The sequence below is a fragment of the Buteo buteo genome, chromosome 25 (assembly GCF_964188355.1).
Source record: "Buteo buteo chromosome 25, bButBut1.hap1.1, whole genome shotgun sequence".
In the NCBI taxonomy this organism is placed as follows: Eukaryota; Metazoa; Chordata; class Aves; order Accipitriformes; family Accipitridae; genus Buteo; species Buteo buteo.
Genome location: NC_134195.1, coordinates 20,161,724 through 20,450,081, shown reverse-complemented (window position 1 = coordinate 20,450,081; position 288,358 = coordinate 20,161,724). Strand labels below are relative to the sequence as shown.

General features: G+C 40.5%; 3 protein-coding genes across 6 annotated transcripts; 1 reads left to right on the top strand and 2 right to left on the bottom strand.

Annotated features, from left to right (window-relative positions):
* Positions 1-10,301: 10,301 nt before the first annotated feature.
* MOSPD2 (motile sperm domain containing 2) lies at positions 10,302-47,920 on the bottom strand. 2 transcript variants are annotated; one of them, XM_075057641.1, is made up of 15 exons: positions 47,788-47,920; positions 47,552-47,618; positions 38,883-39,038; positions 38,237-38,323; positions 35,655-35,809; positions 31,784-31,844; positions 30,544-30,582; positions 29,413-29,537; positions 24,105-24,275; positions 21,304-21,416; positions 17,870-17,966; positions 16,956-17,052; positions 16,239-16,368; positions 14,524-14,626; positions 10,302-13,997 (listed from the first exon to the last, which is right to left on the bottom strand). In XM_075057641.1, exons 1-15 carry the CDS (start codon positions 47,794-47,796, stop codon positions 13,851-13,853), a joined length of 1,557 nt encoding a protein of 518 aa, XP_074913742.1. In that variant the 5' UTR covers positions 47,797-47,920; the 3' UTR covers positions 10,302-13,850. The 2 variants fall into 2 exon arrangements, with proteins under 2 accessions (XP_074913742.1, XP_074913744.1); XM_075057643.1 differs by having other exon boundaries at positions 47,552-47,615; positions 47,788-47,881.
* Positions 47,921-48,112: 192 nt separating this feature from the next.
* Positions 48,113-65,978, top strand: FANCB (FA complementation group B). 2 transcript variants are annotated; one of them, XM_075057415.1, is made up of 9 exons: positions 48,113-48,142; positions 49,028-50,070; positions 51,045-51,197; positions 51,709-51,801; positions 56,596-56,724; positions 57,606-57,772; positions 59,904-60,358; positions 61,209-61,446; positions 63,454-65,978. In XM_075057415.1, the coding sequence occupies exons 2-9, from the start codon at positions 49,135-49,137 to the stop codon at positions 63,872-63,874; spliced, it is 2,592 nt and encodes an 863-aa protein (XP_074913516.1). In that variant the 5' UTR covers positions 48,113-48,142; positions 49,028-49,134; the 3' UTR covers positions 63,875-65,978. The 2 variants fall into 2 exon arrangements, with proteins under 2 accessions (XP_074913516.1, XP_074913517.1); XM_075057416.1 differs by lacking the exon at positions 48,113-48,142 and having other exon boundaries at positions 49,008-50,070.
* A 37,493-nt stretch (positions 65,979-103,471) lies between these two features.
* On the bottom strand, positions 103,472-235,769 carry GLRA2 (glycine receptor alpha 2). Of its 2 annotated transcripts, none has more exons than XM_075057249.1 (9): positions 235,702-235,769; positions 233,403-233,536; positions 211,750-211,817; positions 204,409-204,632; positions 189,910-189,992; positions 188,542-188,679; positions 185,624-185,838; positions 134,031-134,180; positions 103,472-103,750 (listed from the first exon to the last, which is right to left on the bottom strand). In XM_075057249.1, the coding sequence occupies exons 1-9, from the start codon at positions 235,767-235,769 to the stop codon at positions 103,472-103,474; spliced, it is 1,359 nt and encodes a 452-aa protein (XP_074913350.1). The 2 variants fall into 2 exon arrangements, with proteins under 2 accessions (XP_074913350.1, XP_074913351.1); XM_075057250.1 differs by lacking the exon at positions 211,750-211,817 and adding an exon at positions 211,586-211,653.
* Positions 235,770-288,358: the final 52,589 nt, after the last annotated feature.

Here is a 288,358-nt window from a genome sequence, read left to right as displayed (position 1 = left end):
ACCCTGTCGACCATCTTGTCCTTTGAAGACAAACTGTTTTCACTTAACAGTCCCCCCCCCAATGCCTTTGAACTGGTCTCATTGCTAAAGCCATCCCGCTAACGGTATTTCTCTCCCTTGTGCTCAGACGGTCCTTGCTGCCTCTTGAAACAGCAGGTCATGCAATATAGGGCTTCAACTGCAGGTGCAAGCGTGTTACGAGTGGAGAATCGCGACTGTCTCCAGAGGCCCCGGCGTTGCTCGATCCCCCATCGTCGCTGCAGCCCTGTTACCGTCAAAATGCTGCGGGGACCCATTCCCACCAGCCTCAGCATGGGCTCCCAGGGGAAACACGGATCACAGACACAGCGGAAACCTGCTAAAGCTGGTGCACACCTTTCTGAGCTGGGCTACAGAGCTCTCCAGCTGCTTGGGGAGAGGCTGGTTTACAGCTGACAAGAGTGAGAAAAGGTCATGTTTTGTGTCTGATGCACTTTGCATATTTCTGCACCTCTTAGACAGCAGCAAGCCAGTGTGAGTCTCAATTATGAGTCTGTTGAAAGGGGATTTGAATGCTTTTCTCATATAATAACAACAGAGAGTGGTGTCATGGCAAAAGCATACACAGAGAGACTGCCATTTCCCAACTTTTCTTTGCTGAAAGAAAGTGCCAGAAATCACTGACATTTATGCTGCAGAGTCTGGTGAAATGGATAAAGTACTTATGCAAATAGAAGCGTATAGATAAAGATAGATAGACAGACAGATGTGTATGCATATGTGCATGTATAATCATGAACAGCATGTATCTAACAGCTCAGTGCTACTCTTGATTTCTGGAAAACTATGAGATGGTATGAGAATGGCAGGGGGGGGTTGAGGGTCGAGGAGACAGGGGAAGAGGTGCAGCAACCTCCCGTGACTTTGGGGGTGGGATGCGCAGAGGGTACCTGGCCGTCAGGGACATCTCCAACAGCATGTCCAGGCACGACGGGAACAACGCTGCCGGGCAGTGTCGGTCTCTGAGCAAGGGCAGCCTCACCCGAGAGCTGCATCCCGCTGTTGCTGATGCCCCCCCTCCCTGGTGAGCCCCCGCCGGAGCCGCTGGCAGAGCCCAAGGCTGCTCCTGCCATTCGAAGGCACCGCGAGAGGAGCACGGCCTTGGGCTTGTGCGAAGTGCGGGTTGTACAACGTGGCGACAGCCTAATGCCGCAGCTGCTGCAGCCATACCATGGTGCACCCTGCCCGTGTCTATACGGATCTCCTAAAGACAAAGAAAACCAGGTGCTTTCTTACCATAATCCAATTTTAATTTCTAATCAACTGCAGTTTGTTGATGATACGCAGCTTCGTGCGCTTGAGTAAACCCAAATTCTGCAGCAGTGAAACTCCAGTTAATACCGTTATGGGCCTTGTCACAGTCTGCAGAGATGCAACATTATGACCAAGAGTGGTGCAAGTAAATATGGTAAAGAAAATAAATCATGCTATTTCTACCCCTGTTTAAACATGGAAATTAACCAACTGTGCAAAGCTATCATCTTGCATAGGCTACATTTTGCCCTCAGCTTCTCCTCTCTGCATCTTACAGGTCTGTGCTCTCTAGCACCTCCTAAAATAAGGGTGATTGATAGTCTCAAATACTTACACAGGCAAACGGTACCTGAGTCTAAGCTTATCCTAAGGGGAGATATATACCTACAGATACCAACTGCATTGCTTGCAAGGGTTTGCTTTTGTGGATGTTTAAGTAAGTCAGGTATAAAACCTATGTGAGCGTGTACGCCATGGAAAGAGAAAACAAGAAGTTTAGCTGAGCAGTTACTTCTGAAATCCTAAAAATTTTCTGCCGGGAAGAAAAAAAGAAGCCCATGGGCAAGGGCATGTTGCATCCCAGAAAGCTGAAAGAGCACAAAACTACCCAGAAGATGCCTTCCCTGGGGCAGACTCCATGGCACAGAGGATAAAAGCTGTCGCACAACACGCGGCTCCAGGAGGGGAGGGCGATCTCCAGTGTCCCCGCGCTCCCACTCCGGGGCGGACGGGAGGGGATGGCCGCCCTCCTGCCACCTGGGACACGCTCTGCCCGTCCGCAGCCCCCACGTAGGGGCATTTAGTCTTTCTTGCTTATTTGCAGCCAGATTTCTGCACCTCAGCATCCCCACGTAGGGACATTTAGTCTTTCTTGCTTATTTGCACCAGATTTCTGCACCTCAGCATCCCCGCGTAGGGACATTTAGTCTTTCTTGCTTGTTTGCAGCCAGATTTCTGCACCTCAGCATCCCCACGTAGGGACATTTAGTCTTTCTTGCTTATTTGCAGCCAGATTTCTGCACCTCAGCATCCCCACGTAGGGACATTTAGTCTTTCTTGCTTATTTACACCAGTTTTCTGCACCTCAGCATCCCCACGTAAGGACATTTAGTCTTTCTTGCTTGTTTGCAGCCAGATTTCTGCACCTCAGCATCCCCACGTAGGGACACTTAGTCTTTCTTGCTTGTTTGCAGCCAGATTTCTGCACCTCAGCATCCCCGCAGAGGTATGTGTAAGCCCGTTACAGCAGCCCATGAGTGGCTCCGTCCTTGGGTATTGATCCCCCCAGCTCCTGCAGCAGGGAATTACTAGTCTCCCCTCCGACTCCCCCTTCCAGGGGAGCCGCAGGCCCTTTGGAGCAGAGCGTGGACTTCCATCTGGTCTCCATAGACCAAAGACCAGTGCCTTTGCTGGTGGGCCAGTTTTCCATGCAGTAAAACGTGCACATACTCACTCCCGACAGCGTAAGCCAAGCTCTCAGGAGTGGCCATGCTGGGTCAGACGGGTGGTCCCTCCATCCTGGCACCCTGCGTTTCTCAGCATCCGCATCCAAGGCAGTGAACAGAAACTGCTCTTTTCTGCCTCAAAGTCTTCAGGCTTGGATCTACTTGAATTTAAGAGAGAAGTTTAATTTCCTACAGTTTATGCCTCCTGTCATTACCTCATATAAAAAAAAAAAAGTGGTTTATATTGCTGTGTGGAAGTCTACATGTTTTTCATGGGAGTACCTTATGCAGCGTGGCAAAAGGCAATCTTTCCTCTGGAAACTCATACTGAGCTCACAAAGGAAAAAAACCAAATATCTGTGAGGAAGGCCAGTTTGCTTATCCACTCTTCGTCTTCAAGCAGCTTGCAGCCTTCAGTGCATTCACTCTCCATCAGAAACTTTAGCACCGGTTTTCTTAGTTTGTAGGCTTTCCAAGGGCTTTTTTCTTTGGCAGTCAAGAAGTGTTGCAAAGGAGCACTCTCTTCCCCAGCTTGTCATTTTTACAAATCTCTCTGAAATGAAATGCCTTCACACAGACTTTGTTGATACAGCAGAGAGCAGTATTTAAAACATCCATGAAACTCATTTGCTTGGCACAAAGAGTCTCCTGGTGGATATTGCAAGAGTACTACTCGGGTTTTGGGTTTAAAACATATCCAGTAAAGCAACTGAGTCATTTTTGCTAATTATGCTGGGTATCCCATCTGTGCAATTCCCATCTGTCTAATTTAGATCAATCAACTTAAATAATATTACTGGCTGTTATGGCTTTGAGAGATTTTCTCCATTCTTCAAACATGTCAGAGCCTGTGGTCAGAGTGCTGAGCAATGGGAGACACAACAGTTCTCCCATCGTACCAGAGTTTTCAGTCTCACACTGAAGAATAAGCAGGTCTGCACCGAGTAGCATCACAATTGTTATGAATAGTGCTTATGCACAGCCAAGAAATCTCTGATTTGTGCTGACAGAGCACTCGACATCATTGTATTAGTAGTGTACGTGCAAGTGTAGTACCAGTCACTTACCAGGCTTGTGGGAAGGGCAGCTGAGGAGCACTAAAACTGAGACGTTCTACTTCACTGCTTGAAAACTTCATCACCTGCAAAAATATTTTTGTTTTTGTGGTAGTAAAATGACTATTATATGCAATATCCACACATAATGTTTCCAGATATGGTATCAGTAGAGCTCGATCCTGTCTTTTTTGGTTTATTTCTCAAGACTTAAGGCTTTTGGTTGCTCATTTTTCCTACACTGTCAGGTTGCAAAGCAGATCTGATAGGACAGTGTGCTGGTTTTGGCTGGGATAGAGTTAATTTTCTTCATAGTAGCCTGTATGGGGCTGTGTTTTGGATTTGTGCTGAAGACAGCATTGACAACACAGGGATGTTTTGGTCACTGCTGAGCAGGGCTTACCCAGAGCCAAGGGCTGTTCTGCTCCCCACCCCACCAGCGAGGAGACTGGGGGGCACAAGGAGTTGGGAGGGGACACAGCCAGGACAGCTGACCCCGACTGGCCAGAGGGATATTCCAGACCATGGGACGTCATGATCAGCATATAAAAGTCAGGGAAGAAGGAGGAAGGGGGGGATGTTTGGAGTGATGGCGTTTGTCTTCCCAAGTCCCCGTTAGGCGTGCTGGAGCCCTGCTGTCCTGGAGATGGCTGAACACCTGCCTGCCCGTGGGAAGAAGTGAATGAATTCCTTGGTTTGCTTTGCTTGTGTGCGTGGCTTTTGCTTTCCCTATTAAACTGTCTTTATCTCAATCCATGAGTTTTCTCACTTTTTACCCTTCCAATTCTGCCCCCCCATCCCACTGTGGGGGGGAGTGAGTCAGCGGCTGTGAGGGGCTGAGTTACTGACTAGAGTTAAACCACAACAGTTCAGACACACGTCAGCATGGATTTGGGAAAATTGCTGCTTTTCACTACAGCAGTAATATTAGGTGCAATGTAATGGTCTGGAACTGCTCCCTTCTTCCAACAGGCACCAGCTTACTGAGGCAGGGTGAATCACTTCCTTGTCACATCAGCCGTGTATTTTTAAGCTGATCCCCCTCAGTTTTTGAAGATTATCATAACTAGCAATTACAGTACCATTTACATAAGTCTGATGCAGGGCTATTAGCAAAAAAAGATCACAGGCAAACCCCTGCCTTGTTTCTGCTGGGCTCTTTGCTCCACACTGCTTTCTGCCTCCCGAGTTCAAGACGTGGCCAGCAAAGACGCAGCCGGTGCCATTCGCCCCGTCCTCCTGGGCAGCCTGCAGCACGCGTGCCAGCCCTTCGCTTCAGCATCACCAACCGTCCCTTGACTGAGCGCCATGTGATAGAGGTGCTTACTATTTTCCTTTCAGCTGCTAGACAACTCCTTTACATTCAATAACGTAAAATTGCTTTCCATGCCTCCAAAACTCCTGGAGCACCACCTTTACTCAGGGCCCTTCAGGTCTAAATCCTAGCAACATACTGACTGACACCAACCAAGTATGTTCTCCAGCTCAACAATATTTTGACTCCATTATCCTCCAGGACTACGTAACAAACTATATTGGGAATTGTCTATCAGTTTCTCCCACAGCTTCTGGCAGAGTGTGCTATGAGATTTCAGCTATGTTCTGGAAGGAAACCCTGTCATAAGTAACAGCACAACATATCCCTAGCCTCGAAGAAGATATAGATCCCTACCCCGAAGAGGTATGTCTCTAGATAGAGAGTTTGCAACTCATTTTCAAGTTGTAGAACTCTGTACGTTGCCTGGAGGAGAAATACACCCATTTAGAAATGTTACTCAACAAATTTTAATTTAAAAAAAAATTAATCTAATATTTTAATATAGAATAAAAACTTGAAATATCGTATGCTTACAGTTTTGGTCATCAGTTCAAAGATGATGGTTGAGATTGCATTTTGGTACCAAGTTCTTTACTTAAGGGGAGCGTCAGTTTCAGGCATATATCTCTTTTCAACAAATGAGACTGTTTTGTACTTCATTTATTTTAAAATTGAAAACTCCCATTCATATCAGTAGGCGGATGTGAATAGCATCAGTATAGGCACAACCAGCTCTGGTAGTTACTACCAGTTCCTACTATTTTTTTTTAGCTGAGACAGGTAGAAGGCTCCTATGTCAATTCAATTTGCAGTACTTAGAGGTTTTGTATGAGTTATTTTTCCTTAGGTGATACATAGCAAGCAAAATTGTAGTCCTCTACAAACAGGTTTTGTATTTAGTCAGTCTCTTTGCTGATGTCAGGGAAATGCTGATAAACCTGGCGACTTGATCACTAAATACTCCCCTATTTCTCCTTTTACCTCTCTTGAGGATCAATTCACTATTCAGCCGAAAAATTGTTCATTGTTATGAATTTATGAAGGCCATTTTTGCTGGCATGACAGAGCTGTATTTGAAGCATCATTGCACTTCCAGACTGAAATTTGTTTGGGACACAATACAAGAGCAGCTACCTCTCTGGTTAAGCCAGGACATGTTTTCAGAGCAGCGTAAGCCAGGCATCCTGCCCGCTGGCCCAGTCAGGCTGGCAAGAAAGATCATTTACGAATACGGTTGAAAACCCTAACATGTATTTTGCTTTGAGAGCTGCCAAATTTACCTGCAAGGGCAGTCACATGTACATCTGCCCCGCATTACATGGAGATGACTTATGGGTGACTTTTGTTACTCAAGACATTTTCACAGCATAGTTCAAAGCAATTTTTAATTTGGCTACCAAAGCAATTTCCACATTTTTTTGCAACTACTGCTTCCCGGAGGGTGTTTCATTTGCTCCAGGAGGACAGCGAAGCTACCTTACACTTGCACACAGCAAACATAAAACGGCATCTGTCACTCCTGCGCCCCACTTGTGCAAGTTTGGAGGCCTCTGCCCCTGTCCTGCACGAGGCCATCAAATATGTGGCACATTTGCTAATGGGCATCTTTCAAATGGAAATTTGAATGGAGGCTACCACTTGCCCCAGTGAACAGCAGTCAAGCGAACCAGCATCAGCAGGCTACTCCACCTCTTGGCTACCTTTCTTTTTTTTTTATAAAACAAACAAAATTTTATGAAACATGCTCAAGATAAGCCAGTGAAACCATGATTACAATCCATCAAAAATATTTTAATCTGTTTCTTCAACTAGGCGTTCAGGGAGTTACCGGATCCAGCGGTCGCAGGTCCACGGGCCGTGCAGGAGGGTGGCTCAGGCGCTCTGGGGGCTGAGCAGACCGTCCCCTTCAAGGCCATGGTGAAAGCTGGCTGGTTTCAAACTCTCTGAAACGAGGAATTTGTAATTCCATGTTGGCTATAGACTGCAAGCTTCAGACAAAGCTGCTCTGAATGTGTTTTGGGCCTCCTTTTCTCCCAAGGTCTGGAAGACAACTGCTTGAATATTTTTTTTTTTTTTTTTTTTTTGCTAGGAGAAGGAACGATTTTTTGGCTTAGCTCATGTTCATCAGTCATTGTTACTACATGAGAAACATTTTTTTTTTTTTTTTCATTTTACAGTTGCTTAAATTTACATTTCACAGTTTAGTCCCAGGCCACAGATCCACTGTCAAAGCCCAACACACACAAGAGCAACAGTCAGTTGGAGTAGTGCTCGTACAATTAGAAGTAGGACTGATGGACTTACAATGATTGTACAACATACAAGATGGTCGACACAGCATTGGTTTGGAGAAAAATTTCCTACTGAAAATGGACAGAGCACAAAAGCTACTTGTCTACCTTGTTTTTTCAATGTGCAGCTTAGAGCAGACAAAACCAAGATACAACTTCTTTGGCTACCTCACCTTTTATTTATTTAACACTTCTCAGGGTTTCCAGCAGATGCACCTGGCCAAAGTAGTGAAAAGAATTAGATACTCTTCCTCTGATACTTTTGCAATTTCTCCTCAATTTGGGAACTTGCTGGAGTAAATGGATGCTCTCCCCAAAGACTCTCCGAACAGACTGGCTGTACTGGTTCCCCATATACCCAGCCATATACCAGTACGAGACAGCCAGGATAGGAATATTGGGGTGTACTTTCAGCATGGGCTAGAAATAAAAGACTTGGCACATACTCCAAACTCCAACACACATCCAATGTGAGGGGTCGGAAGAAGCATCAGGTCAATCACACTGTCCGCTAGAACAGCAATATCTGGGATTACATATACATCAACACGTATTTGTTCAGGATTGTATTTTAGATTTGTAATGAGTAGCATTGCTGTTCTGAGGTTTCCCACTAAATTCCACTGCTCTATTCCAGACTGGACTGAGAAGCCATGTTTATACATCCTGTTTGCAGAACAAAGCCCATTAAACTGTGAACTCAGGAAGAAAATGCTGCTTTCCTTCAGAAGGCACTACAAAATCTTTTTGTGAGTCATCACCATCAGCTGCAAGTCTAAATTCTGAAAAAATTATAAAAAGGAAAATATGGTAAATGCTACTTGTGTACAGGAAAATGCACTTCAGGGCATGGGGATTATAGTAATTCAGATGCCAGTAGGTTAAGCATCAATCTGTAAGTGTTAGCTGTACCAGATTAATGAAGCATCTGTGGTGTTTGCCCAGATTCGCTTTTCCTTTCAGCAATTTATCAGTTGTAGCATTCTAGAAAATAAAAGCTTAACAAATTCTGTTTATGCTTCTTTTTCACACTACTGTTGTAATCTATATTATTTAAATGGTGTTCCTCATTTCTAACATTTTCCCTAGAGCTTGAAGAACAGGTGTTCAGCTATAGCTCCAAGCTGTCAAAAAATGAAACTGGCAATGATTTTAACAGATACAGGGCTGAAGAAATACAAGAAAGTTGTGATTTTGAATAATTAAACAGCACACAGGATTTGTAAGACTACATCATCATTACCCAAAGCATATCTTGATTCAGATTTCATCGTAAACACAAAATGGGATGGTGGTCATGGTGGGACTGATACCGGAGGCTTGGATTTGAGTTCTCATGTCCAAAGCATTTCTTTGCAGATCTAAGGAAACCACAATGGATCTGAACCAAAACCTATCAAAATTGCTTTTGTTCCCTCTCCTGGGCCCAAAATTAGGGGAACGCTTGCTCTAGAGGGACCATGTCAATAGCCTGCTGTGGGAAGAGCACATCACTATGTAGCATTGCTCCACCTTCCCCTCCTGACTTTCTGGATAAAACTGGGATGTGGGGCGAATCTTTATCACTTACTTTCTCATCAAGCAGCAATGCCCGTTTATTGTGCGGCTACTTCACAGTATACATACAGGTACTGGAATAACATGAGTAGATGTAACCTTTTACTTGTAGTTGGGTCTGGAACAGAAAGTACATGTTCAACTATCTGTTCCTTCTGTAAGTTCCAATAGACTGAGGAGCAAAAGACTTGGCCAAGTAAGTTTGTGTAGCTGTATTTATTTCAGGACCAAGGTCTGATCAAGACTAAAGAAAAAAGAGACACAGTGACTTAATGTTTTTGAAAAATGAAAAAAAAAGAAATTCCTTGAATACTTTCAAGGAAATCACTGCTTCTTGCTGGCTAAATTGCCATCAAGTGCTGGCATACCTCATGGGCTAATTAAGATGAACAAAACACAAAATTTACCATCCTTCCAACTTAGTATTTTTAACAGTACTAAAAAATACTCCAGAAGTATTTTGCAAAAAACCACCAAGTGGCAGTAAAATAATGAATACATTCCACTGCTGACCAAAGAAAATGAAAGATAAATAAACAGAACTAACATTTTTTTCATATTCAGGTTTTCTGACATTTCAACCAACTCCAATATAGTGCTAATATAGCACAACTGGTATTAAGAGAACTCAAATAGAACAGAGGGAGTATTACTAAAAGATCAAGAGACCCTGCACTGGCGTAAAGAAGAATGTAACAGTCCTTTGGGAGGACTACTGCTGCATTTTGGACTATGGTGAAGACCACAATGACTGGCAACTGATAAATAGGGTGGGTTTTTCTCCCCTAAGGGGCTCTGTGTTTGGACTTCATTATTAACTTGAGCAATACCACGAGAATGAATTGCCTACCGCAATCTAAAAAACAAGTGCTATTAGCTGCAATCACACAGCAATAATTGACCCTCTTCAGCTGTTAGCCCAGTAGGCTGATGCGCCAGTCCTGCGGATGGAGTGAAGGAGGAGTAATACCGAGTCGGTAATTCCTCAGTGAGCCATCTTCCAGGGAACAGGGAACAATAAGTCATGCACTTCAGAACCTAAGATGTTTTCTTTAACCTCAGAAAAGAGCACTCGACTTCCTCTTCTGGGCTAATTACAACTGATTAGTTCTTCCTAAACTAATACATATACTGTAAATACAGACATCTTTGTGTCTCGGACACAACACTCTATGGAACTACTGCAAGATCTAAACTAGTTAATTCTTACGGCCTCCTGTGATGCGTTTTGCAGAACAGCGTTGTTTGGTCAATTTTCAAATTTGTTCTGTTATTCTGACTGAATGTCCACTTTCACAATAAAGCCACAGGAAAAGAAAGAACTAACACTGTGTTTTATTAACAAACCAGCATTTATACCCTTATGCTGCCAGTCCAACTACACAGAAAGTACGAGGATCCCCAAGACAGTGCAGTGACTTAAAATGCCATGTACAAAACCCCATACAGTCAACAAAAACCACATAAACTTCTGGAAGCAGGGATAGATGTTTGAGAGAACTTGAATGTGGACATTAGAGAGAAATTGGTTACAGCAGGGAATCAGTGATGAAATAGAAAGGCAATTAAAAAGCATGCTCCTGGACCTGCTGCTCCCCCCCTGCCTTTTTTTTTATTTAATGTCTAAAATATATTATGCTTGTCTGTGTCTATTTTTCTAAAGAAGAAGAATTATTTGATATGTTAAAATACTATAATAAAGATTCCCCCCCCCCAAATTAGCCTACTCCAACGTGTTTTTTCCTTAAGATACTTAGATTTTGCATCTAATTAAAAAACTTCAATGTGACTGTGTCCTTATGCGAAAATCCCCGTTTTCACTATTAAAAAAATATACTTCCCATGTAAAATAGACTTTTGATACCTCTCTGAGCATTCAAATACACTGTAACATTAAACCACTGTAAATAATTTCAGGATGAACATCATCAGTGCCAACGTGAATGGTGTCACTGGAACACCACCTATTCCTACGGTTCGGAGCTATCCCACAGTAAGACTCTGGAAGTAGAGACAATGAACCAAGCACCATCTATGCAGTCTTTAATACTTTACTTAATAAAGTACCTAAGAACAGGGCACAAAAATTGCTTGCTAGGAAAAGAGTATGTGCTCTTTTGGAATACAAATGGCTCATTTTTAGCATTACAGTCATTGCTGTCTCTTAACTGCCTGTAAAAGCCAAGATTAACTGCTAATCTACAATGAGGGACAGGAAAATTAAATCTTGTATCAAATCCTATTTTGTGAATTGTCTAAGTTCTAAAATGCCCCAGCTTCATAAACTGAGTTTCATGTACTGTGAAAAAAAAAAAAATAAAAATTTGAAAATCTTTTGCCTGTTCTCTCAATTCTGGGTGTTGTATCAAATCATGTTACTGCTGTGCACTCTGTAATGTCAGTGTGCATTAGACACAAAACCTTCCAAAATGGACTGGCTGAAATCTGTGTTTCCAAGGGTTGGCAAACAAAGCCCGAAACTACTGACAACGGAAAACTGGGAAAATACTGACGGATCACCATGTGTTTTGTGATGACAGAAACAATGAAGTTCTCACAGAAGAAAAATACAGAGTAGACTACTCTCAACTTCTATTTAAGAAAAAATACTGTTTGCCTTTTTTTCTTACATATATTTTTCCATTTAGTGTGTGATGTTTAAATAATAGTTTTACCAAGCTATATATATATTTGTATTGTGTGGATTTGCATTATTTGTGCCACAGTGGTGTTTACATGCCAATATCATGTGCTGCATTACTATGTTAGGCACTCTAAGAATTCATGATCATCTATTTTACATTTGTCTGACAAGTATCATCACAACTTCTATTATACAGCAGACTATGGGTCATTACCATAATGACCCCTCCTTCATGTTAAATATCTGCAGACTAACAAGAGAACCAAAACCTCAGGAGATCCAACAATTTTTAAAAGACTAAACATTCAAGACTACATATTTCCTTGTATTTATTTTGTAACTGTATTTTTCTAAAACATATTAAAATAGAAAAGATGTTCATCTCATTCATCATACAAAGAAAATACCAACATAGTAATAAAATACTGAAATATACGAAAGCACCAAAACATTAAAATATTCATATTGGCAAAGACTCTAAGAATATATTTCTTGCAATTTTACAGTAAAGTGCTATTCAATCCACTCAAATTAAGGAATTGGCATTTTAATAGCATGGTTAGTATTACCTTAAGGTTACAAATTACTTCGTTACCTTCCTCAACAAGACAACAACCCATTTAGTTGGAAGCAAACCATTTGAGTTGCATGCACATGAAAATAACAGCTTCATAGCAACAGTGAACAATATAAGTTGCAAACTCATTAAGAAAACAAAATACTGAGCAGCAAACTGAACAGAAAGGAGATTAGTGAAAAATTAAGAAAATGCAGATGTGGTAAAACACTGCATAAATTAAGAAAGGACAGAAGACTGTGCACCAAACAGTTCTGTAGACTTGCCTTTTACATGGTAGTATTTTCAGTAATCATATTGCTGCTTTATTACTTAATCTGTTTATTAATGCTTTTTCTTTAAACTGCCCTTTTCTATTTCCTAGAAATGATACTACATCTACAACACACTGGAGAGATACTGTAAGCAAAAAGACAGAAGCAGAGTATGACCTTTATCTTTCCTTAATAATCTCATCTATTGAAGTCAGCAGATAAAATTAAATAATCTGTTACAAAGCCAATTTGTAGCAAAAATTAATTCTAGTCAAGAAATTATTTTTAGACCTCATTCAGAGTGAAAATTTTAAATGTATGAAAGATACCATCAGTCTCCTTTTAAGTGTTTATCATTTTAATATACATATTTACAGCAATGAGTACAAAGAATCCTTGTTAGCAAAGTTCTCACTAGCTTCATACACCATTTCCACAACAGTTTCTGAGAAATGGCAGATATAACACTTTTAGGTTGCCTTCAACAATATTTAATCTTCCTGACTTGACTTGCTTTTTTCATAAATTCATCTGTAATTTAAGCATATTGCACATCTCAGAATATGTTCTTACATTGACTAATTATTAGCTTTTTTATGAACCAATAATAGGTCATCAAAAGTCAACTCGCAACACTCCTTCCACAATTTAACTAAGAGTTGCTTTAAAAAAAAAAAAAAAAAAAAAAGAAGAAGAAGAAGAAGAATAGGAATAGTGTCTCATTATGATATTTCATTAGTATCTTTGGATTCAAATAAGGGTTATATTCCTGGTCAATATGGCTGTGTGTTTGTCATTTGGTAGGAAATATTTACAATAACTTTGCATTCAGAAAAAGCACAAAAATAAGGAGTTTAACCAATGAAAGCAATGAGCCTGAATTACCAAAATAATTACTAATAACAAATATCTTCCTTTATATGTACATAGATTATATAAAAAAATCTGTCTGTACTACATAATTTCTGTAAATTTTCCTGAATGAACAGGTTGACCTTTAGAATACACTAAGTTGACTGCTTGCACCTTCTATAAGAGCAATTCAGGATGTAAGAATGAATATGACGAAAAGAAATTAAATACTGTATTTAAAGTAGCTGAAGAGAGGGGAAAAAACAACCTAAACAGTTTTAAATTATGTTGTATTTGGTTTCATCCTTCCAGTTCAGTAGTATTTATTGAGTTGTACAGTGAAATTAAGTCCTAGCTCTAACATCTCCCTCATGCCCTGTTCTAAGTGTCAACTCTCAGTAATTTCCTTTGCTGGTCATTCATTTCTTTTTTTCCAGCAAATTGTATCATCATTGTGGGCTCAGAAACCTTGTTTTGGCAGTTCCAGAATCCGAGTGCAGCACTGGGATCTCTTCCCCTCCAACCAACCATGACAGGCAGTGCATCCAGTGCACAGCAATTCTTTTAGCTTCTCGGGGTATACGCCAGGTAGAAGCAGAAGGCAACAACAGTGACTGATAGTAATGATAAAACAACTGACAACTGCTGGAACCAGAGGCAGCGATCAATCTGCTCTTGAAGTCTTTTATTAATTTGCAGTAAACGAGTTAGCTGAAAATAGAAATAGTTTCATTAAATTAGAATTACTGCACATGAAAGTACTTTTCAATTTAGATCTATTTAGCCAGTAACTATAAGCACACACACACAAAAAAAAAAAAAAAAAGACTTCTCTTAGTGATCTCTTAGCAATACATTTTCTACCACTACATACTTCAGGAATCTGTTCCACTAAAGAAGCTTCAAATCTTAAGTTATGGACAGCCCATATTGCCTGTATCAAGCAGGTGACAACTTTACACTAGGAAACAAAAGATACCACTGAGGCTTACTGATAGCCCAGATCTGCAATATACATAAAAGGAATGAGCAAAGTGCAATGAAAGTCGTATTTTAGTAAACCATTACCATTCAACCAAATAATTAGATCATATCACTGTTTTAATTAATTTAAATTGCCGAGATTTTCAAATAGCATAATTTACGAAGTACCAAAGAGGTTTAGTACAAATACTTTTTATCTCTATCGTATTTTATAATTTTGTTCAATATTCAGCAAAAAGGAATACACTGTTACCTGTATATGTAAATCTTCATTGGTTTTTGCTGGAATATTAAATGCATTCTCTTTTAATGTCAGAGAAGAAGGCTTACTACTTTCTATGACATGACACCTAAGCCTGTGAAAGGGGAAAAAAAGCCACGCACCAAAAATCATAAATATAATGTAACATTGTATAATTAATAGTAAACAATCCATCTAACAGTTATTATATATGCTTTATCACCTGTTCTGGTTGATTAGTTTTCTAAATGACTATTGCAATGATAGTCTGAAAAGGTTTCCTCAGTCCACCAATTACGTTCTGACAGCTTTTGATATAGAAAGCAAGATCAAAATTATTTGCATGCTCAGTTAAAACATATCTTCACCATTGTAAATTCATAGCACAGGATGCACTGGCTTATTCAGTCAAATACTTACTACCAGAGATGCAACAATTTATTGAAGAGCAAAGAAAATCTAAAGTTTTTCTTTCCATTTTAAAACTTAGCAACAACATTCTTCATAGAGTCCACCTCTTCCACAGTTGAAAATGCAGGAAAAGAATGTCAAGCCACAACTGAAGGTAGTGGAATTCTATACAATTTATAAAATACAGCAGAAGCTCCTCTAATAACATGCAAGTCAATTAGTGTGCAAATAAATTTATTTGCTAAAGAAATGGTTAAATTGAGGCTGCAGCATTTTTCTATTTTAAGAGAAATGCTAAAACCTCTCCGGCAAGACAAAACAAAGAAATGGACAAACACGTGTAATAAAATCTAAGTAGACTCCTCAGATAAAGTTCTTGCACATATAATATTAAAGAGACAATAATTATGTTCTCTGCTATTTTTAATCTAGGTTTAATGAAAAGTAAAGGTCAGTTTTGTAATCGTCAGTAATGTACATACGTGGCACACTTTGCAGGTGATAAATTCAATGTTATCAAACAATCTCTCCCTATTGTTTCAGTTTGTCTTAAAAAAAATTGCAACATTTACACAAGGAAGCTTAAGGTCACTCACATGATGTAGATTTTGTTTAATAGGGAAGCAAGGGATAAGCATTTGAAGCAAAGCTAGAGCAAGACTCAGGCATCAAGTCTCAAAAATACTTCTTCCATGTTAACTTTGGCCATGGGAGGGGGGCGGTAAAGGCAGCTCCCCCCCTCAACACCCCCCCCCCCCAACAATCTAAAGTAAAAATACAGTCAAATTACTTTTTCTTAAAGATGAAACCTAGTGGTATTTTTTCACCATTAAATATGGAAAACACACATATGAACATGTGATAGGTTTTACAGAAATTTTCTACAAAATTCTGATTTTCCCTAGCAGAAAAGGAATATTTTTTAATATTGTCTAGAAAAGAGTTTTGGATTTGATGTCTTCTTTCCTTGCTTGTTTCTTTTTAGAAAACTCAAATAGCACATTCTTATTAAACAAAAAAATAGAAAATGTACTGTCCATGTGTATTGTCACATCCATTCACACTTTTTCTGCTTAACTCTTTAATCAGCACAAGAACAACAATAAAGAGAAGAGCATGTGCAGAATACCATGACATTTTATGCATTAGAAACACCTCTAATCAGTTAGAGCAGAAGCCTTAGCAATATACTTCAGTCAGTAAGCACACAACTGGGTTTTGAGAATCCTTCACTGATTATGATATGCAAGTGCTATAAATCAGCTAAATAATAATGGCTAAAAAAAATCCCTGTCAACAGAAAACAATATGCTCACCTGTGTTCCATCACTTTGGTCCTAGGGACTTCTTTCCAAAACTGAGTCAGTTCTGGTACACCTGCTCCAGAAGACTGGTCCATTTCTGCTGCCATTATAAGGAAACGATCCTGCAGAGAAGCTGCAAAACCTGCCCTCAAAAAAAAAAAAAAAAAAAAAAAAAAAGGCAAAAGTGTGCTTAGATAAGATGACAATATTACAAAGTATATACAATAATTTTTGAACAAAAGTGTTTTAAAATCAGAGTTTGTTTATTGCAGGACATCAGACAGTGACTCACTAGAAAGAAAAATAAGGAAATCATTCTCTCAAGCTCAACAATTTTGATGACAGTTTTCCCAAAATTCTACAGTTTCATTTTAACAGAACTAGTTTTGTCCGAACGATTCAAGGACAACTCAGAATTTGTAAATAGAACACAAGTGAGATGGCTCCCACTGTGACTTTTTTTTTTTTTAAGACTAGAAACAGAATGGGCTATAGACAACAGCTACTTATCCCTAAGAGGAGTAGTAAATCAGTAAGGGAAGTTACTCAAATGCTGTCTGACATGCATGGTTTTTTACAAATAGTAACACACTCATAAAACAATCAAGGAGACACGGGCATCAGTCTTACACCCCAGCAAGCACATACAAAGGTTAGTATCTAGAGCATCAGCCTTTTAATAAAACTTGTCCAGACTTCTTAAAAATTCTACTGTAAGATTTTACTTACCACCATGAAGAGAGACTATTATATCCAGTGACGTGCCAGGTTCACAGCTGCTGTTACTGGGTTTAACTCTGTATTTTTCAGGAGCAGTTGTTCTCACCTATAAACAAGAAATACCAAGCAAGCATATAGTAAATGCATGCACAAACTATGATTGTTTCATAACCTCCCTCATTCTGCAATAACTAAAATCCCCAAAAGCTTAAATATTAAGGCATTATAATACCTACAGTCTTTAAAATACTTTATTTTGTAGGAGTAATCAGACACCAGTATTTCACTTTTTACTCTCTCAACCATGTCTATCCTTTCTTTTCTAGCATATACTGGTTTTCTCTCTTATATACATACTTAAAAAGAGCCAAGAATATCAAACAGACTACCTGTTAAAATTTTTAACATGGACATATGGAAACTTTAGTGATTTATGTGTGCAGAGAACACAAAAGATGTGGTAGAAAACCAAATCAAGATGCAAGTCAACTCAGCATTTCTGAAGCAAACATAACTGCATTCATTCCTTTAAAGGTAACATTTGCAGATAGAGCTCCACCATTTTGGAGCATTACTAACTTGTTCCCAGCCAAGATTTAAAAAAGAGAAAAATTCTAAAAAGGTGACTTTTCAGTGCTTAAGCCTTTCTTTTTCAGGAACTATTAGCCTCTCACTAAAGAACGAACCATCATCATAGCTCTTTTTCAGTTAAGTGCTCCAGAAATTTGTATTACTGATTATCTGCTTTGGGGTGGTACACAACAGGCACAAATTCAGCCAGAAGATTTCTTTGATCTGCTTCAAGCATCACAACAGAATAAAAATTTAGACTGAAAAGTGGGTTTCATAGTATTTTTTCCTCCTTACCCAAAACAAGAAAATGTTAAACATTTAGTAAACCAGGTCACCTGTGAAATACTTACCTTAAAAGCCACTACGTTTTTAGTGACGTTTGTGAGAACTATCAAACATTTTTTCTCTCCAGTTTCTTTGGATCCAAAATATAGCTCTTCTGCTGGGCTAATAAGAAATTGAAGAAGAATTAGTTTCTTCAAATTATCTTTACAACATATCATAGAAAAAAACTCACCACACTTACAAGAAAATAAAATACTTTCAAACCTGCAGCTGCAGTCACTATAAACAGTTTTTCATCAAAAAAAGCTGTGAAAACTAATGCAGAAATTTTGTAGTGAAGCTTGAGGTTGACTCATGACCACAAGTGGACCTAGCTGCCTCAGCTGACTACTGCCCTTGACTTCTTCCAGCTGGAAGAGCATGGCCATCTGCAACAGCAGGAATAGCTAACAGATATCTACAGTCACTTGAGCCACTACATCTTAGAGCGGTATGTTAAGGCAAAGCGTGGTTAATTTTAAGTCATGCTAATCTTAAAGAGTATAAGGTGTTACAGACAGGGAGTAATTTCCACCTCATACATCTATCCCTGTAATGGGTATAGTGCACACATAAGAGGAGTAGGCAGTTATCTGCAAGTGGCAATCATTTCAACCACTACAGCTAAATTCACTTGTACTTATGAGTCAGTCTTCACGTACTTCTGGTGACGCATGCATAAATAAATGTATTGCTTGTTTTTAATATTCTTGTGTGATTAGGAGAATCATGCATGGAATTTTTAAAATCATATCAAACTAACACAACTCATTTTGGAACTGGAATAAGCATTCAAATGAACACTACTAGGCAAAAAGTAGGGCATGCTCATATACTCTTAAGTTGAGAGGAAGCTCAAGTACCAAGTGAAAAACTGTTTCCTTTCAGTATGTCACATTAGGAGTACACAAAAAACTGCCATATTATGCAGTACTACAGAACTGCACATTCTTATCACGTTATGTTTTTTTTTTCCCCTTCTCCCCTATTTAGAATGCCAATTTCATGTTAGTTTGATCTCCTCCTCAAAAGACCTCCTTTTACAGTACCAATCCTTTCTTCTCTCTTAAAACAAACCAGTGTATTAGCTGAGAAGAAAAATCCTTGGTGCTGGAGGGCAAGCCTGAACACTCATGCTAGAAGCAGAGTCCAACGGTGACTGTGTGTGTCGGGGAGTGCCTATGTTTTACAGTGCATTAGTCGGTCCACATGGCAAGGTTTTTTTTCTTCTTTTTGGTGGGGAAGAAGGAAGTGTGCTGAGTGAAGCAGAAAGCAAGAAACTGATGGATTTAAAACAGATTAAGAGGGTAACTATATCCCCTTCTCCTCCCAGATTTTTTTTGTTCCCAGAATCTTAACTGAAGTAATGAACAACAGTAGGGAAAGGAAGAAGTGTAGCTACAAAGTAGTTTGGTTATCTTAATACTGTACTATTGCAGCTGTGTATTACAGCAATTGCAAGATGAACCATGAGACAGGAAAGCATTAACTAGGATCAAAACAAGCCACAAAAAGAGCTCAAGGAAAGGAACATTCCACCACCAACTGTGGCTAAAGAAAAAGGAGCTCAAGGGCCACTGCTGTTTGCCTGTTCTGTGAACTCAACCAGCCGCATAGCACTGGGGTGGTGGGGTGTAGTTGTTGGGGGAGCTGGGTGTTTGATTTTAAATTAATACCCAAGCTTTTTAATTTTTACAGAAACACTACTTTCTTTACACTGATGTGTGGGGTAACCATTTCAGCTTGTACTAGAAATTCTCGCCTCAAAATATACCGCCACTGCCAGACAGTGCAAGTAAACTGCTGCTTTTTGTCTTACCAAATGAATTCATTTATTAGGGAGGAAGGTCAATAAAGACCAGTCTTTCACCGTAAGGTATGCAAGGCCAGAGCTGCTGTGCCTCAGCTTCCGGGGCAGGCTGGGGAAGGCTCCCTTCACAGGACAACGCTGGTATCAGCAAGGACACGAGCTAATTACACTGGCAGAGCTTCTTGCCTCCGAGTTAGGTGCCTGGGACTAGCTAGAAGTGGCACTATATATTATCAATTCAAATTTCAGTTCAGTGTCTTGAGAAAGATTCCAGGGAAATAAAAACTAGTTCTAGCTTCTACAAGAGTTAGAGTATTAATAAAGAGCAACAACCCCATATACTATTAAGATTTTACTTAAAAAAAAACAAAACAAAACAAACAAACAGCAAGGACAAGAGAGACACCAGTATTTTATTGGCCATGACAGCAAGACTACAAATATTAGCACCTCTGTACTTGAAGTTTACTCTTTCAGGTAATCTACATGAACTCCAACACTTCCTCGTCCAATGGTAGAACTTGAAATGTTTTAAGAGAAGAAAGGTACAGTTTGTGTCAGGGTTTTGGGTGTTGGGTTTTTTTTGTTGATAGGGTTTTGTTGGTTGGTTGTAGTTTCGTTGTGAGTTTGTTTTTTTTTAAAGTGGATGGAAGAACATAGCTGCTTTTGTCACAGGGACAGAAAATTTTAAACATTCTTTTAAAATCACAATTCTGCAGTCTATGCCTTTGCCCTGCTATACAAGAAGCTAAGTCTATACAGAGGAGGTTTTTGCACAAAGGACTATAAAGATAATTTTCACTGCAAAAGCAGGAAGATTTGACACATACAAAATATTTTTTATGCTAATGAGCATGTCATTATTCAAATTCATTCCAAAACTAATTCAGTACAGCACTTACAAAATTAGCTAAGGAATTACCTATAAATTAGATATTTTCTTCATTCATCTAATAGCAAACTGGAAGCGAAAATAAAAGTTAACATCTAAATCAATTTCTAAACAAGTATCTTAACCTGAAAGGTAGTGAAAAGAAAAAGTGATATTGGCCAACAGATTTTTTTTTTCCTAGTTTAGTGATAAAAAGCAGATCAACTGCAAGATGCAAGCATCTTGGATGACAATATTCTCAACAGATACACCATTTATACAGAGCACTTCCCACACAAAATAAATTGGACCCATTCATTAAGTTTAACTGGTGCAAACTACTAGTGTAAGCATTTACACCATCTTAAGTTCTTTAAGCAAGATTTAACAGTGCAAGCTGTCTTAGTAAATGCATTGTTTTTTCTTAAGCCAATGCAATCAATGTCAAACCACTGCTCTCATTACAGATAAGCACAGGTTTAACTAAATCCAATTACAGACAGTTTCTCAACATAAATGAAATCATGAAATGCTTCTATAATTCTATGAAACGTACATCTAATTAGTACAAAAAGCATGCCAATGGTGACACCAAAAGATTCACTAAAACCATGTAAAACCAGAAAAATTGAGCTTTGTAAAAATCATTCTTAAAAGGATGTTTATAACTTGTTTTCTTCTAATAGTCTGAAAAAATAGTTTATTTTGAAAACTAGCTAGTTCAGTACTCAAGTGTCCAAGGCACATTGTAAAAAAAAGTTAAGGAAAATTATTATTACCTGATATGTAATAAAGGTCCTTTAAAAGTGGTTAATGCTTTCTTTGCATTTTTGGGTTTGATCTCTGTTTTGTCAGTTTCCTCTGATTTGGAAATTTGTTCTATAGAATTCATCTGAGTAAAAATGATAGTTATAATGATTAACTAGAAGCCTGGGTTACACATTACAGAATCATGCAGGTATTTCAAAGAATGAGGAGGCTTATTTCAACAATTTATATATTACAGACCAAGCTTAATATGTATTAATTTCTTGAAGCTGCTTGAAGTCCATTGAATAAAATGATTTGTTATATAAATTACATAATGTATTAAACGTGCATGAAACAAAACCTCTGCTTTGTTTCTTCCATGCATTTTCCTGATACCAAGTTCATTATTTTTGAAAACTCCAGACACATTAAGTTATAGTACTTCAAATATTTAAGATTATAAAGCACTGATGCTATTCTTCCACTGCAAAACTTTTCAATTAAAACAGACACCCCAGTACAATCACTGCAACACTGAACAGAAAAGACAGTAACAATTCCACACTTTATTGTATTGCAGAGTTGCTAAACATGTCTTCACTGCTTTTAGATGGAACTCTGAAGTATTGGAGAGCTCAAAAGAAGTAATGCTGATTGAATTGGTGCATCCAAAACTGCAGATATCTTAGGTTCTGAGGGTCTTCCTCTATTATATTAATAAAATACATGTTAGCAGGCCTGGACATCTTATTGTAAAAAATGAAAGAACTCTGGAATTAGGTGCAAAATGGAGTTGGGAGGGGGACACAAAAGACTGAAAGAATTAGTGACATCATGACTCGAGATCAGCTAGCTGAACAGTTTGCTTAACCTTTTTTTTATTCCACTGAAAATACAGAGAAAAGACATGAAGAGAATTCAATTTATGTAAGTTTGAAGTATGGGAATGAAAGGAATACAAAATTTTATAGAAAATAGGTTTATAAAAAAGAAACCACAGAGGAATTTTTTTATAATTACAGTTATAGTAAAAGGTTAGTGTGTAAATACACTGCACTAGTTATGTGTTGGGCTTTATTCTACATAAATCTCATTAAAATTTCCATAGAAAACAGTACTATAGCTTACATTAAAGGTGGAAGCATCTACCTTTACTAACCAAGTTTACCACTCATGGCTACCTCTACTCTGTGGAAAGAAACAGGCCCTTCTATGGGATAAGAGGCAGCGTACATATATAAAATAAATCAGATCCATTCTTTGTGATGACAAGAATCTACATATAAAGACTAGCAGTGCAGTAAATGAAGACAACAATAGTCTCACAGATCACTTGAAATCTATTAGTTTGGAAGATGGCCTTATTAAAAAAATAGTTGAATATATATTTAGACACAGTCAAGTAAAAATAATTAACTTGGCAATAAGAAATGCCAACCATTCTGAGACAATAAGGGAGTATTTCTGAAAAACACATTTTGGTAAAGAACATAACACTGATGTGACAAACAATGGTCTACTTGCTGTGGAAGAAATGGCAAGTATTATTCTTAATTATGTGAACAGAAGAATAGTGAGTTAGATCATTGTTTTGCTTTACTTTTTACAGAAACAGTACCAACAACAACGAGATATAGTCTGAAATTTTAAAAGTACATTGACGGTAAGGCCTTAAACATGCCTTAAGATTGATACATGATGAGCCTAAATGTCAATCTTAGTTCATTGAAAAGATTGAATAGTAGCTTGATTACACTGTATAAAAGAGAAAATACCACAAACCAAATCATTATTTCTAAGAGTAAAAAAAGTAATAAATAAGATAGCTTACATAGAAAGCTAGATTAGCCAAGCAAACTAAAACCAAACACACACTGTATTAAGCACCAAAGCCAACTCAGATACTGAACAGGAATTCTCCATGTTTCCATATCTGAAAATCAGAGCTTAGAAGATGTGCTACAACCAAAACAAGCTACTGAGTCTATGGTCAGGAAGTCACCACGGTTTTGTAATGCTTCCTTTTGATCTTAAAGTCAGTGAAATTATCTTTTTTTAACAGCTGGCCAAGTTGCAAAGAACAGCTGGACTAAAGTGAGCTGTGTGTTTCAACTTATTCTGACAAAAAACTTAAAACGACTAAAAGAAACTAAGTGTAATATTACAAGTATTCTATTCCATTAAACAGAAATTTTGCAATTTATATTCCAAAATTAATTATGGCACTAAGGTGGTGAATTTCAGATTTTCCCTACTATTTTCCTATTTTTTTCCCTAAATATCACTTCATATGGACTTATGGAAAACAATGCCTTTCTATTTCTGGATAAACACCACTGCAGGAAGATTATATTGTAAAACAAGATTGATGGATTAGGGATACAACTTCTCCTGAGACTAAATGAAAACTTTTATATGTTGAGATTTTACAAGTAATTTAAGAAAACAAATTAACATCCAGTAAGGTATAAATCTTTAACTGTTAATATTTTCTCATGTACATACTGACTTAAGCATCTGAGAAAACTAGATGTACGTAAGATGTACACCACTAGATATCCCAAGGTTAAAAATAAACCAACTAGAAAGACAATCTTTGAAAACAAAAGACAGAAACCTTTTAAATTTTACTGTACAATTCACTATATTCCAGAGCAAGGTTGAAACTAAGTATAATTACTGGGTTCTTTTGTCAAACTGGAGGGCAGAAAAATATGTAAAAAAATAACCAACACAAAGTAAAAGCCAGACAAGAAACAAGAGTTATATGCCTCCTGTCCCACTTTGTAAGCATTTAACTAATCTTGCCTCAACCTTCAGAGTTAAATACCTTTTTCTGATTAAGGTTTTGTTCTTCATTCAGCTCCCCAGACTCCTTGGTGTCCGCATCTATCTCTTCTTTACTTTCATGCTCATCTTCACTAGTAATGGGCCCATTCTCACATAAAGGAGTTTGAAAATCATCATCAACCAATGGAGGATAACTGTACTTGAAAGAATCCTAAAACATAAGGAGATTTTTAAAGGACCAGTTATTTAAGAGGATGAGAAGTACCTTCTTTTTTTTTTTTTAATGAAATTACTATCAATTTTTTTTTTCCACAACTTGTATTCATCCATTTTAAGTTGGACCCCTGTGCAGAAAGCTGACACTACCAATAGTTTTTATTTTATCATCATTAATAGACAGATAAATACAGTCACCCAATGAAGCCAATAAATTTTAACTACTGTTACTTATAGTCACAGTAGAATTGCAGAATCCGGCCTATTGAGAATCAGCATTCAGTCTTAATGCTGAAGTTTTGTTCTGAGCTCTAGGAAACATGGTTTAAAACCTATGACAGTTATTTCTAATGTTCCAAAAGTGATGAAAACCTCTTTTTTTCTATTTTAGTTTCATAATAGCCACAGTTAAAAAATTAGAAAAAAAACACAAAAAAACAAAACCATGAAACAACCCCCCAAAATCCCTCAAGTTTAACCTAGAGTGTGGACCTTTAACATAACCTGCAACTCAGACCTCAGTCTTTAGAATGCCAAATCAATCTAAGGACCATATTCAAGATACCTGAGTAATGTAGAAGCAGCATACTTAAGTTCTCAAAGCCTCTACAGTGAGTGTCTTTTCTGTCAGAAGACCAGTAAAAAACAGATTCTGCTAACTAGAAATTCTCTTAACATTCTCAGAATAGTTTTCTTACTTCTAATGTTAGAAACAGTGTTTAAACAGGGATCTCTGTTCCTACTGCATTTTCAAACAGTTTTAAACCCCAGGTAAACTGAATTAGTCTGTCAGCTTTTCCAGTAGAAGAAAACAACATAGCTTTGACTTCTGTGAGGCAGACTAGAGCTATGCCCACAGTTCCCAAACTATGCTACCAGCAAGGAGTTAAAAGAAAAGGTGTTGCAAGAGAGCTCTCCATAAGCAAGTACATTTTCTCAAAACGAAGAATAATGTGATGTTAAGAAAAAAGGAAAAAACTTAAACAAGGCCATTCAAAGAAACCCCAAACAAAATAGCATATTTCCTGCTAATCTATAATCAAGGCCTATATCTCTGCTGTTCTTCAGGCTGAAACAGTCACAGATCTTTAGGTGACTGAAACAGGTATCCACTGGCTCAAGCAATATCCTAATAAGGACCTAAAGGACAAGCTTTAAATATCAGTAATAGACTAATTCACTATTAGAAGAAAAGACTCCAGACTGTTAGAAACATTACAGTAGGTTTGCAGAATACTGACATCCTCCATTTGCAAATAGAATATTGACATCCTCCATTTGCAAATACAAGGCAGAAATAGCCAGGTTACCCTCAGCCAAACTGATAAGCCTTTTCACTCCCTTCCAGCATATGATGAAGAGCATATAGCAAAGTGACCTTAATAAAGAGATGTTAATTTTGCTGCACATTTCACTTGACCATGTTAATCCACAATGCTAGACAGCATCTCATCATTGGGACAACTCAAAGTCTCAGGCTTCCCAATCACAGCCCATAAGTTTCAGTGGCATGGGTTTATCTACTAACAAGGTAAAAACCTCAGAGAGGTAAGCAAGACTGGATGTATCAAGCATTGAATAAATCTTTCTGTAGACTAATGGCTTTCTTTTATAGCAGATGTAGAGACTTTAGACTACTATGTTTGGCAATTGTGGTAGAGATACCTTAATCACAGTAATGGTATTTTCTAAGATTACATGTATGCAGTGGCCATGAAATCACAAGCAAAATGCCTAGTGAGGTCTTAACTTCATGCCACTGACCTATAAAAGGTACTTCCAAGAAAACAAGCTATGCGCTATCAATTCAGATACCTAGGTGAAGAACACAGCATTCTAGTTGCACACACTGTTCAATATTGGCACCAGTGGAGGTAATCTTGGGCAATTCATCCTTGTCAAATCCATCTCTGACAAAGGAAAACTGGGCAAATACAGAAACTAAAACCCTACTGTATGTACATGTGTTGCATCAATGTGTATGCTGTATGTACATTAGTCTTGCACAAAATGTTATTGAAGAGGCAACAAATCTTCCCGGCCAGTCAGAACCATGTATGCCTTAAGACTTGGACTGTTCCACCACCAGTATCAACAGCTGGAAATGGTAGAATGTGGGATACAACAGATTGGGAATCCAGGAAAACACCAACTTAGTATACATTTATTACTAAATTAAAACAATTAGTAAGTGGCTTTTGAGCACCTAACCCTAATTTTCCAGGCTACTTATCATTAGCTTGCTCCTAGATCTGTTTTAGGCAATTCTGACAAGTTCTCCAAGACAAACCTGCTATAAACAGAGGGACTTCTGTGCACTGTAGACAAGAACAACTCAGATCCAGGTACACAGTGTGTAGCCCCTCTTGATTAGCAGTATGGCAATAGCCACAGCCAACAGACACTCATCAGGACTTGAATGGAAAGTCCTGCAAAATCCGAGTTTGCTTTTCATAATTAGTTTTAATGCTTTTGATACTCTGGAGACACCTTTGTCCACTAGTTGTCTAACATCAAGCAATTAACTTTCCTCCTTTCTCAGCTGGCTGACAGTTGATTGAAGGATTTTCATGCTAAGAAAAGCATCAGATTCATCCTTTGCATGACAGAGTGGAAACAAAACATACTTAAAGATGACTTGACAGATATTGAAGCTTGAAGGCTTCTGATGGAGACACAGAACAGTTCCTTTGATTCAGCAAAACAATCATTGACTCCAAGTTCAACATTCTTAATTCTATTTCCAAAATGGATTTTTTTGTTAATTCCAAAACTAGTCTCCAACTTTGTTCTTGGATACCTAGATTCCACTGCACTTACATTTTCTGTATCTCCCCAAAGTAACCAGCCAAATGACCTGCTCCACTAGGTGTTTACATCTGGTAAGCCCTGGCTCTTCCAAGATGCATGCTAGTAGGGGACACACCAGAAAGAGGATGAAAGTCTAGTTTTGGCTACTGTATTAAGTATGAAGGACAAACAGATATGCTGTGCTCTTCACCTGCTTTATGCTAGTTGCAAATATGATGATCTGTTCCTAAATGTGTGGAAATCAAAAACAAGGAATCAGAAGGAGACAAAAAAAACCCCAAACCAAACACTTGACTTGAAAATGGAGGGAATTAATTTATGCAAGTCAGATACTGCCTTAAAAAAAACAGGGCTGACAACACTATTACTGATGAATGTACTCTATCTAGTTGCCTGAAGAGGAGCCAAGGTTAACCACCTTAAGAAAAGTTAAATTCTGAGAAAAGGTCAGCAAGTTGTCTGTCTTCTGGTCACTGAAAAACTCCTTGCTGTCAGAGAGATGCAAAATCCTCCTTTCTGTATGCACTGAAGAAATCTTTGGAAGGAAGATCCGGAGCAGAATTTTGGAGTCTGAATATTTGCTAACAATACTTCCAGATGACAGTTCTGAGGTTAAAAGTTCAAAACACCTATCAAGTGGCTAAATACCAAAGACTCAGTAGTTAGACAAAACATCTGCTGGTTCAAAATACAGGGCTTTTAATATGTAAAGATACAGCTTCTTTTCCAAAATTGTCAAAACCCCTGGAGTCCTTTTCAAGCAAGTTTACTCCCGTTCTACTAATTTATTTCTGTCACTGCAACTTACTACCACAGACAAATGGTTTGGATAAGCTGCCTCCATGATTCTGGAACTTGTTAACGGTCTTAGAAGATGGGCAACATGGAGCCAGCTTTGTCAATAACCCCTAACTGCCAATGACACCTTTCAGGACCAAGGCAGGATAAAAGATAACTCTAAGATTGTGTGCTCAACCAGATACTTCAGGAGCATATTTAGCAAAGTCACAAGTTCTTTCTTTAAAGATACAATTAGCTATCGGTTAAGATGGTCTAAAAAGCAGACAGGAGATACTCAGCTCTGAGAAAGAAAAGAACTTTCCCCCTCTATTGGAATAATAGCACACCACCATGGGAACTAGGCTCAGAACCACTGCTACGCCCTGTTCAGATCCTTACTGAAGCCACTTCAGACATCACCAGCCCTCCCCCCAACGAAGTTCAGCAATTTCAGCTTTCTTGAACATGAGAAATTTCTTTCATGAGACTGGAGAGTTTGGGAAGCAATTTTCCATGGAGAAAGAGAGTATCTTTTCTTCAAGAGTCTTGTGCAAAAGCAGTTTTTAAAGGCTGCTACTTTCAGCCAAATAAAAACCAAGGTAACTTAGTCTTTTATGTTCCCAAAACAAGTTTCATATGTTCTGGCTACCAGAAATCTACTTTGAGTTTGTATATAAAGGAACATGGCTTCTCCTACTAATGCTGAAGCAGAGTCTTCCTTTTCTCCATATTGTTACTGCCATAACTCCAAAAACAGGAAACAAAAAAAAGGAAAATAAGTAAAAATAACTCCTCTGCAGTGGGCTTATTCCACTACCACAAGTGGTCTACAAAAACTTTAGAGAAAAAACATCCTCTTTCTGCAAATTCTATTACAAAGATTATGCAAACTTATTTACTAGCTTTGTGAAAAGTGAAACCTGTTGTACAAGATGCTTGTGCTGTTTCGCTGTTTAGATTGCACTAGAATAGGATCCAGGCTCTGTTAAGTGATACTGGATTGTAGCATATTCTTTGGAGCATTAATATACTCTCAAAAAAGAATCCTCTACAGCCATGTCTTAAAATGCAGCCCTAAAGACAACAAAGAAAAAATAATTGCAGTATGATTGTCTTTACTGAATCATAACTTTGGAGCAGGATGAACACTCTGAGCCATAAACCCTATTTTCTGTCCACAGAACTTGTTTCATAAACCAACACATAATCTCTAATTCATTAGGTGGGAGGGGAAAAAAAGAAAGAGTAGAAGGAAGAATGACACTTAAAATGGATTTTTATTTTTTAAGGTCTGAAAAACTAAGTGGTTTCCAATGACTTGAAAGTGGATGAATGATTCAGAAAAGTTATTTCTGTACTTAAAACTGCCAGATAGCAAATTCTTATGAAGCTAACCTATTTTTTATTAATGTGATTTACAAATTATCATTGGCAGAACAATTTCACATCCATGAAGTGCCAACTCTCAACCCCACATGTGTAATTTATACAGGCGTGTCTCAATCTATCACAAAAGGACCATGAAATGTTAATATACTTACTGTTCCACCCATGTGAGGTGGCAGATACTCTCCACTGATGTATTCCTGTACATCACTCTTGTTAGTGAACTTTAACATGCTTATTGCATCTGGGCCAAGCCAACCCTTCACAATTTTAAAAGCGGCTTTAAAAAAAAAAAAAAAAAAAGAGGTATACGTAAGTTGTCAGGAAGGGTTTTTTTGCAGTGTACTGGTAGACCTTATAGAACACAAGTGAGCTACATCCCATAAGATATGGCAGGACCTGCTCTGAAAATATCTATTATAATGGGAATAAACAGTCCAAGGAAAAGATTATTTACAGAGAAAATATTTTAATGGACAAATACTTTTCTACAGAAGAATGCAGATAGACCACAGACTTTCATGGAAACAGTATCTTTGATTTAATAAATGACAACTTTGTTGTCTTAGATTTTAGCCCAGGAAGTACTGAGGGGTAAATCCAATTGTATTCCCAAATCTGAGTGAGGGACATTGGGAAAGATATGTATACACTCTTCCCAGTTGAAATGTTTTGCTGCTTTAAAGGACACTTGTTTAGATTTACAGAGTATTTTCAAAAAACATAGTTATTTCAGTGATGGTAAAACATGAATATACAGAAAAATCTAAAGCCAGCATAAAAATATGTATTCATATGGTAAAAATACAAGAACATCATGTTTATCCTGTACAAGGTAGTTATTGAAGTACACACATCAAAACATATGTAACAATATCAGTGTCCAGTGTCAGGTATCCATCTTAAATTGTGTATTCTAGTTTTTGGCTGGTTTTAAGTGTCCATCAATTGTTGATGATAGTATTCCTAAATCATCAACAGATCTAGCTTTGAAAGGATTACAGTTGGAAACATTTAAGTAATAGACTATTTATCAAGGTCTCCCAAGCTTTAAAGATAACAGGATGAATACAGACTGCATTTAAAGTATGATCCAAAATGCAATGCTAGAAGGAAAAACAAAAAGTATGCAACCTACAAATTGACAGATTTCAAGATGCATATTTAACAAATTCCACCATTCAGCTGTATCTACACAGAGCAGAAAAAATGCTTCCTATCTATGCTACTAATTTTAGAAAGTTATCACAATCAAAAAACCCCCAATAAAAAACTAAACAACTCACCATTCATTATCCATGGCATTTCAAAGATCACTATCTTTGCTGAAAAGACAAAAAGAAAAGGAAATAATATGAACACCAAGTATTTCTCTCTTTAAGAGGAAGCACAGTAATAATGGTCATGTAAAAAGTGAATACTCATTTTTAGAAACCTCCATGTTCACTTCTCTGCAGAAGCAATTTTGTATAATTGTTTTTAACATGTATAAACCTACTTCTATTACTATATAAAAACATTAGCTGTTTGCTTGGAAAACAAGTTATTCACTGTTTATATACTTCTCCGGGATACTACTTTTCTGACATACCGTTACTAATAAGTAATCTCCCCAAATAAGGCAGAGAAAGTAAGACCTCAACCTGACCTAGAAAAGCAGCTATTGAATGGAAAAGGAAGTTCAACAGTTATATTCAGCACCTCTTCTTCCCAAACAAATAGTAAAAGTCTTGTTAAATCTACATTTTTTCCCAAGCTTGCTTTCTTTTAGCAGAGAAGTCTGAAAAGTTAGTACTTTGACTCAGAAGTGTCCCAAAATTTCTGTTGAATGTCAAAAAACCCAAAAACATAATGTTGCACTTGCCTTTAAGTTTGATACTTGATCAAAGTTCAAAACTTTGATCAGCGAGCTGAAACGTAATATTCAGAGTTTAAGCAGTTGCTGTACAGAATTTCAATATATTTTCACCTAAAATTTATAACTTAAATAAAATGACCTAGCAAAAACTATTCTGTGTTTGGCTATCCATAAAAAAAATTAGCAGACAAGTATGCAGGTTTTTCCAAGTGTGCACACAAACATGCCTTATTCTTATTTAGAGTAAACCACTGCTCCCTAAGATTTTCTATAGCCATTCATTCTTTGCCCCCTGAAGACTCCTAAAGGATGCAAACTACCATGCAAGTTTGCAAAGGTTCTATCCAAGTAACAAGGAGCAAAGGAAAAAACAGGCCAACTCAGTTCTACTGAAAGCTTATATCAACTTTTAATCTGTAAAAACATTTCTTAAATTATTATTTCCTGAAAAGCCAGTTGATTTTTGATGAATGTAAAGTTTATTTACAATACAAAGTTGTGCTGACATATGAGCACAAAAATATTCTGAATCTGTAACATCCATGTGTTCCATGTAGATACCACAAAGCACACACAAACAGACTTAGTCTCCCACATCATCTGTAATATTATGAAATGCTCTTATTACATAAATCTACAGTGCTTAAGATTTAATATACAATACTTACTGAGGAAGTTTGGGTAGTAATCTGTAAAACAGTTGACAATAAACCGAACAAAATCCAAGTCCTAAAACAAAAGCACAGAAAAAACACAACATAAATCAAAACACTAAAAATACAGGCTTAGTTAAGCTATATTCAAGTTTTACACATACTACAAACATCATCCAAACTGAATGCAATGCTTTTCACTTCATTAAATTGCTGCAGGATTGTGGCCAAACTTAGCTTCATGGTCTAAGAAGGAAGTCAACAGACCTATTATCAATGCAGTAAATCAAGTTTCTAAACTACTGCACAGTATTAACAGGATTTAAGCTGTACAGGAAAGATACAGGAAAAATAAACCTGTAACACTAGAGAAACTTGACAGATTATCTTAAAGCCTTACAAAGGAGAGCACTAAACCTACTGCAATTTCCCTTCGATAACTTACCTTGCATATTTTTCAATATACTACTGCACTCAGGATCTTCCAGAGGCAAAAAAATAGATTTTCTTTTAAGAGAATTTTTGGTTTCAGTATTAGCTTGTGGTATGCAGAGAAATTGTAGACAGAGGCAGCACTCAAAAAAAGCTGCTTGTATAGCACCCATTTTCAGGGTGCTTCCATCCAATGAGCAGCTGCACAGAAATAGTACAGCCAAGTCTCTTTGCAAAATCCAGGTATAACAGAACTGACTACACAGTAAAGGGCAAAAAAAGTCATTTTATGAAACAGGTATAGATAATGAAGTGGGACATACCTTACCACAATAAGGTACTTCGGTTAGGTGGGAAGCCTGCCATGAGTACTCATACTTTCCCCAGTCCTAACAGAAGTGACCACTACTACTACTTTCAGAAATAGTACAAAATATATTGCTAATGGAGGATCCAAAGCCCATCATAACAGTAAAAAAGCTATGGGGAATGGCCTCTGAGAATGATGTAAACATGCTATTACGACATTTGCCAAAGAAAAAAAAAATCAACACCCTGTGTAAAAGGACTACCCACAACCCAAAAGCTTTATTAGTAGGTTCAGTAATTAACTAGAAACTAACTGAAAGCTTGGTATCTTTAGAGGCAGAAAGTAGCCTTTAATAAAAGCATTTCTCAAGTGGTTGTTGCTTGTACCAAATGCAGTACCTTTCTTTTAATAGCATAAACAGTGACAGATTTCCAAGCAATGATTAGAATCTCCAGTGCATTAACAAGGATGCTACTCTCTATTCTGCTGCCTATCCAAAAGCAGCACTGTCAGATATTAGGAGGATGGATCCATTATTTTGCTGAAAGCCTGGAATTAGAAGTACAAATTTCAGCAAACCATTCAATAACTGCACCTATTCTAGTTACCTGAACTGGTGCGACAAGGCATGAGCTATCAGAATTACCTGGCTGCATACCAGTGAAAAGCTGACGTAGTAGATGTCCATAGCAATGGAACAAACAAGTGAAGCATGCTCTGGAAGAGATCTCAGAAATCAAAGTTCTTTTAGGATAAAATTTATCAGTTACTCTACATGGCTACAAACAGCCATTAAAAAATATTCTTTTCTGTGATAAGTGTACTAACTACAAAGCAAGACTGTACAATGGGACACTTACAGACAGCACTTGCTGAGATTGTGTCTCTGGGAGTCTCAAAGACACCAGAAAGAAGTTGCTTCAGGATATGCTCCACAAAACCAAAATCAAGTTGCTTTTTCACATCAAGGAAATTACTACAATCCTTTATTCCTGTTACATAAAACCATGGCTCCAGTATTATCTTTAGGAGTATGGATAGATAGCCCTCAAGGCACAGATAAGAGCACCAATCCTGTCTTGCAAAACTGAATTACACCGTATTTATTTGTCAAAATATCTTAAAAGCTTGTGGCGCTGTACTGCACAGCTGCAAGGTCACAATGCAACATGAACCATTTTGCCTGGAAAAGGTAGAAAGCAAGCTTTTTCTTTTAATTTATATTTAAATACCAACAAAAAAAGAATGAACAAGATACAAGTTTTAGCCATTCCTGTAAAAATAACAGGACAGCATGGCATTTGGGAAGAAAAAATTCCATATTCTATAGATACAAGATGATTTTTTTAACCTATAGACAACCTATGAGATTTTTAGTTATCACATTAAATCTATAAACATGTAATGATAGGCAAGATCTCCATCTTGCAATCTAAACCAGCTTAGATTCTGCTCCTGAAAGTGGGTGCTAAAAAACTACTTTTCTCTACTGAACTCAGCCGAAGGGAATGAGAGATAACTGTAGATTTTCATCTATCTAAAGTTACTCAAATGTCACCTCCCCCAACCCCTCCAAAAAAAAACCCCAACCTTACTTTAGATTGTGTAAATTGAGGATCAGTAAAAGTGCAGGAGGTGATATTGTTCTAATCTTCTAAACAAGCTCCTACGAAGCAAATCTTAAAGATGTCTGTAGTAAACTATGGGTATGCATTTAGGCTTTCCATAAAAAGATATTAATAGGTAGACAATCAGACCTAAAGGAAGAGATACTACAACATACATTCACTCCTAAACCCACATAAATTTAAAAAATGCATTTTCATTTCCAAATTTCAGAAGAGGATCTCTATCAGTAGGTAAGCTGCAGCTTCATGATATGCCATTAACCAGATCACATTCTACTGGTAGTAGTAGTATATTATTCAGACTGTATTAACAGCAACTGTAGATGAAGCTGTACACAAGCTGACGCCCAGACTCATACCTAAAATGGACCTTTTGAATAATCATCACTTCTACAGAAGTGACTAAGCTACACTGCTCCTCCTTCATTTTGTAGTCCTAAAGAAGGTCTAGACATGCATTAAACTTTTGCTAAGAGAAATGTCTCCTCTCCTGAATGAAAAGTTGGAGTCTCTCATTTATGTAAGGTCAAGTGTGGAGGAAACAGTCTTCAGAAAAGCTGATAGGTTGGACAAGGAACTGAAAAAGGGGGTGAAGATATTATTCCTGAAGAAGTATAGATTTGAGTCTGATTGACAGGCCTACAATTCAGGAGTCTATCACATCTGTTCAAACTCAGACACCTGCATTTTTCCTGTATCTGTACACAGCAACTAGCACTCAGATTTCTTCATTATATTAGTCTCACCATTGTAATAACATGTATGTTAGTAACAGAAAAGACAGACTTGGACTATATTTGGCTAAAGATGAATACTGAAAGCAATGTTGACTTGATGAACAGCTCTTTTGCATCCAGCTAACTTATCTTCACAACAAAATTCAATGGGTGGAGAGAGATGCATGCAGGGACTTAAGAAGTGAATGCAATTTAAATATACAGGGACAGCATACACAGCATGGAGGATTGAAAGGCAAGACCAGGATCAGAATTGTCAGCCAACTTTTCAGTACAGATCATCAGAGATCTCAGCCACTGCATCTAAGGGTTTTAATGCTTCACCATTACCCCATTTTTCCATCCTTCACTCTTGACTGATTTGTCCAAAAAAGATGACAACAATGAAAATGGAGCTGTTGAAGGAATGGCAGCAACTGCACTCGCAGTAAAAGATGGCTCAGCCTACTGCCTTTTGGGTGCTTAAAAATTAAGTTCTACTACTGTCATCCATGACAGCTCACACACCAAGCTGGTGAGCAACTACTATATATAGTCATTTTGGCTCAGTCACCAAACTAAAAGCAAGTTTTCAGTGTGCTGCACAAGACTTAAACTTTAATATGTAACAAAAGGTTTGGGAAACTGCTCATGTCAAGGGAAGAAGCTCTACGTACCATTGATGTGAGCAATTGTTAAATTATTTAGGTGTCAAGGACTGCACAGGGACTCCCCTTTTTCTGGGTACAGAGGTTAAATAAGTCAGAAAGCAATAAGAAAAACAGAATAAAAATACTTACTATATGACTGATTCCAGTTTCAGCCATGTCAAATACCACTGTTAAGGGCTTTCCATGATCTCTCTTGGCATAATGTTCTAACCAAAAAGCTACCAGTTTCTTTTTCTCAAGTTGTTGTTTAGGATCTCTTGTATGATGTTTCACTCTGAACCAAACTTGTGAAAGAGAGAAAAACACATACAAAAATTGAAACAGACCAAATTATCAGAAAACATTATGCAAATAACTATACAGGATGCACTGAAACTTATTAACACTCCTGAGTTTGTATTCTACATTTCTTCTTATTTTATGGCCACAGAACAGCTAGAAAGACAGCTGCATACCTTACCCCACCTCCCTTTCCTTGCTCACATTTTTATACTGGAACTTTTTAGAAATTGAAAATAAAGAACTACAGCACAGAAGAAACAGGAGAGTGAAAAAATACTTTTCATGTATTTAAAGACTACTTATCTAGCTTACAATTTCATAATTTCAAATTAAATCACATGGTCTTCAGATTTGATATTATGTTCTGCATATATTCTAAGTATTGTTGTGAAATTTATGTTTCTTTTTCTGCTTAGGTTTTCTACAGCATTGTAGTTGATGTGTTTTGAAAAACTATTTATACACACATTATGAATTATACAAAAAGCAACAGACCTCTCTAAAATAAAATGAAAAAAATCCAGATGAGCAATATTATATAAATGAAAGCCCAATACATACCCTTCTGGAGTAAGAAATAAGTCATGCAAAGACAAGTTTTTCCATGAAAAGTAGCATATTTCAAAGTAACAGACTTTATAAAAATGTCTGAAACCAAATTACTGATTATACAATGAAGTGATAAAAGAAATATTTGGGGCAGCAATGAAAAGCAGCCTTCATTTTTGGTACCTCTACAATACCAAAATTAGACAAGCCCTGAAAATAATTGTAGATATACTCTAATATTTTTCTCTGAAACTTGGAAAGTCTTAATAAAAAACAGACTTCTTCTCCATGTCTTTTACTTCCAATTGCAAATAAAAAAAATTTATGGCTTATGTATAGAAACAAACTTTTTTTTTTTTTACACATAGTATATTAACTAGATGCTCCAAGTTCAGAATTTCAAAGATACCCCTATTCAAACACAGGACTCTTGTCAAAGTAACCAATAATTCTTGAAGAACTTCATTATACTTTAAAATGTCTATTTTACATAACAGAATGAGAATGGAGCATGTGGCCCAAGAAGCACATTTCTCAAATGTTGACTAACTAGGAACTTTTAACTACAATACAATCTGAATTTACATACCAAGTCAGATATTCTGACCCAATTAACATTCACAAAAGAAACATTTCAGGTATGGAAAATTGAGACATTAGTTATGTTTCAGTGACAATAAAATCAGAAATTGTTATTTACCCAACTTACACATTCTTGTCATGAAACAATTGCATTATTTTCTCAGACCAAGCACTTATGCAAAGAAGTGATTTTTTTTTTTTTTTTTTTTACTTCTCCCCTTCCCCCCAATCTCACCAAATTGGACCACCCAGTATAATCATGCTCAGCTTTCTAAATGCTATTAAAAAAGGTATCACTGCCACTTATCCTTGAATACTTACCTTGGAGGCTAAAAGAAAATCACAAAGCATAACAAAGCAGCGATTTTTCATACAGCACTGATATCTCACAATGATAAGAAAAGGGACAGTTGCTGTATTTTTCTGGTCATGACTTCTTTTTGAAAACTAGTATATTGGTGTTTAAAAAACAGTCATTTCTGTAAAAGATTGGATTGTTAGTGTATTTCTGGGAGTACAAAGTAGCCCTTGTAATCCAAGGAAAAGCAGAATTTCAGATTTAATTTTTTGGTTTTTTCAAGGTTCAAGATCATTGCTTAGAAAGCCTCATGAGTGATTTGTTTAAAAAGCCTCTTTTGCCTCATAGGATTTAAGCTTAATTAAAGTATGTGAGATGTTACAACAGATTAATTAATAGAAAATAATATTGACCACCTATTATACACTATTAAAACAAATCTCAGGAGTATTTCAGGCAATATTTACTGTTTCCCTACAAATCTTATTCTTTAGTTACTAGAATTTAATCACAATTTGAGAGTTCATTCTCCAACAATTCTCAGCTATCCATGCTGTTACTGAACATTCCGATGGCATCAGAAAAAAATGAAAAAACAGGAAAACCATTGCAGACCTCCTGTGAACCACTGCTAGTATGCAAGAACGTGGGCTGCTAGAAAAGCAATGACAATGCACTGTAATAATGAACATTTATACTAGTCATATACTCACCACAGTAGACACAGAAACAATGCACTCTAACAGGAAAGTTAAAACCTGCATTATAATTAGGATAAAGGTTTATGATTTTTTAAAACTGCTGATAAAGTTTCCTCATTCCACTTCTGTGATCCAGAGATACTCAAAATTACCATCTTCTCATAATTTTTAGTAAAAACAGTTGCCAGTATGTACCTACTTCTATTTTTAAATTGTTTATTTTTCAAAATAGATACTAAAATGCTGGAAACAAAAAATAATGATCAGTGACTGAAAATGTTATATTCTTTGTAACTTACATAATTTATAGCCCTCTTTATCATATCCATGCAGAAAGAGAGAACCATTTTCAAATAACCATTTTGGAAGGACAGATTCTGTCAAGTCTGCAAAGTCAAATGAAACATTATTTCAGTAATCATATTAATAATCCCATTGTAACTTAACAGAAGCCACTAAAAATGCTCCACCCTTTAATTCAGATTGTGAAGTCCTGTAGATAGAGCTCACCTTCAAAACATTCTCACAGTACAAAAACCAGATCTATTCTACCTAGGAGTCAGAGCTACTGCTACTACAATGAACAACAAAGCCTTGTTTTTTTGTGTTTTTTTTTGTTGGTTGCTTTTTTTTTTTAAAGGACTCCATTCCAGCAAATGCACAAAGACAAAACACAAGATAGCTGCCTGTCTTCACCCTAAACAACCTTTCAATAGACACATGGAACCACAACAAAACAGCAAGACAGCACTGGTCAACATAAAAAGCCATAGTTCTAATTTTATTTTTTTTTTTTTTAATAAACTGAGTTGAGAAGTTCCTGCTCAGCTCTGTGGTACTTATAAAATCTTTAAAAGGTGCTTAATGAAGCTACATATAGAAGCCAGTTGTAGTGCTATAGGAAAGCAACATATACCATCAAAATCATTATATAACATAACTTACCATTAACTGTATATTCTTTCCTCCACTGAAGGCTTTCATCAATCATCTTTAATGTATCATCCACAACATCATGACGCCAAATCAGATAATTTTCAACCCATTTATCATCTTGCTGAAGTCTTTCCACATCTCTAGAATCATATTTTTCTGATTTATCTAGTAAATAAATCAATTACTGTAAGAATATAGTATTTGCTATGAAAACACAAAGAGGAAATTTATCAGGTTTCAATATAAGCATCTACTAGGTACACAGCATTTCTTTTACAGTCTCAAACTTACACAGACAAAGCATAGCATGAGAAATTGATTAAAACCAACTATCTACTATGATAATATTTAGGAACACTACAAGATTACTCTCACTAGAAAAACATTTCCTGTGATACTTATTCCAAGAAAAAAAAAATTAGAAAACAAGGTGTGTGTAGGGCAGGTGTATTTTTTTAAAAAAAGGTTTCTATAATTAACATAAATTAGTATGCAGTCTAAGAATGTTTACTGATGAATGTATACATTAAGCATCACTAGTTCAAGCTTGAGTTCTCAAACTTATAGGCATCAGCATGTCAGACCACAAAATGCCAGAGAACAGATGTTAAAATGACTATTTTTGACCATGCATTAAACAAAATTGTTTTCATTAAAGATCACACATTCTAACACTTGTTATGAATTGTTACCTTACTGAACACAAACTACGTGCAACTCTAGAGCAGCACAAAATGCCCAAGCCTCAAACTCCTCTTGTATCAGGTTAGCAACAAGATAACAGGTTAACATGCTTTAGGAAGTGATGAAACAGGATTTGCTGCTGCTCATTACCTTTTTTTTAAATTATTTTTAAAACAGGAAAGTTTGTAAAATACAAATGCCCAAGTAGACCTATTTTTGTTGTAGATCTGCTTAAACAAAGGCTCAGTTTTCAGATCAATGCTCCTCTTTGAGAAGTCTGCATAATCAGAATGCAAATCAAGTAGGAGTCCATGATAGAAACAGGCTTCTGAAAACAACAGACACTGATATACATCTCTTTGCTAACTACAAAAAAAAATTTGAGTAGTTTAAAAGCTATTTGTGATTAGTATGAAAAAAGTTAAGACTGGTTGTTAATAAAACAATGTTAATTTTCCACATACTGGAAAGACAATTCCTTTGTCAGCAGCAATAAACTCAAAACAACTACTTTCAGGGCCATCATAATTAAAATAACTATTTAGAACACTGACTAGATGGTTTAGGGATGCATATTTCAATCAGACATCTTAACTCTGAGGAAGATGTTAAGAAAAAGACACCATTAAATTCTGCTAATATTTTTAGTTTTACTGGCCCACCTGCTAAGATATGACATATTTTACTTGTCTTTAAATTTATACTGTCACAAATTAGTCAATGTAACTGTAAGAATATACCCATTTTAAACGCACCCATCCACCAAGAGTTATTATAGCTGCACTCCCCCAATGCACCTCTTCACACCCGACTGCTTCCCACATAATCTATTCGGTTCCTTCTTCATTAGGTTTCAAATTTCTCCTTCCCTTGATGCCATCCCACTACCTTACCTTGTTCCTTAGCCAAGTCTACAGTCAAATCCCACTTTCCTTCATCTCAGTCTCCTGCTTGCTCCTCTCTGCCCAAAAGCCTCCAATCCACTAAAAACTCACTTTCAGTTCCTTCTCTCATCATTTCCATACTTGCACCGGACAGCTCATTCCCTATATTCTGACTAAGCCCAGTAAAGTGACTGCTCAGGACAAGACTGAAATGATATTTAACTTCTCTGTGGCTCTAGGTCAACCACAGATGGAACAAGCTGCAAAGATTTGGAGTATTAACTTTCATAAAGTCTCAACTGCTCATTTGAAATTTGATTATTCCCCCAATGATTATGATTTGGACAGTTTTGCCTGAGAAACACTAACAGTATCTAGTTTCAAGTTAGAATCATAAAAAAACTAATATTGGAGAGGATTTCTACAGGTCATCTCAGTCCTAACTCCTGCTCACAGCAAGGCTAACTTCCAAGTTCAAACAGGTCGCTAAGTACCTTTGCCAGTCAAGTTTTGAAAACTCAAAAGGGTACAAAGATTCCACAGCATCTCTTCGTGTAACATGCATTCCAACCAAAAACCCCTTCAGAGATACTGTCATGTACAGTAACTAAGCTGGCACATCCACTGTCAGCTAAATTAAGAGAAGAACTGGCTTCTCTTAGCCATGGTATACTAGCTATTCCATGCTATACATTATTCAATATGGTACATTGGTTATTCAAGCCATATATAGCTACTCAAAGCCACAGCAAACTAGGGCTTTACAAGAGCTAAGATTTACTTTAACATCAGTATTACATGTCTCCAGTGCCTGAACCACCTTACTTCAACTTGGTTTAATAATCTCTAACACACACTAGCTCCTAGCTAGGGCTGACTGCAATTAATCAACCAACGAAGTATTTTTTCTGAGATCAGTCCCATGTATATTCTATTTCTATAATGATTCGGGTACTGTGTAACTAAAGAGAAAAAACACACACCACCAGGTGAAAACTAGGAGGATAACATCTCACACTGCTTTCTGAGGCCCTCTTTGCTCTCAGTATCTGTTTGAGAGCAGAACTGTCAGAATGACAGAACAGTGCATCTTGTATCAAACAGTAATTCAAAAATATTCACGTATCATGTGGAATGTGCCTCAGAACACACGTTTCTGGGCCACTAACAAATTTTCCCAAACTCTGAACTTAGATAACATTAAAAAATAGAAATTTAACTTTGAATATTTTAAGAAAATGAAAGAGGAATGGAGGAAACATTTTATCTAAACTTTCCACATCAATGAAAAGCAAGCTGGACTCAGAGATAGGGACAGCTGAAAAAAAAAGAAAATATTTTTCCTCTCTTCAGCAACTAAATTCTCAACAAGATAACACGTGTAGTCTCACTATATATATATATACACTACAGCACACACTAAACCAGGAACAACTAGTCAAATTTCGCCTCCACAGGCGCTTGCAGGATGCTGGTTTTTCAATCAGGTAAGCTTAACAGGACTGATAGAACAACAGGAATACTGATTACTGTTTTAACCTTACCCAGTTTATCCAATTCTTGCTACAAAATAAATAAAATTTAAAATGAGATTGTGAACACAAAAGAAAAGTGTTTTATCTCACACATATAGAGCAGAGTGATATGAAATTACTGGAGTACTTCCAATAATCCAGTCATTGAAAAATATGTCAGTTCAGAGGAGGAATTTCTCTTCAAATTTGTGCATTTCCCATAATTCTACAGAAATCTAGAAACTTGTTTTCAAACTATGCTGTGAAATAATCTGAATGTTTCTAGTTTTAAATCACTCATGGAACACTTAACTACAGTTACTGGATTATTAGAAATTTCTGGAGTTATAACAGAATTAGTTGAAAGAAAATAGACCCTCAGGGTTCTCAACACATAATTTAAACACACAACAATTAAGAGGCCAAAAAGGAAACAGAAGTTGAATGGTACCCAGATGGAAATTCAGGTGAAACTATAAACTGAAGTATCTTACCTCAGACAATCTCCAAGCCTAGCCACTTAAGATACCTGTAAACATATACTGATGCTTTTCTCACTAGGAAGTTAAGTGCCTGTTACTTCACACCTGCAGAACTGCCACTAAGATGCTGAGACACTAAGTTTAATCACCCTTTACTCAGGGAGATGGACATCTCTGTAATTAAGTCCATAACAAACAGAATTTCATAAAGTATTTGGAACACACCCTCCTTGTCCCAGAAATAACACAAGGAACAGCATCCACAGCTACTTAGTTCAGAAAGTGCTAGTGAAAGCCACATATGCAACAGCAGTGTCAAGCTTTTGTGAAACATGTCATGGTTAAGACAATTGTCCAGAAGCTTGGAAACCTGGTTCCTCCCTCAGCCCAAGAGATTAAAATCTTACTGCATACCAGAATAGTTCCACAGCCAGTGGAAAACACAAAACTGAGATGCCGCAAGACTCTTCTGTTGAACTGGTAAGCTGTGTAGAAACTAAGCAAGACTCAGGTCCAGAAAAGCAAGAGAAAGCATCTGCTTAGCAAATCTGATATTTACCAGAGCATTAAAATCAAATTCTAAGTTATATATGCGGGAGTAACAGTGACAGCAGCAAGAGGAGCCCAAAATTAGCTCTCAATTCCCTTAGCTAAAAGGCCTCCAGGAAAGTTTGAGTGAACAAGGAGAGTGACCAGGTCTCAGAGAGAACTTTAAAGGTTTCAAAGTTCATAATTTTATTTAACCTTATTTTAAAAAAGGCTACTTAAAGTTACTTTTGTTTCCTCATTGAACATTTAGGGTCAAGGGAGAAGACAGAAAAAGTTCTGTTTGAACAGCAGCTTCTTCCCTTTTTCTTAAGCAAGGAGTTCTGCTCTTTCTATGACCACAACCACATTTAATAGTTGTCTTCGTCAAGCTGAGAAGCTCATGGTGAAACTCTAGGACTTAATTACAATCTTCCAAAATAAAGGATCCTGCATAACACAACATCTCTGAAAAGAACTCCAGAGCCACACAAAACTAAATGAACACAAATTTCACTGCAACAATTCATGAAATTCTTTGATGCACAAATTTTAACATCCCCTCTCTTCACACTTTTTTTTCAGTGCTGTCTACATTACCAGGAGACCAATGCTGCACTGCTGTTTTCTTCTGGCATTCATGCTTAAGGAAAAATAATAGAAATCTGAGAACATACAAAGACTACAGGACACAGCACAGCTAAGTCCCACACTAAATTAATCCAGAAAATTTCAGAATTCACAACCTGTAAGAATGAATCCTCCCTTCAGGAAGAACTCTTATCTAGAAAAGAGATGTTACAGAACAAGGCATACACAAAGGTAAGTATGTATAGCAACTACATACCTTTGAATAGAGAAAAAAACCACTTCATTGTGCAAAAAAACCTGGAAAAAAGCAACTTTGCAAAGTATGTCAAGTGTTTCATTACACAAAGCCTCTCAATTTAACTACTGCCTTAAGCTATTTCAGCCAAGAAGTTTCAGGTCTGAAGCAGTAATAATTATTCCTCTGACCTTGGCTAGAAGGAATAAACTCACTTTAATTGGCTGTTGATGCCTAACATGTTAAGCTAAGTACTATAACCATTCAGGTATGTGCCTTCAATTGTTAGATGAGGAAATCGGCAAGACTGAAAACAATTTAAGGTCAGTAGCCATACAGGGACAGGGATGAAGAAAACAAAACTATTTCCACTCAATAAGGAGTTACTTTGTTTATTGCCACATGATTTTGTTGAAGTATTTGCCTCCAAAAATTTGATAAATTTAAACTTTTAGCAAAACTGAACACTCTCAGTGACAATAAAGACTACTTTCAATAGAAAGCTCAAGCATTAATATCACATAACTTTCTATAAAAGTATGGGGTTTATCCTATCCCTATGTCTCCTATCTCATCTGTCCAGCGTTTCTCAGCCTGAAAGCCAAGAAGCAGGGAAAATAGATTTTTCAGAGCATAAGCAGACATAAGCAGGTATTCAAAACATTACCTTAGGAGTTTTCTACAGTAGTCATATCACTATGTTTCATTGAGGGTGCCCCATATCTTTAAAACTTTATTTGCAGTTGGCCAATACGATTAACAAAACACATTTTGCTACTGGCTTACAGAAAGTCATGAGGGAATTTCATCTTTTAAATTGGAGTGGGAAGCCCCTCTTGCAAAATCTTTTTCTGAAAATTAAGCTTTGCCTAAAGGAGAAAGGAAGAGGATACAAATGGGGAGGGGAAGGGAATACAGGCAATAAGAAATGGTAAATATGCAAAAGGAAGTATGGAAAAGACTTGTTGAATGGAAAAATCTACCAAGATTTGATTATAAATAATTTCCACTGTAACATTAAAGCAATAGCCCAGAAATAAAAGCTAATTTCAGAAATCCCCTGAAGAATGAAAATGCACTGAATAAAAAGACAAGACTGTTTGCTAGAAAACATTGTTAGTACCAGTCAGTACTATAAAATTATCTTTTGTTTTTATTGTTCCTGTCACCACCCAAATAATTTACATCACCAATTCTCACAAAGAACCCAAACAGACAAAAGAGAAATTAGGCCCCAAACCTCGAAGACAAGCACTGTCTACCTACCACAGACAGCATTTGCTTGCCTATGGGACTAACAGTAACTTTTCGGTATGGGAAATATGCCTTTTAAATGCAAGTGTTTTAATTACTAGGGATATACGTTCCTCACAAGAACTGAAGTTGTCTTTCAAATACAGCTAGAAAATGAACTGAAGAGAAAAAAAACCACCACCACAAGATCTCAGTTAACATTAAACACTGCTTTGCAGATAAGATCTCACTGTGGCCAAGCTTTCCTTCTAGAACCCCTTTACTTAACTTTAATCTAAAACATTGTATTTTGGCAATAAATAATTTCAAACAAAAATCAGGATTTCAAAGGCCTTCTAAGTTTTCATTTCATAACAAAACTACACATTACTGCAAGACCATCACAGCATTTGTGACCATTAGCAATTCTTCCTGAATGGCAGGGGAAAAACCAGTAACTGTAAGTTTCATAACATGGAAGAATCACTTCATAACAGAAACACCAAGTTTCTAGAATAGTCAGGAACACTTTTCCTCTGAAGGGAAATAAAACAGTGGCAGCTGCGCTCCCCAGAAACAAGACTGCCTGAAAATTTTACTCAAATTTTAACACTTGCAGTTCACCTGAAATGGAATTAGGTTCCTTCTGTAGAGGCCCACAATTCTATGACCACATTAAACTTTCACAAAAAGTATCAGTTTCTCAGTGTGCCTTGAGAGTGCCCTTAGTTTTGAAAGCAGACTAAAATTGCTGGATATGAAGTGATCATTTGTACCTTTATAAACACAGAAAAACACATTTGGCAGTGTCTGCATACATGCACCTCCACACCCCATTTCAATTAAGAAGAAACATAAAAAAATACATTTTAGAACATATACAGTAAAGGCTGAAGGGCCACAAGAAAACTAAAACCCTGTGTTTTTCACACTTAAAGTGGGCATGACAACATTAAATTTGCTTGTGGCATTCCTAAATTTGAAGGAGAGAATTAAGAATGTAAACTCAAAAAAATCCTAATCCTATTTTCTTGAAAGGGCTAAGAGCCCTAAACCATGACCCAAAAATGGGCTTAGGGAGAAAATGTGTTCAAAATACTGCAAATAGGATTACAGCTTACCTTGCAACAGTATTCAATTATTTTAATGGCTGTAACAACCAGCCCAACAGAGTCTTTGTTACAACTGGAGAAACCTGTGGAACTCCAAGATTGTAAGGGATAGTTCAATTGAAAAGCTAATACTTCCTTTTAGCAGCAACTACCCCAAAGCAATTCTAGGATTTCCAAAGTCATTTTCTGAGTGTGACTCTGGGATAAGACAATACAAAGCAAGATGAAATCACTTATCATAGGAAAATATACACATTAACTGAAAATATTAACAGCCAAAAGAATTTCTAATTTAAGATGATGCTCCACTCTCCAGAGGCTGACCTTTAAGACTGCCAAAGACATCTTTATTGACACAGAAATATCAAATGGCAAAATAAACTCTCTCTTTTTCAAGACGCTATTCTAATAATTTTGTCATCTTGCCAGAAATACAGGTCATCTCTAACCAAGGCCAACTAGTTTCCTTTATGAAAGTCAGCAGAGCAACCCTATCAAACAAAGTTGTACCACCCTCAAGACCCTTAAATTTTGCAAGAAAAGTGCTACAGACCATCATAAAGAAGTCATAGAAGCATGCAACCCTTACATAAAAGTAATAACTAGGTAACCTCAATAATTCTGATTGGGAACATCAAAGTAAGGCATGTGTTTGCAGGACTGAGGCTTATATTAAAGGAGCTGCACGCAACTCCTAAACTACTGGGCTCTTACTGTATTTGCATTAAAAATTGGATAGAAGCAAGTTTTTAATAGAAAGTCTTTATATAGTCATAATAAAACATACTGCTTACTGCAGCTGTTAGCATACTCTACTACTACATATTCTCCTATCATAAACAATGCAAATCAACCTTGAAATTAAAGGAAACCCCTCTAGGCTTACCCCGGTTTTCCTTTTCCCCAAGGCATCCCCAGCACCTCCTGGCCTTCATTTACAAGTTTAAAAGCATCTGCACTTCAGAATCGAGTTGGACACGCAGCATGACTTTAATTAAAGCCAGCATGAATTGAAGTGCAAGTTACTCTAGAAAAACAGCTCCTTCCTTGACAAACTGGTCGAGGTCAGAACTCTTTTCTACCCCCCCCCCCCAACGTATTTTATGTCTAAAAAGCACCAAGCACAGCAGCGTCCCAGACCCCCCCCACCACCACAGCCGACCAAACGTAACTGCGAGTCGCAAGGACCCAGACCTTTGCCCCAGGACAGCGACCCAGAAGAGAGCACCAAGAGCCAACACGGGGAGACCCTCCTGCTTCGCGCACCACCCCCACCCGCCAGCTCCGGCCACCTGAAGAGAAGGCGCAGCCACCCCCTCACCCGGGAAAACGGCCACAGCGGAAGCCCAGGCGGGAAAAGCCCCCGAGACCACATCCACGGAGCCCACCGCCCCCAGCCCCGCCGGCGAGGCGCTCACCTGCCAGGTACTCCGCCTCGAAACGCCGCCTGGTCTCGCTTATCAGCGCGGCCTTGTCCTGTCGCTGCTGAGGGGAAACGACAAACGGGAGGGGCGTGAAAGGAAGGGAAAGGCCGGGGCCCGGGTCAGCCCCGGCCCCTCACCTGTGCCGTGCCGTACCGCACGGCGGGCCCAGCTCCCCCCGACCCCTGAACCGGCCGGAGAGAGGAGGGGAGGCCCGGCGCGCAGGGTCTCACCTCAGCCATGGATCCGGCGGTGCCGCCCGGACGGCGGGCGGGCGAGCGGGGCAGCCAGAAATGGGGCTGGAGGCGTCGCGTGACCCCGGCGGCGGGGCGGGGCGCCGGGGCGAAAGGGGGCGGCGCCTAGCCGGCGGCCAACCACCCAGAAGCCTCGCCCCCCCGCCGGCCCCGCCTCTTTCCCGGGGGCTCAGCCCTCTCCGTCTGGCTCCGCCCCCCGCGCCGGTTCATGTTCGCGCCCTCCTCCCTCTCTCGCTCTCGTCATGCTCCGCGCGGCGGGAATTTCGGAGCGGGCGGGCTCCTCTCGCTTTCTGCCTTCCCCGCCCGCCCGCCCGGGAGCGGCCGCCGGAGCCGGGTAAGGCCTCGCCGGCGCGCAGCCTGCCGGCGCCGGTCCTCTCTCCGTAGGAGCTCGCGTTGACCCCCGCCGGGCCGGGCGGAGAGGGCCTTAACCCCCGTCAACGGCTTTCCGGGGGGCGGAAGCCGGGCCGGGCCCCGCTGCCGCCTCAGCCGGCGGGGAGAGCCGCCGGGCGCGGGGAAGGGGGTGGCGGGGCCCGGCCTGAGGCTGTGAGGGGCGGCGGGGGCGGCTCGGCTTGGCCGGGAACCCCCCCCCCACCACCTCAGCCGGTGAGGGAGGCTGGTCTGCGGGGTGCCTGAGCCGGGCGAGGGGCGTCGCTTGGTAGCCCGAAAGCTGAGTGAGACCCGGCCTGCGGTTCGCTCGGGGTCCCGGCGGAGGGAGGGAGCCTCCTTGGCGGCAAGATGACTGGACTCTTCAGAGAACTTTCGCTTTAAAGAGGCTTTGCGATTTTGACCAAGAACGAGCTATATTTATTAGTAAAGCCTGCACCTGCGTGAAGGCTCTTAAATTAGAGAATTGCTTTCCAGTCCCCTCGGTGGATTTGTGGAGCTGACGCCTCCAGTTCAATCGCACAAACAGTGCGTGTATGGTTTGGTTTGGTTTCTTTGAATTTATATTACGCCGTGTAACTGTTGACGAGCAGCAAATTCACACTTTGTTAAGTCGGCGCTAGAATGCACTTCTGAAATGTTTCTGTTACTTAAATCTTTCAATGCAAAGTTGCTTAACTTCGTTTTAATCTGTGAGATTAATGACATGCTGGCCTTGTGTTCTCGAATTAGTCGATCTCATTGCTTTGCAATGTATAGTTTTCCTTGTTCTTAAGGATCAGTTCAGCTAGTCCCAAAAAGATTTAATTTTTTTTGTTGTCATTTGCTTTTGTAGATGGAAAATTTCCAGATAGGTTAAAATTTCTGCAGAGAAATAATCCTGACAAAAATGGAGACGCATACGGTTTTCTTGTAGAGGAATATCCATAAAGATAAACAAAGATGCTTCTGGGTAAGCAAGAACACTTCCTGTCCTACAATGGTGAAGTCCTTATATTTCAGCTGTCAAAACCAAAAGATGTCGAGGGAGCAGCTGATAAAACAATGAACTTATGTGTCAGAAGAATGTCATTCAACAGAGACACTAAGCTGTTTGTTCAGAAGTCTTCTGGATTATTCAGCATGCGTGCCAGTCATTTAAAAATTGAAATAATTTGTTGTAGCTGTGCAACAGATTCCAGAACAGGGGTTATTCTTCCATGCATTTTGATGAAAAAGAAAAAACAGAACAATGTTTTCAGATACCTTTTATTGTTGCTTCACGGCTCAAATCAATTTGAGCAGTCCTTTTATTTTAAATTGGATTATGAGCTGAAAGAAGACATCAGGTTGTTTACTGGCCCTTCAGTCTTGTGGAGGCATGCCAACAAGCTGTTCTACATCTCTTCTGACACCTGCACAGTTCTAAGTGCTCCTGTTCAGCTGTCTTCTGTTGTGTGGACAGGTGAAATTGCGGATGAAGGCACTGTTGTCTTAGGGACAGGAACTGCTTGCCTGCCAGAGAGTGAAGATGAGGATGAGTTTTCCACTTCGGACAGAGCTGTCTGGGGTAGCGAGTTCTTTGGATATGCAGTTAAAACACAAAAAATGCTAACTGGCACATGCTTTATGCCTCATGCTTATAGCAGAGTGGTATCTTCCGTCTATGTCTGCAAGAATGAGATATCGAAAAAACAGCTCCGAATATCACTTGTTGCCGTAACCCACAAGAATCAGCTTATTTGGTTCCAAGATGGTCTCCCTAAAGGTGTTTGTGAGCTTCCTTATGAGAAACCATGTTCAGTAAAAACAGCTGTAACCAGTAGCAGTGATTTGCTATTTATTGTGTCTTTTGCCTCCGGAAATACCTGTGTTGTACAGAGGAGAGACAGCTTACAGGTATTTGTGACTTTAAACAACTCCCTTTTACTACTGTATCTTTTTTTGTCTATAATGTCTCATTGGAAGCTTCTGCACCTTAAAAGCTATGTGTTTAAATTCTATAGATTTTTTTGTTGTTGTTATTGTTGCTTCTGTTAAAATAACCTGTCTAAAGTATGAGATTGTTTTGCTTTCATTGTTTGTTTATATATCTGAAAATAAACCCTGGATTCTATTGTTTAATGATACATTTTATGAATCTGAGCCAAAGCTTCTGTTGCTAATTGAAAACTTCTGTAGCATGAGAATCTGAAGCTGTAAGATAGTTACGAGTGTGCCTACATAATTTGTGTTAAAGTGAAAGCAAACTGATATCATTGCAAAGCATAAACTTCTCACTGGAATTTAAAAGCCTTTTGAGTCTCACTTCCTAGTAACAAAAAATATTGTTTCATCAAAAAGACAAGAAGAGGCCTTGGTTTTGTTTCCTAAAGTCAGGAGGGACAAAGTTAACTGCTAGGGTTTTGTAATACTCTGTCAAGAAGACTTACATAACTCAGGAAATGAAAGTTTGTCCTATTTAGTCATCAGCATTATTGTACAAATTTGTCTTTATCTCTCAAACATATTTAAGTATGCAATGCAACAAAGATATTTCTGAATGTCAAAGGTATAATGTCTTTAACTAATCTGCAAGTATTACTGGTTCTAAATGAATGTTACAGCATTCAGCTACTAAGCTGTTTGAGTACACTGAAAAGTTATCTTCTCTGCAACCTGTGTTCTGGAAAGTGATCTTTAAAGAGAAATGGCTAATTTTTCTGAGTTACATGGGCTCTAAATGATAAAGTGAGAGCTTGAAACTTCTTAAAATTCTGTATTCTGCACACCTGAATAGGCTGCCTTTTTATAAACAGCAAGCTTCACCAAAACGAAATCTCAAATACAAGATATATTCAAATGCATGTGTCTTAAAACCTCTTCTACTGTAGGTGGCTTCCAAATGGCAAAAAGTGAAGTCTGTTCTGGTGGATGATTTTACTGGCTCTGGAAGCGAGCAACTGTTACTTCTCTTGAAGGATGACTCCAATACAGAAGTGTTAAGTACGTTCATACTAACAGATCTTGGAGAGGTCAACTATGCAGTAAGTTCAACTTGCCTTTTCTCAGCTACTCAGTCTGTGCTTACTAAATTAAGAAAACCTCAACAAATTGTTAAAGTATTGGTGCAAAGTGAAATTGGATGTGTGCTGTGAAATGCCCTGAAGTTTGAATATTCCCCGCTGTAATCATAAGATATCTAAAGAGATTATTCTACTTCCTTGATAGCATCAACATTCTTTTGGGAAATTAAAGGAATGCAGTTGAAAACACTTCACATATGTAACAGGTTTGCTACAATGCTTACCTTTTGGCTAAGAACTCTTAATTAAGGCCATAGTGCTTCTTAATTATCTTCTTATAATTGGTCTTTCCATTACCTACTGTCAAACTCCAGTTGCTTTCAGAAGATAAGATTTTTCTTTTAAAGTGCATACTGTGGTTCTGCTGGTTTTCTGTATTTCCCCCCAGGTTTTTATAATGCTGTGTAATAGCCTGTACCTTACTTTCAGCTTTTTAATTAAATCAGTGTTTTGGTTTGGTTTGGTTTTTTAGAGTGGTATTAATTATAAACATGATGCTCCTGCTGCAGAAGGATTGCAAGAGAATGGTTTGCTTACTGTCCAAGCCCTTGAAACAAGATTACAGGTTTGTACTCGATAGTTCTGCCTCCACGTTTTCTCCAAATTACTTTTCGGTATTATTACATTTTCTAAAGGGTGAGGATAATGATACTGTTTTTATTGGAGAAGTGGTTCAGGGAGAAGACAACATTGTTAAGTATCCATTCTTGCATCAGTGGTCGTCTGTGTTTCATTTCTCTCAGTTGTTACAAATTCATTTGGGTAATTGGAAGGGTCTAATTTAATTTTAATTAAAAGTTTGAGATAATGTGGAAGATAACCTATCAAAGCTTCAGAACAGTAATTTTACTCATAGATGTTTTAATACCATTTTAGTAAAATTAGAACATTTGCTTCTTTTGCTCCACATTACCTACTTTGAGAAAGTGTAGTGTCAGGTTCCCAGTGAGTGGCAGTTAATCCTTAAAGAGCAGCGTTATGGTCTGTTTCTTTGTCCATGGAATTCAATCAAGTTGGCTTTTACTTTTGCCCAAATTAGTGACCATGGTTATTTCACTGCCTGGTGATGTTTTTCCTCCTGTTACTAGCAGTTTTATAAGGATAATTTTGCAAAGTGCAGTAGATGAAGCTAAAATGTATCCTTCTTATAATTAGCATCATTTATAAAACAAGCTGGGGGAAACTTTGCAGAGTCCAAGTAATCAATGGCAATATATCTTTGCCTACCTTGCTTTCTACCTTTCATCCTGTTAATAAACACCCAGCATACTCTCCAAGATGTTCTTCTGCAGTATTGTGCATTGGCCTATACCATAGGGGTAATAACTGACAAAATAGGAAGATTATTTAACAAAAAAAAGCTTTATGAGATAGCATAAATCTCAAATTGAGTCAATAGTGTGAGGCTATTGTTTGCTCAGAGTGCTTTAAGTATGATAGGTGGTAATTATTCCTGTCATTTGAGAATTAGTGAAAACTTAAGTAAGATATTGTGGCAATTCTATCTCCAGCCTTTAAAAATGAAGCAAATTAACTGGCAAAAGTTTAGTACTGGAAGAAAAGGAGTACTATGACCTATTAGGAAAAGACTGAAAAAGAAAAGACTTTTCTAGTTCTAGTTACAAAAAAGGTGTCTAAAGAGATATTATACAACTTCCAAAAGATAAAAGCTGTTGTATGGAGAACATGGGACAATATGTTTTTTTCCTTCCTGGAAGGCACAAGAAAGTAGAGAAGTTGGATTAATTTGAGGACCTCTTGAGGTCCCTTCCAACCGTTTGCACATTAGAGGCCCATTGGCTTTTACATGCAGAAGTACAAGCTTCCTTCCAAATGCACTTTTTTTTCTGTTTCTGGATTCTTTTGGGTAGTCATATATTTTAAAACTGATTTCTTTGCTGCTGCATTATTCCCTACTCATTATATTACTTTCCTCCTTTACAAAACAGAAATTAGTTTCAATCTCCCTCATTTCTGGTTTCTTCCACTGTTGTAATGAAGATTGTCCACCCTGCCATTGACGGCTATATGTTCTATGTAACTATGTTCTATGACTTTGTTCTTGTAATACACCAGCTGGTACAGCTCTGTGAATCTGTGTTAGGATCAAATGAATAGTCTGTTTTGCATATTTTAGTGGTTCTGCTGGGAACAAGCCACTGGTTGGAGATTTTGCATAAAGTTCTTCTTACAGACACAGAATCCTTCAAAAGACCTTATTTATTTATTTAAAGATCTTTTTGATCTCTAATTTTCAAAGCCACATGCTAGCACAAGCATTGTAAGCAAGTTGAAAATCTGCATATGTTTTAATGCTGTAAATCCTTGAAATTGTCATGCTGACAAATTTGGAAGTAGGTGGAGATATTTCTTTTTAACCTTACTGTTGTTTCCTGGCTGAGATTTCCATTGTTCTCCATTGTGTATGTTCCTCTGAACAGTGAAGTACTCTTGCTGGTTTTTGTCATCTGATGTATAACTGAATTTCAAGGATGATTGTTTTGATGCAATAGTGCATTGATCCTGCTTAACTTGGGAATTTCCAAAGGTTATTTAGCCTTGGAGTGGTGCCTCTTGATATTTATCATAAAAATTCAGGTCTTCTAGAAATTTGCAATCAAATATGTTTTGACAGTCTCTATGGAATCTTGTCTTTTAGGGCAAAATGAAATAGCAGATGCAGCCCTTTTTCGCACTCTGTTGCTTACCCCTTATTTCACATCTGTGTAGCTCTTTTCTAGCCATGTGAGAACTTCAGCAGAACTGAATTGTGGTCCACTGCATATAGGTAGGCTGCATTTTAGTTATACACAGCAATACATGTAAGTTGCATTTTGCAGGTAGTGAAATTGAAAAATGTATCAGTCTGTGCATTTTTTAAGTGTTCTATGTTTATCTTGTATGCAGTCTTTTGGACCTGAATCTGGTCTTTTCTCCTCTGGAGATTTTTTTTCTTTAACACTCATTTCAGTATCTTCTGAAGACTTCCTTTGGCAGAGCATTGCAGTTACATTACAACAGCTGAGGTTACAGGGTTTCTCATGGGTTTAGTTGACTTTTCTGGCAGAAATACCATGAGTCAGAAGTGTCTTTTTATGTCCACTGGCCTGTTCTCCCCCCAAGTATTTTACAGTTTTGTAAGGACTGTAATGCCAAATTCTTTTACCTATGATTAACTTGCTTCCTTTGACTTGGTTTGCCTGGTTTGGGGCAGGTATTTTTTTAATCCTCACTGCTGATTCATTAAATTGCTGCAGTGTCTTAATTGTTTTGTTCTTATTCTGATAATGCTGATTTGGTGGTGGGTAGAAAGTTAGTTAAGAAATGTTCTGTATGTTTGATTTTTTTATTACTGTTTTTGGGGAATGTTTTAAGTATTTGGTTTTCTATCTGTTGCTGTAGATTGGCCCATTTTCTTTTTGATGTTTTTTCATAAGGGCTCTAAGTCACTTTAAAAACATAGAACCATTTTTTTTACCATTTGAGTATCTTCAGCCTATAGATCTCTGAATTATGTTTCCCTCCAGCTTTTTTTGTCTACTGTTTCCATTTTACCTTTGCTTTTCTCAATATTTTTTAGTCTTATCAATCATGAATCTTCCTTTCCATTTTATTTCCTTTGTAAAAGTGCCACCATTCTTGGCTCAGTTTTAGCTCTGTATGTATGGGTATTAATTTATTTTTTTATGAACACTGCAACTTTAGTTGCAATATGTCAAAGCACTTGGCTGTTCTACTTACTACTAAGCCTCTGCGTTAATTTGCTTTGCTTTTGACAGTGATTCATCTGTTCTGCTGCTCATGTTGAATTTACTCACAGCTGTATTGCGTTCAGCTCTGCACTGCTTTGTTTTTATGTTGACGTTTATTTTCTATTTTCAGGTGATCTAGTTTTATTTTCTTAGTTTCACAATGCAAAGATTGTGACTTCTGCAGATGCTTGGTGCTCAGTACGTATTGGTATATGGCAGAAAGGATGTGCATGTCACTTGTTCCAGAGAGAGATGATGGGGGGTGCTACCCAGTCTTAGGTTTGCCATGTGGTAAATTTCAGGTCTCTTGCTTTTGTTGCTTTATGAGGAAAAAGGGCTTGCAAAAGTTAGATTGGTCAGCAAGCATACATCGGTGAATCTTTGGCCATTTTGACTGCTTCTCAGTCTGTGCATTCCCATTTGCTCTCTGTTTCTCAGTTCTTTATTCAGTAGTTACTCACCGGTGGAAGTCATGGTTTGGTATTCTGATGGCCTCAGTTAGGAAGGTATTATGGAAACATCTTTGGTTTTAGCTCTTCCTTTTCTTCTGACCCAAGTCTGGCACTGGATTATTGCTTGGAATCTGGTACCTACAATGCATGGTTTGATAGGTGGCAAATCATTTTTTTACAGAACCTATCATGATGAGTGCTACTTGCTCTAAATGCCCTTTGCCATTGTAGTGTCAGCAGAGGGTATCACTTTGCTTGCATGAAGTGCTTTTTGTTCACGCTTGTCAGTTGGTTATGATTGATTGTGAATTGGTTTTTTGTTTGGTTTTGTTTGTTTGGGGGCGGAAGCTTGGTTTTGCATTCCAGTGGTGAGCTTTGTTCTCTCTTTGGTAGCACTGGACTTCTCAGGATCTTGCTTTCCAGAGAATAGCTTTTGTGGAGCTTTCCTAAAATCTTAGAAGCTGGTGCTAGCATGCTTTTTCCTTTTTTCCTTTTTTCCTTTTTTCCTTTTTTCCTTTTTTCCTTTTTTCCTTTTTTCCTTTTTTCCTTTTTTCCTTTTTTCCTTTTTTCCTTTTTTCCTTTTTTCCTTTTTTCCTTTTTTCCTTTTTTCCTTTTTTCCTTTTTTCCTTTTTTCCTTTTTTCCTTTTTTCCTTTTTTCCTTTTTTCCTTTTTTCCTTTTTTCCTTTTTTCCTTTTTTCCTTTTTTCCTTTTTTCCTTTTTTCCTTTTTTCCTTTTTTCCGGGACTACCCTGCATGTATGTCTGTTTGTAAAACTGCCAACTCTTCAGTCTATTTGCTTAACCAATAATCAATACAAGTCTTCAGAAGAAATCGAAACTGATATCTTCTAATGGAATAGTGAAGCAGGAACAATAATAAGAGACAAACATGTACATAATATGATAAAGTTTACCTTACAAGTTTATCTTAAACTCTCTGTTTAATATTGAGAGGCCAAGGTTTAGATTCATATTTTGGCAGCAGAGTAGCCTGACTTGAACTTTTTTTAGAAGCATTACTTGAGGAACATCATGATCTTGGCTTGTGATACTTGCATAAAAATGGAAAGCGGAAAAGACATCTTGGTAGCTTCAATATCAGTTCTTATTTGCAGTAGACCTAAGCATAAGTTTCATGATAATTTTTTCTTTTACAGGCTGGTTGCACTTCTGTTCGAGAACTACAGCAGCATTTAAGACTCAAAAAGAAGGTTATTCTTGAATCTTGCAGAGCATTAATAGATCTTGTTGAAGAAAGAACCCATATTCTACCAACTGCAAAAGAGGTAAAATGCAGAGGAGAGTACAGATCACTTCTGAATTCTGCTGAGCCATTTGTAGAGGGTGCTTCCCTCAACCACTTGTTGCTTTCACTGGTAGGGATTGCTACTATCAAAACTCATTAATCTGCTTCTTAATTCTGGTTCATTACCTTCATCTGTCAATGTACATAGATAAGAGTAAATTTAGTTCTCTTTACTTGAAACTGATTTGCATAATACCTCCTGACAACTGAGTTGTATGGAGGAGTAACCTTTAACAAAGAGTTAGTGACAAACAGTAGGAGGAGTGTAGTCTTAATTGGCACGGTTGCCTAGATATTGAATATCTGTCTGTAGTGTAACATTAGAAAAATGAGCTGTCATAGATCTGTGTAAGTAAAATTGATTTTATGATGGGGGCAGAGTGAACTGTGGGCTGAGAAGGTGGTGGAGGTTGGGAAAATGTTATCTTAATAAGTTGCTCAAAATAAGCCTCCTAATTTACTTGAAATGGAGTTGATGTCCCTTTCAGTTAATGTTGTGATCCCTTTCAAGTCAGCCAGGTTTAGGCAACAAAATTTCAAGCAATTAATACAGTAATATAAAATAAATTCTAGTACCTTAAATCTTCTTTGGACAATTAATTCTATGGCAGTTCAAGATTTATACATGTGATGGTTACAAGAAGAGAATGAGTTGTGCTGTTCCACAATATCACGTGTTTTAAGAAAATGAAATTCTATCCTTTTAATCTGTTGATGATAATAAACTAGTTTATATAAAGTTCATTTTATGTATCTTAAAAGCACCTCCAGCAATCATTTGTGCTAAAACACAAGGTAATGCAGTATAGAAAGAACTAATATCTCCACTTAATTTATCTAAAAAAATCATTTTTCTGTAAGGAAGGTCTTGTCTCTCTCTGGGATGATGTAGAAAATCCTCCTCATTCTCTTAGTAAAGAGACATCATTGGCGTCTAAAGTCCCAGAGCACTTCATAGAGAAATTGTGGCAGCGTGTTGTGGGTGACAGCTTGGTAGTTGGAGTAGAACTAACTGCATCATTTTACTTGTAAGTATATAAATTTATCTAATAATTTAATTGAGTAATTTTCTAGAAACTGAATTTGCAGGTTAAGCTCTGTAGTAGCAAGAGTGGATTTTTGAGCTTTGAACTTTCTCATTTTGAACGTCTGTATATAAAGTGTTTCAAGTGTGTGTCTTGTCAGTATTGTTGCTGCTGCTTGTCTCTCTCTAACACTGTGCAAAAAAATATGTTGTATAGCCAAAAATCAGTTATGCCAGTATAACCACATCATTACTGGAGGCTTTTTACAACAGAGTTTTCTTTAACAAAAATTATGGTTCTCTGTAGTCCGTGTTGACATAGCTATGCTGACATCAGTATGTGGTATAGGTAAAGCTCTGTCTTAGCCATATAGTTCCTGATGCCTTACTGTTAACATCTTGCCATTCCTAAAGAGTGATTTGCTTAAAGAAGTGCAGAAGAAAACATTTTAAATTCTCTGATCAACTTAATAAATACTCAGTTTTTTAATTGAACTATGCTACAGTCACATATCCAATCAAATAAAATATCTGCTAAGCTTATGTATTGTGTAAATTATGTGGAACAATCAGCCATACAATACTTAAACCTTCAAAATTATTTGTTTATTCTTATTATTGTCTTTAAAATTATTTGTTTATTCTGTTCATTTTAATTACTCAGTTCTAGTTGTAAATACTCCTTATATAATATCCCCCTTACAGGGAGGGAGCTCATTTGGAACAGAGTTTAAAAAAACAGGATTACATGAAACATAAATTTAGAATGTGCATTGTGTAATGTAAACTTTGGTGGAGTCAGAACTTACCTTTTGACCTATATTCCCACAAGCAGTGTAGCTGAGACTGTGTTAGGGTAAGCTTAAATACTATTGATCCCACTGAAAATCATTCAAGTGGTTGTGAGGGGACCTGACCTGTTACGCCCTTTGGCCATTCTGCTGGAGCTGCGGATATACTATTTCTCAACTGCCAGATTGCTATAACTTTACAAGAACATTGACCTCATCTTCTTGAAAGCCTCTGTTAAGAGCCACTGAGGCAAGAGATTGTTTTTGCCTTTCCAGTGTTTATTCTTTCAGCTTTGATGATGATGACATCATTTTTGAAAATGAAATGCCTAATTCCTGTATAACTTCAGAAATTCTCAAAAGATTTGGAACCATTCTTTGAAAACCAGCAGCAATATTGCCCTCTCCCCCATTTTTACAGTTGAGAAAAGATCTGTGAAGATGAAGTCATTTAACAAAGGTTACCTGGTAGGCTAGCAGCAGAACCTAGGTCTTCTGGGCTCCAGTTCAGTACTATATACAACAACCTGTGGTTCTGGGGAAAAGGGCTTGCTTTCTCTCCACCCCCAACACTGTAAGTCTTTACTGATTATTTTTGTGCTTCCTACTAAATGCAAGATTGCAGTGATGTTTTAGATTGCATTGTGAGGTGGTGATACTTCTTCATAAAGAAAATTAGACATTCATAAGACTTTCAGATGTCAGTGACATCTTGAGACTGAATTGACTGACAGAATAAAATATTCATTAAGAGAGGATCGGAAACAGTAATATTAGGATTTCATTGAAAGAACCCTGTGTTGAATAAATACAGTACTGCATACATTTCAGGAAATTACTGCATGTTTAAGGTAATAGTATTTTAAACCTTTTAGTTTACTCTCTACATTCAATTTTGAGTATCTATAAAACAATATAGAACATCAGAAGAGCTTTTAGTCATCAAAGAGAGCAGAATTGATACTTTGTGTATTTTTTTATTAAAAGAAAGTTAAGTCTTTAAAAATAAATTATAAATGTCGTAAAGTATTGGCATGGATTGTGTGGAATTTTCAACATTTTCTGGGTGAATTAGACATCCAAATTCTTTAAGTTGAAATGAGGCATCTGACTCCTAGAAGCTCTTAGAAAATTCAGTCCGCGTTTTGAAAATCTTTATACTAAGCTTAGATGAAATAGTCATTTGAAGGACTTATACTCTTTGCACTGTCTATGACTTAACCTGGAATGATACTGGAGTTTTTGGTAGTCTTAAATGTCTGTATATATCTTCAAAGTTCTTGTTATTTGTCAGATGGCAAAATACAAACGGGGAGTGCAGTTATCTTATATGGATTTTCACAGGTCACTGAGTGATGTCAGTTTATCTTTAGTGATGGATCAAGACTTCTCTTTGATTTCTCCGATTATCAAGTGTCGAAATAAAATCATTAAGCTGAACAAAGCATTCTCAGCGTTCTCTGTCTCCTCGTGTCAAATTGAGCCTCCTCCAAAAAAGATGAAATTGGACTTGCATAGCAAGAATGATCTGAAAAAAGAGTTTCCTAAGAGATGTTCACAGGTTCAGCTGGATGGAGCAAAGACGGTCATTGCTGTTACCAGCCTTTCACCATTATTGGCATTTCATCGTGTATGTTGTGTAGTGCTTCTACGTGCAAAGAAACAAAAACGTCAGAATGATAGTTTACAGGAGAGCAAAAACATTACTGTACTCTGTGGGAAAATTTTGTTAAGTCTGGAAGATATTTCAAATGGAAAATATTCTGTAAAGATGCTAAGGGATAATAGTTACTGCACAGGTAAATGGATTGATATAATTTGGATTCATAAATATATGGTTGATTCTTCTGTTTACTCTAGGTGATGCCAAGCTAAGTTTTCAAGGTGTAATCATATCTGTCTCTTTGAACATGAACTACACAGACCTCTTCTGAGTTAAAAGCAGGGTGAAATACAAGATGGAACATTTTTCAAAATGGAAAAAAAATGTTAAGTGATTTGCTGTAAGGTTTTGTGCTAGCATTGGTGCTGAAGTGTATCTGAAAATGTTAATTTTGAAGATAAGTCCAAGTATAGAATGCTGAAGCCTGCATTTTTTCTATAAATAAGATATTTCCTGTTGATTAGATACATACATTTTTTCTGACATAGTATTACCTCTTAAATAATACTAAAGTAATTGAAGCTCTTCCTTCTCTACATGTCTATTAAGGTAATTTATTTTCCTTTCTTTTAATATTCCTGATTGAATTGATTTTTGAACTGGGCTTCTGCTCATGTTGCAAAATATCCTTTTGATTGTGTGCAATGAATTTTAATTTCTTCCTGTAATGCTGTACCATTGGCTAAAGCCAACGTGTCATCTTACTATTGCAGGAGGCTATTAATAGTCTTCTTTTGGCAAGGTGCTGTTTCTCTTTAGCACTTTCATTATATAGGTGGGGCTCTCTTAATAAGCTAACTATTTTGCTTGACTGAAGTAGGTATAAGAATTTAGGTGAGAAGAAAATTCCCAGAGAAGGCCTGAACACAGGTGCAAACTATTCACATAAAACTGGGAATGTGAACCAAAAATCTGAGTACATTTAATGCATGCAATGTAATCAAAATATTTAGGTCAAATACCTTTTTTACTGTATTTTGTTGCAGGTTCCATGGAAGATATACTTGCTATCCTTGCAGTATCTGTCAGATTCTCCTTTCAGATTGTGTCTTCTGGCTGCACATTGACTCCAGTAAATTCATGGTTATTGGGAGAAATGGAGTGCACACCATTTAAGGAATGCCATGACAGCATATTCTGTCATAAAGCAGGAAATGTGTACGGTACAGTTTTTAACTGGACCCTGAAAAATCCATTTGAAGGAGTTCTAACGTTATTTTGCAGGTAAAATTGCACAAAAAGTGTAGAGTATATTCATCTTGCATACACACTTTTTTATCTTTACACTATTTCTTACTGGTACCATAAACAATGGCCAAAATCATAACCAATAGGCTTCTAATATAATGGTATGATAACCATCAGCAAGAACAGAATTATTTTCAAATCAGAACTATGGCAGAACCTGAACTGCATTGTTGAATTTTGTCTAGGCTGGCACACTGAATTACAAATAAGTCTAGTCTCCATTAATATCTGCTTGGTACTATTTCTTTTGTTCATTTCACTGTCTCATAATTTTATATTAATTTCTCTTACATTATTCTTAATATAATATGTGTAGTTTTTCTTCAACACGTGTTGATTTAAAAAAAATTCCTTAAGGGGATGTTAAAAACAACAACAAAAAACCCCAAACAACAACAAACCCCAAGTTATACTAAATTTAAATTTATTGCTATGTCACTTTGTAGTTTAGTACTGCAACATAAATTTAGTCTAATTTTGTACATGTTTCTGATATATTTATTTCCTATCTACCATGGTTTTTGAAAAGGAAATAATCTGAAGAGTCTCAGTGATTTCCTTTTCTTATGTAGATTCTTGGACAAATGTCTATAAAATTTCCTAAACCAGGCTAAACAAGCTAATAATACTGCCATAATTTAAGATTTAGCTGGATAAGGCTCACAACATAAAAAGTACTTCTTAAGTATTGATGAATATTGCCTCTCCTGAAGAGTTCAAGCTGAAAAGTAAAAGAAAGAAAAGGTGTATCTCTTAAAAGTCTCTAATTTATAGTGAGGTTCAATCTTTTACTCAAATAAGAGTTGATTTCCTTCTGTTATGTAAGAGAAAAGGCTGAAATGTTTGAGAAATCAGTCAGTAAAATTTTAAGCCTCGAGACTTTTGGTTCCTTTTGAAAAGTTAGGTTACTTGGTACTGTCATATTGATCCAGTTTTGCATTAATAGTTAGTGAGCTGTGTGTTTATGGTATAACTATAATTGTATTTTCTTTTTTTCCTATCTTTGGATTGATCTTTTACCTAGCTAGGATATATCTATGATAGGTGGGAGCTACAGCTGTTCTTTTTCACAGCTTTTCAGAACCAAATAAACTATATCTGTTATAAGTAGTGGATTGTTTAGATAACTAAATTGAAATAGAAGTACTTTAAGGAAAAATGCCTTTCTGATCTGTGTGAGAAAACTAGCTACTTAAGGATGCTTGTGGGTTTTGGGGTTTTTTTTGTTTCGGTTTTTTTTTTTGTCATTTGGGGTTTTTTGCTGTTTGGTTAGGGCTTTTTTCCTAAGATTATTTCCCTACCACCCAGTCAAAAGAGTTGGAGGAGTTTATCTGGCCAGACACTGGAAATAAGACTTTGGACAAACTCTACATTCTTCTTAGAATGAGGAATGTGTTACTGTGTCATATATGCTACACTGGTATCCAGGGAAGTAGGCTCCCTGATGATTAACAGCATTATTTTATCCTTGTTTCTTAATAATTTTGAATGTCTCATTTTTAAGTGCAACTTTCCCTCACCAGTGACTGTTTAAAAAAGATAGGCAGTTGACCACCTAATAGCAATGTTGTACATACCTATTGATAGTGACAATCTATGAATACAAGTGACTTTTTTCTGTCCCTAAAGGTAGACCAGACAATATATTTCCTTTGTGCTATTACATGTGGCCTTCACATACAATGAATTGCTTCTTAAAGAAACAAGTGATGCACATGGGACCCTAATCATGGACATTTATTTTAGTACAGAATATTTATGTTGCTGAAGTTTGCTTAGTGTCAATTCTTTTGACCTGCAGTGGCTAGCCTGCATGCCATTAGAAAGCCCTTGCTTACTCCTGTATGTACAGTACACATAATAGTTAAAACCCTAATCAGCATCAGTTTTTCCCTGTTGGATTTAAAGTAGCTTTGTTTTATTTTCCACTATAGCATTTTGAAGATATAAGGTAGTTTTAATAATAATAATCTTATTTTACAGAAACCTGACTGTCTTGTTCCAGTGCCTTCATAGCCTTTCTAGAGTTCTCCCACCAAGCTGTGACGTAAAACTCCTGAGATCTGGAAGCAAAAGTATACTTACTGAACAGTTAGCACTGGCTTTGGAAAAAGAAATCCTCATCTTAAGGAGTTCTTTCTTCTCAAAAGAAAGTAAAGCTGAAAACAGTCCGACATGGGGCAATGAGCCTGGCAAGAAAATCAGTGATGTTCCTGTGGCTTCTTTACTGGACAGTGAGGAGGGAGTTCAGCAGTTCAGAAAGAAGCTTCAGAATGAACGGGAAGAGAGTGTGCTAAGTATGAATCAAACAATGAATGGTGCCCTTTACCAGGAAATTGCTTTGAAAATAGCAGAAGCTCAGCTCAGTTCAGATATGATTGTGTGGAGACTGAGCAAGTCCTAGAAACTATTCACTAAATTTATTTTGAATAAAGTTTTATTAAAATTATAATATTAAATAATATTTATATTTTCATGGGTACATATATTACTTTTTATTGTATAGCTCAGTTATTTCTACAGATAAATACTGGTATTTTGGTTGATGAATTGTAGCTGATTTGGCAAGAATTTAATATTTAAAAGATAGCTGAGTCATTATTTTGTTACAGATTTTAAAAATATTATTTTTAATGTATTTTCTAATAAGTCCTATTCCAAAGTCATAATTCTTGAACTATAAATTAACTATATTAGAAAAAAAAAACCCAAGCATGTATTGTTTAAAATAGTCCTATTAAACTTGTAAAATGACTGTTTACACAGGTAAAACTTAAGCTTTTTTTAGAAATCTTAAGACAGCTATAGAAAGGATCTAAGTTAAGCAACCAATTTTAATTCATAATTTGAACATGGGGTTTGACAGATTCAAAGAAGAGGCAGCTTATCTTCGTGATATATCAAGCCTTTGAAATAAATTTTAATGATACCACTTGAGGAAGAAAACTGTGGTTGCACCTTGCAGCCCCGTCTAGAGCCCACCCTCAGATCTGAGAGATTTTGGAGTATTTACTGGAACTGGAGAACCAGATCAGGCCTCTTACAAAATTTCAAGAACTCATGAAGATTCACTCTGTAATAAAATGCCTTCAGGTTTAAGACGTCCATTCCCACCCAGAATCTAGTGTTAGGGCTAATCTCATTGGTAAATCCTCGAGGAAGCAGTCCTTCCCTGGATGTTAACCTAGCTTCAGTGTCTGAAGATTTGTTTGCTGGTTCCCTGAGTCATAAATGATTGTCTGCTGATACTAGCTGCTCAGTGGTTTTGGCCTGTCTCAACTATTTTAAATAATGGACAACTTTTTGCCTTTTATTCCTCCTTTCTCTGGTTTGAACAAGATACCACCTATGCATCCAGGAAGAGAACTGCCTGTGATCTTGCAGGTACTACTTGCTGAGGTAGTTACTTTTTAATCATTTTTTCCACCATTTTTCAGCTTTGTGAGTGGCAGAAAGCCTAGAAAATCCCAAATCACAATAATTTGCTTCCTTTTATCTCTGCTTCATGTAAGAAAAACGTTCCTAGTGTTTGTCACTGTTTTTCTAAAGTTGTCAAAAATTTGCTTTTCAGTTTTCCTGTTAACAGAGTTTTAATAGTTAACATCTGCAGCATGCACTCTGTCAATAAAAGTTTGGCAGGAAGAATGGAAGATATTTATTGACTCAAAGGAACACTGACATTTCAGAATAATTCTATATCTTTTTTTCATCAGAAAGTTCAACTTCTGTGTGTATGTCCTCCAGACGCATTAGAGTGGTGATGTTTTTCAGTCCGAGGCGTCTTCTCATATTGGCAACAGGAGTAAACCAATGTACATCTAAAGGCAAAACACTAGCTAGAAGAACTGTAAATGTGAGAACATAGTGCTTTGTAAGTTCAACCCAGTATGGTGACAGTCTTGCTTTTGAGATACTCAAGAGTATTAAATGTCTCCCTTTTTTGGCTATATAGAAGGGAAATTTTGCCATAAGATGTCAAGAATGCCTTAAGAAATTGTTACGGGTATTTGAAATTGAGTATTTACTAGATGAGAAAGTATTGTTAAAAAAACAAACACACAAACTTTCTTTGTTAAGCCACAGTTCTGTTCAGCCCATAGTCAGAGCTTAAGAGCTCATTGTCAGGGCTTGGCAGTCTGTTGTCACTGGAATTTCCAGAAGAAAGTTCCTTATTATAAACCCTTAAATGAAGCAAAAACTCTCAAAGTGCAATCCTGTAGCTTGCAGCTAAGGGCAAGACCTTGGTAAACCAGCTGAGCAGAAACATTAAGAGCAACAAAGCTACTATTCAGCTCAGGGCACTTGAAGCAGTTTATGCAAAGCAGTGTAAACAGTCCAGCAGTTGATTTTTATTAGCCTGGTGTCATGTTGTAACTAACTGTCCTATGTTTGTCTGTCTTTAAAGAGAAACTTCCACTTGTGTTTGTATCCCTTTATTGAACTAGTAGAGCAGGACAAATGAAGAGAAGCTGCCAAGGACAGAAGTTGCTGGTTTCCAATTCCATGGACTTCATATTGTTACTTAACAGAAGCAAACAGTGAAATCACAGAAGTGTAGAAGTGAAATTATTAGAGTAGAATAATAATGCATACAACATGTTCCTACTAAAGAGTCTTTCCAGAGGCATGAATGCCTAGTTTGCATATCATCAGATGAGATCATTAAAAGCTTTCTAAACAGCTCTAAGATTCCTCCAACTGACTAGTAATGCATAATGACACAGCACGACTTCAGTGGTAGTGATGCAATCAGTAGGCCTATTGTATATCCATGGGAGATATTTCTATGTGCCAAAATGTAAAGGTCTGCTGGAAATACTTGGAAGGTTTATGCTGGTATGGGGGGGGGGGCAGGGCAGGAATCATGGAAAAATGGAGCAAGATTGAACAAAGGCTCAGGCTCTCTAGATCTTATCTTCAAGTGGCAGCAAAAGGAATTTCGTTTAGAGATATGTGCTTTCCTAAACTTGCCTTTCAGAAGTAAAAGCACCTAAAGGGGTTAACCTTCACCTTATTCGGTCTATGGTGATGTTTAATCTCAGCACATGCTGGTGTTCAAATGGGGAGTCTAAATTGCATGGACTAGGAAAACTGGTTAGGTTGGTTCACTATGTTTCTGTCTTGAACATTTGGAGTCCCATTTTCTGGACTTCCAAGAAAGTCTTGGAAGTGAGTTCTTGCACAGAGTAAGTTCTGCAAGTACTTTTTGGGGCAAATCATTTAAGAAATGAAATCAGTTAGTGGCAGCAGCAGTCCTAGTTACTGGGGACTGGTATTGCCAAGAAATAAGTGCTAAAATAGTTGGATGCTTGATTTTGTAAATTCCCTTTTCCATGATAGTAGATCAAATCGGGAGAGATACAGATCACAACCAACAGAACCCTTTTTTAAATAAAGCTGTTCATAATAGCAGATAACTATTCACATAACAAATTCACTTATTCACGCACTCATAACTACTCTTTAGGAGCAACAACTGGGAGGCCAATCCCAACTCCTGAGACTTCTAGCTCCTAGATAGGTAGTTTAGAAAGCCTCAAAATCCCTTTGTTTCATCAGGTATGTATGCGTAATTCTGTAGGTTTTTTGTCTGCCTATAGCAACTGCTACCTGCTTGTACGCAATCCAAGTTATGCAATTCGTGGTTGATACTAGTGTGGGTAGTGGCTTTGTACACAGCCAGAAGACTCTCGGTGTTCTGAATTTATCAGTTCTGGTGGATTTAACAGGACAACTGGTATCTAGAGCTTGCCAGTTCCTGAGAGACTTCCACATGCTGCTTCTCTACATGTAATCTCCTCAGCTTGCTGATGCCTGTTAACCATTTCTCTATCCTAACTTGTAGAACCCCTTCACACAAATTCACACAGAAGGGACCTTTATCACATAAAAACTTTTGTCAAAAGTAGTAAAATTATGCCCACAGCCAACTTGTCTTGACACCAAAGGGTCAAGAAAACATAGTTCTGATTTCTGAAAACCAGCAGATATCAGTGTTTTCTGGCAGGTATCTATAGGAATGGTTCCAGTCTTCTGGCCAGAGCAATGATCAGCATGTACGTGATCCTTGTGATAGCTCTATTACCACCTGTTTGAAAAGACTGGCATGCAAAAGCGAAGCCTGGCATATGAAGCATGAGCTGTCACGTCTATATACAGTCTTGTGTCCTTGGCACTTTAAATCAGCATGATTTAAGGCCCTATGAAGAGGGATTGTGTGTCAAAGAACTCTTCTTCCAGCCAAGTTAGTATAATAAATAAATTTACTTGTTATAGTGATTTTTTTCTTGTTCTCAGGCAGGAGAAACCTGTCTGCTCTTGAGTAGTCTCTGTTGGATAGTAATATTTCCTTTTTAAGTTTGTATGTGTATGTATTTCAGATCAACCAACAGGCTGCTGTGTTGTTTGTGGTAGTCAGAGTTAAGCCTTCTCTCTCAGCTACTGATTTTTGTTTTCCCACAGCCTTTGAAAATTTGGGAACCGTGACAGTCTTATGACTGCTCTCTTCTGAATCATGCTGACTCTGCTAAGACAAAATAATAACGCTAGCTGTTTATCCATGAGTGAGCTATTCATTAGAGACTGTTAACAAAGATGATAGAGTCAGCAAAAGGAGCATCCAAATAGTGGTAGTTTTCTTCTCCCTTCTCTACTTCCCTGGGAGAGAGAAAGTTTTAAACAAGTCAAAGGTAAGTGTTGATGCAAGGATTTAAAATCCTGACTAAATGTAAAGGCATGGGTTTGAGCATTTTGTTGTTGGTTTTAGTTAGTTTCAGGTTTTGGTTGGGTTTTTTCAGTATTCTCTTCTCCACACTCTGGGCATGCCACTAGCTAGGAACAAGGTGATAATCTTCATCAGTATGTAGAAGGAGTTTCTAGCCAAGAGAAAAGCTGTACCAAACCCTCCCAGGGGAAAGGCAAAAGAGCAGGAGGTTAAATGCTGCTGTTTAGTCATATGAACTGCTGCGTTAAGGAGGTGATACTACTTTGGTCTTTTCTGTGACCTCAGGTTTCTGGTATGTGACAACCTTACCCCTTGAATGTATTGAGAAATTCATAATTCATAGGTGCGAGTATGTTTATAAATCACTTGGTTAGAGCAAAGACTGCCAAAGTGTCAGGTTTGTATCAGTCCGATTCCTGCCTAAAGTCCTACATTCACAAAACCCTGTGGCTTAACTGTGGTATTTAGGTCAGATCCACAGGTTGGTAAAGCAGTCTCAGGTTAACTAATCCTCCTCCTTATTGTCTAAAGGGAGAGGTGGAGAATCGTTTGCCTGGCTGCGATCCTTACCTGGGCAAAAGTGCTTTGGAAGTGCTTTGTAACCAGTCCTTAAAACCAGCATGCGCTGCCTCTGTACCTGCCCCCTTTCCTCTCCCCAGAGCCCCAGTTACAGTTTTGAACTGAACATGTGATATTTTCTTTTGTAATCCTGCCTTTGAAATGCTCTTGAGCGTGAGGGGAAAAGCAGAGGCTGCCCAAAACTTTCAAAATTCATGGTTGGTGGGAGTCTGCCGTTTCTGTACAGTCTGTGCTATTCCCTCCCCACAGGTTCTACCGACACAGTGTATTTTGATCACATACTGAAGTGATCAGTGATCAAATACTGAAGACCAAAAAGACAAATGCAAAATGCAAAAATTAACTTTGCCTCGCTTTATCATGTAGGAAACAGGTATATTTGCTTTTCCAAGGGATAAAACTCTGCTAAATAAGATAATCTACAGATAAAAGTCAGGTCCCTAATACAAAGCACACCTTGATGAAGCTTTCAAGTGCCTGGTGCACTCGAACAAGTAATTGTGCAACATAGAAAAAACATTTCCTCTCCACACCCCTGACCAGCCCCTTCCTTCCCCCCCCCCCCCCCAGCTGAGTACTTCATGACTGTTTATAATGATAAACTGTTAGTCTGTTAGTTTGGGGGGGGGTGTGTTAAGATTTCTGCAATTAAGACTCATTTTTAATTCAGCTCTACTTATTGGCAGTGGATTTTAATGCTACCTACAACATTTTAAACCTTTGCTTTAGTTTTGCCTCTTCTCAACCTCATTTAAGAAAATTCAGCACTCATTGGATGTGTTACACTACTACAGTTTTTAATCTATATTTGGATGTGAATTTTTAATACACAAGCTTTGTAGAAATCCAGAGAGGAGTGAATTTCTGTGGGTTTTGGCAGAATCCTTTCTTTTTCCAAAATAGTATGAAATTTAATGAGCAAATTGTCCAGGTGTCTCTAAATGCAGAAAACATGTACCAGCTTCTTTAATCTCCCCAAATCTGCTGCACAAGACAGTTACATCAGAGCAATCTGAGAACATCATGTAACATTGTAGGTATGTATATTTTTCAACACAGCTGTAAGAAGAAATGATACTAGACAGTCAGACCAGTTCAGCCAGCACTCTTCCCTGTTTGACAGCTTTTCTTTGTTTGTTTGTTTTTTTGTCAGCATAGTCTAAAATAATCACCTAGAGCAGCTGCTGGATTTGAAGATCCCATGAACTTTCTTAGAACATGCAGCGTGGGTAAGAATTAATTCACATTTGTGATCACAACCATTAGATTATGAATTCTTACCCATGCTGGAGAGTCAGTGTAGTGGTCATGTTGTATGTAGGAGTGGGGTTGTCTTTCACTGTCCCATCCAACGGCTGTCCCTGAATTAATGACAGGAAGAGAAATACAACTACCATCACATGAATAGTAATTGCGACCTCAGCAGGAACAGAGCTGAAATTACAGGTTCCAGCAAGGGATAATCGCCGATTGCCTAATGCTGATGGTTTCACTGGGATTATTTTTCCCTAATGATGTCCCTAACTTTCTCAAAGTACATGATTGATATGTAGTTACTCAAACACAGTGTTTCACTTGTGATTATTTAACTAAAATGCTCAAGAATTTATCATTTCAATGTACTCTGTGTGGTTTCAAGTCATGTGCGCTGCAGCATATTTTACCTGCCACTTGGCCAGAGTGCCGCCTGTGTAAATGCAGAAATGAAAAAAATTACATTCCTGAGGTAATGTCTTAGTGGTTTCATCTCACTGCAAAGCTAAGTGAACTATTCCAATGCAAAGTACCTCAGTAATGCACACCACCTTCTCAATAAACGTGGTATTTTTTTTAGCTAGAGGTCAGCTTTTAGTAATTTTATGGAAAGAATATATCAGTTTCATTCTTTTCAAAGTAGCTCACTTTTTTTCAAATGTGCTTTGAATGCATATATTCTTGCTTGATGACTAATACGTTTCACCTAGAGTCTGTAAAGAATATGATACTTCATTACGGGGGTGTTTTACTTCAGAAAGAAATTGCTAATTTAAAAACTTTTTCCTTTTTTTAGGATTGGACAATGAAATAGACTTGGCAGAAATAATCAAAGAAGATGAATAAATGCTCCCTGCTTATTGCATTTTTTCTAAACATGAATATATTGTCTTCTGAAGTTATAGCTAGATGATCCACTGAAATAACATAAACTGTATAATCTTTGAAAAAAAAAAAAAGGAATTACTGAAGGGGCTTGGGGAAAGATTAAATCCCTGCTCTCCCACCAAAGAGATAGGAATTTGTGCAAACTGGTGTATTTTCTTGATAAATTGACATGTTGTAGGCAAAAAAAGGATGAAGAAAAGAGGAATCCTGTCATTTTGAAATGGAGTCCTTCTATGCTAAGTACTCTTTCTTACTGGCTGTTGAAAACACTTGGAGTGAATTGGATTCTTTAAAAATCCACATTAACCTTCTATAAATTAGTAGCATGTCTGAACAGTAGCACATTAACAGTATCAATGATCCAGGATTTGAATGTTTTAAGTGACTGTGGATAGCCTGAGGTTATAATAATGATTACTTTAACACCATCTGAAGTGCCTTTTTTTTTTTTTTTTTTTTTTGTAAGTTAATGGAATTTGTGGCATATTGGACAGCTCATACACATGTAAATCTACCCAGGGATACAGCTAATCTGGGGAGAACTCACTTCTCACGCTGCCATGTGCTGTTCATGGGCCATCATCTTGCCCAGTACTATTTCTAATGTCCTCTTACCATGGATTGTTCAACCCACCCCGCGTACCTCCCATGCTAGCACTGCGGCTATGGAATTTAATTTTTGCTGTATGCCTAAAGAATAAGAATCTTTGCTTTTAAAATCTCAAAACTGTTGACATGTCAGCATTTTGTTTTCATATGACTGGGAGGTGGCAATTCATCTGTGTACAGCTATAACTGTCGTCCCCCTCTGAATGTCAATTTTTAAACCTCTTAGGATCAAGTGCAATACCTCCTGTTCTCCACTGCCTCCCCTTTCCCCATCCTGAACTCCTTTTTAGACCTTGTATGCTGCTTGGGTTAAATCCTCGCCTCATCCAAGACAATGGTGAGGCTTTCTGAGAGTTTCCAAGGTCTGAACATCCCCTTCATGATTCAGAACTTGCTTTTTGTCTCAGCAAGGGGGGTTTAGTGGGTTTGATAGACCCAGATTCACCAATATTCTACCGCTTTGCTCAGGCTTTTATCAGGAGCTAGTGTAATTTTTTAGTAGGTGCAACTTGGCTGAATTTCCAAAGTTAAAGGCAGAGAACTAATAAATTATAAACACAGCAATAAATTTAGACTTGCATTTATTTTGCAGTTAGTCACTGTTTATTTGAGTCTCTGATTTTACTTATTTTTTATTTACACTGGCATCAGATGTGATGCTTCAATTTTATTTGAAATTGTTTGCAATAAAGCTGGCCAATAATGTGCCCATATTCAACAAGGTAACAATACAGCTTATTGCATTCATTGATAATGATATTTCAGGTGGTAAATCGTCATGGCAAACTGCACCTTTTGAGGACTGAATGAACAAATACTAAAATACATGTGCTTTGAATACCAAAGGTGTGCTGGAAAAGAAAACCAGATTTCAGTCATGAACTATGAGAAATCATTAAAGTTACATATAATTTCAGGAAAAGGGAACACTATTCCTTTTCAAGTTATAGTAGAAATACTATATGGGGTTTTTTCCTTTTAGGTTCAAGTTCTTTTAATAACATAGCAAAGGAATAAAAATACACTTAGGAGTTCATGTTTCCAACTTCTAACATAAAGTTTTAGAGACGCAAAGAGAAGCTCAAAAGGCAAATAGTCCTTACTGATACTCGACTAAACATCTCCAGAAGGACTTATCAAATTGTTTTGAGTGTGACAACCAAAACATAAGGAGTTTTCTGGCCATTACCCTCCTACTCAAAAATCGCACAATTTCCCTGTGACACGTACAAGTAAGTGAAAAAGTGATATTGGAATAATTAATGTAGTTAAGTTATTTCTCTTATGAGTTTGAAAGATGAAGAACACAAGCATTAGGCCACCAGCGAGCTAGCTGTAGCGTACTCTGAGGTGATTTTGGTCATTTGTGAGACTGCAATTTGGGAATCAGCTTGCTTGCTTTGAGGCATTCTTTATATACTTCTGTGGTCTTGTGTAGATAGTGATGTTAGTACAGAACCTGTTATTTATCTTAAGAAGCTTCTACAAGATAGCTGGTCCTGATAAAATGCTTCAAAGACATCTGTCAGTGCTAAACAACATTGTTACCTTATATCACTTACTGAAAAAAAAAAAAAGCGTATAAATTCCTCAGCTGTTTCTTGTACATTTAAACAGGGTTTATCTTCTCCCTTATCGGTTTACTAGTCTTATCTTTATTGCAGGTGATGTGCATCGATTTACCTCACCTTCGTGCTGGAATCCCTTATCAATCTATTCTGAATCAGAGCAAATCTTACCTCGGTAAACTGTGCCATGCTTCTCTATTTGTAACATACTGCAATTACAAAACCATTTTCAAATTTGTGTTTTCCAAAGGGAAAAAAAAGAGTTTAATTTGTATTGTCTTAAAAATAAGACCAAAGAAAGAATAGTAAGGTTCATTTGATACCTGCAAAATGAAATATTATTTCCAAAAGAAAAAGTGATTTCAACGTATTATTTGAAGTTGGCAAAATATGGCTCTTCAAATACTCTTGGAAGGAATAAAATTGTATTTAAATGTCCCTGTGACATTTACTTGAATTTAGGCTACAGCATATCTGCTGATTAATAATCAATGGCAGACTAAGATGCTGTTTGCTGAAAGCGCATCTGTCTGCAGTTGGCCTTTGTGGATACGTGAGGTAGGAGGTGGTGCCTTAAGTGAGGTTGGTTGCGGCTGTGTGTTCTGGGTTTGTGTGGTGAGGTTTTTTTGGGAGCCGGGTAGGGTCCGCAGGGCCGGCTCCTGTGAGAAGCTGCTGGAAGCTCCCCCGGCTCCAAGCCGGACCCGCCTCTGGCCCAGGCCGAGCCCCTCAGGGACAGTGGAAACACCGGTGGGAGAGCAGATTTAAGAGGGGAAACCTGCAGGGAGTGGGGGATTGGAACGGGAGAGGAACCCCTCTGTGGGTACCGAGGTCAGGGAGGAAGGCAGGAGGGGATGCCCCCGCAGCCCGCGGTGAGGCGACAGGCTGTCCCCCCCAGCCATGGAGGGGAGCGGAGGCCCCCCAAGATGGCCGCCGCTCCGGGGAGCGGGCTGGGACTGAAGGACTGCAGCCCGGGGAAAGGACCCACACTGGACAAGTTGGTGGAGGACTGTCTCCTGCGGGAGACACCCCACGGCGGAGCAGGGGCCGAGTGCGGAGTCCTCCTCCCCTGAGGAGGAAGGAGCGGCAGAGACCAGGGGTGAGGAACCGACCCCAGCCCCCATTACCCGTTGAGGCAGGAAGGTGGGAGGGCTGGGGGGAAGGTGTTCTCAGGTTTGGGTTTACTTCCTAATATCCTTGTTCTGATTTGATTGGCAGTAAACAAAATGGATTTTGTTTCTTCCCCAAGTTGAGCCTGTCTTTAGCCCGTGCCCATAAGTGGGGAGTGATCCCTCCCTGTCCTTGTCTTGACCCACGAGCGTTTCTTTATATTTTCTCCTCATCCCACCATGGCCTGGAGAGAGGAGTGAGCGAGCGGCTGCGTGGTGCTTTGTCACCAGGTGGGCTGAAACCACGACACTGTGTTTATCAGCGGGTCAGGCAGGAAGTTTCACGCGACCACAAAACCTCTCTCCTTGTCCTGCCTTGCCCGCGCCATCTTGTTGCGCTCCCCCTGCGCAGCCCGCGCTCTGCTAGGGAGGAGGTGGGCGCTGCTGGGAGCAGCCTCGCAGTCGCTCCCCGGCAGGCAAAGCTGGAGGAGCGCGATCCCCAGGATCCCCGGCCACGGGGATGGTGCTTGTCCAGGGTCGAGCATCCGTCAGTGCTTCCCAGCACGGTTTGGGCCGAGGCTGGCGGATGCTCCTCACCCGTTGTCCCAAGGCGCAGGCTGGGGGACCGAGGACGAGTCCCAAGGGGCAGTTTAGCTGCAGGTCCACCAGTCCGGGAAGAAGAGGGCTTATCAGTGCCGAATCAAGAGGGAGTAGCTGTGGCCCTGTTTTGGTTAGCATTGACGTGGTCTGTGTTGTTCGAGGTGGTTCTCTCTTGCGCAGCGTGCAACCGAGCACCAAAAGCTCTTTCAGGGACTGGCAGACCTCGGGGTGACCGCTCACTGTGGTTCCTGCAGGCTTTGCCCGATAAGCATTTTGCAAGCTGCCAGAGGAGCAGGCAGGATTACTCCAAAAAAAAAACAAACAAGTGGGATGCTTGGCAGAGCTGAGATCTCCGCCCTGAGTGAGCGGCATTTCTGGAGTGCCTCTCTGCTGGAGTTGAGCTGCAGGGTGCCGCAGGGCCAGGAGTGCCAACTGCTGAGCGCTCGGTCTCCTCTCTGCACCCTTCCAGCCCTTGCCTGAAAGGGCAAGGAGACAAAAGTTGTTATGGGGCGGTAATAGCAGAAATTGGAGAGGAGGGGGCCGCCGGGGGCTTGTTGAACTGGAGCTTTGTTAGCCCAAGGTTTTTTGTGTCGTCCCTTCTCCAGGAGAGGCTCCCTGTGATTTTGGACTCAGTGGCACTGGGGATGCTCAGCAACCCCCCCAGCAGCTGCCACGGGCCGTGCTGGCCTCACGTGCCCCCGTGTCCGCAGCCCACAGGGAGGTGGGACTTGCTGCAGCTGCAACAACACGGCCGGAGGTAACGCTCTGGGGGATGCGGTGGCAGAAAGAGTGCTCCCACGTGTATAAATAGCTCCACACACCGCTACAGTGATGGTGGCAGGGTACTATGCTTCTGGTTTATTTATACCTCCGGATGCACCATGAGCTTGGTAACAGAGCATCGGGTTTGTGCCGTGAGTTACTTTCATTCTTTTTCCCCTCAACTCAATCCAATTCATAAAAATCCTTGGTTTTCTCTATCAGTCTCAGTTTCTTGCCTGCAGTGGTAGCTACCAAAAAAAGTTTGCCACATTAATGGGCAGACCCCAGTCTGGGAGTACATAGCTGTGTATTTATCTGTTCGCACACGGAGTGCCGGGACACACCAGCCCGGATAGCCCTGGCGCGGTCGTGCTTTTCAGCTGCTGCCAGGCTGGGAATGACCCAGCTAAAAGACTTCATGATTCAAACCTGAAGCAAAATCATTTTTTATGAGGCGAGTGTTTAAATGTCACTTTGCAATGCTGAAAAACAAACATCTCCATTTCCAGTTTGAACACGAAGTGCCACTGTCTGACTTTCTGTTCCCAGTGCTAATTGATGGATCCATTTCCAAAGTCCTCTGCTGGCTGTGGGTGGATGCAGGTGGCAGACTGACAAGCAAACACGTTGGGGACTATTTCTGACATCGTGGCTGGAGACTGGCAGTGTGTGTGTGATGATTAGGATGCAGGTGAGCAATCATTTGTGGCGAGTAGGTTAATGCATTAGTCTCACGCAGCCGTCTCACCTTTAGATGGACCTCATGTTTGAGTTCTCGCTTTTTGCCAGAGAAGGAGGCCTGCGTGATGGAGGTAAAGCAGTATGTAGCAAATCACTGTAATTCTGCAACTTTGCTATCTCAACAATTATTGTTCATGGCCCTGACTGCATGTTTATGAGCCTTCAGGAAAAGGGGTGCAATACTGAAGGGGGCAGAGGAAATAAATGCCTCAATAAAAGGCTTGTAAGCTGGACTTTTTCTAAGAAATGGTCTCCTCCTCGGATATAAAACGGGCTCCTTTATAACATGTGCATTGTGGAGATATTTCTGATGGAAACCCACTGAGAGGCTGCTCTCTTAAAACATACTAATAAAGTCTAGTATTTGTTCAGGTGAATAAATACACTGTGAGTTACTTTACCTACACCCAGTAGTTCATTTATTTGCTTCAGGTTTTTTGCAAATATTAGGAAAAGGGACATCTCAACAGTCATATGTCTACAGATGACTGTATGGAGAAATAACTGGTGTGAGCTATGTACTTTTATGTCTTTGCTAGTACTTTGTCACTCAGCAAAAATCAAGAAGCTTCCATATTAGAGATGAGGGAGGGACTTGGTGCACCTGTGTGTAGGGAAAGATGTTTATTTGCCTCATAGCATTTTATTTGCCCATGTGTTTTTTTTTCTCTACTGTTTCACAATTTTATTATAAAGTGTGCTTGCTTTTTCCTGGTAAGAACTGCCAGACCTGCATTTAAAACAAAAGAAACTTCTCAGCCCTCTGCATGTGCCCAGGTAGTAAATGTCTAGAAGCAATTCTAGAACCAAAGTTAAGGAGGCTGTTTGTAATCAGTTTTTCTTCTTTCCAAAGGGCATGCAAAACATAGTTTTTCTTTCCAAGGGATTTTTTTCCTCCATGGTTTTGTCCTTCAAAGGACAAACAAAACATTGACCTCTTTCTAGATGGTCTTTTTAATCCTTTGCTGGAAGTGGAAGGCAACAGCGTTAGCAGGAGAATTGAAATACCTGTTCTCTTCAGCTGAGAGCAAAGCTGTGCCCAAGGCACATCTTAACACTCTGAATTCATACATCCATGGACCACGAGGACTTGGCAACACTTATATCTCTGTGGGGACACAGCAGTGGTTTGTACAACAGAAGGGAGGAGAAGAACTTGCTGCCTGGTCGCTTCCTAACTAGTGAGACCTGTTTCACTCTGATCTTGCTGGATTTGGTGAGACAACTGCATTTTTGCAGCCCTCTGAGCCTGGCGAGGAGTGACCCAGACGGGTGTGCACCTGCCTGGAAGGAAGGAGTTGGGCACAGGAGCAGCAGCACAGACCACCGTGGTCCCCGCAGCTGGGGTCTGTACATGGCCACCCTGGTGTACCTGGGGGTGCCCAGAGTCACCCCCTCAGGGAGTCCAGCAGTTGTTTGCTTTTCTCCGCCTTATGTCAGCCAAGGGGCAAGCCAAGCGATGTATCTGGATCCCAACTCAACCGGCATGGGCTGATGGCTGGGACAGAGCCACAAGACTAATGGTTACTGTCGTGGTTTAACCCCAGCCAGCAGCTAAGCACCACGCAGCCACTCACTCACTTCCCCCACCCAGTGGGATGGGGGAGAGAATCGGGGGAAAAAAAAGTAAAGCTCGTGGGTTGAGCTAAGAACAGTTTAATAGAACAGAAAAGAAGAAACTAATAATGATAATGATAACACTAATAAAATTACAATAGTAATAATAAAAGGACTGGAATATACAAGTGATGCACAATGCAGTTGCTCACCACCCACCAATCGATGCCCAGTTAGTCCCCGAGCCATGATCCCCCTGCCCCCAGTCCCCCCAGTTTGTATACTGGGCATGACATCACATCGTATGGAATACCCCTTTGCCCAGTTTGGGTCAGGTTCCCTGGCTGTGTCCCCTCCCAGCTTCTTGTGCCCCTCCAGCCTTTTCGCTGGCTGGGCATCAGAAGCTGAAAAATTCTTGACTTTAGACTAAACATTACTTGGCAACAACTGAAAACGTGAGTGTGTTATCAACATCCTTCTCGTACTGAACTCAAAAACACAGCACTATACCAGCTACTAGGAAGACAATTAACTCTATCCCAGCTGCAACCAGGACAGTTACTATTCACTCAATAACAATTAAGCAGAGTTTAGCCTTAACACTACCTATCATCAAAACACCTTACAGTAATCTTAAAGTATTTTAATGACCTATTTTGTAAATTTTTTCTAGATTTTTTCTGAATGTATATTTAGTATCCATCCACATCCTCATTTCTGTCACTGAACTGTTGCTTACATTTCATTACTCTGTATAAAATGTAATACTCCACTTCATTTGACGTCCAAAATTGAACTCTTCCAACACAGCCAAATGCCACCTAGTGATTACAACAGGAATTGCACTTAATCACTTACACTGCTGTATTGCGTGCGACAAACTCACTGCTAGAATAATTTTTAAAGACAGGTGATTTATGTTTGTGATTAGAGAAGTCTGTTATAAAATCGATGCTTACTGTGAGTAAATCAGTTTGTTTTCTCCTAATTAGAGCACTATGCAGTTGCGAAGCATCATTTAATTGTGATGAGATGCATTTCCCAAAGAAAATGTTTCCCACTCCATTTAGCTATAGTTTATATACATAATATATATAGCGAGCATTTCCCAAGATATGTCTTGAGTGATGTGTTGCCATAGACAGGATGCAGAGCCAGCTGAATAGCATGGGACGTCTGTTTTACCTCCTATATAAGTGACATTTTGCCACTTCTGAAAATCCACCCGGAATTCTGTAATGGAAGATTGTGGCATTTTGTTTGTGTATTCCTTAGTTATATTTGTGTTTTGCACATATGTGTTTTCTCCAGTGTTGTGTCATTCTGTTTGCAGAGGTAACGTGAAGACAGAACCCATTTTGTGGGAAGGCATTGCTTTGTTTTCCCTGTTACGATTTCACACCAAGAGCTCTCCTCCTGCAGCTTCTGCACTCTCAAGCCTGCATTTTTTTACTGAACTTTCCCTGATGGCACCTTCATGCCAGCTAGGAGCATCTCCTCCAGAGATCAGCCTTGTGGGTTAGCCTGCGTTCTCGGGGAGCAGCATTTATGTAGCACAGGAGCTGGCTGGATGCTAAACCTCCCCTTGGGACTGGTACCTATGGGTTTGCGGTGTTGCTGTCAGCCCTGAGTGAGGAGGGAGCGTGCAACCCAACGCTCAGAGCTGCCCGCCTGGCAAAGCGTGCCCTGCAGTGTGGGGAGCGAGGCTGTGGGCCCTGGAGAATGGGCAAGGCACCGGGTGCTTCTGCCTGCGCCCCTGGGAAGGATGGTGCGGGGACCTGGGACAGCCGCAGCGCTCCTCTGCGCTTACTGGTGGTTGGAACTCTCTAGCAGTGCCAGCACGGGGTGACAGCACTACGGTGCGAAGGGGGGACAGCGTGAGGCACCCGATTCTGTCAGTTCTGCGCAATGAGCGAGACAGATGATGCAAAGGGAAGGGGATGCTGTCTGGAGGGACCTTGTCAGGCTTGAGAGGTGGGACCGGGTGAACCTCGTGAAGTTCGACAAGTCCAAGTGCAAGGTCCTGCACATGGGTCGGGGTAATCCCAAGCACAAATACGGGCTGGGTGATGGGTGGATTGAGAGCAGCCCTGCAGAGAAGGGCTTGGGGTTATTAGTGGATGAAAAACTGAATATGATCCAGCAATGTGCACTCGCAGCCTGGAAAGCCAATCACATCCTGGGCTGCATCAGAAGAAGCATGGTTTTAAATTGAAAGTGGGGAGATTTAGATGAGATATTACAATACATTCTTCACTGTGAGGGTGGTGAGGCACTGGTACAGGCTGCCCAGAGAGGTTGTGGATGCCCCATCCCTGGCAGTGTTCAAGGCCAGGTTGGATGGGGCTTTCAGCAACCTGGTCTAGTGGAAGGTGTCCCTGCCCATGGCAGGGGGGGTTGGAACCAGGTGATCTTTAAGGTCCCTTCCAACCCAAACCATTCTATGATTCTATGAATTTTTCCTCCCTTACACAGCTTTCTGTGACGTTTTACTCGTCACGACCTGATGCTTGCTCTGACCCAGCCTGGAATTCAAATTTCGCATATACAGTGTGACTGCTGTGATGCTAGCAAGTCCAGTGCCTCTCCAGGCATAAAATACTATCCCTGGTCCTGTCTTGGCATGAGAAATGTTTTTGAGAACTGTATCTGGTGGCACCTGACTCTCAGCTTGCTCGGTCTCTCTTGACGCACCATAGTTCCTGATGCAATTTCCTGTTGCTCTGCCTTCATTTCTCTTGCGTTGACCCACAGGAAGATGTTAAGAAAGGGCATTTTTCATCCACCTTTGTATGAAATTGAGCTCTGAATGGTAAAGATCGTAAACAAAACTAATATCTTCTGAAAATAAACTAGTACCCAGAACACAATTGATTGTCTCCAGCCACAGAAAAAAACAGTGCCTGGCCTGAAAGGTGTAAATTCCTAAAATAAACAGCACAACTTTTAACAGAGGAATACCCACACTTTTCAAACTAATTTTTATATTTATATAATTATATTCACATAAAAAAGAGAGAAAAAAAAATTCTAAATTATTCTGGCCAAACTCTTCTCTGTATAACTACTCTGATGTCTGTGGAGTTACATGAGGAGAGGGTTTGGCCTTTCATCTTGATAGTGTGCATGCACTAGAGCTGGAACAAAGAATTTATCAAAGCTGACCAGTACACTGTATATCTATTTATATTTTGGCAACTTTTTTTTTCCATCTTTTTTTTCCCCATCTTTTGGGGTTTTTTTTAGTGAACATATCTGTATAGAAGACTGAAAGACAATTGTGATTAAAGTTTCTGAAATGCTGGTTTACTTTTAAATGGTGCAGTAAAAAGCTCAAGGAAAAAAATCCTTTTTACAGGAACTGATAATCACTTATAAGAGAGCTGATCTCACCCAACAGACTGTGAAGTTGATTAACCAGAAACAGGAAGGTTCATCATTTGGTAATGAGCTGCCTACAAAACCATCTGATGAATAAAGGCTGTCAAACAAAATCTCTTGGCATGGCACATCCACCTGCAGGGCTTACTACAGATGGCATGACAGTGTCTGACCATCTGATTCAGTCAAGAAATGCCGATGAAAAAGCAGTGTGTGCTCCAGACAATATTTTCTAATTCTTCAAATGCTGCAGGAAGAAATGATAGAATGTCTACATCCTTGACCATGAATTTCAGGGTAGGGAGGGAAGCGTAGTCCCAGTCTGGTGTTAGAAGCAAAACACAGCATAAAACAACAAAATTACATATGCATTATTTAACACCATTACTGGAGAGGATGCAATGGTGGGGAAAAAGCTACTATAAGAGGATGAAATGGAATCCCAGAACATTTAAAATATCCATCTTCCCTGTGGCACAGACTGGTATACATACAGCTAGCCGTTATTTGTTGCAATTTGTACATTTCAAAGCTGTTTTTCACCCCCTTTTAAAAAGCCTACCCAGCCGTCTTTACTCAAAGGAAAACTGTAAATGATAGTTACTGAAAGCTGGAGCTCCATTCATCTAATAATATAGAGCTGAGCTGTACAATGAAAATTGTCAGTTCTTTAAGACTGTTTTGCAGTGCTGTAGGCACCACAGATGTTAAAGTCTTACAGAGCTTATAGGGTACCATGCGTGTGCATAAAAGCCAATTGGATAGAAATATATGGCGGTCAAGAAACAGATCTTTCCTCTCTCCAAACCAAAACATGTTCTGGGCTTCATTCAGCCACCCTCATCACGGTGAAGAACTTCATCAGGACCTCACCCAAAATGACTCGCTGAGAGCTAACCCCAGGCAAGCCGTACAAATGAACAAAAAGGGCCCACCCTGGCTGTGTGCAGAGGCAGCCGGTGTGCAGCCAGCCGCACGGGTTTGCAGGAGCAAACGTAGCTGCGTGGTTCCCAGGACCAGCTTCTCCCAGCGCTGAGGGAGTTCCTCGGTGAACAGCCCAGCTGTCTCCAATGGGTCGCGGCGACCGAGGCTGATTGATGGTCTGCACCGTTCAGAGGGGACAGGGCGGTCGCTCTGCAGAGACCCCCGTTGCGAAGGCTCGGCACGGCTCACGGTGTACAAAATACCTGTGAGCACCCTCAAATTCCTTTCAATACAAAGTGCTTCTCCGCGTCGGCTGCCGAAAAGCAGGTAGCGTAAGCAAGGGTGTATCGCTTGCTGCCGTCACCAGCAGGTAGCGTTGCCTGGATCGTTTGGGCAAAACAGGAGCCAGGTAAACAGCTGTACCAGCCACCTCTGTGCAGGCATCGTACCTCATCTCAGGTAGGGAGTCTGCCTGGAGCCTGGGAGAGGCCAAAGGATGGGGAGATTTGTAACAGAAACACAAAGATTGGTAGGAACAAAATATGAAGAAAAGCAAGTGTGTGTGATCAAGCACCAGAAGGACCAGTAGAACAGAGGGTTAAATGCATGGCCTTTAAAAAAGGATACACCCCTCAATACACATTTTCCAGCAGTAAAATGGAGACAAGCCTTGTTACACCAAGCCAGGAAGACCTGCACTATGAGAAGACCTCAGTCCGGCCAAATCTCCAGCAAACCCTGTATCCTAACAACAGGAGGGTGGCACCAACATGGCAACAGATCACATACAACATGTCACATATGCTTTTTCCTGTTAGCCCAGGAGGAAGATAGACATCTTTTCCGAACAAGGAAAACTGGGCAATGGGCAGCAACCTGGCCTAAGAATTAGAGACCAGAAGTCAGCATGATGCTCAGAGTAGGGACCGTTCCATAAGAGCTGATGGTCCCTAAAGGATATAAGAGATCTGTCCAAAATGTCATTTTGTGTGGCCCTCAGGAAGAACCCCAGGGACAAATGGAGGACTTGACAGCTGGTATCCCTTGCCCTTGGCGTCATACACAAGGGATCCGAGTCAGATCTGGGCACAGACACCTTGGTGCTTGTGAGTACGTGGTGTGAGAGGATGGGTGAACAAAATGTATGAGGGAACGGCTGTGAAGAGGTAAAATTTACTTTCTTGGAGATGTTTGTAAAGAAATATCACCTCCCACTTCCATCATGTCTTACACTGAGTTTTGTCCCACTGATTTCCATCCACGTAGACACATCTGGTCAGGTTTAGTAACTCTACTTGCCTCCCAGGCAAGCTGGATCAGGGTGAGTTGTGCTCGTGATGCTTTGCCCAGCTGTAGAGGCCACGTGCCGGCAGACCCTGGCTGGCCCAATGCATGGTGAGTTTGGGTTTGGCAGGTTGGGTCCGCGCTGCACGCCAAGCTGAAATGGCTTAGCTGTTTCCCAAGGCAGCCTTGGAAACGCCGTAGCCACGTTTGTACCTAATAACCTGGCTCTCCTTGAGCTGCCGCTGATGGATGCAGCCTGTGTATCACTGGTGCCAAGGGATGGGTAATGTGGGACAAGATCAAATGCCCTCCTCTAAGTTTTTCCAGTGGGCTGATTAGCTGACCAGTGGAGGTTACTGGCACATGAAAGGCAGGGACAGTGTCTGGTGCTCGTGTTCCACAACTGTGGGATTTCCTAGAGAGGGCTATCAGCAACATGCTGACCTGCTGAATCCCATAATGTTCTATAAATATTGATTAACCCCTTACAGAGTTGTTTGTTATGTTTTGTAAGTTCAAACCAAGAATAGATTGACTTTTTTTTTTTTAATTATTTTTTTGTGGTAGATTCATTTCAAGGTAATTGAGGCTAATGTTGCAGTGAGTAGAGAAAATATTTCCCATTCCCCCAGTGCCAGCACATACAAGACACGTATGACTGCTGTGGTGACACCATCTGTCTTGCATGTAATTTAATTTGTGAGGTTTCGTACATGCAGCAGTGAACAATGTGCTGACTGTATTATTTGACTGAACTCACAAACGTTCACTTTAATTGTATTTTATGATATTTTTTGACATTTGAGATAAATAGTTTAATTATGAAGGCTAGGAGCAGCTCCACAGGAAGGGTTAAAATAAATTTTGTACTCTAAAAGTTTCATTTTCTTATTATGTGCCCTTCCCAGATGACATCAATTGCATTTTCTAAGGCTTTACAAATTAAACATGCTGATTAGAAATTAAAATTAATTCATATTAGTATGCCAGAGCACGTAACAACCAATGTACAATTTTTTTGTGTGTGTGCCCTTTATCTCCCTAGCACTGTTATCTCTTGCTTTGTACACGGCAGCAACATTACGAAGGAGCTGCCTCTTCCCCTTCCCCCCGGCTGAACTCAAAACGCCTGTTTACTCACAAAATACAAAGGCTGCGAGCTACACAAACCCTGCTGCGTTACCTGGGCTCTGAACCGCTGACCCAGAGCCCCACTGGAGGAGTCACAAAGCATTTCGAGTGCCGACCTGCTCTTCGACTGCACAGCGCAGAGGTACGCCTCGCACCTGCGGAAGCCTTGTACCAGTATTAATTTCTGTGTGAATGCCTTTTGGAAGGAACAGTGGTCGTTTGCAGCTGCTCTTCCTCATAACCGACCATCCCGCAGACACCAGAGACTGTTGGTCACCGTAGTTTGCTAAAACAGCTCCGCAGAGGACATTTCCCCAAACGTCTGCCTCTGCCCTCAGAGATGAGACCACACGGACCTAAGCGGGGGCCGTTTCCAGGAGCACATCTCCGGTGCCATGGGTCATGGCTAGAGAAAAGCCGCTGTAAGGGCTCATACGTACGAGCAGCCTGTAGTGTGCAACAGATGAAATCGCAAAAGAAAAGGCTGGTAAGGGGGTGAGGGGCGACCACCAGGCTGACCCCACAGCCAAGTCTGCCAGCCCAGACTCCCATGGGGATGCCACCTCCAGGTCCCCCTGGGGCCTTTCCTTGCTCTCCAGGAGGCCGAGCAATTTATTCTAATGATACAAGGAATAAGAGGTTGCCTCTTCTGAAAAGGAACAGTTTTTCATGGAAGATAATTTTCAAATGCAGAAATAATAAGTCAAAACCAAACATCGATCCAAACGATTTTTTTAAAATCACAAGGTGCTGGCTGTATCTCGTCTGGAGAAGAAGAAAAAGGGAAAGGAAAGTTAGACTGTAGAAGCATGGGATGTGTACAGGAGAAGTTGAGAGGTGGTATGGCTTAACAGAAAGCTGTTTGGCAGGAGAGGTGCTATAAAGCCCCACATTGTCATGAGTGGCTCCAGGAAACCAGGCAGCTGTCTATCCACGTAGTTCTGCAGTTCCTGTTTCTTTAGCATTGATTTGAAATGCATGTTCTGGTTATTTATTTTTAATGTTTTCCCCTCAAGGTGTCACTGCAGGGTAGACTTAAGGCTATTTACAAGTGACAGCTGTGTATTTTCATTCCTGAAAGTGTTTGCCTTTCTTTGAAATGCAACCTTAACTACAAACACCTTGGGTAAATAATGCATGCTTTGAAGGTAATGCAACACCTCCATATAATATTAGTGTCCCTTATATTGCTTTTCTTCACTTTTTCATCTTTTCTCCATCTTTGTGTAGTTCACCTAGGAAGAGGAAGAGTTATGAATGGTTAAAGCATTGGGTTTAAGCTCATCAAAAAGCAGCTTTCTTGCTGGTACTGGAGAAATGCTGATCTGGGATACCATGCGTCCCTCTCGTCCCTGCAGTAAGGCTGCTACCCACACCAGTGTACTATTGACAGCCCTTTCCAGGAACCCTTTAGTCTCCTGTGCAAGTCTTGAATCTAAGAGGGTGTCAGCACCGACTAACACTTTACCTGGATCTCAGGTGGTCAAAGGCGTAGGGAGAACAACACAGGCTTACTTAAAGTGCTTGCCTCTTTGTTGAACAGGAGTTGAAATGCTGAACAGGAGTTGAAATGCACTCCTTTTTTATTATTTACTCTGCAAGTAGTGCAATTGGTAGGAGCCTTCAGCAGGAGTCTGTGAGAGGAAAAATCAGTAATTCTACTGGCAGTAGGAGAAATAAAGCATTATACTCCTAAACCTTCCCTACTTTACAGTAATCTCAGTTACCTTGTCTAGCCCCTGTGACACCTCTGTCTGAGGGCAAGGTACATTCCAACTGTCCAGCCAGCAGTTGTTAAAAGTATGTGTAACACCTGAAATCTGCATATCTTTCCATCAAGGAGAGGAAGTGATTAATCCCCCCCCCCCCCCCGAGATCCTGGTTTTCATATAGCTTGTAGGGTATTTTAAATATGTACCTTACCATCACATTTGGTTGCAGTTAGCCAGTGAGCTCAAAAGTGATGGTTCATAAGCATCATTTTCTTAGGACACCAATATATCCAGTAGATGAGCTAGGGAAGTTTCTTCTACTGTGACTCAGATCCTGCAAGATCACTCATCTGCTTGATTATGTACAGATTGCGGAGATGAGTGAGAAGATGTAACTGCTTATTTAAGCATCCTCTATAAAGGAGTTAGTACTCTCTATAGGCATGGAAGTGAATGGGGAGTCTTCTAGTACTTGGGTTGGTACCTGCTCAGCTCCCTGGTTAGTCTGTGTCCTAATGTAACGCACCCAGCTGCTAGTGACAAGTGTCTTCATCACAGATGGTTCTTGCAGGCCATGTTCACCTCAGTCTTAGCATCCATACTGTGATGGAGCTGATGAGCCATGGAAACTGGCCCATCGTCTCAGCCTGGAGGGCTTAATGCACATCAAGTTCAAATGTGTCTTGGTGGGAGAAGGTAGCTCTCACTGGTGGTCCTCACTCCACTGCTGTCTTCTAGATGTCTTGACTCCAGGCTTTCTTGATTTTTTTTTTTTTTGCCCTGTCCCATCTGCTTAGTCAAGTAATTGATCAAACAGCCCTAAGAAGGAAAGTAAGCACACAGTGAGGGTCTGCAAGAAGAATCTGGCTTCTGCCTCTCCTGTTCCCCCAACTGCATTTTGTCTTGTGCCCTTCATCTCTTTCTTGTGACATTTTCCTGTTGTTGACAACAATAACGTATTAACATTGCTCTTGTGCTGTCAGTAGCAGAACATCAGAGCTACCTCTCAGAAAACTGATTGGGTCAACAGTGGGTAGTGTGGGGAGAATCAGAATTAAAGCACGCCTGGCTGACAGAGAGAGAGATGTGCAATTAGGGGCCATTAATCTGAGTGTCTCTACTTGTGATGATGTTTTAAGCCAGCCTCTGGAATCTAATTACATTGACTAACTATATTAAGAGGGTGTTATAAGGGTGATAATTCAATCACTGAAAAGTTAGAATATACCAGCATTTAGGTTATCTGTGTGATCCAAAGTGCATATTATACAACAGTCTCCATTTACTTTCTTTTAAATATATTTTTAAAATCACCTTCAGAACTGAAATCTAAACACAAGGGCAGGAGTTGGAAGCTAGATGTGGGCTGAAATCTTCCTTGTGGCTGCTATCCTAGCTCACAGGGTGTACACAGTAAGAATTTGCTCACGCCCCCCCAGTTCACACCCCTGCCAGCTTTCAGATCCCTCCAGCCACCTCTTTCCTCACCCTCTGCTGCTACTCTCTACAGCAACGCTGCTCTTTTCCAGCAGGACTGTGATGCACTGAGCCCAACAGCCTCTTTGCAGAAATCAGCTCCCACCTGCAGATTTCTATTTCAGTGGACCCTCATCAGGATTTCTCCCTCCTGCCTTTACGCATGCAGGAACCCTCTGTGGCAGGTGAACTTCACGGTCATCGTTTAACACTGGGCTTTTGTGAAATTTGCTTGCTGCCCAGTAAAAGGATAGAAATGAAGAGTGGAAATCCCACGGTGTGCAGAGCCTGGGGCCCAGGCTTGCCCAGAATGACAAGTCTAGAAGGGCAGTCACCGCAGGCCAAGAAAAAGGGGAATGTGCAAATCATACAGAGGAAAAATCATCACAGATTACTGCAGCTGAACCCACAAAGTTTATATCTACATTGCAGCCACGGACATAATTGCTGTATATGCTGGCATATCCGAGCAGGCTTAACCTCACTAATTCAATAATAGTAGCAAGTTCAAGAAATTCAGTAACAGTACAAGCTCAAGCACAGTAACAACAGCAGTGTAGATATAACAACATGAACTTAATCTCCATGCCATTTTCCAGGCAGCCAGGGTCTCAGATGACCTGGATAGCTTGAAGATATCAGGGCATAGGTTTCAGTGCATTGTTATTATCATACCTGTCAACAAAATTAAAGCTAGCTTGTGTGTGCACTACAGTGCATACCTCAGATTTTATCACAGGTATAAGAAACAGCATTATTTAAGAGTGGCATATACCATTTACCTGTCCCTGACTACGATTATGACAAGTCAAATGTGAACACTGCTAATCAGTTAGACAAGTTGTGATTTAATTTCTTCAGGCACAGCTAAGTGCAGATATCAGTAAGATACGACTATGTGAAAAATTTGAGGAGTCTATGCCATTACTTTATCAAGCTCATTAGAGCTAACCACTATGAAGTAACTCTCTCTGTATTAAAAAAAAAACAAAACAAAAAATCCTTTGGAAACAGGAAAAACATCCTAACCCATGAAAACTCAGTATTTCTCCGGAGAGAAACTGTGTCGTATTTCTACATAAGGTCCCTCAGAGCAGCCCAGACTTAGACCACAGGGATACAAAGTAAGGATGCTTTTCCATTTCAGAAAGTAAAGTCAGACCACTGAGTTACCCCGACCCATTCAGCTCTTCAGCATTCATTAAGCTGCAAATGTTGAGGTTCAGAGAACACAGCAGTCACCTTGTAGTCTAGGATGTATAATTGCTCTATCCAATTTTATTTGCCCTGCTTAATGCAGTATGTCAATTCATGACATATTGATTCAACTTACAGAAGTATTTTTTTTTTCTAGTTCATTTAAATTACAGTTTAGGCTGAGCATGCTTGAAGGAGATGTCTATAAATTATGTCAGCTTGCAATAAGTCTACATTCAAAAATACAATGCAAATCAAAAGTGCTAACTAATTTTGTTTAATTATTGATTTAAGCCTACTCTGCTTCTGGAAAATGTAATTACCAAATTTGAATTTGGCCAGATCCACAGAGGATTATATGGTTTCAAGTGGTAAAGTAAAGAATTCAGTCTCCTAGATCAATGATGGAAATGTGTTCTTTGATAGTGGCTCCACTTTGGAGTGGAGTCCAACAGTGTTTCAGTGTCTGTCCTCCTAGTCATTCCCCAGAGGACAGCAAGTGTCAGTGAGTTTCTGGGTTCCTTCCAACATGGTATCTCATCAAAATACTGACCAGAGTGATGCTGTTTGAATGAAAAGGAGGTCAGATTAGGTATCAAGCTGAAATGAATGTCTGCGTATGAATGCCTTATACATAAATTATACCTTCCTGACTGCGTATTTGTCACCCCCAGAGGCTGTTCTACTTTTCCTGTACACCCCAATATGAACTCCAGCAGAAGGACAGGAGGAGTCTCCTCAGGAGGCTCTCAGGGGAGGACCACTCCTGGAAGCATCTCTGCCAGCCGCAGACCTGTGAAGTAGAGCAGTACAGAGTCCCAGACCCTGGCACGAGAAGAGGCCTTAAATGAGGATTGCAGTTTAAATTGTGATTATTCAAAGGATTCCTGCATGTTGCCCAAGAAGGAGGCCATCCCCTGAGACTTTATAGACCTGGGAATCAACCAGGTCTTTGGGAGGTGAGTTTTGAGCAAGTTGCTCCCATCTATAGGATTTTCTATGAGATGATTTTGCCAGACCAGCAGGTTAAAAATTTTTAAACTAGAAGTTTTTAATGTAGCCTTTTTGGGGCTACCAAAACATAAATTCAGTTGTCTTTAACAAATGTCATAGTACTCTTGAAGGTTAAATTTATTAGTCCTAAAAGATTTCAGCGCTGATCAAATAAAAATCTTTTGCTGATGCATTCGTGAAGGATAACATTAGGTTTGTAGGAGGATTTGAAAGATTATGTGAGGGATTGTGAAACAATTTCAGGATAACCTCAAATTCGTGTTTTTGAATGACAGCAGCTTCAGTCTTCAGTGCAGAAACCACTGCGGGATGCATTCCTTTCAATTACAAATCTTCAGCTTGCTTTCTGTCAGGAAAACAGGAGTCTCTGAAGGGCTTCTCTTTCCCAAATAATTTAGGTATGCTCGCAGTCCTCCCTCCGATAGAAGCTGTTTGTTTTCCACTAGTTTGCACTGCTGAGCAATTAACGGGTTCAGAAGTAAGTCGGGGCCGGCGAGGAACCCAGCTGCACTTGCTCTCCTCTGTCTGCTCAGCTCGCCCGACCTTTGCCAATCTCAGCAATCTTTTTGGCAGGGCAGTGAGAAGATCAGGAATCTTTGGACAAGGATTTGAAGGTCGGCCAGGAGAATTAGACTGGGAGCAAATGTCAGGCTGTGGAGATTATTTGCTGCTAAAGGAAGGCTCGTATTTACTCAGGATTGACTGACAAACCCTGTGCTCCTTGTGAAGTCAGAAAGCTGGGATCTGGTTGGTTTTTTCCAAAGCCGTACATTTGAGAGCCTTTCCCTCTGTAAACCCTTGCCTCACGTAGTATCTACAGGAAAGAGATTCCTGTGAGGAGCTGAGATAAAGTTGATGCGTCTCTGCCGCAACTTCCATGCAAAGAAAAAGCAAACACATGCTACTGCCCCACTCGGCCGGCAGCAGGAGAAGATGTCCCTGCTCACCAGGCAGCTGGGGTTATCTCCCTCCTAGCTCTCGGCCAAGAAGAAACAGCTTGCAGCCCATGTGGCACTTCAGCGTGAGCAGTAAACATCACATTAACGTTCGTAGGGACCCAATGACCTGTCACTGCGGGTTTGGCAGCGCTGCCTGAACAGCCCCGGCATCTGCGAGCCGTGCGGCCGAGGCAGCTGGGAGCGCTTAGGGACAGCTTGCCCCTGCCCCTGGGGGCTGCACGGGCTCAGGGAGGGGGACCAGGGGGGGATTGCCCATGGGCAAGCCGTCTCCGCACCCACCTTGAGCAGGAAAGCCAAAACTGAAATAAGAAGCAGCGCCCCGTGAGCTCAGCCCTGCCCTGGTCCAGGGAAGCTTGGAGCAAAACGGGGGGATGTTGGTGTTACCTGGTGTTGGTGCACCTGTGAGCTGGGGGGGTGAGGAGGAGTGGGGGGAGACTGGGCAGGTCCCATGGGTTGGCAACCCCCTCCCCAAAACGCAGAAAGAAAAAAAAAAAAAAAAAGCCATTGCTGGCACTACAGAGACTCAGTCTCTGTAAAGCTGCCCCAGGGCTGTAACTTCATAAAAATACATGCTTTTACCCTTTTTTTCCTTTTTATTCATTACCCCCGTTCTTTCCTTACAATAGGGACTCCATGTCTCGCAGAGGCGCGTGGGCTGGAAAGCTGTTCAGTTCGACCATAGCCAAGATAAGGATATTTGCAGGGAAGGGCTGACTGGAGCAACCCTGCTGCGTTGTTCCCCAAATGGGTGCTGAGGAAACCTCGATCATTTCACAAGTGTGGTTGGTGCTGCCAGGAGCTTTCCCTTTCCCCTGAGGGGAAGCTCATACATCCCCTTGTGCAAAGCCCTATGGTCTGCCCTACACTGACACTGGCGCATGCTGTTGGAAAAAAACAGGGGCCCGAAACACTGGGAAAGTGCAGAAAACGGCGGACATGGAGAATCGTGGTAGAGCACCTCATGGGTCCTGCTACTGGATGCTGGGACTGATGTGACAAACACATATATATACATAGCTCCAGTCAGAGGACATAAACGAGACCTACACCCCGCTGTGTGGGTGAGTCACTTTTTTGGATATTGATAGTCTTCCGAAAGCCTCTGCTGAAAACGATACAGGAACAATGGGGAACAGATGTGTTGTCTGGAAAGATTTGAGTGTCCTTTTTTAATCTTCTGGCTCTGAGATATATAGGTAATGTTAACATGATGGAACGACCTTCTGGACTTGCCTTTTTGCTAGGATGCTCTTAGAAAAATATCTGACAGGCATTTTTTCCTTTTTTTCCTGTTAAGGCAACTTTTACAGTCCTTTAAAATTTTCCCACTGCAGAGACACAAGGTGCAACCCATCATGTCCCCAGGGGTTTGGGGTTCTGGGGAAGAGGCCAGAGATCTGCTCAGAAGCTACTCTTTGGGAGAAAAAATCAGAGAGAGTTACAAGGCAATGACTGGGAAAAACTCCAGGTAAAAGAAGTAGTTTGACCATAATATTTAAGGCTGAGATTTCCAAAAGCACTTAATGATTTTGAGTGCCTCATTTCTTGGGTATTCCACCAGAGAAGTCTTTGGAGGCCTTACGCTCAGAGAATAAGTGCTTGGCATTTCCTGAAAATTATGTCTCCGTTAATATATTTCAAGTGGTGCATGAAGAAAGGGAGCTATTGAAAAATCACAAGGCCAAGATGTTCTTTAGTGCCTTAAAATGGTCAGACAAAACATGTTGTCATGCTGAGACACAGCTTTTCAAGGATTTTGAACATTTTTTTTTCTTTCTATGAAAGAGAGATTAAATAATAGTATATCTGAAATCTTACACTGCACTTCAGTTGTGTCGTGAAAGATAGAGTTCATATTTGATATTAATGGAGCAGGTGAAACATGAAATGATATTTCTTTAATCTTTAATGAAATTTCTGGTTTTAGCATTTAGCTCGTCTGTTCAATGACACAGAAGAGCTAATAATATCACTGTTTTTGAGGGATTCATTCACTACAGGCAGCCTGATTTTCTGAATCTGTAGGAGACTGTTTAGGAGATCCAATGATGCATGAAAATAATAATAATAAAAAAAATCCCATGTCCTTGAAGCCCAGTGAGTAGAGTTGGAAAGGTATAATTAAAATGAAAAATAAAAAATCTCCCAATAAGCCACCACCCTGGAACAGGCACGCAGTTCTCTGGGAATTAGCAGGACCAATGCGGTCTCAAGAAGTCTTCAACTGAGCATGCTCTATAGCTTGGATAAATACCTGGACATTCAACACTGAAAATTTGAGTGATGCTTTCTGTAGCAAACTGTTTGTTTGCTGATTTAAAATTTAATAAATGCTGTTGTAAAACCCCATGAAATGGGAAAAGTTACTAACGAAGCTGCAAATTTTTGTGGGGAGAAACTGACTTTTTCTCATGAGGATGTATAAATGAGAAAATGCTGTGCATGACAAAAAGTTTTCTATCAGTTTGTCTGTCGATGCTTCCCTCTTAATTTCTCTCCAGGTCCTAGCTGCTTATCCTTCACCGGACGGCCACCCCGGGGCAGGACATCAGGAGGAGCCTCTTGACTGAAGAGTGAGACAGAGCCGAAGCGAGAGGAGCTCAGCGAGGGGGGGTGCAGGGGAAGGTCCCACGGCTGCACGACCTGAGTGCTCACCATTGGCAGTGGCCAGGAAATGGAGTTACTGAGGTGAAGACAAACGTACAATTCCTTACAGTCCCCCAGAATCCCTCCCACAGATCCCTTCCAGCCTCCACACTCACTGATGCACACGCAGTGTCCCCTCTCCAGCCCAGCCTCTTTGGGGCTCAAGTAGATTATGCAATCTCTTAAGGTTGTTCCCACCTTGATTTTCCATTATTTCAGCCTAGAATTTTCTTTTTATTTTCTTTTCTTTGTTTGTTTGTTGTTTGTTTGTTTTTCTGAGGGGTCAGTGCTGAACTTCTTAAAAGAGAGGAACATTGGAGTAGTGTCCAACAGATGCAGTTATACTTCCAAAAACCGGAGATGCTCTCCAGTGCCCATTAAAGCTACCCAGTAATGGAGCTAATATAAACCTTGGCCATTGTCCCAGCTGACTGTTCTAATAATAGAAATGCCCCTCTGCGTGAGTAGCTGATACTGGGGATCTGCCAGGTGATTTCCATTAGAAAGAGCAATTGGTGACAATATCCTTGGTGGAGTCCTGCTTGTCTTCCTTGGAGCATCACTGGGATGACAAGAGCAGGGCCTTTGTCCAGTCCCTGTTTTAAGTTATCCTTTTGTTGTTAGCACTTTCCTGAAGTCTCTGCTCTTTCTGAGGTCTCTCCAAAACACACTTTTCTGTGCTTTCCAGTTACACTTTTTTTTGCATGCATAACGTTGCAAACAAATTCACCCTCTTACCCTTACACCGGCTTGTAGGGAACGTCCCAAGCCTATGTGGCTGAGCTGGGGAGCAGCACTGTGTGTAGTTTGGTGTTGGCAGTGGGTTTTTCCTCCATCTGTCTTATTCTACAGGGGACCTAGCTCGCTTCTTCCATCCAGCCTGAAGGGAGAATAGCTAGTGAAGCCAAGAGGGCAGCTAGTAAACCCACCAGGCTGCAGTGGCCAGAGACAAGATGTGCATGTGGTAGTCGCAAAAGCCACCGGTGTGTAACCGCGTGGCCATTTAACCGCAGCTTGAAAACACCAGTGTGAACATCAGGGCTCGGGCAACCTCGAAAAGACAAGTTGACCAAGCTGTGATGACGAGATTAAACCACTTGTAAAGTAGCCTCATCTTGCACTGCTCCAAGGACCAACATTGCTCATAGCTTAATCCAGATGCCCCCTGCCCTGTCTGTTGCTGCAAGGCAGGACCCCCTGTGCCCTGCAGGAGGCCAGGGAGGTTGAGGTTGCTGTCCAAGGCACCGGTGCCATGGGGACCCTCCCCAGCTGCAAATGGGACTTTTGGAGTCCTTCTGCATTGTTGTGGCTTTTCTGCCAGCACCAGGCACCGGGAGAGGTTGAAGAGCTCTCCCCAGACCTCTTAGTTCATGTTTCCTTTCTGATTTATTAATATCGGCTCGGATTTTAATTTGCAGAAAAGATGTACCTCGGTAGTATCCATGATCACATTTTCTGCTAAAGTCTTCAGATGTGACCCAGAAACCTTATCAGAGAGCACTGGGCAGAGTGCCTGCTTAGCAAAACTCACTGCAGGTACATCTGAGTGCTGCCATTTGCAGGATGTCTGAGCCATGCCTCAGCTATTTCAGATGATATATATATTTAATCCATGGCAGCATATTAGCAGATCAGACTTAGATTAATCAGGCTGAAGATAACTTTTGGACTTTTTCCACAACTAGGTCAGAGATAAATAAGGTAGATATTGTTCTGTGCTACAACACTAGCAAGCACTGGGTAGCAGGTGAAATTTTCAGGGACATCAGCCAAAGAAAGACTGTAATAAGATTAAGGGGAGCGAAGTGAAAGGGGTGTGTGTGTGTCTGCATGTGTGAGCACAAATGCAATTCAAGCTTTTCAATTTGCAGAAACCATTAATTTCCAGTGAAATTTTCTCTGCTGTGATAGCAGCAAATATGCAAATTTTCTTTATGCTAAAATATCCTCCTCTATTTCCTTAGTGTCATAAAATCAGTCCTGCCCACAGATATTAATACAGAAAGCTACAGCTAGAATAACAACGCAGCTGTTCAAAACCAAGGAAAACTCCCCGCATGTCAGGAACGCGCCTTACATTTTGTGGCTTGGTGATGCCTGGAATAAGTCAGAAAAAATACGGGAATTAGTTCCTTTAAAAATAGAATAGGTCACATTTAGGATGTCTAACGTAAAATGTGACTGTGCTGTATTAATGGGACACCTCTTTTCTGCAAATTAAAAACCAAGCTAATGTTAATAAATTAAAGGAAACATTAAAATGCTCTTTAACCTCTACCAGTGTCCCTTGGAAAAGGCATCTGAAGCACAATTATACACATAGGTTCTGATGAGAGGAAAATTTGACTGAAATTCTATATGATGTTTAGCAAATTCTTCATTTTTTGTGCTCACTTACTGCACGTGCAAAACCAGAAGGGTCAGCGATGAAACCTCTCATTACAGTAATTCAAGGAAACAAAGTCACTGGGCTCCAAAGTGGAAAACAAATGTGCCATAACAGCAGACAGCTGAGATGCAGGCTGAGATCTTGCCCATATTGAAGCTTTCACCATCAACTTGTAATGGCCCAGATTACATCCAAGGTCAGCATAAAAGTTTCTCTTCGTTTTTACTTGAGCAGAGAACATGCTTTCAGTGTCCTATTACAATGAATGCAATACACATGGAAGGGGAACCCAATTTTCCTGCAGCAGCCAGCTCTTTCAGCTCTTGTTTTTTAAGCTAATGGCTCAGTAGCAGCCCTGCTCTTCACCCCTTTTCTGAAGAGCATCTTTGGCAGCCCCTGTTAGGAACCGAACTGATGATGTCCCCCATTTCTCTCGGAGGACAGAGTTCATTAGCTTATTACAGGAAAAATGCACTCACTCTCCTTTTCTAAAGGTTAATTAGCTCATCATAGGCATTTGCCCATGCTGTTCTTGTTGGTGCCCCCCAAAAGCAGCCATACACATCTCCCCTTCACACTCCAAGCAATGGCTAAGAGGGCATCTGTAACCACCCAGCGGCAGGCTGCTTCATTTCCAGACTCTCATGCCTCTTTGTAACACCTGACCATGCAGAGAGAGGAGGAGGTAGAGTCTCCAGTGTGAAACAGAGAGCTACTGCTCTCATTTTCTCCGGGCAATCCCCGCTAAAGACTCTCCCCGGTTCCACTGCAACATTACGATTTTTTCCTGTTTGGAACACGTGTCCTGCCAAGTGTTTTGCAGTAGGGTCTTCATTTTTATTAGCGTGATTGCACCCAGCAGAGAAAACTGAAGATATCCTGTAAATACCTATTTTAGAATTGACTCTTCTTTGATAAGTTCTCCCCCTTCCTGTTAGTCTGGTCGGGAGTGGGCTCTGCTCTTGGCCCCACCACTGCCCTGCTCTGTGGCCATTACTGGCCACTTGCCATCCCTGGGCATCCCCTTTCCCTGTTCCCCGTGGCTGGTCCTGCTCAGCGGCCCTGTGCTGGGCACAGTGGGCTCTTACCTCAGGCCAGGCTTGCAGAGCAGCCCGAGATGGTGCCTGTGTTGACCATCTCATTCCCACATCTCCCCACTGCCAGCACCCTTGAGCTCCCTCTCTTCTTGCACCAGCCCTTGCACTCCTCAAATCCCTTACTGCACTCTTCTGGCACCTGGGTCAGAAAAACCAGGCAATGCCCAGGCTACTGTGGGGACACATCCTCGCACGAGGGTCTTTAGCGCTGCTGCAAATACCGATCACACACTGGATTTAGTTTCTGTTGCTCTCATTGGCATAGCTCTTTTCTCTTCTTGGAGTAAAGGGAAAGCAGGGAAGATGTTTTCTGAGTGCTGCAGTGTTTCGAACTATTTCTGCAGCCACAGCTGCAACCCCATTCAGCATCTCAGGGGGTGGGATAGGCTGAATGTGCCAGGTCTCTGGGGTCTCTGAGCAGCACTGGAACCAGGTTCAGCCCCCACAACGCGCTCAGCTTCGGGATGTGCTGTAAGCCTCATCTGTGAGCCCCAGAGGACCTTCTGGAGAGTCCCAGGTTTGGGCTCTCGGGGGTCAGGAGAGGCATCCTTGCGCACGTGGCCCTTCTCCCACACCAAGCACCGGTGGAGCATCCTGTCTTCTCCGCTCTCATCTCCCTGCTCGGGAGCCGTGGGGTGCTGTGTAATGACCGCCAAAGCTGTTTTTCAAAGGCGCATCTCGTTCGCTGTGCACCGGGGTCCCTTTGCAGCAGACAAAGAGGGCTTGCAGCTGAGAGAAGGGAATTCCCCAAGACCAAAGGGGCAAAGATGGGATTTCCAGAGGAAAAAGAGGAGCTATGCGTCCAGCTGGCATCTTCCTGGCATGGCACGTGCTGCCTGCCGACCCCAGCAACAGGAGCCCACTCTGCTGAAAGTCAGGTTCAGGTCTTATAGCAAGCTGGAAAAGCTGGTTTTGAATCAGTTATACAGCTGTTCAGATGACTAGAGAGGATTTTATATAATTTGTCCCAGTGAAATCCTAGGTTTTAGCACAAGTAAAATGCTGTCAGAATCCCCAGAATTCACTGCTTTTTTATTAATATTGCCTCACAGGGTTTCTCCATAGCAAAGATAATAATTTAGCGTGTTTATTTCAGTGGGAACTTAAAGAACTGAGTGTATACATTTCACAAAGTCAGTTTTCCTAATTATTATCTGAGATGCTTATTTTGACTCAAGTTTCTATTCCTCCTTAGAGGATACTGAAGAGAGCTAATCCACTCTGAATATTTTCCCTCCCAGATTATTTCTAGTGCTTAGCATTGGAAACTTATCCTTCATTAGGGACTGATCTAGAAGCTATTGAAGTCAATGAAGCACTTTTTTTTCTTTCCTTTTTTTTTTTTTTCCTTCTGATTTCAGTGAGCACTGCATTGGAATTGGAAGTAAATTGGCTAGATGAGTTTGTCTGGAACTGGTGAAATTGCTCTTGTTCTGCAGCTTAGCCCTAAATGTGATGACATTTCACATTTTCTCTGCAAAAGTAGGAAAAGTATCTTCAAATGGCATAAATATCTTCTTTTTCTCTTCCTGTCAAACCAGAGAAGATTAATTTTTAAAGTAAAATCTGTAAGGGGCATTTATGGAGAAAGCGTGACTTTGCTCAGATTATTCTCCCAGGCAGGAGTTCCTCTAGGCAGCCTTGGCTTTGGTTTTCTAGCTTTCCAAAATATTGTAAGACACAAACGTCTATGTCAAAAAGCATTAGAATAAGTTACTTTGAAAGTCTGGCAGAAACTTATTTTCCACAGATACTATATTATAGATAATGAAAATGAATAAATTGATAAAAATTATTTTCGTATTACTTTGTGCAATGGAAAGCTCATCCTACAGCTTTTGTTTCTCTGTTCCTTGCTGTGTTCTAATTTTAAAGGAATAAGGATTAGAAAGCTGTGCATATACTTTTTATGCCTCCACATCAAATATATTTTTCTGTATTTAGAAATATATTTATAAATATAGAATGTCAATATTGTACTGGTCAGATCTTTTTGAAGTTCATGAAATGTGACTTCCAGGTGATGTAGAATCCTGTTGCTGAGCCAAAGACACCAATTCAGCCCAGTGAGAGCCCTTCCCAGGAAATGCCCATGCCCGTAATCTCAAAGATTAGTTCCAGATTCCTCCACAACATTTTCAGTAATGTCAGCTGTAAATTTTGGCTGGTGCCTCACGTTTGGTCAGCACCTCCTCTGCCACCAACATCAATAACAGGCCTGCACAAAGATGAAGGGCTGTAGCAGTTCAGCCTGCAGTAGACAAATATTATTCTTCCATCAGCTCTTTCCTGTTGCCTTCAGCATCTCATCCTTGGGAAGAAGGGAAGCAGAGTGAGAAAGTCTTAATGACTGTGGAAGAATGGGGTTGGCCCTTACTCCTCACCTCTGCAGCACATGAAAAATCTGACTCCACAGGCATCGTGTTGTCCGCCAGCAGTTATGAATTGCTGGTATCTCGTATCATAGACTCCAAAAGCCTCTATTGCTACACCAGCTATCACCTATGATTCAGTACATCACAAGTGATGGCCCTGCTGCCCGAAAAAATATGGAGAAAAAGAAACAGGAAAGAGGAACAAAAGAGATCTCTCATCTCATATTGCACTTTTTTTCCACTTTCCTCCTACTGCAACAAGGTTTTTCTTAAAGATCTCTTTTATTGATTAGGCTTTACCACAGCGCATGACAGCATCTATCTGGCGAGAGATGGCTAAACCTTCCTCCTTGAGTACTGAACCACTCAGGTCCGGCCTGTAACAACAGGATGCCAATGACCTGACCTGATGTTGCATCCTTTAAAGGCATGCTTAAAGCTTTTTAATCTTTCTTGATAAATTAGAAGTCATCATAATAGTTTTATAGCTAAATGCAAGTCATTTAAATGCCCTAGGCCTTCATTTTATCTTCCAGCTAGAATTGTAACCTGCAGGTTTTCCAATATATCTGGAAGCTTTTCAGAATTAATCCCCGGGCTCTTTCCTTCCATCCTGCTGTGTCTCCTGCTTCATGAAGGCTATTTGTCCAGGACTTATTTTCTGAGCCATTCTTTTTTCTCTTACAATAGTGTCTTGAAATGAAACTGCTTCATTATTTAATTCTGCTACTTCTCTGAGTGCAAGGTGACTGGTTTTTGAGTCTTGTTTCTCTGATAACCCTACTGAGCATTTGTTTAGGAAAGGCACGTCTTTCTGTAAGTCCTGCTACCCTTGTTACCTGACTTTTTAGGCAGTTTCTCAGCCAATACACATCTTTCTGGTGCCAGCCATGTTCTTTGATACCTGTGTGGTATCGAACTATCTCCATGTGAGACAGTTCACAGGCCACTGACCAGCACACTGAGAAGTCTTCTGCATCATGTGGCCATTCCTAATAGCCATGTTTGGTGGGCCTTGTCCACTTGCACGCGTCATTTATGTCCAAAATTTAGTCAGATAATATCAAAATTCACAACTAATTGCTGTGTAGCTATAAATTCTGTCTGTCTTCAAAAAGAGAGAGACCTGTAAGGATTTTGTGCACAGGTTACTCCCATAACTGGACCTAAGTTTATATACAAGGCAACAGTGGAGCAATCTTCCCATGGATGCTGTCAGCATACCTCAAATCCGATCAGCAGAATATTTCAGCAAACTATTTATTCAGTGCTAATAGCCAAGCCCTGCAAAACGTGCAGGTGAATTTGTGATGTGGATGCTGGAGGCACATGAGCTTTACCACAAAAAGGGACATATAAACATCCATCAGCTGAGAACAGTTTTGCATTCCTGTTGCAGTGGTCTGCGGTCATACAGGGGAGCTATGAGCAATAGGTTCTGACATTCATTAGCAACACATCTGGGCACTGAGGATTAACATTAATCCTGACATTACACCTTCATTTAAAGCACAGTTTCTGGAACGAGGGGCTGGTAGAAGTGAGCTCTGAATGTTTATGTACCAATGAAGGCTTCTAACCTCCTATACAAGCACAGCTTACAGCTGGGTATCCTCGCCCTGCCGGAGCTCATGGGACTAGGATTGTGCTGGGGTTTTCCTCTGCTACATTATCCATTAATAAAATACTGTTCCACTTTAAAAAGGAATAAAAGCGAATCTTGTAGTATAAAAATTACAAATATTATGATACCTAAATTTGAGTTAAAGCTTATTATGCAAACCAAAATAGTTTGGACAGTTGTCTTGAGTTCTCACTGGTTCCCCCTTCCAGGGCTGTCAGACACGTCTGGATCCACGGTCTCAAAGAGATGAAGATGACCATTGCCAATTCCGTCATGGGTGTAAGTGACAGGAGAGTCCACAGGGTGTGGGGAGATAAAATGCACAAATGGCTTTTTACCATTAATCTACGTAACTGTTTGGGAATCAGGCTTGTCAAGATGTCTAGATTCCCTCCCTGGTCCTGGGAGAGGAACAAAGCCTGGTAGTTACAGCCAGCTGTGTGGAGGGGGATGAGGACACACAGACACACACAGACACACCCCCCACCCCAATACGGCCTCGCCAGGCTCTGGTACCTGCATCCACAACCTCTCGCCAGAAGCTGGTCCAGGACTCAAAGCGGAGTCAGACATGCTGCAGGTACAGTATGTCTCTGTACCATATCTCACTAGGGGAGGGGGAAAAAACGTCTATGCCGGGCAGGTTCAGGGTGTGTATTTTGGCCTCTCGAGGGAAGGGCAGAGAACTGGATGCAATTTAATCTGCTTTTAAACTATTGGTCATTACAATGTCTACATGAGGCACCTGACACAGGCCATCTCAGCATGTCCTTCAGCTCACCAAAGTGATGAAGCTGTAAGAAAGTCAGGAGGAAGTTTAGGATACCCCCAAGCCGGGCACAGCGCGTGCGAAGCTGAGGTGTGCTTCTTGCTGTGCATGGATGTGGTGGGCAGGGAGCGGCGTGCCTCCTCCCCCAGGGGCTGGCTTCACAAATATAAATGTTCTGCAAATGTTCCCGTCATATGCTGGCCACATTTCTGAGACAGTCCTTGACATACTCCCAGGGGCTGCAACAGCACCTTTGCTGTAGGGTAGGTAGCAAAATTTGGCGTGCTAAGCCAGGTCAGCAGAAGGTTGCTTTTCACCCTCTTTCTGCTGACAGAGTGGTGGAAGAGCTGGGACCTGGTGCAAACAGCCTGGCTGCTGCAAATGAAGAAAAGAGGGAAGAAATGTTAGTACCACATTTAGCTTTATTGAAATTGAACAAATACCTTTTTTTTAATAAACCCTTTTACAGCAAGTGTAAAATTTTAATGTTTGATTCATCTTATGTTACAGGTTGTCTTCTTCTGTGTAAGCAAAAATACCATCTTTTTTTTTTTTTTTTTTAATTTTCTACTTTAAAACATGTAGCAAGGATTTGAATAACGCAGATCCGGCACCAAAAGGTAACAGGTTCTGAAAATCACAGTACAGTTTTAAAATTCTTAGGTTAATTAATGATATTTAAAATGATAGCCACTTTGAGTAAAGATATAAATTGGAGGTCTGTAAACAAGTTGTGTTTACCTATAGAGCTATTGATTGCAGCTACAATGAGAGCAGTAATAGAAACTCAATGCTAAACTGAGCTACACCTTTGAGGAAACAAGTTCTTACTAAGTAGTGTGGTACAGGGTAGCACAATAGGTAAAATACAGTTTGGCACCTCAAGTTGCATGTAAAATCAGCAGAAATAAAATGAAGTAAGTGCACTGTCTTCCAACAAAAATAAACTGGGCAGTTTCACTGGTTTTGGAGTGTCAACTATCAAATAAATCACACGACACACAAGTTCAACTCCAAAATTACAATTCTAGTAAAGCAAGATAATATTAAAATGCACACCCACAAGGATAATAAAGTATAAATTTTTTTTTCTGTTTTTTTTTCCTCTCCCCTATCAGTAGAAATAATTTACAACCCACAAAAGGACTCCTTGGTGAAACCGCTAACTACAGACATGGTCATGGAATGTAGCTCAGTAGACTTGTTTCAAATAGAAAGGCAACATTATCCTGAAAAAGTTTGGTCCTCTTATAACTCACTGTACTGTAGCCACCACAGTCTCTTGGTAGATGTTTTAGGAGAATTTCTTGTTTTCTGATTCTCTTTTGTTTTGAAAGATAATATCTTGGTGATAAAGCTGGGTAAAATTTGGCCCCATTTACAGATGCCTGATCAATGCTGAATCTGGAAGAACAACACTGAGAGTACATGGGGGGAACCCTCATTGTCTGGTCTCACGGCGTATTTTTTCATGCAATCACTTTTCCTTCTATACTTCTTTTCCTCTTTGTTCATTTTTTCTTCAGTGTCCTGGGGGGGGGAAAGAAACCCTTAGTCCAAATGACAGAAAGACATTTCACTGTTTATTTACATGTGGATCACTTTGGCTAAGAAGTCCTGGCGAACCAGAGTTGCCTATTTCTTGTGAATGTCCTCATGCCGTATAATTTTGTATGTAATCCAGTAAAAGATGTTGAAAATGAGGAAGGCGAGTGGGAATGCAGCACGGGATATTGTATCAATCCTTTTTGCACGGTCAACAAACTTCTTTTTGATGGAATCTGAATCCTTTGGTGGTGCCGGAGGTGGATTGGGTGGAGTTGCCTTGACTGCTGTGCCATCTTTGACTTGGAGGCAGTGACCCATGCCATAGCCACTGAAATTGAATCGACTGTCACGAGCAACTTCATCTTCCTGGAGGATAAAGAAGACAAACAAGACGCACAATCACCTGTCTATCAAGCACGCCATATACTCGAGTAGTTGAGGTGCACCCCTCTAAAGCATCTAAGAAAATTAGCTGGTTAAGCTATGATACAAAGTCCACATTTCAAAGACAAGCAAGCAAAACTCACACAAAAATACATGGAAATTAGGTGATTGCCAGTGTTTGTGAATCAGAGCTTTAATTTTTCTAGCTATGGCTCAATCAAGTACCCTGAGCAGCAAGCAGTATCCCAACCCCATAGGGAAGATATCTGACTCCACAGGTTTCTCGTCGCTATCGGGCTTGCTGTGGGGAGGAAACGTGGTCATGTTGGTAGCAGAGAGTCTGTTCCAGCCAGGTTGAACTGAATGACCCAGAGATCCAGGGGCTCAAGCTCACGGCAATGTGTATCCAGTTAACCACAGCCTCACACCTCCGTCTCTGATCTACGAAACAAGGATAGATCATGGTCCCTCCTTGCTTACAGGAGCACTCTGACAATCAATACTTCAAAGTACACTGGGCACTTGGATTTAGTGGTAACTGGGACTTAGGTGCAATAGCGTGAGCTAATATAGCACCATCTTGCAGAAATCCATTCTCTCTTGTCTGAGTGGGTACTATTTGTTTTTGGAGAGGTGAGTAACTGCCACTGAACTTTATCACCATGATAACTGTGTGATGAAAGGTTTGTGACTGTGCTGGTAAATTCTCACTGCCGTTTCTCCTGTCTGATAGCACAATAATACACAAGTTAACAGTTACTGGCAGCCCTCCATGAAGGATTCAAAACCAACATACAAGCAGCTCTATTCTTTTTCATTCCAGCAGGGATGAATTGTAGGTCCAGCAGCTTGACCTAGTTAAAGACCTTCGACCGACTAATACTTCATTGTTGACTTAAAATGACTGCTTCTTGGGCTCACAGGGAGCCCACTCCCTCACAAGGAGTACTCCCCCGTATCTCTCACTAAACCACAGCCTTCTGATCTTAACAGAGAATCGGAGACTGCAAAGAAAAAAACATCACAGCAGCAAGATATTGAATAAGGAGTACATTTGCTGAACTTGGAGGTGGGGAGGGAGGATAATTTACACCTATTCAGGATGTAAATCACTGCTCCTTCACAGAAGAACCTCTTTCAATAATTGCATTTTTTCTCTCCCCAGCTCCAGCATTGGATTTGAATATATCACCACACTTGCTCTCCTTACCTTGCAGCTGACATGCAAACGTGAATAACAAGTAGTGTGATCCAAGGCTACCAAATGAGAAATAGTCGCTCTGACTGCTTATGACATTTAGTGCTTATGGAAGGAGGATAGGCAGCAAACAGTGCTTTGGAGCTCCTGTCACTTCAGCCTGAGGACTATTCTACAGTGTACCTCTGAGCAGGTGGAAAACTGCGGTATTGCAAGGCTGTTTGAGTATTTATCCAGACTTTATATCCCTTTCTTTTCAAAAGCTCACCATCATTAAGAAAAAGAAGCATGGTCCTCTCCTTTTCCAAGTTTATTTATTTACAGTTTGCAGTCCCTCTGTGAAAACTCTGAAATTCTGCTTGTCCTAGTAATTATAAATATGTAGAGTATTTTAAAGATGAACCCACTGAGACCTAAGTTCTGGATAGTCTTACAGGCAAGGCTTCTCTTGCATGACTTAATAACACCACAAAGTCCCCCAATAATACAGGGAGCTGCCTTCCCCACAACGCTTTCCCTTTTACTGAGTTTGAAGGATAAAATGCATGCCCAGGACATGAGGGGTGATTAAAAAGAGTAACAGATTTTCAGCAGCTGTGTTGCCATATGTACTTCATTCATTTTTTTAAAAAATTAATTTCTGTTACTCCTGAGGGATCTATGGGAGGAAAAAAAAAGGTACTAAGCTCAACACAGGACTTGGAGAATCCCGACTTCCACTGTGTCCTGCTGGGTCGCAGCTTTGTTACGTGGGGCTGAGCAATTCATCTTCAATGCCACAGCCCTGCTTTTGAGCTTACACTGTTGTAACTCAAGTGGGAAACCACCCGAGGTTAGGGACAGGGATGTTTAAATCACATTCTTTCAGGTCTTCAGCCCCCAACCTTTATCTGTAAGGAGCCACTAATTACCTGATGGGATTTAGAGCCCTGCTTCTCCCCCCGAGACAGTTGGCCATGCCACTTCTTTCTCTCAAAACCCAGAGAGAATTGTCCCCAGTCCCCATGCTAGGTTTTTGTTTAGGACTGCAGTAGATGCTGATTTACCCTGGATACAAGAGGTACAGCATTCACCTGGGGTATGAGGAGCACATGCTCAGTTTCCTTCTCTGCTTGAGCAGATTTGAATCTCCTTCTCCCCGATAAATCTCTGGATCAGTTTGTTACCTGTTCTCCCAACATGGAGCTGTTTGCTGGTTGCAAAAAAGCGTGTGTTTATGTGGCTTTTTTCAACCTTTATCAGAAAAACTTTTTTCAAAGACTAAATAATTAAGAGAATGGCACTGTGTTTCTACTCACCACTTGTTTCTATGTTTGCTATTACACTCTTACAAAAACTTAGCTCTAGAGACACCTAAGCTGTGGCTGTTGCCGTTATCTAAGTGCCACTGGAAGCAAGCAAAGCCGCAGCCCTTACAGCCTCACCTCCAGCCCTGGAGGTGCCGCAGCTCTGTAACCACCGTGTGATTTTCAGCAGTGAAATCCCCCAGGAGCCGAAGGGGCTTTGCAGTCCGGCACCTGCCTGCCCTCTGAGCGCTGCCAGCATCTGCAGTCTCACGGGCAGGATCCGACCCCATCAGAGCTCTCCCACCTGAGCAGACATCACCTGAAAGACCTCAGGCTGGTGAGGTCTCTGCCCTTTCCTATGAAGCTGGCCAGTGAAAGTGTTGAAAATTAACAACGAAATCCTGCAAAGATCAAGACCCACATGTCTGTCCTAGGACGATACTTTTCGCATGAGACTGCAGAGTTGGGCTTGTGTCCTACTGGCCCCCCGAGCCCTTAAGCTGCTCCCACCCAAAATGAAACAGCAGCGACAGAAAGACTTCCTCCCTGCTGCTGAGGGAGGCTGGGGGTCAACCCAAGTGCTGGAACTTCATTGCCCACGCTGCTTGTGGGTGAGCTCAGTCTGGCGTGGACCTTGTCAACAAGCTCTCTTCCAGATGAAGCTGCTCCACTGGGGAATAACGCTACACACTGCGGTCATGAGCCAGGTGGTGACAGCTGGCCTCAGGAGCAATAAAATCCCCAATGTGATTTACTTTAGCAGTACAGATGTAGTTAAAAAAACTGTCTCCAAAACACCATAATCTCATGGCAAAGCTACAGTTTGACATTTCAGATTATCTTCCTACATTCTTTTATATATAAAGGATTTTGGGGAATAGTCACAGAGAAAGAAAACCAAATTTATATCCTTTAACAAAGAGAACCCTTTTTTTTTCATGTTTCAAAATGTGAGATGAAGAACTGGCCTCAAGTGCCTCGAGTCCCTTAATATAGTGGATATGTCTTCCTTTAACCTAGAGGCTTGGTGAACTACTGGGCAACCTACATAGGGTACCTTCTGGTGGGGTTGCAGAGATACTCTTCATTCTCAAGGTCATACTCACTTCATACCATCTGATATACCCTCCCATGCAGACTCATCCAAAGACAGTCTTCAACCTGTGCTGTTCACCAGCTTAGTCACTGGTAAAATAGTCCAAATGACTTTGCAAACATCTCTATCATTATTTTAATCAGATTACACATAAAACTTACTCATTTTAAACCAGACAGGATCTTACTTGCTTAAATCCCAGGCTATTTATGTTTTTACGGATTCTAAAACCAAAATCAAAGAGCAGCTGGAAGCCACTGGACATCAACTGGAGTGGCAGAATCCACTGCCATTGAAGTCATTAACTTTATCCTTCTAAAGCGGTGTGAAGTTAGTCTTCCATAATATGTAGTCATAACTCAATCTGTCCTTGATAAAGACATAGGGAAAAGGGTCACCAGCTAGGATGAGAAACAGAAAAGAAATAAATCGCAAGATGAAAGCATTCTTTTGCTGGTTTCGTCTCAGATGTTCACACTCCTGAATATTTTAGAAGAACTGTCCTTTGAAAACCAATTACATTTCCTGAGATTTGGGCAAATGCTTTCTACAGATGCTTTTTCAACAGCACAGGTTTATGTGTATTATCTTATGGTGTCATAACGAACATGCTTAGGTGTTGGCTTTAAACAATTTTCATCAGACAAGAATTACGTTTTTTTTCTCAATTTTTAATTTCATGATAATTCATCTCAATTTAAATTTTATTAATTTAGTCATTTTCTGTGCTTTACAAAGTAATGGCATTAGATTCTCTTGACTTAGCTTTACAGTAGGCAACATGTAAATCGGGGGGGTATACTTCTGACATGGTTTTCTTACTTCATCTTCCATCTTTGTAAAGCTTTTATTCCTATTCCATCAGGTCTGGAATGTAATTCATACTACCAACTTCACACCAAAGCAATCAGGAATGGGAAAAACACTTTAGAAAATCTAGTCCATTCAATGCCTTGCATGCACAGCTTTCTGTACAATGCATTCTGAAGTGCTTTGTCCTGACCACTTTTAAATGCTTATTGTCAGCATTGACTCAGTTTTAACAATGAGGAAAATGAGAGAGAGGCTGGCTTCAAACAGTGTATTTAATTTACTCTCTGATGTGATTTATTTGTTTAATTTTGCTACTCTTTTTCCAACATATGGTGGGCAAACGATTTAAAAGACTATCTGGTTTAATTAAATTTCAAGGACATAGGAGATTAATTTTAGGTATAGGGTAGAGAACATCAGAGAAATTTTCCTTTTGGCATTCATAAGCACGACGTTAGAAACCCACAATAAATTCAGACTTGAATGCAAAATGGAATCAGTAGGAATTAGACAACAAAATAGCTTCGGAGACTTAATTCCTAAATCATCTTTATGATTTTGAGACGCCTCCCATCTCTCAGTACTTTACACAATTCACAGTGTGGTTTTGCAAAGGCAGTCATGCTCACATGGTTTCTGTTCTCAGTAGTTGCTGAGTATGGGGATGAAGGTAGTTCAGCGGAGAAGCATGTTTCGACTTTCAAATTCTCTTTGGTTGCCCACAGAAGGCTCTTACAAAGCTAAATTGACAGGAGACGAGAGGGAAGGTCATTTCATAGATGAACTGTTTAAAAGGCAGTAATGGAGTTTAGGAGTAAAAGATTGATTTCATAACTGAGGGATTCACTGGAGGGAATCCCCAAGAATCTCTATGAGAACGAGTAACAAGGAAGAGATTTATAAATGAGCTGGGACAAAGTTTCCCAAGGGAAGGTACGCAGGTGAAACAGGCTATTAAAAGTGGAAAAATCTAAGCCAGGCTTTCCTGAAGGATTTCTAAATGCTGACTGCCTAAGTAACAAAATGGCAGTAAATGAAATTCAGGGTTGATAAGTGCAAGGTAAAGCACATTGCAAAAGATAAGCCTAATTACACATAGACAGTAATGGGCTAAAAATTGGTTCTGTCCCGGACGGGAGTTTGGGGAATTACCTCGTAGATGATTCTGACAACATTAGTCCTCTGCTAAGCAGCAGTCAGGCAACAGGCAAACGAGACAGAAAACATCATTCTGCCACTTTATCCACTGACAGTGTGATCGGTTTTTGAACACAAGGAGCATTTCTGGTCACTCAAACTCAGTAAAGACATAACAGAATTACATAAAATAAAAAAGGAGCAGCAAGGATGATAAAAGACTTTTTCTGCATGAGGAGAAACAAAGTAGATGAGATCTCTTCATCTTAGAAAAGCTGTGTTTGGGGGAGGATATCACAGAGATCATAAAATCATGGTGAAAATTAATAAATGGAAGAAAAATTAGTAGGTTATGTTTTGGGGGGTAACAAACTTTGGGTTTTTTCAATGCAGGAAATAGGATAAAACACAGTAACACTGTGAAGGATAAAGGGAGAATTTATTTTTTAAAAGAAAGTTATCTTTCATTTACGTGTGTAAACCATTGTGTGAAAACATTTCAGGCAATGAAAATGGCAAAATGGCACAGAATCATAGGTCCATGTGCAGCTTAGTTCATGCAAGAGTGCACTCTGTGACTTATTTTCAGAAGACAGAAAAGTCCTTCTAGGTTTGTCTTGGAGCTTTTAAATACAATTTGTCTCAATATCCATGCCTGACCACTGCTGGAGAAAGGATCTTGGGAGAGAGGCCATTCCTTCTCACCAAAAATGGCATGTCCTATGGGAATTCAGGTCTTCCACCTCTTGATAATATGCTCTGAGCTGGAGCCAATGTTGAAATGTCTTGCATTTCCCTTAGTTTTTTATACTTTGAGTGTCATGTTTTTCTTTTCACATAGTTCTGCCTTGAGACTAAATCCTGCTGATACAGAAAGAGATGACTCATATAGCAAACCTATGTGTTCCAGTTTCTTAGACAGGGGTAAAAGGGAAGATGGAGCAAGCTCTGCTGGCATTTGGTAATAAAGAGGTCACTAACAAACTTGTTCCACCCTGAAGAGAGAGCTCTGGATCTCACCTCAATCCTGCCCAATGTATAGATCGAACACTTCCCAGAATTTGGCCTAAGTATTGTTTTTCCTAAATATTCACTAAGATGTTTCATCAAAAACACAAGCAGTCTCTGACTGATCCTGCTGCGTGATGCTGCTCCCTCAGGACCCACCATTCTGTGTGTGACAGTGGCGTTCACCCCTTTTCTACCTCTCTTAACACCGATTTTCCTCATCACTAATGTTTGGTTTTTTCTCTCATTTGGACACTCATGCCTTATAAAATCTAAGTAAAACAGACCTTGTATTATAAATAGCACTGACATTTTAATTAACGGAAAAGAAATTGGTCATTGTTGTCTTCGGTAAGGGTTTCCAATGGACAAATTTAGGTTTGGTTTAGAAAACTGTGTTTAATAATACCTCCTATCTCCAATAAAGAGCAGAATCTCTGAAACATAAGTGATTTACTTACTCATTCTGTAAGAACAGCAAGTGAACTGTTGTTAATACAATAATGAAATGGTAGTTAATGTGGCTTCGCCCTCTTCAAGTAGGAATTGAACATTATCCAACTGAAAGAGTAACATAATTTAAACATGTTGTGGAGCAAAAATATTTTCCTGGCTTGAAATATCTTTAAGTGGAATCTAAATTTTTCAAGGTATACTTTAATAATGAAGATTATACAGTCAGTAAGGGTGATGAGTTTGTTAAAAAAAAATAAAAATTTCCCTTTTTCTTTAGTAAAGCAAGGCTTCCTTCTCTCAATCTTGCAATGCAGTTGATGTAAATTTCGTATTCAACTTCATGTTTTATATATAATGTAATTAATATTTTAATTTTGGGGAAGGGAGGGAGAACCAGAGGAACTGCTGTTTTGCAAAGTATCATAGATGTTATGATAGAGACTTATAGCTCCTAAATAACAATATATCTATTCCTGACACAGTGTCTTCATTTCCCTTTGTTTTAAATGAAAGGAATGCCTTAAAATATTTAGACACAGTGATCTGTGAGAGTCTTATAGACATAATTTGCCTGGATATTAAATCCTCTCAGGACAGCAAAGTCTGGACACTTGACTTCTCTTGGATAACTCTTCCGCCAGTCTGTCTCTGATGAAAGCAGAGGTTGTCTGGTTTATCAGTGGGAGTGGCACATTAGTCTGTTTTACATCAGACAAATACATGTTAATGACCTAGATTTGAGGGATAATCTGCTCTGACCAGAAATCTGTCAGATACAGGGCAACTAACTTCTGCTCATGCTGTCTGCATGCAAGGCTGAGCAAACTGCAAAGCTAATGTTAAAATATGTGGTGACTGTTTCAGCTAGAATGTGAAATAGTGGTTAATGGGCACATCAAAGCAAAATAATGTAAAGCAAGACTGTATGTGTTAAAGTTTTAGAACCTCAAAACCCTAAAACACTGAGGGAAACGTACCTTAAATTCACCTTTCCAGCTTTCTCTTGCTTTCTGCTGAACATCTGCCCCACGAGAGATGAGACGGGGCACGAGCAGACTCTATCACCTGCCTCCTGTCGGCACGGTTCAAGCCCCAGCCGCAGAATTCAGCACTTTCCTGCCCCAAAACCTGCTGCAGGGCCAATGCCACCAGCAAGTGCCACCCTGGGACGAGGGCTCACGGTGTCCTCGGCTGTGCCACCGGCTTGGGGAAACGGCCACTGCAGCACAGGGGCACCGGAGCTCCCGGTCACTGAGCGGGATATCCGAGGACTCGCCTCTGCAGGATTTTTCCCATTAGGTTCTCCGGTGCTTTTCTCCAAGCAGATTTAAATATTTTGGGGAAGATGGTTTTTATTGCACCTTTGGGAAATTTCTCACCGGCCTCTGCCTCAGCTGTAATCATCTTAGATGACTTTGTTAGAGCACCCCTGTGCCCTGACCATGGCATCTCAGAGTTCTTCATTTGTCAAACAGTCAAAAATAAGAAAAAAAAAAAAGAAAAAGTGTATATGTGCTCACAGGGCCCATAAATGGCACTCGTGATTTGATTCATGCAGATCCCCCTCTTGAGCAATGTATTGCTGGGCATGTTTTGAGGGTTGGGGTTTGGTTCCCTCAGCTGCCCCGGTTTTCCACCCTGCGGCCGGCCAGGGACAGCGGACGCCGTCCTCCCTGCCCGGGCCAGGGCCGGGGACGGAGCGCTGGGACCTGGGGCATCGTGCCCTTGCTGAGCACTGGCTGTCTCCCACTCGGTGCTGGGAAAGGGAAGGGGAAGGAAGAGGCTTTTTTCCTCTCTGTTGGTGGATTCTCTCCTTCAAGCCATTTGCTACAACAACACACAGAACAAACCCCAACAAACGCAGACGGAGATTACCAGAGCTTTCTCAGACATTCGTGCATTTAATTTATGCAAATACTGCACAAAACAAATTAAATATTGCAAATTATATTAATAATTTAAATTATGTCACTAAAAATAGTCAAGAATATCTGAATAACCTTAAAGTGTTCACATGCAAATTTTATAAGTTTCGTGGGCTTTTTTTTTCCTGAGAAGACAAGCCAACCGATAAATAAATGCCTTCCTTTTCCAGTTATCAGTTCTTAATACTAGACTTCCAATAAATAATGTTTTGAGGTCAGTTTTCTTTTCTTATCTTCTATTACACAAATTATCCTTTCTCGTTCTGCATATCATTTAGTTCTTGTTGTTAGCCAAGATCTCAATGTGGATTTCTCTAGCTGTTTTTACATAGTTCTGAAGCATGATCGGGTTAAACAAAGTATTTGCCAACTATCTGCGCTTCAAACTTGTTTCTAAAATTAAATTGTTGCATCTTAGAAACATCTTGACTGAATGTGTTAGAAATTTACTACAAATAGACTTCTGTATTTTCATTTTGATTTGCTTCTATGAGGGTTGCTCTATAAAACTCTGATATTTATTCACAGCAAAATAAACATTCATCATGAGGTAAAAATCAATGGCACTCAATGCTACGGCAACTTGATAGAGCAATCTTTACACAGAATTGTTGGGGGTTTTTTTCTCATCTGGTAAGTAATAAACCCACAAATCCTACAAGGTCATTGGAAGTATGCGTACAACAGAAATGAAATAAGTTTTCATTTAAAATGGGTTTGACAGTGTTTCTTTTACTGTATTACACACAGACACATAAATATACACACTCACACAGTCTGTATGCACCCACTGATGTAGGTATGTGTACATACATATACATGTGGGCATCTACTTAATTTAGTCATTTAATACCTTTTGTATCCCCTAAAGGTGTTTGTTAATGGGAAGTCCACCTAGTGAGAAGTTTTGGCTTCCAGCTTAAGGTTAGGAGTTCTCTCCAGAGCATTTATCAAACTGCAAACTCCATTTTGAATAACTTCTCAAAATGCTAACTTTCCTGCTAGCTTTTTCTCTTCAGATGGGAATGTGGTTCTAAGGAGCAGGGATACAGAACACATGGGCAAGGGTCATTAAACCTTCCAAATCCCCTCTGCCCATGAACAGGCTCTTTGGTGGGGTGCTGGCACCTCTCCAGGAGGACCATCTGCCCAGGCCAGTAGCTAAGCAACAGGTCACCTAGTGATGGACTTTTATTACTTGGCAAAACTGATTAAAGGATAACCTGAAACCATAGATTTAATAGTATGTCAGAAAAGTCAGTACTGAGAGGTACAGGCAGATGAAACACAGAAGCATGGTTATAGCAGTGGAAGAGGTATTTTGGGGAGAGGATCTCAGACGCTCATCCGAACCCAAGTTTTGCTCAAGAATATCAAGGAAAATGGGAGAAGAAATGTCTGATTAATTTATCTGGAGGAGAGAGCGCAAGAATAACACCAAAATAAAGGGCTGCTATGCCAGCATAGCATATGCTGTATATACATGTTGTATGTTTCATCTTTTATGTGTCCTGGAGTAATTCTAAATCAGTGCTTGCAGTGCTGGAGCTCTGGAGGAGCCTGTCCTTGGGTATACTGAAGAGGTCGGGACTCACTTTGAGGGCCTACAACCACCTGACCTTGAGGTCCTACTTTTGTGAGGGAATAACACCTGGGAAAGGATCGTGTTTGGAAAATACCCCAATAAGCCAGAGAATGAAGCAGTGCAGGAGCCCCCCCGAGGAAAAGGGAGACCCGGCAGCACGGGTTTCTACTTCGCTGGACACCCAACAGCCTGGTGAGTACTAGGCAGGAGCACTCTACCAGGATCAGACAAGATGCTGGGTTTGGGGGCAGCCTAAATACTGCACGATAGGATATCACACACACTGCGTGTTTATAACGAGTGGGCATTAACCTGATTTGTTTGTCCTCTGAGCTGGAAACATGAATGGGGTCTTAAAACCACTAATGTGAAACTCAGGAAAACTGATTAAGGAAACGGTATTCAATAGCTACTTTTGGTCCTTTTGCTTCCCTGTCTCCTTCCTTCTGCACCTCTCTCTTCTTTTCTCGATTCCTTTTGTACTTTTTTCTACCACGCATTTTGCCTCACTAATTCCCAGTTCTGCTCTTGCCTACCTCCTCTTTGATGCTTTCATCCTCACTGATTCCCAAATATGCAACCTCCACCTTCTGCTTGCAAAATTCAGTTCCTTCCTGAACCCCTGTCCGCTCTTGCCCCTTTCTGCTCTTTGCGGCCAAATTCTCTTCCTCCAAAGAAAAGACAAAGCATAAAAGTAGAGCTCCACCTTGCCAAGACAACCTCTGAACTGAAAGGTGTTATTCTACCTTTCAAGAATAACCAGGAAATAGCTGATTTTTTAAAAATGAAAACCTTCCACTTTTGGATATCTATAGAGCTCCTAATTGCTCAAAGAGTTTCCAGTACCACAAAGCATTTTGAAATGTATCGCTTCTCATTTGTACTACTGTTCATGACATACAGCGTGCCCCGTTGTTGGCACAGAAAGCTGAAGATTGTCGAGTGCATTGGCCCAGGGAGCAGTCTGTGCCTTTGTTCTGACCACCCAGAACATGCAACACGAACCATTTGGAAAATGAACACAGTGAGCGCTGCAAAACCAGCAAATGGGATTTCGTTTTTATTCTAAGTTTAAAGCTCAGCAAAAAGAGTTGTTTGTGCATAGTACATGTTGTTCTAGTCTACTGAAAACTGAGTAACGTGGTAGTATATGCAAGTAGTAATAGATTAAAGATTTGGCATTCTCTGGAGTACTCCAATGACATGTCCAATCAAAGCAGTACCATCTGCTTTTCCTTACATGTGCTAAAATTATAACACTGTGCTAATTTCTGTATTAGTTTACACACTGCCTTCAGGAAATTATACTTAACAGATAAGCAATATTTGGGCTTTGTGACTTATCTTTAGCAAACAGTTAGTAAATGTCTTTCCAATTACTCTCAGCTTTCTTCTTAGAGAAAGGAGTTTAGAAATCAATAACATTGATTATGTACTCTTTTTATCCCGGAAGGAATGGCAGTTACTTGCAATTCAAATGTTACTTCCCTAAGTTTTTCGCATGCTAGAATTTTGACGGACCAAAAGGAGAGCAGACTTTCACCTGGAGCTTGGACACCAGTAAAACACACGAAGCCTGGTATTGTACAGCTAAATTAAAATGAACCCCTTGTGTATGGAGTGGAAATTTTACCAGATTGCTAACTGTACCTCCTCTTGAGGTGGTGTTCAGTTTGACATTACAGAGAATACCACCTTACTGATCAACACCATAACCAAACCTACAAATCACGGTTATATTGTCCCTGTAATTGGGAAAGAAAAAAAAAGTAATGGAAGAAGACCCATGGAGCCTGCACAATATTGGCAATATCCTCCTCCTCATGCTTGCTCACCGACACTCTGAGGCATGGGAAGACAGAAGACCAGGCAAGGAAAGGCTCCTTTCGATGGCCATCTGGGGCTTCTAGGGGTCCCTTGCCCTGTCAGCTTTGTGGCTGGATGGTTTACCGATGATCCCAGAGCTCACCTGCAGTGTCTCTGCATGACTCTGCATTGCCTGATTTCTCCCCATGGGAGGAAAGGCCGAGTTATCCCTTCTTTGGGTCTGAGAGGAGCAGCACGAGACCCTTGAACCACCACCTGAGGGGACAGCTGTCTAGAGGATATTTTAAACGTGTTTGACACATTTAAATAGATGGTTTCATCTTGCCAGTCTTGGAATGGCTCCTAAAATAAACGTCAGTATAAAGAATAAGGCAATTTGTTTTGGATGATTAAGAGAATCTGGCTCATATATCCAGGGTGTGACAATTCCAATCACATCTTCGTTTCAATTTACAGGAAAGAAATAAACTAGGCTTCATTATTGTTCATACTGCTGGTGCTATATATTTGACATGATAATCTACAGTATTAGTCAGTAAATTGACTCGCTGGACTGCCCTTGATCATATGCTCCATTTTCCGCTCAGCAGGGCCCTCTCTAACAGCTATATATAACCAGGGAGGAAAAAAAAAAAAAAGAGACAGTTCTCTCTTAGATCATTATAAGATGATGTTGCGTTCAGTTTTCCTGTTGCTTCAAAGGTTATAAATGATGTGATCTTTTCGCCATCACAGATAATATATGGCTGCTGTTTGTCTGACTTGTCAACTCCTCACACAGAAATTCAATACTCTCTACTTGTCACATATTCATTTCAGATGTGTGTTCTCTTGCAGGGCCCAAAATGAAATAGTCACTGTATATCTGCCAGTTTTCAAGTCTTGCTTTGTGTGGTCCTTCCTTGTCAAACGACAGTTGTCACGTTAGCAACCCACATGAGTACTTGCAGTAAACGTAAAATCTCCTGATCGTAATTAAAATTCCACATGCTTTTCTATTAAATAAAGCAAATCATCGTGCATCTTAATCCGTAGCTCTGCTCTTCTGCCACTGTTTTTTAAATGTCTGATTACTGAGCTAATTGCTCAGGCAGGTTGTTTTTAGACTGCATCATGCATTTATGGGTGTTATATCACTGTCAAAATAAGTATTGGATTAATCCTGGCTCCTCATCTATGTGTTGAAAAATCCATTTCCTCAGTCCAGACGTAAGTTAAAATTAGGAGTAACCTCTAAAAGGGGTTGTAGGGTGAAGGGCAGCTCTCAGTGCTAAGAAAGGATGAGAGCACAGACTCGGAAAGCAAACAGCTCAGTACGAGATTGGCACGAGTTACAAAACACAAACTTGGTAGCTGTATTTCAGCAGCATATCTGCAGCTGTAACCTGTGCTGCTGCAGAAGGAAGGGGAGCCAAAGCGCCTTAGGATAGAAAGAACGTATCGCTATTCCTGTCCAGAATGGTAAATAATTGTTCAGAGACTTTTTTACTGACCTTTGTTCCAGGAGTACTTGCAAGTCAAGGAGAATTACAGGGTGTAAATCAGAAATACTCAACTGTGGGTCAGCACATCCACAGATATAATTCAGCTCACAGACTCCCTGAGGAACAATCCCTCACAAATCTCTCTTAAACTCACTCCTGATATATTGGGCACATTACAGAAGAAACTGTTTAAGAGCACTGATTAATATTTTCAGCAACCGTAAATCTCCCAGCATATCACCTGGTGCTGGCTCTCAAGGGCTCTTCTGGTCCTGTTCCCTGTCATCCTACGATTCTATGTTTGTTGTTTGAAGAACAGAGTAGAAATCAATAACCATCCAGGCCAAACAGCTTTCTCTATGTTGTAATGCTTTAAACATGCAAAGAGGCTAAAGTTTAAGCCTCTTTGCTTTGAAGCTTCAAAAGCTGCGGACAGAAAAGATTCCCAGATTCATAGGAATTTGCTACCAGTTCCTAAGATATCTTCACTTTGATATGGAAGGCAAGAGGGGAGGACTTGAGGGATAAGAAAGGTTAAAATTCACATCCCGCCATGGCATGCCAATTACCCTTCGGGCACCCCTGTACCCTTGGGGTACAGCGCTTTCGGAGTGCAGGAGCCTGCCTCAGGCTAAGGCAGCCTACAGCTCAGACAAGAGATAAGGTGTGATATGCCCCCTAAAACACCTTTCTATCTCCCCTCAGATGAATAAGACCTCGCTGCAGGAGAACTAGGTTCTTGTTTCATAGCTGAAGGAGGTAAATATTTGACAGAATCGTGAGAGGCAGGTTGAGCGGCAAGGAATGTATAGTGGTGACAGAAGAAAAGTGAGACTCTGAGAACACTGGCTGGGATGCCACACGCAATAAAACCAGCTATTAGCGTCATGTGGGATTCGAAAAATATTCAGGAAGTAACAGCTGTTAAGTTCAAACACAGCCTCTGATGAAAAAAAATCTGTTGTCATGATATAAGTCTGATATTCAGCCTCAGCTACACAAATACCCACAAGATAACTCGCCAAACAAAGGGAAAAGCAGTAACAGAACAAAGATGGGTGACAAAATCATCGGTCTTCATGCATCAAAAAGCAAAATTCAAATAGATTATTTTTACAACAAAATAACACAATATAAGCCACAAGGGAAAGTGAACAAAGATCAACGAGCAAATCAGAGACAGACAACACAAACAGGCATCCTCAGTGTCTAGAAGTAATAGAAGAACAGGAGCATACAGCACCAGAGCGTCTTAAAAGAGCTGTCACGCATTTGGGGAAAAACATCCTTTGTGCAAACTTGAAAAAAGAGTATTTACAGCTGGGGAGTAAGACAACATTTTCTGTGTCTGCAAAAAGCTACCATCTCTGGAGTTTTTATTACTTTTTCTTCACACACGTGTTTGGTCCCTGTGAAAAAGTACAGTTTATATTACCACTGCATGAACATCCAGCACAGGTAACAGTAAGGGCAGAATAATAAAAGACCAACCCACTAGCAAAAAATACAGAACGGACTCCATCATAGTTCATGACAGACAAATCTAGGACATCTCCAAAATAAGGAACAAAATGGCAGTGCTCAAAAACATTTTAAAAAAGAACTGCAAAAGCTAGCTAATCGATTGCTTTTATGTAATATCTGAAGTCGATGTGAAGACTTGGAACAGCAGCACTGACTTAGTGTTTCATGGTTTTGTTTTTTTACATTACGGGAGCAAATAATCTTATTTTTCCCCATTGTTTTTGCTTCCTTGCTTGCATGGGCTAAGGACCACCAGTAGCCCTCCCAACCACTATTTGAGAAATCTGAAATGGCAGGATGAAGCTGGCTTATGCTAAGTCCTTAAATATGCTAAATTTGTTCCTGCTTTTGTTCATGTAATTGTACAAACAGAAATACCTTGGATCAGGAAAGAAAGCTAGCATAACTAGCTCTCTTCCTCTCTCTTTCAACCCTGCTCTCCTTGCAGGCACCGTCACTGAACTCCGTATTGCTTTGTTCATGACAGATACCAACTGAACCCTGCAAATATGCATTACAATGTGCAAAACCATTAGTCATCCTGCTTGCTTTCATTTAATACACAGCTTTGGTTATTTTTACTTCTTGATTAACCTCGCACACGCTCTTCCTCCACTTCCAACACCCTTTTCACTCCCGACGTGAACTCCCGGTGGCTCTGGTGGCCACATGTACTCTTAGTCCCGCAAGTGCTGAGGAGCTAATGTGAACAACTTATAGCAAGTTCAAGAAAAGTGTTTTAATAATTCATAAATCACATTGAACTGACTGCTCTATCCATAAATAGTAAAGGCTACTCATCACAAAAATACCACCTCTGGCTTAGAAAGTCCTTGAGCTGCGAAGTCCTGGAGCCCAGGAGGACGCACCGAGGACGTGTTGCTGTCCCAGAGAGCCTCCCGTGCTAGACAGAGCCCTGGCCTAACGGGACAGCCTTCTTGGGCTTTATCATCTCCAGATCAAACTTCACACAGCAGAGAGATGCAGCCGGTTGCTGAACAGCTGGCCTATGAACTTCAAAGCTCCGCTAGCTGTTTGACTGCTGGGTTTCCACAGTGCCCAGAAGAACTGTTCCTACCAAGTCCCTTTGCCTTCTGACTATAATGCAGTGTGTTTAGCTTAAACACGTGACAAGCTCATTTTGCCTAAGATGTAAACCTGAAAACAAGAATCTAAATCCAGTATTATACCTTCCTGTAGGCATTACTAAAACAATTGTTTACAAGCATTTTTTTAAAAAAATCTATAATAAAGAGCTATTATTTCTGATAGGAATCCAGTTTTGTTGGGTCTGCGATAAGAAATTTGACTGTTGCTAGCTAGAAAGGTTAAGCTGAAAACAAATACTACATGAAGAACACATTAACTAGGCTGAGGAGCCAAAAAAACAGATTTTCAAACTGGGTAGGAAGAGCAACTAACCTTACACTTGGTAGGAAAGTTTTGAAAAGTAATTAAAAAAAGCTATATAGAGCAATAATTTTGAAGCTAACAGATAAATCAAGAAACAACTAATCCTCTTTAGTTTTGCTAGGGAAATCATTACCAAAAATATCGGTGAGGCTACCTGCAGTGAGAAGCATGATACCCAAACATAAGATGCTCAGAGAGAGAACTAGAAGTAATAAATTCAGAAAAGCTGAAGCCCAGGCATGGCAGAACATGCCAGCATATGAGAGCTTGGGGGAAACTGGCAATTACTATGTAGACAGGCACAAAAGAAATCCAGTGACCTGTGTGGGAAATACAGTGTAAAGCTAATGTAGGGAGAATAATATCTAAAATATGTTACACCTCCTCTGCTTTTCATCTTAGAGACACACACACACACACACATACATGCACAAATACCCAAGAGGGACCTGTCTGATGGAAGATTAGCTGACATTATGGTCTAATAAGAAAACTGCAGTTGAATAGCTGGATAATTTGTCACTGCTCCTCTGTAAAGGATGGGGCAAGGACTTGCAAAACTTGCAAGAAAGGTAATTGTCTTCTGCAAGAGTCACTGCAAGTTTATAGGAAATACCCATATAATCTCTTGGTAGGGCTGCAAAACTATTGAGCAAGAGCACAAAGTGATTTTCAGAAGTATCCACTCATTGGTATAAATATCTGTGAACACAAGAACCTCCCCCAGATTTTGCATGGGAAGTCCCATGACAGTCTCAGGGTCACCAGTCTTTCAAAGTTAGGACAAAGTACTTATGCAGTATAAGCAATGAAACACATGGGACCAGACAAATACATCTTAATTCACCTAACTAGGTATGTAATGGTGAGAAAGAGGGCATTAGGACCTTGTACATCTTCCAGACAGAAGATGCCAAGGGCTCTAAAAGAGCATCCTGTGATGCACAAGTTCTCTATCTCACCAGCCTGTAGTGGCATTACACTTGATTAGACTTGCTATAATTTCCCTTGCCTGCCATGCTCAGCACATAAAAAGCCTACACGACAAAAATTCTGCAAATAGGGCAAATGAGGAGACTTAATTTCTGGTTCTACACTGTGTTTGCAAAACCTGAAGACTGTGAATGTGGTAAAATCCTTTGGGTTTTGCATAAATATCTGTTGTACAGCTCCTTCTTGTCAATTTGACAAGAGAAACAAACCATATTAGAAAAGTGAGCCCTCCATGGAAGTGAAAGGGAAAGCTGGCATAAGTTAACCGACAACAGACAGATCAACTTCTTGGAAAGTTTGTGTTACAGAGTATCAGGGCTGCTACATGCAGGCACCTGGAAGACTTCACGTCCTGAAGAGGAAACACACAACTTGCCTTCCTAGAATGGCACGCAGGATCTCACATTTGTGCAATTCAGACAATCTCTAATGAACAGGGTTTGTGATCTCCGTTCTTAATTAGTTATTCTTTTGACAGGAGAAGATTACAGAGCACCTGAAGGCAAGTCTCTATCAGCAGCAGGCTTAGCAGAAAAATGAATGAGTCAGTCACAGGCAGAGCACTTCCACATGACTAGCAGAAAGAGTTGTCTCAGAAAACTACATGGAGAATCACTTGAAGAGAGTGAGGTGAGGCATGAAAACAAAGGTGTCGTATCTCCTGGGAGTCTTGTCATGATATCACAGAGAAATTAAAACCCTGGCACTTTGGTAACATAACTTGCACTTATGCAAGTGGATTATAAATGTGTGTGTACAAATGTACATACAATAGCTGTATGAGAAATTACATACACAAGTTAGAAATTAAATGATTTGAAGAGCTATGCTATCGCTCAGAGAGATGTTAGAGGCTCAGTGCAGAAATTCACAGGTAGGATTCTGGACTTCTGTCACTTCATGTGATTTGGCAATGACAGCAGTCTTTTCTGACCTTTCCAATCTGTTTCTCCAGGAGCTAAAAACACTCTGGCACACTCAGTATGCCAGATAGACTCAACCAGCCACTGGAAAACTGAGCTTTCCAATAGTAAGTCCTTGATATTGATCCTGCTGCAGTAAAGAAGTGTCGTGTGGGAAAAGCCAGGACTGTGCCAGCTCTGAGATGCCATGGGGAAAGCCCAGTCATGGCGAGTGGAAGTGGGTAAATTTTTAGTGACCTGTGGTTGGGCTTGGCAAGGATTTTTCAGATACTCCCAACTTGAAATGGGTCTTTGTGAGGACCCTGGGAAGACTCAGCAACAAGCACTCAGAATATGTGGAGTTTCAAGGTGTTTATTCCTTCCAGCGTAACTATCCCTAGCCCTCTCCTCATGTTGTAGCAAAGAAAATCTCCTTCCCCACCTATCCATCTACTCCTAGTTGGCCAATTGCTTCTTTTGTGCAAGGAAGATGAGTGTTATTACAAAAAAAAAAAAAAAAAGAAAGAAAGAAACAAAATCAGGCCACAAGAGAAATACCCGAGTACGGATATCCGTATTTACAGTAAATAGCATCTTGCTCTAGCAGTGGATCAAGTGAAATAAACATGTTTGATCATTAAATCAAACTAAGTATGTCAGAATCAGGCTCTGACTGATCAGTTTGCCATAAGCAACGGCTGTCAACTTGAACAGGAATAACTAAACAACATTGTTTTCCCCCTGGAAAAAAAGATAGAGAAACAAATGGCTTCAACACCACTTTTTTAAAGGTACTATAGAAAGTGGATTTTACTGGAACCCATGAAGTTTTTCAGACCTTGAGACAGCGTGAGGTTTCAACAGTCTAGTTAATACAATTTGGGTTTGCACAATGTCATTTGGACAACATCATTACAGAATGCTTCACAATTAATTACATTCAAATAGCAGCTTCTATCCCCTGTGGAGAAAGGGATTAATTGGGTCAGATGTAAATATGCATTTCATGGATCCTACTGAACACTTGCCCATCTCACCAATTTACTATGTAATTTGGTACAACTGGTGTACTATGCTCTGGAGATGCACGGGGCGAACACAGTTCCCAGTTAGGGTAGAAATACACAGGTACAGCAGTGCTGGTATTCTCAGCCTGCATTATGCTTGGCTTTAACTGCCCGACCCTTTCATTCTCTTGCAGAAATACTAATTTATATTTATTCATGCTGAAATACTCTGCTGTTGAAAATGAGGCTTGGGACAGAACTCAGAACCGTGTCGTGATGGACCCCTGGCAACTGTTCTACTTGCAGGTGTTTTCTCCCCTCCATGGGAAAGAGGACCTGACCACCACTGCAGTGGGAAACCCTGAAAACAGTAAAGGCAGGAAAACAGTAAAGATAAACTACCTACAGGGAAAGAACAAAGGAGCCAACTTTGGGGCAAAGTTGTTTCCTTGACCCCTTGTGCACCCTAAATCTTGGGACTGCAATGGCTTTACACTCTCCTTCTGGAGTCTTGGATAGGGGCAGTTTAGGTTAAACATACTCGTCCTGAAGTCCCCTTTCTTCATTTTTGATAGTGAAATGCATATTAGCCAATTTTTTTTCACTTTTTTCCATGAAATAAGGTGGGTCAGAACGCATCCAGCAAAAGAATCACAATTTTCTAAAATACTCTGAAAAACAAAAGTTTGTGCCTGTGGCAGGTGGTTCTTGAAAAGCTACTTCTTGTTGCTTTAAAGCATCAAAAATAAGAACACTGTTTCCTGGCTCTTTCTAGCTTCCTCTGCCCTATTTTCAGTTTGTACTCTCCCCTAGGTACAATAAAATTGAGACATTTGCACCCAGCTGGAGAGTACCTTTCATGAGCTGGAAAACTGCGGAGTTCATTTCTGGCGTATTTCCTGCTGTTCGTGAGTGACTACCAGGACAAACTTACTCGAGTGAAGTGCAAACTTCAGTCCCCAAGGCTTGTCAGTTCAGAGCTGATCCTTTCAGCCACTGCATGCTGGGTAGGTACAAGAGAGGACTCGGAGTTTCTAAAGCAAAGTAACACTACCGAGCAAACAAAAAAACCTTCAGGTACTCCTTCTGGCTTTTCCAGTCCCACCTGTCACAGGTGGTGCAGCATACAGTCATTTCATCATCCCAGATCTGAAAATTGTAATACTACTGTTCTGTAGCCCTTTTAAACTTAGTTTTAAAATGCTTATATCCTCTTCATATCTTATTTAACATTAAGGAGCAATTTGCTAAATTATTTGCATGCTGACCAACATGAGTCACGGTAATGCATCATGTCCTACTTGGTGCTTTGGTGCTGTGCCTGATCCCTGTGGTTTGATTATCTGTCCCCTGCTCCCACAGAGTACTCTGTGTTGCACCACTCTGATCATTTCTGTGGATAAAAAGATTCACCATTCTGTAGCCTTACCAACTCCCCAGCAGTTCTCCACTTCTCTGGTTTCCACCACCTCTAGACTAGGCATTTTTTCCCTGTCCTCAATTTTTTTTTTCCCTCAGAACTATGAATTTTGTTCTCCTGATTTTGTTCTCCTGGCTTTGCCTCTACTCTGGTACCTGGATTCCATTACTTCACCTTGTGCACTTGTACTCTACCAGCTTTAATTAATGCTTAGATATTTTGGGACTTGATATTTGGAGGTCTTTCTCAGGAACTGGTATTACATGTTCCATAAATTAGTCTGCCTTTGATTACAGAATGTTTGATGTGCATGAATTTTTATTTGGTTTTCAGAGTTCTATCACTTGAAATACAACTATCCTTTTTCTCTTCTGTTTCTTGGTTTGGGGTGAAGAATCCACCCCGTATAGCCCATCATCTTATTGTGTCTGAGGCTGCAAAACACATGAAATACAGGTACTTGTTTTGAGGTTTTTTTACCTTCCCTCCTCTAATAAGAGAGGGAAAAGCTTCCATTTCACTTTTTACAACAATTGTAAACAGGCCCTAATAATAACCAACTTCTGTCTTCCACTGTTTTTTTGTCTGTGTTTGCTTTTCACTGGAAAATCTGCATTTCCAGTAAGCTTAGTCTGTGCACCTGGACAGACTGCTCTTACTAGATTTTTTTTTGATCTATTGCTTGGATACCACCTCCATGGCTGAACTGCTTCTTTTCCTACAGGTTACTCTTTATTTGGGGACTTCCGTCTCTTTAGACTTGTGCCTAGAGCTAGACTAAGGATTTATATCAAGATGTTTTCCTAGTTTGAGATGAAGCTTTTGTTTAAATGTTTAAACTCACTGCAGTAAGTCCATTTAATAAACAATAAAGATGCTTTGACTGATGTTAACTAGGGCCATTCTAGCCTATTCATGCTCACAATAAGAAGACAGACAAGGACATTCAGACGAAGTCATAAGGTGACATGGCAACATGTTGAAATGTATTGTGTCTATTATTTAACTGGTTCTTTGCAAGCTAAATGACCCTTTTTGTGTATTTATCTTCCACTGGATTTTTTCTGCGCAGTTACATTAAAGTGCTAATGCAATTGCCCTGGAGAAATAAAAATAACCACAATATCTTGAGGGTGTTTATCTATAGCAGCAGCTACTTGCTCTTTAATCCATTAAGTAAGCAAGATGCAAGAGAAAGAGAGAAAGCCATTCAGACTCAGACTCCTATTTTTCACAATGAAACTTGTGAGCTTGAGCTCGCTCGGCGAGTACCAAAAGTAGCTCAACAAAAGGGGCTTTCCTTGAGCACTTCCATTATTCACATGATGCATCACCTTACATAATGCAAAGCGTGCACGTCATGCCGCTGAGTGCAGTGCACACGGATGCTAGCGGGCAAATATTTCCACCGGGGACAGTAGTACCAAGTGTTTTAAAGGCAAAGTCAGGCTGAAGGCACTGATTTCTTTCAATGGGAAAGTCTAGAAAATCTTAGAAAATTGTTTGGAGGGTGTGATGGAGGGATTTCGATATGATTAGAACAGCAGAGATGGCCTTTGAAAATTGGTGTTAACACATACCTCTTTTCCTTTTTGAAGATGGAAATACTGTATTATCTTGACAGCTGCAGTGACTTTGGGTACTCGGGGTACCCACCTCACCACCTCTCTGGTTTCAGCTGGGGTAGAGTCAATTTTCTTCCTAGTAGCTGGTGTAGTGCTGTGTTTTGGATTTAGGATGAGTGTGTCGGTAACACACTGACGTTTTAGTTGTTGCTGAGCAGCGCTTACGCTAAGTCAAGGACTTTTCAGCTTCTCATACTGCTCAGCCAGCAAGGAAGCTGGGGGGGCACAAGAAGCTGGGAGGGGACACAGTCGGGACAGCTGACCCAAACTGGCCCAAGGGATACCCCAGACCACGTTATGTCATGCTGAACAATAAAACTGGGGGGGTTGGGGGGGGGTGGCCCACTGCTTGGGTACCGGCTGGGCATCGGTCAGCAGGTGGTGAGCAATTGCATTGCGCGTCACTTGTTTTGTATATTCTGTTATCGTTACTATTATCGTTTTCCCTTCCTTTTCTCTCCTGTTAAACTGTCTTTATCTCAGCCCACAAGTTTTAACCCATAAGTTTCCAGTTCTCTCCCCCATCCCAGCGGGGGGAGCGAGCGAACGGCTGTGGGGTGTTTAGCTGCCTGCTGGGTTAAACCACACGACCACCGGCAGCTCCATCCAGAGGCCAGCAGTTCTCTGGAGCACTTGACCAGGTGCTGCCATCTTTGCTTAGTGGAGTTATCCTTCGCTGCTGTAATCACTTAGTCTCAGTCCCAGCTCTTTCATTTGAAAACACCATTTGTGCCTCCCTTTGCTAATCTGCATGCATGTGAACCCCCTTGGCTGCAGCATTGTTATTTTTATTGCTCTGTGTTCCCTGCACATGGGATTAAAGTCTGTCACAGCCTCCAGCTGCACAGTATTTCGTTCAAGCTATGAAGTATTGCTTTTAACACTAACGCTCCCAAACTTAACCCCTATTTTTGGTCACAGTGGTAACCATCACACATATAATTTAGGAAGTCATCTTTGAGATGATGGTATGAATACTAGTGTACTGTGACTCCTTTTGACTACTGATCGTATAATAATTACTGTTTTCAAAAAGGGATGATTGAACCTGTGTAAACAGAGTTCTTTGCTTCCCTGGAAACCCATCATTTTGAAAAATAACCAAATATTGTTTGATTATTACAAATCATATTTTAAAAAGAAGTTCTTTTCTTTTAAGTGATCTGGCACTATGCAAATTTAGATTTTAATATAATGAAACTGTACTACATCCTCAGTACCATCAGACTCGTGGCTTCTGCAGCCTGTACCCTCTAGATGAAAAAGTAGTGTCATGATATACAATAAATAGGCAACCATTTCTCTCAGCAGTGAAGTATTGCTACTGATGGGTGTATTTCACTGTGAGCAGGAAGACTACACGAACCTTTAGGACAAGCATTGAATGCTTCTTCAAACAGAAAATGCATGGGGAAGGCAGGCAGGTTGAAGTACTGATTACCTGAGGATATAGGGATTTATTCTGTATGGAAGATGGCAACAGGTCCTGATAGTGCAATCTTTTCCAATGCAATGACAGGTCAATGGTTCAGCTGTAAATACAGTTTCTGGACCATCAACGATATGACCCAGACTTTCCTAGAGAAACATTAACCAGTCTGATCTTTGGCTTAAGAGATCCAAAGGTCTCTTAAGGTGTCTTGTGCTTTCAGGCAATGCTCTGAGGGTTGTAGCACTAAGAAGACCAAGAGCCAGCAGAAGCAATAACGAAAGCAGTGACAGAGATATAGGCTTACAAAACCAGGAACACTATTTTTCTTGTTTTGTAGATCCAGCTACTAAATCCAGGTGTCCTGGTTAGGCATGATTTAGCACCTATTTTTTCTCTCCCAAGATTAGCACTGAATGATGCAGTATAAATACTCAATCACCCCTCTTTTACACTGTCTCCTCTTGACTATGACTTTTAGATTTGCATTCACCATATACCCTTGGTTCAGTGAGCAATACCTCAGCAAGTCAAGCTCCCTGCTTGTGACCTTCTTGTGGCACCACAGGCTACGTTGCTGTGTTCTCCTCTGCACATAAGCGTCCCTCTCTTGAACAGAAAAGTACCGAGCTGCAGCTACGGTAGCATTGCTCCAGAAACCTTTACCTTGGTATGTCTCCTCTGTTCACCTCTCAACTGCACATCACTTGTGTGGTGAGAGTTCTCCAGGGGAAATCAACAGCAGTGCAGCTCCAGCTCTTAGGGCTCTGTAGCAAAAGTACTGCAGCGACATGGTCCCTCTGTGTACTGCCCTGGCTGTGTATCTAATACACAATATTCAAAAGTAGAAGGGAGGTTTCTGCAAGCTTTTCTTAGAGAGAGGATAACGGGGCCTTACGTGAACTTTAGCTGGACTACTAGCACTTTGTGACTGATAAGACATGCAACACTGAGTACTTACTTGGACTGGGTTTGTGGTTGTATGGCATCAGCTTTCCGGTGGCAGCACAGTAATATTGGTCATATCTTCTAGAGAGACCCTGAATTTTTTCTTTTTATGTTTAGTTTAGTATATGTGTAAAAATGATTATTTCTACAATAGAAAGTATCCAGAAATGAAGGCTCTCTTCTACTGCTTGATATCGTAGCTCTGAAAGTGAACAATTTATTACATTGCAAATCCTCTATCCTAATTTTGCTGTGTAACATGAACTGTGGTTTTTGCTTTGACTTTGGAAGGTACTAATTCCCTTCACAGTGTACAAAATCCACTGAAAACATCTGCATCTTATAATCACGTAACTTTACAGAGCTTGATCAAAGTCAGAGGACCGTTACAGCTCAAAAGCTGCTCAGGCAATGTTTTTGTTCTGGGAAATCAGGTCCTGAAAAATTTAAATCCCGGTCTCATTTTATTTAAATGAATACATTTCATTTCTCAGCCACTAGTACCAACCAGTGAGCTGCACACTAAGCTCATTTCTTTCTCCATCACTGATTTTATTACCTCCACAACTCACCCATAATCTGGATCTATCAGCTGCTATCATATTGCTTCTGATATGCTACACGTTAAACTGTGTAAAAGATTTCAGCCCCGTGGCTCTTCTCCAAGCAAATAAGAAGAAACCAATGAAAAATATTTTTTCATTCATAGCTATTCATACTCCACTAAACAGGGCTCAGGACATCATGAGGAGGAACACTGCAGGTTGACGGTTCAGGAATAAATACCATACCAATAAAAATGCATTTCATTATACATACCAAATTTTGTTGGAATGCACTCATCTGAAAGATGACACAATGTGGGATTTACTGTCTCAAGGCAATACTGTCTCAAGGCAGCACCATCTCAAGGCATCAACACAAAAAGGAAGCCTATGGAGGGTAGAAGCAAGGACAGGTAGCCTGGGAGGAATACAGAGAAATTGTCTGAGCAGCCAGGGATCAGGTTAGGAAAGCTAAAGCCCTGATAGAATGAAATCTGGCCAGGGACATCAAGGGCAACAAGAAAAGCTCCTACAGGTACATCGGTGATAAAAGGAAAACTAGGGAAAATGTGGGCCCTCTCTGGAAGGAAATGGAAGACCTGGTTACCCGGGACATGGAGAAGGCTGAGGTACTCAATGACTTTTTTGCCCCAGTCTTCACCAGCAAGTGCTCCAGCCACACCGCCCAAGTCACAGAAGTCAAAGGCAGGGACTGGGAGAATGAAGAACCACCCACTGTAGGAGAAGATCAGGTGCAAGATCATCTAAGGAACCTGAAGGTGCACAAGTCCTTGGGACCTGATGAGATGCATCCACGGGTCCTGAGGGAACTGGTGGATGAAGTGGCTAAGCCACTACCCACCATATTTGAGAAGTTGTGGCAGTCTGGTGAAGTTCCCACAGACTGGAAAAGGGGAAACATAACCCCCATTTTTAAAAAAGGAAAAAAGGAAGACGCGGGGAACTACAAGCCAGTCAGTGTCACCTCTGTGCCTGGCAAGATAGTGGAAAGGATCCTTTTGGAACTTATACTAAAGCACACAGAAAATAAGGAGGTGATTGGTGACAGCCAACATGGCTTCACTAAGGGCAATTCGTGCCTGACAGATTTGGCGGCCTTCTACCACAGGCTTACAGTGTTGATGGATAAAGGAAGAGCAACTGACGTCATCTACCTGGACTTGTGCAAAGCATTTGACACTGTCCCACATGACATCCTTGTCTCTAAATTGGAGAGACATGGATTTGAAGGATGGACCACTCGCTGGATAAGGAATTGGCTAGTTCAAAGAGTTGTGGTCAACAGCTCGGTGTCCAAGTGGAGAGCAGTGACGAGTGGCATTCCTCAGAGGTCACTATTGGGACTGGTGCTGTTTAACATCTTTGTAGGCAATATGGACAGTGGGATTGAATGCACCCTCAGCAAGTTTGCCAACAACACCAAGCTGTGTGGTGCAGTTGACCCACTGGAGGGAAGGGATGCCATCCAGAGGGACCTTGTCAGACTTGAGAGGTGGGCCTGTGCAAACCTCATGAAGATTAACAAGTCCAACTGCAAGGTCCTGCACACGGGTCGGGACAATCCCAAGCACAAATATAGACTGGCTGATGAGTGGATTGCGAGCAGCCCTGGGTAGAAGGACTTGGGGGTGTTAGCTGATGAGAAGCTCAACATGACCCGGCAACGTGTGCTTGCAGCCCAGAAAGCCAACCGTATCCTGGGCTGCATCACAAGAAGCGTGACCAACAGGTCGAGGGAGGTGACTCTCCTCCTCTACTCTGTTCTTGTGAGACTGCACCTGGAGTACTGTGTTCAGCTCTGGAGCCCTCAGCAGTGGAAAGACATGGACCTGTTAGAGGGGGTACAGAGGAGAGCCACGAAGATGATCAGAGGGCTGGAGCACCTCCCCTATGAAGACAGTCCAAGAGAGTTGGGGATGTTCAGCCTGGAGAAGAGAAGGCTCTGGGGACACCTTCTAGCAGCCTTCCAGTACCTAAAGGGGGTCTACAAGAAAGATGGGGGAGTCTGTATCAGGGAGTGTAGTGATAGGATGAGGGGTAATGGCTTTAAACTGAAAGGGGGGAGATTTAGATGAGATATTAGGAATAAATGCTTTACTGTGAGGGTGGTGAGGCACTGGAAGAGGTTGCCTAGAGAAGGTGTGGATGCCCCATCCCTGGAAGTGTTCAAGGCCAGGTTGGATGGGGCTTTGAGCAACCTGGTCTAGTGGAAGGTGTCCCTGCCCATGGGAGCAGGGTTCAAACCAAATTATCTTTAAGGTCCCTTCCAACCCAAACCATTCTATGATTCTATGATTTCCTATGCTCCTGTCCACCCCATTCACCCTATATTTATACAGGACCAGGCTACCAAATATACATGCACTTTCTGTGGGAGGTTTGGAATGGGGGTAGCACAAGCCAACCATGGAAAAAAGCAAGCATAAGGATGGGCCATAAGAATGTACAACATGAAACTGCTGTTCATGCTGGGGACAGTACTGTGTATTCAGTGGGGTCATTTAGCAAAAGAGAATACAAGAGACTACTAGCGATGCCATCAAAATCATCCATTTTGCTGATTTATGACATCACTGCACATACTAAAACTCTCTTGCCTTCTCTTTCTCACTACAGTTTTACCCTCAAACTTGAATTGCCGATCTGATTCACTGTCCCGTAAGCTGATGACTCTTTGCTCCGCAAGCCATTCATGCGCCGCACGGACTCGACGCTTTCATTCCCAACAGTCATAGTCTGTGCCTGTCCCCAGAGTGTCAGCATAGATAGCAGCAGCAAGAATGAGAATAGCACAGTGGTAACACGACGACACACATACACAACACGCAAAGAGAAGAATGGCTCAGTTAGAGAAGACCATCATGCAAAACAATGTGAATCACTTTCAAAGCAAAATAAACTGAGAAAATTGTGAGAGACAAACTCAAATAAAGAGGTGCAGAAAACACCTCCTAACTAGATGGCCTTAGTAAAATTATTCCCTGTTTTGAAATTAGTACAACCAGATTCACAGGAAAAGTGAAAGCAAGGCTGTGCAGGTGGATAGGTGTCTCTTACTCCAGCAGAATATTTCCTTGTCTTTAATTAGGGCACTAGCCATTTTGCAAAGAATTCATGTACCAACTGGCTTAGGATAAACACAGGTCTTCTGGTGATTTGGTTTTAAATAACTTTCTTTTAATAGTCACCAGAATAATCATTCCCACAGCAGATGAATGACCACTTCCATGGACCAAAACCTCGTAATTTTTGAGTGACGCCACTGGATACTGTTACTTACCAATAGTGGCTTCTTGCCTATTTGTTCATCTCTAAAGAAGACATTGTATTCAAAACCAAAATTACAGACCCCATAAAGCAGCTTCTGCTGCTGCCATGCTGTGTTTGGAAACAAAGGCTTCCAGTGGCAGCGCATCTGGCATGCATGCCTGCAGACGGGCAAGCATTTCTGCTCTCTTCTGTAATCTAATCTTAATGGGAATCTCAATTCACCTGACAATAATATTAAACCAGAGAACAGCACTGGATTGCTTCCCAGAGCATCCATCAAATATTACATTAGCTACAGAACATTTATTAGACAGCCCTGTCAAAATACAAATGCCCTGTGCCATTCTTGTCATCCCTCTTGTAAAGGAAACCATTATTTGTAGCTTGAAGCACTTGTGCAGCTCAAGCAAATATTTACTTCACCTAGCAAATGCATACGTACAGCATAAACCTACAGGTTTCTACTGATACTGAAAACCAGTGACAGATAGAGGAAGGATGAAGCCTTTATAGTTGTGGGAATGATCATAACTGAACTAAAATTCAATTTAATGTCTATTCTTGTCTTTCCATTTATGAAAGAAAAAAATCAGGAAAGATGGACAGACTTCCTAAAAATATTTCTAGACTGACATCTAGGTTAAAAACAAGCCTCTCTTCTACATTTCAGTCACTGGTATAAAATGATGTGATAATGATACTCACAAATAGGCCCTTTGTTAAAAATTTGAAGTTTGCATCAGTAACAAACTGTGGAATAGTAGAATCTAGAGAGGATATTCTCCTAATCCTTCTCTTTTTTGAAGTGGCCATGTTTTCTGGTTTCAGCTGGGAAAGACACCAGTTGCTGGTGGTTTAAAAGTGAGGGCAGAACTGCCAATCACTCTGCAGTGGGCTGCCCTAAGGAGTCTCCCATTTTAGCGTGACTAGCTAGGGTAGCACTAGAGAAGACAGGTTTCAGGCATGTGCTGATGTCAGCACATCTGGATGATGTCAAGGAAATAATATTGGTCCTCTATCTATGTCATTGCTTCCAATGGTTCCTTATTCACTGGTGGGTGCCATATAGTAGCCCAATAATTGTAAAGGTACAGCTGCCTCAACAGTTGCAAGAAGAGAATAAAATTCTTGGTATCAGTGACCAACCTATTGACATTTATCAGTAACTTCATAAACTGCAAATAAACACAGCAGCCAGTTATCAGCTCTTTATCAAGGAGTAAATAACTCAAAAGGAAACTTTAGGATGAGACTCTCCTGGCAAGAGCAAGAACTGAGGTGACAAATCAACTGCACATCAGCATGCCCTGATGGGCAGAGTCAGTCACCCCAAGTAAAGAGCAGCTGTACCTTGTTTTGTCGTCTTTGCCTTCTTCGAAGCCTCAGAAACTCCTTGTGCTGCCGTGAAACAAAGTTGACTGCTGCATATTCCAGTAATGCAGCAAAGACAAAAAGAAGGCACACGGCCATCCAGATGTCGATAGCTTTTACATAGGAGACCTACAAAGAAATAGGACACAGCATGTTATATTTCAAAATTCTTCATAAGCTGAAGATATTGATGTGAAAAAATAAACACATTTCTGCACAGCATGAGTTCCAGTTGTTCAATGAGGTGGGTTTTTTCTTGTTTTGTGTTTTGGTTTGTTAGTCTATTGGCTTATAACAAATAAATAATCCAACTATTAATGGAAATGTGTGTTCACAAAGAATACACAAATTATGAGCTACTGCCTTTAGGAAAAGAATCAGGATTAGTCTAACAAAATACAAGTGGTCTTGTAATCACAATCACAGCTTCTCAGAAAGAATACAAATACAGGGTGTGATACAATACTTATTCAAAACCAACTCTATAAAGTTTATAGTTATCACCTTTTTCATCTTTTATGAACCAATTACCATATTGATTAATTAGCTATGTTTGGTATCTATAACCTCAAAGTAAACTCAGGGTACTGTATCCTATGGGTTGATATGACTTTACTAATTAAATATTTGACCCTATTTGCTTGACCTTTATCCAACAACTCTATAAGAAAAATAAATCTTTATAGATATTATCTACTAGCAATACCCAAATACCAGATGCCTCTGTTCTGGTAAAAGCCTATTCTGATTTGAATTGACTGGTCCACAAAAAAATATTGCAGTGCTGCAATGTCACAAGATTTTTATCATACTACCCACACTGGGCCAAAAAGTAGCCAATTAATGAGCTACACATTATGCATATCAAAGGTACATTGTCTGCCATAGCTGTATTTGGTCTCTTGCCTTTCTCTGTAGTCTTGCAGTTTCTAAGCAGAGATCTTATGATTAGGCAATAGCAGGTTGTCTTTTTTGTTTATCAGGTATTACATCCAGGGTAGCATTAAAATCATCTGACTTTTAATGTGTATAACGTACATGTGAGCTAGTTGCCTAAACTACTTTGATATAAATAAGTCAAGGAATGAAGAAGAACAGGCAGTTCTGGGATGCAATGTATCTGAACTGTTTCAGGTATCTTCTCTCGGAAGAGATGAATAACACCCAAATAGTGCTGCTTCATCTTCATGTCTGTAAAGCAGAGCTTAGAACCACTGTCTAGGCATAGACACATGGGGCTTTAGTCAGTTGTCTAAATAAAAGCATCACATACTGCCACATTAGGTACCTAGCCTTCATTTGCCAATCCAGCAGAGCACAGATCTCCAGTATCATACTAACCAGTCCTCTGGAGATGTCTCGGATACCCAAGGTCACCTCAAGTGGCACCACCATACAACTGAATCAAGATAAGCAAAATGGATCGTACCTAAATCCTGAAAAATTACAATCAAAGGTATTTAACATCTGAATAATACCCTGCCGGCCAAACATTTGAATGCAGTCAAAACATACAGCGGTCTGAAAAAAGTGCAGAAAAGGATGTGTTGTTCATCTAACACTCTAATGTTTAGGAGACCCAATCTCCACCTTGAAAACTCCACCTCTACCCTTTGCATATACTATTCAAAATGACCTTGCTCTTGTGGTAATGGCTACCATTTCATGATGAAGGGAGCACATCCGTTTCAGTAGGTTTTGCTCCTGTTTACCATGTGCTTGAATAGCATCACTTTTCAAAGTCTAGAGAACATTTTTTGTTAAGGTCAAACAGAATATACTGCACTACGTGCTCCAGCAAGCAATATGAGCAGAGGAACTGGCATTTAAAGCATGGCAGAAAGGATACAGAGCTTCATCCTGCAGATTCTGAACACTGAGTGGGACTTTCTAGAGGACCCAAGTACTGTTATTCAGCCTGCATCATGGGAACATACATTTCAGTAGCTGAGGCTATAGTGCAGCTCCACACTGCAATGCCCACAATTCAACATGCATAAGCTGAGATGGAAGAGGAGGATTTAGCAGGCAAAGGTGACACCATGAATCTGTGCCTTTCAATTATATACCAGCAGGTATGCATTTCTCTCTCCCACACGTAAAAAATATTTTACAAGTTGCATCTTTACTGAGCAGCTGTGAAACCCAGTGAAAACTCGACTATGTCCCAGACACTCTGTGCCACAGGCTGAGGTGCAGTAGGAATCAAGTCACTGTAATTTGTGTAAAATGCAGCTGAGTTTAGATTGTTTGTTACCTGCCTTGAAGGGGCAGCTTGTTTTCCTTTACAAATGCCCTTAGGAGATGTATTAGACATGCATAAACAGCTGGACTGTGCTGCCAGAGACAGCACAATGCAGGGAGCTGAAGTCACAAGAATCAGCATTTCCAGCTGTGCAAATCCTGTCCTAGTGGGCTTAAAGCAGAGAGGGCAAAATAATAAAGGAAGCCCTGAGTTAGCCTTCCTGCCACTTACACAGTGCTGCCATAAATGGCATCCACACAATTGCTGAGCCAGCTGGATTATTTTAACTCCAGCCTGCTGAGCTGGTATCAGAGGATCACAATATACTTGGCAGGTGCGTAACTTGTTTTATTGTTTAGCCATTGCCACACCATGGCACAGCTTTAAATGAGAAAACAGAAAGCAATTGCTTCCAACAACACATTAAAAATAAATAAATGGAAAAGTCCTGCAATGAGTGAAAGCTGACCCCTTTGTTTCCAAATCACTTTATGTAATTTTATCTATGTATCCCCAGTATGTATAAAATTATGCTGCTAAAAGCCTAAAAACCTGTGCAATTTTCTAGTCACCCCTATGCATGGAAAATTATGTGGATCTATTACACCAAGCCTAGGAGGGCCTCACCTGGTACACATTGCCAAAGAAGTCCTAAAGTGAGTGCCCAGGTTTTACACCAGCACTTCGGTATCTAAAGCATGCACAATGCAAAGTTTCGGTGGATTTTAGGGTCTGTGACTGCTTTAGCTGACTTCAAGCTGTGTCTTCCTTCAACTGGGAGATGGTCACATCTACCAGATCGCAGACTGATCTGAAGTGGACCTCTCTTAACCACCCCTGCTGAAGCTGTTCCACCTTGTATGAAAACACTTAAAAGTACATCGGCTTGGGGGGCTGGGAACAGTCTCCCCTTCCTAGATGCAAATCCTAAGCAGTGGAATATGAAGTCATTCTCTGCCTCTGTGTCCCAAACACATGCAGGGAGTGAGAAGGCCCTATCACAGAGTATTTCATGGTGCTTGAACAATTTCCTCAGTGAGATGAGCACAGAAAGGATGTGAATTTGATCTGCACATTCCAGGTGAGTGCTATAACCACTTGCCTACCAGATGCTGTAGCTTTTTACTGCGGTGTCGCACATAATGAAATGCCTTTTTCTAGGAGCTTCTCAGCCATTTCTCACTTACCTCCACAGGAAACTCTTCACTTGGCAGGCTCTAGTGTGCATCTCATTCCTAGGTTCTTATTTCTCCTTTGCACTGTACAAGGAGCCTTTCGCATCTAATTTTCAGTTAAAAATATTGCTGAATGACATGCTTGTAGGAGCTGGGGTCTGCAAAATGGAGTACTTCATGATATCATAGGCACATCCATTGCTCTGGGACGTTTTTCCACTGAACTCAAAAACAGTGTTGCCATCTATGTTTTTTTTCCCAGATCATAATATAGGATGATCACATGTTTGTTCAACTAAAAGGCTTACATCACCTGCTTTGGTAAGGACTCATCAAACTATACTGTATCTCCAGCTTCCTTAACTACCACGTCCATGCTCCATGCTCCATAGTCACTACTGTGTACATGTAGGACAGTATAGACCCTGATTTTTTGGAGAAGGTTTCGTCTCTCCTAACTTAAAACATTTTATGTACATGTGGGTTTTGAATTTAATGATAAGAAATAAGCATTTTTAGGGCACAATGCATCTAAGTGGAAGGTAGATACCTATACTATAGTCCAACAAACCATACCTTAAAAATGCCAGTCTCTCATTTTTGACAAAGACTGGAGTTTTGGATGGCTGTTTCAGGTATATGTGTGCTTGATATTTGACAACTTTGGTTAGATACAGCCTGTGAATCATCTCTATTAGCTAGTATCTTGATGTAATCCTAAGCAGAACAGAGCAGAATAAAAGAAGTTACCCCACACGAGCCTATGTAATAGAGACTGTTACCTGAGGACTTGCCACCTTTCCCATAATTTTCTTGCAGGACAGAACACAAGGTTTACAGTAACACTACAAACTCAGAGTTGACATTATCAAGCTACCAAGTATAAAATGAAAAATTAGTGGTGATTGTTTTTTTCAAAGGTAGACCTTGTAAAACATCCTCTGAAAAGCCTGTAACCCCAAAAGCACACTGGGTCCATTTACTTTGCAATACTTTTAGAAGTGGATATTTGGAAACTCTGCCTCATTCAGCTTTATCATGTTCAGAAAGCACAACAAGATTTTCTTGCCCTTTTCTTTCTTTAAATAGCTGCTCCATTTTTTACTGCATGTTGCAGAGCTTCCTCTCTAATGTTGTTTGGGGGGAGGGGATTTAATGGCTTCCACCAATAAAGCCATAAATTATATCAATTATTCAGATGCTCTGTAAATGTTTTAGGGCCAGCTAATGAGGGAACTTTTGCAGAGTGAGATCTGTCTGCACCAAGAGCCAAGCATGATAAGGCTAAGCATAGTAAATGTGACAAAGCATCTCCTTGCCCTTCATAATTTTCCTCATTTGTTATTTGGCCATAACCACTATGTAAATAAAAGACCAGTTTATGCTCTATACAGCACTGCTGTAGCATCAGTGTCCCCAGTGAAGTTCCTGGAAATGAAAGTCCAAGGAGGATTACACTGTTCACGAAGGCCTCGCAAATACTAAACCTTCCACTTTTCCAGCTCTTCTTATTTTAGCACTGTGACTCTCTCACAGCTCCTCGGTACTTTTCGGCACATCGCCATGTGTCACCACCAGAACGAAGCCTGCTCTTGTGGAGAGAAGCCAGGGGAAAATGTGGTCGTGTGTCCTGCAGCTGAGCAGCTGTCATTTGTTGACATTTGTGAATCAACCCAAATGTGAGCTCTATTTCTGCTACAGCGCTAGCCTCATGAGACTCCAGACAACTGCTTTACCTCTCTGATTCTGTCATACAGGTGTAAAATGGAAATAAAGACACATCCATTCTCTCCCGGAGTTTGAATTGGGAAAATAATTTCAAGAAGCAGTGCAAGACACTCAGCCTGTGTTAAAAAACATATATTCACTTATTTTGGTTGATAGGATCTGATGAAAAAATATCTTTGACTTGTGATATGAAGCCCCAGACCTCTGCTTTTGCAGATACAATACCACATTCTAGGCAAGATTTTTTTCAAAGAAGAAAATTTTCAGCTACTGCGAAATGTTCCAGTTTGAAATTAATTTCTCCTATGCATTAAAAGAATCTTTTGGGGAAAAAAAGTTTCAGAGAATTTTTCAGATTGGAGATGTAGAAATAGAACAAAGTAATATTTTAAATCAAAACTGAAACAAAAGTTATGTAAAACTGCCTTCCAATATAAGGCATTGATGTTGCATTAAGTTTCACTTTATTTTTTTAAACCAAAACACATAAATTTCTCTTATCATCAAGCTCACTTGATTTTTTTTATTTTTTCAAATCTTGAATTCATAAAGAAATTGATAGCTCTCTACTGCATATCAGCTTTATATAGCTGAAGCTGAAAGAACTAGTCCTGATTTCATCACAACTTCCAGGAAGAGAAGTTTCTGAATGAAGAGCACACAGTCAGCTGCTATTACAAAGAAACTATTTTCTTTTTGTGTCACTCTTACTCTGGGTCTTTCTCTTCACCCAAGTGATTCACCCCCATGAAATATCATTCTAAAACAAATTCATATCAGAAAATGCAAATTACTTTCCCAGTCCTAAAAACCTCAGTCATTTTATACTATTCTGTTGTTGCAACACTTTCCAGTTAATTATCCTTCACACCTTGCAATTTTAAAGGGTCATAGTTACTGTGAAATACCTGGACAGGTCAGGTCAATGAGACTTTTTAGCATAGTGGACAACATGGCATAAAATAGAAAATGTTTTAGATTCCACCAAGTTTAAAATTAATGGGATTGATTGCCTGGTAAGGAAATCTTCATGGAGTGTTCAGGAGGGGGCAAGTAAAGGAACCGTCCATCACAGCTGGCTTTGGGACCTGCTCTCAGAGGGGGCTGCTTCTGCAAGGGAGGGAATGAGAACGAAAGCTTTCATCTTCCAGACTGTGGTAAATGTTTATTTGCCCCTTCAAGACTTTAATGTCCATATTCTTTCCATAATGTACTTTGCCCTGAAAAAGGTTGAGCTATCAGAGCTACTATTCTGTTACTGGAAAATAAGCGCTCATAGAATGGGGCAGATTTTGACAGGAGATGGTTCATTGGTGAATGAGTCCCGTGGAAGTTGTAGGTGTCCTTCATCAGCTCACGTACTGCACTGCTAGCCAGCCTGGCTGGTGACCTTTCCTTTTGAGGTGAAAAGGCGTTAAAATCAAGTCCCAAGTGTCCCACTTGGGAACCAAGCTACTACCCTCAGAGCAAAATGCCTGTTCTGAGATGATAACATAACTGATATGGTTTGTTTGTTGGATGAATGAAAAAATGACAATATTTGATGAATGTGAAACACGCTTTTTCCGGTTATTTTGATAAAAAAAACCTCTATTTTTTTAATTGACCAAAATATTTTGTTCAAGTCTTTTTTCTTTTGGTTTTTTTTTTCGGAAACATCTACTTCATCTTCCATTTTTAAATGAAATGTGGGCAATTTTCAAAACAAAACAAGAAACAAACAAGAAATATTTAATTTAAAAATGCTGAAACAAACTCCCCCATCCTTCCTCCATTATTCAGATTCCATCTGAAAGTACCCACCTAACTCAGCAGGGACTCACAAGTTGTTCCAGTCACCCAAAGTTGCCTCTTTCAGTGAATAAACTATTCATCCAAAATTTTTTGCTCTATTTCTGTCGCTGGTTCTGCCAAGTCATGAGATGCTAAACCTACCACCCATTGCTGATGCAGAACTAAATGCTGAATGCATTCAGGCCAGGAAAAGTATGGAAACCATTTATGGTTTGTTTTTCCTTCAAAGGTGAAGGAAAATTTTCTTGATGTCTTTGAAGATGATTAGGGAGTTAAAGTATTTACAAAGATGGTCAGAGAGAGGCTCCTGGGCAGGAGCCAGAAGGGGTGATCACAGCTGCGCAATAAAACTTACTAATACTAATAGCAATAGCTATTTTTGTTGTGGTAACCAGCCTAAGATGCCACAGATACAGTACTGGTTTGTGAGTGGTGATTCTACTGCTGTACCAGTTCAGTCCTACTCCCACCGAAAAGACGGAGCAAGATGCTCCCCACTTTCAGAGTGGGGCTGGCCCCCAAGAAACTGCAGGTATTATCCAACACTTTGTGAACCTCTGCAACACATGGCTAACACCTGATTCAGACGATGCAGGACTGTGTCATAGTACCTCCTGCAGGATGTGATCAAGGCAGTACAGAGCAGTAACTGCACACAGGAGACTGATATTTCTTTAAATTATGTAACTATATTCTATATGACACATTACAAAAAAAGTAAACTTGTGTTCCAGGTAAAGGAAAACCATTCCAGAGAAGCAATAAAATATTTCTTTTCAGCATGGGCTGTGTCTATTCATACTTTATCATCTTTCTTCTCAAAAAGCATATTTCCACCTTTGAAAAATGTAATGCCATAAATACAGAATAATTTACCAGATTGGTGAAGCCAAGACTGCTTGGTTTTCCTTCCCAAGGGCATATGAAGTATTGGCATATTCATCATGTGTCATTTTGTGCAATCATATGGTGTAGTTGCCTTGTATTTCCCATTCCTTACAATTCTTTCTGTACAGGAAATTTAGACAGGATGTACTATTTCCACTTCAAAAGCCCTTGACTTGAAAATACTGTGACTATTTTTCAGACATGAAGAAAAAAAAACAACTGAACAATAGCTTAAGGCAGTTATACTAACCAAGCAGGTTACAGCTGAGAAAACAAAGGCTTGTGCTTTGGACAGATAATGGTGTTGGTTTTCAGCTTGGGAGCAAACTGGGTGATTTTATTTTGCATTGATAATGCAGGGACAGGCTGACCTCTGCTACTTGGAATGAAGTAACACTAATTGAAATTGTAACCAGGGTCAAAAGCCCACTTTTGCAAACAGGTAGTCAACTGTGTGTTATATCACTTTTCACTAAGATGACAATAAAGGGGAAATGTCTCTTATATCTAGGCTAGGAGTTCAAGTCTAGCTCAGGCCAGTACTGAAATGGTTAACAAGACAGTACAGATGGGAAATGCTGAATTATTTGGAAACAGGAGGTTCTGGTGACCCTCCCCAAGAACTGTGTTGAGTTCATGCCCTGTAAAAAACGGCAGAGTGGAACTAGGGATGAGCAGATCCGCATGAGGGTGTGCAAAGTTTGGGCGCACAGATGGATGAAATAATAAAGGGACTAGCTTCTTCTATCTCATCGTCTCTTTTCAGGCCCTTGCAGAAACAGATTTGGGAGAGAATCAAAACTGTGAAAGAGAGAGAGGGGCAAAAATGCAAATTCCTCTCTTCATCATTAATTAGGACTTTGACATCCAGCAGGGCACTGCTGACTTTTCTTATTGCCCTAATCCTGACACTGGGCAAGAACAGGTCAGAGGACACCACCACAGCCACCAGCTTCTTCTCACTCTCCAGCCCCGTTGCCTCTCTCTGCCCTCTTGGTAAAAAGAGTCTGGCTTAACTGGCCACCAAAAACGTGCTCTGCCAGAGTGTTGCAGACCAAGAGGCAGCTGACCCCAGCCGAACCCAGTATCACAGCCAGAGGTGGTACGGTTTTGTCAGATCTCAGACAAGCCAGTCAGACCCACAGTCTGTGCTTGAGCTGTCTCAGAATGAGACCTGCAACATCAAGCATCAGCTTCTCACCACTAATATTTTGCACAATTTCTGCTCTTTTCCTCGGTCCCAGTTTCTGTTTTTTCTTCTTCTGTATTCAAGAAATGGGTCTTGAATAAGACTTCACAACCATTTGACTAAGTCTGTTTCTTTTTTCCTTCAAAACCAACCAGATTTCTGATAAAGCTTTCTACGAAGGGAAAAAACAATCCTCCTGCCCCCACAAACAGCTAGGACTCTCTGTGCACATAAACCCCCCACAGCTTACTACAGTGTCGCAGTGCCCCACCAATTAATCCTTCGGGTTTGGCTTGTAAATAAAGGCAGGCAGAAAAGCAAGTTCATGTTGGCAGAAATAAAATAAATAATACCAATATTTGTGACGTTTCTTTTGTATGGACCAAAGGGAGTAATCAACAGATTGGTGGAGCCATGGTGATCAGTTTATGAAGGTGACAAATAAGGATTGATGTCCCTGCTACAAAGAAGCAGCTTCTTATTGTTAAGTAATTGAAAGACATTTATCACACAGAAACACCTTCATATCCAGCTGAGATCAGTGCAAATTGAGAATTATATGTGGCTGCATCAAGACATGGGCAAATGCACATAAGGGCAGCCTGTGTAGCTGGATGACAATGTCAGTCTGGGGCTCATTCACAGTAGAAGTTTCTGGCTCTTCCTCCCTAGTGAAATCAACAGATAATATTTCTTTAATGTCATTAAATGCCTACTTGACTACTTGGACTCTAAGTGGTAAATTCTTCAGCGGATGAGAGCTTGGGTAAAAACAATTACCAAGGGGAAAAAAACTGAGGAAGATTAAAGAGGAGCCACAAATCCATGATTGCATGATTGCTAGCAAGGACCACTGGCAGGATTTTGAAACAATGTCATTAAATGCATAAGCAGAGTAAAATACTGATGCTTACCCAAGAAGCATTTATATTTAAGATTCATTTGAAATAAGAAGCCAATGTGGTATGTATCTGAGTACAGCCAGAGTGCCTACTTCTAAAATGGCAGCTTTTCTGCTGTGATTACAGTTTTCTGAAATGTTTTTTTTTGTTTGGTGTTTGTTTGTTTGGGTTTGGGGTTTTTTTCCAAACAAAGCATTAACTCAGGTTCAGAAAACCCTTCCCATTTCCTCTGTAGATCCAAAAGTGCCTCAGCCACCTCAGGTGAAAAGTAATCTTCATTCAGCTCAGCCACAGCCAGCCCAGATGCAGTTATTACGTCTGCCACTCAGTTAGGAAGAATTGCACCAAATTGCATTATTCTTTGACCTTTGAAGAGTTAACTGACTGAGTGCATGACTGTTATCAAATAAGAAATCAGGATTTTATTTTTGTAGCAATAGGAACAAATCTCTTCCTTTCACGTAAAGCAGGTAAGACTCACAGAACTGGCAGATGGCAGTGTAGCTGCCATGATCAATACCAAGAACATTTGCACCTATATGTACATTTTTAGGTATTATTTTTCCATTGGATAGCATGAAAATTGTGTTAAAGCTCAGGTGACTGCAGAACATTCTACAACACCCTCTCTGTGCTGTATTTTCTATTGTAGTCACAACTAAGTGAACCATTAAAAGTGATCCAATTCACTGAACCAAACAACAAAAACCTAAAATTAGAAAAAGGATGCCTAGGGCAATATGCCTTTTCATCTTTTACTCTTGGTCTCTGCTGTTTGTGAATAGAGAGCTGATTTTCTAATTCTTCCCTAAGATTATACTCCTAAATTCTGGATTTCTTAGGACTTCCAGCAATGCAATTTGGTGGGAAAAGGCATTTGTTTATTTTTATGACTGCCAATCTATCTAGATTAAAGATGGGTAAATTAAATTAATCCTTCGGTCAGAGAAAATTGCCTTACCAATACTAAATACAACATCAGACTCAAACAATTGAGAATGGGATGGTTCATTACATTACTCAGTATCTCCATATGCTTCTTCCTTGACTATTACTTGATCAGTTACTTACTATTCCTGAGCCACTTATCATTCTTAATGATTCTTCTGGCTCTGTATTCTGAATTGCTACTTTCATCTGATTAAACTGGAAGGGGAAAAAATGCTTTATCTGTGGATAATTTAAGCAATATGTGACTAACAATAATGGTGCAACAAATAGATCTGTATATGTAATCCATCAAATTATTGTCTATTTTTGGGGAAAGAAAAGGGATTTTTAAATGAAAAATAAAAATGTCCCTAAAAAAAGATCCTGAAGCTGACATCAAAGAAAACATAGGCTCAGGAGGGATAACATGGTCCAATTCCAATTGTAAGTGTGAGTGAGTCATATTTCATGTACAGTAAAGCACTTAAGGAAATGCAGAATTGAAAGAGGATGTACAATGGGAATAATAGAACATGGCAAAGGTGAAAATGTACATAGAAAGAAATTGACGGTCTGAATATTAATAAGCAGAAAGAAAGAAAATGGGATAAAGAAGGGAAGTTAGAAGAAAATGGAATTCAAATAAAGGGGAACAAACTGCAGCATTTAGCGAGATTCATACAAAGTTTTTTTTTATTTCTTTTTAATTTAACTGCATCAGTTTTGATATTCTAAAGGGATCAGAGCTGCCACATTAATGTAAATGTACCTATCACACACCCAGATTAACTCAAGCCCTTAGGCTCAGGACCTGGATCAACGCTGTATTTGGTGAAACACAGGTTGCGTGCCCAGACCGCTGTTTTGCGGAAGGTCACCTTGTTTGGGATGGTGCAGAAAGCCGAGCGCTTCATCCTTTCCTATGGACTCCTCCAACCAAGGACCTGCCTGACCCGCTCTGTAGGTCCCACTAACCAGCTCCAGACTGTCAACCTGCGCCACCTCTTTGGAAGAAAGAAGGCTGGGACTGAGGGCTCATACTGTGCCAGGTTTTGTGACAGAAGCAGACACACACAGCAGATTTGAAGCTACCGGCAAGTACCTCCTTCCCTGTTTTTCCTGTTCACATTCCTTGAAATTTAATGAACTTGTGTTCTCTTTTCTAAACTAAGGTAGTACTTCCTAATCAAGATCTGCCTGTCCTTTCCAGCCAGAGATGTCTGACCAATTAACGTTTGTTAACTGAATTATATTTTCGATCCACTTGTGGAAGACCAGCCATGGAACAAAAAAACAGGAAAAACCAGCACAGGAACACATCATTGTAGGCTCCCTTTTGTATTTGTATGGGACCCCCAGGAACACCTGCAAGGGCTCACGAGGTTACTCAAGCACAGAAGAGACAGTGTCACCTTAAATGCTCATTTTCTGCTGCAGGTTCTGATTATTTGTAATAGCTTACTGATGGTCTGCTGCTAACATTGTAACTCAGAATGCAACTGTCTCCTTGGCAATTCAAGAGACAAAATAATCTGTTGATTTATAGTAAAAATTGGACCTCCCAAATTCTGAGACTTTGCTTCTAAGCAGAGGCTTGTACTAAGGTTTTGTTTGCAGCAATCGTGTTTTTCACAGAATTTCGTTTTCACCTGAGCTGTAAATTCAAGCACTTTCTGAATCATACTGTAACATTAAATTGTCTCCAGGACTCTCATACTAAGAGCTTTGTTCAAAACAGTGCCATCACACAGCAAGGCTGAGGGAAGTCATTTTCAGCCACAACAGTTAGGAATCTAGCGCAAATATATTAAAAAAGCAATAGCAAAGAACATCACCGCTTCTTGCTGAAGGATGTTTGTGCAGAAGCCTTCCAGCCATGCAGGCTCGTGTTTGGGGTACATCTATATTCCCTTCTCAGCTTAACTTTGAGCCAAAGTACCGGACATTCGCAACAGGAGAATCCATTTCTGAAAATGATTTGATTGCTTAGCCTCAAGTCCACTGTTTACTCCTATAAACTGCTCTTTCTTCCTCTTCTGCTTTCTAATGCCAGAGTGGGTGCATTTGTTCTGCACTGTCTGCAGCTGTAGTTTAAGCACCCAGAGACTCTCCAAGGAACAAGAAATCAGAGCCGCACACCACCAAGCACTAGCGGTGCCCCCAACACTTCCAGTACCAGTGACTGAGGCATTCTAGAGTACAGATGGAGAGCTATACGCAGGATCATGCAGGCACCTCTCAGAAGGGCTGCCTTTGGCCCTGGAGGTTCAAAGCACTGCTGCGCAAGTGAGGGGAACGGTTTTCATGTCAGTCTGATGCCATGTGCTCAAGACTTGTTGAAGTCTGTTGCCCCGTGGCAAGCAAAAGCTTGCTGGCTGCTTGCAGGATGACTTCATGATACTGACAGATGAATGTTCACCTTAAAAAAGGCTGGAGAAATCCTGGAGGGAGCTAACAATTCCATATCTAGTGAGCATATCGCCACTGCTCAGTGAATATTCACAGTGAAGATTGCTCATCTGTGCAGGAAGTAGGGAATAAATCACTTCTGGTTCTCCTATTTCTATTTGCAATTTTATAGGCTCTCATACAATGTATTGTGTTATAACCTTCCTGAAAGCATGGCATTATAATTGATGGTATAAGTCCCTCTACTTCTTTTTTTGTCTGTATCCCTAGTTTGTGTCACATGCTGTGTCTGTAAAACAGTGAACAGGTGAGGTTGAACAACCTACAAGGAAGGGAGACTGCTGCATCCTTGGGGAACTGCTAATCCTGCTCAAATGGAGAAGGTTCAAAAGACTTCATGATACAGGATCTGGAGAAACTGTACTGAGGAGAAGCCAGACACGCCTCAGAGATGATGGACAGAATAAGACCCAGAGAGCATCAAACCGAGTTTTCTGCCACTCAAATTCATTGGGACGGCTGGAATTGAGGACACAGTAGGTATGAGGAGATCTGTGTATGAACCTTTGCATTTCTGCTTAGTCTTTCCTAGTTGCTTTGAGTTTTCTTTATTTAAAAAAAATTCAACTTTTCTTGTTCTATTTGTGTTCTGATGAAACGTGGGTAATTTTTAAGTTCAAAAAAACTTTACTCTCTTGCGGCATCTCATCGTGAGAAGAAGATACAGGCACATCCACCTCAAAGCTCTGATACAGGGTCTTGACACAGGCACCATTTCACAAAACAAAGAGACTCTGTGCCTTTCAGCCGACTGCCCAGCCTTTCATGTGTCAGCCACAGAGTCAGTGGGTGTTTCCTCTGATACTCCTCTCTGTACTCCCAGGGCTTCAGAGCAAGAAGTGAAACCCGACTTGTTCACCAAGAGCATAATTTACGGCTGCCCGGCAATGCCCCTGATAAGGAGCAGCCACGTAATGCCCAGGGATCGTTCCTCCTGTGAAGTCACAGACCTGGATGCCCCAGAGCCCTTTTTCTGCTTTCCGTCTGATGGCAGGACCCCTTGGCACAAGCGCTGCATGAGCCCAAGTTCTCCAGGTTAGGCACAGCAGACGTCAAAGGCGGGAGAGAAAGGAACAGCTTTCCTGACTTTTGGGCAATTCTGACCTGCTCGGATGAGTCATGTAAGTTAAAAGAAGCTGCAAAACTGAGCCAGCCTACGCAAGAGAAGACAACAGCCTATATATAAATAACAACCTATATAACTTTTCCCCTGTCAGTTCCAGAAGTAGCTAGAGAACAAAGCTTTGAAGTGAGTCATATAAACTCCCTTTCTCTCTCTCTTTTCTTTTTTTTTTCTAAATCTGAACATATTAAGAAAGCTCAGAAAACACTTTGGTCAGAATTTTAAAGCATGAAGATCAGGGTGAAATTTTAACTCTTTCAGGAGATTTTAATGAACTGAATGAACTGCCTAAGCCAGTAATTCTATTTGCGTAATTGGGAATTAACATGTATCTTGCTCAAATCATTTTGTAGACATTTGCCTTACTGGTAAGTCTAGCGTAGCAATAGCTCTCCGCCAGCTTTCTTTCTAGCACTACGTATTCTTGCAACACAGTCTGTTCCTGCTACTAGCTTAAATGTAGGAATGCACACCTACATCTTTTATATCCACGTGGTTATTACAAGCTCCATTTCCATTATGATTCAGCAGAATTAGCACATAATACACAGTTTTGAATCCTATTAGATCAAACGAAGAGTCTGCTAGTCCTGTGTAGAAGCCCAGATTGTGCTGCCCTGTTACCCAGTATTCGCGTTCAGCATTAATAAACGTATCTTTTGAAAAGTCCCTACCTCTTAATAACTGTGACCCCACTAGCAAGTTGCTGAAGAGAGTGACACATGGATAGAAATACAGAGAGACACACTTCATATTATATTTAAGAGCTATCTTTATGTCTGATAAGTTATTAATAGATGTCAGAAATTTCAGTAACACTTGCTCTATCATTATTAATTAGAGCTGTGGGGAAGTACTTGCCTGGCTGGTGAACCCTGTTAAATGTTTCTCACATGAACTGGCACTTACTCACTTGTCATTATGTTGGAGATGAAAAAGAAAACAAACAAATAAAAATATCAGAGAACTATTCTGCATGGAACAGTACACGTTAGCAGAGAGTAGATTGCATCTAATGAGACTCAAAGACTACAAAAAAGGTCTCAGTATTTCTCTGTCTCTTTCCCCTGAAAGATCTTAATGAGGAGTCTTAAAGAAGCTGAGCCACCTGCTTCTCAAAGAGTATGTGCAATGCAGGGAAATATTACTAGCTCCATTTTACAAATAGGGAAATTAAGGTATGCATATGGCAAGTACATTGCCCAAGGCTACAGGAGGGGCCAGTGGCAGAGTTCTGAACAAAATCCTAATCTTTTGGCTACCACATCCGTGTTTTAGAGTCCAGATCATCCTTCCCACCTGGCTGTGAGAGGGATCCACATCGCTGGCTGTTCCACAGAACTGCCTAAATCTATGAGAACTTTCCTGGGGAGATTCTGCATCACCACCACACTGCAAATGGGATTTTGCAAAAAACGTGTGTTTGTATCACTGCCACACACATCAGCAGGAAAATGGGAGAGAGGGAAAAAATGTGCAATAATAGTACCCACTCCTTCTTGACTGTTGCTGTTAACTTGCTTTTGGACATAATAAGAAGCAGTGAAGAGAAATTTAAAAAGATTTGGGTTTTTTTCAGTGTAGGTTATACTCATAGTTAAGTGGTTGGGTTTTTTTTCCAGTGTATGCAGCTGCAAGAGAGGTTTTGCTTAAGTTGTCAATACAATGTTTATTTTGTAAACGTATTTGTCAAGTTTGTAACACTTACTCTGCCTAAAGGGTACCTTGAACCTAATGTTATTCCAGCAGCCATGACTTTGATTGATTGCATATCAGGAAGCTTAAGTGCAGAAAACTCCTACACAAAATCACTTTAAAGTATGGAAATTAAAATTTAAAGGCTGCTTCTTTTATATGCTTCGTGTGCCAGAGCAGCCCCAGCCCCAGTCTGAAATGTGGGGGCAGCAAGGAGGAAGGGGGGCAGAGCCATTCAGTCCTCCTCCCACGGGACATGTCATAGGTGCAAACATTACATTAAGTGGTGCTAATGTGGGAGGGGAGCAAAGGAAAAGAGCCTTCATAGCCTCCTGTTTCTAACAAACCCACATCTGTTTAACACCCCTAGCCGCCAGCAAACTGCAGAAGAGCACAGAAAAAGCCACAAGCAGGACCTGGTTCTCCAACAACCTTGCTCACCGTATCCCTTTCATGCACATCCCACTAAAATCCATCATTGTCATCCAGTTGACATTGATATCCTTTTGCCAGAGGAAGGGGTGCACACAGCATCCTCAGCCAAAGGCTTCCTATCCTTAGTGAGTATCTTCAGAGCTGCCCAGCATGTTCGAGAGCAGCCTTTCCTGCACAGGATGGTCTCCACAGAGGATCTGCTGAGCTCTTTGCATTCTTATCTGAGGGCTGTTATTTTTAGAGTACTCCTCAATCTTCGGGAAGGCTGCAAGTCAGTGTTCCTGTTGGCACTGGTGCTGCAACGCAGCAGGTGCATTGGCACTGATTTTCCATAGCTACAATAAAACCTCACGATCTCATTCCTGAGGAAAATGTTCCCGTTTTACAGGGCAGGTGAGTGCTCATGACTGCATCAGGTCCATTGGCCTGTGAAGTCATTTGCTATATCATACTATGTTCTTTCTTTCCACTCAACTCAAGCAATGTTCCCATCTTGGCCTTTCTTAACAACCCAGTTCTCCTAAGTATTTACTCTTCTCTTTTCCACCCAATGGCTGTACAAAGGAATAACAACTAGCTGGAGGGGAGTGTTTATTTCATTTTTCCTCTCTGTCCAATATCCCTTTGATCATAGACACATAAAAGGTCTGGGTTCTTCAGTCCAAACACTTTGCGCTTGTTCAGCTGCTGTTTAACTTTGGAAATAAGTTCAGTGGGTCCTTCATTGTTTATCTTCAACGTTTTTTGGGCAGCTGAGTTCTGCTCATGCCCAGAATAACTCCTTCTGTGTGCAGGGAGGTATCTAGCTCCAGCCTGGATCTAAATATGATTCAGGAGCTACAATGAGAACATATAGAGACTGTGCACAGGTGTTTGTTCAGAGTCCACCAAGCACACACTGACAGCCTCAGGTGCTTTAAAAAAATGCCTTGGTAGATGCAGGAATATTTAAAAAAAATTATGCTGTATTGGATTTGCATGGTAAGGTTGTGGTAGCTGGGGGACTACAGGGGCAGCTTCTGTGAGAATCTGCTAGAAGCTTCTCCTATGTTTGACAGAGCCAATGCCAACCAGCTCCAGGACGGACCCACTACTAGCCAAGGACAAGCCCATCAGTGACAGTGGTAGACAGAACATGTAAGAGAAACAGCCCTGCAAACACCAAGGTCAGTGAAGAAGGAGGGGAGGAGATGCTCCAGGTGCTGGAGCAGATTCCCCTGCAAACCATGGTCAAGACCCTGGTGAGGCAGGCTGTCCCCCTGCAGCCCAGGGAGGTCCACGGTGGAGCAGATCTCCACCTGCAGCCCGTGGAGGACCCCACACCAGAGCAGGTGGGTGCCCGAAGGAGGCTGTGACCCCGTGGGAAGCCCGCGCTGGAGCAGGCTCCTGGCAGGACCTGAGGATCTGCGGAGAGAGGAGCCCACGGAGCAGGTTTTCTGGCAGGACTTGTGACCCTGTGGGGGACCCACGCTGGAGCAGGCTGTACCTGAAGGACTGCAGCCCGGGGAAGGGACCCACGCTGGAGCAGTTCATGAAGAACTGCAGCCCATGAGAAGGACTCACATTAGAGAAGTTTGTGAAGGACTATCTCCCGTGGGAGGGACCCCACACCAGAGCAGGGGAAGAGTGAGGAGTCCTCCCCCTGAGGAGGAAGGAGCAGCAGAGGCAATGTGTGATGAACAGACAGTAAGCCCCATTCCCCGTCCCCCCTGCACCACCAGGGTGGGTAGGTAGAGAAGTCAGGAGTGAAGCTGTGCCTGGAAAGAAGGGAGGGGTGGGGGAAGGTGTTTTAAGATCTGGTTTTATTTCTCATTACCTTACTCTGATTTGATGGGTAATAAATTAATTTCCCCCAGTCAAGTGTTTTGCTCAAGGTGGTGATTGGTGAGTGATCTCTCCCTGTCCTTATCTCGACCCACAAGCCTTTCGTTATGTTTTCTCTCCCCTGCCCAGTTGAGGGGGGGAGTAATAGAGTGGCTTTGGTGGGCATCCAGCCAGGGTCAACCCACTGCACATGCCAACCTTTCCATTGGAAGCTTTGTGGTGCTGGCACTTGCTAAGGAAGAGGGAGATACACCTTAAATGCCTTCCCAAGCCTGAGAGGGTATCAGTGTATCTCTTCTACCTCCCACAATATCTATATCAAGCCATGAGCAGGGCTGGGAAGAGAAGGGGCTTTAAAGTTCAAATGGGAGCTGTTGTGCTGCACAGAAAGGAAAACAAGATTCATGAATTTTGTAGCAAGGAAGAGAAGAAAAGGAGCTGTGCCTTAGATGCCTCTGGTATATTGTCAGTCACTGGCTCGAATGAAGAAGCACCTTATCTGGTTGGCAAGTTATTTGTTCTCTGTCCAATTCAAAATAACGGTAGTGCTGCTGTCAGAGAACAGTCCTCAGCTATGTGAATGATAGGGGCAGGATACAGCTCACCATCTGAACAAATAGGCAGCTCCAGGGTAGACCTCATCCAATCTACTTTAGGTGCTGATTGGCCGTAGGGATGAATTGGTTCTCTGCAAGTATCAATTTCCGTCCACTGAAGAGGGAACCAAGATAAAGAATACCTGCTAGCCAAATCAATCTGAAAAGCTAGGTTGGGCATTCGAAGGGGGGAGGAAGGGGAAGCTAGAAATATAGGGGAGAAGAATCCAATGCAATTAACTTGGGTTTCAATTCAGAAACTACAAAGACATAGGGTTCCCTGACTCATTCTCTCCTCTTTCTTGCTACAAACAGTCTTCTAATTGGAAGAGAAGTTCCTATGTTTTATACTGGTTTGTCTATTTATCTTCAAGGCTTAACAGAGACAAACATGATTAAAACACAGTTTGGAAAAGCCTTTCAACACTGCCATTTATTTTAAATATTATTGTTTAATCACCGATTTCCCTGTGGTAATTATGCTATGTTTAGGCTTTGGGGGTTTTTAATCGGTGTTTTCCTGTGGCTTGGGTGTGATTCCTGCAGAAGCTTTCTAATGACCAAATAACTAGGACAGCCTAATCTAATAATTTGTGCATGCATATGATGTTCAGGAGGATTATTAAAGTTATTTTCTCACTAAAATGTTATCAGCTTAGAAAGCTGAGCTGTTCCAAGCCGATGGCTTTTTATTGAAAAAAATGTTTCATAGAGTCGTATGCACCAGACTGCAGTTGCACATGCTAATGTCATTTATTCCGTTGATTTTGCCATTTGAAAGGAACCTTGCTTCTCTCTAATTTTTGTTTAAAAAAACCCTACCAACCAAAATAATATTGTTCAAATGGCAAATGTTTGCTGAAACTGAAAGCTGGAGTATTTGTCTAGACTAAAAGGGTTGGATATGCTTTAGTTTGACAGGTCTTGTTATTAACTTAGGACATGAGGCCTTGAGAATTTTCTCCTGCTTTAATAGCATTGTATTTCAGGCCCCCAGCAGAACTAATTTAAATGGTTCCAGGGGTAGAACCTAATCAATTTTGCACACCAAGATGGAAGTCAGTCCCTTAGTACTAATTTCCCTGCAATGCAAAAGCAGTGATAACAAAGAAAGGCAAAAAATAAAATGAAATAGCATGAATGCAAATAGCATTACTCAGACCTTTTTGTTCTGCTGGAGTAGTCTAAATTTCAAAGCCACCTCCCACACATACACTTATATATAACATTTTGAAATACAATACTTCCTCAGATGTTGCATTCAATGTCATACAGTTTATTCCTAGATATGGAGTATTTTGCTACAGAAAGCAAAACTACATCAGTATTTTTCTGCTCTAATGATTCATTCTGGACACTGAAAGGAAGATCTGATATACGATAAAACAGGAGCACAAGCAAAAGGAAAGAGATAAAGATATGGGCAGACAAATGTCAAATATTATTGAGGTGCTTGGGCCATGATATGCACAGTATGTCATGACTCTGCAGTTGTACATGCCTTGTATTTCTCATTTGAATGATAATTCTTCTTGGTGTAATTGTAGCAAATATAGCCATGCTGCAATTAACATTGTATCTATTATCCTTTCAGTGAATTATCTTAGATTTTTTTTAAGTTTCAGAACCCACACTAGGAAGGCTTTGTTTAACAGGCTAGAGAGACCATAGCACCAAACTGTGACAAGTCTTTCTTAGAAACTCTAAGGATGCAAAGGCTTAACCTGCTGTTCGTATACCCTTGTTACTTAGCCTTGCTAATTGCAGAAATAATGTTTACTACAGAAAAGTTCAGATAAAGCACTGCCTTCTAAAGTTCAGTCATATCTGAACGTTGGCCCATTTTTTCGAGGGTGTTATGCAAAGCCCCTTGTTAAACAAGGACACTACCAGATGTGGTAGGGAAAATGAAGATATTGTCAGGTCCCTGGGGGCTCCAGAAAAGCTTGGTTGCCCTGACCAGTCTCACTTGAGTCCCCAACCAAGCTGCCTCTGTCCGTGGGCCCAGGAGTATCCTGGTTTGGGCTGTGTCATACATAGGCTGTGCCCAGCCAGGTCTCCTGCACGGACCTTGGACCTGTGTTACAATTAGCCCTGCCACCAGCCTGGCCTCCAGCTGTCCTCACTGGCTGCCTGGGCTGCCTGGATCAACCCTGGCTGGATCTGGGATCATTCCTCCTTGCCTCCAGTCCTGTGTCTCCTCCTGGTTGCACCCCAGCCCTTGCTCATCACCTCGTCTCATCTGGGACTGTCAATGGATCCCACCACCGTCACCACCCCAGCCCTGCCCAGATCCTGTGGGTCAGTGCCCTGGCCCGGTCTGTGCTGTAGATGCCCTTGGCCCCTGGCTTGCTCTCTCTCATTGCAAACAATGAGTGAATTGTTCTCCACGTCCAGGAAGCATAGTCTTCTCCACTTTTAATCTTTCCTTTTTTTTTTTTAATTTGGTTATGAAACACTTTTTTTTTTCCAGTAATCCAGAACAAACACTTGGAAAGTAAAACTTGAAAGTAGTTTTGCAGTTTTGGGAATTTTATCCTAGTCTTCCATGCCATTTTAGAAAATCCTGTCTTCAAATTATGATCCATTGGCTACACAGATTCATGTATTAGGATGCTCAAAAAAAGGACATCCAAACTATCATATGCTAGAATTAATTGGTTTTGGTGGGTTTTAAGACAGACTGTATTGAAATCAGAACGAAATTCAAGAAAAGAAAAAAAATGGTAGTCAGGATGATATTATTTTGATCCCCTAATATGAAACATATACGGAGTAGTGATGAACATTTATACCATGTGAAACCATTGCTTTTGTTGGGCAGTTCAACTGTATCACAAAAGGGGAATGTCAGCAATTTGTGAAGAATATGAACATTACCTTTCTAAAAGTCCCCGAATAGGGCTATTTTCAATCCTTATTTCTGTTTTCCAGTGATCTCATGTTCACAGAACCTTCTACTGCCAGGTAGGAACTCTCTTTTTACTTTTTTACTGAGCTCCTGCACAGCAGAGATTTCTCCTTTAGCTCCTGTGAGCCTGACACAAAATATCTGTGTGAAAATATGACCAAACTGCATCTTTTAAGAATCTAATGTAGCTTCTTTACCTGACCTTACATTTTCTGGCAAACAGCTCACTGAAGTTCACTTTCAATCAATGTCACTGTCATTTCTAGGCTCATCTTCATTCACGAGTAATGGCAGAACCTCCTCTCTCTCTTTCTAACCTTAGGTAATGGCATGATACCCATGATTTGTGGGTTCTGCTTCATACAAGACCACAGTTGACTACATTGAGAAATGCAACATAATATGCACATCACTTCTTTGGTCCTGCTAAGACAAGTGAAACAACGTAATGCTACGTTGGCATCTGAGGAAGCCTGATGCTATGGTAACCTGCCACAAGAAGCATCCCTAGGAAGCCCCCTTATCTGTAGCAGATGGGAATCAACTAAAGTCTCCAGCAACACACAGTCTCCACATAAACATTCATCGAAACCTTGAGTCAGTGCCCAGCTGCACTGCAGGACTTCAGCTCCACACTTCACACCCTCCAAAATGAAACATGTGGCTAAATTTGGACAAAGGAGGAATACTCAGCACCTGACAGGACAGACTCTAACAGAGCCAGCAAGGTGACTTCTGACAAGTGGAAGTAACTGCAGTTTTCCCTACATTATTATTTTACCTGCTTTCAATGAGTAATGCCATTCTGTGAATTTTAATTCACAGTTGCATATGTGTATGCAACTTCAAACCATTACATTTTCACTCTAAAACATGAAATTTCTCTGCCAAAAGGAGACAGGAAGAGCTTGAATCCCTTTTAACTTATATTTGACCAGCAGCAGTACATGCTAAAACCCCATATTGCATCTTGTGTTTTACCAGGACCACAGATGAAGAGATGCTGCTTAACCCTTCCCAGCCCCCAGCTGGTTCCTTCCCATTCAAACGCTGCATTTCTGGATAATGACCTCCAGGGCTACAAGAAAGCTTTGGTTCACTTCACATTCCTTGCACTGAGATGCAGAGGGATGGGGACACAGAAGCCACCCGATCTCAGGGACGCAGGAACTGTCCGTGTGTGTCTGGACAGTTTGGCCACTCCCAAACTTGCCCAAGCACAGTAAAATTCCTGTGCCCGTTCTCAAAGGTCTTCTGCTCTCTTCCAAAATGAAGTCCGATGCTTAGCTCTGATGCGCAGGAAGCACCGGTCAGCACTGCAGACTGGGGTACTGGCACCCAGGTACTGCTGCCTGGTTACAAAGAGCAGTCAGAGAGCACGGCCTGAGCAGGAGCACACCCTGTCTCCCATCCTTACATCAAAATCAAGCAGGAGGGCAGACAGGAGTAACTTCTCACAAGCAGCTACTGACAGTGAATACACAGTTCACCCTTTTCTCTGTTGCTCAGAGCCGAGGACCAGGTGCTTATAAGCCGTGATCCTCTAAACTCTTCAGCCCCCAGAGGTGCAGCAGGCAAAGGCAGTGTGTTAAACTGCCTGTAAAATCCCCTTCTAGCCCAGGTCTGCATGGCGTAGCGAGCGCAAGCGCTTGCAAAATGTCACAATTTCACACCAGCACAATTCAAGAACCTGCATTTTCCCTTGGGGCTTGCAATTTTAAAACACTTGAAATATGTTTGTATTGTGTTTATCCTCTCCATTTTCACGTCAAGGAAACCTGTCAGCAATTTGCTAGGGGGATAGGTAGAAGGGAGGGGGGGGGGGGGGGCGCGCTGGAAACACTAGAAAATTGCCTGCCATCTTCATCAGCTTGATGCACAATAACACATCAAGCCAAGCACAGCTCAGTGGTTCTTACTCTCCCGACAAGACAGAGCTTTAGTGTAAGCACCTAAAGATGCAAGTAGATAGAGATAGCGGTGGCTGCCCCACCTCAGCTTTCAGCTTTTCCCTTTTAGGCAATGCCAAACTAGTCAGGCAACCCATACAGCAATCTTGTCACTTGGGAATGGGCAAACTGGCTTCTGCGTACCACGGATCTTACCTAGAGGTTTCTCCAAGGCACTGTTCATTGCGTCTGGCAATGCTTTAGAAATAAAGCCACAATTTTTAGTGGGATAGTGATGGAAGACTAGAAAATCCCTCACCTGTCTATTCACAAGGAGCCACATGGGGAAAACAAGGGGCAACGGGTAAGAGTTGTATCAGAAGTTTCATCTCAATGTAAGAAAGATTTTTTTTTTGCAGTGAGAACAATCATTGACTGGAACAACCTCCCCAGGGATGTGGTAGAGTCCCCATCACTGGAGGTTTTCAAGATGCGAGTGGACAGGGTGGTAGATAATCTCATCTAGGCTCCCTTTCTCATGAAAGGTTGGACCAGATGATCTTTGGAGGTCCCATCCAACCTGGCCTGTTCTATGATTCTAGGATTTTTTTCCTAGAATACAAATCTTTGCTGATTCAATAGCTTTGAATTTTTGCCCTTCTGTCAAATTTAATTGAAATTGCTTCATTTCTTCAAGTTTCTGAGAAGTGACAGAGATATGCATGGACCAACAAGAGGGACACATACAGCAATACAGCATTCTTTTCCTTGGAAGTCAGGCTAAAAATTGAAAAATCAAAATATGGAAAAACTTGTTACAGGTGTTTTTGCCCCAGAAACTGGGACTTTACAGGTTGCAGTATATGTAGTGAACTTCTTTGCCTTCATTCACATTCAAACATGTTGCACATTTTCACATAGTCAATAGTGTGCTGATTAGGTTGGTCTCAAATGAATGTGTCAGTCTGAAATCTTGTAACATGCACAAGAGAAATGAGAGAAAGACTTTGTACATGTTTTCTTGATTAGACATCAGTTTTCCTTTGAATGTGGAAGCCAAAAATCAAATTAGCTAACACAATGCTCTGCATGACTGACTCTTCTGAGGAACCTAACATCCAGTATCATGTCAGCTAATTATGATTAAATAGCTGACAGAGAGATAGCTCTTGTCAGTTAATGTTGAATGTTACTGGCTAGTCAGTTGTGTCAGGTTAGACACATCATTAAATTGCGATAAACCAGGTCCCATTTTTGGGAAGTATGCGCAACAAACATGGGTGCCATCAAATGATGGAGCTGGCAGTTTATCTTCTGCCAGGGCAGAGTTAATGAGAGAGAACTGGAAACTTGCTTGTTATTGTAATGTTTATTTGAAGTGGATAAAACGTGTCATAACTGTGTGACCAGTTTTTGTCTTCTGGAATTTGACTAATGTTTTGTGATTCTCACACATACACCCTTCCAAGGTCTGGCTATCTGCAAGGTACATAAAAGTCATGGCAGAGAAAGGCAGTGGGTAAATGTGATACCCAGCAAAATTACATCACATTATCATATGCAGGTTTTTATGTTGTTTTGTTTTAAATTCAGGGTCTGAGCAAGGTAAAAATGTCATGATTTAAGCAAGGATTTCAGCTAGACATTTTTCAGAGAACAAGAAGCAATGAATCAGACATGTGAAGAGTAAATAAGCTGTTCTTGCCCTTCTCAAGGTATGAGTAACTAGTATTGGCCTGTTGCACTTATTTTTGTATGGAGATTATGGAGTTGTCATTCTCTTCCCACAACTCACCCACACTGAATACATGGGTCATGCAAAAATACTTACACAAAATGCAGTAAACATCTCACAAAGCCATTTGCAAATTATGTGCCAATGACACCATCATTGATCTTTTATTTCAGCATGCATTCACACAAAAAACCCAAAGGAATAGAAGGCCTGCTGTGAATCTTAATGTGATTACCCTTTTGTTAAAGAAACCGAAAGAATACTTTCATTTTGCCTGTGAACCTTCATATTTCAAAGGTACTTTAACATGAGTGCTATAAATTCATAAAACTCTTTTTGAACACCCCTGCACAGGCACTTCTTTTAAATTGTCCTCATAATAACACGAAACTTGCTTCTTGGGAAGAATCCTTCTAAAATATGAGTGATTTAAAGATAGGAACAGAGCAAATTGAAACCAGGAGCCATCTGCTACACTTTCCTCAAGACAACAAACTGGCTGATAACATTGAGGTTTGAACTTGCCCTGCTCTACAGAAGAACAAAAGGTGAGGGATTTTCTAGTCTTCCATCACTATCCCACTAAAAATTGTGGCTTTATTTCTAAAGCATTGCCAGACGCAATGAACAGTGCCTTGGAGAAACCTCTAGGTAAGATCCGTGGTACGCAGAAGCCAGTTTGCCCATTCCCAAGTGACAAGATTGCTGTATGGGTTGCCTGACTAGTTTGGCATTGCCTAAAAGGGAAAAGCTGAAAGCTGAGGTGGGGCAGCCACCGCTATCTCTATCTACTTGCATCTTTAGGTGCTTACACTAAAGCTCTGTCTTGTCGGGAGAGTAAGAACCACTGAGCTGTGCTTGGCTTGATGTGTTATTGTGCATCAAGCTGATGAAGATGGCAGGCAATTTTCTAGTGTTTCCAGCGCACTCCCCCCCCCCCCGCCCTTCTACCTATCCCCCTAGCAAATTGCTGACAGGTTTCCTTGACGTGAAAATGGAGAGGATAAACACAATACAAACATATTTCAAGTGTTTTAAAATTGCAAGCCCCAAGGGAAAATGCAGGTTCTTGAATTGTGCTGGTGTGAAATTGTGACATTTTGCAAGCGCTTGCGCTCGCTACGCCATGCAGACCTGGGCTAGAAGGGGATTTTACAGGCAGTTTAACACACTGCCTTTGCCTACTGCACCTCTGGGGGCTGAAGATATCTCCCATCACTTCTATATTCATAGTTACTTTCTGTTGATGGGACTGCATGTGTTAGAGCCTGCAATGTGAAAACATAGGGAGAAAAGCAAATGAGGAAGCCCCATGTTTAAAGTGTGTGGTGTGACTACCCTGGGGAAAGCTCCTCATCTCTATTTTGAAGCTTGGAAAATTGAAGTGTACAGGGTTTGGTGACTTGAGCAGAACTACCTGGCCCACAACACGCAGAGCTGGGTTGGACTGTCTCAAATATAAGGATGTTTTTTTGGCAGAGCAGCACAGCAGATTTTATAAGGCAGGTGCAGTGAGCCCATTGTCATGAGGTGCCCTCACTCAGCTGTGTGCCACATACGTATGAGGTCCAACATTGGCCCTGTTGAGTATGGACACCCTTGTAATCTGGCTGCTTCTGGACCTGAGCCATGCCCTACAACCTCAAAGAAGTTGGGACTAGACCCTGAATCTAGAAACACTTGGCCAAAGGAATCCTGGAATTCCTCATCCATGGAAGTATCTGTACCTACTCCGTTTTCAGAGTACCTCACACTGAAGAGATGCCCTTAATTAGTGTCAGGATCTGAACAACATATTATCCTGAGCCCTGAACAGCAACCAGCAGAAAAAGAAATTAATTGTGATAGGGATACACTGTAAGTACTCCTCAGTGCCCAGCTTACAGACTGCTAGGTTCAGAGCCATTCCTGAAGTAGGATCTTTTCCCCACTGCCTGCCCTGTGCCAAAGCAGCTCTACGGAGCCTTTCTTCTCTCCCAATCAACTAATTAATTCCCACAATGGAGAGCAAATTGAGTGACTCTAGGATCCATCTTGCCTCTCCCATCTGATCCCCGCACAATTAACTAACAACCTCTGCTGCCCTTTTCTGCACTCCCCATGGTCAGGCCCCTTCCCCAGTCTCTCCAGCCTATTTGCTGATTCCCTGCTGTGCACAGGTTCTGTTCAGGAGCTGAAAAGTCCAGCACAAAAACTCCTGGCTTTCCAAGGAGCAATGCAGAGTGATCAGGGATTCCTCCAAATGGCATTTACATGCTGTCTCCTTCCAGCCCCTGCAGCTGAGACTACACATTTACCATTCTCATTTGGCTTCTCCTTTTGTAATAACCTGAAGCAGATGTTTGATGTTTCACTCAGTACTAACTAGAGATGCATATTGTTTTAACTTCCATTAGTCAATCCCTGACACTTTCAAAGTCTTTACATGTATTTTAATACTCAGCTGATATTCAACACAATTAAAATCTCCGTCTCACAGAAGCTGTTCAAAATGTGTACTGAAACATGGATTTTCTCTTTCTGAGAAAAAGCAGTTAGACTGACCACACAGGCTACTGATGGGTTGCCTTGGCCGCACAGTTTTTTAATACAAAACCTGCAGAAGATGCTGATGGCAGAGCTTTGGTCAGAGCCACTCCAGGATGTTATTCCAGGACCCTCCAGCAGGAATCCAGTCAATGCTGAGGAAGGACATAGCGGTTATGACTGAGTTTCCTAGCACTGTTTTTAGCAGCTGAGACTTGAAATCTACTGCAATTCAGCAGAATGCAAACAAATAACAGCAGAGGAGTTGCTGCAGCCATGATGGGCTACAGACTCAAAAGAAACCAGGTTTGAGGAGATGAATTCTCTCTTATTAGAGCAGATGATGTTCCTGAGAAAAGCAGATTGGTCTGGGAATGAGAGACCTTTTATGAGCATAATGCTGGCAGGAAGTATCACAACCCAACAAACCAGCGGAGTTGCAATAAAGGAGCCTGCTGAGCCCTTCTCCCTTTCCCTGAGGTGATTCTCTGCTCTCGCCCCTGTCATCCTGTAGTTCTGACCTAGGAGGGCTCTGGTCCCTGTCTCAGAGACTCTCTCAGCGGCTCCACTCTCAGCCGTTCTGTTCTCATGAAGGTGAAGACAGGGAGGAAGTCCCAAGGACACGCAAGAAGCAAATGGAAAGGTATACTGAGGTGCAGGAGCCTGTGTCTTTCCCCAGTCTTGGTTTCCTGCAGTGCCAGTCCAACCCTCTGATGGCAACAGAGCCAATGGTCCTACAGCTTCCCTACTCTAGCTTTGGTAAGAGGCTGCTGTAAAGGGATGGCAAGACACAGGGCTAAGGGTGGTCCAGAGAAGCTTCTAAGATGAAACAGCAGGTTGTCAAGAAGCGAGCTGGAAGGCACCTTCAGCCAGGCAAAAGAGACCTCTAGATGCAGCTGCACCTTTTCTCTGGCTCTTCCTCTTCCCCTGATTCCCATCTCAGCTGGAGCAAGGGTGGGGAGAGGAGGAAAAGTTATGTGGCTGGACAGTGGATGGCATGGCAAAGACAAGTCAAGGAGGGCTTCAAAAGGCTCTGTACCACTGGTTGCTGTGTATGTGCCAGATTGGTGTATATGTTTATACATGTGAGTCAGGATAAGCTGCCTTTTACTTTCAACTGGAAATGTATAATCAGTTCCAAAGGAAAATGGTTCTCTCTGCCTCTTCTTGTCTGCCCTTATACTGGAAATTGTGTTTTGTCCTCCTTCAAAGTGCTTAGCTTGGTAGTCCACAGTACATGGATTTTAGCCAAAATTGACTTTATCCTGATCAGGCATGCATAGAATTATTTTCTTCCATTTAATAATAGTAATAAAAAGTAAATACTCGATATACCCCAAAACATTAACAGCTACTTCCTCGATACAGTGAGGTGGGTTAAATTTCATTACTGATATCCTTTTCTTATAAAAGCACCAGTTCTGCCCCCCCCCCCCCAAATTTGCTTAAATTTTTATCCCGAGGAAATAATATATGTTCAGAAAATAATTTCTTCACCAATAGGTGTGTATTTGCCCTGAATAAGGAAATGGTCATAAAAGGCTTCAGAGAAAGTCCCTTGCAATGGAAAGGGTTAAAAAATCTCAATTATATAAGTTTCTGAATACTCTTCCTCCAACGGAGTTTCAGCACAGTAGCTGCCACGGCTCAGTGCTCCCTTAGCCATGTGCAGGACTGTCACTCCCACTGCCCACCCCACTAAGCGCTTCCCCTGGACTCACACACACGCAACATTTGAGCCCATTCTTCCCAAAATCGGAAGTTGACTGAGTCGTAGGAAGCAAAATATGAACATCAGGGTAAGGATTTATTTTGGTTCTAAGTGTGTAAGAAAAGGCGTGAAGTACTGCTAAAAGCATTATTTGTAGTCAGGAAGGAATACTCAGGTGTCCTTATAGGGCTTTTCTATACTTAAGTCATGAACATAGAGGCAAATCAGCAGCAGATACTCAGTTTGATTTTGGCATTTCTTTGAGAGGGGCCAAAGGGCAACTCACTTTTCCTTTTCAGTTTTTATTAGGGCTTGCACACTTATAAAAAATTCATGTGTGCTATTGTCCTAATGTTTCTGAAGAGGCACAGATCTGTCTGACAGAAAGAGGTGAGTGATGCTGTTCATAATGCTTATGTAAAACCTGCCTCTCTCATGGTGTTTTCTTCCTCAGTCCTTGCAATTTGCTTCCATCAGTCTCAGCCGTGGGAACTCAGCAGTTAATGTTAAGAAGGCTTATCTTCACCTTTATAAAAGTCACAATCAAAAGTGGTACGACCTCTGTCCTGAGGGCAAGGAGGGGGACTGACATGTAGCAAAATAGCTGTTCTTTTTGTCTAAAAGGTGAAGTCACCAATTATTCTTCTCCCTTCACACAGGGCTTCCTTTGCTCAGTAAGTTTTAATTACAGTAATCTCAGTTTCTTTCCTCATCCTAGCTACCTGCAGTAGATAAGTTGCTTTCTAAAGTATTTCATGTGAGTAGGCAGGACTGACTCTGTATACAGGCTAAAAATATTTGCTTTCTTAATGCCATAGTAGGTTCTATCCATAAGAGGATTAATTAAGCCATGGCTGTGAATATACAAATATCTTGGTCACCAACCGCAGAGCACATACGCACACACATACAGTGAAGTGAATTAATGCTTCCAGAGAACTGTGTCACTTGATCTACCAGCAAACTTGTCCATCCAAGCCCTGTTGGGCTGGCTCTGAAGTGGGTGCAAGGGACCTCACCCCAGTTTTGGGTCCTTTCAGACAGGATTGAGTCCTAGCACACAGGATACAGCAGGGAGTGCTCCAGACCTCTTCTCCTGCCTCTACACAGACCCAGAGGATGCCAAGAGATGTCTGTCAGGGACTCCCCAAACATAGCCTACAGGAGGATGCATCTCACTAGGCAGGATTAACCCACATTTCACCAAGGAGTATTGCACGTGACTTTACAAACCAGTTGTTGCAGAACTGAGGATGCCATCAGCTGCTCCCTGGGGGACAGGGCGTCTTTGTAATCTTACGGTGTCACAACGTGCTAATAGTAACAATACCTTTTTCTTAAGATGGTCACACAACAGCAGGCTGGCCAGAGCAGAGCAGAGAGCAGAGTTGGCTCACCTACTGTATGTCAGCTTGTGACTGTGTTATTTCGCTTGAATGGGTTTGGAGTTCACAAGTAACCTTCTGTGATGCAGAGCCTAACAGGGGTTTAAGGTGCATCCAGAGCAGGTCAGTCATTTCCCTAGTGAAGTTCAGGGCTCCTCACACCAGGGCAAGCCAAGGCTATCAGGTCCTAACAATATCAGTGATAACTGTCTCAGTAATTTGAGATTCCCTTCCCTTAAAAGGATGAAGTGACAACAAGAACAGTGGGTCACAAATAGACCGTAGGACAAAACATTAAGGGATACGTTGATCTTGCACTGGCTTCACTGAAATTATGCTACAGTGAATTTGATGTCACATCTCTGTTGAACTTCTTGCCGTGCTACAGAAGGAAGCATGGGCAGGGGGAACAAGCTTCTTCAGGCCTGAGGTTTCCCGGATTTGTTACTATAGGATTAGGTGCCATTCATTTGTTGGCTGATACTTAGATCTTCAGGTGAACCCAGGGGGTTCAGCGTCCAATTCCTAGGTTCCCTGAGGCTGAGAAGTATTCTGTCCTATCTTCCTATGTCCTTCCATTTCCTGGGCAGAGCCAGCAATGCAAGGAGATCTTCAGAAACCGAGTTGAAGTATGTCTAAACTATTCAGGAATGAGGTGCAGAGAAAAGCAAAAAGGCTTAGACACTTGTCTGCTCTTGCTATGGACACATCTGCCCTGCCTTGGAGTTAGGGACTGAAACCTACTTCTGTCAGCACATCACCACAGAGAGAATCTGCCAGCTCGGGTAGCTGAGTAGTCTCCAACACTGCCGACATCAGCAAAGGTGTTGCCACTGCTAGTGAAGGGCTCTGCTGTTGTCCAGACTGATGGCCAAGTAGGATACTGGACTTTTTTATATTGTTGACCAGGGGTAGCTGAAGGTTGAGCACCATGGGTGCACAGCAAGTATTCAGCTGGTAAGAAGTCGTGTTCGACAAGATGCAGAGAAAAATAGGTACCAGCTGAGTGTCTTACCTCCCAGCTACTGCCTATTCTAGAAGATAAGAATGATGCCAAAAGATCAGGGGAGGGAGAAAGGGAGGAGAGGGAAAGAGAGAGGTTTTTCTCTACTACACAAATAACAGCAGACTTTTAATTAAACACATTTCAAGAAGAAACTTCCTGTCTTTAGCTCTAGGCAGAGCAAGGAGCTAATTCCAAATCCTTTGTTTCCCTGAAGCGTTGCTGGCACGAGGACATGACCATATCTTGCCCCTCTCAGAAAATGCCTACAGGACATACTGGGCTGGTGAGACATACTGGCTCCGAGAGCTGCCTTCCAAGGCTTCGGCATGAGCTGAAGTTCCTCAGTTCTCATCGGGTCAGGGGTGAGACTGGTGCTGAAAGTGCATAGAGAGCTTAGACATTTAAAGGATTAAGCTGCTAGTAATGATTGGGGGGGGGGGGGGGCCGCTAAATAGCATAATGCTATCAGTCCTTGCCTCATGGAACATCGAGCTTTTTTTGGGACCTATAAGCAAAGTGTCTGCTCGATGCTGACCACAGGATATCACCACAAGAACTGATGGGGTAGGTAGAGGGGGACACTGGCTGGCCATAATCTTCCTGATTCACTCACATAACTTGTCCTGCCATAATCCCCAGTGTTCACATATACCTCAGAGGGCCGTAAAGCAAGCCTGCCTTAAGCACAGCACTTGGGCGTTTAATGCAGTTTGCACTGGCTCTTACTGTGCCGCCCTTGACAGTGTCTAAGACAGCCGGTGTCAAGCTAGTGCAGCTGAGCTGGGCACTGAGCTAGGGCATGGCTGGAGACAGCCAAGGAAATGGATTTTCTCTTAGTTAGTTTTGATTGGGAATTTATTTTCAGTTAATCAAAGACACACTAGAGAAAAGAGAAGTTAAATTCTTGTAAAGCAATTTAGCCACCTGGATTTCAGCTCTGGATCACATCTTTTGACAAATAAAAAGGGGAGGAAACTCCAAAAAAATGTTCTTATCATTTTTGTCAGTGCCTATGCTGTCATTCTCTGTATAAGTGGTGTGCATGCTTACAGATTGCAGCTACCTGCATGAATCTATCAGGCCATGCAGAGCTTTATCGTATAAGACACCAGGACAATGTCAAAAGGTTTCAGCACAGAATGTGAAAAAAGGGAATGCAAGGACAGGCTGGTAATCTCAGCCATAAACAGATGACAGTAAAACTGTATCCAGGACCATTACCCAAAGAATACAATTTTTGGTTTTATAAAGTAGGTATGAGTTCTATCTTGCCTGGTCACATAAAAAAGGCAATACCCAAGTGTTAGTCATAAAAATTCTATATAAAGAGGTAAAATCATCTTTCAATTCCCATTCACAGCTGACACACCCATAGACCAAGTTAGCCGCTTTTGCACAGCATCATTCTGTAGTCCTTGTGTAATTGCTTGTCCACTATAGTTTCTAAAACTGGGATTTATTGCTTTCCAGAACATATTTCCTGAAGTGTGAGCTATTCATGTGTAACACTCTGCAAATAAAAATTACGTGTTGGAAATACTTGGAGTTTGATTTTTTTGTTGTTTTTTTGTTCTACTATTTCAAAACAAAATGGTGATCTGTCTATAGTTTTGTTTCAGGTTTGGGGGGGGGCTTTTGGTAGCATTGGAAGGGCTGCAGTGGTGGCTCCTGTGAGAAGCTGCTGGAAGCTCCCCCGGCTCCAAGCCGGACCCGCCTCTGGCCCAGGCCGAGCCCCTCAGGGACAGTGGAAACACCGGTGGGAGAGCAGATTTAAGAGGGGAAACCTGCAGGGAGTGGGGGATTGGAACGGGAGAGGAACCCCTCTGTGGGTACCGAGGTCAGGGAGGAAGGCAGGAGGGGATGCCCCCGCAGCCCGCGGTGAGGCGGCAGGCTGTCCCCCCCAGCCATGGAGGGGAGCGGAGGCCCCCCAAGATGGCCGCCGCTCCGGGGAGCGGGCTGGGACTGAAGGACTGCAGCCCGCGGGAGGGACCCACACTGGAGAAGTTGGTGGAGGACTGTCTCCTGTGGGAGACACCCCACGGCGGAGCAGGACCCGAGTGCGGAGTCCTCCTCCCCTGAGGAGGAAGGAGCGGCAGAGACCAGGGGTGAGGAACCGACCCCAGCCCCCATTCCCCGTTGAGGCGGGCAGCAGGGAGGGCTGGGGGGAAGGTGTTCTCAGGTTTGGGTTTACTTCCTAATATCCTTGTTTTGATTTGATTGGTAGTAAAGTAAATTGATTTTGTTCCTTCCCCAAGTTGAGCCTGTCTTTTGCCCGTGCCCATAAGTCGTGAGTGATCCCTCCCTGTCCTTGTCTCAACACACAAGCGTTTCTTTACATTTTCTCCTCATCCCACCGTGGCTGGGGGCGAGGAAGAGTGAGTGAACAGCTTTGTGGTGCTTTGTTACCGGCTGTAACACGTGTTGTTACCATGACAAGTTTTCATAAGACACTGTGGAAGGACAAGCTCATAAATAGCCAGTAAAACAGTAGTTACTGCACTAGCAACAGGTACATATGAAGGCAGGGGTGTCATTTCATCGAACTTCAGCATCTTTACAGCTCTACATCTGACCTGTTATTTCTACAATAAGCAGTAATTCAGCTCACCTATTTGAGTCATTTATATTTAGTCAGTGGAGTTAAGGTTTAGTTTACCCTACTTAGAGTTAAAATCAGACTTGGCTTTAATCAGACTCAGAGATCTCAATTTCCTAGTTTTGTGCTTCAGTCTGCTAGTTATCCTGGGATCATAAAACATCATCCTGTCTCTAGGAAATAAAAAAATAAGATTGTGCTAAAAAAATCCCCCAGTAAGTCAAAATCCATATTCTTCAACAGACGACTTGGGTGCTTGGCTACACGGATATGAGTCCAGAGCATCACTTGGACCTCTGTGCACTGCTGGATGGTGAAGAGTAGTTGATGCCAGCAGCTTCTTGCCACTCCTCCAAGAGCCGTAAATGCCAGGTAAGCTCAAGCTCAGTGAAGCTTAACTAAGACAAATGTGAAAGACACACTGGAAGGAGCAGATCTCAAGAAGCACTTGCTCCAGTGTATTCTCACGTATTGATGTGCCTCACCTAGAGAGCCCTAACGGAGATGCCTCTGATGCACATCTCCCAATCCTGCCAACACGGCATGAAAACCCCGCAAAGAGAGGCCCTCTCCAAAGCAATCACACTTCTGTACCTGATCACAGCTGGGAGCCCTGCAAAAACAACCTTTCTCACAGTATCCTGGCAACTCCAGATGGAGTGTCCTTATGTGGGAGGGAAGAGAGGTAGGAGGGGCAAGGATGTGTGGCTGTTTGAAAACATTTGTGTAAATATGTTCACTTCAAGTTCATTTCTCCAAGTGACATGAACAGTACAAGGACAGGTTGCTCTGTGCCTTTTTTTCCAGTGCAGCTTTGGTTTTGTATGAAACCACCAATTTGCAGATTTTCAGCCAAGCTCATAGCATCAGAAATGGCAGTTAAAGGCAAAAAGGATGCAAGATAATTACTTTCCTCCAATTCCATTCTAACACTCAAATCCCAGTTGCATTGCTCTTATCTACTGTTATATCTGCCTGTTATTACCGGGTGTTAGTAACAATGGCGAAATAGTTAAAGGCTTTTTGTGATGTAGCGGTAAGCAGAAGTGTTGAACGTGTACAATATCCTTGATAAAATTCTCAGAGGAGGGGAATGCTCTCTGCAGTTGGCAAAGCATGTGCTTATTTGTTAAATAAAATTTAATTTCACTTCTGGTTTAATCTTGTCACAGACTTCTTGCACTTTAATCCATTTTTGAGAGTCTAAATTACAAAATATTCTGCTTTTATGACCAAATTCATGTATAAACAATGACATCTGAAAATTTAAATATTTGCATATGAAAAGCAAGGTGTCATGTGACCACTGCTAGTTTTAGATCTAAATGGTTGCACTGAAGGTTACCTAGTAGAATAAAAGAAGAGCAAGCACTTTCACAAGATGGGCATATTGGGAACTGGTTGTGGTTTCACAGAACTTTTTCCTTAATCAGCAAAACTTCCTGTTGCTTTAGGATCCTAGATTGTAGAAGTGACCAAGAGACAACAACATAAGGAGGTGATAAATCACATAAGCGATTATGTGAACAGTGTTGAAATATTAACAGCAGCTTCCCTCTAACGGAGAACTGGAACTAGCAAGAGCACACAGAACAAGACACAAGTGTCAGCTTTCAAATTTGGAAAAAAACAAGAATCATTCAATAAGGAAGGGCTACCACATATTTGCTGGGGTATGGTTTAGCTCTTTGTTCTCCTGGGATCTCTGGGTTTTTCTTTCAGCTCAGGCTACATGTCTGGTGATGCACTCTCCTGGAAAGAGCTGGTAGCGCCTTATAGAAGGCAATAAAGCATCTGAAATATCAGGGAAGGATGCAGAAGAAAGGGGACTATCACACAAGTGATTCCCAACTTGCCTGAAGCAATTGCAATAGTGTATCCAAATGGAAACACTTCCAGGTTTTCTTGGATGTTTTTATTTTGAATCACCTGAAGAAAAAAATCCCTAAATTTTCCATTAAAAGAAGATACTTATGTACAGAATATTGATGTAATTAGAAAAAATAAAATTCTCCCACTAAAAAGTAAATGTACTCAAACAAGGTCTCCAGTTGGTAGATTAGCCAGAGGATTTGTGTCAGTTTAAAGGAACTGAAGATTTAGCCTCCTGTCTGAAAAGCAGATCTCAGTTGTATGGTGTGTGCTTGCTCCATGCATATGAGAGATCCACAGGTCTGATAATACTGCAGAATTTATCCAGGATAGCTCAGCCTTTTATGTTCTGTAAGGTTTTAGAATCTCCCCACGTAGCCTGTTGGACACACTAAAGCAAAGGACTCAATTAAATACTTTATATTAGATTCTGAGACACACTTGTAGCCTTGTTCACGCACTGAACTCTAAATGCATTTACACAAAAAATAGCTAATAAAATATGACCCCAGTGAGTAAGAAGCTCTGACATTATATACTAGATTTGAGCATTGGTCTTCTGCACAGAAGGAGAGATACCTCCTGAGTCAGAGACTGGTGTATGCCTTGCATTTGCTTCTTCCTCCTTCAAACATGCAGAATCACAGTGACATCCGCAAAGTCCTGAAAATCCACTATGTGAATAAATGCAACCCGGAGGTCTCATAGAGGAAGGAGCATTATATAAATGCTCTATGCATGGCAGACCTATGCATAAATGAAAAAATGTCACTGGTATAGCACTCAAAATGTTGTAAGAAAACCAATATTGGCTCCAGTCAGTATGCAGTGTGACCATTTTATACACAGGAGGATTTGATAAGATTAGTTGATAACAATCCATTCTTGAAATGCTTAAATAATTTTTACCTAGAAATACTTGCATTGAAGAAATTACTAACTAATATAAGCCCTTTTGTCTGATTTCCTCCTAGAATGCACAAAACCGTGTGCCAGTTTATGCTGAGATTTTATTTTTTTAATCCACTGTGAAGTTACATATCTATTGTTTCAATTATTTCTACTTTGTATATATTCAATTTTCTTTTCTAATTTACAGCTCTAAGAGTCAAACTGAGTCCTTGTGATTGTGCAGATCTTTGCCTGTAAAACTGGTGCTGGAGGCTCAATTATGCCCTGTGGGCAGCCCCACTGGCTCTATACAGGGCCTGAGAGTCATCTCCTGTAACCTATTTGTCTTAAAGTTTAACAGATGTGTAACAGACTGTAATGAAACATGGGTTTGGATACCACCTCATCCACAATTCATTCACTCTAATCCATGTTAGCACTGCACATGAAAAAGAATGAGGAGGAAAAAATTCATTTCTTTTCCTAAATACAACAGGTTTGGCCTTAATCACACACAAATAGTAGATGTAAGTAAGAAGATTCTTATATAGCCACTTGTCTGGAAAAAAAAATAGAGCTTAATGTTTTGAATATTTCTGTATTATGATGCACATTTTACTATTTTTCACGTTGTGTGTTTGAGATTGGATTAACCTCACACCACTTCAGACATCTGACTTTCAGACTGGTCACCGTGGCTTCCCTTGTTGGCACTTGAAACAAAGAGTTCATCTGACCTACCCGGCATCCCTGTCTGAGTATCAGAAGAATTTGGCAGTGGAGGTGCCTCCTTCTCTCTGTTGACTAGAAAGGCAGTCTAAAACAACTTTCAGCCACCTCAGTTTTGACAGTTGGATCTCACTGCAGGTTTACAAGTCCAATATTTACTTTCTGATTTAAAATCAGTTGTGAAATACAGATGCATATAATAAAGTAGCCATCATTCATCTAAGTAGAAAGAATTGCTCTGGCTTTCTCTGGAAAACTTAGAAATGCAAATGCAAATGGGACACAATTTCCTTCCATTATGGGATATTTTACTCTTTCCCCAACCTATTATTACAAACCACAGCTGAAAAATAATCCTCTATTCATATTTTTCTCATACAGCTACATATAAGTATTTTCAGTGCATGTACATCAATAGCTGATTTTAAGCAATAACTATTAAGGGTGGTGTTATTTAGTTCCTCCTTTCTTTTCCTCCTCTGCCCCCATACATTAAGTGGTTTTTTCTTTCCTATGCATTTTTAATCTTGCATGGACAGAAAAGTAACTCTTTACATCATTGCTGTTCCTCAAATCCAAAAGAAAATCTACATTTTTAAAATTTTTACTATTTTTAACACTGTATTTATTCACTTTAATTGATATTAGAAATGATTGCCTATCCGGCTTTGCTTATGAAGAGTTTTTTCTCCTCTCAGGCTAATATTGCCACTGGAACTCTGTTGTCTCGTAATTAATGAAACTCATAAATTTCTCTTTTACGTCCCATCTTAATCCACATTTTTCCTATTTGGTGCTAGAAAGACTTGCTTGCTTACAAATTCTTACTTCACCTCACCCATACACCCAAACTGTCAGCTGCTTATCTGTCTCCATACTGGCTACTATGAAGAAAATGAACTCTATCCCAGCCAGAACCAGCACAGCTGGCTTTTCAGAAAGCAGTAACATGTCCTAGTTTACATGGCACAAGCACAGGCTGTCACAAACATTTTCTTATTTACTAGCATTAAGTATGTTACAACCATGCAAGAGTTAAAGATTTTAATAACTGCAATTCCACAGCCATCAAACTGGCCAAATTTGGTTTTTAAATACCCTTTATGGCATAACAGGTGAAGTAGAAATAGGCATTACTATTGAAAAAAAGCTAAAAAGGAAATATTTTAAAACCAGGTAAAACCAGAGGAAAGGGAGCACCAATCAATAGAAACAAAAAGTCCTGGAAAAAATGTAGAAAAATATCAGAAGAAACAAAGAGTGGTAGAATTATAAACAATGACAGGAACAGTATTATTAGGATCACGGGGCACTTTGAAACCAAATGCTTGTGAAAAGAGCCCAGTACCGGGCTGTGCTGCTGGAGTCAAGGAGGTGGCCACATCTGTAGGCAGGGTGGCTGTACCACCCACCTCGAGTGGTACCGAAAGAGACCGACGATGGAGCATCAGCTACGCAAAGCTGTGGGGAAAAGGTGAATATGACTACAGAGCCTATAAACAGAACAGAGGAGGAGGAGAAGGAGGAAGAAAGCTATATTAAGAGTTTCCACGGTAGCGTAGTTGTGGTTGCTATATTTTAAAAAATTATATCGGCACAGTGAGGAAGATACAAGATTGAAGGCTGAAGAAGACGTTGTAGAAGTGAGAGAAAAAAGAAGCTCAATCTGTTTAGTTTACTAAAAAAGAGATCAAAAGGTTGCTCAATTTCTTTGCAGGATTTCCTGAATGAGAAAAGGCACGGGGTCTGGAAAGCATTTGTAGGCTAGACGAGAAATGCATAGCAAGGAACACCAGCTAGAGGGTAAAGCCAGAGAATCCCCACTCTCTAAAAAGCATTTCCCTTGAAGAGTGTGCATCGGTAGGTATTGAAATAAACTTCCAAACTTAATTTTCTAAACAAGACTGCACACTTTTATGACATGCTTAAGCCAAATACAGAGCATTTATAGAGCACAACTGTAAGAGCAATTGGATGCAAAAAACAGTGTTATCCTGGAAGGCCACATTGTCCCTTCTGGACTTTTAAAAAAAAAGTCTATAATTTATAGAAGTGACTAAACCACATCAGAATAGAAACAACTGATTAAACTATGCTCCGATGACTTGAAGCTTCATATGCTGCGTACAATGAGCATGGCTGGAGCTCACTATGAGGCAGGTTGATTTTATTCTCTTCTTCTCAGAGTGTTTCAGTGCCAAAGCTTGATCTTGTGGCTATACTAAGGTTCTAATTAGAGCAATTTTTCTCTGAACTCTTACTATTATTTAAAGTTGAAAAGTGCCTACCACTATCTCAGTAAATGTTAGATCTGAGTGGGATGTGGTTTTTCCCTTCGCTGGGGATTTTTGACATTTCAGAAATATCTTCTAAATTAGAATAAAAAAGAAAAAGTAAAAAAGTCACAAATCACAAATTTGATTTTTTAAAATCACGTCAATTGAACCATTGCCATAATTTCCAATCACTTCAAACTTTTCAGATATTTTTAGACTGATTAACTTCTGATTTCCAAGTAACAGGGTAGTTTCAAAAACTAAAAAAAAAGATGTCTTGGAGAAATCATACAGTGTTTGGAAGTCAACAGCAATGGTTTGGGAAATTTTTCCAATGAGAACATTATTCTAAAGTACCCTTTGCATAGCTTCGACAAAGGGACATTTTTTTACAAACAGCAGTTCCTCAAAGAAAATGCCTGACCTCATCTAAAATGTATATCACTGCTGGAGCACAGATTTAATACAATGCGTACTAAACAGACAAAGAGGAGATAGGAAGAACTATTTATTTGAGTTTACCTGAAAATAGCAAATTTGGTTTTAGCTGAAAATATTATAGCTGAAAATTCATTTTCATTCTCTCTTCAAGGTGATTTTCAGTTGTCTTTCAGAAAGGCATCTCAAAAGAGTACGAATTACAAAAAAAAAAAAAAATCATAATGAGGACAATGGCTAGCACTAGCAAGGATTTATTTTAAAAGTCTGTTTTGCAGATGGCAGACAGAGGAGCTGGGTAAGATGCTTTTGAACTCTGCTGCGGTCAACAGCTGCTATTGAGGCTGCCTTTCCTTAACTAAGAGTTAACTAAGAGTACATCTGGAGGAAGTCAGCCTAATCACGGAAATCATGAATGAAACTGGCCAGATGAACTTGCCATGAAGTGCAGTTCCCATATTCAGGCAATCCACAGTCTTTTAATTAGATACGCCTTTTAATTTGGGAAAAGCTTTTACTGAAACCTCATTAATGCAAGAAGCTAATCAACTCTTATAGCTGCACTCACCGAGAGTTTTACCTTAAAACAATTCACCATGAAATCATTTGCCAAGCTACAAATCCTGCCTGGAAACATGTGTAGTACACACTTTTTCGACGTGTTGCAAAACATCTGTTTCCTGTTCCAGTCAATGTAGAAAAAGATAAGAAGTCACCTCTATACTCAGTGGTGTGGTTGGCACGTAACACTTCTAGCGTGAGCAATGCAGTGTTTATTTCCATTCTAACAGGGCATTGGAAAATTGTTAAAAAAAAACAAAAAACAAACATTCTCATTTCTTATTTACCAAGAAGAAAACACTACCCAGTTAAAATCAACACTACACCATTACCAAAGAATGACAAATGAACTAACTTCAGAGAGAATAATTAACCAATTAAGAGAATAATTATGTCTTATTCTTCCCACTCACTAGATGGGACAGAGAAAACAAGACATAAAAAAAGACCACATTGCTTCCTAGAGTAATATTTTAGCCATTTTGAGATACATAAAACCAAGGTTATTATTTTTTTTTCATATCCAAGGATAGATATATGCATAACTGCATTGTTCTGCACTGTTATCTTCATGGCATAACCCTGTCATCCTTGACTTCGGGGAGCCCTGGTAAGAAGTAAGAGTGGTGGTAAAGCCTGAGCATCTGAACGCTTTAATTCACATCATTCCCAGTGACAGGATTTTGTTTTCATTCCGAGCAGATTCTGTTTCTGCTAGAAGGTTCAGGAGACAGCAAATGCAGCCAACAAATTCATAAAATAGATCCTGTCAGACAACTACGGCTTCCTTAAAAAAGCAAGCGAGTATTTTGATTGTTTGAATAAGAAAAAGCAACAGAACACACTGTCTAACTGTAAGAGGTTTTATTATAATCCTGACATTTGGGCTGCTTCACTTTTCTTAACTTTTCATTTTTTCTTTGTCAGTTCCATGCAAATTTAAACATTTTTTTGAAGTCAGTTTTTGATGACCAGAGCACACTGGAAGGTGGTATTCTCATTGCTGTCTGTGACCATCTGCCTAGTTCCCTAGAAAATTAAGATATGTTTTTAAGAAATGGGTTTTGCCCTATAAAGGGGTGGGCATCAGTGCCTCCTGACCACAGATAAATTTTAAAAGTAGCGCTGTTCTTCATATTTAGTACAAATCTACCAGTAAAATGTTTTGATTGCCATTACGCACACAAAGGAAAATGCCCTTCTGCAGAAAAGAGATGAAAAATGGAATCATTTATACTGATGAAATACTTTAAGCTAATTTTTAGTTTCTCAGTAGACCATCTTTTAATAGAAATAGTTTCTCCCATATGTGACAGATACTGTTATGTTCTCATTATAATAGTGTCATTATTGATAGTTATTTATAACATAACAGTACTATCTTTTCTATGAAAACATGTGCTGAGGAACATTTGCTATGTGTTCTCCCTTTTTTGTAACTTACTTTTTCTGCTATGATTTAGTCACTTATGTTTATCTCCAGATGTACTGAGAGTTCAGGCTCAATTCTCCAGAGCCTTAACCTTTGGTAGAATAAGGAAAGACGGCACGCTATGTCTATTTTTCACAGGCAGGGAGGCCTAACACCAGATACAATCTACTGAGGATCAGAGCTCTTTGCTCTCATGCTCCCTTCTCCTTGAGACAAGATATCTCAATTAACTCCAAGCTTCTAGGAAGAAGAAATAAGGAGGAAAAGAGACTGCTTCATCAGGTTTTTAAACTTTACTACTAGGATCTATAAATAATGACACATTCTAGAGTGCATGACTATATTTCCATGCCTTAAAACCAAATTATATTTTTGTCTTGCCAATGCCTAGTTTAGAATTGTTTCATTGCCAAAGCTGATTTTACTACAACAAAGAATAGTGTGCCCCACTACTGGGGGCAATTAAAGTCATAGTCATGTCGTAACACAGACATTATACGTAAAAACAAGACACCGAGTCATTTAGTTCCTCATCCTCCAGAAGTTTGTTTGATGCATCCATGAAAAGAAGTAAATTGCCTCTCTCTATTTTCTTTGGGGGGGAGAGGGAGAGGGGAGGAAAGGGTTAATACTTCCAGGCATCAATATAATGATTTTTTTTTTCCCCACAGAAACGTTTCCCAAAGGAAAAAAAGACCTGTCATTCAAGAACAGAACTCGAATAGTTGCACTGTAACTTCAAGTCAACTTTTGGGGTGTAAGATGTCAATGGCCCAGCCGCCTTAACAGCCACGCGCAGTGTGCACTGGTGTTCAGACTGAAAGACGGCAGGCAGCCTTAAGGTACACTGCAAATGAAAGTGTTTTTCCCAGGCTCCAGGAGGTCCCATCAACATTATTTGAAATGAAATATTAACAGAGGATATTCATAAGTAATACTCCTAGATGATCTAATAGAGTCAAGGCTTGCAATTATTTGAAATGAATGAGCCACAACAGTGTATGTCATTGCTTCAGAGCAGGTTTGCAGTGTGTATGTGTGTGAAAGAGCGGCACGGTGCATTCCTCAGAGAGCTGCTAAAAGCTGCCAGAAGGTCCTGGAGGGTGCAGCAATGAAGCTGGAGAGCCCCAGTACCCTGCCAGTGTTATGAAACAACCGGCAGACTGGTGTGCACAATAACTTCAACTCTTCTCTGATGCTTGAAATAGGCTCCACTGAATGCCAGCCCTCCCAGATGACTGCATTATAAAACCTGCTGAGGAAGTGCCAGGAGTACTCAAACCACATCCCAGAGGTATTCAGACACATCTTATTGCATATTTTTAGCTGTCACGCATGGCAGCAACTCCTGTTTTTGTAGTACAGTAAATACCACTGTCTTCACTATACAGAAAAGTAAAGTTTAGATTAGTACAGTGGAAGAAGTGACTGATTTACTCAATCTTTTATTTTTTACTTTCATAGAGTAGAATCTGCTATAGATCCTAACATATTAGTCTTTATCAGACAACATAGCAGTCAGTATCTCGTCAGTCAGCTTTGCACAGAATGAAGGGCAGCAAGAATTTCACTAGAATCCACACATAACTACTGTAAGACCCAAAGACTGACCAGGACACCACATGTCTGTGGCCAAGCTAAACAGAATAATGTGGCAATTTCTAGCAACAGATTCAAGTGCTCTGTTTTAACATCTATATCCTTCTTCCTCCTGCTCTTCTCACAAGAAGCATGGATCCTGCTGGTTTTTGTCTTCTTTCCCATGCAGCAGACCCAGATCTTTAGTTTTATAGAACTGGAAATGGTTGTGCAATGGGGGAAAAAAATTTCTTCCTATAATGGATATGTGATCACAGCATGTATAACTGTGCCAAAGCTCGTCCAGCATGGCCTTAATAGAGATACTTGCTGCTCCCAGTGAAGTTATAACTGCATAGGCTAGCTGTGTAAGTATCTACCTAAATCTCAAAGGTACAAGATTTGCAAGAAGGGAACGTGTCTTTTACAAGACCAGCTGATGTAAATGGAAGGAGCAGAGAGGTTTCTGGGCACCACACACTCTTTTCATCAGGGCCAAGCATATATTTTCAAGCTGGTATTAACATGGCCGCAATGCTATTGATACTTGAAGTGGCTAGAAAGTTCTCTCTGGTACATCACATATCATCTGATACATGTACCACATCTTCCACTGCAGTTCAAACACTCTCTTGCCCTCAAGCACAAACACATTAATATCTTGCCTTAAAACCATTAATGAGAAAACATAAGTAAAGAGGGAACAAGTAAGAATAAAGAAATGGAATATGAAAAAGCTGTTGAGCAGAATCAGAAAGCACCATTTTTAAACTATAAGTTATAAGCAGGTGTTTATAAACAACAGGAATTTATTTTATAGTCTTTTGTAGGACTGCTTATTTTACACACAGAACTCTATATTTAGTCACAATTAGTTCGTACTCAAGTAACTGCTTCAGTAAGTTGCAGCAAGCAAACACATGCTCACTTACTTATGACCCTTGTTTTATTCTAGAACTTTTTTTTGTTGAAAAACAGGTCCAGTCAATGTGATTTCCTTTGTTATGTAGTGTAGAACAGATCTCTGTACCCAGATTCAAATATTGTATGGAATATAATAATGGGTACTGAAAATTTGTCTGAATACAAGATTTGGTTGTACCTAGCTTTGCCAAGCTCAAAAAAAAAGAGCTAAAGTGGGCTTCATGATCTCTTGATATAAGAAGGAATATATGCTATATGTTAAAACTATAATGGGGAGGGAAAAGAAAATTATATAAGAACATTGGAAATGAACAAAACAAGTGAGTGCTAAAACAATTCCATGTAGACACATGACTGAAGAGTAGATCCTCATGGTTACCTGACAGTGCAACCTGACTTCCCAAGAGTTTGGACGAAATGCCCACTTTTATTATGGTCAAGAAAACTGACAACCACTAGGATCTTTCTTTTTAAATCCACTCAAAGCCCCTGAACAAATTTTTTAGAAGTGGAAATTTGTTTGCAGTTCCCCTATCAGAATATGTAATTATGTGACATAGGGCAGGCATATTAAATATCAAGGTAATGTTTTAGGGCCATTAGGTCTCCAACAGGAATGTGTAAACATCTAATAAAAACAGGGTTGGCTTAATTATTTAAGCAGTGTGTGAAATGCTCAGACACTCATACAAGCCAAGTGCCAATTAACATATCTCATGATCGCTGAATTACCCCTATATTTCCTCTTCAGATCCTGAGACTAGAGTAAAAGTAATCAGTCAAAAAATTGCTTCCATTTCAAGTTACTTCATTATTGCTTTTTTTACCATAATGCTGCACCAAAATGTATCATCTCTCTGTTTTGTTACATGAAAGGGTAAGCTATCACCTTAAGTGCTCTACTATGAAAACAAATGAACACAGAATAATATCATCTCTGATAACAGCATCTATTCCTTTTTGTTTATTGTTATTTCTCCTCATTTCTTCTTTTTTTTTTTAAATTTTATTATGGCATCATTTTAACCTTAATTCAAAATAAAAAATGTGCTGTATTCTTAGAGCTTCTTTACTTGATAACTTTTGGCATTCAAAAAAGGAGAGATTACTTTCTCAGACCGGTCCACCAGCAGCCCAAGAATCTTGAAAAGTCTCCAAATATGCTGGGGATAGTGGACGACATATAAAAGCAGTCATTTACTGCCAAAGGGGATAGACTTCATTGACTTTGGTTTTGCAAGTCTCTGCACCGATTAGAATATAATGCTTTTATTGCATTTGGTAATGCATTTAGTGATCCAAAGCAAAATGAAGTGAATGGAAGGACTCCCAGAGGTTTCAGTAAGCTTTGAATGAGACTTTTTTTCTGCACAGATTGCTCCCTGGGGAAGGAACATGCATTCATTAAGCACTCTGCATTAAAATAACACAATATGAATGCTATGCGACTGTGTAAAATGCAGTTGCTATCACTTACTTGACTTAAACTATCCTCAAATGTTTTGCTTTATGGCATTAAAAGTAATTCATTTTCTTGGACTGTTGTTGCTAAGGTTTGGTTTATGTAAGGTTTTAAGAAGAAAGCAATTTGAAAAATACCCAATTACTAGCACAGTAGAGAACTCATTCTTTCAAATGCCTCCTTTAAAAATTCTTTAAAACTTTTGATTCTGTTGGTTCAACAAAAGGGAAGCTGTTTAAAAATAAATAGAATAGCAAGAGAATGGTTATTCAATGCTCTGAAAGAACTGTTTTCTAACACTTCTCAATAATTCTGCACTATTGTACCCTGATATCCTCCCCTTTCCTCCCCCAGCTTATACACAGCTGGGACCATAAAATATGTAAAGGCATATTCTATGTCTCTGTGTCCCTTATGATGCCCAGAAGTTCCTTAGCCCGTATTTTGATGAATACATACTGCCATTTTTGTGCCGTGGGTCTGATACTTCCAGAAGGTGTTGTTTCTAAGCATGTGCTAAGTATTGCATGGATGTACGGTAGGTTACATCAGATTCCTGATTTGCGTGCCGTAGAGTTTCTCTGCGTAGATGAAGTCCAGCAAACCCTAGGTGCAAGGGAGCTCCCTGGCTCATGCACAGGACTCGCATAGAAAGCTCAGGGTTTCATGAGGGTTTCATTGTGGATGTGTGGTCATGCTGATCACCCAGCTGGCAACCAGGATTTCTGCTCAGCTGGCCGATCGGCAAGAGCTACTGGAGTAGCTGGGTGCACAAACATATATCTATCTAGCCAAAGTTTCTAAGTGGAAAATGATGACACGACCAGAGGAATCCGGACATAGAGTGTCAGATGTGGGTAAGACTTACATACATGAAGATGTGGGAAAGGGAACTGATCATGGCAAACCTGCCATTTTAGATCACCATTCCTGGGCATACCAGCAATGGATTAGCCAAACTGGAGGGAGACTATTAAACCCCAGCTTTCTGGGTGAGTTCCTTACCACCCCCTAACACAGCCAGTAAGGGTAACTGGTTACAGGACCCCTCACTAGTCTTCTGTAACAAACACAAAATAATTTCATCACTATAAAAGAGGTTGACACCATGGTGAATATTTCTCTGCAGATATTCCCTATACAGAAAATCATTATTTCATGTCCATGAAGGAAGCAGGACATGGTATTGCTCAGCTTATGCTAAAACTGTAGAGGAATAGAACCTTTCTGCTTTCTGAAACAGGCACTGCAGGTCTCCCTTCCTGGAACAGTAGCTTTGTTGGGATGTAAACTCTCTCATGGTTTATTCTTACGTTTTGTAACAAAGAAATCTAATTTGTAGAAGAATAAGGCGAAAAAAATGCACAGTGATTTCTTTATTACTATGTTGCTGATATTGTAATTTGACCCTGTATTCTTAGCCTGAATTTCAAAATACTTCAAAGATAATAATTCCACAGAAATACTACAACATTTACTAAAGAAATATAATTATATTTCATTTGGAAGAGTCTTTCTAGATGTTTCTCTTATGTGCAGCAAACATGAGCCTCAGCTGGAATTAATTTTTCTTTTATTTTCTTTTCTTTTCAGCAGTCTCAATGTTATGTTTAATTTTCAACAACCGAATGCCTAATGTCTGTGTTGCTGTGACCTACCATTATGAAATCTGTGTATCAAAATGAATATTAGTTATTAATATGGAAAAAAGCTATTTTAAGCAAACAGAACTCTGTCATGTAATCTTATACCAGGGTTGAGAACAATGTGTAGGTAATTACTTCTAAACAGTAACACTTTCATCATTTAGATAGTAACTTGGAAACAGACAAAAAACCTAACCAGGAACTGGCTCTTTGCCAAACTCTTCTTTGCCTTTTTTAGGTAAAGGAATTACTCCCTTTACATTTGGTGAATTTTGATGCTTTGTTGTTTTTCATGGTAAAGCTCTACTAAAATAGAGAAGAATGAGAAGAAACTCGGCATGAGACAGTGGGTAAATTAAAGGTAAATTTAAGTTGTATAAATGTGTGTTAATAAGAATAGGACAGAAAGAAGGATGGGGAAAAAAATGTAACTCTTGTATTCAAATCTAGGCTGCTTTCACAAAGGAGAGTTGCATCTTTTTTTCAGTACTCTTGCAAAAATAACCCTCCTGTCATGTCTTATTCTGTTAGATATTCATGCTTGGAGCAATTTTTAAATGGATGTTTTATTGACAGCCTAAATTCCTGTGTCTTGGCAATATGTAGACAGAACTTAAAAAAAACATTACTTTTAAAGAGCTATTTTGGGACTTCAGATTTAACACTGATTTGATTCAATTCTTTTCATATTTTTATTTCTAAATGCATTTCAGCTGGACAGATTTTATTAAGAGATACAATTTTGGTATTAAGTTACAGATGAGTTTTTAAAATAGCTAGGTGCCAGCAACAGCAAGAAAAGCTTGCTTCTTTGTGTAAGGAATCAGATATTGGTGATATGAGACCTCTATGGTGATATATGGCTATACAGCTACATGTGCACACAAAGCCTGTTTTGAAGCACTTTTGTTTTCATCAGTCCTGTGTTTCTTCAGGCACTTGAGTCATCCGAGGTGGGAGTCAGCTGGCAGGTGTGCTAGGATTTACTTAGAACCACATTTTTAAGTCAACTGGCACACCTTCAAAAGCCCCCATGAGGATTAACTCACATATATAGAGACCAAAGCTGTAAAGTACAGGTCAGCTGAATTACACCGTGAAATTGCAACAACCAGGTGTAGTCTGACTGAAATAAGTGTGCTGGGCTCTCTGGTGAGGTACTTTTCCTTAGTACCTATCTTCTGGCAAACAAACATAGCAGAAAAGAAGATGGAGTAGGGTCAGAGCATCACCATTCTCTGGCAGCTGCTGAGATAAATGTATTTAATCCTGATGCTGGAGAAGAACCTCTCCGATAATCAAATAGCCACAGCCAACATATTCTGGATCTTCCCATTTCTTCCACTCAGCAGAAGCCCAGAAAATTACGCAGCAAATACTTTTCTACTCAAACAAGGTAGAATACAAAAGGGAGAAACATTTTAGCTGGATCAAAGGTGTATGACGAAAAGTCTTTCTAAAGCATTAGCATTTGGGGCATGCTAACACTGCAGAGCTTCTTGGCAGGGTATGTGTGCCCAGTTGGAAATGTGGGTGGAAATCTCCACTACAGTGATTGTACCGTCTCTAAATCTCAGACCAGTTAATTTGGAAGAAATTGGAATATATCACATGGAGTTGTGTTGTACCATCTAGACACAGCCTTCAGTGACTCCAAACTTGCTATCTACAGACCCTGTACTCTCCTTGCCAAGATTATCTCTTCGTTGACTTTCTTTTCAGAGTGTTCAATTGGTAATATTGACTGAATTGTCTAACCAAATGTTTAAGAAATTATCCATTTGAAATTTTGAGTTAACATATGAAAGGCTTTCAGTTTGCATGGAAAATTATACATATCTCCAAGTGAACAAGTGAAGCTGAACCAACTGTTGTAGTCACCAGATTTTTAAGTGATACTTTCTCATCCCAACACAAGAGTAACGCAATCTGTGCAGTTTTTGAAGTTGCCCTATCTATACTCCACTTGAACAAATTACAGCATTTGGAATGAGACTAAATGTGATACTGAGGGTAAAGAAGAACAAAATACAACATGCTTTATGGAATGGATCGTGATCTATACAAACACTCAGAATTTGTGCTTTTCATTGCTGCTATGATCCCGATCCTTGTGATGCTGGATTGCTGTAAAGAGGACTCTTCAGGGAATATATCTCGTGACTCCTTAGACTATTGTAAACTGACATACCTCTGAGCTCTCTTCCAGAAAATTGTACAAAACCTGAGCATGCACATGAAATTCTTCTGGGAATGCTATCAGCATTCAGGCTGTGTCTATGCTGAAAAGAGCTGCCAGCCTGACTAAACTAAAGAATTCAGTCTGTAATCTGTAAGCCCATCTACAGCATCTGGCCTGGATTTAAAAGACCACAAAATTTGAATAAGAGGATATTTTTGTGCATAGACAGGATGAATGTCTGCAGACAACACTTGAATGACAACATGGACAGATTTCACCATGAAGCAAAGACATCAGCAGTTCCTCACTGAAAAGATCCTCCAGAGAAAACTTCTAGGTGCATACGTGTTGCATATACGTATTTTACACCTAAATATATATATTTATGTATATTTACATATCCATTGGACTAATTGCCATATCTAGAAACGTGAAGATATTTGAGACTCTAACAGTCCAGAAAAGACCAGACAGAGTTTTTAAAGTCCCCAGTCAGACAGAATGTCCAATTTTCATGAAAGTGCTCTCAGAAATCCAGTCAGGTACCTACATAACTCAGAAAATCTGGCTTCTAGATGCTGAAAACTAAGTGTCAAAACTAGTAGAAACTCATTAAAAATCCATACAGTAAAACCCTCCAGCCATGCCACAAACCAGCAGAAACCTGCCTTAAACCAAATGCAAGGGTATTGCAACAGTTTAACATCACACTGTTACCGCTCTCATGTATCCTTATCAGATGCATGTTTATACAGATCTTTCAGAAACTTCAAAAAGTAATACAAATATTTCTTAATAACAAATCGGTGGCACAAAATTATTTCCTTACTTTTGGGAGGGAAGCTCTTGATCCTGAGCTTTGCGTGGTCATTGTCAAAACTGTAGTGATACCCAGTGCGACTCTAGCTGGAGCAGCATCCATGTTGATCCAGAAAGAAACCCAGGACAAAATGACAATCAGCAGGCTAGGAATGTACATCTGGATTAAATAGTATCCCATCTGACGCTCCAAATGAAACTTGACTTCAATGCATGTAAACTTTCCTAGAACACGAAATTACTTTCATAAATGCTTTTTGCACATTTTTATCTTGTTTTCTGAACATAAGTTAGATGTGTGGCCTGTTTCCTAACCTAACACTATAAGCAGGTCCTGATACACAAATGCAAGTCAACCATTTGTTGCACGCTTGCTTGGGGGATGCATGGGACCCCTGAAGCAGACCGTGCCCAGTTCTTCACATGAACTGAGAAAGCAAATATTAGCACAGTTGTTTGAGCTCCAGAAAATATAACACAATGTTTCTTCTCTCAAATTTTAATGAGATTTTACCTTAGTCAAATATAATGTTTAGTATTAAAAGGGGACAGGATTTTGCTCTCTTAATGACATGAGATTAAGCAAACGTACTTAAACAGCCAAATTGTAAACTAATAGTCTTACAGTCCTATGGTAGATCACTCCCCTTCTCATTCTGGTCATGTCATTTGCCTGTGTCTGTGGATTACATCTCACAGCAGAATCAACTCAAAGCCTACTTTGAATTTTGCCAAAAGTCTAACTCCAGGAAACCCACAACAATCTCTTGTGGAAGGTAAGTGATTTTTCAAACAGAGAGCTGCTCCACAGGGGTAGGGAAGGACAGAAGTTTAGGATTGCCTGACAGTGGAGCTAGTGGTGCAGCAGGGGATGCAGAGTCCTATTTTTGCAACAGCTCATCAGCTACTAATCCAGTCATTCTGTGCTGCTCTCCAAATTACTGTAGTTTAGGTACCATGAAGGCTCTCACTCAAGGCAGACTAACCCAAGTACAAGAAGTCTGTCGTTCCTGGAGTGTCATGCTAATGATTTCAAAGGATCTCTTTTGTGTTGGTTCGTCAAACGCATGAGGATGCATTGTTCCTCTTTCATCCTTTCAGGGGAAATGCGATTTTTTGCTCCTTTTTGTGATGTACTCACATTTTTCTCCTAGTCTAGAAAGCTGAACAGCAGAGTGCGAGAGTTGGCACAAAGGACAATGCAGAGGCTGTTTGACAAAGAGAGGAGGGGAGAAGAACCGAATAATATCTTTTGGCAGGACTGGACCTGTGACCTTAAAGGCAGACTCTGAGACCTGGATATTGACTGATCCTGACCAGTCTGCCCATACAGAAGGGGACTTGAAAGGGGTGGAGTGGCCATGTGTGGCAGCAGCGGCGTGAGAGTAGTCCAGCGTGTTGAATGCTCTCCAGATTCCTGCGGCACAACCTGGTTGGTGTGGGTAGGAGAAGGCTGATTATTACAGCTTTTATCCATATTTTAATTTCACACCAAACCTAAAGGAGCATACTACAGAGAAGACAGTAATGTGGGTGCCTGCAGACAAAGTTTTCTTTTGCTTGAATATTGCTTTTCAGTTCCCCTTGCCAGGCTACACACTTTTAACTTTCGGTAACTACACATTTATTTTATTTAACTACACGTAATGGGAGCTACTAACTGGCATTTTTATCCTTTGTGGGCAATCTTCCTGGGTGTACAAGGAAGTTATTGCCCATGCTCTTCCTCCTCTCTTACTTTCGGAGTTTGACCCTGCAAAGTGGTTATCTGACAGTAATTAGAAAAGCAGATGAACTCAGTTATTCAGACTTTGAGTCATGTGGTGAGAAATAGCTAAACTTTGTATCAGCTAAATTACAAAGGATAAGTTCTGTCTACTGGAATTTACTGTCAATTATCCCCTTTAAGTGTGAGAAAAGATGAGAAGTCACAGCAGTCCCCTTTTCCACAGGTTTTGGACTGTGGAATCACAAAGTTTTCCTTCCTTGGCATTTTGGGCCCCAAAATGAGAAGGTGCATTTATAAAAATTAAAAACAATAATTTTCTTTTCATAAGAAATTAATGTGACTTTATTTTTGGCAGAGGCAGAACCTCTCACGTTGTGTTATTTCACAGACTGAAACAAATGTATTTGATGCAACCAGATTGGCTCTTACGCTGAAATGATGAAAAAGCTATTTTAGATGAGAGGGATTATACCTAATCCCAGCAAACACCCAGCAAACTGTTCTCTAAATGCTGTACCTATTAAATAAAACTTAAAGCAGCTAAATCAAAATTTTAAGAGTTCTCTCTGCTCTGTAAAGCTACAGATAGAAAACACAGGATTTGAAACTTTACAATAGCAAATACAAGAAAAAACATTAGAATATTAAACAAACATTTGATTTCCCAACATTTCATGTCTGTCCACTATTCATATCAGCAATTAAAGCATTGTCTTTTCAAATACTACATCCCATAAATTAGACCACACATAAAAGCTAGTGAAAATCTTACATTTTTCCTCATTGGAAGTTTGATATGCTGGAGAAATAAATCAAGCTCAGAAAATCAGTATTTTAAAAGTGATGAATCAATATTTAAGAAAAGATACAGTTTGTTAAAAAAGTTTCATTTTAAGGAAATTAAAACAACTAGATTTTTTTAATCAGTTTTTTTAGATTTTAAATTCCTTAATGATTTTAAGAATATTAGAATATGTATATTAGAATATCTTTAATGAAATTAAGTGAAATTTTGAAATCTTTCAAGCAAACAAAAATAAAAGGGAGAAAATTTCATTTTTTTCAGATTTAAAAATAAGTGTGGCTGAATGAAATTTTAATTTCAAAAAGTTTTTTTCATTTTAACCATCTTTTCCCTTTACAAATTGACAACAGACACCATTAGAGCAATTAATAGTAAAAAATAGAGTGATGCTCACCAGTGTTGTAATGTTTTGTGCAATAACCAAGTTCTTTATCTTCTTTCAAAATAAACTGTGGCAAGGTTAAACCCTCTGCAACTTGCACAGGTCCATCACTTAGCCACTCAAATATCAGATCATTCATAGTGTAGCCAACTGCAATAAAGAAATCAGAGTTTGTTAGATGGTAGCTGGCTGGAAAACATCGAAAGCAAATATTATGTCTGAGAAGCATGTCTTTTATTGCAATACATGTTATCTCAGTTATATTTTTAAACTGTCTGATTAACAACAGCACTATTGCTGTTAGTTACCAGTCACTGCACTATTGCTGTATTAAGAGCAACAAGTAACACCGTTATGTTCTGAAATACTGCCCTGGTATGCCACTAAAAAATAATTTTGATGGCTGATCAAAGATACTGTTTACAACTGAAATGACATTTCTCTGTGTCTACGTATCAGCCTGCATTTTGCTTTATTTTCGTCATTCTTTGATGATAGAGTTGGCGTGCACCAACAAAACAAGGATTTCTAGACTGCAGAATGCTGGGCCCTTACCAAAAGAAAACGGCGGCTTTTATAAGCCTGTGAACCTATGCTGAGAGGTGTGGAGGAGAAAGAGAGGTTTTGACTCACTGAATTGTCTTTTTGACTGCAATGGCTACATCTTTATGGGTAAATGAAATAAGCTACGGCCATTCTCTGGGCACAAAGGCAAGTGGTAACCTGCAGCTCATACGCATACAGCTAAACCCATTCTCCCCTCCCCACAAAAAACCCAAGGTGGCCTGGTACCTACTGACTATTGGGAATGATCGCTGGCACATGTTATTTTCTGAGCCACTCCTGGTTTTGTCTGCTTGTTAGCTGGTACAGGTCATAACGGTGCCACGGTGTGTGGTACGGATGGGTATGTGCTGGAACCCAAGTCCATGCCTTGGCCGTGTTTAGTTTACCAGCATAAGTATGCTAATAGGACCTCTGCTTCATCAGGTACGTTGCTTCCATTTTTCAAAAGACCATAGTATGTCTCAATCAGACATAGCTAATCCCAGGCTGTGCACTAATTGCCCTTACTTTCCTGAGATTTAATAATTTCTCCTGCCTAGCATCTCTGTGGTTATCTCTGGAAGTGATGCAGCCCTGCTGGGTGAGGTGATGTGCCCCAGGAGGGGGAAAGGGAAGGGAGCAGGAGCAGCACAGAGATAGGGCACCTGCACAGTACAGCGATGGACAGTTAAAGCACTGTTCCTCCATGATTTTCCCTTACAAAATAGGAATATTCAGTCTCACCACATAAATACGACAATGTAGATACTATCTAACCACTGAATGTTATAGTAAAATCTTGTTCTTTGATAGATAAAGCAATTGGATACTCACAGCTCTCTAGCTGCATTGTACATGTTTGTACATCCATAGGAAAATTCTTCAAGTCCATGGGACAGGATAAGGTTAAAGTAAGCCTAAAATTGGGGGGGGAGTGGAACAAAAAAAAGAAGCTATTGTTAGAAATCTACAGGTTTTATCCAAAGCCCCATATTTAGAGTTCAAAGGATCAAGAGCAAATCTTAATACCTCAGAGGTTGGGCTCACTCTCACCTCTGAGCTTTTAAGGACATCTCAGCCTGTAAGCAAACCGAGTGCTTGCTGGATGCATTGGCTGAGCAGAACAGAGACAGAGAAGACAACATCAGGATAGCAAGAAATGCTCTCCACTAATGTACCAATGAATGTTTTATGTATAATACTGAACCCAATAATGCAAAAGCTGAAATGACTGATCATGGGACACACATTTTTAAGCTTTGTTTTGGAAAAGCAAAGGAAGGAAGCAACCACGGGTTTTTTTCAAAAGAGAGTGCTTTTGTTGTGTATGAGGCCCATTTCCAACCCTTCATTCTTACTGCTTAGCCATTTAAAGAAAGAAAAAAACATCATACAGTAAAAGCTAGAATCACACAGCATTAAAAGATAAAGAGTGCGGATAGAAGAAAGTAAGCCTAAAGGAATATTATCATACAAACTAAATTCCTCTTTTAATTTTTCAGTTGTTATTGTCCCAGATAAAGCATAATTTTACTTGGATGGGAATTTTCTTAATGTTTCTTTCTCTCTCTTTTTTTTTTTAGTTCATTTTACTTTTTCCACATTTGATTGAAATCTGTTTCAAGACTTCTCCTCTGCTTTATTTCTTTTCTTTTTTTTTGTGTGGGGAGAAGAAACCATTTTTAACAAACTGAGATACCAGGATGACATAATTGCAAAAAAACTAGCTGCTTTGAAAAACAGAAGAGTTGTTAAAATTTTGGTTTAAATCATATAAAAAGAGTACATTTCTATTTCAGATTACCTTCAGCACAAAAACCATTTTGGCACAAAGAAAGCAAATAAATAAAAACCTCTGCGCCCATTTACCATCAAGGACGAGAACTAGATTGTCTGACTTTCAGGTACACTGAAACATTAACACAGTACAAAGAGAATAATTTTTTTAATTATGTCAGTGAACCCACGGGCCAGCTACTAACCTTGAAAGTGTGTTGTCTCACAGACAAATGTGATCTCTATGGAGAAATAACTCACTAAGTTCTGTCTCCCTTAGTGATTTTGTGCTTCTTACCACATACAGCTGATTCAAGTTCTTTCAGTCTATTTCTTCACTACGTGAATTTTTGGGGATGGCCTGACTGGGCCTTCTATCCCTACTGCCCTGCCATCAAATCACTATGGTGGGAAGATGATAGTTAGGTAACTGAGATCAAAATGGTCTCAGCCTGATCAAAAATCATATTCAACATCACTGCTTTTGCCTACCCTGGCCTATCTAGAGAAAGTCACATTATTTTCCTCTTGACACAGTCTTCAGTGTACAAGATGATAATATCAGGAAATTAGAGATCGGTTGTCTGTGGCAGTGAAGTGCACTGAGATGAAGAAAAGCCCCCAGCAGTCCTCTCAACACCACCATAGAAAATAAACTCCCATTTAACCTTTGGGAGCAAATAGCATAAGCATTAAAAAAAATTTGTCATCTAGAGAAAAAAGTGTATCTAGTAGACATATAAATGTCATTGAAAATCTGCCCTTTACTCATTTAAATATTTGAAGTGTGCTGCAAATGTTAACTAGTCTTATTTTTACTAGGTAATTTCCTGCATTAAAGATAGAGCTAATTAAATTGCTAATCCCCAGTATTAACGAAAGACTGCTTCTACCTTTTTTTCTGAAATGTTGCTATATCAAACTCTCTTCCTTCTTTTTAGTCACCTTCTAAATATGGCTTAGATGTTTTAAGTTCATCTCAAACATGCCTTTACGCAAATGCAGCCTTCCTAAACATGTCAGTTATTTGTATTCATTGAAGTAGGCATAGCCTATCCACCCCTCAGATTTTACTGACTGTCAGGTGTGCGCTGCACACTGACTTTGTTTCCCTCCCCCTTCATCCCTTTCTACTCCCCGAAAGCCTCAAAGAATTTGGGGGTTTGATTACATACATGGGCAGGGGTTCTCTTTGTTAAGTCTAATATCAAACCCATGAGAAAGCAAATACATCCAGTTACAGCTTTCAAGCCTCACGGGGAAAAATTTATCTATCTCCACTGATACTAGGTAGATACACCAATTATTTTTTTTCTGGAGGTAACCTGACAAAATGCTCATTATGTAGGTTCACACAAAGGTTGACATCTCTTCTTTCTCTTCTTAACCAATGGTGTCTTTCAGGAAGACTAAATTATTCTCTCCTCACCCTGACAAATGGAAAATAGTTTCTATTCACTGTATTGATGCGGCTAGCTCCAGGGATCATGCCCTTATAGCTTTACCTCTACTTGTTGTTCATCTCAGCAGAGAAGCCATTCATAGTTAACATCTTTGCCTCTGTAATCCCTTTTACTAGGAGTAATGCAAGTGTTGAACCCAATGCTTATTGCCTGGTATCGTCAACAGATCCACTGATTTTCAACAAGGTTACTACATGCTAAACGTTCAGCTGCTGGAGTCTGAAGTAGCTCCACTGAAGTCCATAGTGGTGGGTCAATTTATAGCAGTTGACTCTTTTTCAGTAAAAATATGATCCTACAAGTGTTTCCACACCCAGGTGCCATGTCACTACTTGTATATTTACATTAATAAGGAAACAAGATCAGAAATGGAAAGTGTTAGGCAGATACAGCTACTCACTTTGCCTATAACAGTGTCATTGACAGAAAATGGTTTGGAAAAATCAATGTCTCATACTTGGCAAATTCAAGAAGGGCCCCTGGAGATTTGGTGCGAAGTGCAAGTTTAACTGGCAATTACACTGATGAATACTTTAGTCATTAATAAAACAGAATAAACTGCTACAGAACAACTATTTTATTTTTCAGGCACCCTGCCACCAAGGCATTTGAAGTGCATAAACAACAGACTTGGTGGCGTAGCACCATAGAACACGGACGGGAAGTGTTTTATGAACAATCTGTAGGGCTGAAAGAAGCAGCAGCTGCCCAAGGACTTGATTTTGCCTTCAGTTACCTGAGCACCCTTTACTGCCTGTCAGCCAGTAAGCCAGTAAGCGAGCCAGCTGTTACCAGCAGGCTCAGGTCGCACAGCTCGCTCAGGAAGAGCTCTGGCATTGGGCACATTATATTTTCCAGCTGAGCAGACAGGGCTCATGAGGGAGCGGGAGAGAGTCACGTCTCCAGCACCCCAGCACTTGAGGCACAGCGCCAGGGCCAGCCAGGCGCCCCAGAGAAGAGGCAACGTTGCTCACTTCTTTCCCTCCCTGCTCCCTCAGCCATCCCGCAGTCACGGAAGAATTAAGCCCTGCAATAGTGTAAATAGAGTATGAACAGACCAAGATGCAGGATGAGAACCAGAAAACAAAGAACGAACAATTAGCCAACACTGTGACAAAAATAATAAAAAATAAATCGATAACATTACTTAGCAACACTGTGGCAGAGGCAGGGTTGTAACCCAAGTACTCCAGGGCAGCATTGCCTGTCTTCAGCTTCAGACCCTCTTCCTGAGGATTCCCTCACACACTAACTAGGTAAGTCCTTCTGAGCAGCATCTGCTGATACTTTAAATGCCTTCAAAGTGCAGCGGGCACTGCTGGGATTTCTTCACTCAGCATTTCATTCAAACCCACCCTCTTTCATCCCCTGGTTTCACCAGAATGCCCGGACAAATCATTCAGACTTGGGCTGTGGGCCTGTCTCTCTTCCCACCCCAGCTCAATATCATTCATTTCTGGTCACCCCAGAAACCCCCTTACAGCATCATTCAGAGGTCTGTATTTCCCACTTCTGCAGGCAGGAAGGCAAAAGTCCTGCAGGCTCTGGTCTCCTTTGTCACAGAAGCCAGAATAAGGCATCCCGTGGGAAGAAATAAATAGCCTGACAACATGTTATTAATGAGAAACCCTCATGCTGGTGATCTTTAACACATGAACACGTTGTTTTGCAACATCAGTGTTTTCTCCAGGTGGGAGCAGACATGCCCTCAGACAGGCCAGCAGCAGAGCTCAGCACAGGCAGTACCGCTGCCCGAAACGGAGCTGCTGTAGCCGGCCATCGTCCTCCGAGGAAAAGCCAGTGGAGGGGGTGACACACACGTGCAGCTGAGGGAGCTCAGAGGTATTTATGTGCAGTGCAATCAAGTCCTGAGCTCAGCGGTGGGGCTGAGATACCATGCTTCTTATTCATGCTTTGCCCACTCCTGCCCTGGTCCTGTCCTTTCTCTGGCCCTGGACATACATTCCCCACCTTATCCTATGTCTGCTCATCTACACTACATCTCTCCCAGAGCCCAGCCTCTTTCTTTTGCATCCTAGTCTGTCCTCAGACCCTTTCCCCCTCCTTCGCCTGTTGCCCAGTTCCTGCCAAATCCCACACCCATCTCTCTTCAGCCTATTAAGCCTTGAGGCCAATCTGCTCTTTGACACCTAATCCCTAAATCAGCACCATCAGTGGAGGGTAAGGTCCTTTAATACAAAAAAAAAATAATACTCAATAGGAGTTAGATAGTTATAAACAGATTATTCTCAAGATGATCTCCAATCTCATTCATTCTCTTAGGGGTTTTGAATGCTGATGCTCATCACCGTCATACTGCTTCTCTGATAATCTCACAACGCTACAAAAATGCTTCAGAGTACTACACATATAGACGACCTGTGAATGTTCTGCAACACAAAACTGAAGTAAAGAACTGCTAGTATTGTATTAAACCCTCAGAGAATTGGGTTTACACATTATATAATCCAAGATTTTTTTTTATAAATTTAAAAGAATATCTAATTTTAACTGGGATTTGACGTACTGCTTAATCTGCAGCAACCATTAAACTGTATTCTAACCCACTTCTTTACAAGCATCTGTCACTCCTTAGCCTGATGTGTTGCGACTCACCCAAAGCTTCTCTTGATCTCAGGGATAACTCTAACCCTGGAGGAGGACACTGATCCCACAAGAGAAAGGCCCTGTGGATCACAATACAAGGTATCTAACAGTGAAATATCATTTTCATTAATTATCCTGCAAAAGTGGTGGTTTATGAGTGGGCTACAGAACAACAGCCTCCTCATAGAGTTTTTTCTAATGATAAATAACGAGGGTCAGTCCTATCAAGTATAGAAATACTGTTGGGAATTTAAGTAGTCCTGGAAATAAGGGTACAAGTCCCTTCCATCTCCAAAAAAAGCATGATTATCTCCTTGCAAGCATGAAAAACAAAATATGCCTCACCATGAGTGGGCATGGTATCGAAAATAACATTCTGTTTCTATTCTTATCCCTTCATTCTTTCACGCTACATCCATCTGCACCTCAGCTGTTGGGACAGGAGACTTCACAATCTAGGATTTTACGCTACAAATACCAGAACACAAGTAGTACATGTATGGTCACTGCTGACACTGCCTATGTGCCATTTTTATGAAAAACCTTATACCTTGCGCAAAGCCCACAATGTTGAGTTTAGTGAGACGTGGGATTTTTTTTTCAGTATTGCCCATTCTAAAGATTCTATCATAAATTGCAAGATTTCTGGTATTTTTTTTAAAGCTCCAAGCTGACAATAAAGGTAAATATATTTTTAGTGGTACATTTTTCTTTGGAAGATTAAATTCCTGATCCTTACAGCTGCTGAAATAACATTAAAATGTTACCTAAGCACAAGAAGACAAAGTTCCCCATTAAACTAGCAGGGGAGATGGAGTTGCACAGCAACCATGACAGCATCGCATGACACAGGAGCAAATGCCATTCAGGCTTGTGGCACTGAAGCAGGGAGGAGAATCTAAAATCTCCTTATATTCCTCCCAGCCCCCTCTCTTGGGTGATCTGTGCCTGAAAGAAGGGCACACACGCTGTTCATATATCAGAAGGCCAAAAAAAAAAAAAAAATTCCCAGTGACATTCTTCTTTTAAAGGGCTTTTCATTTTGTAGTCCATCTCATTATTTTTTCAGGGACCTGACTCATCATTTTGAATGTCAATTCTGGTAATTTTCACAGTCTACAGGCTTTGTCCTGTTAAATGGAACAGTCAAACTGTCTGCTTTTTCCCTTATTTTTGAGGAGTCCTGGAATTCCTCTCTAATATTTGTCATGTTCTGCAGCTTCATTTCTGTCAGATGGGAATGGGCTGAAGTCGAGCTTAGAGGAGATGTGGAGCCTTCTCTGCTATGGCAAAATGCAAGATGTAGGCTGGAGTTTCACGTACTGCTGTTTATGAGCATGTTCTCGCTCCCTCCAGTGCTTTGCTTTGCTTCATGTACTGCTTAACAACACAGGAGCTGGCACAGAGTGGGGTGCTGGATTTCTCATTACAGGCATCCCACTTCTCATTGTAATGCAATCATTGTCTGTAGATACACAATGCCAGCACATGAGTTGCCAGCAAATGATTTTCCAATTATTGCTCAAGCAAATCTATGAAATTAAATTCAAGTATGATTTCATGTAACAGTTAAATTCTGTAACCACCTGCTTCCTTTCCATGAAGAACAGTATTTCATCTCTCCTTTCTCCTCTGTCATCTTCTATCTTAATTTTCCTGCAGTGTGTGTTTAGTATGGTGTTGCTTTCTCCCTGGCATGATGACATTTCTGTTCTAAGCCATATATTGCAATGCAATTGGCAAAAGACCTTCATTCCTGCGAGCATGTTCCAGGAAAACAGGCTTTTTTGTACCATTTAGAAAGGGCTCCTGCACCTACAACATTTTACACCTAACCTTTAACTGCTCCAGAGCAAGCTCAATGGGTAAGTGGGGTGATTGGTCACTAGCAATCAAGGACAAGCATTGCCAGTACCCGTAAAGAGAGCAGGTACACAGACATGTGTCTTGGCTATGCAACTATCCCATTGGCATAGACATCCAGAAGTAACCACCTGCCAGTATTTTGTGATCCTGTCAGCCAAGAACAACTTTATGTGTACAAATTGGTCTCCAGCAGCATTTCCTACTTCTTTACCTAGAACAAAGTCTTCCTTTTTATTTGAGACACAGGAATATAGGGCTATAGAAGTAACATCTTGGGCCATCGAATCTGGTCATCTGCAATTACACATAGTCATATCATCTAATCCCTTTCAAAAATGATCAAGGTTCATTTAATGATATCTAGTCCCCACCCCATTTCTGTTGGAATATTGTTGTAGGAATTCAAGGTGTATACGGCTGGAAACTTTATAACTGCCACTTTAAGCTTATTTATGACCAGTTCAGAGCCATTTGTTCTCCTGGCAGCATTGTCCTTCAGCCTAAGTAGCTCTTCTGTTGTGTTTGTATCTACCTCACCTCCAGTGCTCTTGTGTGTCAGCTGGAGACGTGCACGGCATTAGAGGAAGAAGTGAGGCAGTACATTTCAGATATAATGCCCATATCCCTACTTTGCTTTAAATGCCTTATGAAGTGAAAAAGCAACTAATTTTGTGTCATTAAAATGTAAATTATTCCTTCCTTAAGCAGAATGATCAATGGGGTTTTGACAATAGCTGCGCTAGTTGCATAACAAAGTACCCGCATTAAGCGTTATTATTTATTTAGCAGGTTTTATTATTTGTTATGCAAAACAAGTACTTTAGATACAACAGAAAAATAAGAGTATTGGAAACCGAGGGGTAGCTCCTCAGTCTGAATTTGTAGACTGAGAGGGAATGAGAAAGAAGGGGGTGGGTGACAGGAGGGCGCACTTAATAGAGTGTTAGGAAACCAACCCAAAGGATGAGAAGTATCTCAGGCTGTTTAATTAAAAGACCCCCAAAAGAAGGGGAGTGGGGGTCGAATGAGAGGCAGGAGTAAGGGCAAGAAGGAAAGAAAAAGGATGGGTGAAAAGTGGGCAGCTAATGATAATCCAAGGACATTGGGTTCAGCCATAATGAGAACTGCTGCTTGTCCCACAAAAGGCTGCAATTTTTTTGCCTCTGAAACCATTGTTATTATTGTAATCATGTCCATGGGAAGACAAATTTGTCAAATTCACTGGCTTCACATAGCACGCAGCCACAATTTGGGAAGTCGCCGTGTCCCAGTAACATTGTGCAGTTTAATAAAGTTTAGTCATTCTAGCACTATTTATATAACGACTACAAGGCTTCTGCCTACGATACATAATAGCTGTGAAACCCCGAACTTCTTTAGATATATGCTCTATTTCAGTTAGCATCTCTGCATTGATTATTCTTCAATGGTTCAGTTTGTTTTAAATGTGCAAAATTTACTTTGATGTATATGAAGACATTTTATGCTTTTGGAAAGTCAGGGCAGTGATCATGGGACAATGCGCAGTTTTGCCAATGGGAGAACTAAATAATTTTCTGTGAAAATGTTCCTATGTTGACTGAGATTAACTTCCAAGGCAAAATCACTACCTTGTCAATATCAGTATTATTCTGATAGGAGCTGAGGTGATAAATGTGATTGTGTGAGGTCAGAGGCAGGGGTTCCTACATAGTAAACAGCCACGTCAATCATGATAACAGTGTCTCTGCTTCCCGCTCTGCTAATCTGTCACATGGAAAGACAATGCTGCTAGTAAAGTCCAAATCCTCTTAAATCCCAACATTAGATTGTAAAATAAAATTGAAGTCATCAAATTAAAGCACAGGATGCACACAGAGCTGTATAACATATCATTTCCTACCACTCTGTTAGGCTAGACTGTGCCGTGCCACGGATGATTTATATGCAACGATCTCATCAGGTGTAAATGGAGCTTCATTATCGTAGAGTTCATAAGGTCTGTACCCCAAAATTGTTTTAGAAAATCCATGCCTGACTTTACTGTAACATGGCAACACATTCTCTAGTAGCCATGCAAAAAATCTAAGAGCTGGTCTTATTTAAAAACAAAATATTTCAGAAGGGTAGCAGACTTTTTGCCCTATGAATAGTCTATTGCAGAGGGACTAGCAATGTTACCTACGTATTTCTTTAATCTGCTTTGTATTTCTTTCCCATAGGGCAAAGAACACAAGTACAGAGGAGGCTACAAAACCCAGAAGTTTCACACAGAAAAGCTGAATTATAAAAGTGCTATAGATTACTTCTGATGATTTATGTGGGGATGTGGCAGTCGTAACTTGTAATATAAACCAAAATGGGGGGGGGGGGGCAGTCAGCTCAGTGCTCTGTCACTTATCACTATGGCCACACTAGGAAGAGTTGATTCTGGAAACACCTGAGTAAGGCAGCTGGCACGGGAGACAGCATTGCAAATAAATGTGCTGTTTTCACAGATCCTTCTCTTCAGTTGCATAAGCAGGCGAGGGCTTTTGGATGTGCCAACTCATCCTGTCAGCTACTTGTTGCCGAATGGAGGGGCTAGGAATCACCTCCAAACAGCTGCACAAATAGAGAGCAATCTAATAGCTTGAATTTTCTCTGTTTTGTGGTGCCCTAACAGCACAGTGCTGCTCTCTAGTAGACACTCTACCTTTGTCCATAATAACATTTAACAATTAAATCTAGGTCAAGAGTTGAAATCACAAAGAACTAATTGTCTATGTAACCGTAACATTTCTTGCACTGTGAAGATAAACAAAGACAGAAAAACAGATATTTTGAAAGACTTGAGGAAATTCTTCCTAGGTATTTCATTGCTCTTTGAACAGGAATAGCAAATAGGGGGGGAGAAATGTAATCTGTGAATTTGCACAAATCTACTCCCTAGAATTCCAAGTGTCTCTCTTGTCAAATTATGCAACACCTTCTAAAATCTTTCCATATTTTAAAAATAGGAAATAATCTGCTTTGTAACTCCTTCTGGCTAAACGCACTGGTACTATGTTTCAGAGCACAGCTCTACAACCTTATCAGGCAATTGGGAGTGTTTTCTGGAGCAGCAGGTGAAAAAAAGAAGTTACAGCCCCTTTACCTTCCTTACCAATATATTCTAGCTTCAGTGGCATGGATCAATATTACAGTTGAGTTATATCACCTTCTGCATCAAGCTTATATGGCTGAGATGCACTGAAAATATTAAAAGGCGAGGGAGGCAATTAATGCAGAAAAAAACCCCCAAACCTTAAATAAAACCATTCCACTTTCTATCACTGCTAAAATAAGCTTTTTGGCAGATGCTAATATTCTGAGCTGGCTGGCAGCCTGAAATGAGCTTGTGGGAATCAGGTAGCACAAATGGGTGGCTCAGAGAGAACGCAAAGCCTCCTGTGAGGATATTTGACATTTTCCTGATGTCCCAGATGTCTGCAATGGGCCAGAGAAGATACGATCCTTGCCCCCAGAACACGAAATCAGTGCAGCAGTGTATACAATGAAAAATACAGGTGTCATACAGAATGTGAGTGCCAGGAACCAGATTCTCAGTAGCATCACACAGCACTGCCACTCTTCCCAAGTGTGTAACCCCCTATAAAATCCAATCCATGCAGAGATCATTCAAGGATTGGGAGCGGATGAGTCACAGACATCTAGGGGGTGACATTATGTAGGTTCTGATTTTAAGCCTCATTGTTGTTTCAGCATACAAAATACACACAGTCTAGGCTAATTTTGTCGAACACTGCTATAACAAACCCCTCTTGTTGACTGCTCTCTGCAGAGGGCTTTAAAGTAAGTTATAGCTATTTAACTGTTTTGCAGTTGAAAGTGCAACTGAGACTGATCTTGACTAAAGTGTAGTTGTTTGCTGAATATAACTTTGCTGTAACTGCTGACTTCTCAAAATACATGCACCTCTAAGAGCTGTTGTTACCTCTGTAGTGGCAATAGCGTATATTTGAGGTATTGAGTCACGCTGTATTCCCTCCACAAGGTTCTAGTTCTCCCTGCAGTACCCAAAGGTTTAGACCTGTTACCCAAATATAGAGCCTCAGGCTCTATATAGCATATATAGCATGCTATCTGAGATCAAAACAAATACCAAGGTAGTCATGTGAGCATGCAGCAAATATCTAAAAATAGGTTTGGACTCCTAAACTTACATGATTCATAGGTGGCTATGTCAACCATCAACAATTCTGGCTTTATTCTCTATAACAACTCCCAGAGAATTAAATATAGATCTAGGAGTCTGCAAGCACGAGCTTCGTAACTAATTATTATAAGCTAAACTATGATGAAAATCTATGCCATGCCTACCATCACCAGTAAATGCAGGATGTCTTATCCTCACTGAGAGAAGGACAAAGAGCCTCATGCTTACCGCAGGGTGAGATAAAGCCCAGAGCCAAGCACTGCTGTGGAAGTAACACACAGGCCAGACCCTCACGGACCCTTCCATGACTTATCTGAGCACCCATATGCTACACCAAGTGTCTTGTTTTAGTAAAATATGTACCATGAGATCTAGTTCCAAGTGACCTTCCAAATTCTTTTCAGAAAGGGCAGGACTGCCCTCTGAGAGCATTTAACAGCATGTTTTGGGTTTGTGTGGCGAGGTGTTTTTGGCAGCAGGGTAGGGTCGGCAGGGCCGGCTCCTGTGAGAAGCTGCTGGAAGCTCCCCCGGCTCCAAGCCGGACCCGCCTCTGGCCCAGGCCGAGCCCCTCAGGGACAGTGGAAACACCGGTGGGAGAGCAGATTTCAGAGGGGAAACCTGCAGGGAGTGGGGGATTGGAACGGGAGAGGAACCCCTCTGTGGGTACCGAGGTCAGGGAGGAAGGCAGGAGGGGATGCCCCCGCAGCCCGCGGTGAGGCGGCAGGCTGTCCCCCCCAGCCATGGAGGGGAGCGGAGGCCCCCCAAGATGGCCGCCGCTCCGGGGAGCGGGCTGGGACTGAAGGACTGCAGCCCGGGGAAAGGACCCATGCCAGGGAATTTTGTGAGTAACTGCAGCCCGGAGAAGAGACCCACATTGGAGAAGTTGTTGGAGGACTGTCTCCCGCAGGAGACACCCCATGGTGGAGCAGGGGCCGAGTGCGGAGTCCTCCTCCCCTGAGGAGGAAGGAGCGGCAGAGACCAGGGGTGAGGAACCGACCCCAGCCCCTGTTCCCCTGCAGCGCCGGGGGGAGGAGGGAGAGAGAACCGGGAGTGGGGCTGAGGTGGGCAGGAGGGAGGGATGGGGGGAAGGCGTTCTCAGGTTGGATTTGACTTCCTAGTATCCTTGTTTTGATCCGATTGGCAGTAAATGAAATGGATTTAATTCCTTCCCCAAGTTAAGCCTGTCTTTTGCCCGTGCCCATAAGTGGGGAGTGATCCCTCCCTGTCCTTGTCTCGACCCACGAGCGTTTCTTTATATTTTCTTCTCATCCCACCGGGGCCTGGGGAGAGGAGTGAGCGAGCGGCTGCGTGGTGCTTTGTCACCGGCTGGGCTGAAACCATGACACAGCATAAGCCAGTTGTGCTTCTTGCGTAGCATATTTCCATGTTTTCAGTGCAGTATGTAGGGAAGAGGAATACCACTGTAGTATAATACACACATCTTGCTTCGTACCCATTAATTACCAGGAGCAGTTCTAAACTCATTTTATGCAGAGAGTGGTTTATATTTATGTGAGATTAACTTGACCTTGATTTTATTAAATTTGGAAATATGACAAAAAAGCCTACACCGCTACTTCTCAGACATGTTTGTAAAGTGCTTTAAACACTTACAGCACACCGAATGCTAAACGTTAAATAACATCATGTCAAGCAAAGTAGTGGAAATGCAGTAGTGAAAATGGCAGCATTGTAACCTTCTTAATGTAGTGAAACCGATCACCAAAATATTCTTGTTTGTTTCTGCATAACACAACTAAAAGTGACTGGCAACACACAGATGCATCTAGCCCAGTGCCCAAAGAATAAAGACAAGTTTTTCTAATTGCTTCTGTCTTAAAGTTCCTGTAGTCTGGGAAGTTTTATTCACTGAGAAGTACTAAAAAATTATATGCCATGTTAGAGGCACCAGGTAAGTCTCTGTTACTGCTGTGCAATACAAATGAGAAACAATGAGTCTTGCTTAGCACTCCATTGAAATACTGCTTACTCTGCTTCAGATTAATTTGCATTTATGTGTGAAAATTTTAGAAATTTGAAATGACAGCTCAAAATATTACTTTTCCCACATGGACAAATGTCAGGAAAATTATCCATCTGCATTCAGAACAGCACCCAACTGCACTGTTGCCTCCAATAAGATGGTGTCTGATGTCATTTAAACAAACAGATGCATTCATTTCTTTCCCAGGGTGAAACAAGAAATATTTGTAAGTGATAGCATATTTATCACTGTGCTAGTGCTAGTTTCATCCTTGTATCCTATTATTTTTCTCAAACTGTTCAGGTATGCTAGTTTGAAACATTGCTCAATAAACATTTACTTTCCACCCTGCTTAATCCATCCAAATATTACTGGGGTTTTATCAAGGAATTGGCACAAGAATTAAGTAAACAGAGGAAGTGCCACGCTATTATTTATTTATTTAGCATCCTAAAGAACACAGCTGTCCTGAACCTGGATCAATAATAATTCTTTAATGAAAATGCAAGTCACAAACAGAATGCCCAGTCAGAAACAACTGCCTTCTAAACTAAGCTGCCTTACAGATGAGTAAATTCACTAAACAACCTGTTAAACAAATCCTATCGTGTTTACTTTCTACAATGCAAGAAATGCAAAAGCTGAGGAGCGTTCCCAGGAACAAATAAAACACAGTAATTACTTTTTAAAAACAATTGTAAAAGCAATAATACAGTGTTTTGCATCTTTGACTACCTATATTAAGCAATTAACAACGCACAGTAAACTGAATGTCAAACAAACACTGCAGGTTATTTGCTGCTGTTTACGTCTGTATAATGCAATTCTGATTCTCTGCATATGTCTCATTTCATCAGGTCATATCAAATCATGTTTTGTTAGTGTTTATTAATTCAGCCTAAATCCAGTCACATGACACACACTTCAATGCACTTAGTATTAAAAAATGCTTTCCATAATTCCAGGTTTTTTTAAATGTGAATAGATACATCCGATTACCCAGTGACTTGCATGTCAGGTTTATTGCATTTCAAGCATGCTTTTACTTAAGGTATTGAGCAGTCATTTAAAATACTATTCCCCTTTACTTTTAAATTGCAACCCACAAACTACTGAGGAGTTTGATTTCCATTCTTTGTAAGGAGCGGATTGAGCTAACACTAATGGAAATTATTGAGGCGTACCATTAAAGTTTTAGACAGCCTCAAGTTTCCAACAAAACTAACAAGTACTGCTGTGCCACTTACAGACTATTTTGCAAAAAGTAAAAGCTTAGCAAAGGAATACAGGCAAATTTTCCTTCTACCTTGCTATGATTAAGTCTCATTTCAGTTGTACACATGGGACAACAAAAAATTAAGTATGTTCATTATGTTCTGTAAGCATGGTTACATCCAGAAAAACAGGGAGCGAGGGGAAAGAAGGGGAGGAAGAGAAAAAAATAAAGTTAACTGGTTTACCTGATACTGTACAACACTTTTCCAGTTTTAGAAATCCTCAGCAACTTGTTGTCTGTTGTGACATCATGGAAGTTTGCTCCCTTCTCGTTGGCAAAGAATAAATCTGGCTTCCAAATAGAGTCCAACATAGAGGGATCCAAATCCAGGGAATCATCAGGATATTCACTGTAAGCCAGACGTGAGTCGTTCCACTGCTGTCTCAAAAAAATGTTCACTCTGTAGTCCTACAGGAATGCCATGTAAAAAGGTTACTAAGCCACTTGCCAAAACTGGAAGCCTGCTTTAGCTTTCTTTATGCTCTTAGACTTACTACAGTACCAGCATTACAGCAAACATTTATGTTATCCTTTGAACATAAGTTGTCATTTGAAAATAAAGCACTCTAAATGCCGTATTGAACAAAACAAACACAACTGGTACATTTTCCAAATCAGAATTACTTCAGTGATGGAAAAAACATTAACTGCAACCTCCAATATTAAATATAACCCTCTTTCAAATGCTATGGATTAACTCAGGTACTTAGGAAGTCAAAAAGCATTGCAGCTAAATATGCAGAATTTCAACAAAGATTCTGTAAAACTACTAATTTAAATAAATTGCTTCCAATATGTAAATCAATTATTTCTAATGTATTCATGAATAGTTGCTAATTCCAGTAAAGCCAGATTTGTATAGAGGAAATTAAATCAGCACTTCTTATTTACTGTTTGTATCCTTTTTCTGTCTACTGTATGCTTTTCTCTGTATGTTCCTTCATTCACTCCTCCCTCTCTGCATCACACTAAAATTGTTCTAATTGCATTCTTCTGCTCAGTGGTCTGCTAGTCACAACTGGGAAAGACAGCAATTACTTAGAGGTTCATTTAGAACCAATATTAACACTGTGTCAAGAACTGGCTATTAAAGGGGAGTGTGAAAAGAGCTTTTAGGGTTTAAACTCTCTGGAGGGAATGGAAAGATGCTAATGCTTATTCTCCTTATCCTGAATTTCCAAAGTCAGCAAATAAGAGCTTCATCTCTCCCAGCTTTCCCTGCTGTTATAGCATATTTACCTGAAATTACTACATTTAACTTGTTTGTGAACACTCTCTTAGAAATACACCTACTCTTCCTCTAAAAGAAAAATATTTAATAATATTTATATCAATTATATTATCTGAAGGAATATGATATCAAATAATTCTGCCAACTGTACAAACCCCTCACATTTAGGATTTGCTTTATGGTAGCTGCAGTACATTAAAATGGCAGCACTGTGCTTTTGACTTGGAAAGTGTATGGGCTGACCTAGGTTTAGTTAGGCCACTCAACTGCATAGTCTAAAGAACTTGCCATCCTTGAAATGTAAATAAATATTCTCACTCTGATTAGAGTTGCAGAAAGCAGCTTGCCCAATATGCAGACTCTGTGAACGAGCCCCTCCAAGTTTCAGCATTTCCCACCCTTCATTCAGTAGGTTGGTGATGAGTGTGATGCAGCTTTTGAACCCAATGAGATGATGCTTTACCTTCTCACTAGGAACGTGATTTTTCTTGCTTTCTTTATCATTTTCATTTTGTTGTTGGGTAGAATTGAGTCAAAACAGGAATGACTACTAATGGGAGCAAGACAGACCTGAGAGAGGTCTCAAGAATGGCACATTTATTAAAGATACTTACACAGCCTGTATCTGTTTTTCACAAGCCACTAGTACTTTTTATGATGGTGGTGTTTCATACAATTAAAGATCAAAAAGCTACTTGCAGTTCTGAGCTTATAAAATGTCTTCACATCTTGTGAGGTTACACTAATCCTAAGCACACTTTCCCTTGTTTCTTGGTCTTAGAAACTGAGACTGTCTTAAAAGTTTATATGGGACAGTTATAAATCCAAGAAAACACTTGATTTTCATTCTGCAGAAAAGAAGGCAGAAGCTGTCATCAACAACTGCTGATAGAATAAAATTGCTACAACTAGTTGTCCAACTGCCTTTTGTGCAAATTTTTCTTTGAAATAAGATATATAATGAAGTCTATGGAAAGCAGAGGGATTTTTTCCCCCGTGACATAGAATTCACAAATAAGTCAAATCAGTAGATTGTTTAGAAATATCTAAAAATAAATGTGCTTTCATGAACTTCATTAGTTGGTGATTTAGATAACAAAACCCGGTCTGAAAAATCCTGATTCATAGAAGAGCTTGCATATGATCATATATATTATACCAAAAGCATAAATAATACCAATAGGATTACACTATCTTTTTCAATATGTACCTTCATAAATATATCAGAGCCACCACACAGATACACTTAAAAAATGCTTTCTTTCTGCAAGCTTTGTTGTTAGAAGCAAAACAGTACTGAAACCTTTGTTTATGTCCAATAGGCTTTGCATATATATATATATGTATAGATATTTTAATAAGAAATAAAAATGGAAATATAACATGAACATCATGAAACCATTATTACTTTTTTTCCTGTGCTTGTGGTATAAGCAGTTGAGAGGGATGTGTGTTTACACAGACAGACCTAATCACGTGCGGAATTTTGAATATACTTTTCCTGTGCTAACATTGTAACTATCTTCTGAAGAAAAAGTTCTCCTGAGAATGGTATCACAACATGGAGCTCAGGCAGACTACAGTGTGTGTTTTGCAAGTTCCTGAGGGTAGATGTGGGCGGACTGTAGTAATGCACTCCTACACAACCACGAGTACACCTGCTCCGCAAATCCTTTCTGACAGCACCACTGCTCTGAACAAGTAGCGTGGACCGAAGATTCTGTCTCCATTGCAACACCAATGACAGCGGTAGCTCAAGGCAACTCAGATAAACAGTTTTCCTCTGTTCTCAAGCCGTAAGATCAGAGTAATACTAAAATACTGAAGGAATATTAATCTGATTAGTTTTAATAGAGTTATCTGAAGATTTAGGGACTCAGTCCACAGATATACTTCGTTTGTGTTATAGGAATCTAGGAATCTAGGAGAGGTTTTTCAGCAAATCCATGGCCACCAGATTCACTGCTCAGAGCTTCAGGAAAGCTCTGGGTCCCTTTGGTCTCAGCACTGCTGTGGCAGGGGGTGCAGGGAAGCCCAGCTCCCTCTTCAGTGCTACTTTCTGTCTCTGAACTGATGCTCATCTTAGATCTTAGCCTTCCTCCCATCCTCCTCTCCAACAGCATTGATCGCCCAGGTGTTGAGTCAGATGTCTCAGGCAAACAGCAGACTTAGCTGGCCTTCCACGCATAAGAGGGTCTTGCCAAAGAGACTACTTTCTAAATCCTAAATATGAATGCTAGCTGAAAAGTAGTGCTTTAATGACCTATTTCAAAGCCATGTGACAGAAAAGCACTTGGTTACCTGTGTACCTAAGCATGCAAGGTGTCCCCAATGGCTTCAGTGGGGGCTCTGCTTTTATGCAGTGAAAACTATACGTGTGAATTAATCAGGATCTAACAAGCTGATTTGTAATTATGTTTTTTCTAGTGGGAAGATAATATCATACAGCCAGCCACAGCCAAGCTTTTAATATAAAGGAATGGCAAATTTTTCTGCTAACAGAAGTACTCAAAACACAACTGCTTTTTTTTGATGCGTTTTCCCCAACAGAGAACCTGCTGCATAGTGTCAGTCATTGATTATAGGGCATAACGACAATAATAATGTCCTCACAGCCAGTCATTTCTGTAATTAACAATTAGCTCATCAATGTACAAACTGCTCTTAGCTTCTCCTACAGCTGATAGCTAAAAAATCCTGGTCATTAGCAACACTGAACATCTGAATTCTTTGGGACTCTGCCCAGCCTGATGTAGATTACTCATCTGTGATACTCAGCTGCAGTCATGCTGTACAGTGAATTTTCTGCTGAATACTGCATGTGTGAATGCTTCCAAAAATAGATACAGAGCTTACTGGCAGAACTGCTTTATTCAGTGAAGTTACTCAGGAACATCTTTTTCTCTTTGTTTGCAAGTTAGGGCTTAAATGAAAGGCAAATGAATCAATGAAGAAAATTTCCAACGATTCCATCTTGACTCTGGCCTTTTTTTTACTATTTTTGTTTTGGTATAATATATATCATTCTAATATGGAAGAAAACCATTTCTTTTGGAGAAAAAAAAAATAATTTGTGATACTGTCCCATACACGCATTATAGTGTAGAAAAACTAATACATATGCATTTTGTTTCCCTAGACCTTTGGAAACAAAACTCATGAAGACTCTATGGAATTTGGAGAAGGTACCCTCATTTGGAGAGAACCAGCACAAAATCCTGTTTACTTTCTGAATGAAAGGTTTTAGCTTTTAGAAGAATATGCTGGACATAAGAGTTGTGCTGGTCTTTCAGACAGGGATGAATTTCATCATGGTGTCTGTCGTAATCAGAAAACAGAAGCTACTCCTGCTAACATTATTGAGAACCTGGCTTACTGAATTTAGTAGGTCTGGGGCTGTAATCCTGTTTGCCATGTTCATTTCTTCTACTGAAAGCTTCTCTACACAAGTTTTCACCTCCCAAGTTTCCAATGAGCTGCTGTAGATCATCCAAGTTATATTCTGATAATGTCCCTTCAGAACATACACATGGTTTCACTAAGCATTCCTGTCCTCTGAGACAGGAGTGTCTCTACTGAATTTACAATCCAGGGTTTTAAATGAATCGTTTAGTTTTATGTCAAGACCATCAAGAGCATTTTATAGGGAAAAATGGGTGCTAGGAGTCAAACAAAACTCATTATTTATCACAAGGGGTGCCAACATTTTTACCACATGATTGCATCTATTTCAGAAAAGCAAAGTAGATGGAGCAGTAATTGATGTCTGCCTCTCAGAGCAGTTTTAAAACATCCTAAAACTAGTCACACTAGTCATTAACAAACTGACAGCATTAAGAAAATCAGTATCAAACCATTGAACAGCATCTAAGAGAAATCTGTCCACACTTTCGGCAGATATTATGAACAAAGCAAAATAAGAAAGCCAATAGTCTTTGTTTTCATCTATTTGAATGTTTGGCTGTTTTCAGCAGAATGTGTTAATGAACATTGGAAAGGTGCACATTAGCATATTTGATAGAAGGTAAAATGCAATGAGGGGATTTAATCAAAGCAATGAAGGAGTCTAATTAATGCAATCAGCATTAGGTCGTGCAAATATTTTCATTGAATGCCATCTTGTAAAGCCAGTGACGTGCAGGATTTTTGCTACTTAACACTATGCTGATGCCTCTACACACTAGGATCAACAGACATGGCTGGGTAAAAAAAGGCTACATCCATAGCTATCTTCTCAGAATCCTTTAAACATAGGAAAACAAATGAAGTTTTCCAAAAAACCTGAAAATTAGGTCTGTTGATACTTATGTTATATGAAGATATGTTTTTTCCTGTAATTTTTAACTTGATTTTTGTTTACTTTTAAAATGTTTTTAAAATTTTATAGATACATACTCTAAAGCATTATCTGTTTATTTTATACCTCTGAATGTTATATCTTATCATTTATAGAAGAGACTTCCCCACACTATTTAAGAAAGCAATCTGCCCTAGCCATAACTTGCCCTTTATCTCCAGAAAACATCAAATAACAGGGTGGTTTTTTAAATAAAAATATTTAGGAGCAGAAAATTTCTGTTCCTGCATTCCTTAGGCACCACTTTCTAAAATGATGCCATGAATTACAACTGAATTTAAATGAAGTATTTGAATATTAAATCAAATCATTAAGTTGCGCTAAATATCTGCTCTTCCTTCATAATGCAAGGATTGCAAGGCAGTATCTATCCTATTTTATAAAAAAATAGTTATTTGGTAACCTTAAGTCCTTGTGTGGGTAGCAAGTTCATTTTTAGTTGCCAAGAACTCAGTCCTACAGGATGCTGAGCACCTTTAGTGCCTCTGGCTTCAGCAAACACAGAAAGACCTGGACGCTGTGTAGGAATCCCCAGAAAACAGAGTTGTGGAACTATATTGCAATAGCTTCAGAAGTGTCCATAGCTCTCCATAGTGTCCTAAGGCAATGAGAATAACTTGCAAAATTTCAATGAAGGGGAGACCACCCATTTTTAATTTATTTTGTGGCAGCAGTGACTTGAGGAATTCAAAGTTAAGCTGGGATTTGTCACTATACCCTTTCTAGAATGAGCACTTCTTCTATATGAGCACCTGATAATTATTATGGGTTTATCACATTATTATAAGAAAGCCATCAAAAATCTCTCTGTACTAACCCCAGTAGTCACATGTATGTATGCTTGAATAAATAACTGATCCATTTTGTTCATTGTTTGAAAAGCCAGATTAAAAAACTGAGCATCTTTTTAAATGGACTAAAAATTTTTTTTTTTTCATTTTTCTTAGCAAGTATTGAAGAAAAAGAAAATTAACCTCTAGACTAAAAAATAAAAAATTGGACTAAAATTTTAATTTCCATTTTTTTAACTTGACTTCATTAATCCTAAATTTTTGCAATTTTAAAAAGAAAAATCTCATCTTGAAATGAAAAATTGAACTATTTATTTTTATATATATCAAAATGAAAACTGACATTTTCATTTGGGCCTTGTTTTTTTGACTGATAACGTTCTTTGAATTCAGTCAAAATACACATTTCTGTCAGCTGCGATCCCCTCGTTTCCTAGTTTAACCCTCAGAATACCCAAGTCTCCTTATACCTATATGTTTTAGCCAAAACCTCAAGTTTTGCATTCACTTCAGTTGCTGATGTGGCTGCAATTCACAGAGATTTAACTAAGTTAAACAAGGCCGTCCTGGTAGCTCTGTCAGCACAGTCTGCAGCAACAGATAATTCAGCATGTGGTGTAAGACCTACTCAAAATATGGAGTACTTGGCAGGGAGCCCCACAGCTGAGCTCCAGCCATTCCTCTGCCTCTTCAGTGCTAATAAAACCTGAGAAATCTGGTTTGCACACACCTGTATTTGCTGCCACCACAGTCACTACAGACTACGGTGCAGTCACTGCATATGTACATTTAGACTTGGTAGTTGAGTTTAATAATTTATATACCTCTTTATACAGTTATTTTATATTTATTTTATTTTAATTCAGCTAGTAGGTTTTTAGTAGCTTAATAACTTAGTAACTGTCCCCACGTCCTGAGCATCTCTATTCTACATCACATCCCACTCCTTCACAAGATGGCTTCAATGACCAGTCCCACTCACCATTGTAGTTTCTGCTATTGAACCAAAGCTGTTGATAAATATGTTGCAGGTAACATTTACAGGAGGACCTGCAAGTTGAACAATAAATAGAAAAATTGACAGGTTGTGTTCATGACATATATTAAGTATTGTTGTTCTCTTGCCAATGACATCATAGCACTTACCATTGTGGTTTCTGTGACTGATCCAAAACTGTTGATAAAAATATTGCAAGTAACGTTTACTGGAGGACCTGTGGAATGCAATAAAAATGTTGCAATATACATTGAAATAAAAGTACAGATCTCTCAGCCTCCATACAATCTGGTACAGATGTGGCTGAAAACAAGTAGAAAGTGAGTTTTCCCAAACAGATCATGTAAATATCGATCAAAAGAGAAACATTATCAATACTAATTTAATTAACCTAGTTTCACTGGAAGTTGTTATATAAATACACAGAACTACATCCTTGCATTTAAGGATTTATGAGAAGAGTTGAGTGAGGGCATGAGTATAACAGTTTTTTCTTTATCCACAGTGCCAGCACAGAATATGTTTTAGCATTGCAACCACGCCTCTCTCCCTTCCCTCTCAGACTTAAAATTAAAAGATTATCTCTCCACACCTATTCCACTTTGTATGCAAAGGCTTTCCACTGAAATTCCCAGCAAGGGGCAGTTTTCACATTGACTCCAGTCCACTGAAAATGGACTTGCACAAGCAGCTCTTTTAGCACCTGATCTGGAGATGTCTGCCTTGCCATAAACAAATATTTTAGCAGTATCTCTTCTGGCTTGACACAGCTTTTGCTAAACAGCTATTTGTAATCTCTTCCCTCCCGCCTCCTTTCCTGCTACTCAGCAGTCACTGACGTGTAGAAGAATGAATGGGGACTTAATATTTAATTAGTTGTCTATTAACCTCCTAGTTTTTTTGGGCACGATGAAATAAACAGGGGTTCTCAGCTGAATCAAAAAGGATTAATACTAAATGCCTGAATTTCAATAACACAAAAGTTAATGCAAGCATTGAGTATCAAGTACTTTCTTGTCTCTTTTCTCATTATTATTTTTAATCACATAATTTTCCTTATATTAAAAAAAGTCAGTGCACAGAATATAAATACCTACAATTGGTTTCATAGTTAGATCTGAAATTCCTTTACAAAAGATGGAAACTTTATTACTTTCTTTTTTTGAAAAATGGAAAGATAAAGTAATGTGCCCAGTGAAACCCAATATACTATCAGCTTCCTGAGTGCTAGACCACCCACCTTAGAGGAAACAAACACATTCGTTTTGGGAAGAAAAACCACAACAGTAACATATTTTGAGGCTGTTAAATTCCAATGAAGTGTGTTCAACTCAGTTTTTGCAACAATTGTTTTTTAAAAAACACTTCCTTTTTACATTGTACATGTGTTTTCACTTTCAACACCAAGCTAAAACAAGACAAATATTCTGCTATTCTCTGTCCATAGTATCATTTTTTTCCTTTTTACTTGATGATATTTCTACTAGCTGGACAGCTTGACCAACATATTTCTCTACATCTAAACAAACAGAATCACCAAATCATTGAAGTTGGAAGGAACCTCTAGAGATCACCCAGTCCCCTTAGTCTATCTAGTCACAGAGCAGGATCAGCTAGAGCAGGTTGCTCAGGAATACATCTAGTCAGCTTTTGAATATCTCTAGGGATGGAGACTCCACAGCTTCTCCGGGCAACCTGGGCCAGTGCTCGGTCACCCTCACAGGAAAAGGTTTTTCTTATGTTCAAGTGGAATATCCTGTGTTTCAGTTTGCGCCCACTGCCTCTTGTCCTGTAACTAGGCACCACTGAGAAGAATCTGGCTCCATCTTCTTTACTTTCCCCCCATCAGTTATTTATGCACATGGATGAGATTTCCCCCTGAACCTTCTCTTCTCCAGGCTCAGTAGCCTCAGCAACCTCAGCTTGTTACTGTATGACAGATGCTCTTGTATTGGGGAGCCCAGAGGTGGACCCAGCACTCCAGATGTGTCTCACCAGTGCTGAGCAGAGTGAAGGATCCCCTCCCTCAACCTGCTGGCAATGCTTTGTCTAATGCAGCCCAGGAGGGGCTCTTTCTAATGCAGTCGTCTTTGCTGTAAGGGCACATTGCTAGCTCATGTTCAACTTGGTGTCCGTCAGGATCCCCATGGCCTTTTCTGCAAAGCTGTATTCCAGCTCATCATCTCCCAGATTGTTCCTCTCCAGGTGCAGGACTGCATTTCCTCTGCTGAACATGGTGAGGCTCCTGTTGGCCCATTTCTGCAGCCTATCCAAGTCCTTCTGAATGGCAGCACAACCCTGTAGGGCATCAACCGTTCCTTCCAGTCTTGTATCTCCTGCAAACCTGTTGAGGATGCACTCTGTCCCATCATCCAGGTAATTAATGAAGATGTTAAACAGCATTGGCCCCGTATAGACCCCTGCAGTAGACCAGTAGTGGCTGGCCTCCAGCTGGACTTCATGCTGCTGATCACAACCCTTTGAGCATGGCAATTCAGCCAGTTTTCCATGTACCTCACTGTCCATTTAGCTAGTGTGTCCCAATAGTTTGTCTATGAGGATATTGTGAGAGACAGTGCCAAAAGCCTTGCTAAAGTTGAGATAAACAACATCCACTGCTCTCCCCTCATCCACAAAGCCTGTCAAGTCATCATAGAAGGCTATTAGTGTGGTAAGGAATGATTTCCTCTTCATAAATCCATGCTGACTACACCACTCAGTTTCCTGTCCTTCATATCTGGAAATGGCTTCAAGGAGGATTCACTCCAGGCTTCGAGGTAAGGCTGACCAGCCTGTAGTTAGTTCCTGGATCCTCCTCCTTGTCCTTCTTGAAGATAGGAGTGACATTTTTTTTCCCAAGATGAGGAACCTCCTCCAGTCACCATGACCTTTCAGAGATAATTAAGAATGGCCTCACAATGCCATCAGCCAGCTCCCTCAGCACTTGTGGGTGCTTTCTATATGGTCCCATGGACTTGTCTGTGTCCAGTTTGCCTAAATGCTTTGTGGCCTGATTCTTCTGCACTGAGTTTTCCTTGATCTGGACTTTCCCACAGGTCTCAGGGTCATGGGATTCCTGAAACCAGTCTTACCAGTAAAGACTGAGGTGAAGGAGGCATTGAGTGCCTTGGCACTTTCCCATGCTCTTTGTCAAGTTTTCTTTAATCTCATGGTGTTGTCTTGCAGAAGTCGACGTGTCAACAGCTTTCAATTCCCGAGTGCCAGCAGAACCTAGTAAACATGCTCACCTATGTTAGGAAAACATGCATGCTCATGTTAGGAAATACGCTACCGCACCACAGACTGTAGTTCAGAGGGACACTAAGTACATGCTAGAGCACTGTATCTTACAACAAAGCAAATATCTCCCTCCATTTCTCTACTCGGTTGTATAATGTCTTTTACTTGCCTCCTGCTGGTAGATGTGGAATAGTACAAGAACTCAGTAAGCTCAGTAAAAAAAAGAGATCAGGTTTGTGACCACCTGAGGAACCTGAGTATTCATAAATCTATGGGACCTGACAAGATGCATAGCAGAGTACTGAAGGAATTGGCTGATGTAGTTGCCAAACCACTCTCCATGATATTTGAAAAGTCATGGCAGTCAGGTGAAGTCCCTGGTGACTGGAAAAAAGGGAAACATTGCACCCGTTTTTAAAAGAGGTAGAAAGGAGGACCCTGGGAACTACCGACCTGTCAGCCTCACCTCTGTGCCTGACAAGATCATGGAACAGATCCTCCTAGAAGCTATGCTACATGGAGGACAAGGAGGTGATTTGAGACAGCAGACATGGCTTCACCAAGGGCAAGTCCTGCCTGACCAAACTAGTGGCCTTCTACGATGGAGTGACTACATCAGTGGACAAGGGAGGAGCTATGGATGTCATCTATTTGGACCTACAGAAGGCCTTTGACACAGTCTCCCACAACATCCTTCACTCGAAATTGGAGAGGTATGGATTTGATGGTGGACTGTTCAGTGGATGAAGAATTGGTTAGATGGTTGCATCCAGAGGGTAGTGGTCAACGGCTCAGTGTCCATGGAAATCAGTGACAAGTGGTGTCCCTCAGAGGCCCGTATTGGGACCAGTACTGTTTAATATCTTCATCAATGACACACACAATGGGATTGAGTGCACCCTCAGGAAATTTGCAGATGACACCAAGCCGAGTGGTGCAGTTGACATGCCTGAGGGATGGGATGCCATCCAGAGGGACCTGGACAAGCTCAAGAAGTGGGCCCATGTGAACTTCATGAGGTTCAACAAGGCTAAGTGCAAGGTCCTGCACCTGGGTCAGGGCAACTCATGGTATCAATACAGGCTGGGCAATGAAGGGATTGAGAGCCACCCTGCAGAGAAGGACTTGGGGGGACTGGTAGATGAAAAACTGGACATGAGCGGGCAATGTGCACTCACAGCCCAGAAAGCCAACTGTATCCTGGGCTGCATCACAAGAAACGTGGCCAGCAGGTCATGGGAGGTGATTCTGCCCCTCTGCTCTGCTCTGGTGAGACCCCACCTGCAGTTCTGCGTCCAGCTCTGGGGTCCTCAGCACAGGAAAGACAGGGACCTGTTGGAGCGGGTCCAGAGGAGGCGCACAAAAATGATCAGAGGGCTGGAACACCTCTGCTATGAGGTAAGGCTGAGAGAGTTGGGGTTGTTCAGCCTGGAGAAGAGAAGGCTCCAGGGAGACCTTGTTGCAGCCTTTCAGTACTTAAAGGGGGCTTATAAGAAAGATGGGGACAAACCTTTTAGCAGGGCTTGTTCTTATAGGACAAGGGGTAAAGGTCTGAAACTAAAAGACAGTAGATTTAGATTAGATATAAGGAAGAAAATTTTTACAGTGAGGGTGGAGAAACACTGGCACAGGTTGCCCAGAGAGATGGCAGCTGCCCCATCCCTGGAAACGTTCAAGGTCAGGTTGGACGGGGCTCTGAGCAACTTGGTCTAGTTGAAGAAGTGTCTGCTTATGGCAGAGGGGTTGGACTAGATGACCTTTAAAGGTCCCTTCCAACCCAAACCATTCTTTGATTATGATTCTATAAACCTAAGTACTGCCAACAAAACTGGTCAAGTTCTCTTCACCCTCAGAGTTTTCTGGAAAGAGCTTTATTGGTGAGATATCACCAATTCAATTTTTTTCTGATCATTTGTATTTGTTTATAAACATCAAAAGTGTAATGCAAGATTTGCAAGCAAATGAGAACAGAAGATACTCATCAGAGGATCTTACAAACTAACATTTGATCATATAACCTACAGATTCTAAGCTAAAAGTCCAAATTTCTCTTAGAGTCAATCTGGTAGTGATGGGGTTTCTAAATGTGCATAGCAAACACAAGCCAAATGAAGTAGATAAGAAAAAGATAACTAACTGAGACTGAAGTCTGCAATGCTTTTATTCTGTTTTTTACTGATCTTTTTTTTCTACTGTTGATATTATTCCAGTGGGGAAGGGGTGTATAGGTGTTGTTCATCTTAAGGAAGTAGTGCACGTTAAAGAGGGCACACAGCATCCCTTTTTCCAATGAAACATTTCACATACTCCATCCTATAAGATTTTTCTAATCTAATAGTTCATTTAAAATTAAAGCAGTAAACGTCCATGAATTATAGCCAAGGTTTGAGAACATAATCTAAAACTCTTCAAAGGCAATGGAAACATTTAATTTTACTTCACTGCCTAAAATCTAAAAAGAGTTGACATTACCTCTAAAAAATTAAGCAACATATACTTTGTAATGAAATCCTTTTTTCCCCCTTGTTTTCTTTTGTCACCTCCAATGCAAAAAGGTAACAGTCCAGGTGCATTTCAGGCACATTTGAGATAATCAAAGTGATTTTCAAGTCATAAGAAAAACATCTGTTTCTTGAAAGAACTCAGGCAAAAGAAAAATCCAAACACAAACCAGGTAGCTAATGCTCAAATCCACCAGAATGTAGATGCCTGGTATTCTGACAAATAGCTAAGATATCACTTCTGTTGCCTGCAGCTCCCATGTCCCTGCTTCCCCAGAGGGTCTGCTGCTGCCGGTCACCAGGACTCTCCAAAACACTGCCTTCTTGAAAAGCCCTGACATTATAATATGTCGTACACCCCCTGTGACTTCAGGGCACTTAGCACTTACAGAAAGTCCTCAGCGCTCACCTGCTCACCTTACCCACAAGAAACCTGAAAATACCAACTATTCCCCTGAATTTGCTGCGTCATGTTGCCTCATAGCTCCTGTACCAAAGGTGGCTGTGACCTTGCCACTGTCTGGTTAGGGATCAAATCCTTTCCTTGTCAGCTGCCAGAAGGGGTAAATCTATCCCAACGCGTGGAGGAGTCCCCATGTTGAGTGATGAGTGCTCAAAGATGTGCGCTGAGCCCCATGCAGCTGCTAACTGCAGCTTTTGCTGAACATTCTTCAATATTGATAACACACAGCCCAAAAGCTTCCTTCATTTGATACGTTCTTGAGAAGATTTACTTGTACTCTTGCCCTGGAGATCATCCTAACTGCAGCTAATCATATCTGTATTCTCACGTCCACCCCAGCTCTGCCTTTTTGATGTACAGTTTCCAGGCTGCACCTGGCAGTCTTTTTCTCTTCACATTAATTTCAGCCATATCACTAAATGTCCTTAGTGGGAATATTATAATCATACAAGAGATTTAAAATTACACCTGTGCACTTGCCAATTTTCTTTGGTATGTGTATTTATTAAGGGATTTTGTAAGGCAAACTAAAATACAGTACACATGCACACAGAGAACTGTGGGCAAAGCAGAGAGATGTGGAAGCAAAAATGCGAGATAATGAGGCAGAGCCACCTCATGAAATGACAGTGAAAATATTGGCAAGATATTTACAGACCTGTGAAGAATCTTGTGTCTTTCTCAACACATAGTAGTTTTTGGTCTACCTTCTGACTTTGGCCCATGTGCCAATGGAATTTTTTCCCACCATCTCGGATGGTTTATTTTGTTCTTTATAGAGGGGAGAAAGGTGCCCTTCTCCCCTTACCACAGAGAGCAGGATAAGCATCAGGACTGTTTGAAAAGACTAAAATCAATCCTGCCTGAGTGTGGGGATAGAGCAGGGATCCAGGAACAGGACCAAGGAGCAAAGTGAGGAGGCAGTGATCCCACCAGGGATGGAGCATCCCTTCTTCTGTGGAGCAGGGATTTCATGTCCGAGCTCAAATGAGGGAGGGGATCAAAACGTGGGTGAGGGCAGGACAAAGACCCACAAGCTGGTCTAAGCACTGGTAACATAGATCCCAGGACAGCAGGGGAGGGCAGTAGAGCTTGTAGGAGATGGTTTATTATTTGCCAGTTCTGGTGGAAGCTGGGGTTTTAGCAACCATTTCTCCTCACTGAAGCTGAACAGTCTCCAACGTCCAGCAGAGTCCTTATGAAACCTGAAACAGAGCTAACCTCTGTGGAGGGCTCTCTTGCAGCTGCAGTACTACAGGTGCCTGAATTACCACTTCAAGAGCTTGCCAATGCATCTCTTCGTGGCTGTCGTGGTTTAACCCCAGCCAGCAACTAAGTACCACACAGCCACTCGCTCACTCCCCCCCACCCAGTGGGGTGGGGGAGAGAATTGGGCAAAAAAGTAAAACTTGTGGGTTGAGATAAAGACATTTTAATAGGACAGAAAGGAAGAAAATAATAATAATAATAATAATAATAATAATAATAATAATAATAATAATAATAATAATAAAATGACAGTAATAAAAGGATTGGAATATACAAAACAAGTGAGGCACAATGCAATTGATCCCTACTTGCTGACCGATGCCCACTTAGTTCCTGAGCAGCGATCCCCCCCAAGCCAAACTCCTCTCAGTTTGTATACTGGGCATGACATCCCATGGTATGGAATACCCCTTTGGCCAGTTTGGGTCAGCTGTCCTGGCTGTGTCCCCTCCCAGTTTCTTGTGCCCCTCCAGCCTTCTCGCTGGCTGGGCAGGAGAAGCTGAAAAATCCTTGACTTAGTATAAACACGACTTAGCAAAAACTGAAAACATCAGTGTGTTACCAACATTCTTCTCATACTAAACCCAAAACATAACACTATAGCAGCTACTAGAAAGAAAATTAACTCTATCCCAGCCGAAACCAGGGCAATGCCCCTGCAGGCACATCCCTGTAAGTCAGACAGCAAGGCTGAACTACTGCTGGGGCTCCTCAGCTGGCCACGGTCATTTGACAGGAGCAAGTTGTTTATCATCCCAGCTTCCTCCCTGCTCAGAGTGCAGCAGGCAGCGTGAGGACTGGAGAAGTGCTACCAAAGGCAGCTCAGCCTGTCCTGTGGAAAGGGACTATGGGTATTGGGCCAGGGAGAGAAAGGTAGCTTTGAAGCATTAGAAAAGTTCTTTTGAGCCACAGGGAACCTGCAGCTGCTCCAGAAGCAGTGCAGTTTGCACACTTGTTTTCAAGGATCTGTATAATGCATAGTCCAACCCCTGATGAGAAAATTCACATGATTTAACAAGTTTGCTTAAGGTTCTAGTAAGAAAGCAGGAGGTAGACCACAGGTAGTCTTTATTGCAAGTACTTAGGTAAGCCTTCTCTCTTTCCCTATCATTCTGCCTTTGGGCAAAACCAATGTTTTCCTCCACTTAAACATCAGCATCTCATTAGAGTGTTAACAGCAAGGGGAAAGTATCAGTCACAGGAGGCAAAATTAATGACACCAGGACAACATAGTTACCCTAAGGCTTACAAATCAAGGTGACATCTCTTGTTAGGGAGTGATGCCTTTCATTTATGAGGTTGTCTTTCTATGAGATTTCTGTGGACTGCATCACCCTGACTCCCCAAGTATAACCATGCCCAGTAAACACAGAATTCCTTCTCCTTTAGAAGTATTCACCACAATGCAATGTACCACAGAAATTATTACGCTTATGTCAATTTTATTATTCATTGATGATGATTCTACCTGCTAAACAAACAAACAAACAAACACTCCAAACACCAAAAAAAATCCACAAGGGAAGAGATCTCAGGAACCTCTGAAATACAGTAATTGTATGGTACTTTGCACTGATGCAATTTGCTGGAAAAATCAGATAAAGACAAAATTATTGTTCTGCTTCATCAAGCTAAAACCAACATCCTCTGAAAGTTCATCTGTCACATATAATAACTTAGCTTGCTGAGAATGTCGTATCTCCTGGTGGCAATGTGGCAACAGTTTGGGGTATTTACTGTTGCATCTGAGACTCAGAATCGTATTCTGTGATATCAATATACATTCATGATCAACAGAATAAGGCTAAGAGTCATGAAGGCACTTACAGAGCCAGAGCAAGACCTGCAGAGATATTTAGGTGTCTAAATCTTTTTTAGGACTCTCATTCCCGCTGATATCACTGAGCCAAAATACTACCAAGTATCTGAGGAATACATGTGAGCAACATCACTTAAGGCAATGGTATTTGCAGACTGGAGGAGACACAACATGCCCTACCCAAAGCAGGCAAGAGACAGAGGCAACGGTAGCTGGAATCAGCAGGAAAACACTACAGATAGAGGAAAGTACAATTTTTCCCTAGTTCCAGCTGCCTATTTCCAGAATTGCACAGGCAGGCACACACACCAATGTAAATAAACAAAATAGCATCAGGAGAACTCTTCTCTTACATCAAGATTTAAGCTGCTTGCCTTCAGTTGGTTAACTTGAGAAAACATCTGAGCAAAAATACGGCCTTATGACATGACCTGGATGTAAAAAGGGCATGTGACATTCCAAAATCAAAAGCTCTTATTCAGCAAAATACCACTGAGGCCTCACAAGACAAATACTCCAGTGATTGTCAGATCCAGGTGATTACAGAATGAGTCACAGAAAGAAAATGTCTCTGGAGTAAGTACAGCTAAAGCCATCTATATATACACATTGACATAGTATGAGGTCAAACAGTGAGTAATCAATTTCTGAAGCAGTATGCGAGTTTTCAGCTGTGGCACTATTGCTGAATGTAACGGGAGTCATGCCGGTAAAATCCTATCAACGTTTCAAGGAAGGAGAATTCCTGCTAAGATGCACTTTTCCGTGCCTTAAAGAACTTGTGAAAATTGTTGGATTGGCATGCTTCACATTCAGTGAATGCCTTTGTCCACAGACTCGGCTCTGGAAGAGGAAGGTAAGTCTCACACTACAAAACCTCTTCAGTTCTGCATTTGGCATTATGGGATAGTCCATACAATGTGTTCATTCTTCCCTGACTCTTTCTGCTGAGGCTGATAACAGAAACATATATTACTGTCAGCTCTAGGGTGCCGTGGGATGTTTCCACATAGGTTATCTAATAGACACTGAACAAGAATAATTTTCAGGCACTATTTTATTTCACTCCACAAACCAGGAGCTCAGAAATGAAAAGCCCTTCAAACAGTTGACATGCTCCTGATTTACCCAGCTAACCTGAGCTAGTCTACAAAGAATATATAGCCATAGCCGTCACAATGGATTGTATAAATGCACTGGAGCTGGCTTTCACGTAGGTAGTTTGAGGGCTGCTACCAACGTAGTCATGGCAGGCTGGAATTCACTGGAGACCATTAACCTCAGGCATTATAGCTTGTGCTGAGCTCTGTATCATCTTGGTGTGGCACAGAGCACCTCTGAGCAAATTACTTGAAAGCTAACTCAGATATTTCTACACAAGCTTCAGTCACACTTGTGACTGAGTGCAGCCAGTCCCAGAGCCAAAGCCTTCCATGTGCAAATGAGTCTGTGGAAATAAATCAGAAATCTTACATCTGGAAACTTCCCATTGGAACTGCAGGCCTACAGTGCAAAGTTACTTAGTACTTACGTCAACTTTGTAAATACTCAAATAAATGCTTTAATTCTTCATATGCCCATCAAACTGTTTTGTCTTTTTTCTCTGAGCTCTCCACTCTTCTTTCAAATCTTTCCATTCCAAGTCATGACAAGCACCTTACTGCAAGGCATCTCTTTCTGAAGTCTTCCTCCCTCCAAAGCAATAGAGCAATGGGTAATTTGGGGAAACTGGTTTGCTTTTCTTACAACATGAAAAGATCCAGGCACATACTCCTTTTCTTATCACAAAACAGTGTTCACTAAAGTAAGCAAACGGAAAGGCAGAGGCTCTCAGCCTCACTGGGAGCAGGCAGCAGAGATGCTCCTTGCACCTGATTCTGAGAAACTGCTCGGTTGCTTTGCATTAACGAAGACAGTGCTTTTCGCTGCTGATCAGCATGTGAACTGCATAATGTGTGCAGAGACCTGGGACACTGCTGAAAGTCATTAAATAAAAGATGGTATTACATCTCTAGTCATGAAATCTGCACTCCAGCATAGGGTCAGTCAAACTCCTCCTGAGTAATCTTATTTTTAATAATGTTTTACAAAGTCAGTGTAGCCAACTCATCTAAGAGACCACATGGAACCAGAAGATAAAAAATGTTCACTGTGAAGAGAAGGCAGGAGGGAAGATCTACTTAATGAAAAAAAAAATTAATAATAATATTGAAATGCTGTCAACAAGTCTAGGTTTCTATTTTCAGTTAGAAACTCAAAAGTTTTATGTAAAAAAACCCCAAAGAATTGGTACTTTCTTCCTTTTCTAAATATTTCTTACTTTGTTCCTCCTGTGTTTCTGATCTTGTGCTGCAGAAATTAATGGAAGCTCAGTTATAAACATCAATAAGTACAGTCTTAAATACAGGGCTTGGTCAATACCTCTCTGTAGCCACAGAGAGGTCTCAGAATCGATTTTAACTCCTTTTCTTGTTCCTCTGAGCCTCGGACATTCACTTTATTTCACAGTTCTGCCAGCTTTTCCTTTAATGTCTCCATAATGTTCCTTGCTTTACTGTCAGAAGGCATATGTAGGACTTGAAGAAAAAGAGCAGTTTGGGTGACTAACATTACTGAGCAGACATTGATTTATGGCTGCTGGGGAATTATACACCAGATGATACATGGGACACAGATGAACAATGGGATTTAGGCAAATGGGATGGCTCAGGCATAAGGACAAATGACAACAGAAATGGTCAGGAGCTGGTATAGATGGCAATCTGCAACTGGTCAGAGACACGCAGACCCATATACTCACCACAACTAACACTAATAAAATAAAATTTTCCTTTTACTTTCAAACCTTTCCCATTTTTTACCTCCTTACAGTTCAGCTCATTTCCATTCAATCTGCGCAGAATATTACTTTGAAATTAATTCCTCCCTCCTGACTCTCAGCTTCAATGCTCCCATCAGCTGCTCCGTTGTATGTTTAGCTCAGCCTCCTATCCCTCCCCTTCACACATCCCCTCTCCTTCTGGGAACCTCCTATGTGGTCTCCCACATCCTTAATACCAAAAAGGATCTGTCTTTTAACTGCAAGGCATCCTTAAGACACTTCTTGGGTGTCTTCCACCAGCAATTTTTTTAGTCATCAGTTCTTCCTATGTATAAAATGGCTAGAAGGATGGGAGAAGGAATGAGAACTCTTCACCAGCCTAGAAAACAAGCATCTTACAAACTGACTGGCTTACTTTTTTAACAGTACCAGACCAGCTCTTTGATGCAGGATGCTCGCCGCATTGCTGTGAGGGGTATCATATGGCTTTCACATGGGCTCAGAGCTCTGCTGATGTAAAGTGTGTTGCAGGGTCAAGGGATCTGGTATTTTTCTGGTTTCTGTCACCAATAGTCATGCTGAGTAGGAGTCTTCTACAGAGTCAACCAAATGAGAATATATCCACACTGGGGAGCTTATTGGCCTGAATTGAACCTGTCCCTAATTATTTATAACTTTGATAAGCCAAAGTTTTTATTCTATTAAAAAAAAAAAAAAGAGTTAAAACCTGTTTTTTAACAGACTGTGTGTGCTTTACCTCACACAAAACACACCTCAGAAGTGTGACAAAATGAAAATTCTCAGGAGTATGGAGCCAAAGATCTGCAAAATTATTCTCAGGAGTATAGAGCCAAAGAGCTACAGAATTCTCCCAGATGCTTATTTTTAGGATGGCTCCTATGACTGGACTGACCAAAGGCTTTTAACACCTCAGACTGCTCCATCTGATGGGATATCACTGTCTGGAAAGGAAAATTGCTGTAGTCTGAAACTCTTACGTGGAGTGGCCACATCTTCATTTTATTTTGGCGGGGGGAGAGTATGTGCGTGTGTCTATGCACAGGCAACAGGCTACATTCACATCTGGCAAAAAAGGAGTTTTTACATATGCTCCTTGTTTGGCTCTATGCATATAATTTGCATGCATCTCTTCAACAACTTCTTTAAATTGCAGTGTGAGAGTTTATAGCAGCATTCCAGCCAAAGTGTAACTGTAATTTTATTTATCATTTAGGACTAATTCTTTACTAGACATAGTAAACAGCACAAGAAGAAAGAGCAATTTTGATAAGACAGTTTTATAGCCTAAAACGAAGACATAAAGACAGCACACATTGGGAATGTAGTCATTAGAGGCAGTCTGACATAATGAGTATCGATCTGGCAAATTTTAATCCTAGGTTTTCCCTGACTAACCATGCTGCTTTAAGGAAAGCATTTAGCCTCTTCTCAGCTATATTTCCCCAAGTGCAAAAGCGAGGGAGATAACCCATAGCTGTGTTCCCAGGATAGAGGAAGAATGAGTTTGTTCATGCAGTGTGTGTCAGCTGATTAACAGTTACTATTCTTTCAGGGGAAGTGTCCACAATTCAGCTAGTCACAGATGTGCCCAGTTGCTTCCATGCTTTGGAGACACAGAAACACACAGGTAGGGGTTATTGGCTTTTGGAGAAGAGCATCATACCGCTACTGTGCTTCCCTGGACATCCCACTGTTTGCTGTAGACAGAAAATCTCAGCCCCATGACAGGTAGAGGGAGTTGCAGTGTCTGATGCTTTGGTGCGTAACACCCAGGCCCTTGTGGAGGAACCCTAAGGGCCTCATATAGTCCACGGGCAGAGCACGATGCTTCAGCACGGTGGGGTACCGCTTGCAGAGAGCAAATAATTTGCAATCGGCTCTTTGGGGGCCCTCCTGAAACCACGCTTCTCAGCAAGGTTGAGGTACCTCATTCAGGATCCACTGCTCAGACAACTCTCCAAGTCAACACATACAACCTTACTTTGAGAAATCAGTCAAGAATTTCAGTCTTTCCTTCTAAAACACAGCCAGTTTTGCAGCCAATAACAAAACGTTGAGAGATTTCATACAGAAAGAGTCCTTCCTAGGAGCTTCCATGCCTGCCTCAGAATGTACGGGGTGCAAACTTGCACCTCCTAGGCTACAAGGCTGTGGGTTTCTTGGAAAATGGGGTGGGATCTCTCTCACTATCTCCTATTCAGAGGATATGGGATTCTTTTTAAACTGCAGCTATGGTCACTTTTAAAAATATTTAATAGGTCCAGATAGCCTGCTGAACCCTGCAAGGTGTGCAGGAAAACACTTAGGATACAACATTTGGACAAAGAGAGAGAAAGTGTACCTATGCACATTTGTATCTTAATGGTTGGAGCAATTATCAGGAAGAGAGAAATGCTGGGTCTCAATCCCTGTCCTTACTTTTTCTGTAAGTTACATCAGCTGACCCTAAGGTGTAATAGCTACAACAGTCATTTCTGTGCCTCACATCAAAATGGTCAAGAGTAAAGGCTCTCCCCTCTCGGACAAGCAGCTACACTGCAAGATTGAAAAGCCAAGTTCCCCTTGTATTTTGACCCTAGCTTAATGAAGTCTGAATTCTTTGCTGCAAAATGGGCCACACAGAATCATTTATAGTCCTTTGGATCAGATACTGAACCCTTTAAGCTAAGGGGAAACTGGACCAAAAATCTTCTGTCTATTGTAGAGGAAGGCAGGCCACCCATAGACACTGGTTTGTGTTTGTGGGGGTTTTTAAGTGATGACAGATCCACCTAGAGAGGAATCCTTTTTCTGTGGAATATAAGGCAGGCTCTGAGATACCTGGTCCCTACAGGGAGATGGAGGTGGAGCAGTGCCTCAGCAGAGAGCCTGGATGTGGCTTAGGAGTGAGGTGGCTCCTAAGCGAGGCAGCCTGGGCACACTCAGGACCAGAACTGAGAGAATCCGAGGGACTTTAAAATAAAACAGTAATGCACTGCCAGCGTTACACAGCAGGTGGATTGGGGATTTCCAGGGGCGCTTGTTTGTTTGTTTGTTTGTTTGTGGACTTATATTCCATCTAAGTCCTGTTTTAAATCTTCTTTTATTGGCTCATGAAGCCTTTATGCTTCCACCCTTCCCAGCTGCTGACATGTAGCTGAGGCATAAGGAGTAATCAATGTGTCTTCATGCCCTTGCAATATTTGAGGATTGCTGGTAGCTGGCAGAGTCCAGATAAGCCACTAGGCTGCTCTGATTTATCCCTTCTAAGTAACTGAGTACTTGGGGAACGGCACTTCTCTCTTGTGAACTGTACTGCTCAGATCTTGCATGGTTTCCAGAATCAGAGCCTTCATATTTCTGTAAATTTTGAATTTTAACCATAGGCTTGGTGTTTATGACATTGGCAGGTCACTAGTTATGCCAGACATTGTGCACCCTTCATTTTAGAGCTGTGTCAGACCCTGTACCTCCCTGTCTACATCATTTGGGGGGGCTCTTCTCTGCAGACTGCTAAAATAATTCATTTTTGTGAAAGACTGTGAAATGCATATTTGGAAGCTGAACCATCAAACATACATTTTCTGATGGCTTAATCAGAGATTTATATTCATATTTCCAGAGGGGCGAAAAAAAGATAATGAAACTGTCTAATAAAACTGCATATTTCTGTTTTATGTATACATATTCCTAGTTACTATATCACCATATGTAATAGATTTGCAGTTTATAAATGTGTATATTTATAGTAAATTAAGTGTACATGTTTTTACATATTCTATATATAAATTGCATGTTTTCTAAGACAGTCAAAACAGAACAGGATGCTTAATGAGTGACCCAAGGGCATTGGCTTCAACTCTATAAAAAATTTAAATCTGAACATGAAACTGGATGTGATAAAAACAATACAACTAAACTAGAACATGATCAAAACAATAGTGTCTCCTGCTTTGATATCAAAGGTCTTTAGCTCTGCTTTGACACTTGTTTTTCATAAATTCCCTTGGCAGTTTGTGCATCAGCAGACCAATATTCCATGACAACAGCCAAATCCATTGATATCTCTTAATTAAACCATTGGTTCTGAATAAAGGCAACACACGAATACGATACAGATCGCTGTGGCTAACCTTTTCAATATAAAAGATCAGGGACAGATCCTCAGCTTGGATACCAAGCAGCGTTGGTTAGCTTGTTCTTTACATCGCTGCATGCTCGCAGCCTTTCTGACTTGCTCTGGGGGAAGCTGGCTGCAGGAAGCTCAGAAAGATCCAGGGAATGAGCGAACAGCTAAACAGCAGAGATAATCAGGGGGGCTGCCTGAGCTTGCTGTTGGCCCCCATTTGTCCAGAAGCCTAGACATAACCTAACTAGCCATGCAGCTCCCCTAGCCTACTCGTGTTCTGGGAAAGGACCTGAAATTAAAGAAAGAGGGGAAGAAGGACAAGTTCCATAGCCCTCTTTACCAGCAGTTTTAAAAGAAACACAATTAAAAGGATCCTTGCATAATTGCAGTAAAAAGGTTTCTGCGTGAAAACATGCATACCTAGGGCAGGGGCTGAACACCATATCCTTAGCTACATTTTTGTAGTTGAAGAAAATTGAAACAAACCCAAACAAACCTGGTAAGGATCCTCGTGCAGCATCTAACTGTGCAGTGAGATGTGTGTACACAGCTTCATCTGAAAACAGCATGAAGTTGTAGATGAGCTTCAAGACAGAAAATAAACCAGAAGCATACCTCCCGAATAACGGATGCTTGCACATCTCAAGCAACCTATATTTAGGTAGTGCAATGGCCTGGCCACATCCAAAAACTGGCCAGGTACCCTCCCTCCTCCTACAATGAACCTTCAGCCCATGCCCTACAATGGGAATGCACCAACAGTGGGCACTTCCTTACTACATGCTGTCGTGCCTGAGTAGGATTTGAGTCTCCATCAGCCACGGCCCTTTGAGGCTCAGACTGTGTGGAAGGAAAATAGCCCAGTACAGGATACTCACTGCATCTGACTTCATGGCCAGTAGGTGTTAGCAACTGAAGTCTGGCTTTGGGAAGCTTGTTAACCACTGGAGAACAAATCACTGCAGCCCCACAGCCTATCTTAGGTATGTTTTTCAACTTTTGTACGTATTTACAGGTTGCTTTTCCAAAAGGTATTTATTGTGAAGTGTCACATCTAGATTAAGGTCGACTTCTGCGGACAGTGCCTCTTCTTAGCATGTACATAGAAGCTGCCTTTATGTATTAAGCCTGATGCCATTAATATCACCCTTGAATGTCATTCAGTGCTTTCCATTCATGCTTTTTTAAGTATTTCATTACTGGTCGACTCAGGGGCCAAATAAGTAAGCAACGGGCTAGAACATATGGGAAAAACTGACCCTCGCTGCCAAGGAGTTAAAGTATTAAAGTGCATAAGCCATTTCCTGTAACAGTTGTCAAGCTAATTTTCAGTAAATTACTTAGTCCATGTGTTTATTATTCAGATATAAACACACTGACTCAGCATGAAAATGACATTGCACCACTGTAATAACAGAGTAATCTTTTACACCTGCAGTCACTACACCCCGAAACTGCATCCCTCTAACAAGACTTCTCTGTGTTCAGGAACAGAAGCTTTTGAGCAAGTGAATTCACACGGCATTGCACCACCCAGTGATGAGGGTAACATTAATGGGCACTGTTGCTGCACGCCTCCATATAACTCCATAAAAATCAGAATATTCTTTAGCAAATAATGACTTAATGGGAAAGAATGTACTTAAAACATAGAATGAACTTAAATACAAAAGAAAACCACTATCATCTTCATTGCAAATGTTTTCTGTACCAAAAGATAACACACTTCTGGAGCTCTTGGTGACAAACTCCCCTTCTCTCCACCCAGTGCATGACAGCCAGTCTACTACTTAAAGTATTTGGCGTAAAGGTCATAGTAGTGTCAATAGATAAATAGTTTTCTCTATCTCATCATTTCTAGCTTATGTTTAAATTTTAAGTCATTTTAGAAGATGAAGGTGTTAAAAAGTGGAAATAATTTAGTAACCTCTGAAGGTCAACACCTGCTAGGAAAATCTAAATTCAAGCTGACTTTCCATTAGCTCCATGTCTCATGTTGTGATTAAGCTGTAGATTGATCCCTTGTATCATGGTATTGCACACAGTGCTCTTGAGGTAGCCTGAGCCGAATATACACTAATCTAAGACACCACTTCACCATCCCTGGTTTCTACGAGTGAGAAAGCACATTCTTGGCTAGTGTTATAACACAGGTGCCCTACGCTGCTATTTCTGGTTTTGCTGAGGAAAGCAAAGTGAGCAGTGGAGAAAGTAAAGACATCACTCTGATTTGTTGTTGTTGGTTTTTACCATTAAAAAATAGAACATGAATATTCATTGGGTAACAAGTACATCATGCAGGTTTCACTTTTTAGTATTTTAGAGAAACCATGCTCAACTGATGTTATAACTGAAGAAGAAACAGCAAGTCAGCTTATAGGACCACGACTGTATGCTGTCAACAGAAAGACTCTCAGGGACTTCAATTAGTATTAGATTGCAGTCTTCATATTTACATTTAAAAGTATTCCCCTCTGTGTCCTTACACAAATTATTAGCCTATTCAAATTCAATCCAAGATAAGTATAAGATGAAAAAGAATGCATTAAGTATCTGACAGACAGTGATTAAAGAAAGGCAATTTTAAGAGCTGTCACTCTGGCACTGGTCTCTGGCTGTTCATTGGGGAACAGTCCCTCTCAGTGCCCTGGTCATTTTGTATCCCATCACTTGGTGTGTCAAGAAGAACCAGAAATCTGTTCCTCTGCTTTCAAGGGATTGTGTAAGACAGAAATATACAAAAAAAAGAAAGGATTCTTCAGTATATAGTAATGCTGTAAAAAAAAATCAAAACCCCAAAACCTGTGTTGATGTCTAAACATTTATATATTCACCTGTTGCTCTCCCACTATCTTCCTGAATTTTCTAATTCACAAGAGCAATTTAGAGAAAAGCAGTAACTAATGATAAAATGCTTTATCTGGATAAAACACCTTGTTCCAGTAAGTAGCATTTTCCGCTCTCTTTAGAATACATACCCTTTATTCCACAAATTAATCAAATAGCTGCTGTTTTCCAGTAATTCAGACTAGTCATAAAAGTATATTTAATTATTGTATAATCAGTGGTATAAGATAAATGGGTTCCACTCAGTTGCCTTTCCATGAAATCAGACTTCTGACACTTGAAAATGCCTATATTGGACTGGGAGAAAGCTATGTAACTGGTTTAAAGCAGAAAAAGCTAGACAAATGCATGACTGACGGCACAACTACCTTGATCCACAATGACTTTGTGAAACATAGGGAACAAATGTTAATGCCAGACTGCATGCAAAGCCAGATAGCAGATCCCTAGTTTAAACCATCGCTCCTGCAGACCTCTTTTATGCTTAGAAGTTCTTGCCGTAAAATACAAAAAGTGTCATAAATTCGATAATCATTCAACATCTCATACATTCATCCATTTATATGATTTAGAATATCAATATTGTACAATAGCCTATATGCCAAAAAAGATCGCAAAGAGATTAATGGATGTTAGAAACTGAAACAATTTGTATTATGGTCACAATAAAGACTCGGTACAAAAAATATCTTTATAATATCCATGCAAGATAAATTTATTTTGATCTCTTTGCAGCTATACTTCTTATTCTTTAAAAGGAAAAAAATATGCAACTAGAACATGGGTGTACACCATATTGACTAATAAAAATAGTTATCAGCTGACAAGGTTTTGACTGGCAATGTGAAGTTCGAGACTGCATGACTTAACTTTCTAGTTCTGAACTCTGAGATACAAAATACCCTTCAAAGGAACATAGCAAAGAACAAGAAAACCTTTCATACCCCTCACCAGAAGACTGAGAGCTCCGGGAGAGCTCAGAGACGGGAAGTTACGAAAAAACTGCTGCAAAGTACCATCCTGCCCTGGAAAGCGACTTAATAAAAAAATCAAAAATAAGATATGGCAGATTCTTTGCCATTAAGGGTTCATAGGTGTCATCAGGCAGCAGCTTCACTTCAGGAACACAAACCACGGGACTTGGAGGTGAGCAGTGCCTGTCAAACAGCTCAGCATGCACCACACCACGTCATGTACACGATCCCTGCTCTACCCGCTTGAACATCAGGGGAGCAAAGCTGTGAATCTTTCTCCTCCTGTGTTTTTCACAAAATGGTTTTAGACACATACTGGGGAGCAGTAAAGAGCTGTCTTTAAGTTGTCCTGTGTACAGAGACTGCTGCTATTCCTGGTTTTATGTGAACTACAAGAGATGAAGCAGAATTCTTCTTTTGGTGTCCCTCCCATATAAAGGGCAGGAATAACTTCTTAACAGTTGCTACCTTGCTCAGTTCAGGCATTCTCTGAAACTTCACTGATATTCATACAAATGCACCAAAAGAATGTGAGACCCTAAGGCAATATCACTTACTACAAGCTAATGTGGACTCCAGTTTAGGAACTCAATAAGCATTTTGAAAACTACTGAAATTAAAACTTAAGACTTCCCTGATTAGAGGGTTTTTTTGACTTGTCAAACCTTTGGATCTGAAAGCTGTACTAGGTTCCTCCTCACTCAGGCATAGGAAGCAGTCAAAAAAGGCACTTTGTTCCAAATCTTGTAATTTGCATACGTGGCTAAGAAACGATTGTTTTTCCCATCATTCTCAACTTTCACAGCACTGCTAACAAGGCTCGATACAGGAAAACATGCATTTCAGTGACCAAAGCTGATAGATATAAGTGCAAAAGTACATTGGCATCAGATTTGTCAAAGAAGGAAGCATTTTATCAGTTTTCAAAGTAAAGTAACATTCTGAGCTTTAAATTGGCATAGAAGAGCCAGTTTTGCTGGAATTATAGGGCTCTCCAGAAATGCTAAGTATTTGCAATGAAACTCGTCTCCCAACTCCTTTCATTCAAAGCCACAAGACATTCTGTGCTCACTTCCATAGGGATTTACAGGACTACAGCAAGGAAAACTCACTGTGAATAGTAATGGTTGCAAAAGAAACCTCCAGCCCACAGCCTTCTGTGTGCTGGAATTGTGGTGGTGACTCTCCACAACTCAGTTCAAATTATGGAAGGAAAGGGGGGAGTCATGGAAGTGGTGAACAGAGTGTGGTTTTTATATTTTGTAGGGATCCTGAGAAATTGGCTCTTACCATTCAGTCATCACTCGCAGGATAAAATCTGCTGTGTGCATACCTTGAGTCCTATCTCTCTGCTTTGGGGAAGAAGGTTTTACTTTCTTCAAGCTGAATAAAAGCATAGACCTTTTCTTCAGACACTGCTATAAAGAAGACAACAGCTCAGCATGGAAGTGGTAAAGATATTGTCTTCATGGCTTAAAAATGTCAGGAACAAGTCATCTCAGTTGCTTTTAGTGTGGAACCTGGAATCCTACTTGCTATGTGGAATTAGTAAGGTCTTCAGAATCAAACTCTGACAGCTCTCCTAGTCCTCCCCATGGATCAACTGATCTCCATGACATTATCACATTGGAAAAATGAAGTTATTGAAAAGAGAATCAGAACCCAGGGTAAAACCCTCAAACCCATAATTTGTCCAAAACATAATCTATTAATTAATCACAAGTCTTAAAAAAACTTACCTTTAAAATTTGGTCTGATTCTAGCATCATACCCCGATGTCCTTCCCATCAATTTGTCCAAAAAATCTGAAGGAGACAGGGTCTGTGAGGGGGATTTTCCAGATCTTGAATCATGTTCTTTACAGAAAGTCGTCCTAAATAAATTATTAGCCACCATTAGCTAATATTTAGCTTGTATTGTATTCAAGTCATGGAGAAATTATATCACTAAATAAAATTGTCTCAATTCAGTGAATGTAGCAATTAATATTTTTATAGAACAACATAGTCTATTTTTCAACTGAAAACTTTATTCTAGGGAAAAATAGGAGCTTAAGGTAGTATGCATGGACACAATTTGCTATTCAGAAAGAAATCTCAGCTTTAAAAAGAAATTTATTACAGCTTTAAGACTTTAGAAGCTTCAGTTTACTCTTCATCTTAATGTGTAGAGCAATCTTAAAGGGAATTTGATATCCTATTTTATATCACTACTTTAATTGCATGTATGCTGTTAAAACTATATGTTAACACTGGTTTAAGGTGGTCTTAAACTTCCAAACAATAGCTGGCAACACTCACCAAGCAACACTGAAAAATGTTGGTTTTGTTAATGTTGGGAAGGATGAAGATGCAAAAAAATGTTTGTTACAGATGCTACCCAACAAAGATTTAAATCATGCTAGTGAATGTCTGGATTCTTCCCCAACATGGCAAAAAAGGTTCCAGAGTCAGTCACATCTAATCTTAGTGGTTTTTACCAACGATCATTGAGTAATAAAATTTATCAGTATTATCACCAGCTGGTATTTATATGCAAGCTCTGGGAACACATCTCTGTTTTCAGGATTTAAGAGCAAACTTCTGGTACCATATCAGGCATCCAAAATGCTGTGTACATGGCATATTACATATTGCAAGCACATTATATATTGCAGCGAAAGAGAATTTAGGAGTTCCCTGTGGTTGTTCTCTAGGGAAAAAGAAACTAGAATGAAATGGTCATATTTGGTGTCTAGAGGCATGGATTTCATCATAAAGCATTATCTTGATTCTTAAATAACCAACTTCATTGTACCTATGTTTCAACATAATCTTTGAGCTATATTAAAAGTAATTCCATGACTGTCTTCTTAACCACTCTCTGTTTATATATTTGCCCAAAGGGAACCACTCAGTTTCAGGAGTGTTTCTTGGGGGTTTTTGGTGCATCTATACGCAAGTATAAACAAATTAGATATACGTGTGAGCATCTGAAATGAGAAGCAAATATCAAACCCTTTATTCCTTCACAAAAGCACCAGAACTGTTAAAAGGCAAGGTGATAGTAAATTCTTGTGGTGTGATTCCCCACGTTTTTTCAGGTTCCATTTACAGGGGGCGGTTGCTTCTTTTTGCTTTTGTCAATGACACGGTGCCATTACAAAATATCTTTGATTTTTAATACATAATAGATGACATTCCCCACTTAAATACTAAAAACATTCAGGTAAGATAATAAAAGCTGAAAAATTAATCCAGTGCACTTATTTGGGGTGTTCCTATACAAATTACTTCTGTTTTCATTCGGAGCCCACTAGTTATGAGTTGTGTGATAATCCCAGACACACGAATACAAACAATATTTCACTCTGTCACTGTATATATACCTCATTACTCATATAAAAACACTTTATGTGTGTACATGTAGATACACAGCAGCATACAGTATAATAATGAATCTCAGCTAAAATGGTGTTTTGGTTAATAAGACTGACCTGTTTGCTTTGTAATGCAAAAAGTCAACAGCTGAAGCAAAAGCTTATGAAACATTAAAAAAATTTTAGAAACAACAATCATATGTACTGGTACTTTAAGTGAGCACAATACTGGTCTGATCCAGGGTTTTTCCAAAATCAGAGGGCTGGTTCTCTAATTTCAAATAAGTACATCCCTGGCAAAACTGGTTCAATCATTTCCAAAGCTTGAAGAGGAGGGAACCCAAGCAACTTCCTAAACAACCTCTGGTGGGAGCAGAGAATTTGCATTTTGGAAGAAAAACTGGAGAAAATGTTTTTAGCTATATTGATACTCAGTGCAAAAAGCATGTCTTTGAATCAGAGAAATGGAAAATAGATCACCCAAACTTGAGAATTATTTTTTGTGTGTGTTTGTTACCAAGCAACGAGTCTCTGAGTGTAAAAGGGATAGCCTATATAGAATGAACATGAAGTACTCTCAAATATAGCAAACAAACTAGGTTAACGTGACGTAGTATCTTTATAGTTATGATTTCCACAGCCTTTTGACAAAACCCATCACATAGAGTAGTATCACCTACCTGAAGTGGTTTGTCTCTAAGAAAAACGCAAACAAGGTTGTCAAAATTTTCACTAGCTGCCGGTTCATTCCTCCTGCTTTCTGTGATGATTTGGAAAATATCCCAGAAATGATTCCAGAGAGATGCAGGGAAAAAGTGAGCTGGTGCTGCCTAGATTCCCAAATTCAGCGATATTTTAATTTTCTTGACAATCAGGAAGAGAAGGTCTGGATCTCTACAAACTGGGGGGAAAAAAGAAGTGCCAGTCCTTGGAATCATGGTCAGGTCAAGCCTAGGCTCATCTCCAGCAGCCAGCACAAAAAAGACAAAGCATCAGACCCGGTCGTTCCCCCGCCTCGCTTTTGGTGATGGAAGGGGAGGAAAAAAAAAAAAAAAAAAAGAAAAGAAAAGAGAAAGAAAGAAAAAAGGGAAAGGAAAAGAAGAGGAAACCCAACTACGCGAGGCTCATCACGCAAAAGGGAACGGCGCTGAGAGCGGTTCTGTTGCCGGTATGTTTTATTCCCCTCTCGCTTTTGAAAATTAGTATTTATGAGCGGTGGCGGGGCTACTGGCTCGCTCTGCTTTTCCCCTCTTTGGGCAGGGAGGCGTCGGCGCTGCCGGGGAGGGAAAGAGGGAGGGATGGAGGGAAGGACGGACGGACGGAGGGACGGGCGGGCGGGGGCCGCGGGGATCCCCGGCTCCCGGCTGGAACCAGGCGCCGGGAATTCAGCACTCGGACAGCTCCGCGCCCGGCACTGCGCATGCGCCTGGCGGCGGCGGTCCGCGGCGGGGGGAGTGCGCGCGGCCGGCCCCGCGTGTGCGCGCCCGGGGGAGTTGGGGGGGGGTGTCGGGTGTTTCTGCGTGGTGTTTTGGGGGGGGGGGGGGGGAGTGTCTGCGAGGGGGTGTCCGTGCGTGCGGTGGCCGTCGGTGGGGTGGCAGGAGGACGCCGTGTCGCGCCCCTCAGGGAGGTGGAGCCTTCCCACGGGTGTCCGTGGCGAGGCGGGGTGGGGTGGGGGGGGAGACGTGCCCTTCCTTGGTGGGGAGAGGGGGGGGAAGGAGCCCCTGCACCCCCGGGGCTGAGGGGTGAGCGTGGAGAAGGACGGCCCCCGCCACAGGAGCTGCCCCGTCAGGGCACGAGTGGGTGGGAGGAGGAGGAGGAGGAGGAGGAGGAGGAGGAGGAGTACAGGGGGGTCTGCGGGGAGTTTGTGGGGAAACCGACGGGAGGAGGTTTCCCCTTTCCATTTCCAGCTGGTTTTATGTCTCTTGTCCATGGTGCAGAGAAGAAGAAGACGACACGCAGCTTACCGGGAGATGTTTCCGTCTCCAGGCTCGTTGGGAGGAGATGCTTCTCTTTTTATTCGTGGGGGGTTGACACCGGGAATGTAATTACCCGAAACCCCCCAGATGGCCGGTGGCAGAGCAGGGGTGAAGCCCAGCTTTGCCGTTCTCCAGAGCCCTAGTCCCGTGTCCTTCCCCCGACGCTTCCCACAACTTCAACCGCTCAGTTACAAGTCCTCGTGTTAAACCCGAGATGCCACTGAGCAGTCACATTGTTCAAGAGGAGGAAGAGAGTAACTTGCCTCTCTGAAGCACATATGGTGACTGACGAAAACTCTACTCAACGCGCTACAACCCTTAAAGCATTTTGGTAACATGGTTTTAAATGGGCAGCTGAGGAATCTCATCTCACGATGTTCAGGGAATATAAAATGCTTATTCCTCAGCTACCACCATGGTTTTCCCTCCCTTCCACCGCTGGTTACTCTCTGTGTATCCTGTACCCCGAGGAGAAGCTGGATGCTTCCCCACCAATTCAGTTGGTTCCCATTGGAAAATCCTAAATTTTGTGTAAAACAGAATCAAATCTGTTTCAATAATCTGGAAACCAATTCCTGCAAAGAAGTTGTCTTTTTTACCCATCCTGCACTCCCAAAATAAACAAATTACTGGTTTTTCTTCAGTTTCAGGTCCAGCTGTATTCTTCTGCCACAGAACCAGTCCACCTGAACAGCGCTTCGCTTCCACAAAAGTATTTGCACACACACACATTTCTCCTATCTCCAAGTAAACTTACCACTTCATGACAGATACTCTTACTATGTTTGTAGTCATCTTCAGAAGTTGCTTCTGAAAAGGAGTTGTTCTGTTTCCGTGTTAGCAAGAGATCAAAGCCACTTACTGTTCATTAAATGAAACTCAGTTGTTGTATTTTGTTTATTTTAGTTTAATACTGTAGGGCATACCTGAAAAAAATCTACCTGACTAGGTATTCATAGGCACAAATGCTAGATAATGGAACACCTTATGAACAAAAGATTGAAATAACTGAAAAAGCAGTCCAAACATGCAAACGTAAGTTAAATCCCTTATTGCTTTGCCTGCCAAGTCTGTGTCAGTAGCATAAATGAAGGTCCACCAGAAGAAAGGCCAGAGAATTTGTTTTTATTAAAACTATCAATGTTTAACAGTAGACATTGGGGGTTGATGCTGAATCACTGCACTGTAACATTCTCTAACCTATTGAGAAGGCAGGTCCCCCTACTAATATATTAAAGAAGAGAGGTTGTGTTATGTCTCTTACTGCAGTGTCTCATTCTCAGAAATAAAGCTCACAAAGCTGCATCTGGAAATAATGGAATAGTTTTGAGTCAACAAAGACATACTGTTCAAAATTTGTGCCTGTTCCCATCTAGATAGGAACCCAATAACTGCTGTATATTGTTACCTTGGGTTAAGATAAATGGAGAAATTGGAAAGCGACAATTTCTATCAGCTGCAGGAAAAATCTGTGTCTCTTTAACCTACACTGCCACCTGCTTCAAAGTGTGGGGAATCTCAGGATTGCTTGCAGAGTTCTTAATGCAGAAATCACGGAATGTGGCAGGTGTCTTTCCAATGAAGCTGTTAACATGGCTTTTGTGACATGAGATGCTTTTAAAGACCTATAAATGTTCCTTACCCTTTTTGGTGGAAGAAAGTAACTGAACATTTCCCTAAGTTTCCTAACAAGAGAAAACCTACTTGAAAGTCTGCTTTCCAAGCTTTGGCTGCTGGTGACCATTTTCTGCGGTTCACGGCTATTTGAAATGCTAAATAACTATATCCCTAAGCTAAATAAAAGTTGCAGGAAGCTCTTCAAAATAATCTGACCTTAATTGGTGTGGGGGTTGTAAAAGCATGGTGAGAGGTGTAATAATGAAATTTTTGAGTATTTACTCCATCTTTCCTTACACCTCTAAATGCCCAGAGGCTTCAGTGACATGTTCCTCAGCATGGTGGTTACATGGAAGGGCCAAACAAAATTTAATTATGAAGGGTTGAATATAGTGTGTTACTGATACTAACCTACGTAACAGCAACAGTCACTCGAATAGCTCTCTTCTTGAAATTCTGAGGGCTCAAAGCAACCATTTTCTCTAATCAGAGGGTTCCAGGTCAAGGTCCCATCTGCACTGGGGAGCAGGGGGAGCAGATTTCAGTGCATCCTTCACCACTTTTCCATGAATTAACACCTGCATGAAAAAGTTCTTGCTTTCAGTCATTCTTGCAACACAGTGTCTCCTCGTCCTCCTCCCATTAAAAGAAAAAAAAAAGTTGTTTATAGCTGGTTTGAGTACTGTAAATCTCTACGTTGTCATTCATCCACAATTAAATAGTGTCTATAAAATGCACACCCGATGGTGAGGGATGAGTCACAGCTCTGCAGACCAAGGGGAACCATTTGGGAGCACTACGCCTGGAGGTACGTGGCGCTACCTGGTGTCCCCTTCCTCTGCAGGAGCCAGAGCTACAAGACGTACAACCACTGATGTGCAGCAGTTTCTGGATGAGCTGTGTACGTCGAGTTGCACGGAGGTGATTCTCTCCAGTGTCACTCATTCGTTATCTCCCACAACACATTTCTGACAGCAGAAGTGTGGCAAATGAAAGGGAGTCAAGGACTCCCACCCAGGGTGGGATGGGGAGGCTTGTACTAAAACAACGGGGATGTGAAGGAAGATGAGAGGGAAATGCTGCTCTTCCAGTGAAGAGGTTAAATGACACATCCCTGCGGTTCCCCAGGCATATACCAAAGCTTAATAATCATACTAAATGTGGTACATTATTTCAAGTATGAACTAATTCAGTCGTTTCTCTATTCCACCTGAGTTTCTTAAGCACTAACTACTGGGCAGAAAATAGGACAGAATCACCCTGTTTCCATGTAAATGGTTTTATAACAGTTAGTTGATGGCACATGATTTATGATTGTTTGCACTGTGTATGCGTTTTTGGAAACCGAGGAAATGGAAGAAATAAGGTCATACCACTTTCTCAAATTATGATAAATAAGTGATCCAGAAGCACGCTTCTGAGGAAACAAAATCCATCACTTCAAATATGCAATTAGTGTCTATAAAAAGAGAAAATTCAATATAACTTTCAAAATGGTATGTCAGATTATCATAGGTTTGGGATGTTTGTTAACAATGCCAAGTGTATTTCAATATACTGCCAAATATAAATTAATAAAGAGTACAGTCTATGTAAAATGTCCAATTATAGTGAAGGTAAAAAAAGCCAAAACAAAAACCTGAAGGTAATCTAACATGACTGCATGATGAGCTAAGGATAATAAACCAACTGGCCTGGTTTTTGAACTGTACCATACCTAATTGTGTAAAGGATGGAAAATGTAAACAAATGCTGTTTCTCTTTAATGTTGAGAACTGTGTTAATATGAAGTGTCTTTCAGTAAATGACAGCGATAGCCTTAGTTGTGTTAGGACAAGGCAATAGCTAGTTTTTCAGGTGTCCAATATGAAAACAAATGACATATTTCAAACATTTTTATATCTGATATTAACAGATGTAACAAAGCATTTGTCAATACAGCTCCACTTTGCATATATTGAAAATATTTTCACATCCTTCTTTTTTCGTATTAGTTGCCTGAGTATCGGTAGACTTTAAAAAAAAAAAAGTTCTTATGGTTCTCTGTTACGTAGTTTTTCCTTTTAAATAATAATAAGCACAGCTAGAAAGAGAGCATAGTAAATTTATCTTGAATGGAATTATGTATTGTAAGTATCTTTTTTGTATTGAGTTTACTTCCCATATCTGAATTTTGCTTTCTGAAAGTTTGAATATATATATTATATATTACATATATAATAATTTATAATATATGCATGTATATATATCTTTGTATTATAAAGTGCCTTATAATATCATTTCCCAGTGTAATTTTTTTACGTTGCAAAGATAGGAAATAAAGAATACACTAAATCTCATTTGAAAATTTGTTCCCCATTAAAAGTCTGATAGTTTTGCAGTGTCATTACGTAGGGACTTTGTTCAGTTTTACCAGTTGTCTTAAGTGGGTTCAGCTATTGGTTTTTGGCATTACCATCACATTCCTCATTTTCCCAAGATCTTCCTGTGCCCGAAGACCTGTTTGGGTGATTGATAACACTTTACTCCTGGTATGATACCAGTGATGCCATTAAAGAATAGGGGAGCATTTCATACAAATAAAATGAAAATATCTGGCATTTGGAATAAGATAACATTGGAAATAAGGGGGAAATATGATTATAAAGTTATATATACTTCAACCTGTCCAGATCTATTTGTGGAGTAGTAGGAGGAAGAAAGGCCAAAATTAACTACTCAGTCAGTCCTTGACCTTCAGTCCCAGTACGTGGTTCATACTGGGAGGGGCTTGCAGATACCCAAGCGGGAGAAAAAATAGTAGTCTGAAACATCACAAAATTGTTCTTATCCCTCATATTGCCTCCTGGCAATTTAGATATGAATCTGAATCATTCCTAGCACTAAGGTGTCATTTATGACTTAAATTCCTTAAGACAACAGGTATTATATATCATGTCTTTCAAGAAAGTATTCAAAGAGGACCCTTCCACCAAAGGCAGCCTCTACTCATGATGAAAAAAATCAGTCATAAACTTTAAACTGGTGTGTTGTTTTTAAGTCTCCTCGTGTGAAATCAGAACCTCCTTACTTGGAAATACTGGTTGGCTTAGTGGAAGGGACCCTGGGAGCCAGAAGTGGTTCCAGACCCATTCCAGCAGTGGATTTCTCCCTCTCTGCACTGCGCTGCTTTCGTTTATGACAGCCAGGAGGCAAAGAAGGTGGCGTGAATTGACAGGGTGCTATCCATTGCCTGCCTTCGTGTAGAGTCCAGGAAGAGGGCAAACAGCAAATAACCTTTTTTACTCGTGCACACTTACACCCAAAGTGTAGCTGAGTTGCGAGGTAAGTTCTTGTTCCTTTGTACGTGTCTGCGCTCTGAATCACCGCCCCTAGGTCATCACTGCTACAGGAAAACGGTTTAAAACTTTTGGTTTAATCTCACTTGAATGGAAACATTAGCAGTTACAATTTCTCCAAAATGGATCACATGCAAATTGAGATTACTAAGTGGGGCCACTCAAAAGAAAAATCAATGATGTGATCTAAGTTATGTTTGTGTTTGCTGTATATGAACCTGTACTCAATAAATTTATTGTAAATATATGCTCTTGCCCACCTCCTTTGTTTATGTTATCTGAGCTAACCACAGCTATGAGAGACAAAGTTTTTGTAGGAAATCAACAGGCCATTAATTTCTTAGAATTTTGTAGCCAAACTCAATGTCTGACCAACATTCATTCAGCTTTAGTATTTCAACTTTTTAAAGTTCTGACAGTAACAGTAGCAAGAAAGAACTATACAAAAGATTTATCTAATGTGTCTGATAGGATGACTAACAAAGAGTTCTGTTATGTTAAGGTGATTTATCTAGTGAACACTTGCTTCTGAGATATATATATATAAAAAAACCCACACACATGAAAATTGTGACACTTTTCCATTTCATTTGCAGTAATTATTTTGTTCCAGATGTTATATATTAATGTGACGAACAGAATATCTTACTTCTACTGTAGATTAGAGACTTTGGCAGACAGCAGAACTGTATAGTAATGATGACTAATGCTGCGCATCGTAATCAGTTTAATCATGTCTTCCCTCAATGCTTGTAAGCTGAACTTGCTTCTGTTCTGACAGTATTATTTTGTAAATTTTGGTCTTTGATATTTAATCGAGTATGCATTCTTCCTGGCTTGCAACAAAACAATCTTTTACCCCATTTGATGCTTATCAAGTTATTCAAAATAATGTTTTTAAATAGGCTTTACAATATGGCATCTGATCTAGCCATAAGGATGCTGAGATCCAGAGTGGTGTAATCATGTATGCAGACTGAAGAAAAACTGTAAAGCTTAATTTATTTATAAATGGATTACAAGAGTTTCTTTAAACCGATCTTTTAATTTTATACGCCTGGTGAAGAGCGTGATGAAAACAATCATAGTACAATATATACATAATTAAGATAATTATGTGTGTCCTGCTTGTGCTGGTTCTACCTTAGCAGGATTAGCCATCCCCTAACAAATCCAAAATGCAGACACATGCTCATTTTCAATACTGTTAACAAATGTAAAAAAAAAACCAACTAACCACACAAAAACAGAATAGAAAGGGGAAAACACTTTGTCCCAGGTGATATTTGGACACATACCTGTGGCATTTGCACTACAAAGTTCTTTGGTCACAGAAAAACACGCTGTCACTATAGCACTGGAGTATGTAATAAGGTATCAACATCACAAAGCAAATACTGATTTGTTTTTGATTTGTGGTTTTCCACACCACAGAATTGTCTCTGACTTCTATTTTTTTCTCTAGTGTGTACTAGAGAGGAGTATCAAGAGCAAACGTTTGAGTATGTGGGTGCATAAATGTTTTCCCCCTACCTTTTCCACAGTTCTAGCTGCTGGCAGGGAAAATGCTTTTTCTACCTCCTCTGACAACCTCTTCGGTTTCTGTGGTGCAGCATGGAGAGGGAGGGATCTCGGTTTCTGCATCCCAGTGACTCACTGCTAGTTCTGCAGCTGCCGGGTAGCAGGCACAAATTGGGTGTTCCTGCGATAAGGAGTATATTAAACTTCAAAAGCAGAGGAAAGACCCGGACATGTGTTGACTCCAGACTCACAGGCTACATGTTATTGGTATGCACATTCATAATCAGTTTTCTCCATGAATAGAGATGTCTGCAAGGTGTGCTCTAAGTCATTAGCAATATTAGAGCTATGACTGTTTCTTAACTTTAGAGTATCTGCTTGCCTATGACAATGTTCTGGGTTTGTGTGGTGAGGTTTTTTTGGGAGCCGGGTAGGGTCGGCAGGGCCGGCTCCTGTGAGAAGCTGCTGGAAGCTCCCCCGGCTCCAAGCCGGACCCGCCTCTGGCCCAGGCCGAGCCCCTCAGGGACAGTGGAAACACCGGTGGGAGAGCAGATTTCAGAGGGGAAACCTGCAGGGAGTGGGGGATTGGAACGGGAGAGGAACCCCTCTGTGGGTACCGAGGTCAGGGAGGAAGGCAGGAGGGGATGCCCCCGCAGCCCGCGGTGAGGCGGCAGGCTGTCCCCCCCAGCCATGGAGGGGAGCGGAGGCCCCCCAAGATGGCCGCCGCTCCGGGGAGCGGGCTGGGACTGAAGGACTGCAGCCCGGGGAAAGGACCCACACTGGAGAAGTTGGTGGAGGACTGTGTCCCGCGGGAGACACCCCACGGCAGAGCAGGACCGAGTGCGGAGTCCTCCTCCCCCTGAGGAGGAAGGAGCGGCAGAGACCAGGGGTGAGGAACTGACCCCAACCCCCATTCCCCGTTGAGGCAGGAAGGCGGGAGGGATGGGGGGAAGGTGTTCTCAGGTGGGGTTTGACTTCTCAGTATCCTTGTTTTGATTTGATTGGTAGTACAGTAAATCGGTGTTGTTCCTTCCCCCAGTTGAGCCTGTCTTTTGCTCGTGCCCATAAGTGGGGAGTGATCCCTCCCTGTCCTTGTCTCGACCCACGAGCATTTCTTTATATTTTCTCCTCATGCCCCCGCGGCCTGGGGAGAGGAGTGAGTGAGCGGCTGCGTGGTGCTTTGTCACCGGCTGGGCTGAAACCAGGACAGACAGTAATCCCAGGCTCCTGGGACCTAGAGGAGTTAAAATGCTGCCGAGTTATGTCTCAGTCACCTGTAAGGCTGTCTGAGATCCAAAGATGAACGGTGTTCCAGAAAGGGTGATTTATTTGTAAATTTGAGCAACATTACCATGCTATGTGATTTTATGTAAAAGACTTTCTTGGATTCTTCCTAGCATACACTGAATAATAGATAGCACTAGAAAAATTGCATAAACCAGTATCTAAAACTTGTTGAAGAAAATTGTATTATTCAAGAAGTGGTGTACTATCATATAATTAAAGGCTATAACAGAACGCATTAGTCATTATGAGGCAAAATGAAGATTGCCCATACATTTCCTGACTGGAATGCTTAACCATACAAGTTTGTATTCTCCCACCTTGCTTTTTGTATGGAATTTTTATTAATCCAATGTTTAAATCATCTTCTTGCATCTAGTGGTATTCACTGACAAAACCAGTACTAAGTGATAGAGAGATATTATAAAGAAAAATTTATTACAAAACATATCTTTTAGCTAAACTCTTTTCTCTTTCAAAAGTAATTAAGCAACAGGTTTCTATTAAACATTTTACCTGTATTATTGCTACTGCCCTGACAGGAATTTGACTAATGCTTATTAACTCACTGCATTGAACAGTGGCCTATAGAACAGTTGTAATAAGATTTTATGAAGAGTTACCAATTTAAAATTTCATTCCCTCCCAGTGCATGTACATAATTACTATCGACACCAGTGTGAATTACACATTCATTACACAGTACGTACTGAGAGGAGAAAAAGGTTCCTATGGAGAATGTGGATCTGTTCATATCTATCTCTCAATTGTTTACACTCTAGGGAATAATAAAGGCCATTCTCCCAGGCTTTTCTCCTTTCCTGCCAAAGTATGAGCCAAATTAAAGTCAATTGGAGTTTCATTGGAGCTTTCAGGCATTATAAGTATTCAGCTTGTTAAACAGGTTTGCTTCAAAGCTCTTAAAAAAAAAGAAGTCTGCTATGTTTTCAAGTAAATTTAGTAAAGGCTGATTATGCCAAGGTTTCAGTCATCTCCACAGTCATATTTTATAGTTACGTAGTTACTGCCTCTTCTAAAATCATCTAGATGGTAGTGTATCCTAATAACAACATCCCAGAATCTGTTATTCATAAAGGAATATATTTCAGCAAAATTGGAGTGTTCAGCTTTTGCTACTTCAATAATCATTGATAAGAATCAATAATCAAAACAGGAGACAAAAAAAAAAAATCAAAAAACCCAAAGCCTTCCTAACAACATAATCTTAAAATACTAAGATTGTTTTGCAGCTGTTGATATCTGTATTAACAAAGACAAGAACAGTACTGATTTTTTGAAAGAAAGATATTAAATACCCACTAGTTAAAGTTGTGGTGTTGTGGAATTAATCCTGATAGCAAGCTAAAGACTGACACCAATACAGAAAGACAGTCTTCAAGTTTGTTTAAGCAAATATAGATCCAGGAGCAATCAGCACCCAAAGCATAGCTACAGACCCTTAGTGGTACACTTAGACCATTTCCATGGTCCAGTTAGAGACACAGGGACCCTGGACTGCCAGCGTTCTCAGGTTTTGTCCTTTTCTCTTAAACTTGAGGTCTTCCAAGCTAAAACATGCAATTTTCTGTCTAACGTTGAGTGCCTCAGTCATATGAATTGTACAACACTTTAAAATCATGGAAAAACATTTTTAGAATAACACAAAACAAACCCTATGAATTATAGTTTTGTTAATGACACTGACAAGAAGGCACCATTAAAAAAAATATCGAGCCTGGATAATTTCCTGGTTTTGTTCTTTTGAAAATCCTCCTTATAGCATGAATAAAAGTTCCAGTACAGTACAGGATGCCCTCTAAATTTGATCTGGCAAAACAGGATGCAGAAAAACCTTGAAGCCTGTGAAGCTTTCACTGAGACTTAGAAAGCAGCAAGTTATCACCCAGGAAAAGGTAGCAACTATCTTACATCCTCTAACCTCCCTCTGTTGGTGCGAGCCAAGGCAACTCTCGCGCCTGGCTGCCAGATCTGATATTTCAACAGTTTGTCGGCACTTCTAACTCTGCTGCCTTGGATGCCAACCAAAAACTAGTTAGGAGCAGAGTCAAGAAAAAGAATATTTTTACTATAAATGCAGAGGAAATACCACCACCACAGCAAATGTGTAGTTCTTACTGCCACATACATAGAACTCCTTAAACAAATCTTGTTCTCTCCTTAAACAGATCTTGAAGGAGATGACAATGGATGTGTCAGTTTTCCCAGTATTTAAGCTCAGAATTGCAATTCACTTGCATGTGAACCCTTTGGGCACCGGAAGACAGCCTTCTAGAAAATCTTCAGATAACTCGAGTTAGCACCAGCCTGCCTTACCATCTCCCACCTAAGCCATTACAAACAGTGAATTCCAGCTGCGTCACATGAATCTTCATGCACTCCGAGATGCGGAAGGCTCAACCAAAGGGGTATGTATTCTTCAGACAGCTACTGCCTCGGAGCTGTGGAACTGAAAATTCACAGTATGTACTGAGAAAGCAATTTGTGTCTTTGAATTAAACCAAAAGCTCATGTGTTTCAGTTAACTGTCTATTCCTTCTTTCTCTTTTAAGAAAATTTTGCTAGCATGCTGAGGTCTTCCTTGTGTCAGTGCGATTATTTGGAATCTTTTAGTGTGGGGATATCCTCTGGTATCAGTTGTGGGGATAACACAAAGTAACTGGAACATGAAAAAAAAAAAAAAGAATCACCAAGAAAAATAAATGGTAATCAGTACATAACTAATGAATATTCTTCCCTATTGTGTTTAATCCAGAAGGATAATCAAATGTGCTTCAGGCCAAACTAAAGTGTGATATACTTTATCAAGTCCTGCTAGCAAGTAGGTAAGTTGCTTGCAGACTTTTAAAAACTTAGATTTATTTATCTAGTGGACCTAACTGGTCCCTTTAGAGTACTACTGAAGATGTTTCTATGAATTATTCATAGAACCTGGTTTTAGTATTTGAAGGGTTATAGTATATCATTGATGGTGCTTTTTGTAAATAAGCAGTGCAAAGAATTTAAAAGATGTATTTTATGTATACTCTGACCACATCCTTAGGTTACATTGCTACCCAATTTCAATACTGGAAATGGAAACTACCCTCAGCTCACAAGGGAAGCTTTACACAGTTAAATTCACTTACATATTCCATATCCAGCCCATGAATGTTGGCCTTTATCAATGTTGCTTTTTTTTTTTTAACAGAAACACTGCAAGGAATATAGTTTATATTTTATATTTACTTATTTTTGTTTTTTAAATCTAAATTCTCTTCCCTGATCTGCATCACTGATTCCTCCATGTCTTCATACAGAACTCACATTGATATCAGGAGCAATTGTGAGTATTTAAGACTTGATTTACCTCCTAATGCAATCAAAACAAGTCTGTGTTCTGACTTCAGTTAGAACTCATGTTCGTTGGGAAAAGATAAATAAATATGCAGAGAACGGAAAGGGACAGTTCAGACCTTTGCTTCCTTTTTTATTATAATTGCTTTTGAAGCAACTTTTTAGAAATGTAAGAATTATATCTCTCTGAATAAAAATGTTAGTCTTTTCCATTTAGCAAACATCGAACTTTTAGTCCTGTATTTTCTTTAGAGCAATCTTCCTTCATTTAATTTCCTTTCTTGTGACGGAACATTATTCACAATGTCTCTGATCCTTCACAACAAATTCACAGAGCAGTGTAGTCTCTTCCACATTATTTATTTTCTTTCTTTTTTTAACATACGTCCTCAAAGTAACTTCCCACTTAGTCATATGCTAAACGCTGGTTCAGTCCCACAGAAGGCACTGCTCCCTAAAATATCCTTCACAGGAAAGACTGCCCAGTTCCTGCATGGCCATGAACTTCATCTAGGGCTTCCTGCGGCTTTACAGAATTCAGGACATTACTGAAACCCTGTCTGAGTCATTACATGATCTCAACAAGTGGCAAATGTCTGTAATAAGAATTGCCCCTTTCCCCAACACAGTGCTACAGGACACTTTTTAGGATGACTCCCCATGGTGATAAACCTAGATGTATTCAATAAGAAAAATAGCTTAAAGTGAAGATGGTGTTCAATCTAGAAGGGAGTGATCCTATTTGGATAAACAAGATAGTATCACTTATATGCAGGATGCTGTGTAGATCTGGGTAAAGATCTATAAGTATTATCCAGATTATGTCATCACTAAGTCTGATGAACACAATCAGACTGAAGAGCAGTGCTTCTGGGTCATCAGTGCAATACTTCTCTGATAGAAATCTTGTTTCAGGACAGCTGCCTGGGAACACTGAGAAATCCAAACCTGCTATGTCCGTACTACTTTGAGAGTCACTGAGTTCCTTCTAATACCACAGTGCTGAACTGAACCTTGAAAGTTCAGCTAGAGCCATTTCAGAATAATATCATTTCCTAGCTAGCCATTTCTTCCAGAGGAAACCCAAAACCTGCATGATAGAAGCAGTATTTTGCTTTTCAAGCCATATTTCTTCTTACCCACAAGACCAAATAAGTATCTGTTCTTTCTTCCCTGCTTTCATCCATCCCCACATTCAGACCTTCAGAGTCCAAAATGCACAAGGTGGTAATTACTTATTACTGGGAGTACTTAATGCAGAGGTGCAGCTGGCGAGCTCCAAATCCATCAGATTTGGTAAAAGGCATGAAAAGGAGAAGCTGTGGACCCCATCTCCATTTAGTGGCCAGATTTAAGAAGGTTCCCAAATACACTCAGTAGATCAAGCTCATCAGTCCTGGAAGGAGTGCTCCTGACTCTGCCATAATAATTCTTGTGGATCTTCAGTGTTGATTCACATTCTGAGGATTTATTTTCTAGCACTGTTTTGCAAAGTTAAATATATTCTGATACCACATATGTGGGAAACAAAACCAGGCACAAAATGAATAATGCCTTTTCTGTAATTCCAGATATTCAAAAGCATCAAGAAAATGCCGGCATTTGCATCACATATTTGCATGACACAAACCCTCCATATGTGACCTGAAAATGATATAATATTATAGCCATGCTCAACAGAAGCATCTGATCCCTGTGGTGGGATGGCCTTGATGTCTGCTCTGACCACACTGGCAGTGCCAGGGTGCTCCATTATCAGCTAGTTGGAGCCCACACCATCCTGCCCGGCGCCCGAGGGCTGTCACCTACGCAGAATTTTCAGGACCCTGAAGTATCCCCAGCTTTCAGCCTCACTTGATTCCATGGGGATCCATCTTAAAACTTAGCCGCAATGGCTAAGGAGAAAGCAAAGGAAACTTCCATTTTAGAGGTGAATAGTTTTTTCACTGTGCAGACACCTTCTGGATTCTCATAATCCCACTTGTCATTTTAAACTTAACCATAGCAGTAATATCCTGTTTTCTTCACCTGGTGGAAGTGATGAAATACCTCCCCTTTTATCTCCATATGAAAAGGTCACAAATAGTCTTGACTGACTGATGGTTCAGCTACAGAAATTTCTGTTTGACTTCCTCTCTCACCTGTGTGAGGAAGACATCTGGGTCACTGGGGATACCAGTGACTGAAGCACCATGGTCACCCGAGTCAATTACCTGACTCAGTCACCCAGACTAACAATGAAATGCAGGTCTATGTTTCCATGGAAATGATACAAATGAGGTGAAAAATTATATATACCAACAAGTGGATTCCAGATTTGCTGAATCTTCTGTAAAGTTATAAAAATAAAATGAGCTAAATCAAATTTTTATTCATACTTTTTTTACACAAGCTGACATTTACCACAAATATTTTAGAGGTATTTGCCAGGTCTAATTTGTTCAGTTCCACATCATCTAATAAAATGTGTCTGAGAATTGGAGGTGGGGAGTTTAATACCACCTTCAGAGCAGGAGGTGGTAAGATTCCTCATGAACCATTGGAGCTAATGAAATAAGTTTTAGATAAGTAAAAAAACCTCATTTTCATTCTTACAGATTAGCCCTTGTTAATCTAAAGCAAAAGAGCAAGAAAACTTCTAAAATGTCATGTATAATCTATTTCCAGCTAGACATCTCAGTGACAGTTGTGGTGCTTTTAAAAAGGGGAGGGCTGTATAATCACTAATAGTACAGCTTGTCAGGAGCTGTTCCATCCATCAGTTCAATTTTTTTTTGGCTTCTTAGCATATCTCTAGAAGAATGTGGTGGAACTCATCTCCTTTACACCTGTTTCTCATTAAAATGTAGTTGGAAGCACAGATGCAGCAGGAAGAAGTTAACCATAAACATCTGACTTTATAGAAGACAGATAAATTAATAGCCACGTATTAAGTTCAACGGAAGATGTTAATGGAATTTCCACACTCAGAACAAATGAAGTTTTTAATCCGATGTTTAAAAAAATACACCCATAGAAGCATGTGTACTACTTCAAAAAGTAGTATGATATTTATGTATTAAAGTTTTTGTTTCTCAAATAATATTGAACATATTTTATAATTAGAAGACCAGATATATTGCTTTTTTATTTTTGTTTTTATTTTCTGCTATGCCATGCGCAGTACTAGATGAATCCAAGTATTTATTCAGGTTATGACTTTGCCAGACTCTCATTTTCAAAACACTAACTTCAAGACCAAATGCAGTTCTCTGTCAATAAGTGGAATCAAGCAGTGAAATCACAAGGGAGAAAATGATGGGCTGGCTGAGACATTTCAGACCATTCTCTGCCCACAGACCGGTCTCTGCGATGTCCCCTCTAAGGTTTTCCTTGCGCTGGGTGAGCACCTTCACCTCCTGCCTCCTGGGCTCTCTGCTGCCCTGACTTTTTTCTCTTGCCTCCCCAGCTGCAGTTCTTGGTACTCTCCCCAGTAACAACCTGTGGCTCACTCTGCCCATGCGTGTATATCGGAGTCAGATATTGCATGGTCGTCCTTTGAGCTAGACTCTGAATTGATGTAGTGACTGGATGCTTAATATTGCAGGAAAAATGAAATACTACAGCTGATCGTATGAAAGGATTGAAACAGTCAACAGGCAAAAAAAAAAAAGAGAAGAAAAAAAGAGTCTGCATCGATTTTGGATCAAACAGCTTGAAATGATCAGTAGGGTTACTTCTGTGTACAAAGAAAATAAACTTCCATAACATAAACTAACTATACCTGTAAATGCTAAGAATTTTCCTCTTTGATGCTAAGTCCTGGAAGTTATCTCATCCACACTGCTGGTATAGGTATTTGAAAATGCCAAGATGATGACGCATTCATTCAGACTAAAACTTTAGTTTGCTTTTTATACCTAGAGGACACAGCAAGAGCTTTGTGATCTATGTCTTTTTGTATTATTGACTCCACAACTATAGTCGACAGCCCACTGGTGTCTGTGAAATGGTCAAAAAAATGTGTTTTCAGTTAAAAGGTTGAGACAAAGAATTCCCAGTGGTCCATGGAAAGTTGAGGAATTTGGCAGTAATATAGTCAAGGACTGAGGGTCACTGTTATAGACAACTTGTGAGATGAATGAGAGGCTTTGCTTTTGCCTCATGGTTCAGTAGGATGTGCACAGTAGCAGCACTCGTGCCGTTTGATGGCTTTCCTACTCTCCTTAACATAGATTCCTTCATCTGTATACCTTAGAAACAGCGTGTACCTAAACGTAATACTGCATGGCATGTCTCATTTAGCTTAATAGCCACTTTTTGTCCTTCAGTTCTTTAAATGAACAATAGGTCTGCATCTTTCAGACCAGGATTCATTAGACGTGCCCCGTTCTGCCATAGATTTCTTGCAGACTGGCCTCGCAATTCCCCCGGTCTCAGTTTTCCTCAGGGAGGAAAGCATCCAATGACTACTAATGGATTTGAAGGCCAATATTTCACTGTTTTTTACCATAGTTTGAGGTAGAAAGAGCTAAAAAAAGGTTTCTATGAGGCATCATTATTTACCTAATCTGAAGTGATCCATCCTGTGCATAGTACTCCTGAGGCTTTCCTAGAAGCATTCATTTAAGTGATAGTGTTTGTTGGTAGGGAAGGCAGCATTTCAAGGCCTCCTCATTATTTCTAGATGTCCTTCAGAACACGACTGTTAAAAATTGTATTTGGTTGCAGAGAACGCAGAATAAAAATTACAATGTAAAAAGTACTATAGTCAATAAGGAAATCCAACCAGGTACAGGAACTGTGCACTTTTTTTTTTTTTACTCCTTTGCAACAAGTAGGAAATTTAATGTAGCCTGCTGTTCTTTCTGATAACAGATGACAAAACAACATCCAGCATTTGCAATAATTAACTGCAAATACATGCTAAGATATTATTACTTGGCTATAAGTATCCATTGCTTCCCTTTCAGAAAAGGTCATATATATCTCTAGGACAGGGAGGCATATAGGAAAGTCCATGTTCACATTTTCCTTTGAAATACAGCCCTTCTGAGTACCACAGCATTCCAGCTCTGTTTGCTGCTGCAGAGAGCTGTATCTCACCAAAAGACATAGTATTAGCAATGTGATAATTGAAAAATGTTTGAGAACCTTCAGAGTGAGGATCACGCTTTAAAATGCTTACAGCTGAAGTTTAGTCAGTGATATTAATACTGTTTTCAAAACAGTAAAACTGTATCATGATCTACAAAGAGGAGCATCATTGCTAAAAGAGTTCAAATAATCTCCGTTCTGCTCAGCACTGGGAAGGGCTCACATGTAGGACTGGGTCCAGGCTGGGGCTTTGTTCTCCTGAGATCCATGGACTCATTAGAGAAGGTTCAAAGGAAAGAACAAGAGTGATCAGAGGTCTAGATGTCCTGTGGACTGGAGAAATCTAGGTTGCTTAGTCTAGGGAAAAGCAGCCCAAGGTGATGTACAGCTGTCTTCAGCTATAGAAAAGGTGGCTGAAAAAAAAATGATTAATGAACTCTTCTTTGTCAGAGCTAGGTTTAGGGCAAAATATAGTGGGCTTAAATTACATCAAGGAAGATTTAGATGTGATGTCAAGACAAAGTTCCTAATAGTAAGAAAAGCTGGGTGCTGGAACAGATTTCTGGGAGGCTGTAAAAATGTCCAGGCACAGAAAATATTCCCAATACTTCAGTCCTGAGAAACAGGAACAGGTGACATTGCACTGGGAGAAGAGGGCCTAAATGGTCTCCTGAAGCCTTGTGCACTCCAATTTTCTATGCTTTTTATGTTATAAAAATACACCTATGGAATCAAAAAGCAATTTACGTGGTAAGAGATCTCTGGAGGTCATCTGGTCCTATTCACCTGCTCAAACAATACCCGTTTATGTCGCAATTGCCCTGTACAGTCAGGTTGGTCAAGTCCCTCAGGACCCTATTTTTTTATTATTGCTTGAATCGGAAAGTATCCATCATGGTTTGTAGGGTCTTTTCTATAATCAGTATTCTATCTCCTCCTGCTTTCATCCTGCATTCTTAATAACTCAGAACTTCCTGTATCCTTGTGTACTGGCCCTCCCATGAAAAGGACGATCATCTTTCACAATCCATCCACGTGGATACTAATGTAAATGCATCTTCAGATTTCTGTGACTGGAGAAACAGCAATGGACACTATTGCACAGGGGGGTAGAAAATCTATCAAAAAAATATCAGGAGGGTAGTTTGAATCCAATGATGTGCAGAAGCAGTGTTTGAAATCAGTTATTTCTAGGTAATTATTTTTCTGAATACATCTCACAAAGTTTGTATCTTTAAACCAAATGGTTCAAAGACCAGAACTCCAAGGAGCAGCTCCAGTGACCAGTGAACTGCTTTTCCCAGAAGCATCAATTGCTTGATTAACAGGAATGGGTGAGGAGACACCTGTCCTGCTGAGTTTCAAACACTGCTCAACTCTACAAACACCAGACAGAAGACATTCCAGGAACACCTTTCCCAGTTTCCTCTATTCAAAGTGTTAAATGTCCTTACGGCCAATAGAGGTAATACAGGTTTCATTTTAGGTGCATAACTTTCCTCCACAAATGCAAAAACTGTAACTAATAATTTCACTGACCTAATTGGTCAACTAGATTGGAACCTGGAACTTAAGAGCATAGTAATATGCACAGTTGCCATCCAGCAACCAAAAGGTCTTCTTAGAGCCTTCCCGGTCCTTTTCAATAATCTCTGTAATGTCAATATTAAGAACACCACAGAAAGTAAATGTTCAGCTATGGGGATTTTCAAATTTGCAATGAGAGCATGAAGTGTATAAGAATTATTTCTAGCTGGATAACATCTTCATGTGTTGAAGATTAGTTGGGTTAGGAATTGAAACTTGGCATCTTACCTCTCACCTTCAGAAACATAAATGTCTTGATTTTCAGTATAAAAGCAAAAGTTACTATTGCCTTCATTGCAATTTCTAGGCACTTAGCACCTTTGGAACTCAGTTTAAACCAATTTAGTTCAGCAACATCTTTGTCCTAGATGGTGCCCAGGCAATAGCTGCCATTCTTAAAAGACATCTGGAGGTAAACACTGCTACAGATTGCCTTGAAGTCTTCATCATTAGATTTGGGTGTAGACAAGATAAGTGTCAGGAATGATGAAAGGTGAAAACTTTCTCCCTGTTCTTTGGGAGAGGGATTGGACTTCCTGCCGTTTGAGTCCTTGATGATATTCTCAATGCATACAGATTTATGTAGTCTGATATTTGCTTCCTTTGCCTCATAGAAATAAAAAAAAAAAAAAAATTAAAATATTAGGTTATTATGGAATTTTCGGCTTCCTAATTTGATGTGTATTCTTGAAGTAGCTCTTCAAAGTAGTTTATCGTTAATATTGTACCTTTTGCAGAATTATAATCTAGTCCCAAAGAGACAGAATCAAATTGAATGTACTTATTTCTAATTTGCAGAACACTGAATTTATGAAGCACAGTTTTGGTATTTTTAAGGAACTGGAGGCAAGCCAACAGTACTGCTACTAGGATTTTTTTTCCTAATTACAATGTTGAACATGGTTAATTTCATACCAGTCATGAGATTTTACAATAGGTTGTAATATACTGTGAACCTACACTTCCACATTATATCAGAATCAGAAGTGATAATTGCATTGTATCACCCTACAATAATGGTCCAATTAACCTATCATACCCTGCTCTAGGAGATCCCATTTTGATGCAGTAGCTTTGTCTAGTTAAAAAAAAAAAAAAAAAAAAAAAAAAGATTAGGTTCACTCTAAGCATTAAGAATTAGATAATTCCTCACTTCCTATGCCAGAGACAGCATTAAGTCCTAAATGAAATGACTGTTTTTCTCCTACAATCTGGGTTGTCCCAGGAAGGATATCCTGGAATATTGTGGAATATTACCAACAAAGGACTATCTGCGATGAAGATGAAGTAATCAAACAGAAAAGACTTGCCAGCAGCCTTCCTCTATTAGTCTTAAGGTTCTTATTGAAGAAAACATGTTGGGTTTCTACAGCTGCTACAAACATCTTGATTTTGGGTCCCAGTTCCTCCCACTGAAAGCTAATTTTCATAGACCAATTTCTTGGCATTTTCCTATTTTCTCACACTATATTTACCTTTTGGGATTTCTGAAGTGCACCTACATTTCAAATGAACTTACACTAACGTGAAGTTCCCACAATCTGCCAGAAGCTCATAGTGAACCACGTGCAACGTGGCTACCAAGGGCGCCCTTTCGTCAGTGCTCCCACATTCATTTATGGCTACACCTAAATGGGTGTTTGTCGTGCATGTCCCTTACATAAAATTTATCTTGACTTTTCACTCAGGAACCTGGTCCTACACCCATGTTAGAGCTCCTGTAGGTAAAGAGAAGAGGAAGGACTTTGGAACTTCTTTTCCAGTGGATAAGCATAGAATGGGAGAACCAGTGCAATTCAGTTCCTAAGAAAAAAAGGATTTGAATTTATATAAAGCCATTTCACGCTGAGGAAGTCACGATAGACAAACATCCGTACTGTGTGGCACAAGAGTAGCGGGGAGGAATGATGACCTTAGTGTCCCTTCTGTCATTTCCCCTCCTCAGTTCAATTCAAGGTTAAACTTAAAGCTATCCTGCTTGACTGGCACTATTACAACTATTGTTACTGTTATATTATAACCGACCACTATCTCCATGAGTGGGATGGGCTCAGGGAAAGGCTTCAAAAGCATTGACTGTTTTCCCAAAAGGGAGCTGCAGGAAGGAATTCATCCTTCTGCTGGTGGGAGGCTGTGGATGACTTTCACTGAAATCAGCCTTTTAAATGGTTCTTGATATAAACGTGGATCTTCTGGTCTTAGTTCAGGGTGATTTTGTTGGTTTGTTTTTTTTTCTGTCCCAAAACTTAGTGTAACTGTAGGAACTGAAACTTAGAAATAATTGCCATAAAAATAGTGAGAAATCATTGGGGGAAGATGAGGAGTTCTACAGAGGTAGAATAATGAAAAATGAAAATGGCATGCATGGAACTATTTGGGGGAAGAGTTAAGACAGAAATAAAAGGGGAAATATTCAATAATTAAGGGTGACTCAAAAGTAGGCAAATTAAGCTGTTGTACAAAAGAAGAGTTAAAAGACAAAAATAGTAGCACTTATGCATACAAATGCATACTGACTTGAAATGGTGGAAAAATGTTTTCTACAAAATAGAGATGATAAACTTGTTTTTCTTATTACTGTCACTAAACAATATCTAAACTCAAGTTTGCAGAATATAATTGGCAGATTTTCATTTATGCCAGTTTCTTGTTTCCTTCACATTTCTGTTCCTGGTATCAGCAAAAAGAAGTGTTAATTAACTTTAGCAGCAAAGCAATGTAAGACCATGCTCTGAATTCAGAATGTCTTCCGACAGGAGACTGCAATCTGCAGTAAATTGTAAGCAATGCTGGCCTGTCAATTAAACAGGACAAGATAGGGAAAGAGGGCAGAAGATCTTCATATTGTTTTCTTGAACTGAAAAGATCAACAAGTCAGTCAGTCAGAAATAATTGTCTGCATTACTGCCTGCAATTACTTTTAATGGGACTGTGATAATATCTGCACACTGTGCCTTGCGAGCCAGAGAGATGAAACAGTGTTTGTTTGGCTTTTTGAAAGAGATTAATCAAGGAGAGTTGTTTCACTGCAAAATTGTAGGTGTGTTTCAGAAAGAAATGCACAGAACAATGATGTTCTGTACATCGTCTGGAAACAAGCACAACAAACTTCCGAAATGGGCCAGAATTATTCAGACTATTATATCAAGCTTGTATAACAACAGCAATACTGGGCATGGGCTGGCCAAATGTAACTAACTTAATTGAAGACAATTCTGTGTAATTGCTTTTTTTTTATTTTTGTAATCATATTTGTTCTTATGCTCTTGAGCAGCTACCCAAGTTCTAGGAAAGGAGGCATCATGCACAAGAAGCGTTGCCTTTCCATGGACGGGAAAATTCAATTCCAGTGAAAAACTTCTGATAAGGTGGATGAAAACTGACAAAGACCTGTATGTTTCTTACCTGTTGTTTACTTAGTAGAAATGGCTTGTATTTTTTAATTTATTTTTTTAGGAAAACAGATTTTCCTTGATCCCCTTATAGCTTTTAAAGCTTTTTTCCTATCTCATTAGATTTTTATGTGTTTTTCATAAGCAGTTGATGTTTGCTTGTTTGTCACCTCCTCTTATAAAGTTCATAGCAATCAGAAAATGGAAAAATAACCTTTCTAGAAATATGGTTCCAAAATTCTAATAATATTTTCAATATGTGGAGTCAAGAATGAATGGGGCATGTGAGGGTTTGTTTGTTTGTTTGTTTCTCTGGAGTAAATAAGCATTTAATTATAAGTTTGTTAATTTATCAAATTAAATACACAGTAATTAAAATCTAACAGCAAGCTAGAAAAGATGATAAATACCACAGGCCTCCTTAGTTTTCTAATAATGAAAGTTCCACATATACAAACAAAAGTTTATTAAAAAACACATGCACAAAAAGGTATGATTATAGATGGCATACTTCTCTGTGAATTAAATAAAAATGTCATAATGAATTTCAATGGATTTATAATTTTTTTCCTGTGGTATTTTCTTCTTTATTCTACTGAGGTCTTCTTGCTTAAAGAAACTACTGCTTCTTGTCCAAATCATCTCATGATTTTGCTAATTAATAATAAAAATGTTTCTTTGTGCCAGTAATGGGAAGAATTTCAGTTCTGAAGCTGAAAATTATTAGTCTCGGTTCTACAGAGACATGTTACTCCAAGAAATTAAAAAAAATTCCCATTTACTGATCAATGATGTGCTCTGTTGTCTCAAGGGTTTTCTCCACTTACTGTCAGAATCAAATTCTTCCACCTTCTACCACTCTTTAAGGAGCATATTTTGTTTCTGTGGGAGGGATGTTCAGTGTAAACACAGTCTGCACAACATCCGTGCACTGAATTTAAGATTTCTACTAAGAAATAAGATCCAAGACCCCTTGTACTGTTTGACTACTGCCAAAAACAAACTCTGCTTTTTGTTATCAATGCCCTACCTCTGGGTTCATATTAGAGGTATGAAGACAAATTCTTTGCCATACGTTAACTGCAAATAAATGCCTTCTGGCATTCATATGACCACCCCAATATCTTACCTTTCAGAAACAATTTGCTCACACATTTTGCAAGAGCAAGGAAGCATGAAATGACTTGTCCCTAGCATCATAGCAATGTCAGGAGAGTTCCCAGCTTGTGCTAGATCTATCATTTGTATTTCTAAATTAAGCAGCTGAGTTCCAACACCATCAACTCTTCCCCAGAAATTATTTACAATTGCCTGCAAACAATTGGGGTTTTTTCTCTCTTAACACAGAGGTGGACATTCTGCTTAATATCATTTCCAAGTTGCGAGTACTGCTCTGTTTCTCCAGTCTCTAGGATGCCATCCAAACAATACTGTGTAGCAGCTGCTCTACAGTGATTTGAAAAAATACAGTGCTGCACTCCAGCATCCCAGGGAAACAAGTTACACTGGAATAATCCTTTTAATAAGTGATGGCAAGGCAGGGTGACCAGCCAGCACCACCTTCTGGTAAGCCGGGACCGAGCTCGGTGAGCCCCTGTCCTCCCATGACACGCCGAGTGAAGGAGGCATTGATCCATGTCTGAGGAAAGATTAATTGCTACTTCATAATCCTCATAAACTGGTACATAGCCATCTGTTTTCACTACAGCACACATATAGCAGGGAAGATTATCCCTTCATTTTCTACCTCCTTGCACTGCTGTTTCACAGCGACTCTTCTTTTGGAAGCTTTTGGGGGGCTTTTGTATGGATTGTGGAACAGCTCTGCTTTTGGACTTGACTTTTTGACTCGACTTTTGGAGTCGGCAGTGATAACAGAGCCTGCTCCTAAGGTGAGCATAGACATTTCCTCAATGAGCAGATCCCTCCTGACCAAGCACACTGCCCAGCACCCAACCTCTCTCAGCTTTGGAGTCCAGTTTGTGTAGCAAAATCCCATAAAAATCCAGATCCCCACCAACTAGGACTCCCCTAATGCCCCCATATCTGCTGTCAGTCCCAGCGGCCGGCAAACTGGCACAGGAGGGTATCCGAAGGCCCCAGTCTAACACATCATGTGTGTGCACCCAGCTTCACCCAGGTACACAGCTGCACCGAACTCCGCGGGGTTGCACTGACTGCAGTGCTGCCACCCCTCTGCCAAAGCACACTTGAAGGTGCATACTTTTATCCCATGCCTTTAGGCATGAAAATGCTAAGAATACTGCATTTTCTGTCCTATTTTATTGCTACTAACCAAACTAGAATGACCAATTTTTGAAACGAAGAGCACGGATAACACATTTCTTTAGAGAATTGAAAAGCAGCAGTCACATCAAAGAATCGAGTATCACAAGTACTGAGATTTTCTTAAATTAAAAAAACCCAGATGGTGTGGCAAACTCTTTGGCAATTATGCCTTTGCTGTGGCTAACTGAGAAACTGATGAAGTGGTACATGTTTAATGATATACCTATTTTCAAACCAGAGTTCTAATATTTTTCAGGGTCATAACAGACTGTGCTATTCTTTTTAGCTACAACAGTAAATAAGGAGTTGTTTGTTTTGCTATACCTAGAGTTCTCATGAGCTCTATTAATAAAAAACATCTTTAGCATTGAAATGAAAGCAGCAAACTTTCAGAGTGTGTCATCATGTCCAGGTGTTTTATTTTCAAGTTAGCTAATCCCACCCTGCAGAGATGACATTTACTTACAAATTTACTTAAAACTAACTTAAAAAAAAAAAAAAAAAGATAAAAAACAACAACCCAAAGCAGATAGGTCTTCAAGTTTTCAAGTTGTGTGTGTGTCAAGTAAGGAGAAGGCATATACAATCCATGCAATCTTTTACAGCAAAGTACAAACATACAAATATATAAATGCTAGAACAAGCATTGCCTACTTAATACAAAGTAAAATAAAAAGTAATACAAAATTAGGAGAGGTAACTTGGAAAAATATTTGCAAAAGGCTTTAACAACTCACTTTCAGCACACTCAGTTACTAATACTGCATTTATTTGATGGCCACAGATGCAAGTAGCAGCAGTCAGAAGCAAAGTGCAACAGGCAAGGCCAACCTCTAGGAATTTTTCAGTGAGAAGAAAGGAGGATCCTTTAGCACAGACTACCCTCTATCCTGACCTTTGTACTTTTGACACTCTCTCTTCATGTTGTTTTCTTTTCAGCTATTAACTTAGCCCTGCAAAAATTCATCTTCACAGAGAATTTCACTATTTTTCATGATCTCCTAAATCTGAACATTGGTGAAGTTTGTCCGGCAGCAGCATCTGACTCCAGATGTCTCTCTCATACCGCTGTAGCACCCAACGGCGGCCTCAGGAGATTGCTCTTCACCATCAGCTAATTCAGCCCTCAAGGTGTCTACATGGACTCCCCCAAAACCCCCTCCTGTGCTGCGTTGGTGACCCCAGCAGTGCCTTCAGGAGATGATCTGACTTTTTCCTGTGTAACGTCCTTGCACAGACATGACAGCTCATGGCGGAGATTGGAAGGGGGAAAGATGAGCTCCTTCCAGCTGCACGCTGAAGAAGAGCCATGCTACTTTTCAGTCACAGTACAAAACATGTATTCTTATACAATGACCCCAGAGAACAAGAGAAGATCATGCATAATCGCACCCCAAACCAACAGGTCATCGCTGAGGGCCTGATGCACTGTGTACTAAGTTACAGTATAAAGCACACTGAAATTTTACAAATCCTGCTACAGAGAAACAAGATTCAATCCCAGTTACTTCTAGGAATTTCTTTCCTCTTTCAATTTTTTTTGTTGGAAACTGTCCTGGTTCCAGCTGGGATAGAGTTAATTGTCTTCCTAGTAGCTGGTATAGTGCTATGTTTTGAGTGCAGTATGAGAAGAATGTTGATAACACACTCATGTTTTCAGTTGTTGCTAAGTAATGTTTAGTCTAAAGTCAAGGATTTTTCAGCTTCTCATGCTCAGCCAACGAGAAGGCTGGAGGGGCACAAAAAAATTGGAAGGGCACACAGCCAGGGCAGCTGACCCACAAGTTTTACATTTTTTCCCAATTCTCTCCCCCATCCACTGGGTGGGGGGGGAGTGAGAGAACGGCTACATGGTGCTTAGTTGCCGGCTGGGGTTAAACCATGACAGAAACTTATCCCATTCTCTACAAAATTTAACAGTAAATCTCTTTTCCTATTCTCAGGACAAGAAAAATTGTTCACAGGAAGAAAGCAGATGCCTGAGACAGTCAAGCCTGAAATACAGGTCAGCAGCTTGAGCAGGAGACCAGAGCTAGGAAACTACTGAAACCATTTGTGCAGGAAAAGCCTTTAAGGTTACACAAGCTTAGGATAAACCATTGGTCACGGAAGTCAATTTTACCCCTTTCTCTTCAGTGGTCTGGAATTCCACTCCTGCTATATACAGGAGAAAATAACTATCTCCACATTTTACTTGTTACCAGCAAATTCCTATAAAACAAGACTATCTCCATGCCATATGGATAAGTGCTCTGGCTTACTCTTCTCTGAACTAGATACTTGTCTATTAAGCAACACCAGCAGTGCACGTCTACCTCAGCCCATTTGTGGCTGAGTCACAGAACAGCTTGCATCCCTACACCTAAGCTTTCGACCCCACAAAAACAGAAGAGCCTTATCCATATCGCCTATTAGGAATGGTCCATGGCCCATGCCGTTCCCTAAGGCACCTTTGGCCTTGCATGTAGAGCGCTTCTTGACCACTAAAACTGTACCAGAGAACCTGCTAACGATTCAACAGGATTGGGGTCTGCTTACCTACATCATGCCCTTACTTAATGGACACCACGCCCTACCATGGACATAGCCAAATGGACCCCAAGATCATGAAGTCCAGCTGCTGCCAGAATACAGCAATTGCATCTCACAGGGCTCTTATTAAACTCATTGGTCTCCATTTTAAAACTAGTGTGGGCTTTTCTCCCTCTGATGCTGAAATGGCCAGAGACCTGGAGTAGAAAAACTGTCTTCTTCTCAAGGTGAGCATACCACAAGGCTTCCAGACTCTACAATTTATGACCAGATAGCTCGTTAAGGTGGAAAATTCAAACTGCCAAAGTCTGAAAACAAGCCTACAGCCAGCCTATGGGAGGAAGGCATGCCCTTCCTTCCAATCCTTTTTTCCCAGGCAGCAGTATTTTGTGGCTTCTGGGCTCTAACAAAACTCTGGCATCCAAATCTCTTTCTTCCACCTTCTTTGAGGCCTGTCTGTGAGTCTGTTCCTTGCAGAAAGCAGCCCCTTGCTGCTCTCTTGGAGTCTGTCCCTGCGCCGCAGGCTCCCTGCCTGCTCTGCCTCCTCCTCCAGCCCCACCTGCCACATCTTGGCTCCAAGAGTTTCTCCTGACCGAGCCAGCCCAGCAGCGCTCAGGGTAGAGGGAAACTCCTTCTCTGCAACAGCTTTGCCAGCCAGCATGGGACAACTAAGCGGTCTTCCACTCTGCTACCTAGCCATGTGCTGTTTAAGAAAATACGTAAGTACTAACAGAGTAAACAACCATAGCCTCTGTGGCATACCCCCAAGATCTGTCTGTAATGGTCTGCTGGAAGAAGAAATGGGATTGAAAACTCTTTCTCATGCCTCTGCATGCTGTCATAAGCCAATGCACAATGAAAGACATTCAGATCTTTTAAATGATTTTAAGCTTTATTGCATATTGCCCTAAAGATACCTTAGTATGACATGGCATAAGTTTGTTGCCCATGACATTTATTTTAATTTCTACAACATGACAGCTTGCCATAGTGTCTGCAGTGTGATTCAAGAATGGAACAAAGTGCAAACAAATGTTAATGTGCCATATGCAAACAACATTTAAATTTGCTGTTGGCAGCATAATTCGAAGCATTATTCAGGAAACTTCCAGCCATGACCCTTATTAAAAATGTCAGTCTGCAGTGCAGTACTTCCATGTATATGAAAAGAAATAAAGCTGCAGGCTTTTTAGAATTAGCTTTGATTGGGATATGCTTAAACTTTTTTACTTATTGCTACTGACACCAGTATACACCTTCTAATCTTGACATAAACTACCTTTACTAATAAAGTATTGAAGCATATACTTTATACTGTGAACAAGATGGATTTCATCCATTACAATAGTTTAAGGACCAGAATGTTAATTTGGCTTTTAATTTCAGAATTTCACATCAAAAGTAAGAAATGTTAGCTCAAAAAGAGGGAGACCTACAGTAAGTTTAGCCACAATCCATATGATCACTTTGTGTTAAAAGGACTTTTTGTCCAGGAAATACCACTTAAACCAACATACTGCTGTAAGATGTCTGACTTCTGATGAAAGTCCATTCCAGGAGAAAACATGTTGCAACTGCAAAATATGTCTTGAAATAGAAGAAGGACCTGATATGTCAGTGTAGCTAGCAGAACATATGCTCTTAAATGCTTTCTAATACGACTGAAGCCATTCGGTCTGATAACCTCAAATAACAACATAAATCGAGGTCCACAATGTTCAATGTACTGAATGGTAAACTAGTAAGGCAGGTTCCTGGGGAAATTGTCAGAGAGGATGATCCAGCAGTTGTAGCCCTCTTTTCATGTCAAGCAGCAATGGACAGGTCCCCAAAATGCTCAGCCCTGTCTCTCCAGCAGTGAGGGTATCACCACACCCCTATTATGTATTCTGCTAACTGTAACTGTTGTAATACACTGCACTGGTCAGATACCTAGCTTCTGATGTCATCAAAACAAAAGATTTCAGTCTTGTCAAGGTAGAAAGTAAATGTTAACATTTTTCCCAATGGCTTTTGATGACACTATATAGTGTCAGCACTACATACGTATGTGTATGTGTCCTATGAGCTTGTGTATATGTGTGTGTGTTTGGCCAGGAAACCCTTTCATCCGAGGTTTTACAATTAGCAATAACAGGGCATATTATCTCTCTTTGGTCAGATTCCTCTAATGTTGTTTTGTTCTACCTAAAAGCAAATGCAGCCAGCACACTTAGTCCCATAAATATTCATCATAGGTGTCTGTATAATGTTTATTCCTAACTAGCTATGCTTATGTGTTCTGTATTCATTGCTGCTGTGGCATTATAAATTAGTCTTTAAAATCTGGCAAGTTTTGTATAGTTTGGGTGAGTTTTGTTTGTACCATGGTGGAACTCTAATTACATTTTATGGTTGTTCACTATACTGGTTTCACTAATGTGATTTTTGTTTTAGGAAAAAGATGGTGAATCAGTGTACAGTATTATCACTCCAGGTAAAAGCACAACATTCTAACTAGTATACAATCCTCAATTTTTAAGTCTATGGCTGATGAACCCATTTGGATGAATCAGGTCAGCAGAGCTGGACACGAGATGACGTGCATTCATTGATTAAGGAATCTCATGGAAGAGAGATCCTCATAGCTTGCTGAATTTGAGATTCTAAAGGTTACCACCAAGTAATCTTAACTTTGCTTTTTTGTTGCCCAGAGAGAGGGGGTGTATCTAAGTACTGTGGAGGAGCAGATGTGGGAACAGCAAGGTGGTTCAGACCTTGATTCCAACACTTGGTGGAAGGAGAAGCTGAGAAGCTGCACAGGCACCTGACACTGCCACTTCCCACTGACTACGAGCCCAGGACAACTCCATCAGGCTGGGAAAAGTCTCAAAAAAAACCCCCAAAACTCTCAGGTCATTGCAAGTGAAATTCTTCCAGTCCTTGGAGAAATAAAGTGATGAAATTAAGAGTGCAGTATGACTTAAGGACTGATATTACTAGGAAAGTTTTGGGACATTCAGTTGCTGAAAATCATCAACAAATTACCACCTTTTTTCAGGAAAGCACTCTGAGAGGAGGTAGATAGCCTCTGAGCACTGAGGCTGGCATGAACAGAAGAGATTTAAACTCAGGAATGAGGGAGAAAGTTGGCAGGTAGTGGTGCAATCACCATACTTGGTCCTAATATACAGCAAATCAAAATTCAATTCAAATGATGGCAATAAGAGAGCATCAAATCCTAGAGGCTGTACATCCTGAAGAAAGAAACTGGTAGTAGTGGTTAGAAACGTAGTCAAATGTGCAGTCTTCCCAGATAGCTATACATAAAATCTTGTACCTCATCCACACAGATGCTGGGGTAAAATTGGTAAGAAATACTCGATATTCGTGGCTGGTCTTTCCCTTACCCCTTTTCCTATTCACAGCAATATCACTTTATGCAACACAGAGGGTTGCCTTGCTTGAAACACACAGTCACTCTGGGAGTGTTGTGCCATTTGTTTCTCAGGGGTTTTATTCTTACATTTATGGCAGCACCACTGCAACCCCTCTTTGCTCATCTTAGTAAGCAGCTCCATTTGCTCTGCCCTTAGGGCCCCCCATGCACCACATCAGGTCTGCCTGATCCCTTCTGCAAACAGCTGCACATCACTCAGCTTTTAGGTACTGAGCAACGGCTTGAGCAAGCTTTAGGTATAGTAGCCTTTGCAGCCTTATGCAGGAATTGGAGAGAGGATCAGCGAAAAGAAAGAAGTGTGACCTCCTTCAGACTCTCTCACCGTGTGGGCATCAGACCAGAACGTGTATTAGCCTTACAATGTATTGAATTAATTTGTACAATTGCGGCTCCTAATGATTGCATGGTGCTTTATGTACATTGTTCTTGAGATGCCCTAAAGCAACACACAAGTTCTAGCATAATCCGTACTTCTAAAGACAGTTTCAAGAGCCTGTAGTGTATCAGCTCTCTATCATTCCAGTTAGGCTGTTAGGAACAGATAGCTGAAGTTGCAGGAGTTTTTTATTGTCTTTCATCCAAGCAATGTACATCAGATCTCACCCTTATATTCTGGCAACAAACCGTCACAAGGCACAAATGCCTTTGATGCCTGTAACTCCCAAGTTTATTAAAATAGATGAAGAATAAAAAATGATTAGCCAAATCACAATTCAGATATCTGGCCACTGTGACAGATCTCATATCTTATGATATATTGTTTTTCTAAGTAGCATCCTTTCCATTCGTCTCTCACGGAGCTCGCCTCGAGACCTGTGGGAGCTGGACGTGTGGGAAGCCGTCCTCCTCACTGCAGGTAGGTGAGCAGGTAAGTCCCTTCACCTCTTCAGATGTGGCCCACATGGGCTGGAAGACAAGTGACCTGGATCCCTTTCTCGCTGGCCATATTTGTCTTTTGTTCAGACCTTGTACTTCTGGCAAGTGCTGTTGTTTGTTTAACATAGCCCAGTGATGTGGCAGGGGGCGGGGGGTGTCTTCCATTGAACTTCACTTTGAACCAATTATTTGTGCACACACCTTTATCTTCAGTTTCTTCCCACAGGTTGTATGAACTGGTGGATTGATCAAGGATCAAAATGGCACTAAATGTCCTCATTAGGGACAGAAAAAGACCCTTGAAACACTCACCTTTTCACCAGAAAAAAAGCAGGAAACAACATTTTGGTTAATGAAGCTGGGGAACAATTAATAGGATTGATGAAGGCAGTGGGAAAATATTTCCTTGGACAGCTGTCTTCGCACCACTTCTCATGAAATATTTCAATACACTTATTTTTGTGGCCGTGAAGGAAAAGGTGGACGTCCAAAGCTTTCTGCTCACATTAGAGGATTTGTTGTAAAAAGGAAAAAAATCTCTCTGATTGTCACTTGCTTAGTTCAAGTCAACTGTTTTGAAAAGCCTATTTTTGGATTTCTGATTAAAGCCTCCCTGAAGTTCTTAATCAATCTGAATCTTTCTTTCTTCTTGAGTTGCAATTACTGTTCTCCTTATTCAAAAGAAATTTATTTAAAGTTACTCCACCATTTCAGAAAAAAACAATCTGAGGTTTTGGAGATCAAATACATGAAGTGAAATCCTGCCTGTCTGCAAGTCGGTGGGAATTCTACCAAGGTACAAAAGTTATCAGAAACAGAGGAATAAACAAGGGTTGTTTGTAACTCATCCCTCAAAGGGATCTGGATGACCCCTCTTCTGAACCTGCTTTTCAGCCTTCAGCTTCAGGAACAGAGGCTGACACCCTTAGACACAGAATATCTCAAGTCTTTTTAAGTGAACCTGATGGGAAGAGAGATTACCTTCTGAATGCAGTGTCTGAGCATACACAGATATTTGTTATTTCCATTCTAGGTGAATCCCAGACTACCACTAGGTAGTCTGGGATTACAGATTGCACACTTTAGTCTTACTTGGTTCAATTTTTGTTACTTAAACTAAAGTTGTTGCCAAAATTACCTACCATAAAAATTCCTTCATCCTATTTCTGCGTCCCATTATTGCTCTTGTTTATCTCTCTGTTCCCTTCTGAGGAAGATGATGCATTTTATCTCCATTAAATCTGAACAATGACTCAACCTGCAACAATGAAACAAAGCTAGAAAATTATTTCTGAACACCACTCTCAATAATATATACAATGGAGAGGTCTGTGGTAGCTGTAAGAAGACAAGACCACAGAGAAGCTGATTCACCTGGCAGTCAGAGGACTGGGCTGCCACTGTTTCCAAACTGTTTCCTAACAGCTTTCTAAACAAGAAATTCTACCAAAATTAGTTAATACAAACTTTAACACATAGCTAAAAACGGTCTGCTTATGGCATTTTTTTCCATTTCCTTTCCAGCATGCTCTGGGGTTTTGGCCCTTGGTTTCATTATGTTGTTGGGCTGCATGAACTCATTTTCACTCTTCAAAGGAGAAAGTTTGTCATAAGTGTCAATCAAAAGGTAATTTGAGCTCTTTAAAATATATCCAATTAAATACACACAATGCAGCACCATTTTTTCTTATCATTTCCCTGAATTTTGTCTACCACTCATGAACATTTTTAAACACCTCAAATTATCTTATATTTGGTAATGACTATGAGCTTCCCCCTTTGGAGCTACTCCAACAACAGGATCCTAAATCTAATTTGGGTTTCTTGCCTCATTCAAGAGTATTGTAAACAATCAGTTTCTTCTCATGGGAAATCAGCTTAAAAGGAGCAACTGCAGAGAAGTTCCTTTTGGACGTGTAGGAAGGTGTTCTGCAGCAAGAAAACAGTAATCTCACTTTTCTCTTAGCTGGAAGGTAGTGGAGTTTGCAATGCATGAATAAAGTGCTTGTGAAGGCTCAGCCAAGCGAACTCACATTCTCGCCTTCACAGTTATGGCTGTGTCTGAGGGAAAACAGGTCAGCTCCCTCACTTCCTCTGGCAGGTGAACAACTTGTTCCATCTTTTTTTCTGTGGTTTGTTTGGAAATCAAAAGGAACAGTTTTCGGAGAGGAAGCTGGTCACGTATGCATTAATCATAGCCATTTGTGGGGGAATCGCCTCTGAGGCCATACAAGGGAAGGAAAAGCAAGCCCCTGCTTCGGGAAGCAAGCCCTTAGGGAGATACTGCAAGGACAAGTCAAGGCAAACCGTTGCCTTGCTGGTGAGGGTAGGCTGAGGAAGACCTTGCTCCAATGCATACCAGCAGTGGGGTGTGGAGGAAGCTACGTAGGGCAAGACTTTTCAGAGTATTCCAGCACACAAAGATGTAATCATGGACCACTGGGATTTTCCAAAGCGTTGGAGCGACTCAGGTGCTTTACACCCACTTACTGGAAATTCCTATCTGGTTCTTCTGGTGCTTCGGAGCTTGCAAGTCTGGCTGATCATCTGAGCATTACATACCGACAAATGCCCAGAGCTAAGTGTGAAAGAGATGGCCCTAGAAACCTTCCTTAGATGTAGAGCCAAGTTAACAGGCCAAACGGCAGCAGCAGCAGGGCAGCTCTCTTGGGCAGGTGCCTCCTCTGAGCCCCTTGCCACAAGCTTTGTACGCCGTGCAGGTGAGAAAACAGGTTGAGAGGATTTGAAGAAGTACTTTCAGTCCATGCAGGGAGTGAGGGGAGGGCACAGCACCAGAAGAAATGTAGGTCTTGAGTAGGTATCAGCAGCTTACAAGTTAAAAACTGAACCTAAATTCAACTGGAAAGCTTAGTGTACCTCTCTAGGCTCAAGAGGTCTGGGCATCCTACTCTTTCACACGTCACACGCAAGCGTAGTCACGTACCTTCTAATATTGAACAGAGCATACCTAAGTGGTGGCAGCCTCATTTTTTATCACCTGCACATAATTTTTTCATTCACTCTTCCATATTTCTATTATGTCACTCTTGCTCACCTTTGTTTTACCCTTTGGCTTCCAACCATGTTTTTTTGTTAGTACCATAAAACAGCCAGAAGACCCTAAGCTTAGAATAATGTAGTAAATAGTATTAACTTTAGGGGCTGGTAAAATGATGATTCAAAACAAGTTCTCCGGGAGCAAGAAGAGGTGTGTTGTCTGCCATCATCATAGCTGATAACTGGTCTCCCCTCAAAACTCCTGACTCCTGAGCGGGATCCCACCACATTACGCCCCGTGGAGTCCCCTTCCTGCCATCCTGCACCAACCGCAATGGAGCATCCTGCAGTGCTGCTGGGAAACCACAGAGATCCAGTTTTCACTTCGACTTCAAAATACCCTAATACCTTTAATCCATCACAGCTGCAGCCTGGAACTCAGAGCAAGTCAGGAAATGTCCCAGGTATTCTCATTTTTTAAGATAATTTAATTTTGTTCTTTTTCTTTTTTTTTTTTTTCTTAAGAAAAGTGTTTGAAGGTGCCCTTGTAATTGTGCGTGGTCACATATAGCCATAGTTTCAAGATTACTGTGGTTTCATATTACCATTAATCAATGCAACACATATTAACTAAGTACTTCATTCTTCTCTTGCATGATTTATTAGGTCTTCCTTCATTAATGTGTTTGATCAGAAAACTAATTAAACAATGAACTGTGGCAGCAACACATACTTTGCATCAATTATTAAAAGCAGGTTTCTTGGAATAAAAATGTGGTAATGAATACTTGAGTTACCATGGGTTACACTTTATTTCAAATTATCTGAACTGTTATTAGCACTAATCCTTGGCTTTCCCATTTATGAGCAAACTAGATATGACAGTGTTAAAGACAAGCATACTAAGCTTGTTTCCAGCACTGATACTTTAAATATTGGCAAATAAGGAGTGAGATCCTAGACTTGAATTACTATACAGGTATGTTCTATATATTAACATCTGCTTTTCTGAAACAATGTAAGGCCTCATTTGCCATCTTCATTACCAGTCGCTGAGTATACTCGTACCGTATCTGGAACTTGCTATGTTGAACACCAAAGATATTAGTAATGTATCCATGAATAAAGCAAGATTTAGCTCCCCTACATAGAATTCTAACCTAACAAATTTCAAAGCTATTTGCTTACTTGTTCTTCAAAATGCATTCTTCCTGCACCGTTGTGGTTCATTTTCCCATGGTTTATTCAGCCTGGTTCATGCCAGTCAGATTACCCATGCTGTTAGTTATTCAGATTTTACAGACAGCAGAGCCGCTCGCCTGCCTGAGACTCATGCTACTCACATTCCACTTTCATATGCTGAGAATTACACTCATGGGGCATAGTCCGTATTTGTTTCTCTCACAGTTATTTCTGAGCAGAGTCTCTCATATAGTTGTGTAGTGGAAGAATAAAAAAATAAGTAACCATCCCATACCCGTAAAGGGGGAAGCAGTCAGTACCACTTTTCATTAAATGCCACACTGCTGTTTAAAGCTCCCCCTCCCTATCATAATTGGGGATTGAGACAATAATCCAGCAACCACTTTATCTGATAAGTTTGATGGATTCCTCAAACCTGGGACCCAGATTGTTTTGAGAAATATTGCATCCCTAGAACCATGCATTCATACTGGCCTTATGAAAATGTACAATTTGTAGAAGTTTCCCCTTTTTTCCTCGTTCATCACACTCTAGCTTCAGCCTTCTGCACCATCATAAAATACTTGGAATGAATTTCCTCAGTGACAGTTTCAGATATTGCTCAGATCATCTCCCAGATGTGGCCAGCCATGAGCTGATTAACTTCTCGACCAGCAGGACATCTGGAGGAATACATTTCTGTAATGGGTTTTAGCTTGTGCCAGGGGAAGTGAATATTTCCATGAGTGGGAGTTTACCACCTTTCCTGAAATCAGTTTACAGCATACTGTTGCCATCTGACTTACAAAAGGCATGCTCGCTTCCATCTGGATGAGTTAGTAAGCTATCTGCCTGCACCTATCCTTCACTTCTAGCTGACAACCACACATTATGCAAATCCCTATGCTCTGATGGAGAACAAAGATGAGCAATAAGAAATCAGAGGTTTTCATAATCAGTGTACTTTTCTTTAAAGTTCTGTGTTCCTGAACAGACCTCCACCTTCCTCACTGCAGTCAGGTGAGCGTAGCAATGATCCTCCTCTAAATAACTACTTGCTGTCTTACCAGCTCCTACTTTCCTTTCTTAAATTGGTGTCTTGCTAACAGGAAGGTGCATCTGACTTCCTTCTGCCTTATGCAGAAGCCAGAGCACACATACCCCACACATGCAAGAAGTACAGAAAAGCCCATACCTGCTTCTATATGTGCTAAAAAGAAACAGGCTGTCATTTTGAATAAGGGAAGGATTTGGGCTTGAAATTGTTTTGAAATTCATTGATTCATTTTGGTGCTACTCCCATAATTGTTAAGCTTTTTTCCATTGTGAATTTACAAATATGTATATTCTACACATATTTTCAGCATCGCATGAAAATTTTCACAAGGTGCAATCAATAACACAGCTCAGCCCAATTTTCATTACACTAGAAACAGGCTTTTATGCAGGATTCTCTAAGAGATTTTGCTACATTAGACTACAGAGTGCAAGTACCAGGATGCTTTGGATAATTCTAATGTTGTACTATAACATGCGTAACATTTATGTTACATGCTTCCAGATAAAAACACTGTTTCAGATAGAAAGATTCACTTTAATCAACCTAACTCAGAGAATCCTCAATCTGCGGTGTGGTAAATGTATTATACAAGCTTTTGCAGGTCGACCAGAGCTTGCTACAGCCTCACAGCTCCCTGATTTTGCATATTCTAGGAGCTGTCATTAATTGTGATATAGATAAAAGGACACTATTATTTATCTGTAGGGCAAAAACCAAACCAAAACAAAACAACACAACTCAAAAAAGCCCTAACCTTCCTGCATGCAAAACACACAATCCTTTTACTCAAGCAAAGATAATTTAAGGACAGCGTTAGCCTTTATCTGAGATAAAGACTTAAACGGCAAGCTGCTATGAAAAATTAACTCTGATAAGTAGGCAGACATGCCTCTACCTGACCCACAGCACTCTCACTTGTTTCACCTTCTCCACGATTTGCTGTGACGCTCGCTAACCCTCTTGTTCCGCGTTATCAGCTCCCAACCTTGGGCTGAGCTTTCAGGCTCTCATGCCGTTTGAACACCGTTGGCGTCATACTTCAAAAAGTTGCCTTCTGTTATCTCAGGCGCTTTGTGAAAGTCTGATTGTGGATGTTTTTCCCAAGTGGGTGTTGGAAATTGAATGCTTTGTTTTATCATGTGCCAGCTTAGCTGCAGCACACACTGTCTGTGCAGCTCTCAGAAAGGGATTTTAGCTTGTTAGGCACTTTAGAGCTCATTCGGAGCTCAGAGGCCACAGATCTGCTCACTGTCCTACAGCACGTGTTTCTGTTAGGGGCAATGCTGGAGTCCCCTTTAGGTGACATTTATGTATTTATGCCTTTACTGCTATGCCCATGTTGCCTTTACTGCAATTCCAGGCATGGACCTTCAGAGCCAAAGCAATTTCACATTGTCCTCGTATTGTCCAACCTTACTGAACTGTTAAAGCTCACAAAGTGCTTCTAGCTGCCTTGGGATATGGCAGAATGAAGTGAACGGTGTTTCAAGGGAAAATCTAATGCTGAATATTTAGTGCCCTTTTTAGGATTTGGCAACAAATTCCCAAGCTACAGATGGGATGATGAATGACTTTATACGGAAAAAAACAGTCACTTCAGAGAAGACCACATGTAGGGGTCAGGTCGTGGCAGAACGCTTCTGCCATGCCAGTTGCCCCAGAAGAACATCTGCTGCAGAAGCTTATCTCCATGGGAGCATTTTCCTTTTCAAGCTGTTTTAACCCAGTAGGTTTTTGTCCTAGATTTTGTATCTCTGCCAGTACCCAAGTTGACCATGCAAGACCTGAGCACCCAAAGCCACTAGAACAGGTGATTTATCCTTCTGTTGTCCCAGAGAAAAGTCTCCAACCTGCTGATAGAAAACCACAAATGGAATGTGGTTTACATTTCTAATTGCATTTTGCTAATTCCTGCAGCAAATTGAAGCTGTATGGCTGGTGAAATGGAGGAAAGAGGAGTTTTAAGACCCATTCACTATGAGGAGTGGTTGGAGAGAGACGTCTTAAAATGAAAGAGCAGAAGCTGCTAGTTTGCAAGGCATTGCTTTCAGACAACTGCTTGATATGTCCTTTTTTTCCCCATAGCGCTTGCTGAGGAGGTTTTAAATTATGGTGCTTCTGCAAGTGATAACTCATCTCCTCACCCATGGAGGAGGCTATTTGGTTTCTCTTTAGGTATGTGATATCCCTCCAGGGTGTTGAATTATCTGTGCAGCTGAAGATCCATGGATCTCAGCAATCTCCCATACCCTTCCTCCACTCTATGTAGCAGGAATGGAAGTGTCTGCACACTGTTTACTGCTTACCTGTCAGGCTAATTCCTTGTCTCTGAACACAGGCGGCTCAAAACTGCAGCAGACTTGCTGCTTCTCAGAGTTACTCATGTAGCAATCTGGCCCTCAGTTTGCATCAGGGTGGCAGAGCCAATGTCTGTACTTTTTTTTCCCTCTGGTACAAAGTACTGCTTGTGCACAGACAGCCAGCCTTCTGTCACTACACAGAAGACATCCAGGCTCAATTAAAAACAACCAAAAAAACCCTCCCAGTTTTACATGGCACAGAGTTATTTGCAGGAACATGAAGATCCCATAGATATAACCCAGCTGCTGTATGTTGATATTTCAGTCTTCAAAGAGCTCTTCTTCCTTCTATATTGAGCCACTGTTATTGCAAAATCCCATGCTGGGAGGCTTTAGATGGATTACTTACGCCTTTCCAACCTCCCTTTAGTTCCCCCACCCTCATGTATTACAGGAGGGAAAATTTGTGCCAGTTTGGGGGTTTGATTAGGGGGGGGGGGGTTTAAAGGATTGAAAAAATAATGTTCTCCAAGAGCATTTTCTCACACACTGAATTATCCTGAAGCGTTTGTACTGCAAACATGACTCTAATTAGACTTCGCACTTTTCAAGTCATTACCTCTCCGTCAGCTACTCAAGCATCATTGAAGGCAAAAGGCAGATGTTGCTGGGTGGTGCCTGCATTCTTGAACCCAGACTTGATCCCATCCTTCTTACCATGGTTCAATCAAGAGTAATGTATGCTTTTGTCTCTCAAGTGAAAGTGCCAACTTTCATCCTAATGAACAGTGTCAACACTCAAGCAAGTTTTTTTTTTTCATGCAGACCATTTTATCAGCCATTTTTCAAAATGGAAAACAAATGAAAACAAAGCCTAGCACTCAAAAGTGAGTGTTATAGAAGGACATATTAGACTAGAAGTAAACTCAGAAACCCAGAACAGTTCCTAAAGCCAAACATACTTTACTTGACCCAAACCAATCAACCCCCTTCCCCTGTCATTTCTGTGCTCTTCTGTAATGTGCTCAGAGGGTTGTGTATCCTAAAACACATATAAGTAAAATATGTATAATGTCATCACAAAGCTGTTGGAATTATTTAGAGAACAGAGAATGAAAGGCCAAACTAAAGAGGACGTGCTCTAGGCTGTGGAAACTGAACTGTGAAGAATTTTAGGTAGATATCCACTGCAGGAAGAAACCTGGCCCCTGAGAACTGGTCTTTCACCCTGCTGTTAATTTCTGAGTCTGACAACACCAAAAAGACACTTGTGTGTTTTCTGGACCCGGTAGGTCTGACTGGAGTACCGTCTTTTCTGTCTGGTCCTAGGCAGGGTGATCACGTTTCCATCCCAATTTACTGGCTACACATGAAACAACAGAGACGATCGGTGAACTGCACTTACTACCACCGGCAGCTGAGAAGAAGACGGCCATAGGGAAGACAGAGATATTTTGCCAAGAGGCGTTTTAGGTCTGGGTAAGAAAAACACATGAACACAGAGTGCCTGTGCCCAACAGCAACGCAGCAGCCCGCAGCCGCCTGGCTCGGTGTGCGAGGGCAGGTCCAGCACTCCTCCTCCTCATCATCCTCATCATCATCATCATCATCATCAGCCGGCCGTGCACTTCTGCAGCCCTACATGCACCTGCGGCACGCCAGATGTGCACAGGCTGCTCGCCCAGAAGACTGTGATGCAAAACTCAAAAATGAACCTGCGAACAGCACGCAGCTAAAATATTTCTTTCATGTTACCATCAAATGGGCTTTGCTGAGCAATCGTTGAAAGGACAAGCCTGCTGAAATAGGCAACTGATCCCAAGCTTGCTGCTCGAAATGTTTTAATGTGTGCCTCCTTCTAGATTCTTTCTGCTCATTTTGGAAGAATTTGCATCACACAAACCCCCAGTATTTTCTTTGTAAGTGTAGTGTAATTTTGCTTGGGTATATGGGAGGGTATAGCTTTGTCTCTGCTACTGTATTTCATAGAGTTTGGATGACTAAAAAAATTAAAAGTAAATGTAAATTGTCTGAAAGCACTTGCTCAAATTATAGGTTTTTTCAGTACATTTTTCTCATACTTGAGGGAAAAATATTGCTTATCTAAAATTTGCTCAGACAATTAACTTCAGTTATCCTTACCAGGTACTTCTAAGAGTTCACTAGGTTCTTCTAATATGTACTTCAAATTTTCTTTAAAATCTCAAACTCAGAGAACTAATTGCAAACACTCCAGGCATCTCTTCACATTCAATGTTTAAGAAATCTCTACTTCTTCTAAGTGTTGTACTGCAGATATACCCCTCAAAGAAAGAAAGGTCAGCAGGTGCTTATGGTATTGTCAGTTCTACAAGGTTAAGTGCTGAAGTCTGAACATAAGCAGTAGCAGGAAAAAAAAGTAAAAAAAAAGGAATATTTTCCTCACTACTTTCTTTGTTTGTACCTCTACATTTTTCACAGCCTCTCATATATTAATCTTTTTGGCTCTGTCCATTCCTTTTGTAATTATACTACAGTTACTATAACTATAACTAATTTTATAACTCACCAAAAAGCAATGCAAACACAGATTAAGAATAAAAGTTTCCAATGAAATGCAGCATCAAGAATTTCTCATGCAGGCTACTGCCAAAGGTAATTCTGAAGGCTCTTTTGTCAGTAAATGCTTCACAGCATAATAAAATGAGATTGTTTAAGGCAGGCAGTCACAGGCTGTAAAGGCTATCACATATAACACAGTGACATTTAAAGAGGCTTCAGAAGTTCTGTAAGTGCAACCTGTATCTAAGTCGAGGCATTATGTCTTAAACTTGCAACTGTATGTTTTAATATTTTGCTTCAATGTGACATTAACTCCCTTTGGCATCTTTTGAAATCATAAATCCATACAAATCAAAAGTTTAAATATTGTCAAGATAAATGAAACTGTAGTGAAGTGCCTGGAGGGACTCTTAAGGTCTTTGATTCCATTTAGAAACTCTGTCACCAAGTTGAGGAGAGGTTGGCATGATTTTCTTGCTTCTGATGGAGATAGCTCAGTGCTGAATACTGCCAGAACTGAAGCTGCCGGAACGAGAAAGGCACTGCTGAGTTTACTGCCCTGGTTAGCTCAGTGTATATCATTCTTCCACCCCACTCATCTCAGCTGCTTCATATTATTTGAATATGAGCAGTTCTGCGCAAGACAACAGGAAAACAAATGAAAAACCTAAGGTGGGTATCTCCATATTGTCCCCACAGTCTCGATTTCCCCTGTACCAAGTGACCACCTCGTAACACTCAACAGGCTCAGCCTTTCCTACCTTGTTACTGGTCAGTGACCAGGTGGAGGAGCTTGCTGCTGAACTGGAAACGCTGCCCGCTGTTCAGCCTGCAGGATTTCCCCGTCAACAGATCAAAAACCTAGATTCCGAACTGCAGCTGTTCCTTCCCTGAAATGCCAAGTTTTTTGTTTTGATTTATTTCTATGAAAAGGTGGGACATCTAAGGAAAACATCTTCATAAAGAGAAAAAAAAACAGAGCAGGGAGGGATAACTAACAGCTCCAAAGTCAGGCTCTTGTTCTTAGTGTGAATGGTGTGGGAAAAAAGCTGCCTTCTTACTTATATGTAAAATACTTTATAAACTTTTCATGCTATATTGACAATTAATTAATACAATTAATAATGACACACTGACAAGTCTACTGCTTTGGATGTCTTAAAGAGTTTGCAGCTTCATTCATGTGCCACTGTACTCAAGGGACACCAAACAGATTTGTAACAGGTCGTTAAATATTGTTGATTTTAAATGTAGATCAAACGGAACTAAGTCCTGCTCTGAGATAAGAAGTTCTAGGGTCTTGAAGGAGATACAGAGTTTTCTCTCTTGTACGGACCCCCTCACAGTATTAAAAAGGATGGGGCAGCACACAGGTGTGCACACACGCGCGTACATCCATATACAACTGCATGCATATTCTCTTCTGGATGTGAGAACTGAATTAAAAGAGAGGGAACTGTGAGTGAGAGTGAGAGCGCGTGAGAGTCTCCATCCTTGGAGATATTCAAAAGTCATCTGGACATGGTCTTGGACAACTGGATGTAGGTGGCCCTGCTTGAGCAGGGACCTTGGACCAGATGACCTCCAGAGGTCCCTTCCTACCTCAGCCATCCTGTCACTCTGTGATTGTGTGACCTCTACAACTAGGAATAATAACAGTAAAAAAAACTACTAAACCCTACTCTGCTGAAATACGAGGTAAAAATCAAATTCTGTTTCCTCCTGAGCAGTATTAGTAGTTCAGGAACATTAAGAAAAATAAATGTGGCACAAAGAAAAAGTCCGTCTCTCCATTCATCTATCCCAAAAGTGCTCTGACAGCACTTGGCTCAGGACATGAGGGGGGATGTAGGGATGTCGAGGTGACTTTCTTGTATCGTCTTTCCTGCCTGTGACCCCAAGTTAGGATCTGTCCCCTACCGCAATTTAATGCCTTGGTTTTCTTTCCGCTCTGCTTTTGTGCAAGTGGGAATTGAGTCCTTTGCCCAAGCTGAAATGTCAGCCTTCCCATAGCTGCTGTGTACTTCAGAGCAGTCTGCTGACTGCCAGTCACTGCCTTCAGTTATGCCTTATTTTGATGCCATAATTGCCTCATGAAATACTAAGGTCTACAGCGCAGAAGTAAAACTATTCTTTTTTCAAGAACATCTACATTTCTTCAAGTGAGTTTAAAATGTACTCAGGATCTGTCCACACCTTCAATAACCAAAAGTTCAACTGGCAACTTACTAACTCCAAGAAGAGAATAATCTTAAACTGAAACAGGAAGATCCTCTGAGGGTGTCCTTGCAAATATCATGAAGTTTATGGCACACAGCCATTAGAGCTGAAGGCTATGTAAACTTTAAGTGAACTCACCTGTAAACTAGGACTTTGTTAGCGTGTCTCTTGGGCATGAGTACTAAATATTCATGCTTCACTGCCCCACAAAAGAAAGGAAAAAAAGCATCTGCAGGAAAAGCAGGTGAGCAAAAATAAGCAAAGGGCAGAATGGTGCAGCAGGGGTGCAGACAGCTGCTTGTGTTAAAGCATCACAGAGAAAAAGGTCATGAGTGAGAACAAGGTCCCTCAGCCCCGCCACCAAATTCAGCCTTATGCATCAGCATGTCAGAACTAAGATGTTTGCTTTATCTTGCTTACGGTTCCTAAAGGTTAGAGGCTAATCAAAACTATGTAACAGAAGTGGCTGGTTGAACACAGTGTGTAGGGATGACCAAGCCTACCAGAGCTGTGATTCATCGAATTCAACACCCTATTTCCAAGAATGGTGAGTGCCACATGTTTCAGAGAACACTACAAAAACAGTCTGTCACGGACAATTAAGGAAATTACTTCTTCATGGAGGGAATCATCTTTAAGGCCCTAGGTCTTAATCAACAGAACCAAGGATTGATCAGTGAATCCAGTCCCTTGCTATTTTAAGCAACCACATCTGGTAATGCCCTTCAGGAAGTTGAGCCCTGAAGTGTGAAAGTTTCCCTCATTACTCTAAGTGGATCTGTCTCCAGTGTAACTATGAAACATCTACACATCTCTTTCTCAGCCTTAAATTCCTCACATCACTAATGTTATATGACAAAATGCAGCATAGGCTAATATCTTGTATTTGTTGGCAGGCTTTAGTTTTACAGCCTTTCAAAGCAGCAGGAGCGGAGTTCAGCTCAGGTTCAGACACCAAATGTAGATGCCTTAAATTTGAGGGCTGAGCTCCTGCTGACCCCAATAGTGAAGTTAAACATGAACAAAATACAACGTAAAGTAATGGGAGGGACAGAAGCTGTATTTCAAGGACCCATTTTGAACCTGGTCTAAGCCAAGACATTTGACTTCAGAACTCAGAAAGGCCAAATCCACCCACAGAGTTAAGATACCTGAGCTGGGCTGAGAGGAGTAACTCGTAAGCCACTGCAACCAGTTTACTTCTGATTTTTCTCAAACGCTAACCAGTTGGCTCAACCACCTCTTGGTGTGCTTTTGTCAAATTGGCATTTTGGAACAGAGTAAAGTTTTTGAGTAGAGTTTATCATATGCCACAACATTTTCCATGCATTACCTACAGATGCAAACGTGCTGTTGGTGTGCCTGAGCCCAGCACTTGGGGAACCTGGATGGTGTTTAAGCTGTGGGTGATTCCTTACTGAGTGGCTGCCACTCACACAAAATTCGGCAACATTTCTGTTAGCAACCCAGATGACCGAAGAAGAGAGATTTAGCTTCTATTGCAAGCTCTGCTTATTGGAAACACTTAGAAGTTTAAAATTAGGAAATTATACCTAATTTCTAATGCATGTGCTTGACGTGGGTTATTTTATATTAAATGTTTGACACATTTAAGACTGAAAAATATGTTGGCTGAACTTTTCTTGATTTATAAGTCTCAGAGTTATGAAAATAATGATTACTGGGCCTGAAGTTCTTAATTTTAAGTTTTTCTATTTATTCAAACACAACTATTAGACAATCTTATAGACACTCAGAGAACTCATTTGATTACACTCAGTTTATTTTAGAAATCTTTGCACTGAGCAGTCTGAAAGTAATAAATCATTAAAAAAGAAAGTTTAGAGAAGAAGCTAGAATCAATAATTAAATCTCTAAGTGTAAATTCCTATCTTCCATGGTATGTATGTGTGCCCTATACAACCCCATAATTCCTGAGAAGGGATTCCCTTGAATAGTACATTATAACGATGAGAGAGGTTTTAAAAGGTGAGTGGATGGAGGGACTGGTGAGAAGAAGAGAGTAACAAGCTGTCTTGCAGGTCTGGAGTTTAAAAAGGTGATGAATGTATCAACCTGCACAGGTGTGTGGGTTGAAAATTTCTGTTGACACTGTTTTCATACCCAGTGGGATTTTGTTAGTATGTACATTTTCCACTTAATTGAGAAATTATAGCAATACTGACTCGACTTGGAAATACCGTTCTTCTAGTTCACAGAAGTTGTACTTCAGTCATCTCCTCTCCTAGTTCTCCCCTGCTGGCTACCTTCACTGGCTCAACTTCAACTTCAGGCCATCGACATCCATGATGAAAAAGGCCTTTTTCTCCCCAGAAAAGTGTCTCTTGCTTCTGGCTATATGTAGTATAACCAGAAGAGTCATCTATAGAGGAATGGAAATTTAAGGTAACCAAACTACAGCCTCCATGAGACATCACGGTATTACATTCAATTTGAGGAGCTAGAAGCTCTTAGCATGATTTTTTTTTTTCCAAAAAAATATTTAAATTTCTGCTTGAAAAAACATCAGCACTTTAAAATCCATTTTATTTTGGCAACAGCTTGAAATGTATATCAACACTAATAGAAGCGATATGTGTAGCCCAACATCAGACAAGCGCAGTGGTCACTCAGGTTTCTTAGTGCACCTTTTCTATGCAAGGAACAGAACAAGGGGCGGCTCTAAATATCTAAAAGCAGCAATTAATGAACACTTGTCCAAAGAACAGAGCCATACCTATTGCAGCTATGTTGTAGCTATGTGTTGTAATAACACATAGCTCTAATAGTCCTGCCTCCAAGTAGCTTCAAACCAACCAAGAAGAAACAAACTTTTTTGGCATTCACCGTCAGCCACCATGAGCACGTGTACGTCCAGGGACCCAGACAGATTTAGTCAAAGGGCTGAAGAGAGCATCCTCACAGCCAGCAGGCGGGCATTACACAGCTACGAGTGGAACTGGGCTGTGAGCTCGCACTTCTTTCTCAGCTACAACGAGCTCCAGCCACTCGCAAGCTCTGCTGGGCTTACGCTCCTCCAGAAGCGCAGAGCAGCCATCAGCCATGGTTAACGAAACAGGTCTGCAGTTGTTTGGCATCACCAGAATCATGTGAAGACACAGATTGAACATGGGAATCAGCCCCAACAACTTACCATTCTCACACTGTAGCAAAGAGTATAATCACTTTATTTGTATGCGCTTACAAAAGGTTACATTTCTTGCCCTTTGTTGAAGAAAAGCATAATAACGAAAACACACAGGCCCAGCTGGGGGCCCGGGAGCACCACTTAGTTATTATGCAAAACCCATGAGATGCACCTGGCTGCTCTGGCAAATTGCTGATGGCTTCTTAAACACAGAGCAAAGCAAAAGCCAACAGAGGGACTGAACCCTCTAAAGGAAGGCTCTTCCATTGCTATGCATGACATACAAAAATGAGGAGAAGGAGTGGGGCTAGATTTTTCTCCCTCTCAGTCAGGATCCGGTCCCAAACTGACACAGCAGAGTTTTAAAGCCATTTCTGTTTACAAGCCCTGAAGACTTGGGGCTTACAGCAATCAAAGGGACATACATAACAAAAGTAATGAGGGTGTCACAGCTATAATATCTGCCTGTTCCTTTGGAAGATGGACAATTTTCTCAGCACAGAAACATCAAACTTGCAACCTCAGTTCACTGCAACCTTATGATCTCTTGGTTCATAAACCTGCCACTATGGCTTACTTCCATAAACTCAGATTGAAATTGCTTTAGCGCAATCATGTCTGGTCTATTAACTCACAAATTGTCTTGATCCTTTGAAGATGGCAGCAGTTGCATGTCCTCAACAGAGAATAGTAAAATAAAAAAAATCCTCTCTCTTTCTTCTTGCACACAAAATATGTTAACGTACGGCACAGTATCTGATCTGAACTCTGCAGCTGAGGGAAGGAAATCTGTGTTTGGTCTGTTTGGTAAATAAACCCAGAGCATGGCTGAGTCACAGGGACAGGTTTATAAGTCAACAGATCATAAGGGTTCAGGGAACAGAGGTGCCAAGTCTGATGATTATCTGATGAGAAAATTGCTTATGGATAAAGAATTTAAATTTGCTTTAAGTGAATGTTTAGGCAAGTAAGCTTAATTTTCCATAAATGCTTATGACAGAAAAAAAATTAATCACATATATCTTACAGAAAGGGAAAACAAAAATGATTATGAGAGTTTTTCTTTGAAATTACAAGTTAAGAACCAACTTACTTCCTACTGTGGTAAGTTTATTTTCTTCAGTAGTTACCCAAGACCTTCTTGAAGGTACACAGGAGGCAAATAAAGGAGTTTACATACACCTACACAGACCATTCAGCCACTGTAACACAGAAGAAATCAAGACATTATTCTCTCTATATATTTTTAAATGCAAGTGCAATATTCACAATAGCAAACAGAGAGTGAGAGAGAAAAATGACAAGGACAACATGGAAAATGAGATGAAAAGATTCACCACAAATAATACAAGAATACCAGAACATTTTTTGAAAGGTTTTCCTCATCGCAATTTCCAGAAGAGAAACAAAACTGGCCTACGCTCTCTCCTCCACACTGATTGCTGTTGCTTGCTCCTGATATAACTTCTTTCCCATATATAGCACTCGTAAAGAGAAATAAATCCTCCCTCTTGCCCCACAGGCCTGCAGACATTTTTACAGTCGGCTCAACGCAGAGGAGAAATAGGAGGTTTTCTCCTGTGACCACGCTAGTTTGCTTTCCTGCCCTCTTCCCCCCGGCAGGCGGCTGAAGCCGGGCTGCTCTTCCCTCGCACAAGACAGCGCACGAACGCCAGCACACAAAAACCTCCTCTTCACCCTCCTCACACAAAAACCTCCTCTTCAACCTCACACGAAAACCTCTCGCATCCCCTCCTTGAGGGCAATCGCTGGGGCAGCTCGCGGCTTGCAAGGCTGCCTGCCCGCAGACCAGCAGACGAGCAGAGAGCTCTACTGGGATCTCTGGACGTACGAGCAGAAAGACAAAGCTCCAAGCACCAGCGTGGAATAAACCTTCCCGGAGCAGCTCGTCCAGCAAGCAGGCTAGTTATTTCAAAGTGTAAGGAATGACAAAAAGTTGTTTGCTGGAAAACAAACATGAAAAAGCTACAGACAGACATTAAAAGGTTAGATGTACCCATTTGTGGACCATTCTGTATGACTTTTAAGAATAATATGTGCTCGCAGCTTTTCAAAAATAGGAGATATGACTAGTCAAATGTTTACTCATTCATTTTTCCATGGTCATGGTTTTTTTTCTTGACTGAGAATCTGACAATAGTCTGTGATGTAATGTTCCTCCTTATATGTCTTGGAGATTAAATTTTTAAAAGGAATATTAAAAACAACTTTTAAAAAAATTTAAAACATTTTGTTTGCTTGTTTCTCCAGTTGAAATTCCACTGCAATCAAACTCAAAAAAGACTTCATGGATAACATCACTACACCTTTAGGGACATCTATTGGCATAGCAGTCACTTAACTTACATCAGCTGAAGGCAGAAGTGATAAACTGTGTAGTGGCTAACTTAAACTGAAGCAAGCTTTGTCATCATCTAGAATAAGAAATAACTTTCTTTTTTTTTTTGAGTCCTCTTCTTTAGTTGTATTTTCTTCTCTCCCTAAGCTTTGTACCAAAACACACATCAAAGACGGAGCCTGTGATAATGGATATGTGGTGTCATTCCTCTCAGCACTTGCTAGGGTTTTCCTAGCATCTCCCAGTTGCTTCTTCCTGACTGTATTCATTAGCTGCCTTCAAAGCATTTCCACAGACCTCAGTTCTCAGCAGGATCTAAGAGTTCTTACACAGCCTCCACTGTGCACTGGCAAAAATCTGCTCAGGATTGTCATCACCAATTTGTGTGAGCAGCTTTGCTTCATATATTTCTTCGACAGTTTTGAAACTTAAACAGTAACTTTGGTTTATTCAGCATACACTCGTGATTAGTTCCCACCTGGTTCTTTTTTGCCTCTCATTTCCGAGTGGAAAATAGTCACTCAGAGACACTCTTTGGTCTAATTTAAGAGTCAGGCTCTTCCAAATCACCTAGAGGAGTCGCACTGAGTCCAGATGAGCCTGACTTGAAGGAGAAGACCTTCCAGTTTTCTTCCAACTCCTTCCCAAATTTATTCTGCATTCTTGATTGTTTAAACCTGAATATTGACTGATTAATACCAATGTGCCAGGGCTGAGTCCCTGGTTCACCAGCAAGATGCTCAACCTCCATGTGACACCCTAAACTTTCCCAGCCAGTCGGCCTTCCAGCGCATGGTCAGACCAGCCATCCCCACAAAGGAGAAGGCTCATGCAGCTGCACTGCTGGTCACGTCGGTTTGTACCTGTGTATCTGCTTGCCCAGCTGTGGAAAGCTAACACTAAACTTCTCTCAGGCAGCAGTTACTTATGCAAGTACGAGATGGGTTGCAGAGCAAAGTGCCCAGCTGCAGAACCGGGGCTGCCATCTCACTTGCGATGGGAAAGGACATTGCTATGAGATTTTAGATGATGGAAGTGTGTGCAGTGCAGCAAAGTTCTTGGAATAAAAGATTTTGAAGAATTTATCGGCCTGTTTTGAGGTATGTTGATGGCAAAGGATTTGACTTGAGGCTACTCATGTCTGACATTGTCTTTGCTTGTGCTGAAACTATTCACATGGAAAGCAGCGTTTTGCCCAGTGTAAGTAACTCACAAAGACAACCAAGACCAGGGTATCTCGGGCTGAATTCCCCTCAGTTCTCTTGCCTCCTTTGAATAAATGAACTTCCTTACACTCTGACAGACTAGGGAGATTAATTCAGAATGTGTGTGCACAGTACACCTGGCAGACACGATAAAGCCTGGCTCAAAGAGCTAAGATGAAACAAAGGCATAAATAATACTGGAGAAGGATTTACAAAAGGACAAAATATGGACAGCCTTTAGAGGTGACAGTAATTACTTAAGTAAATGTCAAAACTCTTCAAAGAAACAAGGGGGGGAAATATTCATGAATATTTAAGGCTGAAACATGTGAGCATGTTGATTTGCCATTTGGAAGGTTATGTTCCTGTCTTATCTTCCCTGTGATAGCTACTGGAATGGATATTAAAATTTGTAGCAGGACAAACCTTACTGTTTGGGGGCCTATTGATTCCTAGACGTATTGAAACCAATGGTCTTTTAATTTACTCAGGGCACCTAGAAAAGGTTTATACCATTCCTGAGACTAGCCACAAGGATGCAAACAAGCATGCTTCCCTGGGTACCTGCTTTTGACTGCCATTGGAAACAGTTTATGGGCTAGGAAGCTTGGATCTGATTTAATTCAGTCACTCTTAAGTTTTTACCTAACAGTTTACATAACATGTAGCAGCTATAGAAGCTACAGAGCTTAATGCTGCACAACAGAATTATCCAGTGTTTAAATTTTGGTTCTCTGCCCATTTGATTAGTTTATATTTAAGCCATAAATGAGTCCACTCTACCTGAATCCAGAGAGCCACATGTAGAAGTGTGCACTTGTGTTTTGTACTAAGTACCCAGACATTTTGTTCCAGGGAATGAATTACAGCCACCTTGTCTTCTCTGCCATAAGCTGTAGCCTCCAGCATGCTTTTCATGCATGTATATGGACACGGGTAGTTTTCGTCTATGTTTTTCATATTCAGTGAAAGTTAGATATGTTACTAATATTCTGCATACATGGGGACATCTCCTTTCTCTGTAGAACCTTAGAGGAACTACATGGCTTCTGCAAAGACTCTGCCAGCTGTAGTAAACAGACTATTGGATGGGCTTACTAAAATTAGAGCATTGACACCTAGTTATTCCATACTACTTATTTTACCTTCTCAGTATAGGGCAAAACTAGGATCCTCCAGGCTGAAAAGCAGCACATTAAGTCCACCTATCACTATTTAGAGTAATAGCACTGTCACCACGTTCAAAAGGAATTTAATTCTTCAGCTACATGAAATTACCATTCCTTTCACTCAACTGTCTCAGGCTGTACAGTCACCTCTGAAGAACACATCCAGCTTCATTTGATGAGAACTTCTTGTGCCTCGTCCTGTTTGTGTAGAGCCATGCTGCCAGACATCCAGCTCTAGAGGTCCTAAGAGCAACTGGTCCAAGGAAACATCAGTCTCAGCTTCCTTAACTGCTGGTGCTAACAAGAATTCTAGCATTGTTTATTTTTTACCCTTCATCTCACAATCACTTTCAAAGGGCAAATTTCTGATAACTTACTTTTTCCACAGAACATATTACAGACTTCCAATAGATGATCCATGTTACATTAATATATGTTTATTTATTTTGCTTCTCTCTCAAAAAGTGAAGCTTAGTACTTTAGCAAGATTCAAACCATCTACATTTAAGATCATGTTCACTCATCAGAATTTAATGAGCTTCTCTACTCTCCGATCTATGTATTGATTCCACCAACTCCTAAAGCTTTGTTCACTTTTGCATTTTCTCCCCATTTTTCATAGTAGCAATTAAAAATGTATAAGTCAGGCTTTCTCTGAAATGGGAATATATTAAATTCTTTTTTTTTATCATATGATGAGGCAGAAGAAAGTCTTGAATACACTGCGCTTGCCATAACAAGCTGTCTTGTGATTTACACCATTCTTAAGAAGCTCTTGTAGTGCAAATACTGTTCATGTATTTGCATAATACCTACCACAGTCTAGCCACAGATTTGACGCATGCTGCGAGTAAAGACAAGACACTCATGTTTTC

Bases quoted from the DNA above. Each gene is read 5' to 3' on its own strand.
- FANCB (XM_075057415.1), top strand. From the start codon at position 49,135: ATGCTTCTGGGTAAGCAAGAACACTTCCTGTCCTACAATGGTGAAGTC. The intron at 51,802-56,595 runs GTTTGTACTCGA...TTTCTTTTACAG, and splicing joins CCCTTGAAACAAGATTACAG to GCTGGTTGCACTTCTGTTCG. The intron at 56,725-57,605 runs GTAAAATGCAGA...TTTTTCTGTAAG, and splicing joins TTCTACCAACTGCAAAAGAG to GAAGGTCTTGTCTCTCTCTG.
- MOSPD2 (XM_075057641.1), bottom strand. The intron at 14,627-16,238 runs GTGAGCATATTG...CCCCTTTCACAG, and splicing joins ACCAAAGTGATGGAACACAG to GCTTAGGTGTCATGTCATAG. The intron at 13,998-14,523 runs GTAACAGTGTAT...TTCTATTTTCAG, and splicing joins ATGAAGATTTACATATACAG to CTAACTCGTTTACTGCAAAT.
- GLRA2 (XM_075057249.1), bottom strand. From the start codon at position 235,769: ATGAACCGGCAGCTAGTGAAAATTTTGACAACCTTGTTTGCGTTTTTC. The intron at 189,993-204,408 runs GTAAACCAGTTA...CCCCAATTTTAG, and splicing joins AAAGTGTTGTACAGTATCAG to GCTTACTTTAACCTTATCCT. The intron at 103,751-134,030 runs GTACAGCTGCTC...TTTATCCTCCAG, and splicing joins GGCAAAGACGACAAAACAAG to GAAGATGAAGTTGCTCGTGA.